General features: G+C 46.8%; 1 protein-coding gene and 1 pseudogene across 1 annotated transcript; one reads left to right on the top strand and one right to left on the bottom strand.

The window, feature by feature from the left end:
• Positions 1-27,916: 27,916 nt before the first annotated feature.
• Positions 27,917-214,634, bottom strand: LOC129381681 (uncharacterized). The gene is made up of 10 exons (XM_055064723.1): positions 214,494-214,634; positions 211,857-211,954; positions 209,580-209,713; positions 201,719-201,819; positions 164,743-164,932; positions 125,488-125,542; positions 118,016-118,107; positions 92,965-93,050; positions 45,223-45,463; positions 27,917-28,035 (listed from the first exon to the last, which is right to left on the bottom strand). Exons 3-10 carry the CDS (start codon positions 209,673-209,675, stop codon positions 28,009-28,011), a joined length of 888 nt encoding a protein of 295 aa, XP_054920698.1. The 5' UTR covers positions 209,676-209,713; positions 211,857-211,954; positions 214,494-214,634; the 3' UTR covers positions 27,917-28,008.
• A 9,727-nt stretch (positions 214,635-224,361) lies between these two features.
• LOC126517547 (uncharacterized) lies at positions 224,362-225,603 on the top strand (annotated as a pseudogene).
• Positions 225,604-263,941: the final 38,338 nt, after the last annotated feature.

Here is a 263,941-nt window from a genome sequence, read left to right as displayed (position 1 = left end):
GTCTTCTGCTCAAGTTGGCCCCCCTTCTCTGGAGGGCAGGACCTCGGCGTCGTTGAAATATCGCTCAGCGCTACAGCAGTGCGCACCCAGGCGTTTCGTGTATCTAGATCTTTTTGTGGAAGCTTATGCCTTCCGCTTCGGATGTGCGCGGACGTTTCCCAAACGTGCTCCACTTATTTTCACCCTGTCGTCAGGGGGTTTAGCCCCTTGAAATCACAAGAACGAACCAGGAAGCCGTTTCCGTCAGTGCAGAAGACTTCTATCCCCCCAGGCCACAGGATACAGTCACAGAAACGCCAGGAGTCTGTAATCGCTTGCCGACAACCAGCGGTGGTCGTTAACCTAAGCTGCCCGAAGACAACGGTGGCTGATAAGACTGCGGCAGTTCCTGGTACTCCATCCCAACTATTCACAGCAGCGTGATGCTCATTCTCCTGCTACCACGCAGCGAGAATCGGTGTCGCCACGGAAACAACCGAACGACGCCGTGTCAAAGTGTCTCAAGGCCATTAAGAATACCCCACGGACCGTGAACACTGAAGTGACGTCATCTTGTTTTCGAAGGTGCGCAATTTGTTTCGGTGGCCTGCCTTTAGAGCTATATATTCAAATGCCTCGTCATTCGACTTGATGGGCGTTTCGAGCTTTCAGCATGGAAAGCGATGCAGGAATAGGCCAGTCGTACGGTTGTCGAAATCTCACCTCCACACAGAACATACTTTGTTCCGAGGCCAACGAAAGCCTTAGATGTACAGTGCTGGTCCTATCGTCGGACACCAAGCCCGTCGGCCAGCGCAGTTGCACGAAAACCACTAAACAATTATCAGGCGGTCGTAGCTCACTACTTTTCACTGAAGATGTTAAGAAGCGATGAAGCTGCCCGCTTCACCGAATTCAGACAAACGTCAACAAGCAACACGGCACAACGTGTGAGGGGGCGTATTTTAACATATGAACTTTATGAGTGTGCCTTTCTGCACATTTAAAGAGCTGCATTGCATTGGGAGTGATAGCGGCGTCAACGTCTTTTGTAACAATGGGCGCTGAAAAATGTATTTATTAATAATAATAAAATTAACTGAAGTTGTATTTTCTTTTCTGGTCGCGAATATGTAAAACTGATCAGGAATTTTAGTTTCGCTGAATGAATCTGTGTATCGCTTGACATTAAACACGCATTTTTCTTTTCCAATGTTTGTTCCTTCCAAACATAGTCGCGCTACAATTATGCTCCCATAACCACCATTGCTGATGTCGGTGGCAATTTGTACTGAATCGCCTTTCGGCCGAAGCTTCGCGACCTATTTCGATCGACCTTGGCAACGGGTCCTGCTGCTCTATGAAGTATGCAGGAACTTCCTTTCTTCTAGAGTCCGGCAGCAGTGCACATTGGAACCATGCACTAAAAGATAAACCTTTTTCAGGTTAGAAATACTTTTTCATTGGAATATTGTGGCCAAATAAGCCTTGCATTGGTGCACTGCTGTTGGACATACTGCGTCTGTTTTCTTCGGTTGATGCTCTCTTGCAGTGCATTGTGGATGTGTGCGTTTTTGGTGTAGTTGTATGCCCACTATAGGTAAGGACTCGAGTGATACTGCTTGATACTGCTGATTCATATTGCATCGCATGCGAAATCCGAAGGTTGTGGTCTCGGCCTGCGCCAAGTTGTTTGTTCATCCACTTTCGTTTCCATTAATTTATTGTTTCTTTATTGCATGTTTTAAGCACAAGTAATTTTCCCTATGTTGTCCTCGGTGTCAGTGTTTGCTGGCTTCTTATGATATGACTAATAAAAACTGGGCCCCTCGGTTAACCCCCTTTCTTCTTGCTTGATACTCGAGTGATATCAGCAGTATGCTGCTGATACTGTTAGGCTGGAGACAAACTAGCAAAGATGACGACGGGCGTACCTAGCTTCCGGTTCCTCTCTGAAACGTCCGACTGACGCCAGGAGTATTGCTCTTCAAGTTTCGTGTGATAGCTGAACAGGCATCGGCGCGTGCGCACGATTCAAACTGCCACAGCGCAACAACGACTCTTTCTGCTGTTCCTTTGTTTTGAGTAGAACGCAGCGCTACCATAAATGTGAGCCTGCTTTTCTCGCTTTTTGAAAACGAAGGAGAGAGGTGTCTTCGGGAACAACGGGACCCATTCACCATGTCAGACGAGTCTTTTCGGAGGCATTTTCTTCTTTCAAAAAGAACGGTGACGTGGCGTTGCCAACAGTTATTCCACGACTTGCCGCGCGAGAGAGAAGTTAGGGGAATTGCGCCCTTCGGTTATTTGTCACCGGTTGTTTCCAAACGACTGTCGGTAGGGAAGCTGCCATACCGCATTCGCGGCCATCTGCCAGCCAGTGCGTTCACGCCGTATCGAAAGCAATCGTCCGTATCGGTACCGAACAGCAATGTAAACTGAAGGAAAATGGAAATCCAACGACAACGCAGCGAACCCAAGAAAGGCTGAGCACCCGATGCTATGCAAGGCATTTGATTGCTCGTTCAGGATTCCATTTTTTTTAACGTTGAAGTTGAATGAAGACATAATTCGTAAAATTGCATATCCTTTATTTTAGACCGCGTAGCCGTTCATTACGCGCGCACATTCAAACTTTCACTGACGACTGTAGACTTGCACAGTATTGCCTTGTGATCGCTGTGGTAGACGGTCAGAGGCTCTGCCATACTAACGTGACGAAGCCTCCTTGCAAACGTGAGGTCAATGCAGGAAGGATGTTGCGCCGTCGGTCTCCGTAGCGTCTTCAGTTTTAACGAGTAGCAATCTAGCAGGAAACTCTCGATCCATTTGCCATGCTCTTTCGCCACATGGATGTTAAACTTACCGCACTCGAGGGTCGGCGCATTATGTGGCTTTAAGGTCTTCATCGTTTCCGCCAGGAACATTTCCGCGTCACAACGCCACGTCTTCAGCCCGATCTACACGTTGCCGGTCGCAAGACCAGTAGGCAGCTACACTGCACAAGCGTCTCCCATATGGCTCCTGCCATGTGGCGAGCGCGATCTGCCGTACGGGCAAGATAACGCTCGCGCTTGCGTTCGCGTACGCCAGTCTCTCCTGCCGTGTGCTGCACCCGCGACCTACCATGGTGACGGCCGGGAATGCACTGCGTGACGTGTGAAATGCAATGCAGATATATACAGTTCGTCTTGCTAGCATGGTCTTCAACCATCTTTCTTTAAGAAAGGGGCTTTGATCTCTTTTCTTTTCCAATTCCTAAGACGAGCCCGTGTTCATGCGCACTTGCGCTCTTCGATAAGCACGGAAGCTCAGTTGAGAGCCGCCTTCCGGGCAACTTGGTAAGCCATCACTGAAGTATTATTGCGCAACAAAAAAGGCACGGACGTAAGAGAAGGAGAACACACATCAAGCGCAATGAGAAAAGGGCCAGTTCAACTAGAAATGAACTTATTGAGAGTAGCATTCCGGTTAAGTTCGTAATTCATTGCGCTTAATGTGTGTTCTCCTTCTCTTACGTCCCTGCCTTTTTTGTTGCACAATAATGCTTGAGAAGCTCAGTTATTTGGGACAGGGGTGTTGTTATGCCTAGCAGACGCAACTTGCATTTTCAGTGAACTTTCTGGGCAGGCGCTACTCTTGCTGAGCTCGTCGTTTCGCGCCGTTAAAAGGCAGAGACCGGCAAGCCAATCTATGAGGACATGGTTCTGGGAATGTAAACAGTGTAGTGAAGAGGAGGACGAAGAAGACGCTCTTGTGCCGACGGTGCGCGCGATCAGCGTTCGTGTACTACCCGTGCAACTAGACTGTGCCTGTTGCGTCTTATAATAAATCATGATATTACGTTTGGTGGAAGGTGCTGCACTCCCCGACCTCACCCTGGTATTTCGCAGCCGAACTTTGACAACTGCTCCAGCCGCTACCATGAACGAGGCTCCCATCAATCCGCTTGGAGCATCAGCCGCTTATATCATGTGCGGCGCCGTCCAGCGGCAGCAGGACCCTCCTATTTTTAGTGAATCAGGTGAAACTGACGTAGAAAATTGGCTCTCTAGCTATGAGCGCGTCAGTGATAAAACAAGTCGGATGACCCGAAGAAGCTCCGCACCGTCATCTTCTACCTGGCTGATGTTGCGAACCTCTGGTTGCCCAACAATGAACGGGAACTACAAACCTGTTCTGCTTTCAAAACAGCATTCGCGGAAGTCTTCGGTCGCCCGGCCTTGCGAAAACTCCGTGCTGAACAGCGCCTACGCCAGCACGCTCAACAGCCCGGCAGACTTCACGAGTTACATAGAGGATGTCGTGGATATTTGCGCCCGCGTCCATTCCACCATGAGTAAAGAGGACAATGTGACGCACATCCTCAAGGGCATCGAGGACGACGCATTTCAAATGCTCCTGGCGCGAAACCCCACTTCTGTCGCCGCTGTTGTCACTCTTTGCCAGAGCTTCGATGAGTTCCGTCGAAAAGGGGCCCTTGCGCGCAGCGCTGTTGCATCTGGATACTCTCTCTCGTGCCTCACGCTTCGCTCCAACTCCACGCCAGCATCATCGCTCTCTGTTGAGATTAATGATTTCATTCGTGAGGAGGTGGCGCGTCATCTGTCTATTCTGCCTCTCAACGATCGAGCTCCCCAGCCTGACACATCTCTGGCTGCTCCCATTAGGCGGACCATTCGCGAGGAACTTGCGAAGTCGCTACCTTCAGTTCAACCCTGCCCTCCCGTGGCGGCACCTCTGACCTATGCTAAAGTCGCCGCGCGACCTGCGTCGCCGACGTTCGCGTTTCCTGCGCCAATGCGACTTCAAGCTGCAACTCATCCCGCGTCACCTCCAATTCCGTCTCGAAGGTCAGGTCAGACCCCTTGGCGCACACGCGACAACCGGCCCATATGCTTCGCTTGCGATGTCGCCGGCCATGTCGCGCGCTTCTGCCATCGTCGCATGCCACCTGCTAACGCTGCTGTCGCAAAGCCTGGATATCGCTATTTCCACGATATTACTTAACCTAACCTAACCTAACCTAACCTAACCTAACCTAACCTAACCTAACCTAACCCAGAGTTCTCGCCGCCTCCTCGACGCCCTATCGGCACCCATCGTTCGCCATCACCGCGTCGTCGCTCGCTTTCCCCCTTGCGTCGGCGCCAGTCACCTATCGATGGAAACTAGTTGCTGCAGTTCCGCAGGCACGAACTGTAAGCTTCGCGACTTCTACAAGACCTGCACAGTCGCCACGCAATTTATTGGACGTTTTCGTCATAGCGCTTATTGATACTGGGGCTGCAATTTCTGTTATCGACGGAAGGTTTGTCGTAACCTTCACAAGGTCACAACGCCGTTGTCTGGTATGCTTCTACGCACCACGACTGCGCAGCATATAGCCCCGCTTGCTCAATGTACTGCAAGGGTGCTCATCGACGGCATTGTCTATGTTGTTGAATTTGTCGTGTTGTCTTCATGTTCACATGACATCATTCTCGGCTGGAACTTCTTGTCTCACCATCGTGCAATCATCGACTGTTCCCGGGCCGAAATGGGGCTTTTCCCGCTTGCCGGTGCCCCGCTGCCAGACCCTTCTGAAGATAAAGCCTCCAAGCTCACCGTTGTGTCCGATACGGACATACCACCCGAAATGTCTGCGCTTGTGCCCGTCTCTTGCTCTACCGCGCCAAACGCTACAGTACTTTTTACACAGTCACCTATTTTTCTACGTAGCAAGGCCCAACCTCTCCCATTTGCTGTCCTCACCACTGTATCTGGATTATCCTTTATGCTTGCGTGTAACCAATCTCACTACCCTGTCACCTTAGTGCGCGGCGAATCACTAGGTAGTGTCCAGCCCCTGGACCCGCTTCACATTATCGATGCTTCCGGCGACACGTCCTGTTATGAGTTCGACACCCTCACTTCTCCCGCGCTGTGCACGTCATCATCATCAGTGTCGTCGTCGTCGTCGTCAGACGTTCTTGATTTTGTCGCAGACTCCGATCTGCCGCCTCCGTATAGTCAGCAAGTCCTCGCGGTTCAAAATTTTCTCGTCGTTTGATTGTGAACAACCATCCCTCTGGAGTACGGCAACCTTCACTCACAGCGTCCACGCTGGTTCCCATCCTCCTTTACGCCAGCGACCATACCGCGTGTCGGCAGCTCAGCGACATGTCATTAACGAGCAAGTCGACGATTTGCTGCACCGTGGCGTCATTCGCCCTTCCCACAGTCTTTGGGCGTCTCCTGTGGTACTACCACGCAAGAAGGACGGGTCAATACGCTCCTGTGTGGATTACCGTCGACTCAATAAGATCACTCGTAAAGATGTCTATCCGCTGCCTCAGATAGATGACGCCCTCGACTCCTTACAAGGCGCGGAGCAGTTCTCATCTGCGGATCTTCGCTCCGGCTATTGGCAAGTGCCGATGGCAGATGATGACTGTGAGAAGACAGCTTTCATCACGCCCGATGGTTTGTACGAATTTACCATAATGCCATTAGGGCGCTCTGCAATGCGCCCGCAACTTTAGAGCGCATGATGGACAGTATCCTTCGTAACTACAAGTGGAAAACGTGTCTGTGTTACCTTGATGATATCGTGGTGGTTTCGCCAGATTTCTCGACGCACCTCGTTCGCTTGCGTGACATACTGACCTGCCTCACCTCTGCTGGCCTGCAACTCTGCTGGCCTCCAACTGGGCTTGGTTGCTGTATCACAATGCAGACAACTAACCCGTTGCTCTTCGCCACGCAGGTGCTCGTAGCTATCGTCACGCACGAGCAGCTGTCATCACGGATAACTCCGGTTATCAACACGCCAGTGGAATGTTCGCTGCTGCCCCTCATCGATGAAACCGGCACGTGGTCACCTTGTTCGCCATCTGGCGCCTACGCCATAGGAATCGACTGTGCAACCTCATCTGTCTCCGCGCCACCATGGGACATCTGGATGCTGGATTACCTGTGGAAGGCCCTATTGTCACTCACACTAGGGCTCCCGCCAAGTATAAAGCAGCCGCAATTGTGGACACCGCTCTGTTGGCTCGGTTGCTGTACCACAATGCAGACAACTAACCCGTGGCTCTTCGCCACAAGGGTTCTCGTAGCTATCGTCACCCACGAGCAGCTGTCTTCACGGATAACGCCGGCTATCAACACGCCAGTGGAATGTTCGCTGCTGCCCCTCATCGATGAAACCGGCACGTGGTCACCTTGTACGCCATCTGACGCCTACGCCATAGGAATCGACTGTGCAACCTCATCTGTGTCCGCGCTACCATGCGACATCTGGATGCTGGATTCCCTGTGGAAGGCCCCATTTGCACTGACACTAGGGCTGCCGCCAAGTATGAACCAGCCGCGATTGTCGACACCGCTCTGTGGGCTCGGTTGCTGTACCACAATGCAGACAACTAACCCGTTGCTCTCCGTGAAGCGGGTTGGTAACAAGTATTCTCTTTTTGCAAAGAAGTCTAGCAGTTATCTTCTGGTGCAGCTGCCGAGCCCCAGGTGCTGTATCGCTATTGCATATGAGAGTGTTTGTGCCATTCGGTCCTAGCTTCTCTTGTCAGAAGCAGTCGAGTCTAACCCGGCTCCCGATAGTGCGGAACTTGTACTAAAGGATCTGCATAACTATCAGCCGGCCAAAAAGAAATAATCACAGAAATAATAGAGATGAAGAACCAACTATTTGCAATGAATAAGATGGTATCCGATTTGACTTTGCCAAATCCGAAAACTTTGCCAAAGCATCATGCCGTTGCGAAATGAAATCGAAACCGTAAAAGCAGAAACTGCTAAACTTACTGACATGGCCACTAGCTTGGGACGGCGTATGGATGACGCTGAAGACCGATCACGTAGAAATAGCTTAATCTTTTATGGCGTTCCTGATACTAACCCCTCGGAAACATCTGAAACAGCTGTGCTCTCAGCACCTTAACATTAACACAGATAAAAAACAAATTGAACGAGCACATCGTCTCTGGAGGCATACCACTTGGCCCCGTCATCCTAGAATTGTTAAATTTACGTACTTTAAGACAAAAGAAACTGTCCTATCCAATGGCCGTAAGTTCAAAGGCACTGAACACAGTGTTGAAGATATTTCTAAGGCTGTGCAGAACGCCCACAGGCACCTTGTTGCTTTTGCAAAAGCAAAATCGGCTCGTTTTTCATTGCGTTACAAAACATTGCACATTGGTACTAAACGCTACATATTCGACGAGACATCCCAGACCGTCAAAGAAACAGCATAGCAATCACATTATCCCACGAATATAAGAACTCGCCCTCCCATCCCACGTAATAATCTTTCTTTTTCAGTAATTTTCACGAACGTACGCAGCTTTCCGCCAAAGCGTGAACACGTATAAAATCTTATGTCATCATGCGCCAGTAACTTAATGATACTAACAGAAACGTAGCTTAAAAAGAAATCAGTGACGCAGAAGTCCTGGCCGATCTTCCCAACTTCGACGTTTATCGATGCGATCGGAGAGACGTACGTGGCGGAGGTGTTCTGATTGCCGTGAACCAACAATTGATGTGCACACGACTTAACACTGACAGCCACTTGGAGACACTGCGGTTAAAATGTCAATGTTCCCCACAAACGGTACTGCTAGGTGTTTGTTATCGACCCTCTCACCATCAACCGGACTTTTCTAATCTCTTAAACAACATAATATATGAAATTTCTTCAAGGCATCCCAATGCAATTATTCTCCTTTTCGGAGACGAATTTTCCCGACATTAACTGGCACAATGACACTGCTTTACTAACACATCAAACTGAAGCGAGCGACTTTATAGAAGTGTGCTTAAATTACAATTTAACACAGCTAGTACTGGAGCCACCTGTGCGTCGGGGACATCTGCCAATATTTTAGATCTTATACTAACCAGTCATGCTGAAAGCTTAACATCCGTTACATATCTTCGTGAGATTAGTGATCACAAAGTTATTCATGCTGCCATCACTTTCGCTCCCCCAACACGCGACATGCACGAGAAGACAATTTGTTTATATGACAAAGGTAACTACGAGGCTATAAATACTGAATCAAACGCATTCTTTTCTACCTTTGCAGGTGCATTTAATAACCATTAGATTTATGATAACTGGCTGTTTAAAAACAAACTATCTGAACTAAAGAGCCAATTTATTTCCAGGATAACCATTCGATCCAAGTGACAAAAACCATAGTTTAGAACGACTAGAAAATAAAAAGAGGCTTTTTTCGCCACGCTAAAGTTAAGGCAAGCTCAGTTGCATGGGAGAAATATTACACTGCTGAAGCTGCGTACTTAATCGGAATTCGCGAAGCCAAGCGAACCTTTTTTCACTATGACCTGCCAAATATTTTACTTACTAATCCAAGAAAATTCTGGCAGGTGATAAACCCCAAGGAAGTGCGTATCAATAATCTTACTAACTAGCTGGGTGAATCGGTGGCAGATTTAACCTGCGCTAATATGTTCAACAACGCGTTTTCTTCAGTGTTCACGAATGAAATGGACACATTTCCTCCCCCGCCATCCACAAATATACTATGCAACATGTCAGCCGTAACATTCACAGTACGTGGGCATTTATCTGTGATAGAAAATACCAAGTTGTCTTCATCATCTGGCATCGATGACATTAATTCCAAACTATTAAAAACACGAGAAACATTCCTGCAGAGTTTCTCTATTTATTATTTTCACAGTTGCTTTCCACAGGCACCATGCCAAACGAGTGGGAGATGGCGAAGGTTACTCCAGTCTACAAATCGGGCAACAAAAATTCTCCCCTAAACTACCGCCCCATTTTATTGACAAGTGTTCCCTGCAGGATCATGGAGCATGTAATCTACTCATATTATGAACTTTCTAAACGCTAACAACTTCTTTCATCTTTCACAGCACAGGTTCCGCAGGGGCCGTTCTTGCGAGACCCAGCTTGCACTATTTCTTCATGACGTTCATGCTAATCATGACCGTAACATAGAAACAGACGCCATATTTTTGGATTACGCGAAAGCGTTTGACAAAATAGCTCATCAACGCCTATTACTAAAACGTTCTCGTTTGCATTTGCATCCTGATATCCTAAAATGGCTTGAGCAATTTTTAAGTAAGCGCTCACAGCAGGCACGTACCCAGGGGGGGGGGGGGGGGGCCCCGGGGGGGGCCCGGGCCCCCCCCGAAATCAAGTGGCATACCCCCCTCCCCACCCACGCCACCACTGCTTACACATTTCTAAAGCGCCGCCAGATCAATGTTGAGACTTGGCAGCTGTTCATCGGTCAGCATTATGCTGCCTTTTTCACTCCTTTTATATGGTGGTAGTTATCGGCATCTCTTGTAATGTGAAGGACAGTTTTCTCATAGATTCCGCACCCGCGTGATTAACTCGAGATGCGTTCAGTTGTCACCATCTATTCAACCGTCACGCGCATAGCTGTTGCTTTTGTTAGTTTAACCTTCTTTGTTTAGGCTGATCCTGGGACCTGGAGAAGGATGCGGCTGTTACTCAGCTGGTCTGTACTCTCATGGAAGGAGTTGCTGCCGGAGAAAACGCCAATTGCGTTTAACTTCTCCCTTCGCTTCATTATTTTCTTGAGTTACGGCTCGCCGCGACGCAGGCAGATGCCCGGAACCATATACACGTGATATGGGTTATATAAGGTGGGGAAATAAAATAATGTGAAAGAGCGTCCATCATGAAACCCTGCAATGCCCCTTAAAACCATAAGCAAGATGACTGTCGCCCGTTACCTCGTCTGTATTTCTTTAATTGTATAGCACTTTTCGTGCAAAATTGGCAACCGGAAACACAAATCGCAAGGAGTTGAGAAATTAAGCGATCTACTAAGGGAGAGAGCCATGGCAACAACCAAACTGCAAGCAAAAGCGAATAATAAAAAAGTTAACCGTTTTTTATGAGAATATTTATGGATCAACGTCTTTTTTATTTAAAAAGGAAGTAGAGAAAACGCCGCCGCCGGAAGTGGAGAACAATTACTTGTTTTGAATGACGCTTCTACAGTTATCGGTCGAACCGCCTCACGTAGCCACTTCTCTGCTCTGCTTATGTGGGTGTTTTTCTAACCTTCGCGGTGAGCGCACTACGTCTAGAATCGCAGAGTCCTGCGCTCTACGCGGTTGTATGGGACAGGCGGCCGCACAGCGTTACGCAATTCGCGGAACTGTCAAAACTGATCAACAAGGCGAAAATAACTGATATTCGAAACTATAACATGAGAAAGACTGAAGAAGCCGTAAAAAATGAACGCAGCCTGAAATCAGTAAAAAAGAAACCTGGCATAGGACAAACCATGATGTATGCACTAAAGGATAAGAAGGATAATATCATCAGCAATCCCGAAGATATAGTAAAGGCAGCGGAAAAATTCTAAGCTGACCTGTATACAGTACCCAGAGGAGTCACGATACCTCACTTAGAAACAGTAATGAACAGGATACAGGAACTCTCGTATAACTAGTGATGAGGTCAGAAGGGCCCTGCAAGACATGAAACGATGAAGAGCGGGAGGAGAAGGTGGAATAACAGTCGATTTAATCAAAGATGGAGGAGACATAATGCTTGGAAAACTGGTGGCTCTTTATACGAAGTGTCTATCGACTGCAAGGGTCCCAGAAAACTGGAAGAATGCAGACATTATACTAATCCACAAAAAAGGAGACGTTAAATAATTGAAAAATTATAGGACCATTAGCTTGCTCCCAGTATTATATAACATATTTACCAAAATAATCTCCAATAGAATAAGGGCAACACTGGATTTTGTCAACCAAGGGAACAGGCTGGCTTCAGGAAGAGATACTTTACAATGGATCACATCCACGTCATCAATCAGGTTATCGCGAAATCTGCAGAGTACAATAAGCCTCTCCATGTGGCTTACATAGATTACGAAAATGCATTTGATTCAGTAGAGATACCAGCAGTCATAGAGGCACTACGTAATCAAGGAGTACAGAACGCGTACGTAAAAAGCTTGGAAAATATTGCTACATGCGTGTGGTATTTGTTTGAACGAGCCGCGTGGGCGCCATCACTCCAGAAAAGAGGAGGAAGAACGAACTGGGCTCGCGCTGTGAATCTAAGCGGTCAGCGCTGCAACCGTTGTTGTAAATATAATCTGTAAATAGTTTCTCGTCTTACTGACTCGTCCTTCGCGTAAGAATATCTACAGAGGTTCTACAGCTACCTTAATTCTACACAAGAAAAGCAGGGAGATACCTATAGAGAAAGGGGTCAGACAGGGAGACACAATTTCTCCAAAGCTATTCACTGCGTGCTTAGAAGAATTCAAGCTATTAAACTAGGAAGGCTTAGGAGCAAAGATTGATGGCAAATATCTCAGCAGCCTTCGGTTTGCGGTTGACATTGTGCTATTCAACAACAATGCAGACGAGTTAAAACAAATTATTGGAGACCTTAACAGAGAGAGTGTAAGAGTGGGGTTGAATATTGATATGCAGAAGGTGAAGATAATGATAAATAGCCGGACAAAGGAACAAGAGATCAGGATCGCCAGTTGGCCACTAGAGACTGTGAAGGAGTACGTTTACCTAGGTCAATTAATCACAGGGAACCCTGATCATGAGAAGGAAATTCACAGAATAAAAATAGGTTGGATCGCATACGGCAGACATTGCCAGCTCCTGACTGGAAGCTTACCATTATTATTGAAAAGTAAGGTGTGCAATCAGTGCATTTTGCCAGTGCTGACATATGGGGCAGAGACTTGAGAGCAAGTTAAGGACCGCGCAAAGAGCGATCGAACGAAGATTGCTAGGCATAACGTTAAGAGAGAGAAAGAGAGCGGTTTGGATCAGAGAGCGAACGGGTATAGACGATATTGTAGTTGACATCAAGAGGAAAAAATGTAGCTGGGCAGGTCATGTAATGGGTCGGTTAGATAACCGTTGGACCATTAGGGTTACAGAATGGGTACCAAGGGAAGGGAAACGCAGTCGAGGACGACAGAAGACTAAGTAGAGCGATGAAATTAGGAAATTCGCGGGCGCTAGTTGGAATCGATTGGCGCAGGACAGGGGTAATTGGAGATCGCAGGGAGAGGCCTTCGTCCTGCAGTGGACATAAAACAGGCTGATGATGATGCTGATGATGATGATGGAGGTGGTGCCCCCGCCCCCCCCCCCCTCCCCCCCGAAAAAAAGTCCTGGGTACGTGCCTGGCTCACAGCATGTCTCATTTAATAACCACGCTTCAAACATTACACTCGTCACATCAGGCGTACCACTGGGGTCCGTCCTTGACCCCCTTCTTTTCTTAATTTACATTATGACTTACCCTTGCATGTGTCCGGCCATATCCGTATGTTTGCCGATGACTGCGTTAATTACCGCGCAGTTAATACCATCACTGGCCAAATAACTCTTCAATCCGACCTTAACCGGGTACAAAAATGGCGTGATATATGGCTGATGACACGCAACTCTAATAAATGCACACTTGCCTCATTTACCCGTCGTCATCACCCTCTTCGCTTTTCTTATCGGATTGGTAACGTCACCGTGGAATCAGTTGAATCCTACAAATACCAAGGTATCACCTTGACAAGTGATCTAACATGGAATGCGCATGTTACTAACGTTATTTCATCGGCTAACAAAACATTGGGATTTCTAAGACGTCACCTTCGCCTCGCTCCATCGCATGTAAAACTGCTAGCCTATAGATCATTAGTAAGAACGAAACTCGAATACGTATCTTCCATCTGGGATCCGCATCAAGCATATCTCGCCAATGCCCTCGAGGCAGTTCAAAATCGCGCCATCAGGTATATTCATTCCTCATACTCTTGCACCATCAGCATATCATCTTTAAAAAAAGTCTTCCTTATCGCTTCTATCCCTTCGTCGCCGCATTGCCACCCTTTTCGTCTTCCACAGGTTCTACTATTCCACACTCAATCGACCACCATACATTGTTCCCCCATTGTCGCGATGCATTGGCCATCCCCAGCAGGTAACTCAACCATATTCACGCACAAATGCATTTTCATCCTAATTTTTCTACCGAGCATCTAGAGCCTGGAATGGCCTTCCTCATCAAACCTCTGCCCTTCCCTGCTCTTCCCAGTTTGTTGAAGATGTAACAACTTTTTATTTACAGAATTTAATGCATTATAACACTTGTTTTTATATGTTGTGTTCCCACCCCTTTTCTAATACCCCTACTCGGGGTCTTTAAGGAAATAAAATGAAATGACATAAAAAAGTGCCGTTTTGCTGCCCGCAAGTTAACAATATAGGGATACGTTGTATCGAAGGAGGGTGTGCTTCGCGCTGTCGCAGCCAAGCTTCGCGCTGTCACCGAGTTTCCGATGCCCACTACTCTTAAGGCGCAATTTTGCAACTATCATCGCAGCACTGACCAATTTGCTTACCGCTACCAATGGAATCTCCGCGTGGCCAACTTCCTGTGACGAAGCCTTCAAAGAACTACGTAGCCTACTTACTTCGCCATCGATTCTTCGACACTACGATCCCACAGCGCCTACAGAGGTACACAAGCACGCCAGCGTCATCGGACTTGGTGCAGTCCTCGCACAACCGAAAGACCGCTATGACGAATAGGTCATCGTGCATGCGCGCCGCGCTTTGAAGAAGGCAGAAGCCAACTACTCTGTGACAGAAAAGGAGTGCTTGGCCATTAGTTGGGCCCTCGTCAAATTTCATTCATACCTATATAGTCGCCTATATGGCCGCCCTTTTGATATCGTCCCCGACCACTATTCCCTTTGCTGGCTGTCCTCGTTGAAGGATCCGTCAGGTCGCCTAGGCCGATGGGCACTTCGCTTACAAGAATATGACATCCGCGTTGTCTACTGATCGGGTAAAAAGCACTCTGACGCCGATGCGCTTTCGCGATGACCGCTACCTTCTGATGTGGCTTCAATGTCTCCGCTCTTGGCATCCGTCTCAGCCTTCACCGTCACTGATATGCCGGACGAGCAACGTAAGAATCCCCTGCTTTCAAATATGCTGAATTTCCTCCACGACCCATCCGTCACACCCTCTTCTCGAACATTTCGCCGCCAAGCCGCTCACTTTGCTGTACACGATAACGTTCTTTACCGCAGAAATTATTTGCCTGATGGTCGCAAATGACTCCTTGTGATACCAAGACACATGCGTTCTGACATATGCGCTTATTTTCATGCTTTTTCATGCTGCTCCTCATAATGGTCACGCCGGCGTTCTGAAAGCGTATACTCGGCTAAGGCAGCGTTTCTACTGGTACGGCATGTATCTCTTCGTGCGCCAGTACGTACGCGCTTGCACGGCGTGCCAACGGCGTAAAATTCCACAGTGGCCTCCTGGTGAGCTACAGCCGCTGCCCTATCCGGCTCGGCCCTTTGATCGCGTAGGCATTGACCTATATGAGCCACTTCCCTGCAGCTCATCGGGCAACAGATGGATGTCGACCACTTGACACGCTCTGGTGCCTCTGCGCGCGAAGTTGCGTTTTTTCATCTTGCGGAACTTCATTCTTCGACATGGCGCAGCACGCGAACTGCTCAGCGACAGGGAACGTGTCTTCGTGTCCGAAGTGATCCAAGCCCTTCTCGCTGCATGTAGCATCGTTCACCGCAAATATACGGTTTACCACCCGCAAACGAACGGATTGATATTGAGGTTCAAGCGCACACTCGGTGCCATGTTCACTATGTACGTCGCCTCGGAGCACAGTAACTGGGACGCTGCTTTGCCGTTCGTCACGTATGCCTATAATACGGCCACACAACCTACCACTGGCCTATCTCGCTTTCATTTGCTGTATTTATTTATTTATTTATTTATTTATTTATTTATTTATTTATTTAAGATACCTTACAGGCCCTAGGGGGCATAGTGTAAGGGGGGTTACAAAATCAAGAGGAAAAAAAGAGTAAACAGCCTTCTAAAGTGTAATACAATAGATACGCCTCAATGCAGGGCTCATCAACATTACTACCAAAAACATGAAAAAGGAACAACTGAAGTAATTAATGAAAGGCCATAAAGGTACACTTAAGAAAATAACACGAGTAAAACTTAACGTAAGGTACTAATATCAGAAAGTAAAATACACGAAAAATGAACATATCAGGGTGTACAATTCTTGAAGGGATATTTAGGGAAACAGACGGAAAAAAAGCAATAATATATACAGGGCATACAATTGAACACGCAGCATAAGATAGCAATTCATAGGAGCGAGATAGCAATGCATCAATAAAGAATAAAAAAATAAAATAAAAAAATCACAAGAAGTTCGAATCACATTGCCAAGTGTAAGAAACAAGTTAAAGTGATTTGTAAGTGCTATTATGAAAAATGCTCGTGTAAGAGATGACGAAATATTCTTGATCTGACTCGGAGGCAATGTGATCAGGCAGATCGTTCCACAAGCGAATGGCTGTAGGGGAGCGCGGAAAAGTTAAAAGCATGTGTCGTACCGTAAATGCGCGCAAAACTGAAGTGGTTATTTAATTGGCGAGATGTGTTCGAGGCGGTCTGGATGTGTAGTGTGGATTGTGTGGCATTATAAACATATTTGTGAAACAAGGATAACTGAGCGATAATACGGCGAAGAACTAAAGGCTGTATGGAATGATCGAGTTTCATTTGCGTTACGCTAGAGTGATGGCTATAATTACTTGAAATGAAACGGGCAGCTCTGTTTTGGACTGATTCAAGCATGTCGATTAAGTATGTAGGATGTGGGGACCAAATGGATGATGCATACTCGAGCTGTGGACGAACAAATGATGTCTCATAGGCCAATTTGCGGATGTTGGAAGGTGAATTACCCAGATTACGACGTAGGTAACCTAATGTCCTTGAAGCTTTTGCGCAAACGGCTGCAATGTGGTTTGTCCAGGAGAGGTTTACGGTTTGATGAACACCCAAATATTTATATGATACTGTATGTAACAATTCTTTATTATTGACGTTGTATAAAAATTGTGAGTTGTCACGCTTACGACTAAAAGAAATTACCTGACATTTTGATACATTTAAAGCCATTAACCAGGTGTTACACCAATTATGAATTAGGCTAAGGTCATTTTGAAGGGCCAGGTGGTCGTCAGTACTGTTAATTGATCTGTAAATAATGCAGTCGTCAGCGAAAATACGTAAGCGAGAAGAAACATTAAGTGGCAAATCATTTATGTAAATTAAGACGAGTAAAGGGCCCAAAACGCTGCCGTGAGGCACACCAGAAGTAACGTTAGTAGGAGACGAAGCGATATTATTTACTGTGAACTGTTGACGATTCGAAAGAAAATTACGAAGCCATGTGAGAGTGAAGGAGTCAATTCGAAGTGCAGTTAATTTTGCAATAAGGCGACAAAGATCTACACGATCAAATGCTTTGGAAAAGTCAAGGAAAATGCAATCGGTCTGCTGGTTATTGTTCATGTTAAGGTGCAGGTCAGTCGTGAATTCGAGTAACTGTGTCTCACATGATAATCCTTTCCTGAAACCATGTTGATGGCGAAAAAAGAAATTATTGGACTCTAGGTGATTATAAATATAAGAAGCAATTATATGTTCGAGCGTCTTGCAGCAAATGCAGGTCAATTAAATTGGACGGTAATTTTCCGGGGTGTTTTTATTCCCAGTTTTAAATATTCAGATACGAATGTAAGAGGGAAGGTAAATCTGTGGAAAAATAGTTATTTTTAGCTGCAGGTAAGGCAGAACAGTACGTTTTTAAGCAAAGCCTGTACCTTTCCCACGAAGGAGCATTATTGACGCGTTTAGCGGTATTGCACAGACGTTTCTTTTTGTTCCTGAGCTTACGTAGGGCATTATTAAACCAAGGATTTGTTTCGTCACTTGTTATCGAGGTCAACGAGATATATTTGTTAATTAGAGCAGTCATTTTATTCTTGAGAAACATAACCAGTTGTCATCCATCGAGCGATTATAAAAAAAAGAAACACCATTGTCCATTGTATGGACGAGAGCCCTCGTGTACTATGAACACACTGCTCCCATACCGACGCGACGCTTCCGAATGCACACCTGCGTCTTAAGCCGCCAAATACGCCGAGGACTGTAGGCAGCTCGCGCGAACCCTTTCGAGCGCTGCGCAAGGTCGCCAAAAGCTGCGGCGTGACAGTGGCGCGCTTACACCAGTTTTCCCAACTGGTTCCATTGTTTGGTTGCGGGTCCCACCTCACAGCCCTGGCCTTTCAACCAAACACCTTGCACGCTATGATGGTCACTACCGCGTCATAGACCGTACCTCCACTGGCACCTACGTTGTAGAACCTGTGACGCGATCACCCGACCGTAGACATCGCGGGCGTGACACGGTTCATGTCAACCGACTTAAGCCGTAATATGACCCCCTCATCCTACCTGCGTTTTAAGTCGCCAGGATGGCTCCTCTTCTCTCCCGGGGGCCACTGTAGTTAAGAGGAGGACGAAGAAGACGCTCTTGTGTTGACGGTGCGCACGATCAGCGTTCGTGTACTGCCGTTGCAACTAGACTGTGCCTGTTGCGTCTCATAATAAATTATCATATTACGACTGTAGTGTTCTACGCAGATGTGTAAGTTGGCTTTCCTGCAGTGCGTTTTCAGCTGTCACGGATGAATCAGTGAGACATAGAAATATTTGCTTTAAGAAAATATAGCTCCTTATTATACATATCAAAGTGATCTGATAGCCTCGCAGATGTAAAGTTATCAGGACTATTAAAGGGAAGCTGAAACACTTTTCGAAAAAAATGAGGTTCCTGCGGCATTCTACAGTTTCGAGTCCACTCAGCACGAATATCTCGTTTAGAAAGGGCGGAAACAAACGCAAGCGGCTGTTTTTTGCATGAAAACGCGCACCGGCGCCTCAGGGCATCGCGCGAACGCCGCTGTTGCCCGTGATTGGTCGAGACCGCTTTGACGTCATTCACGGGGATCGCCGGTCGGCGCCGCCTTTTCAGAGCGTAGCACGCTGTTCTGTTCTGGCTCTACAGCTGAGTTGTAAGCATTATGGAACGTTCTCGCTGTCTCGGAGAGCTTGTGTTTTCGCCGTACACGTTCGAACCAACAGCCGATACAGGAACGGGGGCAACGACGATGTTGAGTGTGCCAACAGCGAGAGCGATGTGTGCACCTTCTCGCGCGTTGGAAATCTTAGCTGGTACTTGTGTTTTTTCATGTAGCTGCAAGTTGCAATGAGGGCATAAAAAAAAACGCGCTAAAGTGTCACTGGGAACTTCCTGCTGGAAGAATGCCGAAGCACTAACATCTCATTAGATTGTAAACGCGGGTGAAATTCCGCGATGCCATGCACCTTGCCGCTGCTTGTCCAAAGTTCCGGGGTTTTTTGCGTGTGTATACACGATCGTGAACATAAGTACCGCGTTTGGCTACTTCAAACTCTTCAACATTATTTGCCTGTGTCACACTGGCTGCTTCAAACTCTTCGATTGGTGATGGTAGTGTAACAGGTTCATCAGGGGCTCAGTTCTCAAGGTGCTCTGCTAGAATCTGAAGGAGTGCAACGCATGGATGTCATGAATTTCAGCATATCATGCATATCAGCAAACAGGACAACAGTTGGATTACTTACAGTAATTGAAATACTTTTTCAGTAATTTATGTGATGGATTAGTTGTCTAGTGATTTAGTAACGTGAATTATTTGGTGTCTGTAATTTCATGGCTAAACTAATTTATTAATTGCGTTAAATATGCACCAGTAAGCTGTGTACGGCGCCAGAACGTTGGTAGTGTCGTTAGGTGTCGTGGAGGCACATGGGGGGGAGGGCATGAAATGTTGGCAAGTGTGTGTAACCTTGAAGAAAGGTTGGCGTCCCTTTACACTTTGCTTTTTGCTTCTTCTGCGCATGAAAACTTTTGGAAGCAATTGTAAAGTAATACCATTACCTTTTTTTAAAGCGGTAATTGGTAATGTAATTCAAATCAATGAGCGTCGAAATGTCGAAAAAATCAGAGCATAGCACAAAGACATCGACCAAGCACATACACTTCTTCTTGGTGGTGCTTGGTTGTGCCAGTCCCGCCCCGTTTCATAGGGAACGCTCATACAATCCATTCATATTAACTCATGAGTTCGACTAAGGTACTTCGTGTTCTACTCTACTCACGCTCCTTCCATGCCTTTGGATTATCCTGCTCGCACAGATTTATCAACTCAGTGCCTATGACTCAGCACTTGGCTTTACGCACCCAGAACTGGAGTGGTGAAAGTACAAGAGCGAGTTAGGCCATCTTAAAAGACCTATTATCTGTAGCTATGACTCGAATATCAATTCATGTCGATAGAGAATAATGCGCTGTACAGTTAGAGCATTGTTAGGCAAAGGAAAAAAGCCGACTCAGCGGGTAGCAGTCGCCCATAGCATGTAGAGCTTAGGGCATGGCGCGACGGAACAGCAGACTCAGACACGCCACTTGACAGATGTGGGGCGGAAGGCCCCATGTTTATTTCTGCCTTGCTTATATACCGGCAATTCCTGATAGGGCACGTGCATATGTGGCTTTACCACCGTTGCACAGCACCCTGTGCGCAGAAGTGAGATTGATGCCATAGCCTGCTTTCTTTATGCAATAAAGAAAGCATATATAGTAAGGGATAAAAAAACAAATAGACTACAGCACGGATTAAGCAGAGACAATACAGGAAAGTTCTCTGACAAAAGTGGAGGTTACAAAGTTTGCAAGTGAAAAGGTATGAAAGTCTAAGTCACAAACTTCCACAACAGTGGCACCTGCTGTGAAAATAGAGCACTAGACACGGATTAACATGAGCCATATCGTTCCAGCTTCTTCCCGGCTATACCCAGTGGCATAAGCCCCAGGTATAGCACTATTCACTCCCGTGGCCGAAGCTGTAGGTCAGATGAAGATGTTCAAGTTGGAATCAGAGGTCCCGTCCCGGAAATTTCCTCGGACACCGTCCTTCTACCAGGCTCTTCACATTCGAATGTTCCCGGAACATCAGTGACAATACCAGAAATTGTAGCGCTCCTCTTGTACTTGCCTATAAGGAACCAATGCTCGCTGGTTCCTGCCCAGCTCTATTCACAAGTCTGTTCTGACAACTTCATACCTCGGCCAAGCGTCTAGACTTCAACAGTAGCCCCCACCTTACTGTATTTGATCCACACTCGATCTCCGACTTGCAATTCCTTTAGCGGCCTGACCGCGTGATGGCGGTCGAAGTTGCACCACTGCTTCACGCTAACTGCTTCGTCTCTGCTCACAAGGTGTTCTTAAGTTGCTCGTTTTGGAAGGACTCAACAGACCGCAGTACTCTGGTAGCGTTGAGCGCAAGCGTCTGTTCATGAGCAGCTCGGTTGACCTTTTGTTCAATGGACCTATGGTCATATTATATGACAAAAGTTCTAATTGTGGCTCTGCTGACTCCTCCAGTAATCTCTTGATTCCTGAAACTGCACTCTACCTTTGGCGTGGTATAATATGTGCGAGCCCATAGGCGTCTGCGAAATGCTTGAATTCCACAGCCACAACTTGCCTACAGTCATCCGTCACCAACTTTTAAGGTATGCCATGCCTGGCGAAAGAAGTGTTGAGCTGATCTATACCAGCAGCCGAATAGGTTAAGGATAATAACGTGACCTACAGAAAGCGCAAAAAGTAGCCCACAGCCACAAGATAATGTCTCTGGTTGAAGTAAAACAGGTCGATTCCTATTTTCTACCAGGGGACAGAATTGGATTTAGAAGGCACTCTACAATTTGTACTTCAGCTAAGCGGATTCTAGGCAAATATTCACTGATCCCCAGCCACCAGACCAATTCACAGGCTCGAGCGCGACATTTTACCACGTTTTGATTAGCTTCATGCAACGCCGCAAGAACATCGCCCTCATCTCCTATGGAATGACTAGGTGAGGTTCATACATAAGCAGCCCATCACATTCTGTAAGGTGTGCTTGGTGGGGCCTAAAATGCCTCAGCCAAATCTTCAAATTTGCAAACCGCGGCCAACCATTACTGGAGTCGAACAAAAGCTGTTGACACGAGGCATCGCCTTGAAGTGCCGATTGCACCTTGTCTAAATGTGCTGAAGACTAAACTTCAGCAATGCAATCTTTCACACAACTTGAAACTTCAGGCAACAACTGGCCCCGCACCACACTGATTTCCTGACAAGCGGTTCAAGAAATAGGAGCAGTCGTGACAATCTGCTTCCTCAGCACATAGGCGACGGTGAAAGAAAACCGCATAAACCTCATGAGGAGCCCTTGAATTCTTGTTGGGAACACGTCTATCGAATTTTTACCAAGAAGCGTAACGAGCGGCCCGTGATTAGTCTCAAATTGGAAGTGTAGCCATCGCAAGTAACATTCCAAGCGTTCGGCCGCCTATGTGACAGCCAGTGCTTCTTTTTCTATATGTGTGTACCACTACTCAGTAGGCGGCAAACACGGGAGATAAAAAATTGGCAGTTCCACCCGAAAAGCGAAGCACCGATTGCGATAGCAAATTAGTAGACAGCTGTAAGAAGTAAGGATAGTAGTTTTATCGGATGTATGAACTTGTGAACATTCGCATACCAACTAAATTAACAATGATACAAGGTGTAAGCGTGGCTCAACGAGGACGTAGAAAGAAACAGAACCACAAAGACAGCGCTGTCTTTGTTTGTCTCTTTCTTTCTACGTCCTTGTTCAGTCGCGCTTACACACTCTATCAGGGATTCAAAGCATCTAGCCTGTCCACGTGTTATAACTAAATTAACCAGCAGGGTGTCATGAGCGCATAGGTAAACATGAACACATCTTGCTCAATGACAGCGGAAACTGCGTGAAAACACTGGAGTTAGTAATCACGGCAGCAGCAAAATGACGTCCGTGCATATGTCCCTTCAATGCGGAGCAAACGTCGAAAGCGCAGCGCATACGAAGCTACCAGCACTACGCGCACTCTTCAAACATCACAGATCGCTTTGAAAATGAGGCCTCGGTTGGCGCGCACTTTGGCCACGTCGCAGATTGCTTTCAAAACACACAAACGCCGGCAACGCGTCCCTACGGCGTCCGCCAAAGGGGACTACTACGGTGTCCTCCATTCGCGTGGCCAACGCCGTAGTTTTCTCCACTCTCTACGGAACGGCTTGCCAGGAGTACATTGAGGAACCCTAGCAGCCGTCGGAGAAGAACGCCCCTCCTCCCGCGCCTGACCCCACTGCCTTGCGCGCCACAGGACGGGGCACACATCCCGGCCGGGTTCCTCGCTCGCGCACGCGAGATTGAACCGCGTTAGCCGGCTCATTCTCACAGTCTTTCACTCATACGGCACCTCGGGTTACGGCGACAGCACAAATGGGCCTGGAGCGTTCATACAATTGCTATCGCAAATTAACAGCGCGAGACAGACAAGGACGAAGGAAAAGAAGAGCACGACACTGGCACTGGCTCACAACTGAAGTTTATCTTGAGGAAAGTCACCTTTATATACACAGGTCAACACAGGCCAACATGTCAACAACTAAGCGACTGTGTATGCACATTAGGAGCCATCCTAGTGACTTGTCGAAACAAACGTGGAAGGCCTCAGTGCGTCATTACGTGTATAAAACCAGCGCGTCAAAACTTAGAAACCCCATAGAAAACTTCCCTATCAAACTAAACAACAATCTGCCGTGAAACACTATCTTACAGTTCTCTCAATTCTTTTTTACTAAATGTGACAGACGGTCTACTGACGCACCTTTCGCCTCCCCTATCAATATGAAAAGCTTCCATAATCTCTTTTGTGGTTTAATCTTTATGCGAGAAAAAACAGTTTTTTCCGCTAGCGGTCGGCACCCACACTCTCTACAATGAAAAGGCAAGAGCAGAGCCCCCGTACCTTTTAATGAAGACAAGTGCTCCTTTAATGAAATGTTTACACAGCAGCCGTTATGGCCCACATAAATGTGACTTTGATCAAAATAGGCTTCAGTTGTGAATCAGCGCCATTGTCGTGCTCTTATTTTTCTTCGTCCTTGTCTGTTTTGCGCTGTTAATTTCCGAACCATGAATCACAACCTAGTCGCCCAACTTTCTCTACATGTATGGTATAGTTGCTACAGCAATAAAAGCAACAGATCACGTCTGCCCATGTGACTGCATTTGGAGGAACACCACCTGATATGAACCGCGCCGTTCGTTTCAAAAGTTGCTGCAAATGTGCAGGGCTGGTTCACGATTTTGCTACTGTCGGTGCCGACTTGGTGCAGACGAATAGATGCGCAACAGCAGCGCAACAGACGACAAAGGACACATGCGCAAGCACCGTTAAAACCGCAGCTACATCCGTCTTCGTGTCTATGCAAGTACGGGAGCGTTTGCGCCTGCGATGCCTGTCATAAAAGCATTTAAAGACTTCACAAACGTACGCATTCCGTGCACATTAGTCTGAAAAAAGAAACGCCGGCAACGCGTCTGCACTCTAACTTTCGGTCAGATTGTCGGGCTGTGCCAGCACCAAAGAAATCGGGTTGCACAATGTTTATCTTGTCGTGAACCACCGTGAACTGGTTCACAATACTGCAGGGGAATCGAGCAGACCTAACAACAGCGGCACCCTCGGCCTTCAGGTCAGCAGCATGGTACTGGAAGGCGCCTCTATCCAACTTGCGAAAGCGCTTGGCCATACTGAGCGAATTAGCACTTTACTACAGGTCCGAAGAGAGCAAAGAAAATGTTCACAAAACAGTGCGAACGAAATGGTGCAGCAAATGGTGATAACAATAATAATAAAAGAAATTTTCAACAAATGCACCACATCGCGAGCGAGGGAAGAAGCTCGCTGTGTGTCACGTTTTGTATATTATTAAAATTATTTGAAAGTCTTGGTAATCTGCCGCCGATAGTTTGCAAACCATAATTTGTTTACAACGTTCTAATTTTCGATGGTTCTGTGCTACGTCTCTGATCACTTGTAAAGTACGTGTTTTTGTAAATTCCTAAGCGTTGGAAAGAAATGTTTCCATGTTCTCTCTGTGCGTCCTAAGTGTTCTAAAAAGCATATACTAAAACGGATGTGTCGCAATAACACATTATATTTGCTCAATAGGCTGTTTGTGGGCTAATGCAGAGGTACCTCGTCAGTAGTCCTAAATAATCCTTGTTGCAACGCATCCATCGTATGTAAATTTTCATGTGCCGTAGTTGCCGAAACTACTTGAAAATTCTTAACTGTATAATAGAAGAATGATGTGTTGTGTATGATATAATGCGAGAAGGCAGTATGTGAAAATTACATTTAGTAACACCAAACAATTGTTTAATCTCGGTCAGCAATAGATAGACGGGTACATTCCATGACATGTTTTTTTTTAAAATAGGACGCCTACAACGTCTTGAACTAAGTGACAGTGTCAACGTGCGTTGATGTAAATTAAGGATGTTTATTTCTATATATACTCTTGATTGCATTGTGATCTTTCATGTAATTTTCTGAAGGGTAGGCTTTCTGAATCAATTAAGTCATCCTATTTACCGGTTAGTAAATAATACTGATATAATCACTGCGTACATGCTTAATTTAGATTTTGTATTAAGTTTCACGAAATTGATTTTAACATAATAAATACAAGCGGTCGCAAAAGCTTGCGCGTAGTGCATTTGATAATAAAAAAAGGGAGCCGGAGAGCGAGTGAAGAAATAGGACTGTTTGCGTCCGTTCTTCCAGACAATAACTTTTGAGAGACGCGGCCGTCAGCCGTATGTCACCGCGTTCAAGTTCTCTTAACAAGAGATCGTGAATCATATCGTTATAAGTCTTTGACAGGTCTACAAATATTCTGGGCACATTGTTGCCGACTTGAAACTAGCAAAATATCTGTTATTTCTGACAGAGCAATGCGTGTTGAGAACTAGGCCTTTGCGAAATCCTTGTTGAGAGTTTTATGGCAGAGTACGTTTATGCTGATCTCTTTCCAAAACGACTTATTTCTTCGAGCATACTAGACACAAAAAAAAGCCGAGTGAGGATAGAGCTTGGTCGATATAGTGTCCCATATTACTTTTACTCCTTTTTCTGTCAAAGTATTTGTATTCGCTAGAAAAAGGTGGAAGTGCGAAAACAGGAACGCGGGTAGAAAGAAATGGACACCATAATCGCGAACTATGAACTGAAAGGTCGCACCATGGCGGATAAGAAGGAAGCCAATGACTGACCACTGGCGCGGTCATTCTTGAGCATGCGCAGATAGGTTTCGTGCCTCCCAGCTTTTCCATCACTCTGTGACTTTCGGTGGCCCAAAGTACAAATTCCCTTACTTAAGTCTGCTTCGGTGCGCTTGGCTTTTGCAACTTGAATGCTTACAAACTACCTGGACACTCGCTCTAATGGTACACATGAGCTTTGGGAAGAGCATCCCAAAGCACATACCAATCTGCGTTCTTTGGGAAAATAGCCCTGACCAACCTTGTATAAAGAGCGCATGCAATACAGGGTGCTGTTAAAGTACTTACATCTTCATTCAAATAACTTTATTGAGTACCCTGTGATCCAAACAACTGAAGGGAAAATACTAATCGCAACATCTATCTATCTATCTATCTATCTATCTATCTATCTATCTATCTATCTATCTATCTATCTATCTATCTATCTATCTATCTATCTATCTATCTATCTATCTATCTATCTATCTATCTATCTATCTATCTCTCGGTCTGTCTGTCTGTCTGTCTGTCTGTCTGTCTGTCTTCATCCCATTCCCGTCATACCGTCGTCGTCATACCATTCTCCCCATGCCATTGTCGTCTCGCTTTCGTTTTACCATAATCATAAATTCGGTAACTTCATCCCACTGTCGTATTGCTGGCGTCGTCATATCGCCTTTGTCGTTCCATCATTCTTCTTCCTCATTCTATTGTAATTATCTGGCCATCATTCGACTGTGATTAGGCCATCGTTCTGATGCCATCGTAGTCAATACGTCGTAGACAGAAAGTCCCTACTTGCATCTGTTGTGATGCCTACATTGCCATGCCGCCTTCATCGCGCCATCACCGTCATGCATTCATCGTACTTCCATTGCCCTCATACAGTTTCCATGTCATCGTCATTAGGAATGTCGTTATACCGTCGTAGTGATGCCACCGGGGTCCTCCAATCGTTGCCGCCCTAATTTCAACATCATACTCGCTTCATGTTTTAAACACGCCATCATATTGACACGCAGTCACCGTCATATCATTGTCGTCACACCATCGCCATCACGCCAACGTTTTACCGTCGTTATCGCTCAAGTAATATTGTCCCATTTTCGTCATAGCTAGTCCAGCCACTAGACATTCGAAGACATCTACGACCAATTTTGACATGTTTAGGAGCGCTGAACTTATTTTCTACTTAGCCGTTAAGTGTTCTTGGCCCCACGACAAATCGAGGCCGAAGAATCTCTACACTGTATTCCTAGAGCTAGTCGAATTCTTTTTCTTTAGTGGCGTTGATAGCGTTCACTTTGCGCTATCGTAATTTGCTGTACTGCCATTTTTCTGAGGTGATTCGCTATTCAATTGATCAGATACTCATGTTTGCAACCTTTTGTGCCGTTAGCTCATCGAGTGGATTTTGTTGCTGCACTGCTATGCCAACGTTGTTTTTTATGCATGATGTCGGGTATTGCCTGTGAATCTATTTGCGAGTTAATTTCTTTTCTTATAATGTATCTGCAAATTTTGTTTATATGTGGCATTCATTTCTCCTACTGCAAGGCCAATGCGGCACAGTTTGGTATGAATAAATAAATAAATAAATAAATAAATAAATAAATAAATACATAAATAAATACATAAATAAATAAATAAATAAATAAATGTCTGATATGCTGTATGCATGTACGCTATAAGATTATGTGAGGCGATTAGTAAGATGTTCGCGTTATATTTCGCATTGGTGACAAATACAAGGCAGGTTGTCTTTCATACATGTTTATTGCTGAGAGTCCGGAAGCGTAAAGATTCAATTAAGTTTAGCGTTTACTTGTATTCCATTTGGTAGGTGACGCTAACTCTGCCTGCCTAGTACAATGTACTGAAATATAAAAAAAAGCACAAAATAATGATTGGGAGGGGTAATTCAGTTATCTTTTGAAGTACATTACTGTTAAGGCACTCAAAGATATAATACAAATACAAAATATTTTAGTTAAGAAGATGTTGCTAAAGAATTAGAAAAATGTCATATCGAACCCGCACCATTAAAATCTGCGTAAAGCGAAGCATTGCTAAAATGTCTGAATAAAATTCCATGAAAAGTGCACATGATGCCTACAATTTTATTCCCCTCTGCGAGTAAAGAACGGTTCACGTTCTCCTTAAATCGCAGAAGCAGTCTGTTGTTTGCTTCGCGGTAACACTTAGCGCTTTTCGTAAGCCTGTTGTAAGCATTCCAGCTTTATGCCACTTCTGCACATACCCCTCAACACTAGTTTTTACGATCTCCGCTTTGGCTCCCCCTACCTTAAAATATAGCGCCTATGCTTCATATTCTTCTTTTATTAAGTGAAAATTTGGCAAATTTTTTCAATTTATTGAATAATTTGTTTACTGCGCAACGCTCAGTGTAAGTCAACCAAATCTGCAGTAACGAGAGACAGTTAACTACTTACTTTACTGACGAGACAAGCTGTAACACACGAGTCAGTTTTAAAAATCTGAATTTAGGGTTCTGCTGAAATTGAGGACGACGCAACGAGCTATGGAAAGAAGAATGATAGGTGTAACGTTAAGGGATAAGAAAAGAGCAGATTGGGTGAGGGAACAAACGCGGGTAAATGACATCTTAGTTGAAATCAAGAAAAAGAAATGGGCATGGGCCAGACATGTAATGAGGAGGGAAGATAACCGATGGTCATTAAGGGTTACGGACTGGATTCCAAGGGAAGGGAAGCGTAGTAGGGGGCGGCAGAAAATTAGGGGGGCGGATGAGATTAAGACGTTTCCAGGGACAACATGGCCACAATTAGTACATGACCGGGGTAGTTGGAGAAGTACGGGAGAGGCCTTTGCCCTGCAGTGGGCGTAACTAGGATGATGATGATGATGATGATGATGATGATGATGATGATGATGATGACAGTGGGACGCCCCTGGATCGTGCCATGCAGCAGCCTCACGAATTTGCATTACACGACAAGCAAACCCGAGTGCTTAGCATTTGTTTTCTCATCCGAGCGCTCCACCGGATGTTCAGAATTACAAATCAAATTATAAGGTTTTACTTCCCCGAACTACTATCTGATTATGAGGCAGGTTGTAGTAGGGGACTCCGGACATTTGGACCACCTGGATGACTTTAACGTGCACCTACATCAAAGCACACGGGTGTTTTCACCTTTCGCCCTCATTGGAATGCGGCTGCCGTGGCCGGGATTTCATCACGCGACCTCGTTCTTAGCAGCCCAACACCGCAGCCACTAAGCAACCACGGCGGCTCCACCAGATGTTCGTCGATGAATTGAGCAAGTTCTGATATTTATCAATAGATCGATCAACTAAGGGACATTATGTGGGAAATCACATACACATGATTTCGGAAGCATTTAATTTTCTCAACCGAGAACGTGTTCTCCGTGTCCCAGGTACAATGAAGCAGTGCGCGTTAAAGGATATAGTTGCTGAGCAACCGCGATATTCTGCGCACGATCTCTGTACATAACAATACTGCCCTACTACCCCTCCCCTCCCCGTCATCTCCAGCGCACACATAAAGCGAACTGGAAAATCGCTGTCGTTTACACTTTTTCCTTCTCGAGCAAGTTTTCCGAGTCGCTTCTGATGTCTTCACCACAAAGTAGAGGGATCATGACGAACGAAATTATTTAAAAGCTATTGTTACCGCAGATCAGCAACGCATGAAGGGCTGCAGAGGACATACTTGCTTGTTCGTTTTGGCGTATCTCTACGACGTTAAAAAATATTCTGAGGAAAGTAACGCACAAGTAATCAATCCCTTTTCAGTAATTTATCTTTTACTTTCGTGCGGCAGTAATAGGTAACTGTTATCAATTACATTTTCGAATGAAGAATAAAGTTTGTAAAGAGGAATATTTTGCCTCAGAAAGGCTGGCCAAGCTTTTCAATAGGAGGGCCTATCTTCGTCAAGTGCGGCCTCGTCATCCTCGGCATGTTAGATTTAAAGGGTTAGTGCAGTGACGTCAAGAGCAGTTGCTGTCGGTGGCGGTTGGTTATAAAGGGAGAGACTTCAGAAGTAATGAGCACTGTCGCCTGACGTCTGTAATCGCCTTTGCCAAGACGAAGAGCCAAGAGCGGGAGAGTGGGAAGGCGAGGACAAAACAAAAGAAAGAAAAGGGGAGAAAGAAAACGGGGAGGTTGACACCAAGAGGAAGAAAGGAGAAAGTACAAGAAAAAAAAAAGAAGGGGGGCATGGGAGGGCGTCGGGGAAATGAGAGCTTAGGGAGCATTCATGGGTGTCGTTGGGGTCATGTTTCTGGTGGCATTAGAAGAGCCGGTCAGGTGCTGAGTGCGCGAGCAACACGAAAGACCCCCCCCCCCCCCCCAAAAAAAAAAAAAAAAAAACATGAGTTGAAAGAGTGGCTTGAGCACCATAGCAACAATGCGTCGAGTAATTTTGAAGTAGTTAAGGTGGCGACAATGAGTCTGGGGTGCAATGTAACTGGAAGGCAGCGGCATCGTCTTTCAAGGGGCGTTAGCCCCGGAAGCTCAACGTAGGTGTCGTTGCGGCGGTATACAGAAATGGCGATACCTTGTGTGTCTGAGACGCCGAAAAAGGTATACTGACGTCTGGGACTTCGGATTGTGTTGGTGAGGGTGTTTCAAAAACATAGAATAAGAAAACACACAAAAATGAGAAAAGAGAGGGGGGAACCTAAACCGGAATAACAAATAGGAAGGTGACATGCGCAGAAGCAGGTGGGGGCAGGTGTACATGGAAAAGGGGGGTTGTACACTTGATATGAACGTAAGAACATGAAAGCCAATGCTAAATTGAGTAGTAGGCAGGAAAATTTTTTCGAAATGTTGGAAGAGGTGAGGTTAAGAATTAAGGGTAGCTGGTGGCATAATGTGTTTTAACGCGACAGCGTTAAGGAGCTCGTGTCGAAGAAAAGCCGGTGTCGTCGGCGTCGGCGGCGTGCGTCACTCGAACCCTCGTGTTTAGTCGAAGTGGCCCCTCTTTCCGCTCACAGCGTGATTCCTAGGTGCTGCGTCCGCTGCGGGACGCCTCTGACGTGATCGCTGCACCGCAGCGCATCTGGTGGGAAAGCGTCCCCTGCGATGTGTGCCGTGCTGCTGGCGAGGAGTCATGCGTCTGCGTGGTGCTCCCAAGAGAGATAGAGGACGATCCCACCGAGGCGTCAGCCCCATGATCGCGTCCGGCTTCATGGCGCGTCGCGGCCCGGTTGTCCGTGCCGATCACGACGTTTGGCTCGCGTAGATCGTTTCTCCCTCCGAGACACCGAGTTCTTTGGTTCGTTTCGCTTGCTCAGGCACACGTTTCATCTTTGTGTGACGCAAAAACATGCCGAACGAATGAGTGGGTGGTGCGAACGCGGTGTGATAACGCTATCGCGGTCCACTCTTGAAGGCGAAGCGTAAGCGTCCTCCAAGTTTTTGTGTCTCGGTTGATGGTATGAGAATTTGAGATTTAGGTTACCGCCTTTAAAATTTTAAGTTGCCACGTGCCAAATTAATTCCCGTCGGGTGTAGGCAATTAAACTTGTGTATGAAGTATGATTCCGTATATTTCCTTTCGCGAGGTGAACGGAAATTTGTTTGTAGCATATAGAGCCTTGCTTTGTCAAATATATGACCACGTTCATTAATGTGGCTGGCTACTGCTTTAGGTAAATTGTGTTTTGTGTCCTGCACACCATGCAACGCAGTCTACTGTCTACATTATGCCGCTTGTAGCAAATAATACATAGGCGACACTGGACAACAAATTCGCACAAGACTCAACGGTCACCGCGCGGACACAAAACACAATTTACCAGGCCACATTAATGAACATGGTCATATATTTGGCAAAGCAAGGCTCTACATACAACAACCAAATTACCGTTCACCTCGCGAAAGGAAATCTAAGGCATCATACCTCATACACAAGCTTAATTTCCTACACCCGACGGAAAATAATTTGACACGTGGCAACTTAGAATGTTTAAAAGGGGCAACTTAAACTCTGATATCATCAACCAAGACACAAAACACAATATGCCACCAGCTAACCTTAGTTCTTCACCTCCCCTCTTCCTCCATTAAGAAAATCTTTTCCTGCCCACTACTCAATTTAATATACTCTGTCATGTTCTTACATTTATATCAACTGTACAACCCCCTGTTTCCATGTACACCTGCCCCCGCCCGCTTCTGCGTACGTCACCTTTCGATTTGTTATTCCTGTTTCGATCCCCCCTCTCTTTTCTCCTTTTTTGTCTTTTGCATGTTTTTTTTGAACATCATCACCAACACATTCCGAAGTCCCAGAGGTCAGTATACCTTTTTCGGCGTCTCAGCCACACAAGGTATCGCCATTTCTGTCTACCGCCGTAACGACACCTACGTTGAGCTACTGGGGCTAGCGTCCGTTGAAAGACCATGCCGTGCCTTCCAGTTACATTGCACCCCAGAGTACTTGTCGCCATCTTAACTACTTCAAAATTACTCGACGCATTGCTGCTAGGCTGCTCAAGTCACTCTTTCAACTCATGGTTTTTTTTTGGGGAGGGGAGGGTTTTTTTTTGTGTTACTCGCGCACTGACCGCCTGACCAGCTCTTCTGATGCCACAAAAAACATGCCGCCAACAACACCCATGAATGCTCCCTAAACTCTCATTTCCCCAACGCCCTCCCATGCCCCCCTTCTTTTTTTCTTGTTCTTTCTCCTTTTTTCCTCTTGGTGTCACCCCCCCCCCCCGTTTTTTTCTCTCCTTTGCTCGCTTTTCTTTTCCCCTAGCTTTCTCACTCTCCCGCTCTTGTCTCGTCGTCTTGGGAACGACGCTCCCAGACGTCAGGCGACAGCGCTCATTACCTCTGAAGTCTCTTCCTTTATAAGCAACCACCACCGACAGCTGCACTTGACGTCACTGCACTAACCCTTTAAAAGCTAGCATGCCGAGGATGACGAGGTCGCCTTTGACGAAGATAGGTCCTCCTATCGAAACGTTGGGCAAAATTTCTGAGGCACCTTATCCCTGTTTACAAACGTTATACCACAGGGTGCTTTTCCATCTCACAGCCCCTTTCTTGATTTTGGATTTCCTAATGCAGTAATCCTAATACCTTGTCTTGTAACGTGTAGTGGATCGGCGCGGAAAGCTGCGCATATTTCGGAATGGTGACTGCGAGGCACTGTTAGTAACCGCTGGCACCCGTCGGTGAAGCAGGTGGTCGCGGAAGGAGAAAGTGATGAGCATGACGATGCAGCGTGCCAGTGTTTGGTGGTGCTGATGAACCAGAAATCAGGTCTACAAGAAAGGTAATTCAATGGCCCTTGCGCTGCTCAGGTGCGATGGTAGTAAAGTCGAGCGAAGAAATCGTAACGTGGGATAGTGAGCAGCAGGCATTGTCGTCAGGCAAGGGAGAGCGCGAGATGGCATCGGCGTTGTAATGCTGGAGTCGGCTGCAGCATGTCACGCGGATATCGCAGTTCTGCCGGCGAAGTTCCCATCGGGCAAGAAGGCCTGAGGGATCTTTGAAGGACGACATCCAACATAGTGCATGGTGGACCGCGACACACATGTCTTCCATTTTAACCCCGAAAGACACTGTTCATCATTGTTTCAATTGTTGCTTGGCAGTTCATTAGGCCGAAGGGCGTAATATTGAATTCGTACAGCCGATCGGGAGTTACGAAAGCAATTGTTGGGCGATTGAATGCTGCCATAAAGAGATATAGGAAGATATAGGGAAAAGGTGGGGAGGAGTAATTAAGATAGCTAAGTGCTCCCGTGGAGCACTTAGCTAACCTTTGGGTGGATGTCTCATTTCCCCTTTATTGATTAAGCTGTAAGTTGTAAGCAGCGTCAGGGCAGAAGATGGAGGATACGTCGAATGCCTGCATTGTGCGTGTACACTCTCCCTTGAATAAGGATGAGGAACTGTCAGTGGATTCGTAACAAACAAGGATGTAGCGCCTCTGGGCATGTCGATAACGTCAAATGACAACGCGAGATTCATGCGGTGTTGAACGGCCTCGGAGGGTGTAAATAGCACTATGGAATCACCAACACCGGCCCAGGACATGGAGACGAGGGCTTTACTACTGGGTGGTATGTTACAATTGTCTGCGACAAACAACTTAGCCAACGTACGCTCAGATGGCGCAGAACACAACGCATAGAACGCCATCTCGGTGTGGTGTGCGCTAGCGGTACGAAGGAACAATCCCTTTGTCGTCCTGGTAACGTTCCTAAGCGAGCGGCAAGGTTACTGAAACGGCAGCACCAGTGTTCACAAGCGAAATGGTACGAAAGCCATCTACAATTTCGATGAGGTTTCCTGGAGAAATGTGAGGAATTGAATTTTTCAACGACGACGCAGTTCGTTCCTCGGGAACTGCGGCATTTAGTTTTCCGCGTCAGAAGGGCAGGGTCGATGGCGCATATGTGTAGATGAGGGCAGACGTTCGGGCGAAGAGGATTGTTGTAGCCGCGCTGGGCCGTTAAAGCGCCTGGATCGTGCGTAGCGCATAGTATCAGTTTGAAAAGGAGGGTGGCAGTGACAGAAGCGTGCCACATGTGCTGCATAACCGCAAAAATAACATATATGGCAATTGTCCGCAGTGCGCTACGGATTCGAAAATGTGGGGACTGGTCGGCTTAACCGAACTGCTCGTGACCGAACGGGTGCTGTCGCGGAAGAATAGGTTAGTTGACGGGGCGGCCCGGCCGCGACGACTTGGGCGTACGCCAAAGGCGCAGACTACAGAGGCGGTGGACGAGTGAAACGCAAAGCGACAGTGACGTCTTTCTGTGTGACTGGGGTCAGATGTGCCTGTGCTGGTGGGGGGTACTCGATAAAATGAAGAGCTGTTGGGAGACCTCCTCACGCACGACCTACTTGATCTGAAGCAACAGTGAATTATAGTCGCCCAGAGTCAAGGCCCCAAGCGAGTCCTTCTGTTCCCGAAGGTGTCGCGTTTGCGCTCGTTGCTTGCGTACTTCGTCGAAACTAGGGCAAAAGGCGTCAACATCCGTGATGGTTTTTGGGTCGTAGACTAATAACCTCTGAAACGTGTCATTGGCTATTCATTTAAGGATGTGCTTGATCTTATCCGACTCGTGTATCGAAGGGGGTTAGGCGCTTACACAAGCCGACAACGTCTTGAATATGAGTGGGGAAGGTCCCACCGCGTTCTTGTTCCTGTTCTGCGCGGAGCTTGCGTACCACGAGGCAGCTGAATATTTCCGCAAAAGTCTTGAACGACGCCCAGTAATTATTCTCCGCTCCATGATTTTGGAACGAGAGACTGGCGACGCCGGTGAAGTAAAATAATACGTTGGTCAGCCTAGTTGCACCATCCCATTTGTTGACTGCGCTCACCCTCTGGTAAGTTGCCAACCAGTCTTCGACGTCTTGGTCGTCCGTCCCGCTGAATATCGGTGGGTCACGGCAGCATGCCGTGAGATGCGGTGGCTTGACTCTGCGAGCCTTGTGAAATGGTTTCTGCCGGCATCCCTGTGGCAGGAGTTAAGGTACGGCTTCGTAATTACAGCCTGGGAGACTGCGAGATTACCCTGCACCTGTCACCAAACTATAAGGAGGTTTATTTACAAGCAGGGGCGGTATAACGTAAAACTATTCCAATATGTTTTTATTCCGATCTCATGACGTCAAGCTTGCGTAACCACAGACGCAAGCATCAGGCGGTCACCCGCAGAGTTGTCTGAACAGACCAATAAAGCGCTCTCCTCGTTCATAGTAGGCCACTTTTGTTTGCATGAAACACAAATAACATTGCCTGCACTGAGCGGCTTGTCTTATCTAATTGGTTGACAAGAGGCAAGGAGCACGCTCAAGTGGAGAGAGATTCGATGGGGCCGAGCCACTTTAATGAAAATCGATAACCGGATGAAGACGGTGGTGCCGGGGTCTGCGATTGGTCCGCTTTCGCTTACTTAGCTTGTGATGGCTAGTAGAAAATCACGGCGGGATGCAACAGAAGCTTAAGAATGCCGCTAAAACTAATCCTAAACCAAGAGCAGTTGGCCCAACGAGGTCGTAAACATGCCGAATGTGCTCAAAAACGTTGCATGGCCACGCAAGAAGGTTTATTATACGCAAATAAACCCATGCTCTCCGGTAGGTGCGAGTAGCTAGTGCCTGAGCGATCGGTGGCAGCCATCTTTTATTCTTTTCGGAACGGGGCAGCCTGCCGCTATTCAGAAGAAAATTCTGCTTTGTTCGGCATATTAATGCATATTTAACGCGTACACGTCGTATTGATGCGGTGAGTTTTGGCGGTTTTGTGATGTTGCGTAAAAGGGAGGTGAAGTGAGTGCATCCCGAAAGCTTTTCACCAATGACCGAGGGCTAATGGCGAAAAGGCGTCGAATCAGAAATAACTATTTTTCTTTTGTTCAGTCAAATCATACGTAATCAGTGTGCACACATCATATCAGATGGGGAGCTCTAGCGCTCTCCCTACAATATATTATCGTGGTGCAAAGAAGAGACGATGACACGTATAACAAAAAGAGCTTGTTGTTGTTGTAGCCTGTCACACGTGTGGCTCCTACCCATGATGGGGGATTGGCCAAGAAATGGGTGGATTTTTCCAAATTAATTTGGGGCATAAATTTCCCAATACCAATGGAAATAATAACAGGTAGTTTTCGTTGTTTGTTTTAGCAGTCGAGCCCAGGGATTGCTTCTTCGTCTTCTAATCTCCGCTAGGCCAATGCACGAGACGAAGCCTACAAAAAACCCCCGTCGTTGTCTTTGTCGTCGACATAGAAGGGACGGGGAATTTGCCTCTGTCTGAAAAGGAGTACTGCCCCGACGCTAGAGGAGGTTACTGGTGTGAAGTTCCCAGCACAGTCACTCGCTGACGTATAGTTTCATGCGTACTACGTGCATCACTTCAGGCCGGTGTTGGCGCCGCCTCGGGCACATAGGGTATCTGGGAGCATCTCGAAGGTGGCGTCACTTAGGCGTCGTAGTACGTGATATGGACCGAAGTATCGCCTTATTAGCTTCTCACATCTTCGGATGGGCGTCCAAACGCACGCTCTGTCACCGGTTTAGTAGGTTACTGGTTTATGGCGAGCGTTGTAGCCGTCTGCGTCGTAGTGCTGCTGTCGACAGATGCGCACGCGTGGGAGCTGTCTAGCTTCTTGTGCGCTTTGTGTAGACGCATCCGCATCAGTGTCAGAGCCGTCGCGTTCGTGTGGGAGCATTGCATCCAACATCGCCCGTACTTCTTGTCCGTGAGCAAGGCTGAACGAAGTCATCCATGTTTCTTGCTCAGCAGTCTTGTACGGCAAAGTTTCATATAAGGCAAGATCTCGTCCCACTTTTTGTGTTCCACATACATGGAACACATGTCTTGAAGAGTTTTGTTTAAGCGCTCTGTGAGTGCGTTAGTAGGCTGTTGTCCTGCGCTGAGTCCTTAGACTGAGTATCAGAACATTACCTAAAAGCGCTGCCGTGGATGCGGTTCCTCTTTATGTGATTACGATGGTTGGTACACCATGCCTCAGCACAACGTTATCTATAAACAAACGCAGCTCTCTGCTGCTGGGCCTCACGGGGGAGCCTTTGCTTTGTCATAGCACGTCAGATAATCAGTCGCGAAAATAAGCCTGCGGTTTCCTGCACTAAACGCAAGAAGTGGGCCTAAAAGGTCCATTGTGATCTTGTCAAATGGTGTGCGTGTGATCTGAACGGGTTGTAGCAGGCCAGCTGGTTTTGTTGGGGGTGATTTCCGCCTCTGGCACTCGAGGCAAATCCATACATGATGTGTCACGGCCATGGCGAGTATTGACCAGTAGTACCATCGTCTTACTCTGTTCAGTACCCGCGTGTAGCATATATGGCCAGAAGTTACCTCGTTAGGACATGCTTGGAGTAAATCAGTCCTAAGGAGTGTAGGAACAACCAGTAAATAATTGCATCCGATTGGTGAAAAGTTCCTTTTGTAGAGAACATCGTTGCGTAACCAAAATGACGACATTCCTCTTGAAAATATCCTAGAAGCCTTGGGCTTTCGTCCTTCTAAAAAATTAAGGGTGGCAGCAATTAATGCCCAAATGGCCCGACATCACTGTAGTCACGCTACCTTGATGCTCTTTTAGTGTATCAACGATAAGTCTGCCAGTTTGACTAACATATGTACTTCCGTACGAAAGCGGAATGGCACTGGCAGCCTTATGAGGCCAAGTTACAAATTGAATGCTTTGTTGAGTGGAACATGCGTTCCTTTTGTTATTCTCTGTACCAACCAATTTGCATAGCTTTTGTAGACGCTCAAGGGCAGAAAAAAGACGTCCAGCTCCATCTTTGCCATTTCAGTCCCACTTGCTTATTCTATCACAGATTTAAACCAACTCGCCTGCCAACGTATTTTAACTAAGACACTTTGATGTGCTAGTTTGTTGCTGGCTTGATAAGTTACCACTGCGTCCTCCTCCCCTCCCTGCCCCCCCCCCCCCCCTTCCCACTGAATTTGGGCTATACTTCATATCGGCTGAGTTCGCAGTTCCCCAAGGTGACGGCAGAAATTCTTTGTTCGGAAAACACATTAAATATATTACAGGCCAGTTCCAAGAGTTATTTACTGCAAATGTCATAATTAGTCGCCCTTCCTTGAATTTTACTTACGCATTTCTGACAGCGCGCCCTAAATTTTCGCTAAAGATAAACAAAATAGCTTGCTTAGTTCAACGAGGAAATCGCTGAAACCAAGTCAGAATGTTTTACGACGCCTAAAGATAGCGAAGGAAAAGCGAAGGCTTACTAATTATTGGCAACGCTTCTAAGATGACCGGGAACGTAAAAATTGTGCCACACATTTTAATTACAACCTAACTACCCAAATAGTGCACATATTCAGTACACATCACCAAAGAGTGGCCTCCATTTTTTAAGACCCGAAATATTTGTTGCTATTCCTCCTGCCGCGCAACACATAACAGTGTAGCTCTTATTTACAAACCGGCTCAAAAAATGAAATTGTCAGTCAGACGGCAGACGTTCTTTAAAAAAAAAATCAAATAGGTGTTCTACTGATTTCTAAATGGCCCATCACGTTGGGCCAGGGTCATTTTCACGACAATACCTACGATAACTCGTGATAACACAACAAAATTGGACAGATACCTGTAAGATGTTGATTAGAATTTTTATGGTTGGGAGATGCTGAGAATTTAACGGTATGTAGGCTATCTCTAGAAAGATATAAATAGTTCCAGCACTGGATAATTCAATGATTTCATGCCGTAAGCCACAGAATCGTTGAGCGCGGCTCCCCTCGTCCACCCGCTAAATTAGAATATGGATATAGCGGTCCGAAAAAATGTGGGCGTGATGCAAGTTGCGGAGACTGATATTTGTTACGGCGGAAACTGCAGAGTTCTAGGTGTTCCCAGCAATGAGAGCGCGTACGGTGAATCCCGCACGTCATCCACTACTGGGCGTTAAGCGAAGGCACAAAAAACAATCCTCGCTGTCCAAGCAGAGGATGCGTAGTAAAGAAAAGCGTTATTCATGTGGTGACTTTTCCTTTCCCTTATGACTTCTATTTGTCTCTCTCTATCTCTCTCTCTAGAAAATTTAGCTTCAGCTCTTCTTTTCTTCGGCTTTCCAGCATGCAGCCGAATGTGGCCGCTATCAAAAGGGGGAGGGGGAGGCGGCGGTCAAACGACATACTTTGCCACCCACTTTTGGCAGTGAGGGAGGGTAGTGCCCTCCTGGCTTCCCGGTAAGTACGCTTAAGATGTTATATGAGGACAGAGCTGGCAAGCTGGCGCAGTGACTACAATAAGATATGGCTGTTTTTTCATGCAGCTTTTCGGTGGCATTTCAAGCAGGATATGATAATGTCTGCTTGCCCTAAATATATGGCCTTGCAGGAGAGCGCAGCCAGACTGGAAAGAAGAGCCGATGTGCTTGACTCGTATGACCACCTGATGACAGAAATGACAATTGTCATCAAACAGTGGGCTCAGGATGCAAGAGGTTGGCTGGGCATGAAGCAATACGGGAACAGGAAGGTGGCTGTTGTGATTCAAGGGGGAAAAATTCACCGACGATAAGAAAATTCCCAAGTGTAAATTTGAGTGCAGCAGTGAACGTGTTTTATTTCTAGATATATTGGCTCGCGTGGGAAATCTGTCTCTTGCGGCTCGTTGCAAACGGAGCGAAGTGTAGAACAACTGCCTCGTTAATCGGGAGATCGCGAGAGGCGGCGCGTGGTTGACGCGCGGGCGCGATTCACAACAGCCGCCGCAGACAGACCTGCACTCAAGCAGCGCTTTGTTTCCGTACAGACGCCGCTCGCTGCTGTGGCGCCACCTCGTAGATATGATCACCGCGAAACCCGTCTTGAGCCGTACTACGCTTTTCTTCTCACGCCCTTTCAACATAATCTATTCCTTCAATTGCCGCCTCGTGGTCCTGCTGCCCCCTCCTCCTCCGCTTTCCTGCCCGCGCTCTCTTCGTAAAACCGTCTTTCATCTTCCGCAGCGCTCTTGGTTCGCTTTCATCCTTCGCTGCGTTCGTTCACTCGGTTACGAGAGAAAACACCGACGCTCGCCGCATAAACGGGCGCGAAAGAGCTGTGCTGTAAAATGTGAGTCGTGCCCGGAGACATCCGAAGCATTGTGGCGGTACTGAAGCGGTCATTGCTTCCTGGGAAACAATAGGAACATGAAAAGCGAGGCAGCAGTGCTTGTGCAGGCTCGAGCTAGTGTTGAGAACTCGCTAGGGTTGAGCACTCGCTAGTGTTGAGTAGCGTTTGGCGAAGACAATGGTGACGCGGATGCACAATTGTGCAGGATGATTAGCAAGCTGAGGCCTCCAGAAGGTACCAGGGTTAAAACAGACCTCACAATCCACAGGCCACTTGCAAAAGCACCACTGTTATTTAGAATGGCCATTAAAGAGCTGATGTCACGGCTACCATGAGTGGAGGTCACAGGTGTTTAGCGGGAGTTACTGGTGGGCTACCGGCTGGTGTGTCTAATTGAACACAGCGGCTTGGTCTTTACTCAGAGCATAGAACTTGTGCTGAAGGCGGGAAGCCCGCTGTATGTGGCCTTCCTTATCATTGCCAAGGCACATAACTGGGTGGACCGTGAGATCCTATGGGTAATGCTGGAAGAGTTAAGCTTGGCCGGTGAAGAACGCAGGCTCCTCAAGGCCATCAGCAGCGATGGGATGGAATGGGATGGATATAGAACCACGAAACTAGCTAGGTGACGAAGCTTTCTTTAGAGCTGTCCACTGCCCCCACTGCTGTTCATTGTGCATGTTGCCGGGCGGTCAAAGTACTAGAAGTTTAAGGATGTGGTTTCACTATCAGACCACGATAGGAGGGACAGCTACTGGTGAGCCGTGCGCTGACCCTGGTGCTTGTCGACAACACCGACGTCCTTGTTGGTTCGACAGCAGTGTTTCAGATACTCTTGAATGTACGTGGCAGGAAGGTGGGGGCGACTGCGATGCGCTTCAGCCCTATCGAGTGTAATGTGTTGACGTGAGAGACACCCGATACGGGGCAGTACACAACTTGACGCCTACAGGGCGAGTTAATCCACAATACCAGCTCAATAAAGTACTTGGGAACGCGCCTGACTACAAGCCCAGACTACCTCTCCGCATATGAAAGAGAGCTAGCTGAGACGGAGAGCAGCATTTCTGAAGGGATTGCTAGAGACGGAAGGGATTGCAATGTTAGCTTACAGTGGTCGTATAGCCAGTGCGACGTGATGCGAAACCTGAGGAATACGGTGACATTGCGAGGGCTCACGCTCGCCAACGTTGCGCTCTGGCTCCCATCAGGCTTAGGGGAGTTGTCGCAGAGCCGTCAATTGGAAATAGGGAGACTGGAACTGGCAATTCACAAGCATGCGCCAATTGCAGTGATACAGGGGGAGATGGGGTGGTCATCTTTCACCGTGAGAATGGTGGTGGCGCAGGCGACATATATAAACCAGCTGATGACAATCTTAGAGAAAAATTTCGCACTCCGGGTGTAGCTACACCATGGTTGCAGATGGGTCAACGCGATGTATAGGATGGATGGCCGCACTACGTCGGCGCATCGTACTCGTGAAGGTTTGTCTTGAGAGCGTGGCAGAGTAGCTTAGAGACATAACGATCAAGGAGGCGCGCCTCGAAGTACGACAGATAGAGACCGCGGCATGGCAGAAATCCACCAAAACGAAATTTCCCTCACAATGTATTGCATCTAGAAGCTCGCGAACGCACTGAACTTTGCTACGACAACTGGAAGGGAAGTGTGCTGCAGGAAGAGGCGAGAGCTGGCGTTCTTCGTACGTGTATATGGAGAGCGGGCTTCACAAAAGGTATTGAAAGAATGTGTGCCGTCTGTGGAAGGTCTGACGTGACTTTCAGTAATGTCGTCCTCGAGTGGTCAGGTACTGCTCCATCGGCCTGCATACCGGCTCTGCCAGCTGTAATTGGTGTCCACACGGGAGAAGAATGAGCTATCTTTAATGCGACGAAGGGACGCGTTGAGTACTGGTAGCAGTATCGAGTGCAGCGCGGATGAGTGTTTTAGTTCTCTGTTTTTATTTTTCTGGTGTTATTTTTTTATCTGATAGTGTGCTTCTTTGTTTTCTTTTTTTGGTGGTGACGCCGGCTTCAACACTTCGACCTACTACGACAGCTCGATACAAAGGGCTCGACCAACATTGCCGTCCCCAGCGGAAATGGAAGTTATGTCCTTTATATTCCAGTAAAGTGGAAGCATGAACATAAGAATGTTGAACAGACAAACACGCAAACAAAAACGGAAATAAATGGATAAAGCACAACGGTCTTCTGTCGTTCTCGTCTCGTACAACATCGAAGTTCTACGCCTGCAGCACTGCAGATGTCATTTGCCATAACATCAAGGGCTCGGGGGCCTTGGTTGAATTGGTTTAAATCCCGGCCACGGCGGCCGAATTTCTATGATATTCAAATACGAAACCGGCCCTTACACCGCGCAGTGGGCCCACGTGAAAGAATCCCCAATGGTCAAAGTAACTCTGGAGTCAAGGCGTGTCTCATGACTACATCGTAGTGTTGTCGCGTAGCACGCAAGAATTCAATTCTCACTCACGTTTAGGGAGCCAACATTCAACTTTTGCACACTGGTTTCCAAAGGACGCCAGCGTTGTGAACTACGTGACAGCTACTAGGGCGCCATTGTGCTTCATCATCATCATCATCAGCCTGGTTACGCCCACTGCAGGGCAAAGGCCTCTCCCATACTTCTCCAACAACCCCGGTCATGTACTAATTGTGGCCATGTCGTCCCTGCAACTTTCTTAGTCTCATCCGCCCACCCAACTTTCTGCCGCCCCCTGCTACGCTTCCCTTCCCTTGGAATCCAGTCCGTAACCCTTAATGACCATCGGTTATCTTCCCTCCTCATTACATGTCCTGCCCATGCCCATTTCTTTTTCTTGATTTCAACTAAGATGTCATTAACTCGCGTTTGTTCCCTCACCCAATCTGCTCTTTTCTTATTCCTTAACGTTACACCCATCATTCCTCTTTCCTTACCTCGTTGCGTCGTCCTCATATTGAGTAGAACCCTTTTCGTAAGCCTCCAGGTCTCTGCCCCGTAGGTGAGTACTGGTAAGACACAGCTATTATACACTTTTCTCTTGAGGGATAATGGCAACCTGCTGTTCATGATCTGAGAATGCCTGCCAAACGCACCCCAGCCCATTGTTATTCTTCTGATTATTTCCGTCTCATGATCCGGATCCGCCGTCACTACTTCCCCCAAGTAGATGTATCCCCTTACCACTTCCAGTGCCTCGCTACCTATTGTAAATTGCTGTTCTCTTCCCAGACTGTTAAACATTACTTTAGTTTTCTGCAGATTAATTTTTAGGCCCACTCTTCTGCTTTGCCTCTCCAGGTCAGTGAATATGCATTGCAATTGGTCCCCTGAGTTACTAAGCAAGGCAATACAATCAGCGAATCGCAAGTTACTAAGGTATTCTCCATTAACTTTTATCCCCAATTCTTCCCAATCCAGGTCTCTGAATACCTCCTGTAAACACGCTGTGATAGCATTGGAGAGATCGTATCTCCCTGCCTGACGCCTTTCTTTATTGGGATTTTGTTGCTTTCTTTATGGAGGACTACGGTGGCTGTGGAGCCGCTACAGATATGTTTCAGTATTTTTACATACGGCTCTTGTACACCCTGATTCCGCAATGCCTCCATGACTGCTGAGGTTTCGACAGAATCAAACGCTTTCTTGTAATCAATGAAAGCTATATATAAGGGTTGGTTATATTCCGCACATTTCTCGATCACCTGATTGATAGTGTGAATATGTTCTATTGTTGAGTACCCTTTACGGAATCCTGCCTGGTCCTTTGCTTGACAGCTGCCCATTGTGCTTACGGAACGACAGTTGTAGCACCAGCCGCTTTGAGCCAACGTCTCATCATTCGTATGCTGCTGGCCAGACTACATGTACGATTGCCACCGCGAGCAAGCCTATGTGGCAATAATAATAACAAGAAAAAAGAGCAATGATCCCCGAAATTCTTGTGCCAGATATACTCGCCACAGGCTGCCTATAGTTACAACCGGATAGTAATCCTTTCGTTAGTCTCTCGCCAGTGTTTAATAGAATGTCTGTTTGGTCTACGCTACATAGGTCTATCGTAATTTATTCGTTCGAAATGTAATATGTTTCTGTCTGAAGAGTACAAACAACTTTTTGTTCCTTCTCATCAAATGTAAATTCTCAGAAGCGCTGCACTCCTGGCTTGGATAAGCCAGGAGAGCCGTCGGCGGCCGCACATTCACCTTTCTCTGACACTGACAGGCAAACAATTTTGTAGGCCGTCTGTATCTTGCTTAGTTTTTATATAATCAATTTGTCACTTCATTTTTTATGTTTTCGTGCATCGTAATGACGACATAACTTAACAGAGAAACTGTAAGCTACAAGTTTTTGTTTAGCCAGTTGCAGGATTAAACTGGGCATTTTGAAAGAAGTTTGGCAGAACACTTTGTCCATAATTGAAAGGTTACTTACCTGGGTCAAGGATAGAGTATCGCAGTTCTCTGAGCGATAAAAATGTATATAGTCCTTTGCCGATCTATGGGCTATGGTGAAAGGCTCGGAGCGGAAACTTGCGGCCACCATGTAGCGATCCGGCAAGTTCCGGACATACACGAAAAATGTCTCATCCTTCATAAGGCCAGGAACTTTTCCGTATTTGGCAGATACTAAGCCGTCGGAAGCCTGGCCATCAGTGTCGAGAGAGAATGTTGTGCTAATAAGAAAAAGAAAATGTTGTATTAGTTAGGCACAATCACTCCACTGTGTTTCTTTGCAGATAAAAGAATAGTTATAAAAAAGAAGCTATCGAGTTAATATTTCTTGCTGTTTTTGATAAAGTCACACGTCCATCGTTGAAAAAGATAGCTACACCCGTGGTCAATGAAATGTTGTTAACGAAGGGGCTGCGTCTGTTGAATAAATCAAAACACCATTCTCAGCATTCACATGTAATACGGCTTATAGCAGATATTTTTTTTCAATACACAGCACGTTAGCTATAAATGCAATCTGCAAAAATGAAACAACTTGTTTCAATAGGAAGAAAGGAGTACTGTGCAAACTGGTAGAGTAACGACCACGTTCCGACTGACACCTTTTAATTGAGCAGTTGCAATCGGAGTTGAAGTTGCCGCCAAAAATAAATCGCACAGGTATATGAATGGTCCATTTGAAACACTGCGCGCATACAGCGCCGTTGAGCACGTTACAATCGATTTTGAAAAAGAGTCTAATTCCCCCAAACACCTGTCACATTGTCAAAAGCCCAACCATGATTTCCCCCTCCCCTTATTCTCGCTCAGCTTGGTCTTCGTAGCGATCACATTTTCTTTAGGGCAGCGGCATTAATTCTGTGATTTCCGTAAAACGCACTGATAAAGCTCCGGATTACTGGCATAAAAAATTTAATTCTAACTACATTATTAGCTTTCACACTCCAAACACCGCATACGCATTACCCAGATTGTCTGTGCACAATTTTGTGCCAATAAAGGGCAGTCTATTTAGTCCACCGAATTCACCAGTGAAATCTGCTACAAACATGGTGTAATGCATAAAAAACAAGGATCCCTCAATAATTATTTGTACAATATTTTATTATCCTAAGAACGTTACAGTTTTGTCACCGATTGCAATTATGTCCCCTATTTCCACCGAAAACAAATTTGGCGTAGCGCAGATTTATATCAGGGCATTGGAAAACACAGCTGATGGCTGCCGTATGACGTAAACTATCGAACACTTGCTTAACAAATGTTTTGCTAAGACTCTACTTCCTTTACAAGCATTTCACTTCGCAGTGAGATTCCCGTTAGCGTACTCAAATGCTGGCTAGGCTTCAATTTTGTGCCATGTGCAGGTTTGCTAGGGAAACAGCTTAATTTCTGCGCCGCTCGTAAGACCAACTCCTAAGGCTTCAGAGCACTTGTATATTCAATCATCCGCAAAAACGGCCAAGAGAATGCAAGTTTTAGCTCTTACTCTGTACATTACCTGGAACGCTTCAAGCTATACTACCAGACAGACCCGTCCGCAAGTTTCATTCACCTTTAATGAAATCCTCGTCACTTAACTCGAGCAGTGCCGTGTCCTGTTGGACGCGGGTCACCAGGCTTAGGGATGCAGTGACTTGGCGCATATCCATTTTATTTTCTTCGTGCAATCCTCACGCCTCGGCGCCGGCGTTAGGCCCTAGTCATCTTTCTGCTCGCGAAAAACACGCCATGCGCCATTTTTCCTCGCACAGACGAAACATGTGCGTGCGAGAGCGGGTTGCTTCCGATGTGCTGTTTGCGACGCGACGCAGCAAAGACCTCGGGTGCTTGCTATCGCTGTGTTGGTTTCGCCCTTATAGCGAAACTGTTGTGAATTATTTAGGAGCTTTCTTTATGGGGTTTTACGTGCCAAAACCACTTTCTGAGAATGAGGCAGGCCGTGGTGCAGGACTCCGGAAATTTCGACCACCTGGGGTTCTTTGACGTGCGCCTAAATTTAACTGCACGGGTGTTTTCACATGTCGCCCCCATCCAAATGCGGCCGCCGTGGTCGCGATTCGATCCCGCGACCTTGTGCTCAGCAGCCCAACACCACAGCCACTAAGCAACCACTGCGGGTTAAATAAGTGGTGTGCACCTACTGGGATTTCTATTTGTGAATGCGCAAAGAACCCGCCAGTGGTTTTTTGAGGACGTGCATTATTTCGTGTACTCACATCTTCTGGAATAGGGACAAAGCAATTCTGTTTACCAGGCGATTCAATAACCTAATTTTCGCCTAGTAAGTTCCAGACAAACTCTTACGCTTGGACGGCTAAGTTTGTCAGTCATTTGGCGAAAGTCATTTCCATCACAACTCAAAAAGACGATGTCGTCTGCAAACCATATGTTGCTGATATATCCGTCTGTCCCATTTTAATAGCATAAACTTCTCAACATGGAGTGGGTTGCCCACCGGAAAGAGAATGTCTACTTGCCTGATCTCTCTCTAGATCAGGATTCTTTCGCTTGGCGTCAGGCGAATAAAAGAATTTACAGTCTCTGCAGACATTTTCTAAGCTAGTCGCGTATTGTTTCTGAGCTCAGTTGGCTACACAACACCATGCATGAGTGCACATATCCCTACTTAATAAAATGCCTGTTCTTAGTATATCAATCCAAGACACCAATGACAGTTGCAGACTGCACATTTTTCAGCTGCTTCATTTATGACATGCATATCATCCGCTGCCTACTTATTTAGTATTGCACTTACATTCAACCAGAGGACAATGCCATAGGGCAGGCATTGAGCGCTTATACAGAAAAAAAAGTATTGCACATGTTACTGAACGTGTCAGAGTATTAGGCAAAGCAAGGACCGCTAGCTATTCGGAAGTCTAACTCTAGCATTACCTGTTTTTAGATATTCATCAGTTTGATCAACAGTTCTTCTACACATTGCTAATTTCTGTTGAAATTCTTGTGCAAGCAACATCATGCACCGTCTGAAATGACGAATCAACTTTAACAATTTGCCAGCTTTTACAATTCCTGGCAGACTGGGGAGTCTAGGAATGTAAAACATTGTCAGGAATATTTGTTGAAGCTAGTCTCCAGTGCCCCTAGGACTTATTCAATAAAAAGACCCCAAACGTGCACTTTGGTATACTTCGAAACATAATGTTTAGGTGACAGCAGAAGAGAGAAGACGGAAGCTTATCTTGAGCTGTCGACGTTGCGATCCATTGTATAGGCTACTTAAACAATGCCTCAAACAACGACACGTGCTCATGAGTGCATGTCATTCTGATAATTATGTTCGACTTGTATCGAGTGAAACTTCATTATCCCCACCCTGGGTTAGTTTTGTTGACCAGTGCGTCGGCTGCGTACATACAAATTAGTACGAGAAATCTTTCCTGTTGGGTGGCGTTTTCACTAAGAAAAGAGCAAACAATCGGCATCAGACGGACCTTGGACCAAAGCTTCACTGCTTAAGTCCTTACATCTTGAAAAGTGCCTGTACAAGTGCCCTAAGCGTTACTTTACGATATTGTGTAACACTGCCCCTTACTGCACAGCACTGCACAGGCACTGAAAAAGGGGGTACAGGCTTCAGAGCCAGTTGAAGAGACACTAGACCAGATTACTTGCATGAAAAAGCTGGTCGAACGTAATGATAAAATATGACGAGGCTTCTGCATGCTCCCTGGCTTGAGAACCATTGCTTCACGAACTTGAGGAACGCAGTAAAAACAAACCAGATGCCTACTGCAATCCTTCCCCTACAACAGCAAAACCACTCTTTTCCCATTTGTGAAGCTGCGGCCTTCCAGCATAGCCAGAACATAAGTATGACTATTATTGGCGCAAACAGACATTAGTAATATTACTTACGCGATGTGACTTACAAATTTTTGGTAACTAGTAACAAGGGGTAATATGCAGGATGCGCCGAATTTCTCGTTTGCGTGGGTTTTACACGAGTTCGCTGGAAGGCAGTCAGTGAGCGGAGATAGCATGCAAAGCGCAACAACAGCAGGCAAAAACAAAAGCACCGCCCTTTCCAGTCCCTGAAGATGATGGAACAGCCAAGCTGTGTTAGTTACACCCACTGTTACACCATGCAACTCAAGCTTCACAAGTAGTCTACCGGGTGTCCTACTTAACATGGACTAAGATAAAAAAAACTCAGGACCTCCACAGAAATCGTACCGACTTCATAATAGCAGCAGACGTAGGCGCTTACAGACGGTATTTTTTTCATCACGAAGTAATCATTCATTATTGCTTTTGATTATCGAACTTTACAATGAATGCCTAAATAGCCAACATGTCAATTAGAAAGTTGTGGGGCACCGGAAGTAACCTCCGAATCAAGCATTTATTTCGTGCTGAAGTGTGCCTGGTTATTTCTTCCTCCAAGAGAAAACGAAAGCACGCGAAATACGCGAAACATGAAATAGACGCGCGCTCGCGTGCCACGACTAAAGCACATCCAAGCAATTTTTGAAAGATGTACGGCTGCATTCGTTTCTCGCCGCATCGTACAAGGCTTCGTCCTGTAGGATGGCTCGAAAGCTTTCGCGACCTAACTAGCGTGGTGCGATAAGCGTCAGCATCTGCGAACGGAAAAATGTTGTGCTCGATCATGAGGCACTCGGGATAGCTTTAACATTCGCGTATCATGAAGAAAGCGACAAAATAAATTCAACCAATATTAAAAAACAGTGCCCAAAGAGCACGAAGAAAGAAAGAAGGCAGCTCTCGCTAGAACAGAAAAGAGCTACTCAGGGGTTTATTTCAATAAAAAAATAAACCTAAAGCATGTAAGCTTCTCGGCCGCCAACAAAGAAATATCCAAATGTGCAACTGGTGAAGCCGTTTACCCTTTCTGTCTCTTGAACTCTGGAAAGGACGCAAAACAAAGCAGTTTTTTACCTTTTTCTACCTTTGTCGCAAGCTTTCTTTAATGTAAGGATAGGGTGACATTTCCAATTTATTGTATATAAAGAATAATCAGCTGAAACTGAAATTGAAGATGAGCGTTAAAGAGTCACGTATTACATGAGTTTTGAGTAGGTATTTTCCACTGCCACTTATAGCACGTGCTGAAGGAGGTCTCCATCGGAAGCAATACAGTACATGCTTATTTCCAACACTTGTGCGGCTGCAGCTTTGACCAACGACGTTGGAATCTGGTGCAGACTCCATTTATTTTAGCATTTAGGGCGTTCGGTGTGGTAGTTTCGCTGCCATGCACGCGATCTTTCACGTAGTCCCGGAAGAAGTCCAGCGGCACCATGTCAGGCGACATTGCAGGCGGGGGTACAGGTCCGTGCCGGCCAATCTACTGTGCAGGAAAAAGCTTGTCGAGCCACGCTCGAGACTGACTACTACTATTCGCAGGATCACCATCGTGTTGAAACCTGATGTTCCGAAGGTGAGCAAGTGAAATGTTGGAACATACGTCACTTACGGGACCCTCGGAGATGTTGACGTAGCATCGCGTCGTTAGTGGGTTGCTAAAAAAAGATGGGTCCAACGATATCGCCACCCGAAATACGACAGCACACTGTTATTCGTGTCGTGTTTGTGCGAGACAGTGGGCATTCCTGTCACTCGAGTAGTGCGCGTTGTGTAGAACAACTTGTCCGTTTCTGGAGGAATTAGCCCCCTTCGAAGATACAAGTCTGTTTTCAATATCTCGGTCTTCAAGTTTTTGATGAAGACGTACTTGATACGGGCGCATATAACTTATTTTTAAATTCTCCACACTGATGACCTTGACGTTACGGCCTCCACACTGGCGTCGCGCACACTACCACGAAAGTTAGCAGCAAAGAATTCCAAAACATCCGTTTCCGCTTCTGGAACTACCGTAGCAGTCCTCCGTCGCTTTCTCGTGAAGCTACCCGCCTCATAAAGGGCTTCATACATTCCAAGAATTGTTGACGGTCTAGGGTGCCCTCTACAATGCCACATCCTGAATAGCTTGGCTGCCTTCCTGTCGTCATTGTGCGCCGCCCCAAGAGGAACGATGGCTCATTTTGACTTTCTGTTCGTTTGTGAAGGGCATGACTGTCTTGTTGAAGAGCAGGTCACTGGCGTGGTATCGTTGAGATTCTCCGTTATTATGTAAGCACTGAACCATCTAGCAAAAATAATTTAAGTAATCGACAACAGCATATGCTGGCCATACAGATACGCCAAAACGCATTACATAGCCATAACCTGCATAAGGCTTGTTTCTTTTGATAAAGGGAATAAAAAGAAGACAAGCTCCAGACGCGCCTATCTACAGAACAAGATGAGTGCGCAAAATTACAGTCCCTAGTGTGCTGCCACGGTTTCCCATCTCCGAAATTTCAACAAGAAATTTCAACAAGAGCAGACACTGCCACAGAGCCCAGCGGCTAAATCGACTGTAGCGCCCCAAGCTGATGGTGTTACCACCTTCCGGTTTTCGTTTTGCGCGCACGCGTTTTGAACGCCATTTTGTACATGCCACGCCGAATCCACTGATCGGCGCGGTATTTGTTTTTTTTCGCTACTGCTGCTGAACCACGCGCTGCCTTGGCGCGGAATCGTTTTATTATTTACTAAAAATAAACGCGCACGATCTTTACAAGCCTCCACCAAATCTGTCACGTGCTATTTCCTAAAGAAAACGCAAGACGTCTTATGAAATGAAGAAATGTTTATCTTGCTCTATATAAATGCTCGTTCCGGGCTTCTTAATTGTGCATTCATCGAAAGTTGTGGCACCAGGTAAGCAATAGTCATTGCCGTACGAAGCTCCACCGGATGCCATCAGCTGAAAGAAAGTAAATTACAAGCATGTATCATTTTGGTATATTGACCTAACAGGAATATTGCGTGTAGAGGCGAAACGTGCGTAATAGGTGAATGAGCGGCATTACAGGTAAATTAACTTTTACATAAATTTATTAGCAAATAGACATCCCACACAATGCCATAAAATTTGAAGAAACATACGATTTTCAAGCACCCCACCCTTCCCGGGTATTATTTCCTGCACTTTAGGAGCACAAATAGACAGGTTACTACGCGTTTCCAAAAAACTTGGCATCAGTCGACGCGATGGCACGCCAAGTACACAGAGGTGCACACAACACAGGCTCTCAACCAGACCATATTACACGCTCGCAGAATGCCTTCTAGTCGCACTCAAGACAGATATTTCGGTATAAAGCCCATATTCAGTCGCTCAGAAGACAGAAATGTCAAGTTCTTGAGCTCCTCGCTGTTATCTTTTACGGGTCCTGCCGGCGCAGGCAGCACACTTCCGTGTTATCATTCTTGACAATCGTTCGTCGCGTTTTCGACAAGCGTGAGTACCGAAATAAGGTATTTCTTGTTGTACGGCCATAAAAAGCGTCACAAACCTGTCGCAGTAAATTTCAGTACACGCAGACCGAACTCACCACGGCCGGCTTGCTTTTTTGCTAACAGCTTCCCAACCGCAGGAGCGGCAAGCAAGCATAAAAAGTATCCTAAAAAGTTACGAAATGAAATAAAATAATTTTTGGGGTAGGAAAATGCTTCACGAACTTCTCTCAGTAAGATTCAGTACACGCGAAACTAACTGCGGCACACAGCCGAGCTGCTTTTCGCTAAATGCGCCACTGCGCCGAGCGCGGCCACTGTGCTCGGAAAGTACCACAATTAGTTACAATATAGTTAGGGGTCAGACAAAGCGCCGAAACTATTCCCGGTAAGATTAAGTACACGCGAAGCTGCGTCACACGGCCGAGGTGCTTTTCGTCACAAAGCCAGGTGCGGCGAGCGTGCACAAAAACAACTGAAGTTATAACAATGCTTGGGCTCATAGAAAGCGTCGCAAGCATCTCCTAGTGTGAGTAATTAACTCAAATTAACTAGGCTTGGACGGCGGAGCTGTTTTTCGATAACTGCGTCACAATATAGGTTCAGTCCTCTGCCGTAAGCCTAAATGTTCTTGAAGTGCGTCGCAGACTCTCAAACAAAATTCCTCACCTTGCTGTAGTCCAGTAGTGGAGCGGTGCCGTGTCGAAATGCAGACGCAACACAAGAGAACGCCGGGAGCCCAGAAAACGGGCTACATCCAAAACAGACGGGTCGCCGTGGTCACGAGCTTCACATGCGCAATCGGCCTAGGTCGCTCCGGTGGCATGTCTGGCGCATAACGTATGCACGCGCGTCTGGTGTTCCGCTAGCTTGTTGCTAGGCAATGGAAGAAAAATACGTCGCAAAGTATAACTTCTTTTACACGCAAAACTTTTTGTCTTTAGTGGTAAAGAATAAAAAAAGTAAAACGTTGTCTGTAAGTTCATTTCACATTCTTTTTTTTTTCTGATGCTCGCGTAAACTAACCGATGGAGTTGACACTAGGCACGACGTGTTTCCTGTTGCCAGCTTTTGCCGAGTGTCCTCTCTTGCTGAATTTCTTTCTGTATGGTATTGCGGTCGCGTGCTGCGGAACGATTTTGGAATGTTTTAGATCGTACTTTGTGAAATTCACGCCATATCCGTTCATACAAGGTCGTCATCGGTAACTACAGTAGGCAGAAATACGTCTTGAGGGCGCCAAATATGACGCGCATGATCCGCCGCGCTGTACGCGCATTACCAATCGCGGTGTGTGTATGTGTTGTAAACTATTTTGCTTATATAGGTTTTAATTCGACAAAGAAAACCGGTGTCTCTGTATCGCCAGTATTAAATGATAGATCAGCTCAGTGTCTGATCGCTTGGCGTAGGGAGTAAAACATACGGGGTGTTCGTTTTCGTCATCTCTCTTTTGACAAAGCACCACCCCCATACCCCTGTCGCTGGCATCACTCTAACGAATGAGTGACTTAGAGTAGTCGTGCGCGTTGAACACTGGCTGACTCGTTAGTGCCTTCTTCAGCATACTAAAAGCCTTTTCTTTCGCGCCATCCCACTTCACCGTTTGCCGTTCTGTTTTTCTCAGAGCATCTGTTAAAGAACTTGCAATCTCGGAATAACGTGGGATATCTCTTTTGCAATAACCTGCCAAACCAAGAAATGACCTGATGTCCCACTTTGTGCATGGTTGCGGGAAGTTGTCTATTGCGGTCAGTTTATCCTCGGAAGGCTGACGACGGCCTTGCCCTATTACATGACCTAGAAAAGCTACCTCCGCACGCCACAATTTACATTTGGGAGCTTCGACAGTTAAGTGCGCCTCTCGTAGACGGCACAACTCGGTTCGGAGGTGTTGCATATGGTCCGCCCATGACGAAAAAATATAGCTATGTCATCGACATACGGAAGTGCAAAGTCCTGAATTCCCCGTAGCACCTGGTCCATAAGGCTAGAGAAACAATAGGGAGCAATCGTCAATCCAAAGGTCAGGACTTTCGGCCGAAAGGTTCCCATCGGGGAAATAAACGCTGCAAGCCTGCTTGCCCTTTCGGTCAACGGAACCCGCCAGTATCCTCTGACTAAATTGAGCGTAGAGACCAAATTAGCACTCCTCACTTTCTAAAGCCTTTCCTGGATATGCGGTATTGGTTAGGTCTGGTCCTTCGTGATTAAGTTGAGCTTGCGGCAGTCAATGCACGGTCGCGGCTCCTTTCCTGGGACCTCAACCAAGAGAAGAGGCGAGGTAAAATCACTCTTTCATGGCTCGGTTGCACCTAGCTCTAACATCGTGTTTACTTCAGCGGCCATAACTTGACGTTCACGAGATGAAACGCGATAAGCTTTCGACCGAACTGGGTTCGTTGAGGTTAACTCGAAATCGTGAACGATCGCGGTGGTCCTGCCAGGTGTGTCTGAAAATATGTCTTTATATTCAAATCCGAGTTCCCTCAGTTCGGCCCTTTGATTGCGATTCAACTCCGCCTGATCTACTAGCTTGACAATGATCTCCTGAATCTTTTTGCCCCCGTTATTGATGTTAACTCCGGAAAGTCGACAAGCATCTCCTCAGGTTGGTTAAGGGACATGTTCACAATAGCCTCCCTCTGCCGGTAAGGTTTAAGCAGATTGCTGTGGTGCACTTGTCGTGTCCTTCGTTTTCCCGGCACCGTGATTACGCAGTTTGTATCCAATAATTTCTGAATTATGCCAACCAGTACTTCCTATTGAACCTGCAGTTTGTTTTCCAATGAGGGTTTCAGAATCATTGCGTTTTCCCCGACATCAAGGCGTCGTGTTCGAGCCGTCCTGTCGTAGTAATGCTTGGAATTGCTTTTGCCTTACTCATTTCCTGCCCTGCTAATTCTTGAGAATTGTGCTGTGTGTTTAACAGCTCTAGCACGTATGCCACAACCGAAGGGTCGTCCGCGCGGCGCTCCCAGGCTTCTCGCACAATGCGAAGAGTGGACCGAAGGCAGTGAGCGTATACGAGCTCTGAAGGTGAAAACCCTGTTGACTCGTGTGCCGCAGTTCGAAGCGCGAACATTGCTGCAGGCAAGCAAACGTCCCAATCGGCTTGGTGCTCATAACAAAGGGCTCGCAAAAGCCGTTTCACGACTGAGTGCACAGTCTCTACCGCGTTTGACTGCGGTTGTAACCCTGAGCTATGAATGATTTTAATACCGCACGTTTCCAGAAACGTCCAGGTCAGTGCGGTCTTAAAGACGCATCCTTGATCTGACGGGATTTCTGCTGGAAACTCCACTCGCGTGAAGATAGAAAAAAAAACGCGTTGACGATCTCTACCGAGCTCAGTTCTTTGAGGGACACCACCTCTGGGAATTTCATTGCGTGGCATAGTACAGTGACAATATGCCGATAGCCAGACTGCGTTGCAGGAGATCGTGCCACTGTGTCTGTTATGAGCCGGCAAGACGGCTCCGTGATAATGGGAACAAGTTTCCTTGGCGCTTTAGCCTTATCTCTGGGCTTGCCTATGCGTTAACATGTGCCGCAGCTTCTCAAGAATGCTTCCACTTCCCGAAAGCAGCCGGGCCACTAAAATTCCAGCAGTAAGCGGTTCTTTTTTTTTTTCCGAATGCCCAGATGCCCTGTCCAAAAGCCCCCGTGAACCAGGTGCAGGAGCTGCTCACGGTAGGGATTCGACATCACGAGTTGGTAGAATTGCACTCCCTTTCGGCTGGTGTGCTGTCTATAGAGGACGCTTCTCCTCTTGAGGAACTTTACGTTCTGTTGGCCACACATTCTATTGCATCTGGCATTAGGTTATGCAGGGTGGGATCTGTTTCCTGTTCAGCAGTCAGTGTGGCAGCGCTTACATTCAATAACTTTCTTCTGCATTCTGCCTCGCAAGATATTTCAGGCTCCGGCGCTTGCCTGACCTCTTCTCTAGCTAGTGTACTTTCTTCAATATCCCCTACAGGGCTGCCCTGTTTTGTACTGGTTAACGAATCCTCAGTCAAACCTGTTTTCTCCACCGCTGGACATTCGTACACTGCCTTGGCCGCGAGCTCCCTTGCCTTGAACGAGTTAGGGTTTGTACTATCCCCTCAGTAAACACGACTTCCCTGCGTCGCAGCAAATCCTCGAATTTGTTATGAAACAAATATGGATACTGCAGCGGGAGTTCTGCAGAAACCCGCAAGCTGGAGAGAAGTGCGGGCTTCCGCAGAACTATTACGTCAAACTCGTGCCTTTGCTTCGAGTTGTTTACAAATTCTACTTCGCCCTACTATCTCCTACACACTAAGAAAAAAAAAGTATCCCTTACTCTTTTCGGAGAGTCTGGACTCGCCACGTTTACGACACACTTTGTGGGAGACACCCGAACTCTCTTTCGGCAGAGAGTCCCGAAACTATCTGTGCTCGATACAAGGTGGTTACGTGACTCCACACACAATAGTCATGCGCACTCTCTTGTAGTAGTCTCCTAATCCTCACAAAAGGGTTACACAACTAGTGCTGAGCGAGCCCGTTAACTATTCTGCATGAGTCAGACGACTCAAGATAAAGGGTCACATGACCACTGCTGAAGGATTCGGGTAACTATTCTTGATTAGTCTGATGACTCTAGCAGTGTGTGTCAAGTTACCCTTAGTGCGTGGGGTAGGACTATTCCCAAATAGAGTAAAATAACTAATCCATGTAAGTCGTTTGACTCTCGGATGGCAGTGTCGAGCCGCTTTTCAAGATGTGTCACCAACTTTTGCTGTAAGTACACACGACAACGGCTAGTTCTCAAGATGACTACTGTGAAAAGACAACATATAAGAAAGAACCCATAGCAAACTTGGCAAAAAGGACATGACCGGTTAGCAACAAGAAGTTAACATTTCACCACCCTTTCTTGTCTTCTGGAAAATTCAAATGTGTCAGTCAGCACAGAATCACCATGAAAGCAAGACAGTTCTCATTACTAATAAATTGGAATCAATGGCCAACCAAGCAAAACAGTCTTAAATAAACATCCAATATGTAGCCTGCAGGTGCATATGCATGACACTGCGATGCAACTCAGAACCATAATAAGACCCCAAAATATTATGTAACTCATGTAGAAGTTCAATTCAGCACTGCACACGTCTCTAATGTCAAAACATTTATAAGTTAAACCTATTTCACTGTTCTTCGACACGCGTTTTTATTTAGAAGTTACGATTTAACATTTTAAGCAAGTAAGCTACACATAACAAATAAAAAAGGCTGCACTTATGTACAAAGGAAGCCGAGATAATCAAGTGCAATTAAAACAATATTCCAACTTAGATTACATATTATATGCGGTATACTATGCTTGCTGAAAACAGCTGCTTGGCAATTGATAGTCCAATATAACAGTAAAATCAGCTATCTTACCTTATGGTATTCTTGTTGGCACTTTTCCGCCACAACTTGTGCATGTTAGCGACAGTTGCAAATTGACTTGAAAAATACCACATTAAAAAGTTGTGCATCAATTTTATTCTGTCATACAACCTGCAACAGTGTATAAAAGCTTCACAACAGATAAGATTACAAAAATAAATACAGCAATATTTATACTAATTGTTTATTTATCTTGAAAATATACTTTTCCAAGACGAAGTATAATAGCTGACACAGACAATTTCACAGATTGCAATAACCACTAATACAAAACTTGCCATAATGCAAACACGCTGACAAAATATGTAGCACAGGTAGCTGCGTTTTGTTACGGCAAAGATAGCACATGAATAATGAGGACAAGGGAAGAAGCAGAACACATAAGCAAGCTATACCCGGCTGCATGCACGCAGCTGTAACAATACACATGGTGCACCAAGATCCAAAAGAAACAAAGAGGAAGATGTGAGCAAGGCTTCTTTTACTCATCACAAGTTATCCTGTAAGAGCAGATTATGCACTGGCTGTAATCTATCCTCAGCACATACGTAAATAAGTTATATTAGGTGCCACATTTACAAATCACTCATACGATGTTCTTGTGATTGTCCTTATTCCGATTTCTAACTTGGAAAGCATGACTGAGTTACGTAAGGCCTCCCAACGGCTTCGCACATATAAAGAAAGAAGTGTCTATAAACACTGGAGGTCATGGAAGGATGACTGACACATACCTCTTTCAATTATTTTGTCTTTGTCTTTATGATTATCTACCACAGTAGTCTTTTGTAGAGTGAAACACATCCAGATAATACACTGTGGGCAACAAAGTGTGAATACCTGTTCTTGATTTCTACCTTTCTCTGGCGTCCCGCTAAGGTAAAATTGATGCAAAAATTGTGTTCCCAATGTATGCGTTCCCACAAAACAATACAGGCGCAGATGATAAGCCACATTAATGGTGCGTGAAATAAAATATCTGTTGTTAACTTACCACTGCCATTCCAATCTGGTGCGATTTCCTGCTTTGTTGTGTACTCTACCACAGGTGCTATGCAGTTCACTTGGTGCCCAAAGAAACTCTCACACCATAGCAGGATGTCAATATTGTTTTTCAAATTCTAAGCGAAACTCTGGTTATGGGGCACAATTGCAAACTTATAGTTTTGCTTTGTATCTTCATTATATCGTAGAGCAGGGTAGAAAGGAAGAACAGATATTTATAATTTGGGTTCCCACTGTGCATTGCATGGATGTGCTTCAATGAATGATAAAACTACTTGGTAGATAAACATATGAAAGATAAAAGAATTAATCTCGAAGTCTACCATACCAGAAACTGGGAATTTTATTTGTAATTGAAATTTTGTGATTCGCAGCGATGAAGAAACACTTTTGACAATATATGCCAAGGCAACTAATTCACTCATGCTCATAAAGGAAACAAAATAAAAACAAGCAAGATGACAAGAAGTTCGAACTTGCAACCTAAAGTGAGACACCTCACATGACTGATTTATGCATTTACTGAGCATAAATTACATCTGGCGCATAATCTGCTTGTACAAGATGACGAACAATCAGTTACTGTTGCTTTCTCTCTGGGGCATTTGGCTCTTCTGAACACATGCGCACTGTGTGGCACAGCTGCATGGATGTAGCTGGGCACAGATGTTATTCAGCATCAATCTCTTTTTATGGTCCTGTACTATTATCGTTGTAATTTATAATTAGCAAATAGCCTAACTATTCGGTCGATAAGCTCCATTTTAAACAAAACCTACTAATATATTTCCCTGTTTATCGCTAACAAGTAGATGGGTACATCATTTCAGGTTTCAAGAAACAGCTGTGGAACAGAACAAATGCTGAAGACAGAAAATCTACAATGTCCAGTACCTTTTTTATTAAATGCCATGTACTAGCTTTTTCTGCAGTGAATACCATTATTACCGAAAATTGTAGCCTGAAAAAATAATTGGGAAATACTTACAAAGGGACAGAGATTAGAACTGCATGTTAATTTCAAATGTCTTCTTAAACAAGATCACAATAATTAAGTTTCATTAATTTCAGCAAAATGCTGACATCCCATTATTGAAGCTAGGCAGTGCTGAAGGTATTGTTAGTTTGTAGGAGTCCTCAGAGTGGCAGCTCTGAAATATTTGTCCCTATACTTGGTGGAACATGCTTTGCTCTTTCAGATATTACTTTGCCAAAAAGCCTTCTGTAAGCCATGTGGGACAATTCTGTGTGGAAGAGAAATCTATTTGATCATTACTTTTTGGGTATGGGTATCTCAGAACTCGTGCGAGTCTGAGTTCTTACAAAGTAGATGTTGTTGAGTACTGTAATTCTAATGCCTGCCACTGCTATAAATTTCTGTTAGTGAAAATTATCGCACTGTCATGAAGCAGTTATGTTCAATAATTAGTGGCAGGCACCGCTGAAACACTCAGTACAAAACACAAAATAAGTATATGGAGTCAAAATGTAAATGTCGAACAAAATTTAATCAAGTATACATTTCACAGAAGTGTTCTTTTTTCTGTTAGTGTGCCAATACCAATTGCACATTCACAAACATTTTTGTATTGCACTTCTGGCAAATGCAGGAAAATTCACCGTCTTTGACAGAAGCCCTTGCGAACACAGCCCAGATTCGCTACGACAAGAAGACTAGCCGTAAACTTTGTGTCGCTATGTTGTAGGTCGCTGTAGCAAAGGGAACGTTTTGCTGATTGAATATTACTCGAAATGTCTTTATTATTTGTACTATAGGTTTGAAAAGAGAGCCAATTGTAGAGTTCCTCATGCAGATTTCATATATTCCATTAGTGTTTGTTTAGCTGCTTCTTGAGTTATGTCCTACACAACGGCAAAATACATAGTGATATTTGCGGGCATTTTCTTGTGTATTAAAGTTTCACAAAAACCAGTGTGCTGCAGCTAACTCAGCCCCCTGTAGACTGCAAGGTGCCGATATCTATTCAAACAACATGTAAAGTTACTAGAAGTATGCAAGATTAGTAGGCAGGCAGGCAGGCCTGCCTACTAATCTTGCATGCCTCTCATGTACTCTGAAAAAAAATTGAGAATGCTTCAATAATTTTTTGTCACAATAGTATGAGAATGACCTTGTGCACTTATAATTGTCCAATACAATCGATATTTGGCATGCATACTCTTCAAGATATGCAGGATACCGATATCTAATTGAAATTGTAATTGTAAAAATTATTTAAAGTGGCCTAATGTTTTTTGCATAGTTCCAGTAATTGTACTCGCTGTTTGGATAGGTATCACCACATTGTGGTATACAACTAGCTAAATAAGACACAGCATGAAACTATTTGCGAAACTTTTATACACAAGTGCGCATAAAAATATTTTGCCACTAGGTAGGACATAAGTAAAAAACACCAGCTATACAAAAACCAATGACAATTCAAATCTACATAAAACTCCCTATGAATGGCAGTATATTCAAATCTCTATTTATTTATTTATTTACATTACCCCTCAGGGCCCTCACACGAGGGTATTACATAGGGGGGGGGGGGCACAAACATGAAATATACACAAGAAATAAAACTACATCAAATAAACATACACACAAGGAACATAAGATAAATAGATATGAACAAGGGGTACATGCACTTAGCCATGAAAACACAAGAACATTTTACATTATATGTTAATATGTGCATATAACCATAAGTAATATCTAATCTGCTACCACTAACCGTTTTCTTGCAACAAAGTTTGGAAAGATGGTAAGTTAACTTCAGTAGCTATGCGTGATGATAGGTTATTCCATTCTGTTATTGTGCGAGGAATAAATTATTTTGCGTAGAGCGATGAGCGGCACATTATGCGTTTTACTTTGTTAGCGTGGTCACAGCGCGGGAAAACTGCAGGTGGTGGTGAAAAGAAGTCATCGTGAAGCGTGGAATGGTGATAAAGTTTATGAAATAAGGTTAGGCGAGCAAACTGGCGTCGACGTGATAGTGATTCCAACTCGGCACGTTGTTTTAACGATATGACGCTGGTGAAGCGTGAATAATCGGAAAAGATGAAGCGAACAGCACGGTTTTGCAGAGATTCAATGTTGTTGATTATGTATGCTTGATCGGGATCCCATATAGCACAAGCATATTCAATTTTTGGGTGGATCAGCGTACAAATATCAGGATCAGCGTACAAATATGTTTTGGTCGGATCAGTAAAAATATCGAAAAAAAGTTGTTACGAGAAGCACTTCCCCTTAAGAAGTGGGTGTCAGTGTTTCTACAACAGGGTTAGCAAATGCCTTCAGGCATACCATAGGGAGTTTTATAAGTAGCACATGCACGCATCTGCCTAAAAAGCCCCACGCCCTGCTTGTATTCTTTAGTCATTTTTCTGCATTCTGTTGTATGTCACCGTTTGGGTCCCTTAACACCGAGTGCGCAAAACCAAAAAACAGCCTATTAATACACTGAATTTTTAGCCTGTAATGGGGTTGTATGCCAATGGGGGCAGTCAACTCTAGTGTGAGAATAAACAAATATTTGTTCTCGCATGAGTGAAACCAGTCAAAACATTATCTCACAAATTTGGAAATGAATGCGCAAAGAACCTTGCTGATTGTCACATTAGTGTCCTAAACAAGATCTTTTGATGTTTATAATTCCTAGTTTATTTCACTTTCCTCTAGTAAATGGGCTCTGACCTAGAATACTCAGTGTAGGAGACTAACCCAGGCCTGGAAGCCAATGTTTAAATCTGAAATAAAGACATTCACCTCCCGACCACATGGCACTGCTACGTCATCAGAAGAAGCATGCATCCAGCTACATATAGTCTGCAAAATTATTTATACATGATCTGTAGCGTTAATCTTCCATTAACAAATTCTGAAAATTAGGAAATACGTCTACTATTTAAAGCACTGCTGTAAACCTGTGTGTTTGAGAAATGCAATACTCAAAAGGTGTAATACAACCAATGGGTGCATGAAAGCTATGCTGCCTTTGACATTCGTCAGTGTGGCAAATAAGCCCTGAGAAATGCCAAAGGTATCATAGCTTTCATGTTTCAAACATTGTATGTGAGTACCACTAGTAAACTTGCAGTAAAAAAAGTCACATTATTACCAGATTTATGAGAGGAACCCATGTTTATCTAGTTTAATCTTTTCTTTCTTGTGCTCTTATATCCTTGACCTTTTGAAAAATAATGGGTGCTTGAAATAAGTACTCTATGTTGCTTTTAAATTTATCCTGCACCAGAGCCCGTGCTATGTTACATTTCTTGAACACATTGCAGTGCTGTAGGTTATCAAAGGAAGAAAAAATACCGTAAGTATGCATTTTAGCCTTCTGTACAACAAGAATTAAGAACCTATTAATTACATCCACAAGTACAAAAGAACTATGAGAAACGGGGCATAAAGACACGTGTACATTATAATAGCAGGAGTTGATGGTGAGAACGCTAACGGAAAGGAACGATCAGAAACTAGGTACTAAAGAAACATATGAATTATAATAACAGAAGTATGTGCAAAGAATTTGAAGAGACAAATAGAATGTCTGTTCAAATCACTCAACCCCAACATTCATCCATGTTTCGATAAGTGACCGCAGCTTGTGATGCTGCTTGGATAGGTGGAAGCTGAGGTACAGCTGTGAAATAGGTGGAACGTGTAGAGGGGTCACTCTCTGTTGCGCGCTGGTTGCACAGCAGGTTGCCTTGATCTCCGGACTCACTCGACACTGATGCGTTGAGTCTGGCTATACGTCATTCGCAAGAGGCCTGGCCCGAGTATGTGCCAAGACTTGGGTAAAATTTCAAGGCAACTTGAAAAACAAAGATCCAAATATATAAGCACCAAAATATTATGCATCATAGGGCAAATCTGAAGTTTACCATCTGCACATAGCAGAATATGAAAACAGACACAAGTCACCAGACTCAAGGTATATAAATGTGCAGAAGTGTAAATGAATGTGAAGAGCTACTTATAGGATGGAATCCTTCATTATGTCTTTTCTGGATCAATAATAGTATCTTAACATAAAGTCAAGTGTACTTGACCCTCCCTATTTGTGTCAGTAGGCTATTCCATGCCAGCTGTTCCAACCTGGCACATGACCACTTGGAATTTCTTTTTAAAACTGGGGGCCCTTCAATATAAAACAAATCTCAATTTAACGCAATACTTAAAGCAAAAAAAAAATTACTGGCGTAAACACTATGTCACATTTTGTGTATCGCACCAAACTATGCATCATAAAATGGCATAGCCAAAAAATTGGTTCCTTCATCAAGAGGGCCAAATTTTAAACGACAATGAAGAGAGGCTTTAAACCAAAAACTTAACTGCATATTAACCACTGCTCAGTTTATTATGGCTGATTAAAAATGGACAAAATGGCTTAACTTTGTTTTCACAGAAGTGACCTACAGCAAAAGCTGCAAATTTATGTAATCCACGTGCTTAGGACTTGTGCTGGGTGCAAGATCTGGTTTCAGAAAGATACATTATGCAGCAGTGCAGAGAGTGGAGGATGAACTTGGAAAAGAAGTCAGTTTTGGTGTGCGTTTATCGGCCTACTTACCATTGAGGCAGCCCTGGCAAACTTATGCCAAATACCATGTATGAGAGTACATTGTATTGATTTTTAAATTGGTAAAGCTTTATCAAAGTAGTTTTTGTTTTAAGCAAAAAAAGTTTACAAGTGGCATCTTTTAGTTTCAAAATTTGCCTCGCGTTTCGTCTAATACCCATAGCCTCTTGGCAGCTAAGACAAAGTGCATGGACTTGAGCATCCCTGCACAGATAGCAGGGAGTCTAAACTGTTTCGAAGTTACTTCTTTCATTGCTGAGTGGCTACAAGCCGCTTCACTCAAAAAGACGCCGCTTAATTTCAGGTATTTACCTGAATCTTTCTGTCGGCTGTCAGCCTGTTTGGCATCATCACTATGGCTGCCAACTTCCCTAGTGGACGTAGTCGGCACATGGTGGTGGCAGGATGCAGTGGCAGGAGCCGCAAAAGGCTCCCAACTCCCTAGTGGACGTAGTTAGGACAGGGTGGTGGTAGGACGCAGGCGTAGGAGCCGCCAGAGTGTACTTGCAACAAATTTGCACAAATGTTCTTAGTCCTACCATGTCACGATTTACTATAAAAATTTAGCTGTCTGTTTAACATGGTTACCAATACAAATAAAGGCAAACAGTTAGGTCCTATGACACAACTATAACCCCGACAAAAAAGAAACGGTACTTAAAGGGACACTAAAGTGAAACAATAAATCAGTTTAGACTAATGAAGCATTGTTTGAGAACCCTGTAGGAATCATTTTAAAAAGTTTGTTTGATTATTAGATGAGAAAGTGAAGGTGCAAGTATCAGTATTTGAATTTCACGCTGAAACCCCAGTGCCGGTACGTCAGCGTGACGTCAGGGATTCCAAATTATGTTTTCGCATTTGGGCTGTGTTGGCTGAATAAAGGTTCCCGAAACTTCCCATGTTTAATATTTGGTTCCTTTAGAACACAATGTAGTCAATCTGTACAGCTATGTACAATTAGTAAGCCCTTGAAGATGGCATCGAAATCCAAGACATCACAGCCGCCAGGTGCGGTAACTTAAGTAGGCGTCGCCACCCGTACTTCGTTCTTGCGCTTTTTCTGGCTTACCAAACGTCTTATCGTTGTAAAAGTGGTGCTTTTGGTGTTGTACAACGGTAATTTACTGATGCAGAAGAAATCATTTTTCACTTTAGTGTCCCTTTAAGTTTATGAAAATCCAAATAATGAAAAAAAAATGTGCAACCGACTTGTGCATGGAAGCTCGGTTGAAACCTGAGCTCATACCATCAAGTGATCTGCTAGACAAGTGCAAGCCTGCCACCTTAAATATCATTGTAAATTTCTTTACATGCATTATTTAAGCTGCATTAATACAAGTTCAAAATCTCTTAACATAAGTAAATCACCAAGCTAATTCAATTAACGAATTCCAGTGGTCGTTAATGCAAGAAAGTGCAAGCTCAGAATGAAGCTGGCGAAACTGGGCAGTTCTCTACATCTTGTTTTTCTGGCTTTCACTCTAGCGTTGGAATATACAAGAATTTTGACATTCTTGATATTTCACTCTGCTAATTTTTATTCCATAACGCATAATACTTGAGGAAGAGCAATACTGTTTTCTTTTAGCCGTAAATAGTGATAGAACAAGAAAATTCATTGGAGCCAACGTTTTGAGAATAAAAATCTCCTTCTCTTTGTCGAAATATTGGCTCCAGTGATCCTTGTTCTACGGCTCTTCATCATGTCAAGTCTCTGTCTTCCTGTGTACCTCTGTACTGTCAATGTTCTGTCAACGAAATTGTAATAACACATCATTAATAAATGTAGCTGATGAAGAACTTGGGCTTGTTGGTAGATAACGACAGAGTAACTGCGCAACATAGAGATACGGACAAAGGAGGCTTGTGTGTTGTCTTCTCCAGCAATGTCTCCCCTTTGGGCGATTACTCTGTCTCAATGTAAAACTATTACCCTTTGCAAAATAATACTAAAATGCATAAAAACAGGAAAGCGGACAGAAAAATTACAACAGATAGCATTATATGCTAATGAGATATGCAAAAGTGCCTGCTACAATTTGTCTCACCCGTAACGCGGTGGATAAGATGGCGAATTCTGGCTGTTGCCATTTCTTGAATACCTAAAATAAAATAGATTTCAAAATTATAAAAATACACAGGACAACAGCAGTAGCCGAGGACATAACGCATTGTTTAGTACAAGAAGGTAAACTAACCTCTGATACGCGGCAGACGACATTTCCTTCATTTAGTTAGCAGAAAAATACACCACATTTCATTTCATTCAATGCTGTCAGCGTTTCTTGGTACAAGAAAAAAAGGTATTTCTACATGGAAGCAGCAAAATAATAGATGGCCTTCTACTTTTTCAAAATATGCAGCAGCGACTAAGCCAACTACAGCTGTATATACTTAAAATTGTTGTTTGCACATTACAATAGAAAAGACAGGATAAACTTGGGTTCATATGCAGCTCACTGGAAGGTACAACTTTGCAATCAACTCATTTGTGCTTGGCAAATATACGCACTAACATAAAATGACAAATAAAAGGACCCTTTTTTTCATAAAACACCGGACTCAATATAAAAAATCCAGTAGCAATATTACAATTTCACCACATAACACAGCCAGGTTTTGTAAGCCTAGTAGGATTTACGATATAGATGTTGCAGCAAATTCACGCTTTTCAATATTTACAACTGTGAAAATAAAGATTACGTAAAAATAATACATTATATATAGGCTTAGATTGTGAGCTAATGTGTTTTCTACTTACAGCCAAATGCACATAAAATTTGTTCTGTTTCAGCTCTTTTAAAGCACTGTGTCTGTTCGCTTGTGCATGCAGCCGCTTTACCGCTCTTAAAATATCTGTGCTGCCACATCGCCTGACACTACCATACAGCATTGTAGCGCTTTTATCATTCGCGGTAATATACCTAAAGCGCTAGTAAATCTTCAGAATACACAAGCTGTCTTTTCGACTACCTGTCTTCGCCAGCGAAAATCACACAGGTATCTACACGTATCTACACTTCAAGTTACACAGTACTTGATATTCTACGGATTTTTCGATGCGACCGGTTTCTCCTGGCAGTACAGCTTTGCAATAATTTCAGATGCTCTCCTGAGCCTTCCGTTTGCCAGTAGTATTTCCGCATACATACGTGCACGCATGCCTAAGAAACGTCTGTGAACTGCCAAGAGAAACGTGGCGCAAGATGTAGCCATACCGGAAGGGCCGAGTACGCGCTGTTTGTAAACTCAGAACAAAAGCTGATATGCTTACCTGAGAAGTTAAGTGAAATATGACACAGGTCACTCCCCGCTGATAGTCGTTCGTATGCATCTGGTCGTCTCTGTCCGTTGCGATCTCCCATATCACAATGAAAGATGCAGTGCAAACCGCAGCACTTCGGGCGCTTGTGACGGTCTGGCGAGCTGAACTTGATCGATGTCGCCGAAGACGAAATCGGCGACACGCTTCTGCTGGCGGCGGTCCCCCTTGTCGCAATCACACAGCACGGACAGAAGCTCCCACCGTGACTTGCCGCAACGCCTGGTTGCAGTCGCCCCTAACGCAGCGATTTCAGAACCGCTCAACGACAAGGTACTTGCGCGTGATGCAGCGCTACTGCAAAATGGCGTCATGCTATTGACGGCTTCGGCTTTGAATCATTTTGTATCTGCACAACTGAGCAAAACAGTTGCGCTAGTTTCGGTTTTGTTTCCTGGCGATGAAATAAAAGCTGTTTTGCTGACTGATAATTTTACGTCACTTAAGCAATGTTCACGAATGAAACAGCCATGTATTTAACACGAGTCTTGAAATACCCGCTACGTTCACTTGGCAGAAACAAAATTTGCTCGTCCGAGTGTGGTTGCGTTTGAAATATCTATCGTTGGGCTGTCGGAGCGTGCTCGAAGTGTGAAGACGCGGCGTAATTGTCCTTAATTTGCTTAGCTATAATGGTGCGGCTGCCCTCGATTTCTGTCGAGTACAGTTTGCTCTGATGTAAGGTTGAACTACAAAGCCGCCCATGTTACTGAATGATCTACTGCACCTGAAGCTGCCAGAACTCCGGTATTTCCCCCAAATGTTCTTGCGACTGTGTGCCGCTGTCACCAAATGCGAGCGTAGTCATTTGGCGGAGATTTAGGAACACATTTACTAGAACTTCGTTCACCGCTTTATCACGACATAGAGACGCAGCGTGGTTGGTCCTTAGTAAAATTTTCTATTTATTGCGAATTTTGCGATAGCAATTATATGGACACAGCCGCCGAAATATATCTGTCCGTGTTGCCGTGAGCTTACGTATAAACTCAAGTGCGATAAGATCCCACCCTGCGCCGTCGGCTGTGCGCGTTAAAGGAAGTGTACGAGGGTGAGCCGAGATGTATAGTGCCTGGATGGGTGCCCCAAGTATGTATAGGTGGTCACGTGATAAAACGCGCGCAAGCCGGGTAAAGGAGGCGCTGCTTTAGCACGCTTGTCCTCTGGCCGTTGCTCTAGCCCGGTCTGGCGCCACTCTCGCTCTGTCTTGGAAATAATTTCCGATGGGTGCAAAGCTGGGAGAGGGGGAGGGCGCTTTTATAGCGCCATTTCAAGTTTCGAAGACGCTTTGAAGGACGAGGCAGCAGAAGCGTTCTGTCCGCTCTGTTGACGCCCTTCATCACGCCGACGCTGTAACAGCGGGTGTTCGCAGTTATTGAGTGAGATCTGTTCATGTTTGCACGTGCGCGCGTGGTCCCGTGCTTGCTAATTTACTGAGTAAACGATTGTTTACTGCAGTTTATTCAGGCGAAGAAACTACGAAACTTGGTTCGTGCAGTTGTTCGTGCATGGGGGGGAAACTGCTGCTACATTTTTGTTTTTACATTTCTAGGGGGTTCAAAAGCAGTGCTGCGTACGCTAATGTTTCTTTCTGGTCGCGGAACGCAACGCACTGCGGTAGCCCAGTGGCTTTGGTGTTGCGCTGCCGAGCTCGAGGTCACGGGTCCAATCACAACCGCAGCAGTCGCATTCCAATGGGGGCAGAATGCGAAAACGCGCGTGTACTGTGCAGTCCGTGCAGGTTAAATAATCCGAGCTGCTGAAAATAAATCTGCAGTTTTCCATTACCGTGCGCCTCATAACAAGATCTTGATTTTGGAACCTAAATCCTCAAAATTTAATTTTACGTAGCGCAAGAACATTTAAAATAGACACTGTTGAGTGCACCTACTGAACTTGTTATCTCGTTGCTGTGCTGTCTTTAGTAGCCAATGCTTTACTTTTTAGATTTACTTATGGTCAGAATCCAGTGTGACAAATCCGGGTCTTCCTTAGCATAGGAAGCCAGCTATCGCTTAAGCGTGTGAGATATTAACCAACATGTTGAAGGAAAATCGATATTTAGAGTTCGATGTAATTGCAGAACATGACAAGGACGAAAGAATGATACACCGCATTACAACCAGGACAGGAACCCGAGGGCCTGCCTAAAACAGAAGACGTGATCTGGTATTTCTTCTCCTGCATATTAATCTTTTTCTCGCCAGACTCATCTCGAATATCAGAGGAGTCGCGATCTTCCACGACGACTCTTCGAGTGCTATTAAGAGTCAAACGACCCATACACAAATGTTGACTCTTGTTTTGTGACTATACCCGTGCGAAAATGGGTCTTCGTAAGAAAAAAAGAGAATCAAGTTGCCATGACTCACTTTTTACTCTCTTTTTTCTTAGAGTGTAGCCGCCTGGTTAGCTCAGATGGTAGGGTGGCTGCCCCGAAAGGCGTTGATCCCGGGGTCTAGACCCGGACCAGGATGATTTTTTTTTTTAACTGCGAGGCTTTTCTTCCGAGGAACCCGTATGGGTTTCCTTTGTAGCAATTGCTAGGAACGGGTGGATGTCTTATTTTCCCTTCATTAAGCATATTCTTATTGTACGTAATCAGACAGGTATAATTCTCGCTGAGCATTGCAAGCTGTGCGGCTGCAAGCCAAGGTTTCACGACACTAATGTTTCTGAGGAAAGCAAGAAACAAAAGTAATGGAGAAATCGAAGAATTTTTTTTTTTAAATATCAGTGGACAACTGCGTGAGCAGGCCATCCATTTGTTGAATGACGCTGAGATCGAGTTTCTTGAAGGTGTTATTGAGGTCATAAATGTCTCATGCCTCTTTAAAATTGTTTTTTTGTACTTCCTTCACAGACGCCTACTCAAGCCAAGTGCGTGGATACCTCGTTCTGTTGGGCATGTTCGTTGTTTTCATTATTACAGGGAAGCTGTATATGGCTAGCCGATTCATTCATTCCTCCGCCCGTCCGTCTGTCTGTTGGTCGACTGTTTGCCGAAAAAGGGGCGCGCGATTAACCAACACCACCTAGATGGCGCAAGGCCTGTTTACTACTATTCATGACGTCACGCTACCTGGCCCGAAATTTCCGTTGACATGGCTGGCGGAATGAAAACGGTGACGTGAATATCACTGTTGACGACCTGGGAGCATCCCCATTAGATTCTGTGGCAGTCGGGCCAGGTAACACGATGTCATGGGTCGGAGTGAAAAGGCTGTTTGCTATCTACTTCGTGTTGGATTAGCTGCATCAGTAGTGACGTCGTTGCACCCCGTCACAGCCGTGTGCGCGCGCATCAGTTTCTCTCTGGCCCCGAAATGGGTAGGTCACGCGTCATACGTACTGTTGAGCAGCAGGCAGCTTTCTATCAGCAACGCTGCTGGGAGAACCGGGAACGAGATCGTCTACGCCGTGCTGACGCTGCAGCCCTGGCACAGGAATAGGCTCGTGCAGCAGAGCGCCAGCCGCAACTGCGTGCCGAGGATCCTGCAGCCTACGAAGCCGTCGTTTAATCAACGGTCGTGATTAATTCAGTGAGAAACACCGGGGCCGCACATTTCAACTTCGCTGGTTAACCATCTGTATGGAGTGCTTGGGCGGAAAGATTTATTCTTTTGCATAGTGACTTCGCTTTGGCTTAAGCATTGAGACACGTGGAGATTGTAAACCAAATTAGATTAACACATTTTGTTGTCAGTGTTTCTGTCCATTTAGTAGCATCCTCTCGATCGTTAGCGTTATCTTGTTTCTGGGTCACCATGTGGATATGAGAATATCTGTGTTAACTGTGGCGTTACATGCAATGCATTTGCGCATAAATATGATGATATTGGTGCAAATAAAACAAGTTTAGCTAGCACTTTTGATGTGGTTTGCGTTTCTTTGTCTCCTTCCCACGTGCGCTGCGCCTTTTGAATACTGACGAACCAGCTCGCCGAAATCAAAGTTTTACTGTGCCTCTTTGGGGCATTATTGTACTATCCTCCGTCAAATGGGAATAGGGCACATGCGGCGCTTTCTTGCACCTACACTATCCTCAAGCGAATGTGTTAAAATGCAAATATAAAATAACGAATATTTTGTTTCTCAAGGTATGTGTTTCTTATTTTGAATGTTAACAATTTATGATGACGGACGGATATCGGGAGAAGTATTAAATTTTGCTCTTTTTGCCGTGAGTAGCGAGAGTGAGGTTAAAGCTTACGAGCGGATAGGTTCTAGAGGTTTGCATGCACAAGGGAGGTTATACGGTGAACAGCCGCTAGAGGCACTGCAGTGCTATTCTCGATAAAGTTAGTCTTGACGCATCCCTGTTCATTAGGGGAATAGCAACGCAGCTCCGCGAGATGGCTGCAGCGATTCAATGATAGTGGTACTCTGTACAACACCGATGACAAAGCGTTGTGCGTGTTCCGTTTCGCCTATAAAGATTGTTGAAGCCTCTCAGCTGAACACCGCTACACTGTGGCCGAAAAATAAGTTAGGCGCGGACGAATCGTGATGGGTGCGCAGACAAGGCTACATACCCTGCTCGAGGCGTCACCTATGGGTTTGATTGATAGCCGAACTTGTGCCAAGCTGGTACATCGCGAAACCCAAGTTGGACTCGGGAACATTACGGTGGCAGCAGCAGCCTGTGTCAGTGCATCCGGCGGCAGCGAACGTGAATGTGACTGTCTGCACCCGATCACCTACAAGAGTGACGTTGAATCTCAGTGTCAATTTTGCCTTTGGAAAACGTCAGTGCGCTGGTTGTGCGACCAGTGAGGCGGAGGCACGCGTCTGCGGAGACAGCGTGGCGGACAAATTACGGTTTCGGAGCACAGATTGGTTTGATTAGGCTGCAGAGAAAGAGTTTGTGCGATCGCTTCGGCTCCCTCCGGCCTCAAGCGCTGTGCATGCATCGCGACCCAGCACCAGGCCAGGTCCGGCGGCGTCATCGGAGTACTGACACACCTGCAAGGACCTAGGATTCAACCTGGACCAGCCAACCTACGAATACGAAGTGGTCACATTATATAGAAAGAGTCAGTATGGGCGTTGGGCTGCCTTCCAGTGCAACAGGTGCCGAAAGCAGTTGTGGCAAGTTCCACGGTACCCCTTCAGTGCACGGGCAGAGAGGCGAAAGCTGCTGCTCATCCTCGGCCTAGACCACCTGGGTCGTCCGTCTCTCCAGGCGACAAGTCATTTGGCTCAAGTTTACTCCGCGAGCAAAAGTGTAGACTTGTAGCTGTGGACTGGCGACAATTGTTGCCTCTCTCGGAGCCCGCCATCGCCGACTGGAGGAATTCTATGCCCGTGGGGTCGTGTGGGACGAGCTGCTTTAGCGACCTCCACTAGGTGGCCCCGGAACGGTAGTGCAAATTGACGAGTGCCTTCTTCACGCAAAGCGAAAGTACAATCGAGGGCGCCTGATGACGAGCGACAACGTTCCATCAAGCCGCAAAATTATGGCCGCGTTGCAGCTCGTGGTCCATGGGTCTTCGCGTTGGCTGCGCGACCAAAGGGCAGCGGCAACTTTTCAAGGTCGACTGACGCGGGGACGATATGCTCATTATTTCGGCCGAAGTTTACCGGGGACCATTAATAATACTGTCAAATAGGCCGCATACAGCTCTATCCCACATTTAGTGGAGGCTAACGGCGTCAGTGTCAATCTGCATTGACGGACGGTCAACCACTGCCTGAACTTTGCGGACATCATCGCGGGCACTCAGACACAAAAAAAAATAGAAATTTATTGTCAAAACGTGAAACGCCACCTCGTCTGTAGCGCGTATAGGGTAACTGCACAGCTGCTGGAGTCCAACGTGACCTGGATGTGTTGGCGGTTAATTAATGGCCACAAGCGCAGCAATTACCCTTTGTTGCTTTTGTTAGAATCCTTGGACTGCCCGAGGCAACCAAGTATGAAGACACTTTCCTGCGGTTGTTAAAAGCCATCGTTCGGCGCTACCCAGTATGAAGGTGCTCGCAAAGTAAAAGTAAATAAAGCGTAGATTTCTGAGCTTCCGTTTGTGTGGGTGTTTCAGGCATTCCTGCATGCTTACATGGTAAGCGCGCGGCAAACCACTTCTGTGCTAGCCGACGCTCCCTTATTCTCACAGCCTTACTTTAGCGCGAGACACGAGGGATCTATTGAAAGCCCAATGCCAAAACCATGTGCACACCAATCTGGGGCGGAACCTTACAACGGTTCGGAAAACGAACCGTTCACTTCGCCGCTTACGTTACTAAATGTGGCACTTTCAAGCCGGTGGTGGAAGAAGGGGAGGACGCGACCAATAGATGAGAGGGTGCCACCTCTGAACTGTACGTCATTATACGACGAGGTAATCGAGGAACTGCTGAATGTTTCTGCTTGCTAAATAAATGTAAAATATAAATTAAATATTATACAGCAAGTTCTAAAGTACAAATGTGTGGTGCCGTCGTTCACGCAATGCAGAAGTAATTTATTAATGTCGTTCTTTTTCATTCTCAGCCGACAGGTGGTATCGCAAGCGTAAACGAGTTGACAGAGCGCAGCGCTATGTCGTCTGCTACCAGGAACTTTCACGATGCATGCAACAGGAACGCACTGCCAGCACTTCTTAATTTGTTTGCGCAACGAAACCGTGAACTTGTTCTTAGGGCCACCTTTACTAGCCGACTACATCAATTTTCCTTCTTTTTTCGCCGTTCGTCAACGGCTCCAACATGACTCGCTCACCGCCGCTCTGCCCCTATTCCTGCGATCTGCCCCACGGCACATCGTGTGATAGAAGCAATGGAACTTGAAATAGAACATTACAATATACAAGACCTGCATAGCCTGCGCGAAGTAAAATGGAACAGCGTGGGGCTGATGGTGCGCGCTGTGCCTTGAAATTTAGGAACAAAGTGCGGCACTCCCGAACAGTAGAGAAAAAAGGGCAGCCAAATAAGAGATCTCCAGAATATATTCTCGTCCCCACTGTAGAGTTTTATCAGCGAACAAAAGAAGTGCTGGACCAGCCTAGGTTGTACCCTTCTGATTGCTGAACGGCGCTCTGCGAGCTATTCACGCTGGCGATAGCACTGGGAGTTTGATCTCACCATGCAAATATATCCTTTGCATTGGCTTTGAAGCAGCGGTCACAGGAAAGCTGACCCAGCGCTTCTACCGGCCAACACAATAATTGCGAGAGCAACTTCGTGGACAGTGTCGGCAGCATAGATCTAGGCCATTCCAATGAATGCTTCGCTTTCGACCGACCTCTCGGAGCTGCAGGCCGGTGGCGATGAACCGCAGTGCGGGATTCCTTCCTCTACGTGGAATGACCATAAGTACGCCTGCACGCGAGTCTCCTCCAATTGATAGGGTATCCTGCAAAAGGTATACTTAGAAAGGCGGCATGGACGGTTCAAATTATCATCCGCCATCGCTTAGAACGTGTATCACACTTGCAGCCACGGTCGACACTGTGATAGCGCAGCACGTCATGTCGCATGTGTACTGGGCGGGCTAACTGCCATGATCTTTGGTACATCATATATATATATATATAGTTGCAGAAACGGAGCACACTTACGAAAATTGCATTTTTATTGGTTTAACGTTTCGGCCGTGGCACGGCCTTTGTCAGAATAAACACAGACACAAGTACGCACCCGTTTTTATGGGCATGCGCACGTATGCATAATCAGCAGTGCATACACGTGTGCACTTGCAAACAACAGAAAAAGTGGGCGCAGTATGTATGCCTCAAGCACGATAAATGATATGTATGAAATATCATTATGATATCGCGATAATTATACATGAAGTTACAGAACGACATCAAGTGCGACATGGCCAAACTTGTAACAAATTTATTTGGCATAATTTGTCAATGCTTTACAAGAACAAACACATCAAGATATGGCAGAAAGGCACGACATTTTTCCTACGCTTACGTTGATACCAGATGAAACAGTGTTAAATTTATGAATGAGAAAGTATTCCCGTACTTCTCGATCATGTTGGGATTCGAAACCTGATTGTATTACTGTTACTTTGATGTTCTCAAACGTCTTGCCTGGCAGTCGAACATGTTTAGATAATGGAAGGTGCGGCAAGCTGTTAACGTGTGCGTTGTGGTTGTTGAATCTGATACGAAAAGATGTTTCGGTCTGACCGATATACTGCGTCTGACATACTGAACATGCAAGAAGGTAGATGATATTAGTACACTCGCAAATGAAGTCGCCGTTGCTTTTAATAGAAAAATTGGATGCTGTGCTTCTAACAGTCTTTGATATGGCCATATGTGTACAACCTTTACAACGGGGCTTATTGCAGGGATGACAACCAGCAGGAGCAATCGCTTTAGTCTTGGAAGAGGTTGCTAGGTCACGCAGGTTCCTAGAGCGACGATAGACCACTCTTGGTGATTCCGTGAAAATATATTTAAGACGGTCGCTCTGTGTGAGTACGTTATAGTGATTCCTAAGAATGTGCGACACGTTAGGAATAGAAGCAGAGTGTGTTAGGATAAGATTAGTTCGTGAAATAGGCGCCGATCGCTTGTCCTTGCAGATCAGTTCTTTCCGGTCGAGACACTCGGCCCGTTTCAAGGCATCGTCAGTTATTTGGGAAGGGCATTTCTGTACGATTAGTGTGTTGCGAAGCTGGTTACAGCTGCGAGTGAATTCACTGTCGTCCGAACAAATTCCTTTGAACCGTACAGCTTGGCTGTAGGGAATGCTCGTTTTGCAATGTTTGACATGGCTGCTTTTGAAATGCAGATATCGCTGTCGGTCAGTGGGCTTTCTGTAAAGATTTTTCGTTAAGTTACCATTGCACAGAGATACCGAGACGTCAAGGAAGCTTACGCTGAGTGATGAATAGGAATGGGAAAAGGAAATTGACGGTGCGGCGTTGTTAAAGTCAATAATGAATGAAAGCAATGCAGCTTCACCATGGTGCCAAATTAGGAAAATGTCATCGATGAAGCGTTTGTAATAGAATGGTTTGAGGTCACGAGTAGCGAGGAAGTTCTTTTCTAGCATGCCCATAAAAATATAAGCCTAATTGGGACCTATTTTTGTACCCATGGAGGTACCACTAGTTTGAACATAATGTTCGCCATTGAATTCAAAGTTGTTAAGTTCAAGAATTAGTGTTAGAATTTTCCCAAGGGTAGAATCGTCGATCAGTTTGTCACCTACAGAGTAGTTATATGCCTGGAGTACAGATTTAATCCCATCTGTATGGGGAATGTTCGTGTAAAGCGATGCCACGTCTAGTGTGACTAGAACAGCATCGCTTGGGACACGGAAGTCAGCGATATGCAATTGCGCGGCGAGGAGCCGCACAATTGCGAGAGCAACTTTGCAACAATTGTGGCATTGACAACCAAGGCCGCTACAAGCGATACCATGGAAAGCAAGACATCGGGCGTGCGAGGCATCCGCAGAGAAGACATCGAGGCAAAGCAGCGACAAAGATATGAAGTAGCAAGGTACCGAGAAACAGTGAACCTACACAAAACGCACCTAAAGATCGAACGAAAAGAAGCAGAAGGACAACAGACAACAGAACGACTTGTAGTGTTGCTGTGGACAATCCAGTGACTCGCAAGGCAACAGCCAGCCCATCGGCAACTTCACCGACGCGCTGTGCCACGTGGCCTCAATCAAGGTATGAGCTGAGAAGCACGTGGTCTGATCAAGCCAATGGGACCAATTGACTAACATCTTGCCGGAGTAAGGCACCCTTTGGGGATGCCTCTGTCCATTTCTTGAACATTAGAAAGGTAATTCAAAAAGGCATTCAGCGTAACCTTCATGCCTCCACTTTAAAAACGTACACTGCTGCATCTACTGTGCCTAAAGGTTTACGCCTAAGTTTAAGACCTGCCACGTCTGAAATGTCCCATAGCAACTTGTCGAGATGGGACAATACCCTAAAACAAGCTTCACTGGACCTAACACGTATTGTTATTAACCATTATGAGTCATCCGCGAGACAGTTCACAAACAAAGAGAAGCAACTATTTGCGACTCGTAACTTCACTACCGAAGAGAGGGAATTGCTGGATAATTACTGGCAACATAAAACGCGCGAACTTAACCAGAAGAAACATAAGTTGATACGTGACGAGGTGTGTGCTAGTGTGAGCACCAATACAGATGCAACCACTTCGGAACATTCGAGCTCTGCAGAAACAGGAAATATAGTGAATATTTCTTGTAGTACGTAATCGAGGGAAGAATATAGTGTTCTATCACGAGGTTTGAACTTTTGTCCCGCAACTGCCAGATACAATGAATGCCAGCTGATTAACGATTTGCACAATTTTCAAAGAAACATGAGGTTACGCGAGTACTTCCACGATCAGGGCACCTCTAACAAGAGACCTTTTTTTCTACTAAGTACTGGACACCTCCCTCTCAAAGAGATAAATGTCTGAATCTATATGTCAGAGCTGTGCAGCGGGATGTAATTGAAGCATACAAAATGCAATTACCAGTCCGTCTGAACCTTAGCCCTAAAGAAAGGGATGCAATCGAAACATTGGTTAACCGTGACGACATCATCATTCAACCTGCTGATAAAGCAGGTGCAGTTGTCATTATGGACAAAGCCAGTTACCTAAGTGAGGCTCACAGACAACTTAGTGACCAATCATTCTACAGGTACCTGAGTTACGACCCTACCGAACAGTTCAAAAACACGGTAAAGGAAACTTTAGACAATCTCGCGAAAGAAAACAACATTGAAAAATCTGTAGTTATGTCATTAGTCCCCCTAAGCCCGGTAGCTGGTAGATTTTATCTCCTTCCTAAAATCCATGAGGAAAACAACCCAGGGCGACCAACAGTTTCAGGAATAGGTACCGTTACAGAAAATTTGTCCCGCTATGTAGATAACCCAATCAGTTCAATTCCTCCTAAATGTGCTTCTTATATCAAAGATACTAACCACTTCCTGACCGATATCGCTGACTTCCGTGTCCCAAGCGATGCTGTTCTAGTCACACTGAACGTGGCCTCGCTGTACACGAACATTCCCCATACAGATGGGATTCAATCTGTACTCCAGAAATATAACCACTCTGTAGATGACAAACCGATCGACGACTCTACCCTTGGCAAACTTCTAACACTAATTCTTGAACTTAACAACTTTGAATTCAACTGCGAACATTATGTTCAAACTAGTGGTACCTCCATGGGTACAAAAATAGGTCCCAATTAGGCTAATATTTTTATGGGCATGCTAGAAGAGAACTTCCTCGCTACTCGTGACCTCAAACGATTCTATTACAAACGCTTCATCGATGACATTTTCCTAATTTGGCATCATGGTGAAGCTGCATTGCTTTCATTCATTACTGACTTTAACAACGCCGCACCGTCAATTTCCTCTTCCCATTCCTATTGATCACTCAGCATAAACTTCCTTGACGTCTCGGTATCTCTGTGCAATGGTAACTTCACGACAAATTTTTAAAGAGAGGCCACCGACCGACAGCGATGTCTGCATTTCAGAAGCAGCCATGTCAAACATTGCAAAACGAGCATTCCCTACAGCCAAGCTGTCCGGTTCAAAAAAATTTGTTCGGACGACAGTGAATTCACTCGCAACTGTAACCAGCTTCGTAACGCACTAATCGTACAGAAATACCCTTCCCAAATAGTTGAAGATGCCCTTAAACGAGCCGACAGTCTCGACCGGAAAGAACTGATCTGCAAGGACAAGCGATTGGCGCCTATTTCACGAACTAATCGTATCCTAACACACTCTGCTTCTATTCCTAACGTGTCGCACATTCTTAGGAAGCACTATAACTTACTGACAATGAGCGACCGTCTTAAAGATATTTTCACGGAATCACCAAGAGTGGTCTATCGTCGCTCTAGGAACCGGCGTGACCTAGTAACCTCTGCCAAGACTACAGCGATTGCTCCTGCTGGTTGTCATCCCTGCAATAAGCCCCGTTGTACACATATGACCACGTCAAAGACTGCTAGAAGCACAGCATCCAATTTTTCTATTAAAATCAATGGCGACTTCACGTGCGACAGTACTAATATCATCTACCTTCTTGAATGTTCAGTATGTCAGATGCAGTATACCGGTCAGACCGAAACATCTTTTCATATCAGATTCAACAACCACAAAGCACACGTTAACAGCTTGCCGCACCTTCCATTATCTAAACATGTTCGACTGCCAGGCCATACGTTTGAGAACATCAAAGTGACAGTAATACAATCAGGTTTCGAATCACAACATCATCGAGAAGTACTGGAATACTTTCTCATTCCTAAATTTACCACTGTTTCATCTGGTATCAAGGAAAGCGTAGGAAAAATGTCGTGCCTTTCTGCCATATCTTGATGTGTTTGTTCTTGTACAGCATTGACAAATTATGCCAAATCAATTTGTTGCTAGTTTTGCCATGTTCACGCTTCATGTCATTCTGTAACTTCATGTATAATCATCGCGATATGATAATGATATTTCATACATATCATTTATCGTGCTTCAGTTAGACATACTGCTGCACTTTTTCTGCCTTTTGCAAGTGCCCACGTGCGCTTGCCCATAAAAGCGGGTGCGTACGTGTATCTGTGTTTAGTCTGACGAAGGCCGTGCCACGGCCGAAAAGATAAACCATTAAAAATGCAATTTTTGTATGTGTACTCCGTTTCTTCAACTGCATATGCACCGGACCTACAGAACTTCTACTTGTATTATATATATATATATATATATATATATATATATATATATATATATATATATTATAATACCGAGACCCATCAAGTTGTCCAGCGCTGTTTATTCTAAGGAAGGGAACGTCCTAGCTCATGCGCGACGAAGTAAACAGCGAAGATGATGATGGCTACGTACAAATGAAAACGACGAAGTACGTTAATAGTGTTTACATTAACTTCCCCCCGTCATGGCAGCGGCTAGCCTGGCCGCCGATTAGAGAATATCTAAACGGGGAGTGGAGGGCTTCATCCGCGAGACGTGAACGATTTCGGCATTCCGGCGGCGCCGGTCAGTGACGGAGTGCACGGGGCGGACGAGATAGTTCACTGCAGTTGTTTGCTACACAACGATGTATGGGCCAATGTAGCGTTGAAGGAACTTCTCACAGACGCCTGTGGTGCGGACTGGAGTTCAAAGCTGGACTTGGTCTCCAGGGTGAAAACGTAGGTCACGGTGTTTGTTGTCGCAGTGACGCTTGCGCTCAGCTTGGGTAGCTTCTGTGCTTTGCCGGGCGATTTGAAGCAATGTGCAACTCGGGCAGCAAAATCTTCTGGAAGCGACGTGTTAGGCAAAGAATGTGCAAAAAAGAATTCTCTGTCGAATATGGTGGAAGGAGATCGTCCATACACAAGGAAGAAAGGGCTGTAGCCGGTAGTCCGTTGAATAGCAGTATTGTATGCGAATATCACAAAAGGAGGGATTTCATCCCAGTCAGTGTGGTCAGGACCGATGTACATGGAAATCATGTCAGACAGCGTACTGTGGAAGCGCTCAGTAAGGCCATTGGTTTGCGGATGATACGTAGAAGTAGATTTGTGGACGGTATGAGCGGCCCGAAGAAATTCCTCTAAAACTTGTGAAATGAACGCCTTGCCACGGTCACTGAGTAGAACGCGTGGAGCCCCGTGGCGCAAGACGACGGAGCGCAAGAAAAAGTCGGCGACGAAGCGGTACCGGATCGCAGAGGGGCAGTCTCGGCATAACTTGTTAAATGGTCAGCCGAAGTGACAATACAACGGTGACCAGAGGGTGTCAACTTCAAGGGACCATATAAATCAATACCAACAAATTCAAAAGGTGCGTCCGGGCAAGGGAGAGGTTGTAGTAAACCGGCAGAAAGGGATATCGAGCGTTTGCGGTGCCGACATGACGAACAAGAGGCAATGTATTTGGCCATGGTTTTGGATAGGCCAGGCCAGTAGCAGCGGGTCTTTATGTGGTCGTAAGTCTTGTGGAAGCTTAAGTGGCCAGCCGATACGCCGTGGTGAAGTGCCTGTAATACCCGCACGCGAAGGCAGCGTGGTAGAACTCGGACCCACCGGTGACCTGTTGGGTGGTAAACGTAGCGGTGAAGCACGCCACCTTGAAGACGGAATTGTCGAAGTTGGCGTCGCAAGCGGCTGTTGGGTGGTTCGGCAAACCCACTAAGGCAATCCATGAGAGCTCGACAGTAGGAGTCGGCCCGCTGAAGCGAGACGAAATCAGAGCGTGATGAAAGCGTAACTTTGTCCAGGGGCGTTATTGAGAGTTGTTGTGAGGCAGGCGTCGCATCGGAATGACGTGGTGGGGAAGACGACGGCGCGTTACTGGCAGAGAGTGAGAGTGGGCAGCGAGACAATGTGCCGGCGTCATGATGACTTTTTCCAGACTTCTACGTTATAGTAAAGTCATATTCCTGCAAGCGCAGTATCCAGCCTACTAAGCGTCCTGACATGTTTTTCATTGATGAGAGCCAACACAGAGCATGATGGTCGGTGACGATGGTGAAGTGGCGGCCGTAAAGACATGGGCGAAATTTCTAAATCAAACAAACGATAGCCAGGCACTCTTACTCTTTAATGGTATAGTTCCGCTCAGCTGGAGAAAGTGTTCAGCTGGCATATGCTATGACTTGCTCTTTAGAGGCTGCATTATGTTGCAGAAGTACTGCGCCAATACTTTGTGCGCTTGGGTCAGTATGGAGTATGGTGGGGGCTCGATAACCGAAGTGGCGAAGCACCGGTCCTGAAGTAAGATGTCGCTAAGGAGCTTGAAAATTCGACTCGCAGTCGCTAGTCCATGTGAAAGAGACACCGGTAACCAGTAGCTTGTGTAGAGGGGCTGCTATTGCAGCGAAGTTGCATATAAATCGACAAAGATATGACGCCAAGCCTAGAAAACTGCGAAGATCTTTCGGTTGCTGGGGGCGAGGAAACTGAAGAACAGCACTAATCTTTTCAGGGTCTGGCTGGATGCCATCTTTTGAGACGACGTGGCCCAATACAGTTATGCTTTTGCTTGAAATTTTGCATTTTTTGTATTGATCTAGAGACCAGCATTTGCAAGGTACTTGAGAACTTCGTCTATTTGATGAAGATGTTGGATGAAGTCAGACGAAAAGATGACAATATCGTCCAGATTACAGAGGCAGGTCTTCCATTTAAGACCACGAAGTACGTTGTCTATCAAGCGCTCAAATGTGGCAGGAGCGTTGCAAAGGCCAAAAGGCATCACGTTAAATTCATAAAGTCCGTCTGGTGTAGCAAATGCGGTCTTTTCTTTGTCAGTCTCGTTCATCAGAATTTGCCAATATCCTGATCGAAGATCAAGGGTGGAGAAATACTCCGCCCCTTGTAGTGTGTCCAAAGCGTCGTTAATTCGAGGTATTTGATATACTTCCTTGCGTGTGATCTTATTGAGCGCTCGACAATTGACGCAAAAGCGAACGGAGCCACCTTTTTTCTTTACCAGGACCATGGTAGACATCCATGGGCTAGATGAAGGTCGTATTATCTTCGGCGCAAGCATGTCAGCAACCTATTGTTCAATGACCTTTCGTTCGGACGGCGATGTACGATAGGGGCGTCGTCGTATTATAGCGGAACTATCGGTTTCAATGTGGTGTGTAGCCGCAGGAGTTTGGCTCAACACAGGGGAACTGCTATCGAAACAGGCTTTGTGCTTTGCCAAGACCACCATTAAGGCTTCGGACTGCGCGGCTATTAGGTCAGAACCAAGAACGGCTGGAGGACGGAAAGAATCATCCAAACCTGAGGTTGGTGCTGGCGATGAAGAGGAGCAAAGCGTGACTATAGAGATAGGTTGAGTGTCGGCGAGGATTGCCGCAGTCATCCCTTTGGGCAGCATCACAGGATCTGGGATCGTGTTGCAAGCAGACAGGAGGGCGCGGCCACGTGAAACCGGACGAGAGAGGTGCCAATGAGAATTCCGCGAGAAGTACAGCGGGAAAAGGTGCCACTAGGGCATCTTCGTCGGCGATCTGACTGGATGTTAAGGCTACAACGTCTCCGTGACCAGGACGCAGGACGTAGTCTGCAGCGATGGCCAACTTCACGCATGAAAGTGAAGAGTCCGTAACAGGGGCAAGCGCTGTATCCGTGATATGGACAATTTCCTCTCTACATGAAATGACGGCTGAAGCAGAATATAGGAAGTCCCAACCCTGTATAAGTTCATGGATACATGTCCGAAGGATGATAGACTCAATGTGGTGGCGTATGCCGTCGATGAGAACACTGTCCCTCGGGGTGAATGAATGCATTATTAGCACCACGCAAAATAGGTCCAAGATAAGGCGATTTTACTTTCCGGAGCCGGGAACACAGATCACTACGAAGAACAGAAACGGCGGCACTGGTATGGATGAGAGCTGACGCGGGAACACCTTCGACAGTTACAGAAAGCATGTTAGCTGGGCGAACAGGAGGAATTCTTGAAGACCGATAAGAAGCAGTTTCCCCTCCAAAAACTGCAGCATTTAGTTTTCCGAGTGCTGGTCGACAAGATGGGAAGTGGGGCGAAGCAGTCATGTAGAGCGCCAGTAAAGCAATGGAGAATGACGTCTTGCCGAACGGGAACTATGAGGAAGATTGGGAGCAGCTGGAGGATACGGAGAACGGTGTTGAGGGAACGAGTACGATACGGGATAGTAGGCGTCTGGTCGGCGATGCGATGGCGGTAGAAGCAAGATATATGGCCGCGTATACCCCAGTAAAAACAAACAGGACGTGGTGGACGCCCCGGAGGGTAGGATGGCGCAGCAAGTTCTCTGGTTCCCATAGAAGCCAAATGGTCATAGGCACGGACGTCAGTAGGCACGGAGGTCACGGTAGGTGTGGGTAGCGAAGCAACATCCGCGTAGGTAAGTGTGGGGCGTGCTACCAGAGCAAGATGCGCCGTGGGTGTAGTCATTGCTGTCAACTATTGCTTTACGACCTCGCGCAAGTCGAAAGTGGAGGTTGGGGCACAGGCAGCAGGTGGACGCCTTAGGTCTTGTAGTTAAAGCTGTTCGCGGATGAAGGTGCGGATAAGAGCACGTAGATCTGGAGAATGGGGAACCTGAGGATCGCTGCTGTCATGTGGAAGACGAATAGACTGCAGCTCGTCTAGGAGTTCACACGTGGACGTGATGCCTTGGACAGAAGCCGGAATTTGCACGATTAAGGCGTTGAACGCGACAGACCCAAAGCATTTTAATATGTGGCGAACGCGTTCGGCTTCCGTCACGCTAGGATTCGCACGGTGGCACAGAGCCAAGACATCCTCCATGTATGAGGTGCCAGACTCTTGTGGAAGTTGGAGGCGCGTTCCGAGCTTCTGTTTCGCGACTTCTGCACGGCCAGACGAGGAAGCGAAGATGTGCCGCCGTTTGGACGTAAATGTGGACCAATCCTCGATGTCGGATTCGTGGTTGAAATACCACATGTTTTCAACACCGGTCAAGTAGAATGCGACGTGCCTAAATTTCTGGGTGTCGTTCCACCTGTTGCAAGAACTCACGTGGTCGTATGGGTCGATCCAATCGTCGACGTCATCACCGCGGAGTCCCGCGAAGACAGGGGATGACGATGAGGGCTCGTCACAGTCCAAGAGGGCGCCGCAGGCGGGGTTGTCTGTGTGGTCGGTTTAGAGGCGCCGAAAGGGCCGGGGTTGGAAGTGTCTATCGTTGTAGGGGTAGCTGGGTGCAGGCGGCGACAGAAACGGAGCTCCAGGGCGGACGGGAACGCGAGAGGACGTCGGTGTCTTGACGCACCTCCACCACTTTATAATACCGAGACCGATCAAGTTGTCCAGCGCTCTTTATTACAAGAAAGGCAAGACCCAGCTCATGAGCGAAGAAGTAGAAGAAGAGGGAAGATGATGATGGCTATGTACAAATGAAAACGACGAAGTACGTTAATAGTGCTTGCAATATATATATCTATATATCTATATATATATATATATATATATATATATATATATATATATATATATATATATATATATATATATATATATATGACGTTATAACAACTGGCGACGAGCGTCTTACGTACCCACGTACGCAACGGTCTTTGGGTTGGACGGGTGGACCGACACAAACGGAAACAAGCGAGCTGCGCTTTCGTGCAGCTTCGAGGCGATGTACATGCTCCCGGAGTACGGCACCACCCACAGAACACACCCTGCTGAGGCGCTCGACGACGAGCAACGACAGTGAGACGTAACCGCCACTGTATACCGAGCACTACCAGAGGAAGTACTCGGCCACAAGGAGCGACAAGGGGGCTTGGAGCTGGCAGCACGTCCAAGCAAGGAAACGCCAGACCGATGAGTAGCGGATATATGTACTTCTGTCGAAATGCCGCCACTGGGAAAGATGTCAGAGTTCGACCCGAAAACGGAAAACTTCGAGCCGTACTTAGAGCCTTTTGAATATTTCTTAACGGCTAATCATGTAGCCGACGCAAAGCGCCTTTCCGTCTTTTTGACAGTCATAGGACCAGAGGCTTACGAAGTACTGAGACGTCTTGTTGGGCCGGCAGCACCGGGAGAAATGTCGTACGCAGAAGTTAAGCGCCTCCTGAAGGAGCACTACAGCCCCAGGAATTCCGTAATAGCAGAACGATGCAAATTCAACCGGCGCGTACAACAGGAGGGCGAAAGCTTGGAAGGGTTCCTCGGGGAACTTAAACATTTAGTCAGAAAGTGTGACTACGGTTACTTTTTGCAAGACGCCCTCCGAGATAGGCTGGCTGCTGGCATACGCAACGAAGAGACCCAGCGTGCTCTGTTTGCTCAACGAGAGCTGACATTTCATGGCGCTTGCGAAATTGCCCTGGATAGAGATATAGCAGCGCGAGACACTGAAAAACTGTGGTCAAGAGGACGATAGGCACCCGTGCTGGTCGTGAAAAGCGGGCCGCGCCAGTATCGGAGACCAGCTAATTCCAAGCATGTTGAAGCCCGTAAGATTGAAAAATGCGCAAGATGCGGCAGGAGACACTCGTCGGAAGAATGTTGGTACAAAACATTATTTGTCGCAAGTGTTCGGCTGTAGGTCATTTGAAAAGCATTTACCGAGTTGCTAGTGCGAAGCCAAAAAACATGCATGCGCTCCGGTGTTCTGATGAGGACCCGGAGCAGGAACGGTACCATGTCATTAACACCAACCAATCAGCTTATCAAGCAAGTGTGGAAATTGAAGGGCGTACACTGAATATGCAAACTGACACGGGAGCGGCTGTCACAATTGTCCCGGAGCAAGTGTACCTGTCTAAATTTCCGCACGTAAAATGTGAACCATACAAAGTGTCGCTTCGCACGTTTACTGGGGAGTAAATACAGCTAAAAGGGAAGTGTGACGTGGTTGTTAACTACAACAACCACTGCATGACTCTACCAGTGATTGTTGTAAAAGACAACGGGATGAAGTCGCCTGTACTAATGGGGCGAAATTGGTTGGAACGTTTGAAGCTTAACTGGCTAGAAATTCTCCAGATTGCAGTTGAAGAGAGTTGTGGTGCTAAATAAAAAGTACCCTTCCGTGTTTTCTAAAAAGATGGGGACAATACAAAACATTGAAGCAAACATTGTTATGAAACCCGGTACAGTTCCTGTATTTTGCCGCGCTGGACAGGTGCCCTTGGCGTTGCAGGAGAGTTGAGCGGCAGCTGCGAGAACATGTGGAAACGGGCATGCTGCGTCCTGTAATGCGAAGCGATTGGGCTACGCCACATGTCACAGTTGTGAAGGAAAGCGGCAGTGTCCTTTCATGTGGGGATTATAAGACTGCAGTAAACCCCTCGTTCAAAACACATCATTACCCCTTCCCAGATAAGAGGAATTGTGCACTGCCTTGGCAGGAGGAAAGGTGTTCAGTGTATTTGATTTTCTTTGGCGTACCAGCAGCAGCCACTCACTCCGGAGGAATCACCGTTTTTGACAGTAAACACTAGTCTTAGGTTGTTCGAATTTCGGCGCCTTGCTTACGGGGTGGCAAGTGCACCCGCTGTCTTTCAGGCAATAATGGACGAGGTAGTTCATGGCATCCTACACGTAGGGTGTTATATTGACGACGTTACCGTCACAGGGACAAATATCGGCGACTACCAGGAGACACCGCGCGTCTTGCAACGCCTCAATGAATACATCAGTACGCTTAACCTGGATAACTCTCATTTTTCCAAAAATCGGTTACGTACTTGGGTCACACAGTGATTGAGCAAGGCATTTAGCCTACCGACACAAAGAGCACAATCTTACAAGCCCCCGAGCACACTACAGCTATAGAGCTTAAGGCGTATTTGGGAAAGTGGAATTTTTGCTCAATGTTTCTTAAGAACGCTCCGACAGAAGCAGAGCCGCTTTATCGGCTAATTAGAAAAGATAACAAATGGTCGTGGGTAAAGGAGTGCAGCACCGCGTTTAAAGATACGAAGCACTTGCTAACAAGCAGCAAGGTGCTCACATTCTATGACGTCAAGAAACCGCTCGCAATGCTTTGCGATGCATCGTCATATGCCTTAGAAGCCGTTATCTTTCACGAGACGGCTGAAGGTGAAGAAAAGCCAATTGCTTTTGCTTCGCGTATACTGTCGGAAGTAGAAAAATATACGCGGAGTGCGAACGGTTGGCCGTGGCGTTAATCTTTGGCCTAAAAGAATTTCACCGGTACCTGTACGGCCGAGAAATCATTATATATACAGACCGCCAGCCACTACACGAGATACTAGGGCACGATAAGCGTATCCCGACTATCGCTGCCGCGCGTATGCAACGCTGGCCTTTAACCCTCCCAGCTTAGAGGTACCGGCTTAAATTTAGGAAAGGAAAAAATTCCGAAGTGGCAGACGCCTTCTCTAGGCTGCCCCAACCAGAACCAGTGAAAGACGAACCATCAGATTGCATGTGAATCTTTCAGTGTCTCCCATTGACCGCAGAGGAGATTTCAAGGGTCTCGAAGCGAAGCTTAACTCTATGCCGCGTGGCACAATATACGCTAAATGGGTGGCCTAGAGAGCAGGCAGACGAATTAAAATCTTACTATGTTCGCCGCGATGAGCTGTCACTAGAGCAGGGCTGCGTGACACGGAGCGTAAAAGTCGTAATTCCGGAGCTGCTGGGGGACCGCATGGTAAACATGCTGCACGAAGGGCACCCTGGCGCCAGCGGCATGGAAATGCTGGCGATGAGTGTTGTATGGCGGCGAGGAATCGATTTGGCCATTGAACGGTACGTTCAGAGGTGCAAAATTTGCCAAGCACTTCAGCCAGCTTCTCGGCCGCTTCGTCTTCGCCCTTAGCAGTACCCCGTGCACTGTTGGTCACGCGTCCATGTAGATTTTGCACAGAAGGATACGAACGTGTTTCTCGTATTGATCGACTCATTCTCAAAATGAATGTCGTGAACATCTGCACAAAAAACATCAGAAAAACTTCGGGCTGCTTTTGCCGCTTAAGGCTTGCCCGAAGTATTGGTGAATGACAACGGGCCACAGTTCACCTCAGCGGAGTTTGAAGAATTAATGAGCACCAACGGCGTAAAACACGTTCGTATTCCTCCTTATCACGCAGCGTCCAATGGTGCTGCAGAACGAACAGTACAAACCGTGAAAAGGGCCTTGCTGAAACAGGTGCTCGAGAGTGAGAGAGGGAGGCCTCGGGTAAGCAGCCGACTATACAGGAAAGTTCTGAGTTTTTTCATGGCCTATCGGAACACACCGAGCAGTGTGACAAGCAAATCACCAGCTGAACTATTTATGAGGCACCCACCGCGCATAAAGCTTTCACTGCTCAAATCTGATTTCGCAATAACCATGCACGATAAACAGGAAAAGCAAAGAGCAGCTTGATTTGTTTCGTGGGCAGGAGCGCAGCTTCGAGGTGGGGGACCGGGTGTTGGTGAAAACTGTGCGTGGTGAATAAGTTTCGTGGGAAGGTGCTGTGATCCATGTTGTCAGTGCTGGGACATATATGGCGAAGCTTCGCGAGCAACATCGGTTCACACACGCCGATCACTTGCGTCCTGGACATAGTGACCCCGGCGAGACGCCCCTGTACGCGGGCGTGGGTGTGAAACAAACGCCACCAGAAGAGCTGCCGGCAGAAGACCGCACCCTGACACCAAGACAACTGCAGACATACCACGAAGGTCCCAGTTCCCCTAGGACACCGGCAGTCCCCAATCGCAGAGCAACACTAGAGCGCGACGAATTAGCACAGCAGCCTGTACCGCAAGACTTGGCGGAGTCGCCCGTGCCAGCGGCGCCAGCTGCACCCAACCCGGAGCAACAGCCGCCGCTACGACGAGGTGCTCGTGTGCGCCGGCAACCGGACTGGTTTAGATATGAGCACTTTAATTAATTGCCTCTTAATTAGTCATGTGCTCTTGTTAACTTCTTAATTACGCGTTACCTAATCATACTATGTGTTCGCTAACCCATGTATTTAATTGAGTGGGAAGGAGTTGTGATAGCGCAGCACGTCACGCCGCATGTGTACTGGGTGGGCTAACTACCATGATCCATGTGACGTAACATATATATGCACGCCGGCACTGAATAAACTGATTCCATTCCCGGTTTGACTGCCTGTTGACGTTATAACAGACACCGAAGGAGCAACGCCAAGCAGACGACAAAGTCAATAGCCTCGGAAGCAACCAACGCACGCGCAACGCCCGCGTGTATCCGGGGTCGTGCGACCAGCGCACGCGGCAGGGCCGCAAGGCGACAGCCAAGCCACAGAAACGGAACCAAAAGCGGGCTACTCCTTCGTCGGTTCCGCTCTTTGCGAACGCCAGGTTCGCTTTGGAAATGATTGGCAGATGCGTGACGTGATCGTAGTTCACGTTGCCGCGCCGCTGTCTCTGACGGCCTCTGACGGAAGCAAAATTTTTACCGATTAGATGAGGCCAAGTGAACCAGTTCCCTTCCAAACCATCACATAATTCGGCCCCTGTACTCAGAAATACCAGCACTAACACGTAGCGAGCCGCGCCAATACAGACGAAGGAGGAGGGGGAGCGGTCCCTCGAGGAATAAAGCGAAACGTAGTAAATTACAGATTAGTCTAATATACATTCTGTGTAGATATTTTAAACCTTAAAATACTTGTATATCACATTAAAGGGACCAAGAGCATTTTACTTAGTGCAATTATTTTATAACTTGCTTGTGCATGACTTGGTGGAACGACAAACAAGTGAATTAAGGCACATAACATGCACTGATGGTATGACCACGTGAGCCCCAGTTTGTTGACCACCTTAAAGCAACGCCCAAGGAATGATGGCCACCCATAGTGAATCCATATAAATCACCAAAACAGGAGGCGTGCGGAGGGAGAAGCTTTCTCTTGGTACCATTAGTTCTTTTTTGTTTGGGCGTCGCCAGTTCTTGCGAAGTCACCAAGTTTCGGCAATTTCAGCGCCTCCAGCGTAGCACCCGAGGTGCATATGTGGTATCTTTCAGATTCTTTTACTCTCAGTAAAACAAGCAAATTCGTACTTTCATTCGTATTCCTTGAAGTGCTTGATCGAACTTTCACATGATTCTCAGAAGTCGCCTCAGCAATTACTACTCCAATCATGAAAACTACGCCAGTCATTAAAACAATAACAAAGCTTAAATTAAGTAAAACAGACAGTCAAGTAAACACGCGAACACAAAATACAAAGCAAGGCTTATCCTTCATAATTCCTGTTTTTTCTGAGTTGCCCCTAATTTAATTAAAATTACCTCTGGGTGTATTTTTCTTTGACATAAAAAGTAAGCTAAGGTTGTCAAGCTGCTATGTAATTTTGGAGAGCCCCCATATGCTCACGTAAAGGGCTAACAGAAATAAGCATGTGTACCGGCTTTTTTTTCTTCCTGGCTAATCGTAATAGCTGGCAATGTCGCTAGCACTGCCACAGGAGAAAGAAACCGTCACCAAGAGACTCACACCAACGAACGCAAAACGACGCACCAACACCATCAATCCTACACTTGACAGTTAACACCAGCTAATCTACGTCAATAGGCCGCATGGCGTCAAAGTAGTGTTGTCCTTAGGTCAGTCGCTTGTTGGTTTTTCGACTGGATAGAGCCTGTCAGGCACGAATTAACGGTGATGATGATGATAATGATCATGATTCAGGAGGGCATATCATTTGAATAGGCTTGGTTACCCGTACTTGCGGGAAATATGGCCCCGTCTAGCGATAATTTCTACATTGTTTTAAAAGAAAACAAACCGACTTTAAGGATGTTTCATTTACACGCTGCTTTTGTTTAGGTAATTTCCGTTTACCGCGATTCTACTATGGTACGTAAAGTACAAATAGTGTCACTGATGAGCAAGTTGTGGCGTAATTGTGCCAAGAATAAATATTTCAATTGCATAAAGGGCACTGTGTCCTTTAGTTTACTGAAGCGACTTCCACCTGTTGCTGTGGACGTCAGTAAGTTATGACTTTCTTTGACCAGCCCCTCTTTTTCTTTTTACTTGGCGGCGAAGAAATACGGTGACTACTGCCAGTGTTCAGTATAAAAAAAATAGACGGAAAAGCGTAGTGAGAGTGGAAAAGATAATGAACAATCCAAGTGCAGCAAAGACTCACATTAATGTCAGACGGGCGTTGTAAATACACGTAGATACCGCACCTCGTCATAGCTATTTTGCTAATGTCCTCATCACTGAAACGGGACATTTGATTACCCTATGCATTAGATGTACTGCATGCCCGCCTACGACGTGGCGCTAAATCATCAGGGCAAACCCGTTGAGCTGCTGTGAAAGGTGTGCAGAATCGCGCAAAAAAATCATTCTTAGCTTGTTACTGCGAGGGGGCCGGTAATAGTAATATTTTTCATTCACAAGAACATGTTTTCACTGGTTCTCTACAACCAAAAATATTACCTGTACCTGTACATTAACCCATAATGAATTCATACAGACCACTTGGCAGCACTGCGTTTAATTTGTGGTGCCAATGTGTGGCAGCTCCATTTCGCATGTATGACCTAATTTGAATACTTACTCGGCCGCCGGATCTGTGCACTCGAGGAGGGCAACTATGCTGGAGCCAGGAGGATGTTTAGTGCCAGGTAGGTCGAAATACTGTGGCTGCCAAGACACAAACAAACAACACGTGCTTTCATACTGAGCAGTACTGTGTTCAAAGGGGGTAAGTAAAACATCGGTAAAGTCATGAACAAAAAAAATCTGGAAGTATGAAATTCCAAAGGCACAGAGGGCTTGAAAGCTGAAATTATAAAAGCCAACCTTCATTTGCGACCTTCCCAGTGGTTAAACGTGCCATCGTGGTCACTTTTTGTGGCATGTCTCTGTGAGCAAATGCTGCTTTCATTGGCCGACGAGCTTGTGAATAGTAGAGGGAGCCCAGCATGCGCGAAAGTTAGAGGGAAGGAATTCGTGTGAGAGTTTGCATTACAATTTCCGGCTGATATTCGAAGCTGCTCGCGTAACATTTCAGCCCGCGCTACCGGTTTGAACTCAACATCCTCACTGCATCTTCTTTCACTCTTTCACTGATGCTCGCACGCGGTTCTCTTTCTCGCTAGACTTACTCTACAGTTTAACCGGGCCAAGAACTTCGTTTCCGTTTGCTCGTCAAGTTGTTTGGTCGGAGCGCAAAATTTCTGGCGAGCCAGCGGTTAGAACAAGAGCCCGCCTCTTCCCTCGACAGCTCCGCCTTCAAGCACCTGCTAATGCTCTTCGAAGATGCGGGGCTATTGAGAAATTTGTAAATGCGCTGACTGCCCGCATCTGACAGCCAACGGCTCTGTGACCACGTCGGCTTTCTTTCTCTGCTCTTCTTTGCCTGCTATGCACGCCTTCCCTTTTCCAAGGCGATGAGTGGCGATCCCTGAAGGGTTGCAGGAAGTATCATTATTTCGTCTTCATAAGCACTCTCTTTCTCTCGAGGAAGATCTCTTTTCCCCGAAATTTCTCGAAGGTGATGTATCAACAGGCGGCATGGCTCGAGAATATCGCCCCTGAATTGGACTTAGCTTTGCTTTTTGTAGGCCTTCACGTGTAGTGGCCTTTGCGAGGAAGTATGGGGCGCATTGGACATTTTCATCGTGGTGCGTTGTATTGCTTTGTCTCATCAGAGCATTGCTTACATCCATTTCAACCGTACATGGGATCTGCAGCCTATTTTCACGCGCAAGTGTACGTGTTAATTTAGTTACTCTGCTATATTCATTATATACGCTGCATGCCTTTCAAAAGCTCCACATAAGCGTTATATTTATTTCCCGCGATGCGCCTACAGATAGAGTGCTTCCTCGGAATATACGAATAAAAAAAAACTGAAATCTCTGAGCTTGCCGTACCGAATCTGGCGTTCTCGCAAAGAAGATTTTTTGGGAAGACATATTGCCATTTCCTTTTTCTTTTTTAGAACCTTGGAGGTAGGTATTTCTGTGGCAAAATAGGACGCAGTGACATTTTAGTGCACCTCCAGTATTTACATCTTGAATATAGCTCCTTATGGCTAATTGCTGCAATTGCACATCAATTATCAATCTACAGATAGTAAAACTTATCCCACGAGCAGCCGCGGTAGGGGCAGGCTCCATGTAAGAGGCGAGCTTCACGGCAATCAAGGCCGGCGGTGCCATTTGTATCAAGCGACTTTGGGGCTGGCCTATAGGGCTCGGACAAACGCACCATCTTAATATTATGTTCAAACATCACATGCACAGAAAGTTCAATAAGATGCGAAATTGAAGCGGGAGCTGAGCGAGCCTACTCCCATTTGCACGCTTCCGTTATCGCGATCAGCTGGATGACGACTCACCTCTGCAGGAAATTCGGCTGCACGCAAGGCTGAGAAGAGGCCAATAGCTCATGCTAATGGCGAAAAAAATGCATTCGAGTAGATATCCGAAGGATTATTGTATCGGCACACTTCGACGTGAAGTTAGAAATCGAGGTGTCACATGTGAGCGGCAGGCTGACACGGGGGCTAGAGCGATGGGTTGAAACGGTTTTAATGCGATTACCATTTTCACGGTACATCAACCGCTTTTCGAGGGCCGCCCGAGAATAGATGTCCATAACCGTTTACTGCAAACTTGGGTCGCTGCATATGTGTCATTGGGTATGTGCCGCTCCTCAACGAACCTCTCTGACATCAACTTGAAGCACTAGGTATGTGCAACACGGCGTGTGTGCAGCCCTTCAATGAACCGGGTACTCACTTGGGTCACTGGTTATGTGGCACTAGGTATTTGCTGCTCTTCCATGATTCTCTGAGACCGACTCGGCAAACTGAGCATGTGCCACTGCGTACGCTGTGCACTTTAAGACATCACTCAAAACGTTTCAATGAATCGCTCTTCAATGAATCACTCACCCGAGCTTCGGTCAATGATTACATGAAACTAGACATGTGCCAGCCTTCAATTACAATGTTTGATGTGGATTTCAGCAGCTGGGAATGTGCAACTGGGTATGCGCCACTGTTACACGAAACTCTACAACCACTTCGGTCAGTGAAAGAGGCCAACGAGGAAAAACATTTATTGGAAAAATTGCGGCAGAACTCATCTCGCGACGACTATGTATGGAAATTCATTAGCTTTCAGTTTCTCGCGGAGCAGGAAAGAAATGCTGTTGAAATGGATGTCCAAAATGCCACGTTTAAATGCAACAACCAGTAGCTTTATTTTTCCAGCACCCAAACGCTCACTCCGCTCGCACCTTTGCGGACTTTGTCATCGTCGGTGCGTCGTCACATCGGTACTGCGACAGGGCCCCCCGCCGTATAGGAAGAGTCTTGATCAGAAGGCCAATGGGCACGCTTTCTTTTTGCTATTGACGGCTTCGCGCAGACGGCGGGGTGGATGGTGCAAAGAGGAATGACAGTGCCGTCTGCCAAGGTGGAGACAGAAGTGGACTACAACCTCTCTGTTGAAGTTTTCTTTTCTCTGGCGCCCACGCGATATTGTGAAGTGTTTATCTTGCGGCTCGATCAGCAAGTGTTGGTCAGTGAATGGCGGGTGCACACATTCGTACTGCGTCTGTCTGAAGAAAAGCATTAGTGGCGGATTATAAGTTCTTCAAGCGGAATGGCTTGTGCGTTGATGTGTGCAGCGGCACCACTGGATTGATTGCCTTGAAAAAGTATTGTAAGCGTTCTAAATAAGATGGAGTATCCAGCGTGATATCACGGCTACACTTTTAACAGATCACCTCAGCAGAAAATTGTATTGACATTGCGTAAATAAGCTGTCCCACTAAATCACTTCTATAAAGACACATCATACACCCAGGAGTGTTACAGGTAAGACGTGACTGCGGTGCTCGAGGTTAGAATGGACAATTTCCGCCATTTTTGTTGCGCGTGAAAACGCTCCGTAAGATCATTTGCGTGTAGATTGTAGGCGCTGGATAAACCGTTCCTTAAGGGGACTGTCGTCGAAACATGAGGCCACATTGCCAAAAAAGTGCTTGCATCTGTCTGTTTAGTTCCGATTGATGGCGATCAACAAACTAGGTTGACTTAGCAGCACTTGTGGCGTCTTCCGTTCAAAAATTGCCGTGCCCTCAACAATGGCCTTCTTCAGCGTGCCCTACGATGTCCAGCTTACATAGGTGCAGAGACAAGTTTATTTAGCGACACAACACAACGCCACCGCCGAAAAAAACACTTTATGAGGCATATACTGCAGCGGCACTCTACTTTCACGCTTCATCAAAGAACACGGGGCACCGTCCAATGCCGCCGACGTGAATACTGTTGCGTGGCCTCCAATATGCACGGCGCGTTGGTGTAGGCGGACGCTCATACACGGGTCACGCGCCACCCGGGCTCCTCTCTCACGATTCAATGATGATAATGTATGGTGTCCACTTTAAAACGGAATGGTGACATATAGTAACCGAGCCTGCTTGATGTATTCACGTACGTTATGCATGTTTCGAATTCAAGCTTTGTGTGTACAATTTCTGAAAACTTCTCTAACTTCTACCGCTATGTATGGCTGTAACAGATTCAGGTTATATTAATCACTTCTTTGCGGATGCTTCTTTATCTTTCTTCGGTCACCGCTTTTCACCAGTAAACCATTGTTATTGTCACTCAGCGCAGGACACGCCTGCATGTATCAGAAGTTTCTCTAATGTTACTGATAGTTCAAACTGTTGCCTGTGTCCACCAATTCGTTTGTAGTACGACTGCACGCGGGGCACGGATAGTGTAGTATTTTCTGGACGCCGTGCGGGCACCAGCGATTACGCTGTAACGTTCGACAAGTCATGTACCAAAGCCGACACACTCAACCCACTGATCAGATTTTGACGATAGCTATTTGTATTCCCCGCCATCTTTGTGGTTCCAGTGACACTTGCTTTCGTGGGCCCAAGTTTGCCCAATAAAAGTTAACTTCTTCATTCATAGTTATGCTGCTGTTTCCTTGATGGTTACTACGTCGTGACATCTGGTGGAGCTGCTTTTGTATTCATGTACTGGACGCACCTGCAAAGCCTCGGTCCAAGCTCGTAATGCAAGGACATCCTCCACAGCACCATGGACCAGTGTGCTATCGGCAGGCGACTTCTTCCTTATCGGCCGGCAGCAACGTCTTCTTCCTGAGCCGACGAGGAAGACCGTAGGCAAGTAAACTGCCGCGAGGACGGACACAGCATCGCCTGGATCCATCGTACTGAAGAAGCCTTAGAAGCGCCCTACCTTCCGTGCAGCTTAGCCAGAAAACCAGCAAACGGGGCTCGAGACTTTCGAAAGAACCTCAACCTTCAACAACTGAACAACTGAGTATAAATTGCACCACGTATACTTCTCCTCGGAAGATGCCGTGAGTACTTGGCTCGAGAACCGCGAGTTGAGCCTTACAATGTGGCACCTGTTCCACAATTACTTCTTGAGGATCTGCACGAGAATTGCCAGTTAAAACCCGAAGTTCCAGTGGTAGCCCGAGTGCACGTACATAACGAGAATGTTGTTAGCTTTACTGAAGAAACGACCAGTCTTTTCTTCCACGCCGACTAGGAAATGTCTGAGAAGAAACCTCCTATACTCATGCGTGGTTTGAAGAAAGAGCTTTTTGCCAGAGTAAAACAATATCCACCGATGACAATGGAAGTATATCGCTGTAAGACCACCAACTTCTAGAAAAAACTTGAAAAGCGGAACAGGCAATTCAACCGCTGCCCGCTCACAACGAAATCAATTGCCACTGAGGAACCGCGCGAGAACATCACAGCCGGCGTGGCGGAGGAACATCAGTAGATCAGGAGGAACATTAGGAGGAACATCATCGAAGCTTGAAGTGACTTCGATTACCGACCTCGTACGCGATATGATCAAGCAGCCACTAGGAGACCCTGAGCCAACGCAGCCAAAGCCAGATGCGCTGAGCCATGCCGCTGCCACACGCCACACGCCACCACGTCCCCCTTCAGTGTTCGCGTTACGCCAGGCTGCAATTCCGTTGTCAGACGCCGCTTGCACCGCCACAGCAGGCAGCCCACAAGCCGGTCAGCCATAGCAACTTGCCTAGGAATACGGCATGAGCGCCCCCTGGACCATTGCCTGCTATGCTGTTGCTGCGGAGAAGCGGGCGACATCTACCGCCGAAGCTCGAAACTGCGATATGGGCCTACGAGGGTTAGGAAGAAAGAAAGACGTCTTTTGTTTTGTATATTCACAGAAACGATGACAAGCGCAAAAGGCATCGACAGCTGACAGAGGCTCCTGCTCTGTTAAAAGAACTGCTGTTAAGAGGCCGCGTCCACAGCTTTGCGAATTACCACATGACAACGCCGACTATATCCCCTCAACGCAGTGAAGATCCCGACTTCTTTCGTGTTCACCGTCGCCAGGACGCTACCTGCCGCCAAAGCGTCAACCGTACACAGGAACTGCCCGTGGTTGATTTCTACGCCGATATCTGGAAAACTAAAAGAAGCAATTGATTGATGCGCGGTTGGTGTACGCTGAAATGCCGAAGATCCTCTGCCACCGAAGACGGCGCTTCAAAATGCATCTCGACACTGTATCTACGACGCGCCGCTATTATGATGAAGCTTGAAAGCCAGTAATACGCCGCGAAAAGAGGACCTCCGGATGCGACGTACAGGTCAACGTGATACAACCGTTATCCGACGGCAAGATTTATCTGCAACGCAAGACAAAGAGCCACCAACCTCGACCTGCTTCTGGACAGCCACAGTGCACCCACTTTAGTGGACACAGTGGTGCTATGCAGGATGCGCTGAGTTTCCCGTTCGCCCGAGTTTTACCCGAGTTTGCTCGACGGCAGTCAGTGAATGGAGATAGCGTTGAACGCGCAAAAGCTACAGGCAAAGAAAAAATGTAGACAACAAGCCGTGCACGACAAAATGAGCGCACCCTGAGCGGCACTCTGCTTCCACGTTTCATGTGCACAAGGCTGCACAACGAAACGCGCCAGCACCGCCTATTGTTATCAACGGATTATCGCAACTTAGCAATACCGTGACTGTCCCGCTGTCTATTTGCGCATTTGCCGTGAGCCGCTTGCCACGCCTTTCTCGGGCGAGCCAATGGCGTGCCTCCTCTTCCGGACGCTATCTTTCTATCCTCCAGCGAATGCGAACAGGGTTCATGCAGCGCATTCTTGGACCTACACTTTCGCTCAAATGAATATGTTAAAATACGCCAAATAACATAGCAAGCATTCTTATTACTTGAAGTATCTGTTTTTCGTTTTGAATGCTTCAAATTTCTGATGAGACACGGAGATCGAGCAAATTATTCAATTTTGCACTGCTTGCCGCGAGTGGCGACAGTGAGGCGAAACCTTAGAAGCGGATACATTGAAGAGGGTCGCACGCACGAGGGAGTTTATACGGTGAGCAGTCGCCGAGGGGCACTGCAGTGCTATTCTCAATAAAGTCAGTCATGACCATTCTTTTCTTTCTCTATTAGGATGATTGGATGGATGTTATGAGCGCCCCCTTTGGAATGGGGCGGTGGGTTGCGCCACCAGGCTCTAGCTATTATACTACCTAATGTCCTGCCTCGGTTGAATAATAAGAAAGAAAAAGAACACTATGAAATCCCACAACCAAATTTTCTGATCCCCTATTGTGAACTCTACTTTTGTACGTCTTTATTTTTTGTCGTTTCGCTACATTTATTCCACCAACTGTCCAATCGCCTCTTACTAATCCCTATTGCGGACATGTTTACTTTTCCATTAGGGGAATGGAAACGCCGCGTCGTTGTACGGCTGCTCATCGCAGGCGCTTCACTAAGCTATTAAGGCCCCCGCTTTACCAACTAAAGACGACACACTAGTCATAGATATGGGAGCAACGGCTGTCACTACAACATGGTGGTACGTTATTTTAGGGTCCGTAGTGACGCAGTACAGTGAAAGTTTACCAGTTTACCTTTGTGCGCGAAGCCTCTGCGATGCATTGCGAAGACGTGCGTGCTTCCCAGCGACACAATTTATCGCTTGTCATCGCTTGCCCAGTAAAGGTGCCTCTGAACGAATGTAGGCAGTATCTGTGTGAGTTGTGTACCCCAAGGTGCTTGCTGATTACCTCTGCTGGAGCCAGGAGCGATCGCGGATGGATATCGTAATGACACCGCAGCAATCGCATTTTGGCAGGTGAGGCCTCTTGCGTGCAGTTATGAAATGAAACTTCGAACGGAGGAAGGTGTTGGAAATGTTGAGTCCGCAGTGCTTGTGATGAAGAATTGATATTATACTGGCTCTAGAAAAGGGAGTGATTCTCGAACGCTGATCGTGTTTGCGACGCTGTGGCTCCGATACATCACCGATGACAGAGCAGCCATCTCAAACTACTGCTGCGATACGCAGTCCTGAGCATCGTCTTCCACCCTGCCGCATCGATGCCTTGCAAGCAGCTACAGTGACGTGCCGATAATTATTTACTGTGCGCTACGTCGCCACAATGCAGGCAAAGCAACCGTGTTTGGGGGCCACCTCAGCCCGACAGATATATGCATAAGCCAGCGACAGTCAAAGCTTTGTTTTTGATTGTACGCTTTGTTTTTGACAGTACATCACCGATGACAGTTCGTTGTGCGTGTTTTATGTCGGCGATCGGCACCGCGTCGCTGTTGCCGAAAAATAAGTTGGGCGTGGCCCAAAATTGGTGGGTGCGCGCACAAGAGTTACATGCCTTGCGTGGGGCGTGACCTCTGGTTTTGATTCACAGGCGAAGTCGTGCTAAACTCGAACATCGTGAAACCCCCTCCGAGTTCAACTCGGGAACATCGCGGCGGTAGGAACAGCCTGTGTCATTGCACCCAACGGCAGCAAGCGTCAGTATGACCGTCTGGACCCGTTCACGTACACAACCGACGTGGAGTTTCAACGTCATTTTCGCCTGTCGATGATATCAGTGCGCTGGCTGTGTGACGAGCGAGGTGAATACTCTCGTTTCTGGAGACAGCGTGGCGTCCTTCATTCGCTCACCGTCGAAGCGCAAGTCCTCAGCACCCTCCGTTTCTAGGGGACTGGGAGTTTTCAGGGAAGCGGCCGCTGGCGAGCGTTGCATTGGATGTCATCAAACTACTGTGAGCCGCTGTGTCAGAGCTGTGTCTGACGCGCTTATCGATGCGGCAGTGGGTAAGGGTTGAAAGACTTTCCCGAATACTGCGGCTGAGCGGGCATATACAAAAGAACGCTTCCTACTTCGCGGGAAGATTACGAACGTAGTCGGGTGTTTAGACGGAACGCACGCAGGAATTAAGGCGCCTTCAATGTCAGCGTTACTGTGACTAGCAATGAAGCAATGTCTACGCACGCCATACTGCCAGATTTGTCCCTCCTGTGTAGCCGACTTAAATTTTGTCTCACATGCGGCTCACATGCGGTTGCCTATCCCTTTCGCTGCTTGCTGACTTTCTGCCCATTGTTCTACTTGTCTGTCAGGGTACCTTCCAAATGGCTCACTCTCTTGGGAAACAGGATATTGAAGTATAAATATATCAATGAATAGCACAAATTGCGTGAAGTACCCTATGAATTCTAATCTCATAAAGAAATTGCGGTTCTTCATTGGTGAAGATGGACGACGACGAAGTGTTTCTATCATAGAACGCTTGTACCTTTGTCTCGCTTTGTTTCTTTCGAAACTGGGAGCTGCCGCTCCCTTGTTGCGGCAACGGATGAAGAAGCCCTCGAAGACCTTCCTGGAGCCAAGCCATCACGTGGGGTCGCGTCCAGGAAACGTGGAAATGCGTCAAGTGACAAGGACAGCGAGGCAACCGAGCTGTACTCGGACAGCGTCGACTCACCGGACGAGGATTTTACACTTGTAATGAGCCAAACCACAAAACGAAGACTTCTACGGAGGTCATCGTCGCCAAGTGTCTCCACCGTGAAGACAACACCACAACGCTGGCCGTACATTGCGCTCTTCATGCCTGTGGACCCAGTGTCCAATCAGCGACTCCTAAACAGGCAAGTCTTTTCTGCGTTTCTTGAGGGAATCGCGCCAAACTAGACAAAGGACGTGATAATAAACGCACGGAAGAATGTCCTTGCAGTAGATGTTCTTCACCTTAGTGCACTGCAAAGCCTGCGGCACGTAACGGAGATCGACAAAGTACAAGTGCTATCCATGATACCTACAAGCTGCACTGACATTGTCGGCGTCATTTATGATGTCGATATTTCTATACCAACCGACGACTTACCGATATTAGTAAAGCCAACTACAGAAGGTACTGTTATCACGCACATCACAAGACTTGGCAACACACGTTGCCTGAAGCTGTGGTTTGAGGGAGACAGCCTTACCTCAACGTCAAAGTTGGCCACCTCCGCCATCCAGTCCGCCCCTACGTACCGAAGCCCCTGCAATGCTACAAATGCTGCAAGATGGGACGCGTAAAAGGTGTCTGTAGGAATAACCTCGTGTGCCCACGGTGTGCTGAATCTCATTTAGCAGATGCCTGCCGCGCAACTGTGTTGAAGTGCCCTAACTGCCATGGTACTCATGAGGCCTCATCCAATGATTGCCCGCGGGTGAGGAACGAGCGAGAAATACTCAAACGTATGGTACGGAACCATTCAACACACAGAGAGGCTGCCGCTACTCTCAGGTGACGACGACATCGCCACCGAAGAGCAACACGAAGAATGACATCTACTGAAAGATATACACCATCTTCCGGCAAAGCGGCTACCGTATCAACGCAGACTTCCACAAAGACAGACACTGCGAAAACGAAAAAAGGGGCAAGACTCGCACCTTCTGAAGAGTGGCCTATACTTCCACGAGCACAGCCTGCATCGGAGCCGCACCGAATTGCGCCGCCCTCGATGACCTCACGAACCGCAGATGCGACGACGACTGAGGAGTGCCAAGTCATAGTGATGCTGAAGTCACTTATGGACGCCATGCGCATTCTACTGAGCAGCATGAAAACCCCGTCGGCACAGAGCGCACTGCAGGTGCTGGACGCCTTGGGTCTGGTGCTTGCGGCTCTAGGGTAAAACCACGGCCCGAGAATTGCCGTAGTTTCAAGAGGAGGTCAAGAATGCATCTGTCGTTCAGTGGAACGCCAGAGGGCTTAAGTCACGCATTTCCGACTTTAGACAGTTTGTCTTTAGGCACCAATTCCCCATTATCTTGATTTGCGAGCCCAACCTGTCAGCTCCCATCAGACTGTCCGGGATGAGTGCTTTATGTCATCTACGCACGGAGAGTACAGCGAGGTCGTGCTTATACGCCGTGACGTCACTTATGTACATCACCCAGTGCCTCCTTACGAAGCAAATCAATACGTTTGCTTAAAAGTGAAAAAGAAAAAGCTCACGTTCAGAATTCTCGGAGCCTATTTATCTCCAACAAGCGGTCTAGATTGTGAGCGCTTACGGGAAATTTTGACATCGACTGCCCAGCCGTGGGTGGTTAGTGGAGACTTTAACGCCCACCATTACCTAAGGGGAAGCTCCAAAGTGAACTCTAGAGGCAGAACGTTGGTGTCCTTTGCCTATGAACTCGAATTTTGCCTGTCAAATGATGGAAGCCCTACTTATCGGCGTGGATCAGCGTATAGTAGCTGCTTAGACTTTACCTTCGTTTCACGTTCGCATTCTAGAAGAGTGCACTGGTTTTCGAATTCAGAAACGCGGGGTAACGACCACATCCATACCTATTTGAAGATCGAAGGTTTCACTAGTTCCAAGTCCTCCAGAACCATCCAGTGCACCGATTGGCCTAAATACAAAATAATAATGGAAGACTGTTGCCGTGACCGCACCTCCTATAACCTACAGGGCGCGATAAAGGATGCCATACAAACAACCACACATTTGCTTTCGAAGAGTTCTGCCTGCACCGATTTCGACATCAACCTAGCGAAACTTCGAGCAATTCGCCGTCATGCGGAGCGAAGATATAGACGCACGAAGTCCAATTATGATTTGAGATTGGCTAGACGAAAAGAAAAGAAAATACAGTGTCACATGAACAAGCTGGCTTCGCGACAATGGGTATCCTTTTGCGAGTCCCCGGATTCGCGAAAACCTTTGTCACTTATATGGAGGACTGTTCGTGGCCTTCACACAACCTTTGATCAGCGCCACCCGTTTAAATCTCTGGCACTCCATCTACAATGTAGAGATATAGACGTCGCTGAATCTTTCTGCAGAAAGATTGCTGGCGAAGCAAATTCCGATGGAACGGGTACGGGAACGCTCGACCACCCACTGTTCTCACGCGATCACCGCATGGAATGCCCTTTTTCTATAGAAGAACTAGAAGCTGCGCTAGCTTTGTGCGGGCGTTCTTCAGCGCCAGGACCTGACGACATTACATACCATGCCCTGTGTAACCTAGGAGACCACGCTCGGAAGGCACTCTTGCTCCTGTACAACGACTCCTGGCAGACGGGTACGGTTCCACAAGAATGGAAGTCTACTCGCCTGATTCCCCTTCTCAAAGCTGGCAAGTCGCCTTTGGACATTTCCTCATATCGTCCGATCGGAGTTGCCAGCTCTGTCGGAAAAACAATGGAAAGAATGATTTTAACACGTCTGGAATGGTACTTAGAGTACTATGAAATCTACCCAGATGCTAGGGCCGGATTCAGACGTGGACGTTCGTCAACAGACAACGTTGTTGACTTGATAACATTTGTGCAACACCAAAAGGCCTGTAACGACTATCTGCTGCTCTGGTTCTAGACGTTAAAGGGGCTTATGAGAATGTTACCCATGAAGCCATCCTTAGCACGTTAGACGCCGTTGGACTTGGAGGTAAGATATATATGTGAGTGTGCAGCTACTTACGGAGGAGACCAGTCTATATGCACACAGAAAATGGCCCGACATGCGAGCATTACGGTAGCCGAGGAGTTTCTGAAGGCGGAGTGCTTAGCCCGACTCTTTTCAATCTCACCCTCTGTGGATTAGTTGACAACCTGCCAAGCACCGTATGACTTTCCATCTATGCGGACGACATCTGCATTTGGGCATCAGGTGTGACACAACTTCAGGTTCGCGCTCGGCTTCAGAAGGCAGCCACAGTGACATATTGCTACCTTCGTGAACAAGGACTTGAAAGTTCATGCGGGAAGTGCGCAATGGCGGCATTCACGAGGAAGCGAATGTCTGCTTACGAAGTATCTATTAAAGGGCAACTTATACCATACAGCAGAAGTCACAGGTTCTTGGCAGTCGTAATTGACCTAGACCTATCTTGGACTCCGCGCGTGAATTACGTGAAAAAGCAGCTGGCTGCTATCTGTCACCTGTTCAGGTTCCTTGCAGGAAAAAGTTGGGGAGTATCTATACACGCTATGTTACAGCTGTACATGGCGTTGTTTGTTGGATCCCTGCGATACAGCCTGCCTGCAATATCCAACACCTGCAAGACTAACCTGCGTACGATTCAGTGTATTCAAGCCCAAGCCCTTAAGATATGTCTTGGCTTACCACACAGTGCATCAACGGCTGAAACCATTGCCCTTGCGCAGTATTACCCAATCACGACGCACATTACCGTTGAGACAATGCGTATGCATCTCAGGCATTATACTAGGACCCCTTCCCACCACTTGGCAAGCCTCACTGCTGCAAGGTCCTGCTCGAGATTTAGCGATATTGTCAGTGCACATGGTGCGTTGTTTACTTCAGGGTACGCACCTGCGAACGAGCCAGCGTTTCCTCCGTGGTGTCTTAGCCGTCCATAAGTGCATATCATGATTCCAGGACTACAGAAGAAGACAGATCTACCGGCCCCTGCTCTAAAACAGCTGAGCTCACTTCTTGTGCTTGAAAAGTACAGCAACCACGTGCACATCTATACCGATGGATTGACTACGTCGTGCAGTTCTGGTGGTGCCGTCTTTATACCAACGCGAGGATTGGCACTGCGGTTCAAGACATCGCATGTCACGACCTCAACGGCGGCAGAACTAACGGCCCTGCGTTGAGCACTGGAATTCATTGATTCTTAAAGACCTAGAAAATGGACTGTGTTCTGTGATTAAAAACCGGGATTACAGTGCACGCAGTCAGTTCTCCGACACGGATGCCATGACCAATTGACATACGAAATCGCGAAACTTTGCCATCACATCCAACAATAAGGTCACGAGGCCATCTTTCAATGGGTACCTGGCCATTGTGGAATCAGTGGCAATGATTCCGCTGATAACGCTGCTCGCACAGCACATCAAGAAGAGCACAGTATTCCAATTCCGCTTTCGAGGGCAGACGCCGCAAGGCAGCTTCGACACCTGGCGCGCAGTCTCACACTGACCGAGTGGAACTCGCCAAATTTACGACTTACACGACTCCATCGACTAAACCGCCTCCCTGAAACTCCGGCCTCCACTCGGACTTTCTCGACGTGAAGCTACGCTTCTCTGTCGCCTTTGGTTAGGAGGTGCCTTCACAAAGGCATACTCTACATTAACTGGAGTGACTGACAGTGCAGCATACGAGGTCTGTGGCACCGAAGAAAATGTCGACCACCTGCTGTGCCACTGCCCACGATACACCCCAGAGAAACAAGAACTTGCCAAAGCTTTCCAAAAACTGGACAATCGGCCGCTTCCTGTGCAGGTGCTGCTGGAACACCGCTTCCATCGCCCGTCGACCCATAAAGCGGTGAAGGCGCTTTTGTGCTTTTTAAAGACGACGGGCTTGTGCGACCATCTGTGACTGTTTATGCAATTTCTATAAGACCACACAAGTCAGCGAACTCGTCGCAATTTCCTACTTTCCTTCCCTCCTCTCTCTCCCTGCTATCTTTGTTTTCCCCTTTCCCATTCCCTCGGTGTAGGGTAGCCAACCGGACATTATTTTGGTTAACCTTCCTGCCTTCTACTTATCTCTTTTCCTCCTCCCTCCTTCATTGGTGAAACTATTTGGTGTGCATAATGCTGAATTTGGATGCGACGCAAGGTTGAAGAGCAGCCACCGGACTGGGAGTTGAAGACGTGCCGTCGCGTTCCGGACCGGGGCCCCCTCTCAACCAGTTTTAAGACGTCACTACTATTCCCAAGCGTGGACTGCTACCTGAGGCCGTCCAAGTTATGCGCCCGCAGGCAGAGTGCAAGCAGTCAGACTACGAGCCCGAGTTTTCATCCAGCTGCCTGTCCAGAGTGCCACTTCCATCTGCCCGCTCCACCAAGGCGCAAGCGTCATCTCTCCAAGCCGGAGCTGTCACGCTCTGGTCGCTGGCTCATCGGTAAACTACACCGACACTGTGGCGAGACCAACTTCACTTCTTTCACCGCCTCGTCTTCACCCCTCCGCGTCAGACATTTTTGTACGTTCGCACTCGTAGCATCCCCCTAACTGAAGTGCTATTGGTATTTTCATAACTCTGAGTGTATGTTATTTCTTATTGTGAATATTTCATTACATGTTTATTTTATGTCCTTGTCTCTCCACCAGCTGCATTAACAGTTTTGAGTGCATTTTTCAACAAAACGACTTTGTCTTCAATTTAGTTCTCGGATGCTCAGCCTCAGGGAATCGTCTGCATAAATTAAACAAAGGAACCTGCATCACATCATGATCGCGCTGATCATGACTTCGTTCTCTGCATTGACTTCCGGAATTAACACAGCACGGTCATCGACCTGAAGTCCAAGCTTATAACACTATCTGTAGACCAAGCCATACCGCCACAGAGCTCTCTAGGTCACCATGGCGTGAAAGTGCTCGATGATCGAGTCAGCGTGCCGTCTCGCTCCAGGGTCTTTATTTTTGTCAGCACAAAAACAGCCGCAAACATAGAATGTGTCGCCTAGGGCGACCAGCATCTACGCCTCACCCGTGAAATTTGAGTAACAAGAGGCATCGCTCTACTGGACGGAAGAAAAGTGCAGATGGTGCTGGCATAGTTGAGCGAGCAGAAAAAGACACCTGAACAAGGGCACGACGATCGCACACATCTAGGAAATTGCTGCAAGAAACGATGCGCTTGTGACTTCGAATTCTGCTATATCCACCTCGACGGCGTTTCTTCCTGAACCAGTCTTCTACATCAATCCAAGGCTTTCAAGGCATAAGAAGAAACTAATCAAGGGCCTCCTCTAGTAGTCAAGGGCTGTTTTTTTATCGATATTAAGGATACGACCAATATCAGTTGCTAAGCATTACATAATAACCAAGCCATTTACCCGACCACTTCGTCCTAGCCACAGAGGAAAGACTTCGCGACTTCAACAGCGGTTTCACGGCGTACAGATTTCTTCTCGGTATAACGAGTTAGATAGTCAGTTGCGATGATTACCCATGTGTTTTCTGAAGGTGACGCAGGGAACGGACCTAGGAAATACATTTCTATTGGTTGAATGGTGGTGGAGGCGGATCCATAGGTTGGAGCAGACCGGCGAGCTTGACTGGTGGTACTTTATGCCTCTTACAGTCACGACAGGTCGTCGTATAGTGCTGAGAATAGCAGTGGTCACTAGTATTCCATGCTTGTGCTCGCAAGAAATACTTGTGACTACACTACTGGTGTTCTGGTGAAACGTAAGTGTTCGGCACAGGAGTGGTCGTGACATGCCTGCAGAACTTCGCGCACTGCTGCTGAGAAGACGACAAGGGACGATTGCTTGCTGTTTTCAAAGGTTTTCTTGTAGAGTGCAGAGCTCCTCAGGCTGTATGATCTCAGTCCTCGGGACAGGAGGTGGGAGATAAGAACGATATCTTCCTGAGTATGCCGGAAAAAAAGGAAGTAGTTCTATGTACGCACATTGTCCGTAAGCCATTCGCACTGCGTCCGTAACACAAAGAAACGGCAAATCTTGTTCTATGTCTGGTGACATCAGTGGAATCGGAGCTTCCGACAGGCAGTTATCACCGCTGTGCTTTGGTGCAGATCGGTAGACGACACTTATGTCATACTCCTGCAGAAACAGGCTCCAACGAGCGAGGCAGCCTCATGGATGTCTGAGATTGTTAGCCAACAAAGTGAATATTCGGGCTTTGTAACCTAACGCTCTTATAAACTCTTCTAATTCTGCAGTCAGTCCTCGATGGTTGGTCAAAACGTTCTCGGGCCACCCGCATCTGCGCTTGTCTGTCACGCGATATCACCACAACCGCGCAAACGCCCCATATGATATGGTATGTGCACGCTGATTATCAATGTGTAGACCGGACAAAAGTAAATAACTTCTGAAAAATACTTGTTGCTGGGCTAGTTGGTGCATCTTATTTCCCTAAGACGCAACGAAGGAAGGAGAAAAGCTTTAGGATAGGAAAGAGCGTAGAAAGAACGACGACGGAAAGATCGCTATCTGGTCCAAAAGCTTTTTCCTCCCTTGGTTGCGTCCTAACACCGGGGAATAATTTCTGACTTGGCGTATCTTCAGCCATTAGCAAAATAGGCTACGTTTGACGAAATGCTATAGGTCAAGCGTTTTCATGCTGCGGCCAGTTCACCTGTCTATCAAGTGACGTCACGGAACCGCAAGAACTCACCGCGTAAAAGTAATATGTACGAGTTCAAGGCGCATTATTATGCCGAACAAAACTGGCTTTTATTTCACAATAGCCATAGAATACCCCGCTCCGAAAAGAACAGAGGTGGCTGCCCGTGCATCTGCCTTGCATTAACTACTGGGCTTCTAGTTGGCCAAGAACGGCTTCTAGTGAAACGTTCTTGGCGCCTGTGCGAATTTCAGTTTCAGTAGCATCGTCAAAATGCACGAGCACCGTTGTTGCTTGAAGTCGTTTGCGTAATTCTGTGAACTACTGTTCTTGGGCTTCCGTCCGGACAAAGGGCACACTCGTGGCTTATTAATCTCGTGAAAAGCTCAGCGATTTTTCAGAAACCTTTAATGAAATGATCGTAGTAGACGCAGAGCCCCAGAAAATGCTTTACAGCCATAATGTATTAAGGACCAGGAAACACAGGAAAGGCGGCAGTTTTCTGAGGCTTCTGCATAACGTCTTGGGGGCTGGTCAGGTTTCCCAGAAATTTCAGTTCCTGAAAGCCAAACTCACATTTTTCACGCTTAATGGTAATATTTGCCTTGCAGATAGTGCCAAAACGCTCTGCAGCCGTGCCAGATGTTGATCAAACGTGCTTGAAAATACCACGACGTCATCCATGTAGGCAAGGCACGTCTACCACTTTAGTTCAGCGTGTACAATGCCCAGCCCTCGTTGGATTATGGAGGAAGGGGAACGCACGCAAAATGAGAGGACTTTGAATTCATGTAGTCCACCATGGGTCAATGCAGTTTTGCCGCGGTCTCGCTCGTCGACTTCGATATGTCAGTACCCTTACTTGAGATCTAACGAGATAGAAAACTGGGCAGCAAGGAATCTCTCGCAGAAAATGAGGTAGCAAGAACATGCGGTGGGTTTTACCACCTCTGCACAGACACAGTAAAAACTAGACATGAGAAGTGGGCACATATTGAAAATTGGCCCGTCAGGTTAGCTTGTGTGATTTGAAAGACGGATTTCCATAGCAGCTTTGCAACGAGAGATGTCAGTGATGAGGGAGATGTTATAAGAAAGGGTAACTATTCCATTCTCGGGCTGTCTGTATAAAAAAAGAACGATGATACGTAGCGGATTCAGCGCCTAGTAGATACGCAGCTTTAGGATGCATGTGGTAGGAGACGCGCTCGGCTGGAATGATGGTTTGGTTACCTATGGGCTGTGAATGAAAGAACCTAAAACAATAAATAATGACGAGTACTTTTGCAGCGGGATTTGAGCGATGGATGGCACTACCGGTATTTTAGGCGTGGGACACTTGTGCTATAGAAGTAGTCAGATAGTATGAATCTGGCAGCTCGGTTCTCAAATGATTCAAGGCAGACAATCATATTATTACGAAATAATCGAGCGATGCTCAAGGGACGAGCCGCCGCGAGATCGACGACGAAGTGGGTCTGTGCCCTTGGCGCGGGCGAGTGTCGGCCTGGTGGTCTGGCTCTAGCCTAAATACCCTGTATATAGCCTCTATCATCTGTGTTTTTCCACACGTAACAATATTAACCTGCTGATTGTCATAGATATCACAGGCACATTCTACTTTAACTCGCATTAGGAGTTTATGTGCAAGTAGTTTCACTCAGGGAGATGCTGAACACAAGTTACGGCATAGATAACTTAGTAATCAATTGAAGGAAAAAACTAACTGATGTGATGGGTCTAAGATAAATAACTCGACATATGTACTCCTTGCTATTTAAATACCTGACACTGTGTTAAAGTGCAGTTGTTAACAGAATTGGAAGGTATTGCGTAATCACGTCGTCGATGAAAACACTCGCGATAACACTTATTGACATTGAGATAAATGCACAATTCGTTGCACCATGCCTGGATTTGGCGGAGGTCTTGCCGAAGAGCACAGCAGCCTAGAGCATTTGCTATTTTGTGGTACAAAATGCGATCACCCGCGAAAACGCGTTTGTTGGATGATAAGCTATGTGGAACAACATCAATACATATGTGAAATATATTTCAGTTATGGAGTCTCGTAGCATCAGGAACTTGAATGGCTTGCCTTGTCTCGTCTCGCTATCTCGTCGCACTATCTCGTGCCGCTTACCTTATCTCGTCATTGATCGCGCGACGGGGGGATCAACTGCCTGCATTTGCTAGAGTTCCTCCCTTGTCACAGCTCTCAATCAGTTCTGTCAGGTCGTCTCCAAGTATCAGGTTACGGATGCCACTCTAAACTGCAGTCACGTTTCTGACCACTGCTAATTGACAGTGGTCGGACAGTTCTTTTTCATGTTATCGCCGACATCCAGCAGTCCTGTTCAACGATGCACAAGCTGACTACGTCTTACCATCCATAATTAATGGCCTCACGGGGCGTCTGAATCGCACCGTAACAGACATGCTTGCAGTGTATGTCTCTTCCGACCATACTGATTGGGACCTTGCCCTACCCTATGTCACTTTTGCATATAATGCTACGCGTGACGACACTGCCGGGTATTCCCAATTCTTTCTGTTTGGCCGAGAACGGGCAGTGCCACTGGACGTATCCCTTCTATACGCCGCAGCAGAGACCAGCGATTATGTATTTGACGCCATCACCAGGGCAGCCCAAGCACGCGAAATTGCCTCCCAAGAGAAGCAACGGCGTTTGTACGATCACAAACACAGAGACGTTCACTTTGGGCTGGACCCCTGGTACTCCTTTGGTCCCCGACTCGTCCCGTTGGCCTGTCACAAAAACTCCTGTCTCGATACACAGCGCATATAGAGTGCGGCGTGCCGTGACTCCAGTGAGTACTAGTGCCTCATCTGCCCCGAATTCCTCTGACGTTGTGCATGTTGCCCCCTAAAAGCATATTACTCTCCTGTTATCACCGATATTCAGACGCACCGCAACGATGCTTCTGCCGCCGGAGATAATGATACATGAATATTGCGTGTTTCTTTTGGACGATGCACGCGGGCGCCCTGACAAAGGCGACGAACGGTTCCTGGCTCTCGAGCTGTCGGATGAATTGGCCAGTGCTGCCGTTATCCTTTGTAAATAGACTTTGCAAATAGTTTCCACTTCTTAATACTTCGTTCGCATAAGAATATGCTTATAAACAACCACCAGATCCTTTGATTCTTCGGCCAACGCCTACTCGACCATGATTCCGTGTCGGTGTAATTTCTTTCAATACTTGGGATGATATTATCGGTGCGCTTACGATTCGATGTCCAATTTCGGAGAGGTGGAGCTTTTGGCCGACGTCACAGCCAGGTCCGTCATTGTTAGGCATGGTGCAATATTTTCATGGTACGGTTCCCCAGCCGAGGTTTCAGCGGACAATGACCCACAGTTCAACAGCTATGATTTCGCTCCTATCGTATATCTTTACGATTGAAACAGTTGACATCAAGCGCGGAATACCGCCTATCCAACGGGCTTGTGCAAAAGGGTGTACAAATCGTGAAGCGTAATTGCAGTGGAAATCCCAGTGAAGATTGGCGGTTTCTAGGCGAGCTGCTGCAGGGAAGGCGGCTGCACACACCAGTGCCGGACTTCAATCCACCGTCTGGTATACGGGTGAAGAAACACCGACAGATGAGTCACAACCAGCGGGCTCTCTCTCCTCTGAGCAACAATGACGCGGTACGTTTGAATGGAAAGTCATGGTCACCAAAAGTCAAGGTGGTTGGATCTACAGGGCCGTAGGCCTATCTTTTTCGAACCGAAAACAATAATGTACTTCGGCGCAACCATCGCCACCCTTTGGCGACCATAGAAGAGTGCGATATCGACTCATCAGATGACAAAGATTCAGACGACGACCAGGCCTTGTCACAAGAGGTTCAACGACGGTGGCTCAGCAGCTAAGGCTGCGGCCGCAAGGCCTAACCATAACTGTCACTGCTGCTCCATCGGCCACTGACCAGCAGTCACTGCTCGTGCCTCCACGATGGGCAACACGACAAACGCTACCACCTAAGCATCTGGGTTATGACCACCGCTGGCGAAAGACAAGCTAACGGTGTTGAGTCTGGCCGCGAACAGCTGTTGAGAAGGAGGATGTATCATATCAGTTCAAAGCGCGCAAGTTCTATATGGACGCTTCACTGCCAGGTGCTTATCTTATCTTTCCTTCTGCTGCATTAAGCCCTTCCACCTACTGCTATAAATACCAGCCCTGAATAAACCACGATATGCATTGCTCTCCTGGCACCTGGATGCCTGTTCTTGGTGTCCCAGATGAGAACGATACGCTGGGTTACTGGGTAGTGCGTGGTCGAATGAGTTACGCATCACGCTGCGTGTCCGAGGGAATAAAACTTCAAACCAGCCGTTGTACTAACTAAGGTTAGTGAATATGTGACAATATGTACATAAGTTTCACTCTTCAACGAACCTTTTCACGCCGGTATGGGTCACTGTGTGATGAGGGAATGAGTAGGTACCGCCTTGCGAATGAACACTTTGACACCAACTTGGAGCACTGGGTATTGCCACTCGGCTTTTGCTGTACCTTAAGTAATCGTTTTAATATTCTCTTGGGTCTGTGGGTAGGTGTCAGTAGGAGTGTGCCGCCCAAAAGGAACGTCTTTCACGGCAACTTCAGTAACTACATAAGTACCGTTTAGAATGTACCACTCTACAGTGACGAAAACGACCCCCAGTAATTTATTCGATGTTTGAATTAAAACCCACATGATCTTGGATTGTAGCCCGAAGTGACATGGACATAGAAGCAGACAGGACGAGCTTCTAGTCACTGACCATGTCACTTCGCGCTACAATCCAAGATCATGTTACCGTACCAACTCGCCCAACCTTCTATTCTTTTGCACCAAACCCACGTCACGAGGGGTACTCAGGGACAGTTACCTCACCATGAACCGAGCTGCGTCTTAAATGCACTGGGTATGTGTCGCTGTTCGCTGAATATCCCGGAAACGTAGGTCACTGAGTATGCTTCACTCATTACGCGACAAGCGAGGGAAGAATTCTCAGCGTTCACAGGCACCCACACACCACGCTTCTTGTTTCCGAGGACATCTCGGCAGTGCCACCACATGGTGAAGCGTGTTCTGAAAGAAGGGCAATAGAGCAGCCCGGTTACCGCTTTTAGCGTCTCTCAGCATTGGCACGCAGTCGCGCGCCATGCATTTTGGAGACCACGTACAGAGTTCAATGCGGCTTCACTAGACGGCACCGAGTGTTTGAGAGAAGTACAAAAGAGAAATTTCGCCACAGTGCAGGCCCCATACATAGCTATTTTGGACGACTGCAATACGTTGCTTTACTATAGGGATTCAGGGATGAACGCGTCACCGTCGACAATAATTGATAGATCGGTCCTGCCGATTTTTTTTTTTTTTCGTTTCTTCAAGTAGAAGAGCACCCGGAAGATGCTCCATGAGCACTGTTGCAGGCTGCACAGCGGAGCGTGCCAGTGCAGTTGTGATAAGCGTGTTCTCGATCGCCACACTTTCCGCAAGCCAGCCGTCCTCAAGCCGTCCTCAGGAGCTTTGTCAGCCATGGCTGAATCTTTGACACTTGATACATCTACGTGGATTAGGGATGTCTGGTCGTACTCGCGTCTTTGTAAGCTCTGTGTCAAAGGTGTGTGGCCGCACACTTGTCGCAAATATTCGAATAAGATATTGGTTGGAATAACTTTGTCATGGCGTTTCATGGTTACGCCCAGCTCCTTGACAACATTTTATTCCTTCCACAGCTATTGTTGATCATGCTCATTCAATTTCAAGAGATCATCGTCTGAAATCACATCTCTGAATGTATTCATTGACCAATTTAAGGGACACCGGCATCGGTGATTTGAACGCCCTCGAATGTTATGAACTTGGAACTCTTTCATGTTAAACCTTGTTGGCGAACTTTGAGCAAGAGGACGCTGCTAGCCATATGAGTCACCTTGAACCCTGGGCCTAGTGTGTCGGTGAGAGGTTGCCACAACAAATGGTGTAATGGCCCTTACCATGCTTCCGAGTCATTTTGCTCTGTATGACGTAATAGCAGAGTGGGTTTTTTTTTTTTATGCAGAAGAAAAAAAAATATATTTCTTAGGTGTCCCCGTTTTGGAAAGAAAGGGGAGCATCAGGTAGCTTGGGGAAGGAAGGTGATGGCATAAAACGTTATTTACTTTCGGCAGCGGTGCCAGCCACCTACCGCTGAGTGGCTGTAACCAAATGTAACATATCGAAGACAGTTTAGCCACACAAGCTTAGTCCTTGCCACCTAGAAAAACTAGAAGTAAATTGAAGGTAAAATGGTATGAAAGAAGATACAGACTGAAAATAAAAGCCTAGACAGGAGAACAGAGAAAGGTGAGTGCCAATTTCTCCTGGAATGGCAAGTCCGGGCGTCTTGTGTGGGTGAAGCAGAGGCCGAAAAGGTCTGTTGCCTCTGCCGAGGGGCCTTAAAAAGTGGCACCCGTGCAACACTAAGGATTCCCTTTTTTCGAACACGGCTACGCGCGGGATGGTCCTACCTCCATGTGCGTGGGTCCGTGGGCTCACTACACAACAAAGGCCTGGTGACTCAGACGCTCCTGTGGGATGACTGTATAGCATCGGCTGTACGACGAGGATGACATGGCGAGAATCGGATGGCGAAGTGGCTATAGAGAGGATAAAACTGCCAGGAAGTCATTAGGACGCTGGCTGTTTGACGAAGATGACCAGACAACAGCGCATAATCTCGATTGAATAACTACTGCATGATTATGATGGAATGACGGCGACTGGTTGACGTTGATGAAACTGCAAGGGTGGCATGCCGACAGCGGAATTATGAGAACGAGATGTGGATGAGTGCATAAGGAGTGTGTATTGACGACGACTATAAAAGACGACTGCATGCAATGCAGTCGTCAATGACCACTGTGCAATGGCAAGGACATGATTGTGACTATTTCGAGGATGACGTGAGAGGACGTAACTACTATGGCACATATGCAGCTGCAGAAACGCACCAGCGCTAAGCTAGCGACTTGTACCCATGAAATGCAATATCTCCGCATTTGGCCTACTCCTGCGAACGGCGTCGAAACAACCCACTAGCTAAGAAAAGGTAATGCTTTAAAATCAAGCCTATAGTGCCGCCTCTGTTTTCTTTCACGCATAAAGTGAAGACTTACATAAAATTTTGTCTCTTTAACAATTAGGTGCAACTCACAAGAACTGACGTAACATATGCTATGTTTTGCCTTTCCGTCGCTTTAAGAACAAAGTACGAGGCAGCAAAAGCACGAAGTTCATTGTTAAAGATTGCTGGCTCTCACATAATCGAGAACAGATGAAAGCATGATATGGCAACGGGCAAAGCAGATTGGCTGGAGATGATAATAGCCACAGTCTTAAATTGGGTGTAGTGCATTTTCACAACCGCACACCCTACCGTACCACACCACTCCGCGCCATATTGTGCACTGGTCTGTATGGACGCTGCCCAGCTACATGTAAAAAATGGCTGAGGGCGGCACGAAATACTGCGAAAACCACAGGGAGACTGAGCGCACTGCCCAGCTAGAAAAAGAAAAACTCCAAAAGAAGGCTTTTGCAGTGTGGCGCCATCTCTCAAGGCGACGCAAAACACGTGCCGCGAAACTCACGGACCGCTGACGTTCAAAAGAGCACTGGCGGCACAAGATGACACTGAAGTGTATGATGCCCTGTAGCTGCATCTTGAATGTTGCTATTAGAAAGGACAAATGAAACTTGAGCTCACTAGAAGTTACAGCTTGAGTTATACTGTAAACAAACGCTAGGATGAACTCGGAGTAACTACGCAGTAATTAGCATATGCAATGGGCTACTGTACATAGAGTGGGGGTGTGAGACCGGATTTTCTTAAGTTTTGACTGGTTACCCAGATGATCTCGTTTCGTTCTCACAACTTACCAATATGTTCTCATTTCAGTGCTCGGATAACGGTTCTGGCATTTGGCTTGTGGGCACTTGAAGGTCACCGACAACGGGAGTTAAAAGCATTTCGTGCTTAAAACACGCATGCAGAGCGCTAATGGAAAAGTAACTTGAAACATCCCTTCCGCCATTTACGCCTCAGATCATTCCACAGATATTTTGAAATGCCTCAAACATCAATAAAAATGCAAAACATGCCCTTACCAGCCTTAGGTAATTGTTTTCTGCTTCTTCACTCATATGCATTGATAATATAACATCTTGTTTTGACCGAATTTTGAGTAGATATGTATAGCCTGAAAAAAGAAGAAAAAAAACCAAGAGAACAATCATATTCATGTTACGTTGCTTCCCAAAACGAGCTTTTGTCCTCTCTGTACTGTGTCCGCATTAAATTTGGCAAATAGCAGGTATGTCATGTGTTTCATATAAAGATATTATTGGTAAGCAGCCAAAATCATAAATGCTTTGAACCGCGTAGAACGAAAAGTGTGTGCGATTTGGTTTGCACTCCGGACATTTCAGTTCAAGTCTAAAACAAAAATGAATGTCTGGCGGTTCCTGCGCGTCTAGACAGGATTACCATGTTTGATAGAAGATTAAAAATATGTTCATAAACTTTCGCTTACTACTTTTATAGCGCGAATGACCATAACGAATAACTAAGCAGCAATTATTTTTCTGTAATGACGCAAAAATGTGTAAAACAGTTGTAGTTTAATGCTTGTCTACATTAACACCTTTATATGCAAGTGTTTTTTTTTCTTTGCATATAAAATGTTTTTTTTTTGTGCCTGGTCCCCCAAATTTCCTCATTCTGCATGTTCAGCTTGAAAAGGGGATGACAAAAATGAACAATGAACGACCGGCACAAAAAACTCCCTAAGAGAATTGTGCTTGCCACTGTAACCAATAAATACAATATAAAATACCCAGTTTTCTGCAAGGCCATAAGACGTCAGCAGCGCAGAAAATGCCAGAGGCGCTGTCCGTAAGCTTTTGGGAACAACACGCGAGAGTGTTTCGCGCAACGCGAGCAAGGCTCCTAAAACTTAAAGTTATGCCAATCTCTTTCTATTGCAATCCTTCGCTAGACCTCCTGAATTTGTCAAACATTGCTGGGGCCACGTGAGCTTCCCTTGCCTGTCTGGAGGCGCCACAGAAATTGCGAGAATTCGAAATCACAAGGTGACGGTTACTTGCTGATCATTAATGATTGGGGCGCACAAAATTAAAAGGCTTCTTTCTGATTCTACACCTTCCTCACCATTAGCCTCCAGCAATTGTTTAAAATGTGTATGGAGCCGCGCGAGGCTTGCCCGTCTGTAGCGCGACGCCACAAAATAGAAGAAACTCACTGCCTTAATGTCACATGCACGCGATTAAGGATGCATTATTGTTTCTAGCAAAAGTGAAGTCGTCTAAAATAGTCGGAGACTACCCCGTTCAGAAAAGAATAGAATATGACCCTTGTTCTCACAATGAATGCAATGACATAAAACACCTCAGGTCGTTATCTCGCAGCCCGAAATGTTTGCGGTTAATATTGAAACTTCTTTCGTCCAAGATAAATACTACATTGGCCTTGAACAGCCATAAGGCAAGACATAGTCCTAACGAGGCCACGGTGAAATAGTTTCTGGGATTGTCTAACATTCCGAGGAATTTCGTTTTCGTTCAAGGACCGACTATCGCCTAGATGTCCAGGAGTCACCAAGACAAGTAATTCTGAACATATCGGAAGAATATCGGATGTGTTGCAGACAACAAAGCAGTTATATCAATATGATGCTATTACACGCGTGTGATATTTGATTGTTTGAACGAGGCGCGTGAGCGCCATTACTCGAGAAAAGAAGAAAAAGAACGAACTGGGCTCGCGGTGTGAATCTAACCGGTCCGCACTGCAACCGCTGTTGTAAATATAACCTGCAAATAGTTGGTCGTCTTAATGACTCGTGTTTCGCGTAACATTGTGGTAGAGGGTGGGTTCTCAGTACTCGCCAATGAGCTCCGCAGCGACCGCACCGTCCCGCTTTCCGCCATTGCTCCTAGTGACGATTCCTCCTCTCCTGTGGCCCCGACAACAACGTACGTTACGGTTGCAAATCTCCGTGAGCCGGGCATATTATCCGGCCAAGATAATGTTGACATTTAGGACTGGCTCAACCTGTATGAGCGTGTTAGCGCAAACAACCGCTGGGACCCTACCATTATGCTAGCCAATGTCCTATCCTACTTGGGTTGGACTCCTAGTGTCTGGTTCCGGACACAGGATGACGAGATCTCTAGCTGTGATGCTTTCAAGGAGAAGCTCGTCAACCTCTTTGGAAATCCCACCGGTCGGCAGCTGGCTGCTAGAAAAGTACTTGTTAGCCGAGTTCAGCCTTCCACTGAATCGTATGTCTCGTACATGCAAGACATGCTCGCTCTTTGCCGGAATGTCGACCAGAAAATGGCCAAGCTTGACAAAGTCCGCCACGTAATTAATGGGATCGCGGACGACGCCTTCAACTTGTTGGCCTTCAACAATGTGTCCACCATCGACGTCATTGTCAAGAATGCCGCCGCTTTGAGCTCGCCAAAAGCCGCCTCGTCAATCCACAGTTCTCACAGCTCCCTAACACGGCTGCGACGTCGTCTTGCGTTGACCTTACCGCTTCACCACCGTTAAATCAGCACGTCACACGTATTGTTCGCCGCGAACTCAAGGTTACAAATCATGCGGCGTTCCATTCACGCCCACTTGAACGCATCATTGACCAGCCAGCCCCAGCAATCTTCCTCATTCAGGCAGTTATACCGCAAGAATTTGCAAACCTAGGTTTTCCTGCTGCCTGCTCCGCATCCCGACCTGACGCCCGACCGGTGCCGACTGCTCCGCCTCAAGGCAATCTGCATTCCCCTCACAGATACCGCAACCCTGCCGAGTGGATAACTGCGGACAGCAAGCCCATTCGCTTCCTTTGCCTCCGCATCGGCCAAGTCACTGTCCACTGCCGCACCTCCTGGACATCGCCGTATTCAAGCTCCTTTTCCCAGTCTCCTCGCCCATATGCTGACCCACGCCGTCACTCGCCTCGCCGTATGCCTCCTACCTCTGACGTATCCGTCGATGTCGGTCATCCTGCTTGCTCGCCGTCACCTCAGCGCCTCGAGTCCCCGTTGTCCCAGCCACGCCGCTATTCGTCGCCGACCAATTATGGACCATCCCGTACGGAAAATTAGGCCATGCAGCTCTTGGAGGTAGCACTGCATCACGTTCGTCCTGTCCAAATCCTCCGTTGACGCTTCTGAGAAACACGAACATAATTGAAGCAGACGTAGATGGTGTTCCGTTGACGGCAATTATTGATACTGGAGCCCTAGGGTCCAGAATGAGCGCTAACCTACGTCGTCGCCTCAAAGAAGTTCTTGCGCCAGCCATCACTCGAGCCATACGCGCCGCCAATGGCGCCACTGTTGCTGTCAAGGGTGTGTGTACGGCTCGCATATGAATTGCTGGCCGTCAAGTTCCAGTCCTGTTCACCATGCTGACCAGTTGCACTCACGACCTAATCTTCGGGCTCGACTTTCTCACGACGCATTCTGCCCTCATTGATTGTGCCACTGTTACGCTGTGCCTCGAGCTTCCTCTCTTTTTAGGCATTCGCCCCGACAAACCGACCACCCTCTGTACAACAGCGTTCGTTCGCTTACCTCCAAAAGATCGAACCTTCGTGGAATATACCTCAACGGCAACCGTGCCTGATGGCGGCTATGTCGTCGCACCTATTCCTGATGCCCTCCTGGCGCGCGACATCTCTGTGCCACACTCCGTCGGAACCCTTGCCGCTAATCGGATGTGTCTCCACGTTATCAATTTTGGCTTGACGAAGCAAGTTCTACCTGAACGCATAGTGGTGGCAACGCTCCGATCAGTAACAGAAGACCACGTCACCGCTTTTGCAGCCGACCCGTCTCCAGATTCTCCTGATTACCCGCAGGATACCTTGAACCTCGACGGCCCATTACGTCCCATGGTCGCTCCGGACCTCGCGCCTGAGCAAGCAGCCGCATTATATTGCCTTTTGCTTTCGTACCGCGACATATTTTACTCTGACAATTGACCGCTTGGTCAGACGTCCCTCGTTAAGCATTGGATAAACACTGGTGATGCTGTTCCCATTCTCTGCCGACCATATCGCGTATCCACGCCTGAGCGGCAAGTTATTCAGCAGGAAGTAAGCAAGATGCTCGCCAGAGGCATTGTTGAGCCCTCGTCCAGTCCTTAGGTGTCGCCGGTTGTGCTCGTCAAAAAAAAAAAAAAAAGATGGCAAGTGGCGTTTTTGCGTTGATTACCGTTACCTAAACCGAACTACTAAAAATGATGTTTACCTTTTACCACGAACCGACGACACTCTTGATTGTCTTCACAGTGTCAAATACTTTTCGTCCATCGACGATCGATCTGGTTATTTGCAGATTTCCGTCGATGAGCAAGACCAAGAAAAGACCGCTTTCGTCACTCCAGATGGCCTCTACAAATTCAGGGTTATGCCGTTCAGTTTATGCGATGGCCCCACCACGTTCGAACGGATGATCGACTCTCTGCTTCAAGGTTTCAAATGGTTACCTTGCCTTTGTTACCTTGACGACGCCCCCCTTATGTTTTCTTCTACATTTGAGACGCACCTGGAGCGCGTCGCAGCTATCCTTGACGTCTTCCGCAAGGCTGGGCTCCAATTAAACTCATCGAAGTGTCACTTCAGGCGCCGACAGATTACAGTGCTAGGCCATCTAGTCGATGCTTCCGGAGTACAACCCGACCCGGAGAAGGTTCGAACAGTAACGGCTTTTCCTGCACCTCAGTCTGTCGAAGACGTCCGGAGTTTTGTGGGGTTCTGTTCTTATTTCCGAAGGTTCGTGAAAGATTTTGCAGCAATCGCTTGACCACTTACTGAATTTCTGAAGAAATAAGTGCCTTTTACGTGGGGTTTCCCTCAGGCTGGCGCATTTTCACGCCTTATCACGGTTCTCACCAGTCCAACGGTCTTGGCCCACTTTGACCCGTCCGCACCTACAGAAGTCCTAACCGATGCCAGTTGTTATGGGATCGGCGCCTTCTTATCACAAGGCCAACAGGGACACGACAGCGTTATAGCCTACGCTAGCCGGCTCCTGACACCCGCAGAGCGCAACTATTCAACTACCGAGCGCGAACGTATTGCCCTCGTCTCGGCTGTTTCAAAGTTCCGGCCACACTAATATGGCAAACCCTTCTCAGTAATCACAGACAATCATGCGCTCTCTTGGCTTTCGTCACTCAAGGATCCTACTGGCCGGCTAGGTCGTTGGGCCCTCCGACTACAAGAATATCCCTTCACCGTGACTTACAAGTCGGGAGGCCAACACCGGGACGCAGATTGCCTCTTTCGCTACGTCGTCGGAGACGCCACCTCTACGTCTAATACTGACACAGACGGTTGTGCTCTCTTTGTTTTCCACTGCTCCATGTCGCCGACGAGCAGCACCATGACCCGTCCTTGCGTATCATCATTGACCGTCTGGAATCGTCACTTGCCGACAGTTCCCTTCACTTATTCACACTTCAAGATGGCGTACTCTACCGCCACAACGTTCGCACTGACGGCCCTGCATTACTTTTTGTGATCCCTAAACACCTTCGCTTGGCTGTTCTCGATGGATTTCATGACCTCCCCACTGCCAGTCACCTCGGTGTGCCACGTACCTACGACTGCATGCGCCGACGCTTCTTTTGGCCAGGGCTTGCTCGCTTCGTTCGAAGATATGCAGCTGCGTGTGAGAAATGCCAGCGACGCAAGACACCATCGACGCTCCCTGCTGGCTACCTTCAACCACTCGACATTCCCGCGGCACCATTCTTTCGGGTTCGTTAGGACTTACTTGGCCCTCTTCCTCTTTCTACCTCTGGGAACAGGTGGATCGCAGCGGCCACGCGTTACACCACGCGCTAGGCCATCATCCGCACGCTTCCTAGAAGCTGCGCCACAGATGCCGCCGATTTTCTTCTACGCGACGTGATTTTATTACATTGAGCTCCGCGAGAACATCTCACAGACCGTGGCCGGACATTCCTATCAAAAGTTGTCGCGGACATCCTGCAGTTCTATGCCATGAGGCACAACCTATCCGCGTCATGGCATTCGCAAACAAATGGCCTCACGGAGCGTCTCAATCGCACTCTCACAGACATGCTTGCGATATATGTCTCTTCAGACCACACTGACTGGGACCTCGCTCTACCGTTTGTAACGTTTGCTTATAATTCCTCGCGCCATGACACCGCCGGTTATTCCCCATTTTTACACATTCCATACACATATTTTAAGAGGCATTTTGTATCTCACTTCCAATATATATATGAAGAAGCTTCACTTTGATCTCTCTGTAAACGCCCAAACCCTGCGCCATGTGCACGGAATGTGCTTCGCAGAACAAAAGCCACAGTGAAACTATGCAGAACACTTTCCGGTATTCTAAACAAATTGTTCTCCTTGGAAAAATATGTTATGTGTCTATGTCAGCATGAACATATCCCTATGAATGTACAGCATGATTTCAGATCGCATACGCAGAAGAAATGGACATTACCCTAAAGCATACTTAAGGTGGTAGGAGAAAATCGTGTGCTTTTAACACGTATGTATATAAGACGCAGTTTGAAGCACTGAAGCACAACTGAAGCACAATTCATAATGCTCAAATCGCGGTTATTCGACATTCATTTTGCATTGAAGCCATCAGTTTGCAAGGCCTTGAATAGAGCCGTTGTCAGCTTCGACGTCACGACAAAATCCCTGGTTATTCAACATTTTTCAGCAGGTTGATCATTCTTTTGATGACAGTCTCCGTGGTAACAAGGTGGCTTTAGCGCTTCGGCAGCGCCTGTCACATTACGACGGAAATTCAGAAACACTTGTGTCATTTGCGGGTGCGCGTTAATAACTGCACGCGGCCACCAATAATCCGTAGCCCTCCATTACTGCGCCCCTTCTAATTCACAGCAATTTCGGGATTCTAAGCCTCAAAATATAAATTTTATAGCCACGTGTCGATTTCTTTCCCCCCTTTCTATTGTTAACCTTGACGGTGCTGTAGGTATAGTGACGGTAGCTAGACGCAAAGTCCCATGCCCCTGACGGGTGAAGAGGTGAAAACAAGCTAGCGTCTGCAAAGCCGTCATGTTTGCGATATTTGCAATTCAGTTACGGTAGGCTCAAGGACAGAAGCACCCACTCGCCTTGCTGCTTCACAATAAACGCTGAATCAATAACTACAATTCATTTTTCCGCGCACCACGGGTGACTAGAATCACTTGGCTTTATGGCAAAGTATTCGCACTTTTGTACCATTGTGTGCACATGCTGTGTTCATTATTTCATTCTGCTTGTTTTTGCGTTACCTGCTTGCGCCACGTATCCACAATATGTATTTAACAAATAAATAAACAAATGTACAGCCCCTTATTTATAGAGTTCTTGTTAGCTTGAGGCTCGTATATAATACAGCTCACTTACTCACGAGCCATTTCCGTGTAGTGACTATGGAATAAACGTCAAGCTTTCCGGTTACCCGAACATGACTGACGGCGTGGTAAACAGCGCATACTAAGAATCAGGAAAGTTTGCATAATTTTGTACAAGAGCTCTCACCTTTTAGGGCACTTTTCATACTCTGCCAGGCGCTAACCGCTTCGTTTGCTACACTCTGAAACAAGAAAATGCATGAAGAATAATATTAGAGCAGTACAACTTTTTATGTGCTCTTTTGTAACTAAGTGGGCACATGATGCGACATATGATGAAAATACGTAATCAACACACCAAACATATTATAAATTAAAAGTGATTTGTTGCATATTGCGCGAATTCTTAGTAGACAGTAACATTTTCAGTTTTATGCACTGGAGACAATAAAAAATTCATAACCCCTTCCAATCTGTCAAGAAGGACGAGCAGCGAAGCCGTGTTGCGTTTTACCTGAATGAACGCATTTATGTGTATATAGGTAATAATAATAATAATAATAATAATAATAATAATAATAATAATAATATAATAATAATAATACCAATAACAATAATAATAGCACCTCTGTCATATCACCGTTTACAAAGCTACTTGCTCGTCCTGGCGACTTTTCAAATTGGACTCAAGCCTGAGACAATGCCTTCACTATCTTACGACGTCTGCTTGCCTCACCACCCATTCTGCACCATTAGAACCCCACTGCACCAACCGAGTACACACGGGCGCCAGCGCCGTCGATCTAGGTGCAGTGCTCGCCACACGCAAACCAGGCTTTTTGTGAGTATGTTGTCGCTTATGCTAGACGCTCCCTCACTAAGGCGGAATCCGACTACTCGGTAACTGAAAAAGGGTTTCTCGTGAATGTGTCGGCGATAAGTAAGTTTCCGCCCTACTTATAGGCCAAACCTTTGATGTGGTAACTGACCATCACGCATTGTGTTGGTTGGCATCCTTGAAGTCTCCTTATGGTCGCCTCAGACGTTGGGCTCTTCGCCTGCAAGTATTTGACCTTCGCCTGGTGTACCGATCGGTGCGAAAGCCCTCTGACGAAGGTGCGCTCTCCCGATCTCCCGTGAAATCGACTGCCGAACCGCATTCAACGGGTGCCTTTCCCTTGGCTGCACTTACCGCTTCAGACATCCCTTCTGAACAGCGAAAGGACCCCTGGACTTCCTGAACGTACTTTCTGTTCCACCAACTTCTGCACACGCACGTGCATTTCGCCGCCAAGCCACGTATTTTACGATACGCGACGAACTACTATATCGTAGCAACTATCAACCGTGCGGCCGTGATTGGCTGCTCGTAGTCCCTAGCCACTAGCGGTCCAATGTCTGCGCATACCTTTACGCTCACCCTCACCATGTTCAAGCTGGTGCGCCGAAAACGTATGAGCCGCTGCTACAACGTTATTACTGATAGCAAGGTTCGTTACAGCGCAACACAAGACGAGGACAAATGAAGGCATAACACGACTACAGGGTGCTGACTCTCAACTGATATTTTATTGAAGATATTGAATAACAGTATATTTAATCAAAGATGGAGGAGACATAATGCATGGAAAACTGGCAGCTCCCTATACGAAGTGTTTATCGACTGCAATGGTCCCAGAAAACTGGAAGAATGCAAACATTATACTAATTCAAAAAAGGGAGACCTTAAAGAATTGAAAAACTACAGGCCCGCTCACTTACTCCCACTATTATATACAATATTAACCAAAATAATCTCGAATAGAATAAGGGCAATACTGGACTTTAGTCAACCGAGGGAACAGGCTGGCTTCAGGAAGGGATACTCTACAATGGACCACATCCATGACATTAATCAGGTAATCGAGAAATCCACAAAGTACAATAAACCTTTCGTTAAGGCTTTCATAGATTACGAGAAGGCATTTGATTAAGCAGAGATATCAGCAGTCATAGATGCATTATGTAATGAAAGAGTACAGACTGTTTACATAAATACCTTGGAAAGTATCTACGGAGATTCCACAGCCACCTAATTATACACAAGAAAAGTAAGAAGATACCTATAAAGAAAGGGGACAGACAAGGAGACACAACCTCTCCAATGCTATTCACTGCGTGCTTGGAAAAAGTATTCTAGCAGTGAAGAAGAAGATCGGCAGGCTAAACTCCAATATTCAAATTGTTAACTCCCTTAGTATTGTATTTTGCACCTGATTTAACCTCCCGATTTATGGCCAATCCCACACTGTGGGTATGTGCCAGGGCCACACAGGACAACAACAACAAATAAATCCCCGTTGCTATCGTGTGGCTCGTACCCAGTTTGCTCTCGGGCTTTGGCCTACCTGCTGGTGCTGCTTTTGTCGCTACTGCTACGCCCTTTGCGATTGGCGGATCTGCTGGGCACAACAGAAGTTCTGTACCTTCGCAATAGGACACTGCATCCTGTCTTCATTAGGCGGGAGAATGACCACCACAACCACAACCCGCTTCTGACTACCGTGGTCTGCCCCGGCCCGATGCGTCAACACAACCCATCCATCTTCAGCGGTGCCGAAGTCCATGACAAAGAAGATTGGCTCGGTGACTACGAAAGGGTGAGCATTTATAAGCACCGAAACGACACCAAAAAACTGAATTACGTGTCGTTTCATTTGAGTGGTGTCGCCAGCGTGTGGCACTGCAACCCCGAACGTGATCTTACTACTTGGACAGCTTTGAAAAGTAACGTGATGGAGGTATTCTGGCACATCGCCGTTCGCAAGCTTCGCACCGAGCAACGTTTGCGTGATCGTGCGCAACACGGCCGGGAGACATGTAGCAGTTATGTCCGGGGACAGTCTCTGAACTCGTCAGTCTCTGTCCAAGCTTCGACGAACTACGCAAACAACTCATAGCCACCCGCCAATCTCATCCACAGGCCCCTTCAAAGTCGAGCTTGGCTGTTGCCCCGGATAACACTTCGCTAATGCTACAGATCAAGGAGTTCGTCCGTGAAGCGATGACTCGTCAGCTTTCTCTGATTCCACCTACACACGGCCAGCCGAGCTCTTCGTTGGCGCCCGCTCTCCAATCTGTCATCATGGAGCAGGTAGCCGACCACTTTTCGCGTTCTCTCCAGCAGGCTCCGACTGCCGCTGCCCCGACGCACGCCGAAGTCGTTATGAGGCCTGCACCACCGACCTACGTCCCCTTTCGCCCGTCTTTGCGCCCGCGCGCATCCACTCCAGTCCGGCCACTGGTGCAGTATGCACGACCTCAAGACCATTGGCGCACGGAAGACAATATTCCGATTGGTTTTTATTGTGGCTGTGCTGGACACGTGGCACGTCACTGTCGCCTTCTTACAACAAACGTCCCCAACAATGTACGTCCATATGCGCCACGTTTCCAATTACTCTGCAAGTATTTGGACACTTTTGAGTCTCCTCCTGCCGTCGAAACCGAATTCTGCGCTCGCCGTTCACCTCCTCACTGCCGCACCCTTTCCTTCATACACCGTCGGCGTAGCCCTCTTCGCCAGGAAAACTAAAAATCGCAGTTCAGGGAGTGAGAACTGCGGTGTCAGCGAAATGTATAAGGCCTCAGACTTCCCCGAAAAACGTTATTGAAGTCGGAATAGAAGGAACATTGACGCTAGCAGTTCTAGACACCGGCGCTGCACTTTCAGCGATAGATGCCCGAGTGTGCCGCAAGATAGAAAAAGTGACGACGCCTCTTTCTGGACTGTCTCTTCGAACTGCCAACGCGCAGCACGTCGAGCCATCCGGCGCCTACACCGCTCGTGTCGTAATTCAGGAGGTGATCTATATTATAGAATTCATCGTGTTGCCATCATGTTCACATGACGTCATATTATGTTGCGGCTTTCTCTCCACACATCATGCGATCATTCACTGCGCCCGCGCTGAAATCGAGCTGTTTCTGTTTTCGACCGATATTATCACTGACAATAAGGACCATTGTCGCAAAATCGCTGTTTGAGACGACACCGCTATACCTGCCTGCTCTTCCACTATTGTCAGTATCTCTTGTGAATCTGTAGATGACGGCACAGTACTCTTCGCTCCGTCCGAACTCTTAGTTCGCCGCCGTTCACTAGCACTGCCGTTCGCCGTCCTCGAGTTCAAAGCTGGCGCCTCTCTCATGTGCGTCTCCAACTCATCGGCTGAACCAATTACTTTACGCCGCCGTGAAAGCCTTGGCAGAGCAGAGCCACTGACCTCATCTTCAATATTTGGCACGACGGACGACTCCACTTATCTTGCTGCTCTCGAGGCATCGCCTCCTAAGTCACTGCCGCGTTCTTTTACGCCAGCTGTTGCCAGTGAACTTACGACGACACAGCGCGACGAACTTCTTCGCTTGCTCCAAGGCTTCTCTTCGTCTTTTGACTGCCAAGCAACATCACTCGGCCGCACAATGACTGTTTCGCACACTATCGACACTGGGAGCCATGCACCAATTCGACAGCGTCCCAACCGAGTATCGGCGACTGAAAGACGCGTTATCAATGACCAGGTGAACGATATGGTTAATCGTGGTGTCATCCAGCCTTCTTGTAGTCCTTGGGCATCACCAGTCGTCCTAGTTAAAAAGAAAGACGGCACCATACGATTTTGTGTCGATTATCGAAGGCTTCACAAGATTACTCGAAAGGATATATACCCGTTGCCACGTATCAACGACACAATTGGCTGTTTGCAAGGAGCGGAGTTCTTTCCTTCTTCGATCTCCGCTCTGGCTACGGGCAGGTGCCCATGGTTGTCGCTGACTGTTCTAAAACCGCGTTTGTAACAGCAGACGGCTTGCGAGAATTCACTGTAATGCCGTTCGGTCTGTGCATCACGCCCGCCACCTTTGGACGCATGATGGACGGCATCCTGCGCGTCCTGAAGTGGCATACTTGTCTCTGCTACCTTGACGACGTTGTCGATTTTTCCCGTGTTTTTATGACCCATCTTCGCCGTTTACATCAAACTTTGACCTGTCTCTAGAATTATGCTATCCAGCTTAATTTAAGAAGTGCCTATTTTCCGTTAGAAAACTGACTACACTAGGCCATGTTGTCTCCAAAGAAGGCATTCATCCTGATGCTGCTAAACTTCGCGCCTTATCCGAATTACCGAAGCCCACTAACTCGAAAGCGCTTACGCAGCTTCATTGGCCTATGCTCCTATTTTCAACGTGTCGCTCGCAATATCGCTACTGTTATTGCACCACTAATCCAAGTCCGACAAGGCGACAATGAACTCTCTACTCGTTCGGAAGCCTCTGATGACGCCTTTACGACTCTTCGTCGCCTACTCACGTCTCCACCGATCTCGCGCCATTTTGATCCACGCGTACCTACTGAACTTCACGCTGGAGTCAGTGGGATCTGCCTTGGTGCCGTGCTCGCACAACGTAAAAGACTGATGCCGAATACGTGGTCGCTTATGCCAGTTGTACCCTCACAAAACCTCAGCGCAATTACTAAGTAACAGAAAACGTGCCTGGCTATCGTATGGGCTCTTCAGCAGTTTCGCCCATATCACTACGGTCAATCCTTTGACGTGGTGACGGATCATCACGCTCTTTGCTGGTTGTCTAGCCTCAAAGACCCGTCGGCTGCCTCGCTCGGTGAGCATATTCCCAATCCAGGAATACAATATGCGCGTCGTGTATCGCTCTGGATGCAGACACTGATTGTATTTCGTAAACTTGAAGCATATGGAATAACTGGCCCGGCCCTAGCCTTCTTAAAAGTTATTTGACTGATAGGGAATTTATTGTTTATGCGTGTGAAACTTTTTTCAGTTCTAAAAAACTAACCAAAGGGCACCAGAGGGCTCAATACTGGGGCCTTTGCTTTTTTTCTGTTTACTATAATGATATGCCAGACGTCAGAGACTTAAGTCATTGCGTTCTATATGCTGACGATACAGCTATATCTATAGCTGATAAGTGTTTCTCTTCTCTACCAAGCAAACTAAACAAGACTCTTTACCACCTAATGAAATGGTGCAATTACAACAATCTAGTCATTAATCCATCTAAAACCAATTTTTTAGCATTCCATTCGCACCAAAAGTCACTAATTATTCCTCCTTCGTAAACCTTAGGCAATCCTTCTATTCCTATTAGCGACTCTCTTTCATTTCAAGGTGTTATCCTAGACAGCCAACTGAAGTTTCACCTGCACATCAATCATGTCAAGCTGAAGTGCGCTTTTGGTATCCGTGCGCTTATCAAGGCACGACACTATTTTTCTCTTTGTGCTTTGCTTTCATTCATTCACACATTAACTACAGATTAATCGTTTGGGGTAATGCATATCTATGTTATTTGTCCTCAGTTCAGCATATACAAAATTGAGCAATCCGTATCCCCGCCCACAATTCACCTAGCTCTAATGCTGTCGGCCTGCTTGAGCAGTAGAAAATTTTAATGTTTTATGAATTGCATGGTTGCCAGCTGACATTTCAATATATTCAAAGCAGTTGCCTTAGAAATAGAAGGCCGACTAGGTTCGCCTCTAATTATAATTCGTTGTTACCATCCGTTCGCACAATGGTAAAAAAAGTCTACTTTCGCTACCATTACAGTTTGGAATCGTTTTTCTGCTTCGCTCAAAATACTATCTACATTTCAGAGAAAAGACGGGGAACACGGGAGATGGAAATTGAAGACAATGAGCAAAACGTGAACAAGGTGAATGCAAGAGCCAACGTTTCGACAAGTGGACCTGTCTTCTTCAAGGCGACATATGCTTTCCTTGCCACAGTATATATAGGTGGGGTTCTTCTAAAGGGGAGGGGGTGTGAGGCGGGAGGACGCGGAAACGTTTCTGCGTCCTCCCGCCTCACACCCCCTCCCCTTTAGAAGAACCCCTCCTATATATACTGTGGCAAGGAAAGCATATGTCGCCTTGAAGAAGACAGGTCCACTTGTCGAAACGTTGGCTCCTGCATTCACCTTGTTCACGTTTTGCGTATCCCCCTCTCCTTTTCCTTTCCCCCTTCCGTCCTTTTTTTTCGCCTTTTTTTTTTTGTCAGCCGGCGTGTCAGACGCCCTTGACACCCCAGCTAACGCACGTGTGTTGACAGACTGGGGAGGGGGTGGGGGGTTCCTGGCCTTAACCTTGTACACAGAGTTCCTTTACTCTCAATTCGACACGCTAACACATTTTCCCTCGTTTCCGTGTCCTCCCGCATCACACCCCCTCCCCTTTAGAAGAACCCCACCTGTATATACTGCGGCGAGGAAAGCATATGTCACCTTGAAGAAGACAAATCGACTTGTCGAAACGTTGGCTCCTGCATTCACCTTGTTCACGTTTTGCTCATCGTCTATCTACATTTCAGCGTTCCAAAACTTCGCTAAAAATTTTTCTGCTAACCTCTGATAATTTTTCATAATAAATATATGTATGTTCATAGTCACCTAACTAATAAGTACCACTGTTTTTTTTTTTTTTTTGCAGTATTCACATTGCACCACATTTTTTTTCTCTTTGTTCTTTGTTTTCCTCTTTGCCTTTAACAATTGTATAATTTTTGTCACTTCCATTCTTATTTCTCTTACACCGCATCGATTAGAGCATAGTTTGTCCGGCTTTTCATTTTTATTTACTTTCGTTATCATTTGCTTTTCTTGCAATTATTATATTATTCTGCTATCCACTGTTAAGCTGCCAACAATTTTACAATTCGGTTGTAGTTTCTAACCGAGGGTCCCATTTTCTATATTATTACTTTAGGACCCTCATATATATATTACCTTTATGTGCCTATGTTATGCACATGAATGAACTTCAACTCTGACACCGATGCTCTCTCGCGCTTCCGAGTTACTTCAGACAGCCTGAAGTCACTCCTTTCTAAATGCCAGATTATTCACCGCACTATTACTGCTTATCATCCAAAGACCAATAACTTAATAGAACGATACAACAGAAGTTTTGGTGACATGCTATCAACGTATGTTGCGACTGACCACTCCAACTGGGTTCTTGTACTTCAATTCATCACATACGCATATAACAGTGCCTCTCAAGCCCACTACCGTATTCGCACTATTATTTCTGCTTTACGGCGGCCATCAATTCAGCACCATTGATACGATTCTCCCGTACCGGCCGGACCCTGCTGAATGCACACCTGTTTCTACGGGCGCTCAGTACGCCGAGAAATGGCGAAAAATGGCCCGTTTTTTGACATCTGCTTAACAGTGCCGCCAAAAAGAGCGCCATGACTTCACCTCACCCACTCACCCCTTCCCAACGGCTCCCTCGTGTGGCTATAGGTCCCGCCTATTGCTGCTTCTGGCCTTTCGCCCGAGCTCCTCCCGAAGTACCACGGACCCTACTGCGTGGTTGCGCAACCATCACCAGTCAATTGCGTGGTTGAACCCGTATCGCCATCTCCGGATCTGCGTCGTCAGGGGCGAGAGACTGTGCACACTGAATGGCTTAAGCCGTATTCCAATCCGCTCAGCTCTTCCTAGGTCACCAGGAAGTTTACTCTTCAATTCCGGGGGTGATTGTGAGCAAGAAGATCGGCAGGCCAAAAAGCCCCTTTGCCATCGCGTGGCTCGTTCACAGTTTGCTCTCTGGCTGTGCCCTACCTGCTGGTAATGCGTTTACAAAGTTATTAAACTTCGAAGGTTTAGTGTAAGGATCGACGGCGAATATCTCAGCAACATTCGATTTGCCGATGACATTGTTATATTCAGCAACACTGCATACTGGTTGCAACAAATGATATAGGGCCTTAAACGAGAGAGCTTAAGAGTGGGGTTGAAGATTAATATGCAGAAAACAAAGACAATGATGAATAGCCGGGCAACAGAAGAAGAATGAAGGATCGCCACTTAGTCCAGATCAATTAATGACAGGAAAACCTGATCAAAAGAAGGAAATTTATTGACGAATAAGAATGGGTTGGATCGCATCCGGCAGATATTGTCAACTGCCGACTGGAAAAGGAGCGTGTACAGTCACTGCAATTTCTCGGTGCTGACATATGGGGCAGATGCTTGGAGACTGACAAAGAAGCTTGAGAACAAGTTAAGGACGGCGCAAAGAGCGAGGGAACGAAGAATGCAAGGCGTAGCGTTAAGAGAAAGAAAGAGGGTGGTTTGGATGAGAGAGCGGTCGGGTATGGCCTATATTCTAATTGACATTCGGAGAAGAAAATGGAGGTGGGCAGGTCATGTAATGCGCTGATTATGACGATGGTGTCTACCACACAGACGTATATATATATATATATATATATATATATATATATATATATATATATATATATATATATTGTGAGACGAGGTTTAGGCAGCCAGCCTCTCCTTTATTCTCCCGAGTGGGAGCCCCACCACCAGGCCCCGAAACAGTGATGATGAGTATGTACAGGTGTGAATATGAAGAATATGAATAATGCTCACACTAATTTCCCCAAGCGCGCAAGCGGCCAGCCAGGCCGCTACTTAGTCAGGAGAGGAACGCCGAACGAACCGTTTGAGCCACGAAACGTGAACGATCTCTGCACCACGATAACGTTGGTCCGAAGAAACGTCTACGGGAATAACGCAATAGTTCACGGGGGAAGATTGTTCATTAATAATGTAGGGTCCAAGGAAGCGGGATTCAATCTTCTCACACAAACCGGGTGTATGGATGGGCGTCCAAATGAGCACTTCCTCTCCAGGACGAAAGGAGACGTCGCGACAAGGGATCTCGTAACGTTGCTTGCGATCTAGCTGACTGACTTCTGTGTTGAAGCCAGCACGCTGACGACATTCCTCAAATCTCGAGACGAACTGTTCGGGTATACTGGCCGAGGTGTTAGTTGGAGCATTCAAGAAAGCGGCGTCGATGTTGAATGTCGGGGAACGGCCGTAAACGAGGTAGAAAGGTGAGTACCCCGCAGTTCGTTGGATAGCGGTGTTGTGAGCAAAGGTCACAGAAGGTAAAATTTTGTCCCAGTTGTCGTGGTTTGGCCCGATATACTTTGATATCATAACTATTAGTGTGCGATGAAACCGCTCTGTTAAGCCATTTGTTTGAGGGTGATATGCGGATGTCGTCTTATTAACTTTGCCACAAGCTCCGACTACTTCGGCGATAATTGTTGACATGAAAGCCTTGCCGCGGTCGCTTAACAGTACACGATGTGCTGCATGACGCAGCACAATGGCATCCAGAAAGAAGGTGGCATCGTCGGAGGCCGAACTAGAGCGTAGAGGAGCGGTCTCTGCGCAACGTGTGAGCTGGTCAACAGCTGTCACGATCCATCCATGGCCTGCCGGCGTTATGGGCCGGCGTTATAACGGGACTGGCGACTTAGTCTCATCATCAAGTGGCGAGCAATGGAGAGGTGTACTCGAAGATAATAGCGACAGCGGGCAGCGAGAGAGAGCGTCGGCACCTTGATGCTTTTTCCCAGACTTGTAGACAACGTCAAAACCATACTCTTGTGAGCGGACCACCCAGCGACCAAGGCGTCAAGACAAATTTTTTATTCACGACAATCAGCATAAGGCGTGGTGGTCGGTTATGAGCGTGAAGTGGCGTCCCTAAAGATATGGTCGATATTTTTGTATCGCCCAAACTACTGCGAGACATTCCTGCCCTGTGATCGAGTAGTTCTTTTCGGCAGCCGTTAATGCGCGGCTGGCATAGGCAGCAACTCCCTGTCGTGAGGTGGTATCACGCTGTAGAAGGACAGCACCGATCCCATGGTCACTAGCGTCGGTGTGCAAAGAAGTTGGTGCGTTCCCATCGAAGTGACAGAGGACAGGGTCGGTGGTTAACGCTTGCTTGAGGGCTTGAAAAGAAAGTTCGCGGTCGTCTGTCCAAGGGAAAGCAGTGCCCGACCTGAGCAACTTGTGCAGCGGCGACGCCACGGCAGAAAAATGACTGATGAAGCGGCTTCATTAATTGTTCTTGATTTTCATGGCGAGGTAAGCGAAGCACGGCAGCAACCTTGTCGAGATCTTCCTTCCCATCCTTCGACAAACGTCGCTTTGGCCCCCAGGCGGTACACGGGAGCTGCCTCAAGCGAAATCATAACCCCCTTATTCTCATGTCACCTTGAGTCGACAGGATGGCTTCCCTTCGCCGCCGGGGTACTGTAGTGGGGATGAAGCAACGCCTGGAGCAGTCGGACATAGTGTGGGCGGTAGGAGTGAGCGCAGATTGCGAAGTGTTGACGCCGGCTGAGGCACTCTTTGCTGTACTCGTCGTGCGGTCCTCCAACCTGCCGTCGAACGTGAATGAACCCACTTTCAATTTTATAAGGTTGCCTAGGCGACTGTGATGTAACCACAACACACGAAGGTCGCTGCTGGTAACAGCGTGTATAGGACGCAGGTAGCTGTTAAACCGAGCCTGAACGCGAGCCTCACATTGGCCCCGGCGCAAGGGAGTACAAGAAACAAAACGCGTTTGTTTGTAATTTTCGAGTGAACATGCTTCTTAATTTATTAGCTGACCGAAACTTGGAAGGACTCGACTTTTATTCTATTTGACAAACATGGCGCGGTCCATTTTTGCCCTATGAAGCCCATATATTGACAGCAGACGGGAATTCAACAATGCCTTCAAGTTCACTGTGAAGTGCGTAATTATCAAAACTAGATGAAACTCACTGTAATATTCAAGACATATTTGCTTCTTAATGTCATATAACTAGTTTCAGTATAGTATCAACAAAATAAAAGTTAGAGCCGTTTTCTGTAACCATACTTCCACCATAGCCAACTGTGTATTGACAGCAGACGTTTGGCGTTTACAAATTCCCTGTGAACTAATTATGACGAATAAATAAAACTTAGCGTAATGATAAACTATTTATATAGGTGTTTAAAAGGTGTGTGTAGAGATCGTGCGTGTGAGGAGAGAGGTGGGCAAATGTCCTCTCTTTTTTTTTTTTTTAGCCCTGGCTCTCATCTCGCCCTCACCTCCATTCTTACCTCGCCCTCACTTTAAAACATTTGAGCGCCCTTCCTTACCCTTGTCCTCACCTACAAAAAAAAAAAATATCCGCACTTCCTCATCCTCATGCTCATGCTGAATTGACCACCATCGTTTTATTGCCTTTCGTTTTCTGCAGTTTCAAATAAACCTTTTGCTCAACCCGCGAGCTCAGTTTAAAACACCGATTGTCTAGTGCCAATCCTTTTGTCCAATTTTGTCACAGCGCTTGGCATTTAGGCGCTTGACCGGAGCTCACTTAGACTCACTCAAGAATTGCATTTCTGGCTCAGAGCTTACTCGAAGACATTGAAATTCTACTCAGCCGAAATAATTCCGCCTCACACTCATCAGCACTATACTAAGCCAAGCTTACTCGCATTCAAATATCATATTATACTCACCTGGTCTCACTAGAATTGAGACTCTGGAAGATTCCACACAGCCAGGTTGACTCAGACTTAGAGTCACAAAAATACTAGTCAGTCGGGCTCACTCGGACTCATATTCATCAGAGTTCTACTCAGCCAGGACGACTCGGGCTCAAATCAGCAAAATTATACTCAGCCGATTTCACTTAGAATCCCCCATTCACAACCAGAAAAGTGTTCCTTGCCCACAGTTATCAAGAATTCAGACTTTCTTTTGAATTGAACACAGCAACAACAAAAATACATTCATACCAGGCTAATATATTCGGAATTCAGAGGAATTGCAAACGCTAGTAATTTAGAAAGGAGTATATACCAGAGTCGTAATATGGGAGAAATTTCCTTACTTCTTGTTCATCACGGTGTCTTCTAAGAAGTAAATAAGTGTGAGGCGTGACCTTGGCTGTGCTGGATTTATTTTGCCTAAAAAGAATTTCCTAAGTTATCTTTCAACTATATGCACATTCGTATTTGTTTTCGCATGTGTGCACGCTTTTGTTTCTGTGGCGCATATTCATTTCTGGCATGAAGGAATAGATCACAGCTCTTCCTTCTAGCACTGTGCTAAATGAAGGCTTGCCATGTGGACAACAATTTGTGCGAAGAGACGCTCTAGCATACTTATTGTCATTTGTACGCGATTTACTAGAACTGCAGCCAGTTCGACTCACTTGAGTGGTTTATGTGGTGTTGGGCATAACTCTAGACGGTCAGAATTTCCTAATTCCTGCTTGGTCCACAAAATTAGCAGTAGTTTTGACTATGACTCTATATGTATATCACAAGTTCAAATGCGCGATACGAGAACTGACACTGCTGACAACCATGTTTGCTGTCTGTCGCACTGAACGCAAATAAACAATCACGGAGGACGGAAAATATCTAACAGAGAGCATCACGTAAATACTTTGAAGGATTATCATAACGAGATAAAAAAAAAGGTAATGCGAAGTAGGACCTCCACACGTGATGCGAAGAGAGAGAGAGAGAGGGGGGGGGTGAGAGATACAACTTTATTAAAACACCACTCAGTGAACATCAGGAGAAAAATCTATATCCCCCGTTGCCCCTAACCCTCAGCCGGAATCCCTTGAGACATAACAGCCGCAAGGGTGTGGCCGATAATGTCGCGCTGAATGTTGGAATCTGGGGTGCAGCACAAAATCTCCCAGGATTCTAAATATTGCAAATCAGATTTGCAGAAGCCCGTAAGTTGGAAGAAAGTACGTGAAATGGAAAAATTGGCATCCACCCAAATTGTAGCATGAAGCTACAACGGAAACCCATACGGGCTTCCGCAGAATTTATTTGCCATATTGAGTGTCACAGTGCCTCAAGTGGTCGAATAATTAGCCCGCTCTTCCATTCGCTAGCCTTCTGGTTAGGTCTCAGGTCGTTGACCGACCACCCCCGAATAGTGTTGGTGCCGGGTTGGAGTAGGGGACCAAGAGGAATTTTTATTAAACTGCAAGGCTTTCTTCCTCTGAAACCCGAATTGTATCTTCATTCTACAATTCGGGTCGATGTCATTTTTCCCTTTCAGGACTCTAGAGTGCGCGAGCGATCGTACTTAGTCGGACATGCCCACACCTTGTGGACAAAATTTGGTGCCTCATTGCAAAATTCGCCCTTTCACCTGGAAGCCACTTGCTGAACAGCATGGTGTTTGAAAAAAGAAACCCCGTCTGTAATTTCCTCCACATAACTTCCTCTTTCTTACTGAGCGTTCTGCTTGCTCCCGGGTAAATTTGTTCGTTCAGTGTGTAGTTTAGTGTTATACCCTGGTATGCGGGCATATTCTTTCTGCTGTTTGTGAATTCCGTAACTTAGCAGGTTCCAGGGGCAGACTGGCAAGTGAAACCCTGGGCCGCCGATTGAGCCTCCTCGTTCGCTCTAGGTCCCTGGTGAGCTAATGCCCAAACGAGCAGAACCAGCTGTCCAGATCCTCCTTCCATGCTTAAGGACGTATGGTAAGGTGCAAGAGCCATCTTGGTTTTAGCTTTATATCTCAACAACTGTTCTATATAATAGCGTGAAATTCCACACGCTCAATAGGAATTGCGTTGGCCTTAATTGGTGTAATTTTGTCACTGCAGCCCTTTTTATTTTTCTTTGTGATTGAGAACCAAATTTTAAGCTATGATACAAAATAAGATGGTACATTTTCTCAGAAACAAAAATCAGCATGACCGTGAAATTTTGCACGATAATTCCGTATAATAGTGGGTGATGACACGGCTCTACGTTCTGAAGGCCACTCCATGCAGGAGCATTTTAAAGGTACGAGTTCACATCAGGACATGCCGGTCCTACAGCTCGAAAAGTCTCCACATTTTGCACCGTCGTCTTCCCTAGGTGTCTTGACTAGGGAGTCTGATGACTGCCCCGTAGCCAATTACAATTGCCGAATCGGTTGCAATACCACGTCCATAATACGTCAACCTTCTGCAGCACCCCACCTCCCATGTATCCCCCCTCCGATGGTATGGAACTGATGCCAGTTATCTAAGTTCGGCGCCGGTCTTCGGTAGCATTTGACGTTGGCCCTTTTCATCATTAGTCCTGGCGGTCAGGTAGTGGTGGGGTTGTCTTTTTTGGACCCGTAAACAATTTGCATTACCGCTGTGTTGATTTCTTCGTAGGCGCTGATGAATGGGTGAGGGTTGCCTCATGGAAAACGTATAATTAACACTTTTCGTCGGGTTGAGACATAACACTACCTTTTAATGATTCTGCCCTGTCTTTACGCCTTCACGTCCGCCTACGTGAGAGGTAGGGTTGATGTTTCTAGGTAACAGATGTATCTTGATTTTGCTCGTCATCTGTCTCGGTATGCCTTTTCAGCGCACTTGCTCATGCTTGGGCTCGTAGCTCAATCCCTCTAATATTTTCCTCCCCATTTTAGATCCGAGTAGCATTTGATGCTACAGGGTAACGGTAGGCTCAATTAGCTAATTGAGAATGCTTGATACCCGTAGCTTCATATGTCTGTCGGTGCATGTGTTGTGGGGTTGTTCGAGTGACACCTTGACACTTTGCCTGATAATGATTTCGAGCTCTTTCCGTTTCACTCCGTTGAGTTTGAGGTAGGACGCCACGTACACTATCCTACTGATTACGAAGGCTTGCGTGAGTCTTAGGCGATTCGCCTGCTTTATTTCAGGCTGCCTGTTCGCTATTCGCCTGGTGAGATGAAACGTCTGATTTGCGCTGCAAATTTTCATAATTCTTCCGGCTCACCTGAATCATCAGCCCAAGGACGCGGGTGCTGTCGACTGCCGGTAGCTATCCGCCGTTGACGCACAGGTGGATGTTGGCCTTGCACTTTTGGTGATGCCGCCGTTTTCGGGGAGCATAAGGAACAAAGCTTGCGTCTTTTCAGCCGAACATTTAAGTGCTTTCGGTTTCAGGCACTCTTCGATGATGTCAATTGCACTTTGCAGGAAGCTTTCAGTTTGCCCGTCACTGCCTTAATTTATGCATACTGTTAGGTCATCTGCGTATATGGTATGGTTTAGATTCTAAATATCTGCACCTGTTCGTAGAGTCTCAAAATCGCAATGTTGAAGAGTCTCATAGATAGCACCAACCGGTAGGTGTCACCTGTTAGTTTAATGCCCTGGATGGACTCTTCCAGTATTTTTAGAGTGGCTTTCCAGTTCATATAAAAGTCCGTGATGTAGTTACACACTCGCTTCACGACATTGAATGAGTTCATATTCTCCAAGATCGACATGTGTCAAACGTTGTTAGATGCCTTCGTTACATCTAACTCCAAGACCGCTTTCGTTTCTTTGTTGCAATTTCGTTCTTGCATCACTTCGCATGCTGACCGCTTTAGTCCAAAACCAATCAACGTGTCCGCATACAGCCCATTATCCTCCAACTACCTACGAAGTCGCGTTGGAACGACGTGCAGCATAAGCTATCCCATGCAGGAGATGAGCGATATCGGTCTGAGGTTCTCGAAGCCCAATTTTTTACACGGCTTGAGAATGAAGATGAGGTTTGAGAATTTACACTCCTGCGGTATCCTCCCTTACCACAGCGCTCCCGCAGGTAGGTTGCCAGGTTGGCGATGTACGTGCCGTCTAAACTACGGAGAATTCCGTTGGCCACTCTGTCCGGTCTTGCCGCTGACTTAGTCCTTGGCCGATTTATCTCCGCTTTGACCTCAGCCAGGGAGATCAGGACGTCTAATCCTGAATTTTCTTCCCTTCCATAGTACGGGGAGAGAAGGTTCAAGTCCGGTCGGATTGGTGTACGTGTTCCTAACTTGTTTTAAGACTTCCTTTTTAGTGCTTTCAAATTGATGCGTCCTTTTCTCCAACTGTTGTTTGTAAGTTTACTCTGTGCTATCCGGATCTATGAGGTGGCGAAGAAGATGGCACGTCCCCGCAGGACCCGTATTCTCAATCTGATTGCAGACAGTCTATAATTTTGTGCCCTGAGCGCGATTGCGCTCTCTTCAATTTCCCAGCTTATAGCCGCAATCTGTTTATTGAAATTCCTATGTCATTTCGTATGTCAAAGTCCGTCTTGTAACGCGTTATTTTTTCTACAGAGATTTATCAATTTCCCGTCTAGCGCATCATTGTTCCTTAAGCTTTCCACCGCTTCGGTGGCTTCACACTCTGCACCCCCACATCGTTCCCATCCACAATGTGAGAGATGGAAGCCGAGTCGTCCCTGAGTGCCCTAAAACAGTCCCAATTTACGGCCTCGATCCTCTGTTTCCAGGCAGTTGCTGGACCCCCTTCTACCACCACTTCTATGATGCTGATGTCGCTGCATAGGTCCTCGGTTGTGCTGCACCAAGCGGCTCTAGTGCCGCTCCTCCTCAAGGTGAGGGCAGTGTCGCATCACCCGCGGCAGTAGTTCTCTGCATCGTAGGCAGCATCGGGTTGGTTATTAGATCCAGATTATGTTTTTGTAGGTCGTCCCACAGTTTCGTGCCCTTGATCGAAGCCTGCCGTGTGGTGAGCGTTAAGGGCCCCAACGATCAACACCGGATTGTTCCTAAGCTTACGTCGCATAGTTGCGAAGAGATTGCCGAAGTTGTGTTTCCTTTGCTTGGGTGAGCTGTAGACATTGAATACGAACAAGGCACGGTCTCTCTTTCTTTCCGGTGTCAGTTCTACGAGAACGTGGTTGATTTGTATGCTGGCAGTGTCAATGATGCTCTGCCGTCATGTTTCGCCTGTCTAGGGTGGCCACCTCCGTGCTTTCGCCCCCGCCTACATAGGATTTTTACCCCGACGATTTGGCTTTGTGCCAGATTCCTGTAGTGCTATTACCTCAGGTAAATCACCGTTCCTCAAGAATTCCTTATTAATCCTTATTCTTCTATATTTATTATAATTCATCCTAAGTCCCCGTATTTGGCTGCTTCTCCCTTCTGGCCGATGTGGCAGTCACAGGAGGGAATCCGACCTCCCTCTCGACACGCTCCGGTGTCTTGACTGACTCCTGGAGGTTCCTAGATGATTTTCCCGTCTGCTCCTTTCTATTTCGGCCTTCTACGCCTTCCACTCTTCATCGTTTATGCGCAGCTTGGTCTCCCATTTCCTCTTTATTGTAGAAGGTGTCCTGAAAACTTCGTTGCTCTGCTGTCAAATTACCTTTGCCGTACAACTTACATTTGGGTTCGCATGCGTGATCCGTGTGTGGGGCGGTCATTCTGCCTACCCGATACTGAACTTGGTCGCTGACTCATACATCCAAATTGTGTCCAAGTTCGCGGTATTGGTAGCACAGCTCATGGAGTTTCATGCAGAGCACGCCCTTCAGAGGTATGACATAATAGTAAATCCACCCCGGCAGTGTCTCATTTTTGAAGGGGACGATTGCCGAGCTGGAGTTTTCCCGCCTCCTAACGCCAAGTATCGGTGCTCCGGGTTACCGAAGGCCTCTGTCTGTTCCTGCATTGTCAATCTCAGGCCAATGCCGTGCACCACATTCCGCCCGTGGTCCTCGCGCGGCGCGAGGTACGCCGTGGATTCGTTGTCCGTGTCTTTGACCTTGATACACTTAACCTTGGTCACCTTCTAGAGAGTGTCGATGTCTTGGGTGCTGATAATGAGGGTGCCTTGCATGTCGTTAACAACCAACACGTCTTTTTGTTGCCCCTTAATCCGCGGAATTAGCTCTGCTATGCGCACCGCCGCACTCAGCCTGGTAGCCAGAACTTTTGGGAGCGCCAGCCTGTTCTTGTGCCGAATGGTTATCTCGTGGTAGTTCACCGGTAATCGCGGGAGTTGCAACGCAGTTGAACGCTCCACGATATTTTGCGCCAGCTTCTTATGAACGGCGATTGCCGCCGCCATCTTGTTGCCCTCCCCGGATGCGTTTTTACAGTCGTTAGTAGGTACAGGCGGGCGTGGCGCTTTTCACAGCGTTCGATGTTTCTTCTCAGGCGCGAGTTAGAGCGGGTGCGAGAGAGAAACTCTGGGAGCCTTTGCTCCTTGAATATGTGAGTCTGCCTAGGCACAACGGAGGAGGTTTCTTAACGCGTGTTGTATGCGTTTGTCCTCTACGCATGCCTGCATTGCGGAGTGCGGTCCAGTTTCTTAACGCCCCGCCGCTGGCTGCCCGCGCGGTGAGGCAGTGGGCACGGACATTGGTGAGATTGGAGATCGCTGTGTCTGAAGGGGCAAGCTTCTCTCTGGTGTTGTATAAGTCGCAGGTCGCTTTTTCAGTCGCGACGACAGATTGGATTTTTTACAAACACTGCTCCAGAAGGGTACATGTAACCGGCAAACAGAGGCCTCAGACGAGCACCTGAGGTTATATTAAAGCAGGCGGCGCGGGATCCCCAAGGCACGCAAGCGGTAGTGGGGGATAAAATCTGGAAACAGGGCGGCTCGTGGTTTGGAGCCGCGGAGGCCGAAGCGTGCCAGGGGGTGTTCACATAACAAACTGGCTATACGCAATAGCGGACAGACGATCTTATACGCCCCTGGCACGCGCAGGCCTCTGCGAGCCCTAATCCACGGACTAGTCCGGGTTCTAGCTTTGACTCCCCGTTGCCGCGTTGGTGTCTTGGAGGCGCCGCCAATGATGCTAAATAATGACATGTTGTTTTCAATTTTAAATACACGATTGAATAAATATAATTGCGTCCAGCCGCCAACTTACGATGCTAAGTTCAGCACTACCACGCCCCGCGAATTCTGCCGGCACGCCTAGCGACAAGCGCATGCAACTCGCGCTAAGACACTCCTCCGTAGTGCCTAGGCAGAGTCACGTATTCAAGGAGCAAAAGTCCCCACATTTCCTCGCTCGCACGCGCTCTTACACGTGCATGCGCGCAAACGTCCATCGTCTCCACAATTACCACGCCCCGCTGTACCTACTAGCAATTGGAAATACGCTTCCCGGATTCCGCTCTCTGCACGTTTGCCGACATCTTGGCTTCCTCGCCGTTCGCCTCAGGTGCGGTCCTGAGGCGAACACTATGTGCTAGCGCTATGCCGTGCTGTCCGAGGTAACTGCAGCAAGAAGCCTGAACATTGTTATTCCCCTTATATTAAACCATAAGGAAAGCGTGACGGCTTGCAAGTCATTAGAGTGTATTAAGGAAAATTAGGACGAAAAAAGGTGAATTAGGGTTGATGGAGGAGTATTAAGGCCGATTAGGCTGGGCTAAGATGCATTAGGGTCCATGAACAAGGATTAGCGAGGATAAAGGTAGATGAAGGACTATTCAGATATATTAGGGTACATTAAGGTGTACTAGAGTTGATAAAGGAGGATTAAGACAGATTATGATGAATTAAGGTAGATCAACACAGATTAGGGTTTGTGGGAGCGGATTAGGGTGTAATAAGCTGGATTAGGGTGTATTAAGCAAGGTTAAGCTGGATTAAGCTGCATGAACAAGGATTAAGGGCGATTAGGCTTGATTAAGGTAGATGAAGTAGTAATACGGTTGTAAAGCTTACTGTAATAAACCTTAATCCGTACCATTCCTTCGCACATCTTAATCGGCCTTAATCCTCCTAAATGTACCTTAATCCATCTTAATTCACCTTATTGCGCCTTCATCGACATTAATCCACCATAATCCTCCTTAATTCACTTTATAAGTCCAGTCCACGATAATCCTTCTTAATGCACCCTATTCCACCCAAATCCACCTTCTTCGACCTTTATCCATCCTAATCCTGCCTAATGCATGTTATTCATCTTTAATCCACCCTAATCCTACTTCATTCACTTTATTCCACCGTAATCTACCATAATACTCCCTAATGCACCTTAATCTACCTTTATTCACCCTAATCTACCTTCATCGACATTAACTTAATATGTTGTAATAAACCATATTGCAGCTTAATTCAACTTAATCCAATCACTAATCAGTAACCAGTCAGTAATCATCTCTTATACACGCCTGCGCTAACTTTGGCTCGCTTCCAGCCTTCCTTCGGTCCCATGATATTTTCTGTAGCTCACAACGCGACCATGAAACAGACATCTAAGGCTTTCGCTTAATAAGGCCCACAAAAAAATATGTACCACAAGCAATACTAGATCAGTCGCACAAAGTAAAACCTGTACTCATGTGGCAGAAAAGTTATCTGCGGTGTCGAACTCACCTCAAAGCTCGTTTTACATCAGTATGCCCCGTCAATACGGCTTGCAGAAAAAAAACCAGCTTCGTCATAAACGTTTCCTTCAGAATTCATCATGTTCACCATCATCATCATCATCAGCCTGGCTACGCCCACTGCAAGGCAAAGGCATCTCCAATACTTCTCCAACTACCCCGGTCATGAGCTAATTGTGGCCATGTTGTACCTGCAAACCTGTTAATCTCATCCGCCCCCCTAACTTCCTGCCGGCCCCTGCTACGCTTCCCTTCTCTTGTAATCCACTCCGTAACCCTTAATGACCATCGGTCGTCTTCCCTCATCATTACATGTCCTGCCCATGCCCAATTTCTTTTCTTGACTTCAACTGAGATGTCATTAACTCGCGTTTGTTCCCTCACCCAATCTGCTCTTTTCTTATCCCCTGAGGTTACGCCCATCGTTCTTCTTTCCATAGCTCGTAGCGTCGTCCTCAATTGAAGTAGAACCCTTTTCGTAAGCCTCCAGGTTTCTGCCCCTTACGTGAGTACTGGTAAGACACAGCTGTTATACACTTTCCTCTTGAGGGATAATGGCAACCTGCTGTTCATGATCTGAGAATGCCTACCAAGCGGACCCCAGCCCATTCTTATTCTTCCGATTATTACAGTCTGATGGTCCGCATCCGCGATCACTATCTACCCTAAGAAGACGTATTCCCTTACCACTTGCACTGCCTCGATACCTATCGTAATTCCTCTAGACTATTATCTCTTCCATTATAGTCGCGAGTGCTACAGGTGCTGTAGAAATCTCTATAGAACTTGTCAGCCACTTGAAATATTGCATCCACACTAGTAATGGCTTTGTCTCTTAACGCATATATCTGATTCCTGTCTAGTCCTAGTTTCTTCTTCACTGCTTTTAGGCTTCCTCCGTTCCTGAGAGCATGTTCACTTCTACCCATATCATACTTCCTTATGTCAGCTGTCTTACGCTTGTTGATTAACATCGAAAGTTCTGCCAGTTCTATTCTAGCTGTGGGGCTAAACGTTTTCGTACATTAGAGCTCCTTAATCAGATTTTTCGACTCCTGCGATAGCTTACCGCTATCCTGTCTAACGAAGTTACCACCTTCTTCTATAGCACCATGCTTAATAATGCCCATAAGATTGTCGTTCATTGCTTCCATATTAAGGTACTCTTGCTGAGTTAAAGCCGATTACCTGTTCTGTAGCTTGAACCGAAATTCCTCTATTTTCCCTCTTATCGCTAATTCATTGATCGGCTTTTTATACCAGTTTCTTCCGTTCTCTCCTCAAGCCTACGCTAATTCGAGTTCTTGCCATCCTATGGTCACTGCAGTACACCTTGCCGAGCACGCCAGGGTTAGTGCAAAGTGTGAGGTCTATTTCCATTCTAGTCTCACTATTCGCGCTCCCCCACGTCCACTTTCGGCTAACCCGCTTGCAGAAGAAGGTATTCATTATCCGCATATTATTCCGTACTGCAAACTTTACTAATAATTCTCCCCTGCTGTTCCTAAAACCTATGCCATATTCCCATACTGACTCGTCTCCAGCCTGATTCTTGCCTACCCGGGCATTGAAGACGCCCATCAGTAAAGGGCATGTTGTTTTGACATTGCCCATCGCCGATTCCACATCTTCATAGAAGCTTTCGACTTCCTGGTCACCATGAGTGGATGTAAGGGCGTAGACCTGTATCACCTTCAATTTGTTATGAAGTTTTACAACAAGACCTGCCACCGTCTCGTTAATGCTATAGCGTTCCTGTATTTTGCCAGGTATATCCTGATTAATCAGGCATCCGACTCCAAGTCGTCTCTCTCCGCTAAGCCCCGGTAGCACAGGACGTACCCGTTTTTTAGCACTGTATATGCTTCTGTTGTGCTCCTAACCTCACTAAGCCCTATTGTATCCTATTTGCTGCCCGCTAATTCCTCCAATGGCACTGCTAGACTCGCCTCACTAAACTAGGTAACGTTCTAGCGTTAAACATTGCCAGGTTCAGATTCCGATGGCGGCCTCTCCGGACCCGGACATTCTTAGCACCCTCTGCTGCGTCGCAGGTGTGACCGCCGCCGTGTTCAGTTGCTTCGCAGAAGCTGGGGACAGAGGGCGGGGGTTTCATTGTTGTATTCATACAGGAGGTTCTGGCCAAGTACTGCACCAGGGTGGCCAATCATACTCTTGTGAGGGAGTGCTATACCGCTTCTGTTCACCGGGATCAGGCCGCACCCTAGGCTTGTTTATGCAATTTTAGCAACATGCGAATTTTTTTTATGCGGTATTAAATTGCGCGGCACCGTGTTTCGAGCCACAGTCCTCTTGCACGCGAGGCGGACGCTCTACTGCTACGCCACCGCTGCACCTCAATCCAAAAGCATCATACGCGTGCTTATCACGTGGTCGTGCCAAAAATGCCGCGTATGCGCTCTGCCAAAAGCCGCATGCATGTGCTAAGCACGTGGTCTTGCCAAAAAGGCCTCGTGCGTGCGTTTCCAAAAGCCACATGCGCGTACTTAGCACCTGCTCATGGCAGAAACGCCACTTGCGCGCGCTGTCAAAAACATCATGCAAGTGCTTATCACGTGTGTGATGCTTTTGGCAGCGCGCACACTTGGCCTTTCTAGCTAGACTACGCGCTTAGCACGTGCATGCAGCTTTTGGCAGCGCGCGCATTGCATACTTTTTGGGAAGACCACGTGCTCAGCGATGCTGTTATGAGCACTTCAGAGAATTTTCAACACAACAGGGGCGCGCAACTGGCCGAAAATAACACGCATCCATAGAATGCTGCTGCCGGTCCGCGGGAGCTCAGGAGAAAAAGCGTGCCGTGCGTAGCCGGTGGGCGAGGAGAATCAAGAAGGAAAGCGCCGTGAGGAGGAAAGTGTCGCTACTTTGAAAGTAGCGACACTCTCCTCGACGCCGCGCTTTCCTCCTCGATTACCCACGCATTTTCTCCTTGGCTCCTGCGGACCATGGAGGCGCATTATTTCTGGCCAGTTGCACTGCCCAGTGGTGTTGAAAATCTTGAGGAATGCTGATAACCGCAACGATAATGCTCAAGGAAACGTTTATGAGTAGGATCGTTTTTTTCCTAAAGCCGTATGAACGAGGCATACTGATATCAAATGAGCTTTGAGGCGAGTTCTATACTGCAGACAATTTTCCTGCCACATGATGAGATGCTTTACTTTGTGCGTCTGAACTAGTATTGCTTGTGGCACATCCCTCTGCATGTTCCTTATTAAGCTAAAACCTTAGATCTCTGCGTCAAGGTCGCGTTGTGAGGTATTTATGATATAACATGATCCAAGGAATGCCGGAAGCGAACCAAAGCATGTCCGGACGTGTATAAAAGATGATTACTGGTTAGAAAATTTCAATAATAATTGATTCGTGATTGCACTAAAATATATTAAGGCGTATTAACGACGAATAATGTTTGTTAAGGACAATGAAGGTCGATGAAGGTGTATTAAGGAGGATGAAGGAGGATGTAGGTAGATTACGTTGGAATAGGATGAAATACGTTGCGGTGCTAAGCATTATTGCCTGCAGAATATTTTTTTCATTACTACTTCAAGACCACAATTACGATTCATTGCTCAAGCTTCGTGGTCATGCATGCAATGACTTCGGCTCGGGATAAATCAATAGAAAACGTTCCCCTACAGAACAAACCGCAGAACGGTGTTTTTGAATATTCGCCAATAAAGCGACGACTCCCGGCCTCTGCGTAGATGTCGATATCAACAACAAGCGTGCGCCATCACGCGAACACCCCCTGCACATTTCCTGTATCCCTGAGAAAACGCAATAATAATCGTCGCACACTCATGCGTGCGTGGATTTGCAGTTCAAAGCAAATTAAAAAAATTCAAGGCGTCCTTAGGTATCGCCTAAGAGACGAAAGTCTTGTAAAGTCTTGCCTAATGTGAAAGTCTTGTAAAGCCTACTGTAATTCACCTTAATCCACCCTTATCTGTCCTGTTTCTGCATCAAACTTAATTCACCTTAATCCATCCTAATCGACCTTAATCCTTTATTCCACCTTAATCCACCCTAATACTGTTTCATACCCCTGAATCATTGTTATTGCACCTTAATCCTCCTTTATGCACATTAACCTACCTTAATCTCTTTAATCCACCTTAATCCTCCTTCATCCACCTCAATCGCCCCTTAACACACCTTAATCCTTGTTAATGCATCTCAATCCGCCCCAATATACCCTCATACACCTTAATCCATTTTAATACACCCTAACCAACTTGAATGCTCTCTAATCCGCATTAATTCGATCACCAGTGAATGATTAATTAACTTGGCTAATCTTTATTCTCTTATATTCGGCTGTACATGTTTTGGGTCGTTTGTGGCCTACTTAGGTCGCGTGATATTTTCTGCTCACCACGCGACCTTGAAACTGAAATCTAGAGGCTTTCGTTTTAAAACTAAAAAACGCAATGTGGACTACATAGCGCTCATCACCAGCAATACCACATGTATTCTTGCCGCAAATTGTTTCGGGGCCTGCATTCATTGTATTCAATACACGTATCAACGTAAGCTGAAAATAATAGCTCCTCTATTAGCCGCTACAGGCAAAGTATACTAACAGGCAACGTATACTAACAACGTAAAACAGGCAACGTATACTAACAATAACGAAAAGTGCGATTGAGACGCTCAGAATTCCTCAGAGCGAGAAACAACCTACAGTGCTGCGTTTACGACTGCATAAAAAGAGTTAACAACAAGAGTATCAGCATCCAGTCATGATGACCAGAAAGTCAAAATCTATGAAGACGTGGAATCGACGATGCGTAAGGTCAAAACAAAATACACTATACTGATGGGCGACTTCAATGCCAGGGTAGGCAAGAAGCAGGCTGGAGACAAGTCAGTGGGGGAATATGGCATAGGTTCTAGGAATAGCAGGGGATAGTTATTAGTAGAGTTTGCAGAACAGAATAATATGTGGATAATGAGCACCTTCTTTTGTGGGCGGGATAGACGAATGTGGACGTGGAGGAAACAAAATGGCGAGGCCAGAAATGACATAGCCTTCATACTCTGCGCTAACCCTGGCATCATACAAGATGTGGGCGGGCTCGGCAAGGTGTGCTGCAATGACCATAGGATGGTAAGAACTCGAATTAGACTAGACATGAGGAGGGAACGGAAGAAGCTGGTACATAAAAAGCCGATCAATGAGTTAGCGGTGGGAGGCAAAATAGAGGATTTCCGGATCAAGCTACGCAATAGGCATTCGGCTTTAACTCAGGAAGATGACCTTAATGTGGAAGCAATGAACGACAATCTGATGGTCATCATTAAGGATTGGGCAATATAAGTCGGTGGTAACTTCGTTAGACAGGATACCGGCAAGCTATCGCAGGATACGAAAGATCTCATTAAGAAACGCCAATGTATGAAAGCCCCTAACACTACAGCTAGAATAGAACTGGCAGAACAGTTCAAGTTAATCAACAAGCGTAAGATAGCTGACATAAGGAAGTATAATATGGGTAGAATTGATCATGCTCTCAAGAACGGGGCAAGCCTAAAATCAGTCAACAAGAAAGTAGTAATAGGCAAGAATCACATGTAAACGTTAAGAGACAAATCCGGCAATACCATTACTAATATGGATGAGGTAGTTCAAGTGGCTGGGGAGTTCTATAGAGATTTATACAGTACCACAGGCACCAATGACGATAACGGAAGAGAATATAGTCTAAAAGAATTTGACTTCCCACAAGTAACGTCAGAAGAAGTAAAGAAAGCCTTGGGAGCTATGCAAAGGGGGAAGGCAGCCGGAGAGGATCACATAACAGCAGATTTGTTGACTGATGGTGGCCAGATTGTTCTAGAAAAACTGACCACCCTGTATACGCAATGCCTCATCACCTCGAACGTACAGGAATCATCGAAGAACGTGAACGTAATCTTAATCCATAAGAAAAGGGACGCCAAGGACTTGAAAATGGTTGACCGATCAGCTTACTGTCCATTGCCTATAAAGTATTTGCTGAGGTAATCGCAAATAAAATTAGGAACAACTTAGGCTTCTGTCAACCAAAGGACTAAGCAGGATTTCGTAAAGGAAAGTCAATAATTGACCATATACACACTATCAATCAGGTGATAGAGAAATGTGCAGAATATAGCCAACCCTTCTAAATATAGCTTTCATTGATTACGAGAAAGTGTTTGATTCAGTCGAAACCTCAGCAGTCATGGAGGCTTTACGAAACCAGGGTGTAGACGAGCTGTATGCAAAAATACTAAAAGATGTCTATTCCGGCTCCACAGCGACCGTAGTCCTCCATAAAGAAAGCAACAAAATCCCAATAAACAAAGGCGTCAGGCAGGGAGATACGACCTCTCCAATGCTATTCACAGCGTTTTTACGGGAGGTAGTCAGAGACCTGGATTGGGAAGAATTGGGGATAAGAGTTAATGGAGAATACCTTAGTAACTTGCGATTCGCTGATGATATTGCCTTGCTCACTAACTCAGGGGACCAGTTGCAATGCATTCTCACTGACCTGGAGAGGCAAAGCAGAAGGGGGGGTTTATAAATTATTCTGTAGAAAACTAAAGTAATGTTTAACAGTCCCGGAAGAGAACAGTAGTTTACGATATGTAGCGAGGCAATGGATGTGGTAAGGGAATATATCAACTTAGGGCAGGTAGTGACCGCCGAGCCAGATCATGAGATTGAAATAATCAGAAGAATAAGCAAGGGCTTCGGTTCGTTTGACAGGCATTCTCAGATCCTGAACAGCAGGTGGGCATTATCCCTCAAGAGAAAAGTTTACAACTGCTCTGTCTTACCAGTACTCACCTACGGGGCAGAAACCTGGAGGCTCACGAAAAGGGTTCTACTTCAATTGAGCACAACGCAACGAGATATGGAAACAAGAATGATGGCTGTAACGTTAAGGGATAAGAAAAGAGCAGAGTGGGTGAGGGAACAGACGCGAATTATTGACATCTTAGTTGAAATCACGAAAAAGAAATTGGCGTGGGCAAGAAATTACCAGGAGGGAAGATAACCGATGGCCATTAAGTGTTACGGACTGGATTGCAAGAGAAGGCAAGCGTAGAAGGGCGGCATAAAGAAGTTTGCAGGCACAACATGGGCACCATTAGCACATGACCGGGGTAGTTGGAGAAGTATGGGAGAGGCCTTTGCCCTGTAGTGGGCGTAGCCAGGCTGCAGCTGCTGATGATGATGATAATGATTATGAACAAGTGTTGGCGACGTGCTAGGGTGATGGAGTCCCACCGGAATATTAAGCATACTGAGGATAACGCCATTTTTATGCAACGTACAAATTGCCGATGCAAAACCCTCGTCAGCAGGCCGGCAGACCTAAAAAATGCAGCATTAGGGAATTCTTTGACGCGAACAATAAGAAAGACACCTCACCTCGCAAACAACATTGTTCTTTGTCGGCACAAGATTCTTTCGGCCACTGTTATGCAGCCAGTGCTTCCTGTGCAAGGCGTTACGCTTTTTGGTGTGGTATCACCTATATTACATAACCATCTTCAGGCTTCTTGCTGCAGTGATATGTGCAACAGCATGGCATAGCGCTATCAGTGAGTACAGGAAACACAGCGTACAACGTTCGCTACACCGAGCTAAAGCGCCGAGCAAGCCGAGCTGAGGAGAAAAATGGCTCGGATGAAAAAAGAAGCACAAGGAGAACTCGAGATCTCGCGCGTTTCCAAGGGCAACGGCAGGGAGACCAATAGTCGTTCAGAAATACGAGCGCAAGACAGGATCCCGCAAGGGGGAGAGGGACGCACAATGGGCGAGGAGTAGGCGAGGAGGTTGCACGGCGGTGGCAGAGTTCAAAGAGTGGCGGTACTTTCAAATTGTCAAGGGGTTTTAGGAGCGCTGGGCTAACAGTGCCACCACGGGGCAGCCAGTTACGTGCGCTGGATTACACTTCTTTTTCTGGTGTGCGCGTCGAGTGAGACCGCCGGAGCAAAACCTGCCAGCGTGCGCAATATGAGACGCCATGCGCTTCCTCTCCACTTTTATTGCTTTGGTGCAAGGGCTCTGGGCACTTCCATGAATCCTGAGCGGACAACATACGAGTTGAGCGTAAGATAATACGGTTGAGTGAGACGAACGGCTGGGGCGACGCAGTGAGGCGCGCCTGGCGCGCGCAAAATACTGTGGCGGTGCTGTGATCGAAGTATATTGGGCCGTGGCAAGGTCGCGCCGCTGGAAACGGCTGTTGATACCTCTCGGAAGGCTCATTGGTACTACTTATATTCGTTCAGTACTAGTACTAGTATATGCGTTGGTATGGTACTAGTATATGCGTTCAGACCACTCAAGCGGTGTTTATAATTGCATATGACATGTATTTGTGCCTTAGGAATAGATGCCTGAGTTTCTATTCTTTGTTTCATTTTATTTTTTTAACACCGGTAGATTATCGCGTTCCCATAGCGGCCGCAGTGTCTGCTTTCATTCTAGTATGTTATTGTATGATTGATTTTGGAGAACACATATTTTTCGTGCACCTTCAAGCAGCATTTATCTCTCACGTGTGTTTCTGCGCATATGGCTTTCCATTAGTAGGCCTTGCGAAACGCAAACGTAAAAACATACCTAAACTTCTTGCTTGCCGCTTCAAGCAAATCAAACATATCTGCCCCATCCCGCACCCTGTACCGAAATTTACGGGAAGTATTCTTACAGAAGAAGAGCAAAAAACTGCAGTGCCAATATTCCATTCATATTTCTGTCTTCCTTGCGTAACAGAATGCGGAGTAATTGTTAAATGTTCTTTTATTGCGGGCAGACCTCGGTCGCCGAAGATAGTTTGAGGTAGCCATTCTATATAGTAATCTTTGGTCCGTGAGCCATGTGAATTTCTTGTCCATCCATGCTTAACAAAAAAAAGAAAGAAAGAAAGAAATAAGGAACTAAATAAATAAAGAAAGTAAGTAAGTAAGTAAGAAAGAAAGAAAGAAAGAAAGAAAGAAAGAAAGAAAGAAAGAAAGAAAGAAAGAAAGTGGTACCCTAGTTCGTGGTTATATAGTGGATAGGACGTTGTGCTGCCAAACTCGAGAGCACGGGCTCAACCTGGTCGCTGAATTTGATGGTAACCAAATGGAAAAACGCTGGTGTACTTCTACTTAGGCGCACGTTAAAGAACCACAGGTGGTGAGAACTGGACACAGTACCTCATAATCACATCGCCAGACCTAAAACGCCAGAATTAGCTTTACTAAAAAAAGAAAACAACATGGTCGTCTGCGTCCTTCGGCTTTTTGCTAGGGTTGTAAAAGCAAAAAATTCTCGAGTCTGATTTCTGTGAAAAACATGTTACGCTTATGTTATATTTCGTACCTAAATGTAATGCCGTTCCCAACGGTACGTCTGCTAAACTAAGCAGCTTTTGTATGATAAACGACTGTTTTCAGTTATCTGGTGGAGTATCATCAGGACAATAATGAAGCGATTAAAGGAACGGCACGCCTCATATACACCTAGAGAGATTTGTAGATCTGGTGTGTTCGTTGAACAAGATAATTGTGGTACTACATTGGGCGCCCAGGTTGAATGGGTTGTAGACATGATGAGACGGTAAAAAAAATGTTTTCCTTGCCTGAATAAAGTTGGCAGATTTACAGGCTGCCCAAAAACGGGGCGTTTATATTGAAGGAGAGCTATAAACTTGTTTAGCAGAACCAATTCGCACCCGTGCTTTAATTCTCTCATGAACTGGTGGGCCTCGGCACAACAACCACGTCACTTCAGCAGCGCAATCATTCGGAATAAGAGCGCTCACTTGCATCGAGCCCTCACCTTCGAGGATTGAAAAGTGCTGTTATGCATTGCATTGGAATGGAAACGGATTTTCCATCATTTGAAATTGGCAATTCGGAAATCATATGCAATCTGAACAGCAAATGCCATTCGATTAGACTATTTGTTTTCGCTTCATTTCGCCTGCTGGCACGTTGAAGATGATCGTCAGACATGGCACAGAAATTACATTGGTAATAACTTCCAGGTCTTCCAGATTCAGTCTGACTACTTAGGCAATGTCTTTTCGCTAACAGTGTTTTTCACGTTATCGTCGAATAATTGCCTTGATTACTTTTCTGGGAAAGTCGACTGGTTCAGCTATGAAAAGCAACATGCTTCTTCCGGCCAGGAGTTTTAACTTTGTTGTTAAAAAAGCCTCTCCGCATACCCAACCCCAGCCTCTCCGTATTGGGTTGTCAGTGGGCACCAGCGTGATTCCCATCTGTTTGCTGGACTTCGCGGTGAAGACGTCGAGGATTGGCTGGACGACTATGACCGAGTGAGTTCGGCTAACCGTTGGGACGATGCGTCCAAGCTACGTCACGTCGCTTTTTATCTGACAGGAGTAGCGAAGACTTGGTTTTTCAACCATGAGGTTGATTTCACGAACTGGGGCGCTTTCAAACAGCAGCTCCGCCAAATCTTCGGCACACCGGCTGTTCGTTCCGCCCTCGCAAAAAAGACGCTCGACACTCGCAAGAAACAACCCGGTGAATCTTATACGTCGTACATCGAGGATGTGCTTGCTTTTTGTCGACGCGTGAACACGGCCATGACCGAATCAGACAGGGTTCGCCACATCCTCAAAGGCATCGGATCTATTGCTTTCAATGCTTTAGCCATCCAGAACCCCGCTACCGTTGCTGATATCGTCGCTACTTGCCAGCGCCTTGACGAACTCGAATCAGTACGGTTGCAGCCAGACACCACTGCAAACACTACTGCCGACGACCCTACGTTACGAGCAATGATACGCGCAATAATTCGAGAAGAGCTCCAGTATCTTGGCTTAGCCGCAGGGCCTATGCCTTCTCATGCCTCCGATACCAATCTGCGAGACGTCATCAAGGAGGAATCGGCATCCATGGCTGGTGCAGCGTACATGGACCCTCTCACCCCTAGGGCCCCATCAACGTACGCGCAAGTAGCCGCAGCTACTGCAGTCATCGTGCCACCGATGCCTCCAAAACCAACACCGGCTCACATCGCTTCCATGACTGCCAGCGCACCTACCCAAACCAGCTATCCGCAGTGGCGTCCTCCTCGTCCCATCTGCTACTACTGCGGCTATCGTGGCCACATAGCACGTTTTTGCCACAAGCGCCAGCAAGCCGAGCGTCGCGGATGTGACGTATACGAACGGGATGACTTTTCGCCCGGAGCTACTTTCCAACGTCTAGGGAGCTTCCATGACCGACGCCGTCCTTATGGTCCACCGCGCGGACGCTCTCCATCGCCTACTGTAGCATCCGAGACGGCTTACCGTCCTGCGAGACGCCGCTCGCCGTCACCCCTTCGCCGCTCTACGTCCCCACTGAGACCTGCTTCTCAATTCGCCGAGCGTCGTCCGGAAAACTAAATTATGCAGCTTTTGGAGGAAAAGCTGCATCGAACGACAGGACAGAAATTCCTCCATCGCGTCCGTGCAATGTGATATTGGTTGTAGTAGAAGGTTTACAAGTAGAAGCTTTAATAGACACTGGTGCTAGTGTTTCAGTCATTCACCGTGAATTGTGTTCGCGACTTCGGTAAGTTACGACCCCCTATGATGGACCTACGCTACTCGCTGCTCAAGGGGCCTCCATTCGACCTATCGCCATGTGCACAGCTCGTATTTCCATCGATGGACTTCTACATCACGTACAATTTGCAGTGCTAAGTTCGTGTGCGCAGCAGCTCATATTGGGATGGGATTTTCTTTCTACAGCCTCCGCCTCCATCTGCTGTGGACAACGCGTTCTCCACATGACCGACACGACCTATTCACTTCATGCAGATGACGCACCCCTTCCCTTCCTTGCTGCAGAAGATACCGCGCTACCTCCTCGCCGTCAAAGCATCGTTACTATCACGTCTGATGTGATTGACTGCGGCGACGTGCTCGTATTACCATCTGCACGCTGTCTTGCAAGAGGGATAGCCTTTGCATCAGGGCTCGTTAGGTTTGATCATGGCTCGGAACTTCTCTACGCTACAAACTCGACATCCGAAAAGCTTCCCATCCCTAAAGGCACTACATTGGCTTGCGCCACTGAATCGGAGTCTATATCTGTTGTTTCCTTTAAACCAGCTTACTCTGAAGGTCCTTGTACCGGACGGGCCGCATCTCCTTCAGCTCTTGCAGCTGCCATCAGTTCCGACCTGACACCTTCGCAGTCACAACAATTGCTTAGTTTGCTCCAAAAACATGAAGCTTCCTTTGACGCGCATTCATCTTCGTTGGGAAAGACTTCGATTACGACGCATCGGATAGAGACAGATGGTACATCCATCGTGCGCCGTAGACCATATCGCGTATCGCTAGCCGAAAGGAAAGTCATTGACGAGAACGTCACCGACATGCTCCAACGAAACATAATACGCCCCTCTGCTAGCCCTTGGTCTTCCCCCGTTGTTTTGGTTCGGAAAAAAGACGGCTCTGTTCGATTTTGTGTCGACTACCGAGCACTTAACACGATCACACGCAAGGATGTATACCCTATGCCGCGAATAGACGATGCCTTGGATTCCCTGCAGGGTGCCGAGTACTTCTCCAGCATCGATCTGCGTTCCGGCTACTGGCAGATACCTATGCATGAGGACGATAAAGAGAAAACAGCGTTTTCAACACCAGATGGGCTCTACGAGTTTAATGTCATGCCATTCGGCCTCTGCAATGCACCCGCAACGTTCGAGCATGATTGACACCGTTCTTCGTGGCCTAAAGTGGAAGACTTGCCTGTGCTATCTAGGCGATATTGTTGTTTTCTCATCAACCTTCTCTCAGCACCTGCAACGTCTGGATGAAGTTCTCACGTGCCTTGCCAACGCTGGACTTCAGCTAAACACCAAGAAATGCCATTTTGTGAGCAAGACGATCAAAGTTCTAGGTCACATTGTGAGCAAAGATGGCATTCGTCCTGATCCTGACAAGATTTCCGCAGTTCAGCACTTCCCTCGTCCCGAAAAGACCAAAGATTTGCGTAGTTTCCTAGGCCTCGCTTCCTATTTTCGGCGATTCATAGGGGGCTTCGCCTCAATAGCGTCACCTCTGCACAAATTACTGGGTTCTAATGTTCGCTTTGTGTGGTCTCCCGAATGTGAATCTGCGTTCGCCCATCTGAAGCGCGCTCTCACATCTGAGCCAGTACTACGCCATTTTGATGAAGCTGCTCCTACCCTCCTGCATACGGATGCTAGTGGTCACAGAATTGGAGGCATTCTCCTACAGCGAGACGACACTTTAGGTGAGAGGGTCGTCGCATACGCAAGTCGCGTTCTGACAAACGCCGAAAAGAATTACACCATCACGGAGCAGGAATGTCTAGCTATCATTTGGTCTGTGCAGAAGTTTCGACCTTATCTTCACGGCCGCCACTTTACGATCGTTACAGACCATCATGCATTATGCTGGCTTTCGACGCTGAAGAACTAGTCTGGGCGACTTGGCCGCTGGATTCTTCGTTTGCAAGAATACGACTTTACCATTACCTACAAGTGCGGAAAAAAACACCAAGATGCAGACGCGCTTTCTCGCTGTCCGCTTCCTACGACACCATGCAATGGACCTCCAACTACCATCCGTGACAAGCTTTCGCTCGATCCCTCCTCAGATGCTTTCTTGTTGGCCACTGTCGACGAGATGCCTCTACACGACAACAAATCCTTCAAATTTCATCAACTTGCCGACTCTTACTGTCGGCGCATCATAGACCACCTTCAAGGACCTTCGCGCCCGCCTAACGCCCGCCTTCGTCGGCAGCTGACGCAATTTAAGATTGACAACCGCGTCCTATACCGTCATGTCTATCACCCTGACGGTCAACGCTGGGTTCCTGTCCTGCCACGCTCTCTACGTGCTCATGTCCTGCAGGCTTCTCACGACGACATGACTGCTGGTCACCGTGGTTTCCAGAAAACCTATGACCGCATCAAAGGGCGCTTCTACTGGCCTGGATTGTCCGCCAGTGTAGCGAGGTACGTCGCTTCCTGCGCTCTATGTCAGCGTCGAAAGCTCCCTACATCAGCTCCAAGCGGACAACTGCAACCGATTCCTTGTCCGCCGCAACCATTTGAGGTCGTTGGCGTTGACCTGTATGGGCCTCTTCCTGTGACTCTCACCGGTAAACGATGGATTGTGACAGCCGTTGATCACTTGACACGCTACGCCGAAACAACTTGTGTGAGTTCTGACTCAGCCTCTGAAGTTGCTGCATTCATACTTCAATCCTTAATACTGCGTCACCGTGCTCCTCGCGTCCTCCTGAGTGACCGTGGAAAGGCATTCCTCTCGCAACTACTAGACGACGTACTCAGAGCCTCCGGAACCACCCACAAGACTACCTCCAGTTACCATCCGCAAACAACCGGCCTCACAGAGCGATTTCATCGCACGCTGTCAGACATGTTAGCCATGTACATCGACCCGGATCACAGAAACTGGGACGCAATTTTACCATTCGTGACCTTTGCATATAATACCGCCGTTCAACGCACGACCGGTTACTCGCCGTTCTACCTTTTCTATGGTCGTTCCCCCTCTTCCTGTCTTGACGTCTCTTTCTTCGCGCCAAATGTCCATCAATGTCCTTCCTCCTGCGAAGAATATGTGTCCCGCATTCTGCGTTGTCGCCAGCTCGCCCGCATCAACACCGAAGCACGGCAACAGGACCGCAAGCACCATTACGACGCCTCTCATCGCGTCGTGTGCTTCCGCCCTGGCGAGGAAGTGCTACTCCGGACACCAGTTCGTACTAATGGCTTGTGTGACAAGTTTCAGCTTCGGTTCATCGACCTGCGTCGGCTTCTTTCTCCCTTCAATAATACCTCCTTTTCTGAACTTGACAATCCGACAGACAAATGTCAACGCGATAGCATTCATGAGCCCGCGTCGCAGAAAATCCGGCGTCCCGCATGTGGCTTCCAATGTGGGGTACCGCATCCGCACAGATTTTCGAACCACGTGTACTCAGGCCTTCAATTTGATGCAAGAAATTGACTGAACGAAATGAATTACTCAACCTAAAGTACGTTGGAAAATCGTAAACTATGACTTTCACACAACGTACAGGCATGATAGCTCTCGGATTGCAAGTTGACTATACGAGAAAACATAATAACGCGAAAAGCCAAAGAAACCCCTTCGCACACACAAACCGGCCGCGGCGTTTACAGATCGGCCGCAGCCTCCACCATTTTGCGCGCGCCGGCGCCATGGGTGTCTTGGGGGTGACGGAGCGGTGCGCCCGGTTGCTTACATTAACTCCAGCTGGCGCTCGCCTGCACCGCATCGTAAAACCCCTCAATTTTACAAAAGTAGCGCCATTCTTAGATCTTTGCACCACCCCGCTCTCCCCGGCATTTTGTCCACCAGGCCGCCTGTCGTCCCAGTCTCCTCCGCTCTCCGATTGGCAAATCTGTGACATGCGGAAGCACTTGACGCCCTTTTCCATATTTTTTTTTTCTTTCCAGCGCGCTCCGACCGCCATTGCCGGCCCAGTGAGACAAAAGTACGCGCAGGCGGATTGATCCCGGCAGGTCGCGGGAGCAAATCACGTCCGTGTCGGCCGCATTTCGATGGGGCGATATGCAAAGACGCCGATGTCCCGTGCACTCGGGGTACGTTAAAGAAACGCAGCTACTCAAAATTAATCCGGAGTCTCCCATTACGGCGTGCCTTATAATCAGGTCGTCGTTTTGGGACGTAAAAACCAAGAATCCTTTTTTATCTCTGTCTTGTGTGCCTTGAGTGTTCCAATCAAAGCAACACTGCTTCCCTGCGAAAACTTACAACTCAATAGAATACAGACGCATGTAATGTACACATATCAAATGAGCACTTCAACAAAAGTGCTACTGGTGCTAATGAGGGAGGGGGATAATTATTTTCGGAACCTCTGACCAGTTGTCCCATCAAGTTTGTTCTCGATATCAAATCCCAACAACTTGCACTGTAAGAAATAAATAAAAGACAACTTCATGGGCTGGTACGTTGTTTAGAGAGAGAGAGAGGAAAGTGGAAAGGCAGGGAGGTTAACCAGAGAAAAAGATCCGGTTGGCTACCCTACGCTGGGGAGAGAGGGGAGGGGGAGGTAAAGTGGTAAAAAAGTAGAGATAAGGAAAGGAAGGAGAATAGACACACAATCACAGTCGGTCACTGTCACTGAATACTGTCATCGCACAGCACAGTGACACTTGAAGCACTGTCAACACCTGTTCAGGCTACAGCCGCCTGTCCAATTCTGTCGCCCTCAAGAACCGCAACAGTGCACTCGTCGCCCTCTGCTGCGAAGGCTTATGATGGCGGTATTTTAAAATAAGTTCCTCTGTGAGTGGTCTTTGATCAAAGCGTGCTATCGCGGTTGCGAGTGATTGTCTCTGTAAATTATATCGAGGACAGTCACAAAGAAGGTGTTGAAAAGTCTCCTCGTCACCACAGTCCTCACACGAGGCGTCGTCGGCCCATCCAATTCGGTAAGCGAAAGACTTGGTGAAAGCCACCCCTAGCCATAGTCGACAAAGCAGGGTAGCTTCGCGACGGCAGAGTCCAGGTGGAATACAAAGGCGTAGAGAGGAGTCAAGATTGTGGAGTCGGTAGTCGTGAAAACTTCCAGCATTCCACAAGGAGAACGTGATGTCACGGCTGATCACTCGAAGTTTTCGAGCGGCATCTGTCCTTGATAACGGTATCGGCTCCTCTTCGTCCCCTTGAAGAGCCGACCGAGCAGCGTCATCAGCGTGTTCGTTCCCTATGACTCCGCAGTGACTTGGAAGCCACTGAAATGTCACGTGGTGTCCTTTATCAGTTAAGGTATGAATGAGTTCTCTAATCTCAAATACCAGTTGTTCGTGTGGTCCGCGCCGCAGGGCCGATAGCAGAGATTGCAGTGCAGCCTTCGAGTCACTGAATATTGACCATCTTCGAGGTTGTTCTTGGCTGACGAGACGAAGTGCAGCGCGAAGGGCTGCAAGTTCCGCGGCCATCGGTGTCGTTGGGTGACATGTCTTGAAACTGATGGTGATGGCTTTCGCTGGGAAGACCACGGCTCCAGAGGAACACTGGAAAAAAATCTGAGCTGTCATCACCTGCTCTTAAACAACTAACTCTGCTGCTTTTGCACGAGAGGTACGCCGAACACGTACATATTTATACTGATGGTACGTTGTTTAAAATGTCAATACTGTCTACGTGTGAAAACGTTGGTCATGGCTGTCACAACCCGTGCTTGAGCTACAAACATCTGTAAAAGGCGTGGAGCAGAAGCGACCATGTTGCTAGGCACTGCTGGAACCAGACAGTTGGAATCTCTCACGTGCAGGCCGAACAAAAGTATCCTGCTGGTCGGTAAATGAACCGACGAAACCACGTATCCATACTCTCTCGCTCCCCCTTCCGCTCTCTTTCTCTTTTCATCCCCCTTCACCCTTGCCCCGTGCAGCTTAGCCAACCGGACCTGTCTCTGGTTCCCCTCCCTGGCTTTCTATGCATCCTTTTCTCTCTCTCTCTCTTCGTGCAGGCAAAACAATAAACGGAGGTAATTACGCGCGTATTGGAGCCCACCGTGTGCACGCGTCGTGGTTCAGCAACACGAACTCTCAACATTCGGGCGCCTTACGCCTTAAATAATTGTCCTCTTTCTGTTTTTGTGGGCGATTCCAAAACGACTTTATTAAGGCCAGTTACCGACTGACGAAGCAAAATCTCGCCTCAAAAACTGCCTCGCTGGCTCGAACGAACTTTTCCGCGGATTTCGTCTGGTAGCGCGTTAGCCGTCGTCTGCTACGGCAGGGCCACCATAAGCGGCGCCACTGTCGAGCCCAAGCCGAGCGCGGGATTGGAGCGGAGGAGAAGGCAAGTGGTTAGCGCTACTTTTGGAGATTGTGGAGATTTACCGCATCGCGGCCCACGCAAGAGGCCGTGGTGCCACCACTAAATTCCCCTACGTGCTTAACGATCGCGGCAAGTAGTAGTAAAAGATAAATACCCCAGAAAGCAGATGGCAAAACGGGGCCGCGGTAGCTCAATTAGTAAGAGCATCGCACGCATATTGCGAAGACGTGAGATCTTTTCCAGGTAAACATTACGGTTACATACACTCCAGTTGCCGGGAAGCATGAGGAGCAGTCACTGATATTTGAACAGAGGCGCGTTCCATACTTAATTGCGAAGCTTAATCGTCTTCTAAATTTTTCGTTTAATGAGTGTTCTGATGCTATCGCATTGAAACTAAACATCGTACCTAAACACCAGCGTGGACGCCTGAATTTCAGTGCAAAATTAAGTAATCTTTCGTTAATATCTTCAAGTAAATTGTCATGTAGAGTACCTACGTGGCAAGAGAAGCCACAGACTCAGTATGTCTACTCACCATCAAGTAAAGGTCGTCCATTAATCGAATACCCATTGAATAAATGTCTCCTGCCTTTGCTTCTTGGCCCAATGCTTCATCCTTAGGCTGATCATAACCCCTTTGACTGGTTTGTATAGAGGTTTCACCTTCCTTAATTAGAGTCTTGCAGTAGTACGACGAGCTATATGTTATCTCGATGGCAACATCCCTAGAAAGAAAAAAGACGGAGTAAGTGTAAAAACTTGTGCAGTGCAAAACCCTTTGCAAGTGTTATACAATGCATTTAGCATGTGTTATGTTGCCTGCAAGTAGGAATAAGACGTTTGGCTTCCACTTAAGTTAAACAGTTTGAAGGTACAACTTTGTGCAATTCTCAGATTGTATTTTTAATTTATGATTTCTAACATATCTACTCGTTCTAACGTATCTACTAATGTATTTAATGAACATCATTACTCATACAAGGGGAGAGGCCATCTCGCCGAGATGTAGCATGTGTACGATCCTCATAGCGCGGTAGATTACCGCCAAGTTATAGCTACAAAGGAGTGACATTAGTCACACGCTACTATCAGGATCATGTTGTCCTACCTGCGTCCTCCAGTTACAGATAATTGAAACGGCAGAGCACAAATATGTATACTCATTTATACAACGAGAAACCAAGAGCGTATTGATTAGTCGCGAGTTTCATTTCCGCATCGGCAGCCGCACTTAGACTGGGAGAAAAAGAAAAATTACGCGAAACCCACCCACCGCGGCAATCGGCGTAAGCGAGGCTTTCTGTGCTGTTTGCTTTGATTGAGGAAAAGTAGTGGTGATGATGACGCCAATTGTTTGATTTCTTAAAGGTTTAGTACAACACGATGGTAGTGAGGTAATGTGAAACGTTACCTTGCGTGCACCAATGCTGTTTGTCTGCGTAGTACACAGAATACATAGGAGGAGATGTTTGCTTGAGGAGTTGTTGTGCGCCATATTTCCTAACCTCTCAGAGGGTTGGAAATATTAATTGCCTTACATGGCACATCGCATTTCGTCGGAAGTATTGAAGAATAATGAAATTATGCCAAAACCGCAGTCGGATTAGGAGGCGCTTTGTAATGGCGGACAACGTATTAATTTTGAAGCCGCGGTGTTCTTTAACATGCCCCTATATCGAAGTGCAGGACTGTGTTTTTTAGTTCACTCCGGCTGAAATGCAGCTGCTGCGGTCGGGATCAAACCCACGGCCTCGACCAATGCCATGGCCGTCATGTTATTGCAGCCGGCACAGGAGTGTTTATTTGACGTGGGACCGCTCCCTTAGTGTCACCTAGAAACTAGGGTGCGCGTTAGTGCGGTTCTGCTTCTTCACGATTGTGAAGCATTATTAAATTCGACGCGGTGCAAAGGTCTAAACGAGTTTCTCGCATCTCCTTTCATCTCTGCCATGCTCCTGTCCTGTAAACACACGCTCTGAATCACCCGCCTTCATGGTTTATAAAACAGCCGCAGTTGCAGCCGCAGTGGGAAAGTCGAAGAAAGAGGAAACGAAAGCTTCAATTTAAAATAAAAAATATGTCGCAGCTTCACCCGAAAGTTGAAGCATCGTTTGTAGTATCAAAGTATTAGGCAGCGATAAGGATAGCAGGTTCATCGGCCGTATGACGTTTAAAAATGCGTTTACTAATTAAATGAACACTCATGGTGTCCCGAGCGCATCATAGCGAAACATGAACACATCTCACTCGATGACCGCGGAAGAACAATGGCGTGAGGAATAGGGGCACCATCAGCTAGGGAACTTGACTTCTTGCGACCTCTTGCTTCAGTGTGAAATAAGTGTGCGAGCATAGAGTGCGCACGAAGCCATCATACCTCGGCGGGCCAAGATTTTTGTGCCCCGAAGATTTATTTCAATATCGGCACGTTGTAGTGACGGCGAAGAGCGAAACTGTAAGATAAAAAAACCTAATTTTTTTATTGCGCCAACCTGTGTCTACCAATGCAAGTAACACAAGAAGCACGACGACAGCGGAGATCACAGTCGGCGATCGCCAAAATCTCATCTGCGGCGTCAAGCGCGTAAGCTTTTCTACAGGGTGTCCCAGCTAACTTAAGCCAGAGTTTAAAAATATGCGAATACCATGTAGCTGGACAGAACCAAGGTAATGTTTGCCGTCGCTTGGAGAAAGAGAGAGAGCGTAAACTTTCTTTTCAAATCAATGACATTCGAGTCAGGCGTCTTTTTAGTGGGTCTGGGCACCCACCGCGGACGCGGTTCCAGGACCTTCTCTCTAAGCGTCTTCCTCGGCTCACTGGATGGCCCAGAGTTGTGCTGTCAGGTTCAAACTGAGCAGTGCGGTCTTCCAGCGCGAGCGGAGGCTGTTAGCGGAAGAGACAGAGGAGTCGGCACTGCCCAACTTGTTTGTTAACTCCTGACACTCCCATAACATGTGATGAAGTGTGGAAACCTCGCCACACGATGTGCATCAGTATGTAGTGTACATGTCTGGATACATGGCGTGCATGAGCCTGGGGTTTCTGTAAGAATCCGTTTGTAATTGCCTGAAGTGTACTGCTTGAGTCCTGTCTAACCTAGCGTGATGGAATCGAGATACTGAAATTAGTTTTTCATTCTGCCTAATTAGATAACTGGTCTTAAATAATTATATAACTTCTCAAATACTATGATTAGACGAAAAGTGTCAATGAGATAATTGTACAACAACATGAAAAACTTGCGATGCCGCTTTCGGTTGCTCAATAGGTGCCACATAAATGTGTTTTTCCTAGCTTGAAAGGAGCCAGCGAAAAGATTTTAGCAGATTTTACAAATCTTTTTCTATTCATTTTTGAGAAAAAGTAAGAACGAAAGAAAGTATTATTATATTATTATGCCCCCTCTGTAAAAGCATCAACGCAATGCTACATACACGAGAGGAAAATACTAAAGCACACAAAATAAAGAGAAATAATGAGTAAACAAGGACACAAATCTGAGGGCTCGTTAGCGCTGATATATAGGCTTTAGGAGCACAAGATTTACTACTTCAAGTTGCGTGCGGTGCTGCAGTGATTGCGTAATAGCGCCTCGCACGACCTCACAGTCCACAGCGCACACTTGCGTCGTGTTATCTTACCAGGGTCCCAAATAGCGTCGCAAGGGTTACTCACTAAGTCCTCGTTGGCTTATTGGGGTCCATATCAAAATACCGTCGCTTGGCTGGTATTCCATGAAGCATTGTGCAAAATTGTAGCGTCGGATATCCGTGATTTTCTGGTTTTTGATGCGCAAGCGGACGAGTTGTACTTTTTCGGCGCACTGAAGACAGACGGTGACATCGAGATTATTTTCGCCGGTCACATGCTGTAGCGCAGCGTCGAGAGTCGTCATCTGGTTTATTTTCGCAAAGCAGCTTGAATGGCGTGATCTGTATTTTTCGCATTGCCGTCGACGTCGTGTTCCACGTCGACGTATGTGGCTAACGTGTCGTAGAGCGTCGTGTTCAGGCGTTCCGTTAGATCATTCCTTGTGGGTGGTAGGCGGTTGTCATCTGGTTATTTGTTTGCCTATACCGCAGGTGACTTGAGTAAGCTCAACAGTACAATCCGTTCTTCTGTCGACAATGGAAGCATGTGGCGCACCAGGGCGCAGCAGGATGTTTTCGACGATGAATTTCGCTACTTCCGCCGCCCTACTTTGGGCAGGGCTTTCGTTTCGGCGTAGCGGATAAGGCAATCGGTGGCCTCGACGATCCACTTGTTTCCGGATGTTAACGTCGGATAGGGCCCCAACAACTCTATCGCCATTCGCTGAATGGTCAGCAAGGAACCAAGATTGGCTGTACCAATCCCGCGGGCCTTGTCGGTGGTGTCTTGGGCCACTGGAAGTCTCGTCACGCCTGGACACTATGGGTGACGTCGGCGTTCAGGTGTGGCCAGTAATTCTTCTAATTTTTCTCCTGAATCGTCGCGAGCATACAGGAGAACATGAGCTGGTCTGTCATAAGGTCATCAGACATGGCATCAGAACGCCAAGCCGCAGTGCTGAAGAAACAACCAGGAGTTTGTTAGCGCAGACTAGCGAGAGATAGAGAGAGACAGATAACTTTATTCAAATTTCTAGGTGCGGTCAATGAAGCTGTGAAACTAGCCCCAACAGGGCCTTCCTTCCTTTGGCCGCGGCCAGACCATGAGTCTTGGCTGCGACGTCGCCAGTAAGACAACCAAGATTTGATCTACCGAGAATTTACTGAGCTGCATGGCTTCCCAATTCTCGGGCATGGTGACTTTAATGTAATATTAGTGTTGTGTTTGATGGTGTGTGGTAGTGCGGGGCATGCCGAGATAGTGTGGTCGAGATCTGCGCGTGACATGTGGCATGTTTTCCAGCTCGATGTGAAGGCATCGGGGTACATGTGATGGTACAGTGACGGTGTAGCAAATGTGCGGGTCTGCAAGAGACGTCACGTGGTCGATTGATGCATGTTGAGAGACTTATCGGGAGGGGGGCACTTGAAGAGGGCTCTGCTGTAGTACGTGACGATCTCGCCATAGCTGATCATACGCTCGCGCGTGTAGCGGCACCGGGACGCTACGGCCTCGTGATCAGGAGCTTGGGGAAGGTGAAGCCGTCCGAACTACTGGCCCGAAGGGGAAAAACAAGAAAGGGGCTGACAGATGGAATAGCACACTGTGGTATAAAGTTTGCAAACAGGGATAAGGTGCCTCAGAAAGGCTGGCCAACGTTTCGATAGGAGGACCTATCTTCGTCAAAGGCGGCCTCGTCATCCTCGGCGTGTTAGTTTTAAAGGGTTAGTGCAGTGACGTCACGCGCGGGTGTTGTCGCTGGCGGCTGGTTTTAAAGAGAGAGATTACCAGAGGAAACAAGCGCTGTCGTCCGACGTCTGTGAGCTTCATTCCCAAGACGAGGGGACAAGAGCGTGACAGTGGGCACGCGGGGAGAAAAGAAAAGAAATAGAAGCAGAAAAAAAAAAGAAAAAAAAAAAGGAAAGGGGGGGGGGGAGCCAGGGCGGCACTAAGACAGACAAAAAAGAAGGGGGGTGAGAGTGAAAGAAAAAGAAAGAAAAAAATGAAATTTCTAAGAAATACGGGGGCTTGGGAAGCGTGTTGGGGATGCGAAAGGTTAGGAGGTATTCCGGGGGAGTCATTGGCGGCATGTTTTTGAGGCATTAGAACGGCCGTTCAAGCGGTCAGTGCGCGAGTAACACAAAAGACAAAAAAAGAAAAGACACACACACACAAAAAAAAACATGAGTTGAAAGTGACTTGAGTAGCATAGCAGTAATACGTCGAGTAATTTTGAAATAGTTAAGATGGCGACGAGGAGTCGGCGGTGCAATGTATGGGGTGACTGAAAGGCAGCGGCATGGTCTTTCAAGGGGCACTGCCCCAGTCGCTCAACGTAGGTGTCGTTACGGCGGCATCCAGAAATGGCGATACTCTGGGTTGAGGCACCGAAAAAGGCATATCGACTTCGGTATGTGTTGATGAGGAGGTATAAAAAAATAGGTTTAAAAAAAAGGGGGAGGGAAAGGGAAGGGAGAGGGGGGACCGAAACCGGGATAACAAACAGGAGGGTGACGCGCGCAGAAGCGGGCGGGGGCAAGTGTACATGGAAGAAGGGGGTCGTACAGTTGAAATAGACGTAAAAACCTGAAAGAGTACATGAAATTAGGTAGTGGGCAGGAAAAAATTTTTTCGAAATGGAAGAGTAGGTGAGGTTAAGAATTAAAGTTAGCTGGTGGCCTAATGTGTTTTGTGTCTTGGTTGATGATATGAGAGTTTCAGATTTAAGTTACCGCTTTTAAAGATTCTAAGTTGACTTAGAATCTTTAAACCTCCTCATCAACACATTCCGAAGTCGATATGCCTTTTTCGGTGCCTCAACCCAGAGTATCGCCATTTCTGGATGCCGCCGTAACGACACCTACGTTGAGCGACTGGGGCAGTGCCCCTTGAAAGACCATGCCGCTGCCTTTCAGTCACCCCATACATTGCACCGCCGACTCCTCGTCGCCATCTTAACTATTTCAAAATTACTCGACGTATTACTGCTATGCTACTCAAGTCACTTTCAACTCATGTTTTTTTTTGTGTGTGTGTGTCTTTTTTTGTCTTTTGTGTTACTCGCGCACTGACCGCTTGAACGGCCGTTCTAATGCCTCAAAAACATGCCGCCAATGACTCCCCCGGAATACCTCCTAACCTTTCGTATCCCCAAAGCGCTCCCAAGCCCCCGTATTTCTTAAAAATTTCATTTCTTTCTTTCTTTTTCTTTCACTCTCACCACCCCTTTTTTTTTTGTCTGTCTTGGTGCCACCCTGGCTTCCTCCCCCCTTTCCTTCTTTTTCTTTTTTTTTTCTGCTTCTATTTCTTTTCTTTTCTCCCCGCGTGCCCACTGTCACGTTCTTGTCCCCTCGTCTTGGGAATGAAGCTCACAGACGTCGGACGACAGCGCTTGTTTCCTCTGGTAATCTCTCTCTTTGAAACCAGCCACCAGCGACAACACCCGCACGTGACGTCACTGCACTAACCCTTTAAAACTAACACGCCGAGGATGACGAGGCCGCCTTTGACGAAGATAGGTCCTCCTATCCAAACGTTGGCCAGCCTTTCTGAGGCACCTTATCCCTGTTTACAAACTTTACACCACAGTGGCCCGAAGGGGAGTAACGTGCACGGGGCGATGTTTGCTCGGACGGAGTCATGAGCGGTTTCGTTTTTGGTAAGACCGGGGCGGCTCGGGGCCCAGATAATGTGGACGCTGCTGATGAGAGGGGTGTGTGCCGGTGATAAAGCGGTGGGCTTGGGACGAGATGTGCCTCTTGGTATAGTTATGTAGGGCCATCTTGGAGCCAGTGGTGATGCACGATGCAGTAGTTTATGCATAGCGAGAGCTATAGAAGCCTCTTCACCTTCTTCAGGATGAATGCTGCGTGTGCAGCTGGTTTTTGTAACATGCAGTTTCGAGCCCGCGACGATGGCAACTGTCATGGCGTAGTGGGTTGGTTAGTCCGCGCCATCGACATAAGGTACGTGCGAAATGCCCTCATACCTATTGCCGGGTTGCTGAGCCCTTGCGGTGCGATCTGCTTTATTCTTGTCGGGGTGCATGTTCTTCAGGAGAGGGGGAATAATGAAAGTGTCGCAAATGTCCTATGCAGGATGCTTGATGCAAAGATGATCAGGATACTGATGAATTGGCGTCATTTTGCGGTTTGGGAGATGCGTTCGTAGTAAGCTAGGCGCTGAGCTTCGATGAATCAGGGTGTCACGGCGCTGCAACTCACCCAGCTTCACACTGGCGGTGTTCGGCGGAAGATGGAGTGCTTGTTTGTATGCTTTGCTGATGATTATGTCAATGTTGTGTTTCTCAGCATGCGAGAGGCATAAGAGGGGCACAGCATATATGATGCGACTGATCATGAAGGCCTGGACATGATGATGATGATGTGTTGTGTTTAGTGGCGCAAGGGCCAGGTTTGGCCAAAGAGCGCCATGACAAGTGTTAATGTTGATTTATTATGGAAGATGTGACTTGGCTGTAAAGTGGCCTAAAAATAGTCGCTGTAAACTGCGTAAAATCTACGTGCTATAAAATTATGGCGATGATTTATGAAGAAAACTATGACCATTAAAATCTATCGTAGGAGAATGATGCAAAATGGAAAATGTATAAGATAGTAAAATTACTTGGAGCACTGCTGCCTCGCCAGAGCCCTTGAAACACAAGGGCCTAGAGGCGCGTGCCACACGAAATTGCTATCACAGCGGTATCCTCTGAAGAGAGGACCCGCTACGAACATGTGGGGCTAAGAACATGCAAGACAACATCTTTCAGGAAGCCCAGGACTGCGCTGGAGTCAAACAGCGGTTCTGGGCCGAGTAACATTACTGGATGAAGGGGGATGTGCTGGCGGTATGCTAAGGGAAAATGTTTCTTTCTTTCAGATTCGGCTGCCCGACACTCCAGAAGGACGTGGAGGACGGTCAGCCTCTCCCCGCATCTACCACAGGTTGGAGGCTCGTTTCCGGTGAGTAAAAAGTTATGTGTGCCAAATGTGTGTCCTATTCTTAGACGACAGAATAGGACATCTGTCCGGCGTGATTTTGTTACGGAAGGCCAGAGTCCTAACTGTGGCTTTATTAGGTGGAGCTTATTATCTTTTTCCGCGTCCCACATGCGTTGCCAGTGGGCACGCAGCCGCCTTCGCAAGAAAGGCCTCAGATCTGTGACAGGCACCTCAGCGGTAGGGTTAACAGCTTGCGATGCTATGGACGTAGCCATCTCGTCCGCCAGTACGTTGCCCTCGATGCTCCTATGCCCAGGCACCCAGCATATAATGATATGCTGGTTAGATATGTACGCTTTACACAAGACGGAATATAGTTTATTAAGTACTGGATTTTGGTGTCTATAGGGTGACATCAAGGCCTTCACGACGCTTAGGGAGTCCGTATATATCGCTGATTTTTCAAGTTTCGATTTTCTTATGTGATTTACAGAAGACAGTACTGCGTAGGCCTCGGCCGTAAAGATACTTGTTTCCGGATGCAGTACACCAGATTCTGAGAAGGATGGGCCGAAGGCAGCATAAGACACCCCGGCATTTGACTTCGAAGCGTCTGTGTAGAACTCTGCGCAGGAGTGCCTGTGCTGGAGTTCAAGAAAATGCATTCGGATTTCTATCTCTGGTGCGTGTTTTGTTACTTCTAAAAAGGATATGTCACATTCAATCAGCTGCCACTCCCAAGGTGGTAACACCTTGGTTGGATGCATTAGGCGAAGCTCGAGGAGTGGGACATGCATCCCATCACCAAGCTCCCTCACTCGAAGCGAGAAAGGCTTTCTTACAGAGGGGCGATTATGGAAAAGTGTAGTGCAGGTCATATCGTTAACAGTGTTGAAACATGGATGTTCATTATTGGAGTGCACTTTAAGGAAGTATGTGCAGCTGATGTAAGATCTTTGCAGATGGAGTGGCCACTGATTCGATTCTACATACAAGCTTTGAATGGGGCTAGTTCTGAATGCGCCTGTGGCCAGACGGATACCCAGGTGGTGGATGGGATCCAGCATTTTTAGTGCACTCGGGGCGGCAGAGCTGTACACTATGGCGCCATAGTCTAACCGAGATTGAATAAGGCTCTTATAAATATTCATTATACATTTCCTGTCGCTACCCCATGTTGTGTGTGATAGCGTCTTTAGTAAGTTCATAGTTTTTAGACATTTAGTTTTGACATATTTTATGTGCGAGATGAAAGTAAGCTTAGAGTCAAGTATTACACCTAGAAATTTCTGTTCTTTGTTGACAGGTATTTGTTGTCCACCCAGCGCCATGCACGGGTCTGGAACCAGGCCTCTCTTTCTTGTAAAGAGAACACATGAACTTTTGTGGGGGTTGACATTAAATCCATTTTCGTCTGCCCACTTTGATATCTTGTTCAAACTCTGCTGTACTTGTCTTTCGCACACTGCAAGGTTACATGATTTAAAACCTATTTGTATGTCATCTACGTACACGGAATAAAATATAGCTGGTGGTAATGAAGCGCGGAGTGTGTTCATTTTAACTATAAAGAGCGTGCAGCTGAGCACACCTCCCTGGGGTACACCAGTCTCCTGTATAAATGGACGTGATAGTACATTCCCGACTTTCACGCGGAAGGTACGGTTGGACAGGTAACTTTCTATCAGTTTTAGCATATTGCCATGGATTCCCATTCTCGACAAGTCTCGTAAGATTCCGTACCGCCATGTTGTGTCGTAAGCCTTCTCCATATCCAGAAATACCGATAGGAAAAACTGTTTGTGGATGAAAGCGTCGCGAATATATCCTTCAATGCGTACAAGATGATCGGTTGTGGACCGCCCTTCTCTAAAGCCACACTGACAGGGATCTAGCGCTTTCTTCAGTTCAAGGAAGTGAATTAGTCGTCGATTAATCATCTTTTCAAATACCTTACAAAGGCAGCTTGTGAGGGCTATCGGGCGGTAACTTGCCACTAAGGAAGGATCTTTGCCCTGTTTCAAAGCAGGGACAACAATGGCTTGTTTCCATGCGGTCGGAAGGTCCCCCACAGCCCAAATAGTGTTAAATAGTGCAAGTATTGTAACTTGCGTGTCACTGTGTACGTTTTTAATCATTTCATACATTATTCTATCCGGTCCTGGCGCAGAGCTCTTGCATGCGTTCAAGGCAGCTCTCAACTCTGCAATACTAAAAGGACGGTTGTATGGTTCGTTCTGACGACATTTTCTGATTAGAGGCTTACATTCTTCTATTTGTTTGTGTTTGAGAAACGATTGTGAATAATTTGTTGAGCTTGACACGTTCTCGAAATGCTCCCCAAGTGAGTCTGCCTGGTCTTGTAGTGTATCGCCCTGTGTGTTTACCAGGGGGAGTGAATGTGTTTGCCGCCCTCTAATCCTATTAACTCTGTTCCAGGCTTTGGCCTCATCCCTAAACGAGTTAATGCTCGATAAAAACTTGTGCCAGCTTTCTCTTCTGGCCTGTCGGCGGGTTCGCCTGCCTTGGGACTTTATTTTTTTAAAGTTGATAAGATTCTCTGCAGTGGGAGAAGCGCGTAGCAACCCCCACGCCTTGTTCTGATTCTTACGGGCGATCCTACATTCGCTGTTCCACCACGGTACACGTCGTTTGCATGCCAGACCACTCGCTTCGGATATGCATTTTGATGCGGCATCTATTATGAATGATGTAAGATACTCTACAGCAGCATCAATTTCTAGAGAAGACATGTCGGCCCATGAGATGTTAGTGAGAGTTCGAAATTTCTCCCAGTCGGCTGTGTCTATCTTCCACCTAGGAGCTTGCGGAGAATATTCGTTTTCTTTTGATGTTCTTATCAGTATGGGAAAGTGATCGCTCCCGTAAGGATTCTTCGTAACTTCCCATTCAAGTTCGAGCAGTATAGACGGGGAAATTATAGTAAGATCTATTGAAGAAAATGTTCTGTTTGCTAGAGAGTAATATGTGGGTTCCTTTTTATTCAGCAAGCACGCACCGGAAGAAAAGAGGAGCTGTTCAACAAGACGACCTCGCGCGTCTGTACGAGAGTCGCCCCACAGGGAGCTGTGCGCATTGAAATCGCCAAGAACAAGATAAGGTTCTGGCAATTCGTCTATAAATGACTGAAATTCATGCTTGTTTAATTTGAAGTGTGGGGGTACATAAAGCGACCAAATGGTGACGAGTTTATTTAAAAGAACAGCTCGAACCGCCACTGCTTCAAGGGGCGTTTGTAGCTGTAAACGCTGACAGGAAATATTTTTATGAACCAAAATGGCAACACCGCCTGATGATACGACAGCATCATCGCGATCTTTGCGAAACGTGACATACGGTCGGAGAAAGTTTGTGTGTTGTGGTTTTAAGTGTGTTTCCTGTAGACACAGCACTTTTGGATTGTGTTTTTGGATAAGCTCTTGCACTTCATCAAGGTTCCTGAGAAGTCCTCTGACGTTCCATTGAATTATTGGTGTATCCATATTGGTAGTAAATAAGTGCTGTGTATACGGAAACAGATGCATTAATTACAGAGATTTCAGAGCTTAGGTTCCAGAGCTCTTTCGAGGCCCTGTAACCGGGGTTTTACTCTTTTTGAAGCGTTCGAGAGAACCTCGACGCTCCTTAGGCGCTTGGTGCGCCTTGAGGATGGGTGTAGTGTCCATTGCCTCTTGTGAGGCGCCGGACACGTGCTCTTGCGAGCGAGATGTTTCCCGAGAGAGTCCCGCCTTGGAGGGCAAGACCCCTGCGCCCACCAGCCCGGAGGTCGATGGGGCTCCCTGTGGGATCTGGCTGCGCCGGCTGTTGCCAGCGCTGGAAGGGGCCGGGGAGGTTGGGACAGCCTCGGCGGCGGCCACCTTCGGGGATGGTGGTCCCTCATTCTGCGTCGACGGAGCAGCGCTAGCTGCAACCGCCGCGGGGGCAGATGGCGTGACTGCCGACTCACTGCTTGTGGGTCGGACAGCCGCCGGAGGCCGTTGTGACGCTGCCCCCTGACGCGCCACATCGGCAAAGGTTTTCTTGGGCAGGTACGATACCCGCCTGCGTGCCTCCTTGAAAGTTATGTTTTCTTTTACCTTAACTGTTACAATTTCCTTCTCTTTCTTCCAAGACGGGCACGACCGCGAGTATGCAGCGTGCTCGCCTTCACAGTTTACGCAGCGGAGAGAGTTTTCACAAGATTCAGAAGTGTGCTCATTAGCACTGCATTTAGCGCAGGTTTGGCGGCCTCGGCAGCTCTGAGAGCTGTGACCGAAACGCTGACATTTGAAGCAACGCAGGGGATTAGGGATATATGGCCGAACACGGAGCTTGATATACCCGGCCTCGATGGACTCGGGCAGGACACTTGTGCCAAAAGTTAGTATCAGATGTTTGGTCTGTATTTCCTTGTTGTCACGCCTCATCTTAATTCGCTTAACGTTGACGACGTTCTGCTCACTGAAGCCCTCCAAGAGCTCAGCCTCAGTCAGCTCCAAGAGATCATCATCGGAGACTACGCCACGGGTGGTATTCATAGTACGATGCGGAGTTACTGTCACTTTGGCGTCGCCAAATGATACTAGGTTCGGTAGGTTCTCATATTGCTTCTTGTTTCGGAGCTCCAAGAGGAGATCACCGCTTGCCATTCTGGATGCTTTGTAACCTGTACCAAAAACTTGGGTGAGAGACTTAGACACGAGAAATGGTGAGATTGTTCGTACGGGTTTGTTTGGTGTTTCGGAGTGGACTACGTGGAAGCGTGGAAAAGTTTCTTTTTGACGGGCGAAAAATTCTAAGACATCATCGGTGCGCCCCCTCTTCAGGGAGCGATCAGGTAGTAGGGGAAAGGAAGTAGCCATAGGAGATTGTAATTTCGGCAGTAATGCCAGCCACCCACCGTGGAGTCCTACAAGGGGGCGCTGCAGGGCGTGTGAGACACGGCCTGCAAGCGCCAGCTGTACATTACCACTATAACCAAATATGAAATAACCTAGGTTGGCTATTCACACAAGGTTAACCCTTGCTGCCTGGAAAAATTGGAAGTAAGCGGAAGCTAGGAGGAGACAGGAAAGATGAAAAGTAAGAGAAAGACGAAGATTGGAGGGAGAGAGAGACAGGAAAAGGCAACTACCGATTTCCCCCGGGTGGGTCAGTCCGGGGGTGCCGTCTACGTGAAGCCGAGGCCAAAGGGGTGTGTTGCCGCCGCCGAGGGGCCGTAAAGGTCCAAACACCCGGCATTGGCTCAACCCCCAGGATCCCCTTTTCCCCGGACACGGCTAAGCCGCGCACGGCTACACGCGGGAGGGTCCACCCCTCGTGTGCTCGGGTACGTGGTGTCGCAACGCACCAAACGCCTGCTTGCGCAGACGCCCCTGCGGGAATGAAGGCCTGGACAAGCCGAGGAATATTGTCCTCTGTAATTCGAGTATCGGATAGCGATACGTGAGATAAGCAGGCCTACTTGCGCAGTATGGTTGCTAAGATAATGTAAAGTTGCAGTATTCTTGCGGTTCTGTTCCGTGCGGAGCCCAAGGCCACAGAAGATGGGAACACGAGAGATAGGCGCACTGTGGGCTGCCAGGTGAATGGATGGAGAGTAAGGTTCTGATGGGTGGTGCCGATGAACAGGCTCGAGTATGAGCAGTTCGGATTTAGCCGAAGAGCAGGAAAGACCGCGTGATTCAATGTATGCTGCCAATGTATCGATGGATGCTTGTAGGGTTGCTTGAATTTCGCTATCACTACCTTCTGCGGTCGAGAATGTGATGTCTGCGTAGAAACTGTGATGGAGGTGGGGAATGGCTATGAGACCTTCCGGGAGTCCGAGGAGGGCGATGTTGAAGAGCATGGCCGAATGTATATCGACCCTTGCAGCGTAACTTTACTCTCTAGCAATATCACGTCCCATTTGAGGCCCTAGATGGCTGGAATGGTTGTACCACTAGGTAAAAAATCTGCCATTAGCCGTACGTGTTGCAGCCGACGTGCGAATGTGACGGCGTCCATAATATGACGTATTTTACGTTGCCGAAAGCTTTTGTAAGATCCCAACCAAGGATGGCCTGCGTGTCGAGTTGAGGGCCTTAATGAGGACCTATGATTTGCCGATATAGTTGAAGCATAATGTCTTGAATGGATAGCTCTGGGGGGAAGCCCAACATCGAATGTGGTAGTTATGCTTGTCTAAGTGATCAGTAAGCCTTTGAATAATAGTTTGTTCCATGACTTTCCCCCGACATTGGGTGAGGGAGTTGGGGCGCATATTCTCTAAATGCAGGGATTTGCTCGGTTTAGAAATTAGTACAATTTTGGCGCACTTACAGGATGACGGCAAATAGCTGGATTCACATACCACTTTCATGTGATGCAGGAGGGCTGCGAGCGAGGCGTTCTCCGCGTTCCGAGGAAGCCGATTGGTGATACAGTTGTCCTCGGGGGCGGAGTTGGGGATTAGGTTGTGAACCACCACCTGTAGCTCCGCAAGGGTAATGGTGGCATTCATTTCAACGTTGTTCTGGCCTGTGTAGGGCAGTTGCTGTTAAAGTGTATGGGCGCCAATGCACTTGACGGATAAGTCCCGCAATAATTGATCCTCGGAGCCCGCGGAGCGATGTAGTAGTTTCTGAAGATTCTACCGTTGTGCACTCTTACAGGTGCGATCGTCGAAGAGATACCGGACGGTATACCAGGTTTAGTGGAGGGTAGGTTGCCTTCGCATACCGTCCTATACAGCATGTCATTGATGATTGGTGAGCTGATGCACATAGTCCTCAATATCTTGGTTGAGTACCGCGATGCGTTTGCGGAGCTTACAGTCGAGTTTGTGATTCTGGTATCGCCTTTGAAGTTCCTCGAGGGCCTCTTATATATGCAGGAGTCGGTTGTCGAGTTGCTGTAGGCCAGCCTCTTCAGAGACACTTTTGGTGGCTTTCTGGGAGTCTTCCAACAAACCAACTAGCCAGACCTCAATAGTGGGCGGAGGGCCGCCCCGAAGGGTGCGCTGTGCGCGCCGCGCCCATATGGCATCCCACTCCATGACACTAAGCGGCCGTCAAACCCATCTACCCGGAACGGTAGTGATCTGAGTCCGGAGGACGAAGTGATCGCTGCCGATAGTGTGTCCGGTGTTGAACCAATCTCCCGCGGGAATGCGCTTCGGAAGGGTTAGATCCGGCGTGGGATCTCTGGACGTGTTTTTGACATTGTGCGTCGGGAGGGCTGTATCAGTGAGGGCGGTGTATCAGTGTCGCTGGATGTCTAGCAACAGCTGGCGTCTCTTGCGTCTCTCGTACGGATATCCCCAAGCAATTGCGCGGGCATTAACGTCTCTCTCGACAACGAGGAGTGAGTGGACATTACGATCCACTGCCTGCAAAAGGCGGTAGAAGCGATGCTGTCAGGGGCTGGTGTACATAATGAGGATAAATAGACTGGAGTAGTTCATGCGCTGAGGCGGAATAATTTCAAGAAAAACATGGGGAGGGTTCTGCGGAAAGGGGTCGTGCTGTATGACGCTAATGTTGCTGCAGACGACTGTGGTGAGATATGGCTGATTACTGGTAGTGTGGCTGTGGGAGTGGTACCCGCATGAATGGTAAGTTTCGCCGTCGTCATGGGATCCAGAGGGGCAATGACGTCGGGTGGGCCCTGCGACATAATTGTGTGCAGACGCGTTCTTGGAACTCCTGGTTCCCGTGAGTATGCGCATCATTTCCACTGTCAAATGCGGTACGTAGCAGACTTAGCGTTGACAGGCCGAGGTATCGTCGAGACATGAGTGCGATTTCTTGAATATCGCTTCTTTGAGCTTGTCGGACCGTTCTTCATCATCTGTCATACGTCGTTCGACTTTCTTTATAGAACTGAGGACCTTGTGGGCGAGATCTGAATGTTGCTGGTCATAATCTGCTTTGAGCATTTCAGTCGCGGAGGCAATCGTGTTCTCCACCGGCTCGGCTATGGCCCCTTGCAGGCAATCTTCAATGGGTGCGCGGAGTGCGCTTGCTGACTGGGTGGAAGCAGCGGTGTCCACGCAGCCATCGCATTCTGGAGCACGGCGCTTAGGCAGGTGAGGAAGGAGATCATTGTTAGGTATCGGGTGTACTGTTCTAGTACATTCTTAGCAGCTACTGAAAGAACGTGTTTTCGCGCCTAAGGACCGACAAGATTGCAGTATATAAGCGTTACTTTTGTTAACTCGGGCGGTCTTGAAGGCTTCATGGGTGGCGTATGGTGGGATGTTGGGGATGACCCCTTCAGTGGTGTGATCCGGGGAGGTAGCGTAGGCTGCCGAGGGGTAGTTCTTGCCGGCGGACTGAAGGAACGGGATCGTTCAGTAGTACTCGGCATTGTGTATCTTAGAGGGGCTGGCCAAGACAATATTGAAGGCTGAGCCGGTCCTATAGGTATCATAATAAAGACTTAGAGTGCTAAAAACACAAAAGACGTAGAAGAAACCCACAACACAGCGCGTGTAGGTTGTGTTTTTTCTCCTACGTCTTTGTATTTTTAACGCTCTAAGTTTTTATAACAATGCGTTACAACTAGCCCACCTGTCCATCCTTTGCAATGTATTCCTATAGGTATGCTCTTCGGTATTGGTTTGAGTGAGGCCTGTAGCAGTGAGAATGGTGTCGCGGATTTAAGCTTCTTCTATTACGGCGGCTTTCAAGCTAATTTGCAGGCGAAGGGCGACTTTAATCCCTTCAGGTATTATGGACAATTATGAAGCACGCGGTTGATGGGAGCGTCGCAGTAGGCCCTGCTGCAACTGCGAGGCAACGACGTGTTCCGGCTAGGTGGATTCGTGCTTGCGTTGCTTGTGCATGCGCAAAGAAGCCATCCGGATTCGGTGAGACGGTCCGGGGGGGGGGGGGGGGGGGCAATCTCTGTCCCTTCGACTTCAACGACATCCATGGCGATAGGACTAGGCTCGAGCAACAAAACGGCACACCGGTCGCATCATAGATGCACGGTTGCTAAGAGAGCGGAAAGCTCGCCGTTAGGGCTAGCAAGGCGGCGGCCTGGCCTCGTTAGAAAATCGCCGTAAAAGATACTTGCTGTGTATCAAAACGATGAGAGTGACCTCTGCGGAGAGCTGATGTCTTCGCAGAGACGATTTCGATGGTGATTGGGTCTTAGAAGTCAGAATTCGCCTGTAAGCTTGAAGAAAGACGGAGCACATTTGAGGTGCACCACTGCTCGCGCCTTCGTCCGTGGACTGGGGTGAAGCTTTCCTTTACGAGGACAGAGTTTTTCAACAAAAAAGAGCTATATCTCTGCCCTAATACCCTGGGGACAAAGTCGGTCTTCCATTCTAAGGACACGACAAGGCGTCTTGTCAAAACAACCGCTTGACTTGTCTGCTCCCTGCTCTTCGGCGAAGTCGTCGGCGCCTATTGTACCTAGGAAAGAGTCATCATCCTGTTTGTGTTGCGGCGGCAGTTTATTACACTCTAAAAACTGTTGCACCCTTTGGGGTGCATATTTGCCACACTCCAATAATCGCCATGTGTCTTGCTTGCATTTCCTATCTTGAAAACGATGCGCTCGATATTTTCCTGTCCAGAATGCTCTGTCATGCTGAGAAAGCGCATGCTGTTCGTGACTTGGAAATAACGGACATGGGCGTACCGCTCTGCCGTTGTAACAGAGATGCTGTTTAAGCTGGTCGTTAGGCCGGCGAACGTGCGAAGCGAGACCTCGCCGAGGGATGACGTCATCCCGCGCGCCGGCACCACTTCACTGTGGCTTTGCCTCGTCGCGCCGTAAGGAAGCCACTCATGAGCAGATGCGGATGTAAGCCGTGACGTCAACACGGGGGTATAAAAGCAAATCCTCTCCGCTGCCGCGTCGGCGGAGCAGCCGGGCCTCCGACGAAGCAAGAGATGGGGCGACAAAGGGAAAGCGCCACTCCCTAAGAATAAGAAACGCGGTGCGAAAGCCGCCGCGCCCTCTACTCGTGAGCAGATGCGACGACTTCGGTCCTAATCCCGAATATCGCGCAGGTGAAGCGGCGGCGACACGTCAGCTAGTTGCAGAAGATCCAGAGTTACGAGCTCGCGTTACCGAGTGAAAGCGTGCGTGCACCCAGACGCGACGACAAAACGATCCGGGCCTGCGAGTCATAGAGAACTTTAAGCGGCAAGTTCGGAAATCCATGAGAGGTGTCCATGAACTTGGCTGAATCACCAAGCACTACCACGCATAAACATAGCCAAACCACGAATGATCTAGGGGGGCCGCCAGCTTCGCTGTTTGCCTAGTCTTCGCGGCACTAGTGGAAAGCTGTCGCAAACTTTTTTAGAGTGTAGGAGCGTGGGAGCGGCAGCCGGCATCACTGTTTTCGTCCGGACTTCTATATTACGGTAATGTGGAAGTCTTGATGTTGGACGCTACAGCACGCAAGGCGTCATGAACTGTCCTTTAAGTTGTCTCTCTGACGCAGTGCGTGGTGGTCCACTAACCATTTCGAACGGCGTGCCGCGCCGGTAAGGACGAAAAATAGTGGCAGCGAGATAATGGAATACCATTCAATTTGCGTGGTAGAATAATTGAATTCCGCATCTGACTGCGAGCTGCTTGCGCAATATGTAACGCTTTCATGTCAATGTTTTCTCTTAGCAATGACAGCAATGAGGCATGCGCTGCTTGTGTCGATTCGATTTCGGTATCGTCGTCTTCGTCGATACGGCGAAGTACTCGTGGTGACTGCAGGCATTGTTTTAGTGCCTTACCTGCCGCAACTTTCAATTTTTCGCACTCCAACTCGATGTCGTATTCAGTGGGAAGAGTCAGAAAGGCGACCATGCTAGCAATGTTCTTGGGTAAAGTATCTATAGTAGGCTTACAGACCGAGAACCATATTGACAGAGGTATTTATTTATTCCTTTCTCTTGGACTCCACTTCAGAAACTCCCAATGACCGTCGAAGTTCTTCCTTGACTGTATCAGTGACCAAGGCCACCTCACGCTGTGACCAAAGGAGCATATTATGCAGTTCTACCCGCACAATCGCCTTGATGGTGGCTCGGCAGTCGTTGAAGACCGGGGTCTGAATTTGGCTCTACGACGTGAGTATTTTGTGGAAATACTGCCAAGTGCGCATTTCCAGAGTTTTTTCTATTGTGACTGACTCTATAAAAAATCAGCATCAGCTATGGGCTTTCGCGGGTTTCGGATCAGTTCAGGGCAGAGTTCTTGCTTTACGTGCCACATCAGGCACTTTTTCTTCTCGGACATTTACATGAGACACGCCGCAAAGGACGGCTGATCTTTTCGGGGAAGATTGCGACGGTCTCTTTGGCCATCTGCACTCGGGCTCCCAGTAGTAGTTCGTCCCTCTCTTTTTGACCGACGAACGCAACCCTTTCAGGACATTGCTTTCAAACAGGTCCCAGGTTGTTGGTGTACCCTGCCGGTTCGCAAGCCAAGTCTCAGCGCCGTCTTCCAAGGAGAAGTATACATGGCGCACCTTCTCAGAGTTCCGGGTGTTAAAGCTTTAAACCCTTTCGAATGCGGCAAGCCAGCTTTCTGCGTTGTCGGACGAAGCTCAACAGAATATACGAGGCTCCCTGTGTTTTTGTAGTACGATGACTACAGGCAGTGCTCGGTCGGTCAAGGTGGTAGTTGACTTGGCTATGCACTTCTCGGTCGTTTAAGGTAAGAGCACATGTTCCCAGGACAAATTGTGTAGCAAGCGGCGAGCTCGATTTTCGGTAGTCGCGGGTGTGTACGCTTCATGCTTCACTAGGCATCCGGTTAGACGAAAAGCACCTCCACGAGATGTTACGTTCCAGTTGCGGTGAAGAACGTAGTAGCGAAACTGGAAATTACGAAAGCTAACTGCTTATTAGGCAAACCTGTCCCTACAAGAGCCAGTGAAACTCCAAGCAATAGCAGCGAGTGCAATCGGCGATCGTCGAATTGTGATGAGGGTGTCAAGCGCGTCGCCTTTTTTTTTGCATGACTCGTCGAAGATTCAACTATATTCACTGAGGCTCGCGTGCCTTCAAGAAAGTACTCAGAATTCGGGTCGCGCATTGAATCTGATTGCACAATGCTCGGCACCAGCATAAACATCAGATGGAATGAAGAATACCATTCAGGCAAGTTCCAAATCATAAAGGCGCGTCTCGTGTTGAGCGATAACTTTATGTTGCTAGCGTGTGTAAAGCCGTCCCCGAAAAAAGGATAAATAAGTACGCCTGTAAGGGTAGCGCCCAAGTAGCTGCGCTCAACTGCGCCATACGGAGCTACGGAGGCAGTAGAACGCCCCTCCTCTGCTCCCCTGTTTCCTTGCGCGCTCGATATCAAGCCACCAGCCTTACCGGCTCACTCTCAGACAATTTCACTCGCACGTACAGCGTAACGTGCGTGGCAAAGATCTTACAGCACTTGGACTTTATAGGGAACATCTCGGCGGCGGAGACGCTGATGCCAATGACGGCGGTGGAAATTCGCGTGATGTGTTCATATAATTTCTGCCGCAATGAAACACTCATGTATCGGGACTTCAACTTATTGGTTAAATCCCAATGACGTTCGGTACACTGTGGGGCTGTTTGTTCGACCTTGCCTCTCAAACCACTATACTCATTTATTTCTTTACATTCTGATGAAGAAGAAAGCTCGAGGATCGCTCATGCACCTTGTCAGGTGAAGTGGAAAGGACTGACGCGTCGGAGGTGCAGCTCGCGTTTGCGCTTACCTAGGACACAACTAATGATCTGCGGCTCCGCGCTCTACCCTACGTCACTGTGCTTACGGCTTCCTGCTGTCAATAAATGCTGCAGAATTTGCTGGAGGTGCGCAGGTCCCATCCAACTCGCCATGGAACTAGGCAGCCGCGCTCTTCTCGCACCCACGGCCGCCACCACGCTAGAGGACGCCGGCGAGCGGCCTACTCATACTTTATTAGCACGTCCAGGGACCTGCAGCGCAGGTCGTCAGCGTGAACCAATTGCGTTCAGAGGCACCGCCAACGCTGACGCCGACAACTGCATTTCGTCGTACGAATGGGTGAGCTGTCAGAAAAAACGGGATGGGCTGACCAAGCTCACCAACGTTAGTAGTTATCCAGCACATGTAGCTAACCAGAGGGTCCGTAACGCGAGGAATCCTTTACGACATATACCGAATTTAAGAAAGCCTGTGTGAAGGTATCGGCCGACATCGTGCCGGGGAACGCCTCGGTCAATGAGAGCAACAACCAGCCGACAATCTCTTGAGTTATATTAAGGACGGTATCAATCACTGGAACCGTGTAAGAGGAACTATGACTGAGCAAAATAAGATATGCAAAATTAAGGGGATCCTTTTCAGATGCTTCCAGCTAAAAATCCTTCCGCCATCGGAGCGGTAATCATCTACTGCCAAAGCTTTGAAAAACTGCGCCTACAACGAGCGCTGGCCCGCCAAACTGTTCCTCAAGCAGCATCCCTTTCGAGCTTAGCAAATGCTCCCGGACGCACTGATAATGACCATGTAGAAAACCAACCACGAGAAGGTTGAAGCGGTTCTCCCATCATCCCGCCAGAAACCTCATGCTAGCGCACCACTGACGCACGCGGAAGTCAGATCGCGCGCTATGCCGACGACGCTACCTCATTCGGTGCCACAGCTACTCTAAGCGACGTCGTAACTTCCTTACTCGACGCCACAGCTTACTCTCTCGACGCTGCCGCTCCCGCCCGTACTTCCTCCACCTCAAATCTGCCTCAGTACTTCCGGCCGCAAGATCTCTTTCCCTCGCGGCATAGCCAGCCGGTACACTTCGCGTGCGTTCTGGTGGGACATGTAGCAAGCCTATATTGCCGCCGCCTGCGGCGTCCGGACATCACCGCTGAACTGCAGGGGTCTGCATGCCACAGGAATGCCGATCCGAACTCGTCGCCGAAGTTCTGGCGTGCTGGTCACGCCGTCAGCACCGGTCGTTCACCCTCAGCGCGTCGCCACTGGATATGGCCGCTGCGTCGTCGCCCTCTTTTAAACCAGGAAACTCAGTACTGCCTTGGGATAAGAGCCGGCAGCTTTTAGTAACGTCTGACAACTCCGGCTTGACCACAAAACATTATACAAGTCGATGGCGAAGAAATCGCTTACATTTGCACAAGTTGACACGGGTCTAGCACTTTTTCTTATACATGAAACGCTATGCCGGCTACTCGGGGAGGTCGGCACGTCAGTTACTGGCTTGGTACTTCGCACCGCCAGCACTCAGCCTGTAAAAGCGTCTGCTGCGTGTACCGCCAGATTCATTATTCGGAACATATTCTGTACCGTTGAGTTAGTTTTGCTGCATTGCTGTTCTCACAATGTAATTCTAGGAAGGAACTTCCTGTCGTGTCATGGCGCTTTCATTGAGTGCACCTGTGCCAAAGTCGCACTGCGTGTCTTCTTCAACATTATCTCGGATAATGTTGCCGCTCCACAAATGATTTATGTCGCCACCGAAACCGATATCCCCAGAGGGATGTGCTGTAGTGGGCGGAAAGGGCGGTACTTGTCGCTTTGTCGAGTACATTTGTGCACGAAGCTCGTTTAGTGTTCGAGCTGTCATCACTGTTTATTCGGCGCACACCTATACCGCTTTCCTTTGGCGCTCTGAACGTAACCTGCGGTGCCACAACGATTCTAGCTCACAATGAGCTTGCTACCTGGTCGTTCTCCTTTGTGACGAGTTCCTCGGCTCTGTCGATCTCACTGATCTTCAGTCATTCAATGTTCCTAGTTTCGCTTCTGCTGTCCCTCTTGACACTATTACGTCGCTTGCCGACTGCCCAGTAGTTGCTGTCGAAGTCCTTATTTCTGCGATTAACACCTACCACTCCTCAGAACAACGCGAGCAGGTTCTTTCTCTCCTAAGTTCCGCCTTTCCTTCGATTGTACCAAGCAGACTTTGAGTCGTACAGACACTGTCATACAATATATCGACAATGGATCACAGCTTGCACTACGGCAACGCCCATATCGTATCTCAGCAGCAGAATGGCAGCTTCTCAATGACCATGTGGAGGACATTGCTTGAACATGTAGCCATTGAGCCGTCCTCTAAACCGTGGTCGTTCGCAGTCATGCTAATACGAAAGGGAGATGGCTGTATTCGAGGTTGTGCTGCTTACAGCCTTTCAACAAAGTTACTTGGAAGGACGTCTATCCCTTATAATGTATTGGCAATGCCTTGGATTGCAGGCATGGTCCTGAGTATGTTACGGTGTTTTTCGCCGGACGGGTTATATAAACTTATTGTCATGCCGTTTCGCCTCTGCAGTGCACCTGCCACTTTTCGAAGCAGTACGGACAATTTCCTTCGCGTTCTAAAGTAAAAGGCCTGCTCATGCTATCTGGAGGACATCATTTTCTTTCTGAAACTTTTACGACTCATTCCCCCCGCCTCTGCAAGATTAAGATGTGCCTTAAGATGGCTAACCTCCAGCTGAACATCAAAAAGCATCATTTTGCTGCCCGTAAACTGACTCCTAGGCAATGCTGTATCCAGAAACGGTGTCTATCATGACCCCCAGAAACTTCGGAGTTTCCTCGGTCTGTGTTCCTTCTTGTGTCGCTTTGTACACAATTTCTTCACTATAATTGCACATCTGACCCAACTGATAAGCACTGGGACCGACATCTCCAGTTGGTCCCATAAATGTGAGATAGCCTTCCTGACTCTCCGCCAGATGTCTACATCTCCTCCAACACTCAGTCACTACGATCCCCATGCTCCTACAGACCTTCGTGCAGGGGTGTGGGCTTTGGTGCAATACTGGCGCAACGCAAACCCAGTTATGCAGAATATGCAGTGGCCTACGCGAGTCACACACTCACAAAGGCAGAATGCAAGTATTCCGTCATTGATAGAATGTGACTGGTCATGGTGTGTGTTTTCGCGATGTTCCAACCCCACCTCTACAGCCGTCCATTTTCAAGCAAAGCTAGTACTGGGTCATAAGTCGCGTTGTCGTGGTCACGCAAAAAAATACAGGCCAAATTTCGGCCTTACATGTACGGCAGGCACACCAAAGTGGTAAGTGACCACCACTATTATGTTGGCTAGCAAACATAAAGGATCCCTCAGGCCGCCTAGCACGATGGAGTCTCAGGCTAATGGAACTCAACTTCACCGTGATCTATAAGACCGGGAGGAAGCACTCTCAAGCCGACTGCCTATCACATGCCCACATTGTCCCAACACCACAAGGCGAACCGGACGTCGACGCCGTTGCCTCACATCGATGATGCCTTCGACTGCCTTCGACTGCCTTCATGGAGCCCAAAATTTTTCCCCCATCGAGCTTTGGCCCCGCTATTGACGGATTTCAGTCAGCCCTGTCGACCGCAAAACTGTGCATTTGTAACGCCAGATGCCCTGTATCAATTCAAGGTGATGCCATTCGGACTGTGTGATGCCCCAGCAACTTTCGAACGTATCATGGACTCTCTGCTTCGGGGATATAAGTGCTGCTTCTATCTATTCCCTTTAAACGATGTCGCTGTTGACTCGCTTACCTTTTACAGCAACCTCACTCGTTTATCGGCCGTTCTTGCCGTCTTCTATCGATGCAATCTTGAGCTGAACACGGCCAAGTGCCGTTTAGGGCTTCGCCGCATAAGTATGCTCCATCACTTTGTCAGTGCTGCCACTGTTCAACCAGACCCCGACAAGGTGCGAGCAGCACAACAATTTGCCGTGCTGCGCTCTGCCTAATACCTCCGCAGTTTCGTAGGATGGTGTTCCTACATCGGCTGTTTTGTCCGGAACTTCAACGACATTCCCCACCCTCTCGCTGAACTCTTCAAGGACGTTCCTGCCGTGTGGAGACTCGAGCAAGGATTTTCCTTTGTGGCCCTCACTGGTCTTCTGCTTACACCACCAATGCTGGCGCATTTCGACCCCTCATTGCCTACAGAACTTCGCACCGATGCCAGTGGTCTTGGAATTGGGACTTTCCTTACCCAAAACATCACGGCAGCGAACGTGTCATCGCTTACGCCAGCCGCCTTCTTTCATCATCCGAACGGAACTTTTCCATCACTCAACGCGAGTGCCTGGCTTTAGTGTTGGCGAGTGCCTGTCTTTAGTTAGTGCCGAATTTTTCTGTGATTACAGACGATCATGCCCTCGGCGGCCTCTGGTCGCTCAAGGATCCTTCTGGAAGTCTCGACCGCTGGGCCCTACGGCTCCAAAAATACTTGTTTGTTGTGCACTACAATGCTGGACGATTGCACCAAGATGCAGATTGCTTGTCACATCACCCTGTCGATGCTCCCGACTTCATTAAGCCTGACACAGACGACTGCGTACTGTCTATCTTAGCATCTGATGATATCTCCACCGAACAGCGACGAGGCGCGTCTTTACGGCTCATCGTTGACTGCCTAAGCGCTCTGTCACCAGACCATTCTGTTAGCATGTTTGAGCTACACGACAACGTTTTGTATCGTCGTAATCTCAGCTGGGGTGGCCCAAAGGTTCTGGTTGTCCTACCTCGCCATCTACGCTCCAGCGTTCTTCACCAGCATCACGACGTACCAATTGCCGGTCACCTAGGTGTCTCGCGTACACACGCGCGCATCCAGCGTCGCTTTTTAAGGCCTGGCATACACCGTTCTGTGCGCCGCTACGTCGCTGCTTCTGAGCGCTGCTAACGCCGCAAGCACCCTTTAGCACTGCCTGCTGGCCAGCTACAACCACTTGATATCCCTGAAGAGCCATTCTTCCGCGTTGGTCTTGAACTTCTAGGCCCTTTGGCTACGTTCATTTCGGTAAATATATTTGTTGCGGTCGAGACAGATAACGCCACGCGTTTCTCAATCACCTCGGCATTGCCGACAAGGTCTTCCGCTATCGCCGCTGACTTTCTCCTCCCCGACGTAACTCTAGATAATAGCGCCCCTCGGCAGCTCCCCATCGATCGTGGGAGGTGGTTCCTCTCATCAGTCGCAGATGACCTTCTTCGTGCTTGCGCCACTGAACACGGCTCCTCAGTGCTTATCATCCGCAGACGAATGGACTGGCCGAGCGCCTGAACCGAAAGCTAGCTGAGATGCTGGCTATGTATGTTTCATCTGATCACCGTGATCACGTTACGCACGTTACGATTTGTTACCTTCGCGTACAATTCGCCGCGGCATGACACCGCTGGATATTCCCCTTTTTATTTACTTCTGGGCCGATATCCTGCATTAGCATTCGAGACTCTCCTTCCGCCGGCATCTCACTCGCCTACTGAATACGCCTGCGACACCCATGGTCGAGCTCGTGTAGCTTGTCAACTTGCTCACGACTGAGTCTGTGCTTCGCAAGGCTCCCAAACGTCCCGGTACGACAGCCGACACAGAAGAGTGCACTGAATGATTGGCTCTCGTCCTCCTATGGTCGACATGACACAGCGTTGGCCTATCAGAGAAGTTTCTCCCACGTTACACAGAGCCCTAGAAGGTGCTGCGTCAACTCGGTGACGTAAATTACGATAATATGCCCCTGGGCCTTCTTCTTCGACGGTGAAACGAATTGGTGTTGTTCATGTTTCCCGGCTGAAGCCCTATAACTCTTGTATCTCTTCACCCTGGTAGCAAGCGCCAGGTCGGCGCTTCTGCCACCGGAGGGTGATGTTACGAAGCGAATGATAGATGAATGAACGCGAGCTTTGGTACAGCAATGACGACGACGATCAGGTCACTTGCACGTGGGCTGAATGAGACATCTTCATTTGGCCTAGCTTTCTTTGTAAATATCTCTTCCGCCTGCATCTCGCCCCCGTCACTACATATACGCATAGAATTAAGGCAGACAAAAAAATAATCTGCATTGGTGAGCACAAAGCACACTATCAGGAAGCTTCCAGCGTGACATAATATGCTAAGTCAAAACTTCAAATTATAAAGTGGAAGCCCGTGTTCCTAGATAGTGGCCGTTCTACCTAAACAAACTGAGTGATGCCGCCCAAAAACTAATAGGACACATGCCCACTACAAGCCAGGTATAGGTGACGCAGTGGATAGATTACGTCATGATAAAGAACACTTATTTTGTTTGCTTGAGGTCGCTGCTGAAACTTCTCCGAAACCCTAAGAAAAATTTTGAATATTGCTAACAGCAAGTTAGCGCTAAATGTGTACGATATTATTGTCTCGACGCGCGCTCAATGAAGGTACAACCGTCAGCTGAGTAGACGTCCATCGACCTGCACCGGATATCGGCCTGCTCAACTTGTGGGCTGCTCGCAGACAAGCTGAGCTGGCAGCATCCCGAGACCCCACTTCTGCCCTAGCACGTGCAAGGCTGAATTTCTTTACTGCTAAGGACCGAAGATGTCAAAGCGACCTCTCGCGGTGGCACTGCCATTCGTGGTGTGAGCGGCTTTCCTCCAAGACATCGAATGCTTCTCTCTGGCGAACCTTCCGTGCCATTGAACACAGTTGCCGCCGTCAAGACGCGGCAGCCCCAGTCTGCTTTGATGCTGGCTTGTCGCCGGATGACTTCGCCAGAGAAGGAGCCCGGACGTTTTTCCCTCAGTACGACGTGCTGCCTCAAACAAGCCAGTGGTGTTTCCTTGGCAGGCATTCCGGCAAATATCGACAAGTTACCATCTACAGCAGACTCCCAGGGGATTGCAAGCTCTTTCACGATGCTTGAGTTGCTGGCAGCGATAGATGGTACCAATCGCAAGACCGCACCCGGTCCAGACTCTAATACTTATGAAGCTTAGAAGAACCTGAGTTGCGCTGCGCTGCCTCAACTCCTCGACATCAATAACAAGGTATGGCTAGAAGGCCTTGAACCTCCAGGCTGGAAATCAGCTATTGTGATCCCGATTCCGAAACCAAGCAAGCCACCGACTGACCTTGGCAACTTCCGACCCATTTCTCTAACGTCAACGTTGTGCAAGCTAGCTGAGAAAATGCTAGCCACACGACTGCCGTGGTGGCTAGAGCACCACGTTTCTACCACCCTGCTGAAATTGGCTTCCATCCAGCCATAGGAACTGAAGATGGGCTGGCTGCCTAGGCATCCTCAGTTTTATTGTCAACTAGTAGCCGCAGTGTCCATACTGTCCTAGCTATGGACGTTGAAAAGGCGTATGATAACATCAGTCATGCTGCTATCTTGGCTTCAATTGACATGCTGCATTTCTTCCCTCGAGTACGGAATTTTGTCAAATCTTTCCTGGAGGACCGACACTTTCTAATTCGCCTTAGTGACGCCGTCGGCTGATTTATCCCTCTTCGCGACGTACCCCAGGGATCAGTATTGTCACCCATATTATTCAATATTGCTTTCCTCCCGCTTGCATGGCGCTTACACGATGTGCCCGACATAAAGTTCTTGCTGTACGCTGATGACGTCACGGTTTGCTGCACTCATGATGACCTGCACACTCAAGCCGCTGCCATTGAACCAGCTTGAGATATGACGTCGACTTGCGCTTCTTCGTTCGGCCTTAGGATTTCAGTCAGCAAATCTGCTTACTTGTCAGTCGCCAATCGCTGCGGCCGGCGTAAACTCTCCGTAACACCCATTCATATTCATCTATCCGGAGCCCCACTTCAACAATGTTCAGCATTCAATACTCTGCGTCTGACGATCCACGAGTCGGGAACCGGAACTGCTTGGCTCTCTAGCGCTAAAAGCAGGCGATTCAGACGTTGGGTCTGATTAGGCGCATTGCTACTACAACGACCGGCGCCCGCTCATATGTTGCGCGACAGTTGGTGAAGGCGGTAGTGCAGCAACGCCTTGTTTATCAAGCCCAATTCTAGCATTTGACGAGGACACAGTGAGATCGCCTTGAGGCTGGTTATAGCAAGGCAATGAGGGTCATCACTTGCCTTCCTCGCAACACCACGATTGTGGCTCTCCAAGCAAATGCACAGCTGAACACACTAGATGAGCTGGTGCAGCAGTGACGTTATGCTCGCAGGCTTAAGGCTAGCCTCTCACACGCAAATTGTGCTCTCATGTGTTACGCTTTCTCGTTCTCCCGTCTACCACCACCTTCGCCAGTTCTTCATCCCTAGAGTTTTTTGTACAGCTGAGCGATGACTAACCAATTCATATACGTCTCCCGACATCAACTGACGCGGCGGCGTCTCTTCGTGACCGAATTATAGCTCAAGATGCCCACCTGCCTCTTGGCTCCATCGTGCTTTACGTTGATGCAAGAATTCACCGCAGTGAAACGACCACCGCACTTTATTGTTCTTGCGCACCTGCCCTTCCTAAGACGTCCAGGTTTCAAATGGAATAGCATCCTTGCTCCTTTTGTGCTGAGCTCATTGCTGTTCGAGAGGCGTTGTGCTCCGTGGCCGCCTTTCCGATGGTCCCCAGGGCCCGCATCGTCATCCGCACTGATGCCCTCCAGGTGACGCAGCTTCTGCGACGCGTTAGTCGCAGCCCTGAAATATGTCAACAGATCAATCTTCTGGAGGCACGTATCCCGTAGCCAATATCTATGGAGTGCATCCGACGCGACCTCGTAAGCTTCCAAACCCGTGCGGATTCTGCCACGGATCTAGCGACCTCTCCATCGTCACCGCCTCAGCTCTTTCACCTAGCATATGCCACCCTCCTTTTAACAAGAAAGGAGCACCTCCGGCGTGGCCCGCGTGCTCTCATAATCGTTTTGTGGTAAACCTCCCTCGAGGTTTTACCCGTGCAGAGGAGGTTGCGCTTCGGATGATTCGGGTGAGGGTTGCCCTCACACCTGCCGTGACTCGGAAGTGGCCGCACTTTCGCCCGTTATATCCTCGCCCTGGGATTTCGCGACTCTGCAAGTCGCGAAATGCTGAAGCAGACATCCACCACCAGCTGTGGGTTTGCCCTGCACTGAAACCGACAAGGCTCCGGCACCTCGCAGCAGCGCGACTTTCGAAACATAATCCGAGGGATTACACTACATAGACGCAGGGACCACATTATCGATCCTTCATGGACTTCATTAGATCAGCAAATCTTTTTTCATTCGTTTAATAATCCTCGTTCACCCCTATCACATACCCCTGTATTCCCTGAGGCAACAACCCTGGCATTAAAGAAAAGAAACAAGGTTGACTATAAATGCCAGTATCGGTCGCTGAATCGTTGCGAAGCTCTTTCGTATCAACGGCATCAAAGTCACTGGGGCCAAAACAGCGAGTACGCTTGACTGCCCCTATTGCTGCAGCGCTCGCCGGCTGCAGCAAAATAAATACGAATGAGGAGGATATGATGGCTTGAATCACGTGACTTTCTCTGTACTCCGCTTTTCAGGCGAGAGCAGTACGGACTGCTCCCGGCTGCTCTCGGCGCAGTGAAACTGCTCTTCTGCTGCCAGTGGATGACGGCGCTCCCACTCCTGTTCTACGGATGAAACACGCCGCGAATGGAAAGAGCACTTTAAGCGAGATTTGGAATGCTGATGTTCCCCCAATTGAATTCGCCATGAGTAACGCGAGCGATAGCTAGCATGCAATGTGACATGCGCGCCGCGGAGCGTACACGCGTGCGCATTTGCATTACAGTTGCGTATATTGGTGGTTGCACTACCACAGGTACGGGTAGAAGGCAGTTAACGATGGTTTGAGGAAGAAAATGTTCAAGGACTTGTGTACAAGAATGCTAGAATGTATATATAGTCGACATGCATGCAGGAACGCTAGGCTATATACAGGGCATCCCACATAACTTGAGCCACGAATTTAAAAATGAAAGGCGCATGGAAGCGAATTCAACCGAAGCATACTATTCGCAATAGCCTATCGAACTTAGACATTCTATTTGTTTTCCCCATCACTCGTTAATTAATTAGGTTTAATTACCCGACTTTTTAATTATTAGCTGAGGACCCCAAGTATGATACCCAGATTTGTAAAGCACTTTCAGAAACCACCGATCGAGTTGTTTCCTTTACAATACTTCTCACTAAGTCCTTTTTTTCGGGTTGCAAATAAAGCCAGCGATGTATGAAAAAAAAAAAAAAACACGTGACGGAGCGTTCGCGCAGTGCTATTGTTCTGCTCTCGAGCGTGCGTTCGGTTAACAAGGTCAGCTGCATCGTGACTGGCGACGAGAAAGCGGCACGGCGTTCTTTTTCTCATCGACAGCGCTCGGCTAGCAGCACACATTTTCGCCGTCATGGGACGAGAGCCGGCCTTATTCACCGCACACATGCTTGAGAGTAGCACGATGCCACTGCGCGAGGTCTGCGTCACGTGGCTCACGTAGCGTCTGCCGAGGGTGTTCCCCCGAACTTCGATGAGTGTGCTCACGAGGCGGCGCGCGACCTCCGCGACCGCGCTTACTCTGTAACGATCGCCTACTCCCCTCCTCCCTACGGCCACAGGGACGCTCCCGCTACCCAGAACGAGGAAATGAAATTCTTCTTCGTGTGTAGAAGGGTCTTTCCAACCCCTCACCCCAACTTGAATAGGGGACAAGCCGTTTCGCTTAGACTTCTACATACCAGTACACATATCCGTGTCTGTCCGTTCAACAGGAGGGTTATCCCAATCTGTCCATGGGCTAGACCTGCCGGTCCCCACGTAGGACTAGCCGGGTGCATGAAGAGTTCGCGCCATCGACGGATCTACAATAAAGTTTCTTCACTCACTCACTCACGTGGCTTTTTTTTTTGCATATTTCGCAGGCTTTCTTTGCAAACTGGAAAAAAGGACTACGTGAGACGTATCGTAAAGGAAACAACTCGGTCGGTGGTTTCTGAAGGTGCTCTACAAATATGCGTATCATACTTGGGGTCTTCATCCAATAGTCAAAAGTTGGGTAATAAACGTAATTAATTAATGAGTTATGGGGAAAAACTGCCTGAGAGACTACATGCTTTTGCGAATAGTTTGCGTTCGGTTCAATGTGCTTGCGCCGCGCCTTTCATATTTAAATTCTTGGCTCAAGTCATGTGGGACTCCCTGTTTGTATATATATATATATATATATATATTATTCCTGATTAAATCAAGCTTGCTAGGTGACTATGTCATTGTCGCGTTTCAAAGATCATGCCAATAAATCCTTATCATAACCATCATTAGCAGCGTATCGTGCTGCTTGCTTTGCGATGTGAGATACGCGCCTATACGTGCGCCACTTGTATTGCAGTTCCATATTGATGCAACAGTTGGCACATCATGTAGCACTCCCATGGTTTCGGGTACAGGGTAGACACAGAAGTCCTGATGAAAAAAAAAAGAAGACTATAGATACCCATATATATATATAGATCCAATGAAAAACATATGCGACACATCTGATTAAGTAAGCTGGATGTCCGACATCATCTCGTCTTAAAGGGAATGCCATTTCATCCTCATTATTAGCGTCGCATCCTTCCATTTGACGCCATCTCATATATTTTCATTTCTATGTCATTCTTTTACGATGGATTTTAATGTTCATAGTATTCGTCATTAGTCATCGCCATAATTTTATATCACGTAGATTTTATGCACTTTACAGCAACTATTTTTAGGCCACTTTACAGCCAAGTCACATCTCCATAATACATCGTCAACATCACCACTTGTCATGGCGCTCTTTGGCCACACCTGGCCCTTGCGCCATTAAACACCACATATCATCATCATCATCATTTGACGCGCGATGTGACATGCGTGCCGCGTAACGTCGATAGGTGCAAACATCGGATTGCAGATCTGTTATAGTCTGCGAGGGGTCCCGACAGGAGCAGTTCTAAACAGCATTTGTATGCTGCATATACGTCGACCTGGTCGACAGAAGCAGCCTAGGTGACCATTTGCTACCACCCCATTTCAAAAGGGATGCCACTAAACCATCACCATCATCATCGTCCTCAATGGCAACGAACTGCACAGCGAGTGAAGAGATGTGAGATGTGCGCACGAACGCTAGATACCTGGTATAAGGACGGAAGTGAGGTCCACGACAACAGTGTGCGAGTCAGCGAGTGAACGGCCTGAGAACCGTTTGGACCGACGCCAGGACCCGAAGATCGGATTGGACAAACTTTAATAAAGGTCCTGCAGGACGCACGTCAGCGCGCGGTGGGCGTCTCCTACGCAGGGACTGACAGGGAGTACTAGGCGGCAACTGGAATGCAAGAAAGGCACGCTTCGATGGCACGCGGCACGCATGTCACGTTGCGTGTCTCTTCCCTAACTAGGACGCGTTTGTAGGGCAGTTTTCCGCTGCATACTAACTAGCACAACCGCCAGCTCAGTGGTAGAGTAGCTGACCCCTTCGCAGCAGGCCCGGTTTCTATCCCCGCGGGAAGTCAATATATATATATTTTTTTCTCGTTACCGGCCACAGGTGCTATGGACACCGGACCCCGGTGGTGGACACCATCACCAATTAAAACGGCTGCTGGAGTGAGCCCATAACAGCTTACTCTGTAAAAAAAGCAGTGTCTGCATAGCCATTGCAAAATATAAAACCAAGGATGCTGAAATCTGCAGTCGACTCATGTCGCTATGTGCTAACGCTGTTCAGTTGCGACTATTTTCGCCTATCAGAGCCCGTTAGCGGCTGCGCGGCATCTTTCGTAGCCGCTGTGCTAAGTACGGCCAGTTGCTACGAAGCAGAGCCTGCCAAACCGCACTTTTCGGTCTTATTTCATCGAAAAGTATACTAGTTGCCCAAACTTGTATAGCTTACAGTACAACTAGAAACGAAGGAGTGGCTCACAACACAAGAATGAAGTAGCCCAATGAGAATGCTTTGTGTGCCATTTTATTTCGTGGTTCATAGTCGTACGCAGCCTGCCAATATTAACGAAGACAAACAAACTCATTTTCGGGAATTGCGCAACGCTAAAGAAACTTGACATTAAGCCACCTTTTTTTTAAACATTGCGGCTCAACTCCACTTCTAATAATCACGTCCCAAAGTCACAAGGACACATGGACACAGCGATACCTAGAGGGATGGATTCACTTACGCTCCAAACGTCTCTGACTACTTGCGAATTAAAATAAAGATTTCTTGCTCAAGAAATAGAATAACTGGTAATAACATGGCCCCAGGACATGTCATTACGTCAAATAGACATCAGTGAGGCCGTTGCCCTAACGCCTAATAGAGCACAATGAAAACAATATTACAATAGTCGCTCGAAAAAGACTGAGTGTGATGCTCTGAAATATTTATGTCTTAAAATTATTCATCTACCCTTTCATACCTTTATATGTGCTCGTCAGAAAAGCAAAACAGGCGCCCCACCTTTTCTTCCAAGTCTAGATAAAGTCTAGATAAAATTAGAAAAGGTGTCTTCCGACACCTACCTAAAAATTGCTTCCAACGGTGTTTGGTTCACTGAACTTTGTCATTAGACAGCTTTAGTTATACGTACGTAGAGGCTTTGCGTACGTAGAGCTTCTACGTGTGAGCAGTGCACATGCGTAGAACGTAGCGGGCGCGCGCGCGTCTCACGAACGTACGTGAGATTCAATTCTTTGCGTGCGTTTCTTGCGCACGTAGACAGCTTCGTGCGGGAGTTCCGCAATTTCACGAACAAGCGATAGCGGGCCGCGCGCGCGCAGACGGCTCGCATCGAAACACGGCGACAGGATTGAATAGGCTACCGCCGTGTTCACATTCCCCGATAGATGGAGCTACGTGGTTCCTCTTGGCGTGCGTCGCGTACGTGTAGCTAAAAGCGTTTCAGATGGGGTGCACGTAAGGTACGTAGGCTTTTCACGTTTGCGTACGTGAATCCCCTACGTACGTGTAGCTAAAACTGTCTATTTGTACATTCACCCTCGCTTTACGTAGGAAACCTTGTTACGAAGATATGGTAAGGTACATTAAATTTCCGGCCTACTACACAAAAACACGTGCCGGCCACTTGAACGTAGCATGGACCAGTAAATATCATCCAGCCGAATGCAGTGATAATCGCAATGCGTGCCCCCATGAGTAAGCTAGGGTTGAGGATTGGGCGAGTTGGCGCGCTATAAGGTAAAGCTATTCCAAACTTCTCTATCCGAATTCTACAATCAGCCCTCCGCGACTGGCCAAAATTTTTTTGATCGCACCTACGTCGCCTGTCTGTCACGCGACGTCACAAAAACTGCTATAGCTCCCCATCTGATATGACGTTGCACACTGATTATGCATGACTGGACCAAACAAAAGAAAAATAGTTATTTGTGATCCAACGCCTTTTCGCCATTAGACCTCGGCTATTGTTAAAAAGCTTTAGGGCTGCACCTACCTCCCCTGTCTGTCAGGCGACATCAGAAAACCGCGAAAACTCACCGCGTCAAAGTGACGTGTACGCAATAAAGATGCATTATTATGCCGAACAAAACTGAATGTTTTTTCTGCATAGCCGCAGGCTTCCCCGTTCCGAATGGAATAAAAAGTGGATATCACCGATCGCTCAGGCGCTTGCTAGTCGCACCTGCCGGAGATCATGAGTTTATTTGCGTACAATAAAGCCTTTGCCGTGTCCGTGCAATGTTTCCGACCACTTTCGGCATGTTTACAGCCTCGCTTTGCGAACTCTTCTTTGCTGAGAATTGGTTTTAGTGGTATTCATTGCCTTCCGTTGCATGCCGCCGCGATTTCCGAGCAGCTAAATAAGGGAAAGCCGGCCACTCGCAGATGCCGGCACAACCCTCTTCATCCGGTTGTCGATTTTCAGTGCACTGGCTCGGCCCCATCGAATCCCTCTCCACGTGAGCGTGCTCCTCGTCTCTTGTCACCCAATTAGATAAGACTAGCCGCTCACTGTAGGCAATGTTATTCGTTTTTAAAGCAAACAAGAGTGACCGCCTATAAATGAAGTGAGCGTCTAATTGGCCTCTTCAGACAAACCTTTCGGGTCACCGCCCGATGCTTGTGTTGGCGGTTACACTAATTTGACGTCAGGCGACTGGAATAAAAAATATTGGTATAGTTTTACGTTACGCGGCGCTTAGTATGGCATTATATAACTGGTACAGCGGAACATAGAAAGGAATAAACAAACCGAAAATGAAAGAACAAAAATGAAAGAACAAAGCGCTGACTTTCAAATGGTTTACTGGCAAGTTGCACGAAATATAAATCTACAAGGGTGCGTACTGCTTAAAGCGTAAGCGTACTGATTTCTTGAAGCTATATATTGTCAATTCAATTCAGTTTATTCACCGAATAGTACTGGATGGCTACCTGTGCTAAAAGCGTGTACCTTTCCAATAAACCAGTTGCACTCTGTCCTTTCATCCGGCTGGCTCGGCTTGTTTCTTCCTTTCCATGTTGCGATGTACGAGTTTTAGAAAGCCCTTGAGCAAGCGTTGTTTACCGAACCTCAGGATAATTTCCTGCACCTTCTATTGAATTCTACAACTAAAGACTAGGACCGGCATTAGTTAGAGTGCGAAGAGAAGACACGATGGTTGAGACTGTAGACATAAATTGGCATGCCGAAAAAGGCGAACGTGTTAATATACAGGTCTTTAATGTTCTTCATACATTTTCCGTCTTCACCCGTTTTCGTACAGTCCTTCACTAAAAACAAGTTATTCGCCATCTAAAACCTGCACGGGCCCAGCGAAACTTGTTTCCCAGGACTATGTAGCTGTTATAGTCGACCAGTTAACATGTTACACGTATTCGCCGACAGAAAGCATGCACACTCGTGAGCGAGAGCTAAAGTAAAAACGCTTCTGCCATAAAAATAATTTCTCCGCATCTAGGGCATGCTGGCATGATTGGATAAGTTCAGCATGCGGGCACTTGTTTTATAAGAACCATGATGATGAATCAACGGGGCATTTTGGAGGTGTGCTACAAAAACTTTGTTTTTTACGATGCTGCGATCTTGCACCGCGCATTTAATATTAAGAGAACTTAGCACACCGACAATGACGACCACCTCTATTCAAGTCGATTAACGGAGTAAAACACTACGCGTTCATTTCCTGCCATCCACCTTCCCAAACATTCACGCCTCAAGATCTTTAGGTTCGCTCATTTACGGGTATTAGGAGGGGGATATCATGGTACTCACGGTAGTTCTTTTGACCTGCGCATGAAAAGACGAGCTGTCCAGCCGTTGTAGTAAATTTCTGGAAGAGTTATTTCGTAGTCAGAAGCTCTTATGAACCCGTTCTGTTGGAGAAAACAAGAATCAGAGTGAGAAAACAGCACGTGATGAATGCTAAACTTGTCACCTTGTGTAGGCAGAAGCTCAAAGGGAGACGGAAATGTGAGATGATGAGGAGTATTCGAACAAGCAATCTCATCATACACCAAAGGAACTTGTGTTCATCAGGGCAGTAACCGAATACAAGTTTCTTTGCAGAAATATTGACTGAAGGACACATTCCAACTTCGACTACTCAACATTTTTCAATTTGTAGAGAATAAACGTGCCTTCAAAGTCAAACATTTTTCTAATTTTCGTATGACGCTATCCATGTTTGCAAGTTTCACTTAAAATTACACATTAGGCTCTTTGCCTGCGACAGATCTGAAGGAAAATTACCGTGATGAAAGGCATAAACGCCTGAGATGCTAATTGCCATTTCAGTTTTTTGTTTCTGATGCGCAATGAGTTTCAAAATTTTCATCGAAATATGTGCAAAGTGTATCCGCAAGGCTGCGGTTCTTAGCTTTTGATAAAGAAATAAATAGCTCACCCTATGTAAATAAAAACACTAGTCGAAGATTTCAGCGCAGAGATGGAACCTTGAGTGACGCCACTCGTCGTGTATTCATTATTGTGACCAGCGTCACTTAACTTTGAGATTCCAGATAGTTACAACGTCTCGTAAGTGCGCAGTCTATTGCGAGGAACGTTGTAGTGAAGGGTCATGAAATTATTTTGATCACGAGGAGTTCTTTAATGTGCACCCGAAGTACGGCGCACGAGCATTTTTCATTCTGCTTTCGTTGGAAGGCTGCCACCGCGACCAAAAAATTCAACCCCTTGCTTGGCTGCAAGAGGCCCGTATCACTAACGCACCATGGCTGATGTGCTTTAAGATTGGTGCGACGCAGTGCTAGACAAATTGTATCGTCGTTGCGATTTTGGCATGTGGATTATTTATGGTGGAGTTTCTTTAGCGCTGAAAGACATGGACACGCAGACAATGGCACTGGACGCTCCACTACTTCAGGTGAGAGGTATGCCCGCCTTGATATGTAATTATCTTGATATGGATTATCTGGAGCTTGCCTTTCCCCAGTGCGTTAGCTCAGGTTACAAAACAAGTAACTCAGTTTTACATATTAATACAAGATCACTTAACCAAAAGACAGATGATGTCGCAGTTCTTCTTGAACAATTTCATTAAACTTTTATCGCTATCATGTTGACGGAAACTTGAGGAAGAAATGATTAGGCATTCAATTTGGACGGTTGCAATTTATTTTGCCGAAATCGTCCGAACAAACGAGGCGGGAGTGCGGCCCTACTCATTACAACAAAAAATGAATGTCATATCCCTCAATTTACTGTTGTAACTGATGATTATGAAATCCTAACAATTCAATGTGAGCTTGAGTTGTTTTCTGTATTGTATCGACTCCCAGGTGGAAGTATTGCCAGTTTCTTATGATTCTTTGAAACTTTTTTGGAATAGGCAGGAAGGAAGGAAAAAGTGGAGAAGGAAAGACAGGGAGCTTAACCAGTTTAGCTTAACCGGTTTGCTACCCTACACATGGGAGAGGGATGGGGGCGATGAAAGATGGAGAAGGGGGAGAGAGAGAGCACATAGCACAGCACACACATCGTCCGTTAGAGTCCATCAATCTGGCATGGTACGTGATATCATTGTCACAGCCACTTGTCCAATCTCGTCTCTTTCAAAAACCGGAGTAGTCACTACGTTGCCTAGTCCTGCGATGCGTTCTGTTGGCGGCATGTGAAAATCGTGTCGAGGGACAATGGTCAAGTGTCAAGGTGCGCTAGAACGGATGCCAGGGACTGTCGCTGAACATTATATTCAGGACAGTCGCACAGAATGCGCCTCAGCGTTTCCTCGCAAAAACAGGCATTGCAGAGAGCGTTGTCGGCCATTCCGATGCGAAATGAGTAAGATTTCGTGAAAGCCACCCCTAGCCATAAGCGATAACGCAGAGTCGCCTCTCTTCGGCGGAGTCCAGTTGGCATATAGAGATGCATCAAAGAGGGCAGGTGGTATTGATGGTTGCTCCGGTTGGTCTGGCTGTTTGGTGTGCACCATAGAGAGAGCGTGATCTCCTGTGCAAGCACTCGAAGTCTGCTAGCTGCGTCGGATCGTGAAAGCGGTATGGCCTCTTCTTGTGCGTCTTCAAGAGCTGCCCGAGCGGCATTATCGGTGTCTTCGTTGCCAGTGACGCCGCAGTGACTTGGCAGCCACTGAAACGTCATGTGGTGTCCTTTCTTCTGTGATGTATGGAGTAGGCATCTAATATCGAATAAGAGCTGTTATAATGGCCCGCGACGCAGAGCTGATAGTACAGATTGTAGGGCTGCTTTTGAGTCGCTGAAGATTGACCATTGTCGAGGTGGCTCCCGATTGACGAAACAAAGTGCAGCGCGAAAGGCAGCTAGTTCAGCAGATGTCGTTGTTGTTGGGTGGTCAGTCCTAAAGCTGATGGTAATAGCTTTTGCTGGGATATATTGGAATAGCTTACACCTGGTTTCTGCAGGAGACTTCACTATTAATATGATGGAAGAAAGCAATGTAAACCGCGAACTAAACACCCTGTTAAATCCCCCTGGATTTACTAACTTAATTACGACGCCCACTCGTATTACATGCTGCACAGCATCGGATTTAAATCTTATCGTGACAAATATTGACATTATTGTCTACAGCGCAGGTACTATCATATATTATATTACCGATCACTGTCCTGTCTTTTTAAATTACCATAACGAACCACTAGATAGAAATTTACGACAGGGGCAGCTCATTATTCAACAAATAACAGCTCAGAGTATTGAATTATTTCAGAACGGCATAATGAATCAAAGCTGGTCCTCTGTAAAAGAGAAGAAAACTGCAAATGACGCTTGCGATGACTTCAATAAAATTTTTATTCGTATCTACGCGAAACATATTCATTTCAAAACTTTCAAACCTGTAAAAAAAGTCTAAAATACTTTGGGTAACCCGTGAGCATCTGAAAATGATAAAAAGTAAAAATATCTGTTGTGTATATTCTGTATATTCTTGCGAACACACTCTATGGAAGTGTTGAAAGAATTTAGGAAACTTCGCAATCGACTAAATGCAGAACTTAGACGTGCTAAAAGCCTACTATCCTCGTATATTTGAAAATGCTAGTCGACAGCGATGTAACGCCACTTGGAAGCTCATCAAAAATATGGTTGGGCGGGAAAATAAACATGCTCTGCCTGAATCCTTAACACTTGGCGGTCGCGATTTAACTGGCACATCACTCGCAAATCACTTCAAGGACTACGTAAACGCAGTAACCCTATGTAATGAACATGTGGAATTGGTTACAGGACGCGGTAATATGAAGCAGAGCATCTTTCTTGATCCAGCAGATAAAAATGAAATGTACCACACTTTTATGTGCTTAAATAATACTAAATCACTCGATGCCGATAATTCGCAGATCTCTCCAATAAAACACGATATACATTTCAACACAGAAGTTCCTGCACATATCTTTAACTTAGTTGTCGAATCTGGAGTTTTTCCAAAAGCTATGAAAACAGACAGAGTAACAGTCATTTTTAAGGAAGGAGATTGTGCCATAGAAAGTAATTACAGACCTATTTCTGTCCTTCCTGTCTTCTCTAAGTGCCTTGACAAAATTATCTTTGTTCGAATTACGCGGTTCTTCAATAAATTCTTTGTACTAACAGATACACAGTTTGGCTTTCGAAACGGCAGGTCTACTGAAACTGTACTGCTGACATTTCAAGGAGCTATAGTTCATCGCATTAAAAAAAAATGAATTCACACTCGGTATTTTTTTAGATTTCAGCAAGGCCTTTGTTTCCCTCGACAACAGTATTCTTTTGCACAAACTAGAATCAAGTGGCATTCGGGGTAATTGCTTATTTTGACCAGAATCTTATCTTCAAAATAGATTCCAGAGTGTACACATCAATAAATGTAGCTCGTCGTGTACCGCAATAAATCTAGCTTGCGGTGTACCGCAAAGGAGTATTCTGGGTCCCCTGATGTTCAATGTTTATATCAACGATATCGCGAACATGGGCACAACAGTTAAGTACGTAATATACGCAGATGATTCAACGATAGTTATCTCTGACATTAACCTGCCTCATTTAAAATGCAGAGCTAACGACGTACTTTCGGAGATTTCCTCGTGGTCAAAAATCAGTATACTTAAAATCAATCCAAATAAAACTAAAGCTGCTATATTTCGTGCTAAAAGAAAATAGTGCCTACTCACCAGCCGTTAATTCTTGACTCACAGCAAATAGATATTGTTGGTACGCATAAAATACTTAGGGTTTACCTTTCATCGAACTTGAGTTGGGATGCTCACGTTAACTACCTATACAGGAAAATCTCGTCTGTAACAAGAGTCGTGTGTCGCTGCCGTATTCTGCTGCCGCTCAAGGACAAACTTCTAATGTATCACGCGTTGTTTAGCTCACATTTAAATTATTGTGCGTTGGTTTGGGGTACAACAACAAAAACAAACATAAATAAAATACTTGTTCTACAAAAAAGAATAATTCGCTACATTGCAAACATTGAACGTCTGGGAACCACTTGCAAATCATTTGAAAGGTTCAGTATTGTTCGGGTTGACATTTACTCATACCGTTTGTTGAACGCATTCTACTTTCCAAACCGAGAACTCTCGCACTTTATTACAGCCTTATCATGTCTAGAGCGTTGTGTTATTACAGTACGTACAAGAAAGACCCATATATGGTCTATACCTCAATTTCGTACTGCTTATAAATATCAAACTTTGACATACAACGTCCCAACAACACTAAACACATATCAAAACACAACCAATTGCAGTAAAAACAGTTACGTTCTTTCTCTTGTTCTATTGTTTGCTAGTAAAAGATTCAGTAACTCTAAATATCTACTATATATATATACTGGTTGCAAATCAGTCATTAAAAGCATTCGAAAAATGTTTTTGGCCATTTTGGATTTAATTGTGTGAGTGATTAATATGTTGTACTATGTGTTGTAATTTGCATATGCATTTTTATGTGCATCGTATTTCAAGTGTGTTTGTGTGATCTATGAATATGTATAGTAGGCATTGTAATCTGCATGTTTTTCATTTTTTCATTTTTGCCAGTGTCACGGCGTATCTTAGTCCTCTACCTGTCCGCCTTGTATAGCCGCTGTCATGCAACGGTCACGTGGGCCCCGTCAAGCCGTTTTCACGCTTTTTAGCCCAGCGAATCTTCCAGTATATTGTCTGGTAAATAAACTTGAATTTAAAGTGTGAAAGTCCAGATAAACCCTGTCCGAAAAAAAAATTACGATAATTTTGTCATGCACTAACGGTGTCGCTTTTTAAACGAAATTTGCGCAGTTGTTTATTCGTAGCCAGGAGCAAAATCTAAAGGTAGCGTCAACGCAAAGGCAGTCTGACAGGTAGCACTTCTATCGCATTCCTTCGTTTTCTCAACAAACAAGAAATGTCATTACCCGAACAAAGCTGCGCCCTGAAACTGCGCATTACACGCTAGGTGTGTAGGTGTCTGTCTTTCGTCAAATTCGGAACAAAATAAAGTAATGATTCATGGGTGATAGTTTATCTGGCTCTGTTTCTAAGCGATCAAACAATTTCAATGCAAAATGTGTTGTTTTTGTACCCAATCACAACGCAAATTCTTTTCTTTCCTGTTTTCTATTTCTTGTACTGAAGTCGAGCTTAGCCGTACACATGGACAGATATGGAGATTCTATACGGGGGGAACATACTTCAACATGTGTTTCACAGAAAACAGTCGTAACTTGTTTCAATGTCACGCTTAGGAAATAAATATTCAGTGACACAAAACATATCTTGACTTTCTTCCGGAAGTAATTGTTGCGTTCACAAATATAGGCTCCAATAATTCAGTGGTTACACTCAAAAATATCACGTGCTTTACATGCATTCCGCTTGGAAACAACACGCCACTATGAAAATCAAAGTTACTCTTTCCTTAACCTATGAAAATAAACAACCTGAAACATGGGTTTTGTGAAGGTGCAATTTCCCTCGCTTCTTGAATGCCGCTTTCGAGGCCAAAGTTGCGTAAGTTAGCGAAATACAAAGACTACGAAGCATAATGACTACGCTGATTTGCATTCATTCAGAGCCCATCTGCCCTTAGGGAGTGGGCCTTAGATCCTACATCTAACACTTAACGACATCCTCAATTTACCGTTTTATTCCTTCAAGAGTGACCCATACAATACCCCAAAAATTCTAGGACGGTAAACAAGTGGCACCTTCTTCCGTGAACGTAACTACAGAGCACGGAAGTGATCGAACAGCTCGTCGTTTCGTGCATTGAAGTATTTGCTCCTACAGTGGTGGGTGTTATGTATGTCTCTCCTCTCCAACCTTGCTGTATTCTAGAAGTTATTGTTTCCTTTTTTGGCTGTAGTTTCTTTACGTCGTACGTAACTTTTGTTGTACAATTTATTTATTAATTGCTTCAACAGATACATTCGTGCTTGATTTGTTTGCTGCTTTTTGTTGTTTTATCTGGTTTACTTTGCACATATCTCTATTTATCGCGTATTTTGTCCAACTTGTAACTATTACCACTCCTGCTAGGGCCCAAAGTATGTAGAATCTCTAGTATTTCATAATGAATGAATGAATGAATGAATGAATGAATGAATGAATGAATGAATGAATGAATGAATGAATGAATGAATGAATAAGTATAAGTACTAAACGCCCGGCCAAGAAATTCAAACGTTTTCACAGCAGACCACGTTGTGAATTTGTTCGTAATTCAAAGAGACAGCTTTCTTCATAGGTAAACCAAAGGTGCACGTTTGATTTGCTTTACATTATTTGGGTGACAGAACTGCAGTCAGAGAAAACGGCCTCGGCCTTCCTCTTCACAAAAGTGAGTTGCGTGCCAAACTTTTTGGTGCTGATCCAGTGTTCTTGTTCTAACACAATAAATAACGCTTGCCGCCTGTCATTCAGTGTTGGCCCACGAGATCTAGCTAGCAGCTTCGAACACATTATTGAAATTTGGTAAGAGAAAACTTTTGTTGTCTTGTATTTTGCCGGTAGGAAACGCGCCCATAAAGGGTTATGACTAGGCTCCAATGTCAAGCCATGCTTCATCCCAGTCTTCTTTCTTTCTACATAAAGAATAGAACTTTTTCTAGTATATTTAAAACTCATGTCTCAGTAAATGAGTTACAGGGTCGCCGTTTATCACTGGGTTCAGGCTTTTTGTTCTATTTGTTGAAGTTTACTACATACAACACAAGGTCGTGCGCGTGATGCCAGCCACTGCGCGACCATTATAAGGGAAAGAAACAGAGTATGCTACACCACTGACCTGACGCCGTGCATCTTGGCGCGATGAGTGCACGAATAACTACCGGGATGAAGATGTCTCCAGTTATGTAATTTGTCGTGCGCATGACGGCGTGCTATAGCTTTCCTTCTCAACACAGGTTGATGGCAATGTATTAGGAGGACACCGCATGCTCCTGAAGGATTTGATCTGACCTCTCATTGCATGCCTGTCAGTCGAAGATACCACCCTCCCTCCCCGCCTCCTTGAGAATAAAATGCTTGAATGACCGACTTAAATCACAATTAAGTCATGTTATGCGCTCCCGCTCTGATATTAGGAGCTCTGTGAGGAAGCAGCCTATTGTAATGACTCTATTAAACGGTCCTGAATGCCCGCTGAGGCATGTGTGGTGACTTACCGGGTATATTTGATGAAAGCCTCGTTTCTCCCGAACTTCTATGAACTGTGCCAAAATAGGAAGCGGCCAAGCATCGCTGGGATTGTAGTTCATCATCTTGTCTACAACAACCTTGGCACGGGTGCTGTGCCTACCTGCATCCATAAGGAATAGACCTCATTCAAGGCCAATAGTTTTGCTGCGATTCAAAAACGCGTCTGAAGACGTGAATGCCGAGTGCGTTATGGCGCACACGCCCCTGCAGCACAATTTGACATTGTCCTTCCCAACAGTTGCATTCACGCGACTCATCGACAAAATGAGTTGGCCATTGAACATGAAAGGTACCATTTTAGCGAGTGCTGTTCGGAATATCAGGGCTTGCGTAATATTGAGGGCTTGCGTAACCGAAAGATGTGGCTCTGTTAACAATTTAGGGTCGGCTGTCGCTCCATGTAGATTGGATTTGCTCTATAGCCGTATTCAATACACGATATATGCAAAGATGCAATACCAACTCTCTGAAAAGAACCGCTGGTACAGTTCCCGAATTCCAGCGCGCCGCCGTGCTGATGAACGGCTGTTTACAGATGTTATATGTTACAGATATTATATGTTGTCGATGACGGTGCCATCTCGCGAATTCCAAGGAAATGAGTCTGCGCTTCATTTCCACACACATAACGGTGATCGGGTATGCGACCGGGCTAGTTGATGTGGATCCATGACGTTTGACAGCGCGAACATAGGCGGAAGATGGTGAAAGAGGTGAGAAGCGAAGACATGCGCTGAAGTCGCCACGTGGTGCCACCGCTTGTCTGCGCTTGCCGCCGCTTTAGCCGCCTTTTGTCCGCGTTCGCGCTGTCTAACCTCATCGATCCAAAAGGCTGCCGTCGACAAGATCGACCAATGTATCAGTAAGCGTGTTTGTTACCTCGGACGACTAAGGATCGGCCACTGCAAATGTCCCGCGCTACAATGATAGAAAAGATTAATTACATTGCTGCGATGCTCAGCGGAATCTGACCCATGTCACAGGCTATCCTCAAGAGCAGCAACCTGAGGTTTTAGTGGGCTGCGCCGCAAATGCACTGAGTATGTGCCTGCATTTTAATGAACATCTCGTCAACTTGGGTCACTGAGTATGTGCCACGGATTGTACTGGAAGCCAGGGAACAATTCTCGGCGTTCAGAGGCACCTACGCGCCACAGTCCTCGTCTCGGACGTCATACGTAGATTTCTCTGCAGTTACACTATATGGCGCATTGTGTCCAGGGAGAAGAGTTATAAAGGATCCATATTGTTACGGCGGGCTTGGAAAAGAGTGCAAAGGCCTGCTATCTAGGAGGCGTTGGGCCATGCAAGCGCAGGGAAAGTAGTTACCAGATAAGGAAGGTGGCGCCAGCGTCTGCAATTGCTCCGCTTCGTCATGCTTAGCTTGCGGTGTCTGGTACAAAATCGCAGCGGCGCGCAACCGGAACGTGACAGTATAGCTAAAACGAATTCTCAGACAATAAAATGTGGCAGGGCAATGTGATATACCGTTGGAAGGGCTCGGCTACGTTATGCTTCAACACATTCTTTTACTATTGCCATGTAAGTACCATATCCCCAGTACGTGTGTGTAGCCACTGCCAGTGCGATCGGTGGGTAGCCTTCTCCTATTAATTTTCGAGCAGGGCTGTCTGTGGCTATGCCACCGCAAAAATATTCAGTTTGGTTCGGTACAATATTGTAATGACTCTTTAATGCGTGCGTGTGACTTTGACGCGGTGAGTTTTCACGGTTTTCTGACGTCGCGTTAGGGACACATGAAGGGGCACAGCAAGAAATTTTGAACAATTGCGTAGTGGCAAGGATGACGAAGGCGTATTATCCGAAAGAATTATTTTTATTTGGTCAATTCGCATCATGTGACATCAGGAGGTTTCCCGGTTTTCTTGACGTCGCATGCCAAATAAGCGAAGTGGAAGTAGCATGAAAAAATCTTGACCAATCGTGGAAGGCTGCAGTCATTCAATTGCAAAGTGTGGAATATCTTAACGTTATAACGCCATAGCGTTGTGCAATGCCGAAACACTTGCACTAGAAAACCTAGGAACTTCAATATACACTGTTCCGGACCGTCAGCAACAGGATTGCTATGATAAGGATAGTAATTGCTAAATAGTATGGGTTAGAATTACTGTTTAAAATTGCGGGAACCGCTGACTTTATATATCTTATATATACACCTTATATCATCACCATCGTCGTCGTCGTCGTCGTCATCGTCATCATCATCATCATCATCATACCTTTTAAAGCCGTAGTTGTAGAACTGTCTCCTCTATAGGTAACAAAGCTCGAGTGGTACAATTTTGTGTCTGAAGCAACCCCAGATGTATAATGTGCTCTAGAATCAGATATAGAAAAAACAAAAACAAAATGACTCAGTGCGCTTCCATTCAGAAGAAGGATGACCAGGGAAGCTGTGTATGTGGGCCCCTTAAAGGCGAACTGCACCTCCGCCTCGGGTAGGCCCGGCGTTGCACTATCTTCGGCATCGCCGCACGTATGGCGAGTGCTTAACGCCTGCTTCACCTCCACCGCAGGTCGGCTCGATATTTCACTATCTTCACTACCATCCCACGTATGGGGAGTGCTTAACATCTGCTTCAGCTCCGGCGCGGGTCTACCCATATAGGTGGTGAACATACATTCAAATTTGGAATATCCACATCTAATTTAGCTTCTATACTATTGACAACAGCAGTACTGTGACTTTCGATTCAGCAAGAAAACGTAGTAAAATGGAAAACGAAATGAATGGTTTTTGGGAAGCGCAATAATTGCAATGTAACACGCACATGCTACATATGAAATGAGGCGTGGAACTCTCGGCCGCACTATCGCTACTGAGAGGTATTTTGTAAATATTTTTGTAGAACGCGTCGAGTAGCGTTATAATTAGGGAAACTACAAAGCGGGAATTTCATTTGTATGTTGTCAGCGTTATTGCGCTATTATTTTCGCATAAGCATGTCTTTTAAGGAGATCAGCACTATCAGAATACTTACGCACTTTCCAGGATGTTGCTATGCTTATGTGTCTTTTTTACACTAGTTTTGAGGTCAATTTGTGTTAAACGGCAGTCTGCAACCTAATAGGAAGAATCTCAAGCTATTGTGCTGTGGGAACTGTGTTCAAAACTGACACTGCGTATGTGCCAATTTTTAATGAGCCTTGTGGACACCTACACCAATGCGGGGTTCGGCCCATTTCCTTGACCCTCGTCATTCACACTACTTGGGTATCTCGGGATCTCTGGTGGTTTTGTGTCTACACACCCATGCGACCATGACGGAACTAACCTTTAACAGCTTCGCTGTAATTGGCAATAAAATTTGTTACGTCTTTGTGTCTCTTACTGAATAATTAATTAAATATTTCATTTTTGACGATGACGAAGAGGGGTCAAGTGGCAAGAGCGTGTTCGTGCGCTAGCGCCGAGGGGCGCCAACGATCTAGCTGTGGAAGAAGCCTATGATGCTGAAGCCAATTCTGATGATGATAGTTATGCGTCTACACAGGGACACGATCCTGAAGAAACTAGTCTTAAACAGCTTCGCGTTCAAAAAAAAAAATAAAAAAAAACCACAATGCTTACGCAAACTGAAGATGCCCCTGCTTGGACCTCTTAAACCTTAAGCTGAAGCTTAAAACCTAAATCTCGGCTGACGGCGTTCGGACCACTTCAATCGAGCGTTGGAAGTCTTCTGTGGCAGGCTATATTTCGTGATTCTGAATTGGGCAATGCGGAAAAGAGTTTTATGGGCTCTGGCGTATTGCTAAGGCCATTGTTTTTTGGTGGCATCAGCGTTAAGTAGCAATGGACACATGACATTAAAATACCAAATAATTCTCGCTCTTACGAATATATTGCGGCCTTGTATGTAAACAATACCACAATGAGACGAAGGCATTGATGTATTAGTGCGCTATCGAATAAGTGACAGCGTCGTTAATTTTTCGAGGACAATGAAACAACGCCGAAACCTCTAGAACAACCTACATTCAAGCAGGTCCCTCCGAAGCCTCTAACAATTCTGTCTGAATACACTCAGCACCATACTAAATATAAACGAACCTATGTACGCATTGATACTCGATGGTATCCTATACCTTGCAGAAGCTCTTGAATTTAAAGTGGATACAAACATAAACGATCAGCTGTCAAGATAAGCAAACATTTTGGAGCATTGGTGTAAAATACAGCAGCGAACGGATTCGTACGACAAAATCCGTTACAGATATAAGTAGCGGCTCGAAGTAGTAAGAGAAGATTTTGAGAAGCTATACACAAAAACGCTGGACCGAACCGTTTATACAGATTAACTCAATCAGACAAGGTCACTATTTGACATCGCACCGTAAGGGGATGACAATGAATTGCGATCCCCATTGTATTCGTGACAACAGCCCGGTTGCATATACGTCTCATTAATGTCGCCTGTGACAATACGGTGGCAATGCAGTCTGTCGCTAGATTGCTTCGGCACAAATCCGAATAACGTTCACATTCATCGCGAAGCCAGCTCCGTATTGTATTTCTTCCAGGGGCGATGATTACTGTATATAGATAATTCTTAATATTCCTAATGCGCAACGACGGGGCACTTGCCCGAGGAAACCAATAGTGACTTCGCAATCCGCTGTACCCTATCGTCCGCTATGGTATTGCATTTTCGGAGACAATAACCGCTAAACTGTATGATTTAGAATGACTAAATTTAACATTAGGAGCATTGTGCACAAGTGGCGCTGTAGTAAAGCCGTACATATCCACCTGTCCACACCAAAAGAAACACTTTTCGATCGGTAGAATTTAGCGTCTAAAGCAACACATAATTTACAATGTGCTGTAGTATCATTTTTATAAAAGAAATGCTCACGCAAATTGAAGGTGCTCCTGCTTAAACTTCTTAGGCCTATTTCGTACTATGGCTGAAAACGTGCGGTCCCCTTCAAGTGAGCGTTCGAGGTCTAATGCGGCAGGGGATATTTGGCTACTCGGCACTATGCCAATCGAAAAAGGTTTTGATTGGCTCCGGCGTGTTGCTATGGCGATTGTTCTTTGGGGCATCAGGGTTTCGTAGCAATTCACCCGTGAAAGCCGTCTCTCTTACGAATATATTGCTGCTTTGTATGTCCATGAAACCACAATGAGACGAAGCAATTGCTGTATTAGCGGGTTTTCGAATACGTGACGGCGTCAATAACTTTTCGAGAAGAATGACGCAACGCCGAAATTTCCAGAACGATCTACATTGAAGCGGATCCCTATAAATTATGTTTAATCATTATCAAGGAGATCGTTAACTATTTAGAACTGCCTAAGCTTGCATACATATGCGATGGTCTGAAATTTTGGTTAAATAATATCGCAGACAACTTAAATAGGTGGTGAACATATATGCAAAGTTGGAATTAGATTGTAATGATTGATTTCCCTTTCTAGTATACCTGTTAAAACACATCCAATTTAGCCTATATGCTTGTGGCAACAGCACTGTTGTGACTTTCGATTTAGCAACAAAACGTAGAAAAATTAAAAACGATATGAAATGGTTTTTGGGACTCCCAATAATTGCAGAGAAACACATACATAGTAGTTATCAAAGAAGCTGTGGAACTCTCGATCGTACTATCGCTAGAGATAGTTAGTTCCTGAATATTCTTGTAGAACTCGATGATTAGCGTCTTTATTTTTATTTTATTTTTATGTTGTCACCGCTACTGCGGAATTAATGGGAGCGCAAGCTGTTTTTCAGGAGATCGGCACTCTTACGATACATAAAGGACTTTCTGGGATGTTGCTATGTTTATATGTTTTTTGATAGTCGTTTTGATGTCAATTTGTCATCAACGGAAGTGGAACATCTAACTCGTAGAATCTCAAGCTGTTGGGTTTTGGGCACTGTGTTGAAAACTGACGCGGCGTATGTGCCGATTTTAATGAGCCTCACTGACAACGGCTCAATCCGGGGTTATGCCCATTTCAATGTACCTCGACATTCATACAGCTTGGGTATCTCGTTATGTGCCACTCTTCAATGGACTTGTTGTCCTCCAAAATAGCTAACTGGGAATCTCGCACTTAACATCTGCCACATTTAGACAATCAAATTCTTGGAAGCTATTGCGGCTCGTGGCTGAGTCACACCTGACGAGATGGTGACGCCTATAGATAGCGCGCGTGTGCAGGTGTCCTTGGGATGATGCTTGGCGGCGTCACAACGATGAAAACACGTTTTCATGCGCATGCTTTGAGGTCGCTTTTGTTTTCCTTTACATTTTTATTTTTTACCCTGTAAATAGAAATGCACTAGTTTTCATTTTTTTCCTTTTTTATCGTGTGCGTGGATGTGCTTAATGTTTCTTTGGCTTGAGAGGATAGTCAGAGCATCCTTTCTTGTCAAATGTCTCAACACGTCCAACCGCCTGAAACGTTGACCTTTTAAAGCCTTTAAATAGTAGCTTGCAAGTCGCAAGGCTGTTAGCTTTACGCGGATTTAGTGTGTATGCATCAATATCAGGAATATTGTTTCTGTAGGACAGTGAGAGCATGGCCGCGTGTTTGAACACGCACGAACGCGTGTCATACCTTAACACGGTGCGGCATTTATTGCTTTTCATAGTCCTTCTTTTTTGCTGCGAAACCGACTATGGCGCGGATCTAGCAGACCGCGTGCACACGCAGAAAAAGAATATTTTATAAGTGAGCAAATCCCGAAGATAGTGTACTAGCGGGCGCGCCCGTGGCGGAGGTGAAGCAGGCGTTAGGCAATCCCCATACGTGGGCCGATACCGAAGGTAGCGCAATACTGGGCCCTCCCGCCGCTGAGGTGATTCAGGCGTTGAGCATTGCCCATAAGTGGGCCGATCCCGCAGGTACTGCAATACCGGTCATGCCCGCGGCGCAGGTGACGTAGGCGTTAGGCACTCCCCATACGTGGACAGATCCCGAATCCAATATCGGGCCCGCCCACGGCGGGGGTGAAGCAGGCGTTAGGTACTCCCCGTACGTGTGGCGATCCCCAAGTGTAGTGCAATACCGGACCCGGCAGTGGCGAAAGTGAAGCAGGCGTTAGGCACTCCCCATAAGTGTGTCGATCCCGAAGGTTGCGCAATACCGACCCCCCTCCCCCCGCGGTGGAAGTGAAGCAGACGTTAGGCACTTCCATACGTGGCGCGATCCCGAAGGTAGTGCAAAACCGGGCCTGCGAGTAGCGGAGGTGAAGCAGGCGTTAAGCACTCCCTACAGATGGGGTGATACCGAAGATAGTGCAATACCCGGCAGCTGGCGGCGGAGCTGCAGCAGGTGTTAGGCACTCTCCATAGGTGGGACAATCCTGTAGATAGTGCAATACTGGGCCCGCCAGCGGCGTAGGTGAAGCAGTCATTAGGAACTCCCCGTACGTAGGCAGATGCCGAAGAGAGTGCAACACCGGGCCCGCCTGCTGCGCATGTGGAGCAGGTGTTACCCTTACAAGAATTTTTATAGAAAGTCCATAGACAGTCTATAGACATTTGTCTATGAAGTCTATAGACCGTCTACCGACATTTCTTTAGACTAGTCTATAGACGGTCTATAGACTTATGGCCATACTTTTTATAGACTAGTCTATAAAAAGTCTGAGTCAATAGATTGTCTATAGACTGTCTATAGACTTATGGCCAAACACTTTTTATAGACTAGTCTCTAAATAGTCTGAGTCTATAGAGTGTCTATAGACTTATGGCCATACGCTTTTTATGGACTAGTCTATAAAAAGTCCGAGTCTATGGAGTGTCTATCGATTAATTAAAATTAATGTTTGTAGACAGTTGTCTGCAGAATGTCTATGGACAAGTGTATAGGCTTACAGTTCTACTTTTGTAGACTGAAGTCTATAGAATGTCTATAGATGCCATTTGTCTGTAGACATCTTATACACTTCAGTCTACAAAAGTAGAACTATATATACAGTTCTACTTTTGTAGACTGAAGTCTATGGAATGTCTATAGACAAATGTATATAGATAGTCTATAGACATTCTATAGACTTCAGTCTACAAAAACAGAACTTTATAATCCGATACACTTTTTTCTAAGACATTCTGCAGACATTTGTCAACAAACTTGAATTTTCATTAATCTATAGACACTCTAAGACACAGACATTTTATAGACAAGTCTACAAAGAGTGTATAAGGCCATAACTCCATAGCGGCTATTTACAAGTTGGTTTACATTTTTCTTTACATGCGGTAGCAAAACGTATTGAATGTATTTATGCATGTGCACCTGTTCCTTTTCATCTGCACTTATGCATTACCGTTAGTAGATTAATAATGCTCCTGAACCAGCTGTACTTTCATATATGTTGCATAAACAGAAAGAATTTATATAGTGCTGAATCATGCAGTGCAAAAAATAAAACAAGTGCACCGGCAATGCATTAACAGTTTTTATTGCTCGATATAATAGATGAATTCCTTAAATTCATGTCTTATACTATTATGGAAACATTAAATATTTACACTACTCCTTGGCAAGCATGGTCGCCAGGCTGGCCTTGACCTTTGAGTTATTAGTCTCAAAGATGCTGCAGGTGTATGCTGCAAATAAGTAGATGCAGCTAAATGAGGCAAAAATAACAAGTGTGTATTTTTGTATGTTCATTAGGCAGCTTAATATATTTGCTCAAACCATCTAAGTCAATACTTAATGCGGTTTAACTATGACTAATGGCTGCTTGTCAATACAAATCAGTACCTTTATACAATGTTTTATTGCATGGTATGGTGAACAATTAAACAGTCACAACTGCTGCTCGTGCCAGCAACCGTATGTTCCCTTTTATGAAAAGTTCATATATGATGCATTAATATACTTATCCCAAATGGTCTCTATATTTATTGCTGAAACGTTACCCAGTTGGGCTGTCTGTACATCTTTTTTGGCTGGTAGTTAAGTATGCCCGTGCAGAGGGATATTTTCAGAAGACGTGACTGGAATATTCACAGTATCATGCCTAAGATTGTAATTTATTTTGCTTAATACACATTTAAATGTATTTCTAATACTTTTAAATGAATGGGTCATTGGCCATAACTTCAACAGAAGGCAGATGGGTTGATTGTATTGATATGGTTACTTAATTTCTTACAGGTAATGAGGCCTCTTGGCCATGCTAACAGGTTTCCAAGTTAGGTATACCACATGAGCACCCGAAATACCACACGAGCACTTTGTGTCATGGCACGAAAGATATGCACCTCCTAGGAAACAGAACTGATAGTATAGTTCGAATGAATTCTATCACAGTAAATTATTTAAGGTGCTTTGAAAGATGAAAATTTTTTCTAGGCTATCGAGGTTCAGGACGTTTAGTTAACGCAAAAAAAAGCATATTGAGTAAGAAATGCCTTGTCAGTATGCTTGACTTTCTTTTTTTTTTCAATAAATAGAACCAATTTCCCTCAATTTTTATGAAGTGAAACGTTTTAAAAATATATTTAACACAGAGATTCTCTGGAAACTTTGTATGACATATAACGAGACAGCATACCTATGTGGCCATTTTAAAATTTCCCGATCATTTTCCAAGCCTTCCCTGGCTGTTTTCATGAAAATTTTCTGGCAATCTATGACGCCTGCAGCTTAAGTGCAATAAAAAAATATTGTGGTTTATTGCTTGCCAAGTAGTGCCAGTCCATAATATTTTGATAAAACGAATAACACGTCAGTCACTTGACATGTAGTATTAGATGCAACTGACTTGAATCCCTTGTTCAATAAAGCTGACAAGGGCTTCGGCAAGTTCGTAATTGATGGCCACACGAGTACAGCACGGATGACACAGAGACACACGTAAAACAAATGCAACAATGTGAGGGAAAACTATACAATGAGTTATTTTTACGGTTCAATAGTAGTTTTCTATATAATATGCTCTCATCACTTATGCCTCTAGTTAACTTTGTTTACCTCTGACTAAAGACTACAGGCAATATGAATCAGTACCATTATGGTGTTTCGTTATATTACAGTATGATAAGCAGTTAGACAACCGTAATGGTCGCCGGAACCAGCAACGGTACGTTTCGTTTCAAGACAGGTTCACGTGACACACAGTGTACTTATAAAAATAAAAGAAATCCGAGAATCCCAAACGATTCCTATAATAATAATTGTTGAAACAAAGATACCCGGCTGGACTGTGCACATTTCTCAGGTGTTAATGCAATATGCCCGTGCCGAACAAACATGCTCAGCATACTGACTGCAGTTTTGAACAATCACGTTAACATTTGCAATTTATTTCCGCTTAGAACAGTCTCCAATGTCTCTCTTCTCATACTTCGAGATGAATACATTTGCGACACTTTCAGTAGAATGCACATGAATGGGGGCGTACTGATCAGGTTACTTATCAACTAAAACATGTTACGATCTCTTAGGTGTGTTGATAAGGGTAGAACAAATGCAATGTCCACTGAATTATTTGAATAATCTGTGCGTTATCTACTAGGAAAAGACCACCAAATTGATAATCTGACTCTTTTTTCTTCTGTACAGCGCATATAGTATGCAGTCTGTCCAAGACGACGGCACTACATGCAACAGTAATGAAAACCGAAACACTTATTACGTACGACAAGGGCTTCATACCATGCACGACTGGCCCAATGCGAGTCTGCGCCAGCAGCTGCATAGTGATTGAGAGAACGTAAAGTGCATAACGCCGAAGCATCGAAAGGCGCTTAACGCTTTTCATATAGCTCGAAAGACAACTTCTGCTGCTAAACTGTTTAAAAAAGAGACAAAAAACAAATCTTCCAACTACCGTCAAACGCAATGCATTCAGTTTGAAACGTGTAAAGGTGCTTCCCGGAGCGACTAATTTATTGTTCTCCAATTTTTCCGGCTATGTTGCGAAGCTGTGAGTGACAGCTTATCGCAGGTTTCATGCTCCAAAGGCGTTTGTGGTTGCATATAAATAGATTGGGTGAATCTAGAGATTTCTGCTTGATATTTCTTCAAGTCTCGTGTTTTGCTTGCGGTAACTTCTCAAAATTATTTAGATTGGTTGCCAGGAAACTTAAAAATACAGCTACTTTTAAACAATGCGAAAACGGCAGCGCACACACTGCTGATGCATGCCCAGCAAACGCGGCCTTTCATCCGACTACGTTAGCAGTTATTCAACTATACGTGTCTGTCTGAACATTCTTGATGCCAACACAATTTCGAGATATACACGTAAAGCGTGTCACGAGAATTTCACTACACATGCGGCGCAGCATTCATCGCGGCCGGATCGAGCACCACGAAATGAGATCTACCACACTGGCTGCCCAATACACACATTCTGCTTAGTGGCAGCTCAGTATAATGTTAAAACATGGTGTACTTCCTTCTTTACGCACCTAAACTATAATGCTAAAATCAACGGTGATTTTACGGCGATCGCTCGACGTAAAACATTCCGTATAGTAGAAGCGAGAACAAGAGCGCGTTATCAAACCATGTCAACGACAAACCGACACTATGGCGAAAAAGGTGCTAGAAAGCGCCCTCTGTCCTAAAATGGGTCGTACCAAGCTCGGTCGTCCGCTTCGGAAAGCACGTTTACAATATGGACCCGCCACTTTCGGTTGTGTTGTATCACGGCCTGCAGCAAATATCGGGCCCCGAAGATTTTTCAGGGGTGGCACGCTGCGTAAAGGGAAGAAATTATGCAGTGCCGAATACGTGTACGCCGTCAAAGAAATAAGCGGCGAAGTTTTAGCGCGGTGTCAATCGCAAGTGAAGCGAGTCGCGTACGAAGTGGAACTTCAGGTAATTAAGGTTTGCACGCTGCTAGATTCAGGCGCACAAACGCGAGGAAATGCTTGCTATAAATGAATCCACAGCAGCGATAAGCAGACATCATGTGTACGGAACTGCACGAGCACACGACGCTACGCGCCGCGATGTACGAACTGCTCGAGCGCACGATCGTACGCGCCGCGACGGCAGCGGTCTTTCGACATGCCGCGAAACGGCGGTCCTCCTGCAATCTTTGTTGACTGCATGCCGCTAAACAAGTAGTTATGCCTGCGATGTAGTAGCGGCCGTCTGTCCGTTTTAGTAACTAGTAATAACTGATGCAATGCATATGAGCTCGCACGTACGTGCGAATCGCGCTGCAGCGCGAGATCGTGCGCTGCTCGCTTGATGTAGCTTTTAATGACAGCGCTCGAGCATCCATCTGCTGTAATCAATACTACCTTGCTGCGCTGCCTCAACATGCTGGCTTGGGGTCAAGTATAAGCACATTTAACTCTTTAACGTGTGCTGCTCGTAGTGGGGTAGTGAATTGTCACCGAATCAGCCCGGCCATTTGTGGTCATTTGCACACACCTGGTCACTTCACCACTTCGCATCGGTCGAATTGTTAATTGTCGCTGTGGCCGGGTCTCGAATCGTGAATTACCAGCCATGCCTGCTGCTATGTCGGTCTGCTGTCGGGACTGTAGGTGCAAAAGACCAAAATTTAGAACGCAGATAATCAAGCAAGCTTCAAGGCAGGCGAAGCAGTCAGCATGGCGCGAAGTTTCGCTTACTCAGCGCGACGAACTGCAGCTACGCAGCGCGCCCGAAGCTCCACTTCGTGAGGCCTTAAAGGAAAATGATAGAATCTAATGTTGGGATTCAGGCCTTCTTGTTCATGGCAGCCCACGACGCAGAAGTAATGACGGTGACGCCTTTTCGAGGCTGGGCTAGGTCTCTCCGGATCGGCGTCACCGATTCCTTCTGGTCCCAGCATTACGTCCCACGGCACACGGAGAGTACGTTTTCGTTAAACTATAGGCTGCGGCGAGCTCGCAGCGTGGTCGGCATAGTCTGTGAGAAGTGACGTGCCTTTTCGCACTCGAAACGGGGCAGAAAAAAAGTGCGAATCGACGCAAAACTCGGCCTAGAAACGTGCTTCGCCACAGCCAGGGCTCAATACGACCCAAGCTGGTACGACCCAGATGTCGTTTCGCGCGCCGCCACCAGGCGCCGCTACTATACCTCAAACTCCAGCGCAAGACCATAGCCTCCTCTATTTTTCTGTGCCTGCTCAAAGGCTGCTGAAGCGCCGTCTGAAGGCAACGCCCCTTTGCCGAATTTTTCCGCGGGGCGGCGCTGCCAGCCCTGGGGAAGTAGGGTGCCTCTGGGGAAGGCACGTGCGGGTGTGCGGGCTGCGGCGATCAGTCGGCGCATTGTTTGCGTTGTGTTTATGCAGCGTTTCGCGTGTGCCAAGAGCTATGGCATACTGCTGTGTGCCGGGATGCCAATCAGACGCGAAGCGGAAAGTGCCAGGAATTTCATTCCATGAAATTCCTAGTGACAACGACTTAAGAGTGAAGTGGCTGCAAGTGATATCCAGAAAGGACTGGGTGCCGAATACCACATCACGCTATTCGGTCGTTTGCAGCAAACATTTCCTCCCTGACGAATACAAGGAAGGATGCAAGACTAGGAAGCTTAAAAGAGGTGCGGCACCGAGCGTGTTTCCAGACTATCCAGAGTATATGCAACCACCTGCGAAGAAGTCCCGGAGCGATGCTGTTTTGAGAAAACGGGAGGCTGCCGTTTTGCATTCCACGTCCCTTGTCCGTGCTACTGCAAGTTGCCTGCCTCGCGATGTCAGTGCCGACTCTCCGGTACCCACTGCATCGTCCCCCGTGCTTGACTCCTCGAACATGGATGTTGCAAGTGGTGACGATCGGCTCCACGTCGAGCCCTGCTGCAGTTCGAAAGACGAAGCGACCCAGGTAGATGTTCGCAGCTCGATGTCTGTCGTGGAACGCCAGAAGTGGCGACGAAAAGAGCGTGACATGAAAACTCAAATAGAGCGACTCAAACGAACTGTAGACAAGTATAAGGAGGAGCTCAGGCGACTGAAAGAGGACTGCAATATCGCTGCGTTTGCTGGTGTTGTCAAAGCGGCGGGCGAGAAGCACTTGGGTGCAAGCATTCTCGTCGATCAAATCAAGAATTTCAGTAAGACCAGACCTACCTGGTCTGAGCTAGTAGTGCGCCACTGCATTATTCTCAGAAATTTATCAACCCGCGCCTATGAGCATATCCGCAAGGAAGGCATCCTGAAGCTGCCAAGCCGGTCAACCCTACAGAGATACCTAGGAGTAAATTCTGGCGAGGTAGGGTTCACCTCCCTTGTGAAACAACGTCTTCAGGCGGAGGTAAGCAACCTAAAAGCTGAGCAAGCTAAAGTGTGCTCCTTAGTTGTGGACGAGATGCGGATTCAACAGAGACTGCAGTACAACAAACAAAGAGACGCGTTTGTGGGAGAAGTTGATCTGGGAAATAGAGTTCAAGAAACAACTACTGGTGAACCTGTTTTGGCCAACTCACTTCTTTGTTTTGTGCTAACAGGGTTGTCGGTGCACGTTCGAATACCTGTTGGGTATTTCCTTACAAGGAATTGCACTGGACAGGATCTCTTTCCATTGATAAAGCTTGTGATAAAGGAAGTTGAAGTAATAGGCTTTAAGATTGTGCGCATTGTGTCTGACAATCACAAGATCAATGTCCTTGCATTTCAACTTCTGTGTGGTGGAAGCTTGAGTCATTGCACACAGCACCCTGAGGATCCAAGACGAAAATTGTTCCTCGCGTTCGACCAGTGCCACATTATCAAGAATGTGCGGTCCCAATTCCTTGCCAGGGACCTTGGAAAAGATGGCGAAGTGTCTTTCTCACACCTGAAAGAACTGCACCGGATGCAGCAAGACAGCATTGTTAAACCGGTTCGCCTTTTAACAAGGAAGCATGTTTTCCCATCTAATATAGAAAAAATGAATGTGGCAAGAGCTGTGCAGGTTTTATCACCGCCGGTCACTGCTGCACTTAAGCTTCTGAAAGAACAAGCTGGACACACATGCGACATGAGTTTTGCTGCTGTGGGGCCTACAGTGGAGTTTATGGATATGATGCACAGTTGGTTCCTGCTGATGGATGTGAGCAATTGTGCACAACACATTCATCAAAAACTGCCAGATAGCAGGCAGTATGACAGTGCTGAAGATGCACGTCTAAACTGGCTAATGACGTCGTTGTTAAGTTACCTTGAAAACATGCGACGTCATTGCCAAGCAAAACAGTTCCTTAGCAAGGAAACTTATCAAGCTCTTGTTATGACAACAACATCAAATGTGGAGTGCGTCAAGCACCTCCTTGCTGTTGAAGGCTTCAAGTTCGTTCTGACAAGAAAATTCTCATCGGACCCAATTGAATCGTTCTTTGGATGGTTAAGGCGATCTGCTGGGAGCAACGATCAGACAGATGCTCGAGCAGTCCTCTCTGGTGTGGAGAAGGTCTTGAAGACTGGCTTAGTTCCAGCTTCGCTAAACAGCAATATTGTTGACACTTCAAACCATTCACTTGGACCACTGAGTAGCGAGCCTGCAGTGACCCAGCATGTGGATTTATTTCCACAAGAAATAAGAAGGCTTCTTGGTGATCTCCTCAAGAACCCAAAAGGCTTGCTGCCTACACCAGACACTGCGGCACTCTCCATGTTAGGAGGCTACTTGGCCCGTGTTGTGCAAGAGAAGTTGGACTGCAGCTCCTGCAGGGCTCTTCACACACGACCTGCCTCATCTGCCCCCAGCGACAGCCTGATACGACATCAGGACAGGGGAGGGCTTCTTTATCCATCTGCCGAGTTCGTCTATGTGCTTTAAACACTGCGAAAGTACATTGAAGTGATACTAGACAAAAGGAGGTTTCTGGCAAAGCCCCTTCAAGCTGCAGTCTCAACTGCCGTGGATGTCCTTGCAGAACACGGGGCATTAAAATGTGCACGTGCACGCAGTGACCACCACAAAGAACTTTTGAAACTTGTTTGTGCAAAGTTCTTCAGACCGGTATTCACGAACTATGCCTTGTCTGTGACAGACAGGAGGGACATAGTCAAGCCACTTACATCCAAGCCGCTTTCTAGGAAGTTGCTGAAGCTGTGACATGTGTTTACCCTTATGACTTTTCTTGCTTATGACAGTAAAGTTCTTGCATGTCGACTAGATGTGCCTTGCCTTTTGGTTTCGTTGCATCATTACCAGGCAAAAGTCGGTAGTAAACACACAGATAAAGAACGCTTTCAGAGTAGCCTGCAAAAAACATCTTCGGAACATGAGATGGTGTTCACAGGCAGACTCTTGTGCCATTGAGAAATACTCTCATATAATGTTTGTTAATGAGGTAACCTCAGGTTTCTAATGTTAGTGTGTTTTTATAGGGAACTAGCGAAATGAATAGCATCGCCGGTGATGAAGTCGACAAACTAAATGTTCACCTTGGAATCGCTGCTCACAATTTTCTTGGTAATCCAACTCCCCATTTACGTATACAAATTCCGTCGCGATCCTTCATGTCCCAACTGCCCTGCCCTTTATGCCAACCTATTCTGACCTGTTGCTCTGTAATGGGGTTTCTTTCCCACCTTCTCCCGTACTGGCTGGACTGGCTTGGAGCTGAAAGTGAACGGCGCCTGCTCGTGCAGAAGGCCATCGACATCCTAGGCGCCTAATGTTTCGTGCCTGAATAAAGTCTTATACTACTACTACTCATTTACGTACGCTTGCATATGTATGAAAACAATATATAGGTAGCCAACATCGTGACGATTTTCCCAAATTATGCATGTTCTGAGAAAAATGGAAGCTGCGCTGTAACAAAGCGCAACGTTCTCTACGCTACGTATTACTGCTGCGTCGTCTGCTCAACCCAGGGCTGCGGGCGCCACCTGGGAGCGGCTTCGCGTACTTGCGCGAACGGCGCTTGGCAACGGCCCCAGCTGCCATTGACCAGGCACAGAAAAATAAAGGAGGCTATGGCAAGACGCCCGTACCCGAGTTGCCTGCGCTACCAGGGGTAGCACACTCTCAAGTTCAACAAATGGCCACAGAGGGCGAAAAAATCGACCGCGCGCCGCTGCTAACAAAGCCGACGTAGTAGCATCACTTTCGGGATTCGTTCGTTAGTTCCAACATTTCCCGGTAGAGGCGTCGTAATAAGCGCAATTTTATCTTACAAACTTTCTCTTAGAATTACCGAAGCATTTTCTTTTACATAAAAACAGGGCAAAATTATCATTGCTAATTAGATATTGTGCTCTTTGTTAGTAAGTTTATTGTTTCTTCGCCATTATAAACGCAAATAGCGTTCAGCATCATCGATCTTTCACGTGACCTCTGGCCTGGATTTAAAATTTTTACCGGTATTTCCGAGTGCACGGCGGCACGGATTCATTCGTTCGTACACTCAAGACTGCTTTGTTTCTAAAGCTAGTTTCTTGCGCTTCGATGTCTCGCGTTATTTAACTTGGGGTGAAGTTACGTGTTTGCAAGCGGACATGTAAGCCCGGCAGTTGGGTTTCGGTCGTGAGCCATTCGGAACAGGTCTGCATCGAAACGGGAGCTGGATTTTGCTGCGGCTGACAACGGCAATAACGGTGAGTCGTTTAACACCGCTGCTTGAATCGTTATATAATATCCGTGTCATTACCTTCCAGGCGGGCACAAGTTAACGAACTAGATCCTGCATTACATATGGGCAGTGAGGATCTCAGTTGCTGTTTCCTAAATAAACATTTACTTGCGAGGCTGTCGTTTGGTTTACACACACAACCAGGAAAGAAAGAGCGATATCGGAACGCGCGTCTCATTTTTCATGTTATTGTAGCCGTGGTTGTAGGTGACTGAGTAGCCTTATCAATATACATATTAAACATTTTTTTCGAGTCGGCCGGCAACGTCTTTCGTCCACAAAACCGAATAATCCTTTGGTAAAATAAAGTGAAAGTACAGAATTTAATGTATTAAACAGTTGCAAGCATGATAATTCACCCATATTTCGTACTTGTTGGTTCCAAATGTTCTTGCTGTTCAGATTGGTTTACCGTAGGGCATTTATTTTTGCAGTAGTGAAGCGGTGCATCACGTTCGTGCAGAAAAATAATGCATCAGTTCTAATAGCTTCATGACTTTCATGCATTTGCTTGTGGAACTAGCAGTGTGATCACTTCTAGTGTATAAATGAACACACAAATGTTCTCATTTGTCATCTTAATAGTACTTGCGCTGTTGACATGCATTGTAGTTAGGCAGACATAAATTTTATGGACAATAGCAATATTTATTTAACATGCTGCTTAAGCACCCTAGAACAGACAGTGTACATTTGCATGTGTTCTGTAGTCGCAAATCATTACAACATATATGTCACACCTTTTTGCATTTTAAAACTTTGCTTTTTCAATTTCTGATTCAGTCAAAATTTCTGTTCCAGACATGCAGTAATGAAGACGGCACCAGTATAAAGCAACACACTCCACGCACTAAACAGAAGCTGCTGCCTGCTACAACAAGGTCATTGTGTGGACATTGGCTACTACTACAAGGTAAACAACACATGGTTCAGAAATTAATATGTTTGATATATGCTGTATTGGCTTGCTCTTTGCAGCAGATATGAATGTTTGTTCATATTTATGGTTCAGTATAATTGGTTCGAACATATAAAACACACATAAATTTGGCTAAGCTGTGCTGTATCTCATGTGTCACCGTTTTGCCTCAACAGAGTCTATGCCAAGCACATCTTGGTCATCACAGGAACTCCTATCTGCGCCAACAGGAAGGGGCTGGAGCCGAATTTGCAAGGCTTTTACACCAAGAACAAAGAAGCACATGCAGAAGAATATGAATGAGATATCAAGTCTGCAGAGGACTGTGTCAAGACTGAAAAGAGCTTCAGCCACCATTCCACCAGCACGGACATTTGGTTGAGTCATCCAGGTAACTCAAAAAGGACTTTCTAGAAATTCTTCGTCTTCAGGTGCACCTGCAACATCTGACCAAGCACGGACGACGCTGGCCAAAAGATTGAGTTCCATCAGTTTGCCCTTAATCAGCTTCCTAGCCATGTTAATTCTGTTTGTGCCAAGTGTAATTTTTCTTCTATAAATGCAAGCTTTCTCATTGCCCATTTTTGTTAGAGGTCATTCATCCTCATCCAAATATAAAGGTCAACCGATTCTTCGCTGATACTTAATACCAGTCACTGTCTAGCAGCCTAACATATCTGTAGCAGTATCTTCTAGTGTACGTTGTCATGCGCAATTCCTCTCCTGAAATAGCTGATGCAGCATCGGCATGCGTCTTGCATTAACCTATGCACATGTGCTATGCACCATTTTACTTTTCTTGATGTTTTTAGCCTTCAATGCTTGCAGAGCAGAGTGGCTTCTCTCTTGAATGCAAGCTTTCTCGTTTTCCATATTCCTAGTCTCGTAGATGATTGCTCCTCTTCCTTGATAGCCTGGGTCTTTGTGCAAGCTACAGTGAAGTGATTGATTGCAGAATGTGGTTTTGCTGCCACACTTGGCTGTGGTAACTGTGTTACGTTTCTCAGATGTGGGGGCCTGGTCAGTTGCATTGGTAAGCAGTCCCTCGAGGTAAGCATTTGCTCCTGCAGTCCGCAAAGCGACATAGACTCCCAGTATACACACACCGTAACTGGTGCGCCCCGCTCATTCTGGCCTGCTGCAGTAATGGGCAAATTGTGCTTGTGGCTTACCTCGGCCATGATTTGCTCAAAACGGAGACCAGCATATGTGCTCACATGGTTCGAAGTGTATGAAGTTGATAGCCGTATGGGTGGAAAGGCCCGCAAGAATGGCTGCCGAAGGTGATGCCCACAAAAGCGACTTGTCCACATTGCGACAAAGTGTGAGCCACACATAGCAGCCCCCGAAAGAAAATAAATGTGCACGTTGGAAAGGAGTTAATGCTAAAATGCCGGGTAGTCCATGTCGCTGTGTTGGTTGCGGCAGCAGATGCCTGCGTCACCTGATTGCTTCGCAATGGAAGTTGCTCATCTTCAACGGCAACTGTTGGTTCAAATAGGTGCGAGACTCTGTCCAATCTGTTTGTACCGCAGGTTGTCGCTCGTTACCAGACCACCACATGTGACAAAGGCAAGCATTATGCCGTAAGATGGTTCGTAGCCAATGTATAATGTATTGTCTGAACCTCATGCGGTGACTGATTGCTGTTTAATCTTGCTGTTATGCCACTTGGTTACGGTCGCAGTTTTATGTTTTTCGAATATTGCGGCCTGGTCGGTTGCACTGGGAAGCAGCCTCTCGTAGTAAGCATTTGATCCTGCAGTCTGCACAGCGACATAGACTCCCAATTTACGCACACCGTGATTCGTGCTCCCCGTTCACCCTTTCCTGCTGCAGCCATGGGCAAATTGTGCCTCTGGCCTTTCTCGGCCACGATTAGGCATGAACCGAGACCAGCATAAGTGCTTACATGGTCGGACGTGTATGAAGTTGGGTGGAAAGGCCCGTAAAAGTGGCTGATGAAGGTGATGCCCACGAAAGCGACTTGTCCATATTGAGACAATGTGGGACACCAAGTGTGAGCCACACATTAGCGGCCTCCAAAAGAAAAGAAACATGCAGGCTGGAAAGGAGTCAATGCTAAAATGATGGGTAGTCCATGTCGCTGTGTAGGCTGCGGCAGCAGATGCCTGCGTCACTTGATTGCTTTGCACTGCAAGTTGCTCATCTTTAACAGCGACTGTCGCCGCAAACAGGTGGGACACTCTGTCCAATCTGTTTCTGCTGCTGGTTGTTGCTCGTTAGTAGACCACCACGTGCGACGAAGGCAGGCACTACGCCTGTAGGTAGGCAGCTCAATGTACCCTAAGAGACCCGTGTATGTGAATGCTCACTGTTGCCATATGGTTCGTCGCCAATGTATAATGTATTGTCTGAACCTCATGCGGTGACTGATTGCTGTTTAATTTTGCTGTTATGTCACTTGCTTATGGTCGCAGTGTTATGTTTTTAGAATATTGCGGCCTGGTCGGTTGCACTGGGAAGCAGTCTCTCGAAGTAAGCATTCGCTCCTGCAGCCTGCACAGCGACATAGACTCCCAATTTTCATGCACCGTGATTCGTGCTCCCCGTTCGCGCTTTCCTGCTGTAGCAATGGGCATATTGTGCCTCTGGCCTTTCTCGGCCGCGATTAGGCATGAACGGAGACCAGCATACGTGCTTACATAGTCCGATGCGTATGAAGTTGATAGCCAGATGGTTGGAAAGGCCCGCAAAAGTAGCTGATGGAGGCGATGCCCACGAAAGCGACTTGTCCATAGTGAGACAATGTGAGACAGCAAGTGTGAGCCACACATTAGCGGCCCCCGAAAGAAAAGAAACGTGCAGGTTGGAAAGGAGTGAATGGCTAAAATCTGGGGTAGCCCATGTCGCTGTGTAGGCTGCGGTAGCAGATGCCTGCGTCTCCCGATTGCTTCGCGATGCAATTTGGGCATTTTTAACGGCGACTGTCGCTGCAAACAAGTGGCACACTCTGTCCAATACGTTTCCGCTGCTGGTTGTTGCTCGTTAACCTGACCACCACGTGCGACGACGACGGTGAGCCGTTTACGAGCTCGCGTCAATGATTCCAGCGTATCTCGACATGCAAACTTTATTTCTGCTATTGCACGAGAATGTACACTGCTTGTCTTCTGCCAATAAAGTCGCGCGTTCTGTTCACTCACTTGTGGCTTGTTTGTATGGGCGTCAGTAGAGGCTCTTGGCAATTAGAACGCACCACCTACGCGGCAGCGAAGGCATTGAGGCATGCCGCATAGCCTGCAGGGCAAGCACGGCGCGTACCAGCGTACGCGACCGGCAAAAAACGGCCATATTGAATTTTGCTCTAAAAAAAAAAAATGTGCACTTCCGCTTCCGGTTTGAGCAACGTCATCTGGCGTCCCCCAAAGTAAGTTCCATGCGCTGCCGCTGCTTATTTTCGAACCACGGCGGAAGGTACAGTTTCCCTTCTCTAAGTTTGTTCTTTATTCTATGGCGCTACATGCAGCCGCTTCGCGCTACGAAATGCGCTCACATAATCATGAGCTATTGACGCAAAACATATTTGCTAAAGCTTACCGTTCAGTGTAGTTGACGTGTGATGCCACAAAGAAGACACGCATACACAGAGACCAACGTTCAGGCAGAAACCGCACACCGGTACAACCGTTTACGTGCCTGGCGAACTCGTTGAGACGGCGCACCGCCGCGCATGCGCGAGAGCTCCGAGCATGCGCAGGAGCTCCGCGCCCGAGGGCGTGCGCGCTCGGAAGAGTGTGAGCGCCTTTTCCTTCTTCATTTTTGTTTTGTCTCTTTCTCTCTCTCTCTGCGTGCCATGCGCGCCGGAACGGGTGGCTTATTCATCTTTATCACCATTACTCATCTTTTTTCATGGACGAAGGAAATGCGCTGGCAGGTTCCATGACAAACGCTGTGGGCTATCGTATGAGACTGGAACGCTAACATGAATGCGCTGTTTGTAAAAGCCGTTACAGGGCCCTTCAGACGTTTCAGACGCATTATTGCCAGCGTCGATTAGTAATACAGCGTACTTGTGGCATATCTTCCAGCGTACCGCCAAATGTGATGCCCGCACGTATGTTAGTGCTAATTTTCTGTTCCCATGATAGGTCAAAGCAATCAGTACAGCATTGAGGTACTCATATGCGAGGCGGCGCAGGCATACCGCCGGCGAAATACTGGGTGGGCTCAGAGAATTCGGCACCTATTTTAAGTGAATGAGAAACTTTGATGGGTTTATAGTGCAGGATATCAGTCAACAAAAAACCGCCCGATGTTAGTGACGCAGCCGAGATATGAAGACAATGTGAAAAGTATCCGAGAATCGGACCACACACAACGCGAACACCACATGCACGACATCGGTTCATCGCACATTCACAAAGTCCGCGTTGTCAGCTACAAACATTACGAGTGTCTTTGCTGTTTGCTTGATGCCTATTTGGAATCCAGTTGCGGCTGAAGCTGGCGTTCATAACATCTATTATAACAATTGGATCGGCGTTTTGCTTTCTTTATTCTACTGCCGCAAAAGTGGTGCGACAACTGTGAAGACTGTCTTGGGATTGCCGAGAGTGACTACGTAGATCATATCATGTGGTCAACAAATGCGGAGGTATACACTATGAGTATACTAATGTCTACAATGTGGGAGATATAGGGGTTCTCCTCCGTACTCTTGGGACAAAGGAACGACAACACAGTAGTGCAAACAATAACAAGGGCATTTATTGCACCTTTCATAGATGAATGCCTGCTAGCCGAGTTGCTATCCCCAAAACATGCCGATGGGCGCGCGACAAATCTAGAAGTCCGACTTACCGCGACCGCATTGCGAGCGAATATGTTCGCCCCATGCTGGATCCCAACGCCTGGTCGTTCGCGTGTTCGGTCACGCCAACGGTCGTGCGTTCGAAGGCGGCCACGCGAGGCGGTCTCGCAGAAGCATGGTCGCAGCGCGCGCGGAATGTCCACGCTGTTCGCCGACCCGCCGGGAAAGAGGCAGCGCCTTGTCCCTCGGCGCCCGAGTAACCCCGCCGCGGCGCGACGGTCGCGCCATCTCTCGCACCGCGCTTGTACCACTCCGACCGCCGCGGGCGCCAGGCCACGCGAGCCGTGCGGGAAAACAGCATATCAGCGGATGCGTGAGAGTCGCGCATCCCCACAACAAATAGGCTCTACAGCAATCTCAGCAGTATACAACTTCAGTGGCTTATATCAAACGCAGCTACGTATTATGCACCGGTACCTGCGCTTGGTTACAGCGTACACGGGCTGGGCCCAGATTAACGATGTTTGTCTATTGTTAACTATAGACATGCAAGACCACGACAACTCAGAGGCAGACCAGGTGGTGAATTCACCACCTGGTCTGCCGGCTTTCGCCACTTATTCACCACCTTTGCCACATCATCACCATCTGACGTTCACCACCTGGTCTTCGCGAAGTGTACGTCCGTGAAGCAGCCAGGTCTAGGGCCTTCGGGTGCCTGGAAGACCTTGGTGACTCGGACGGTGCCTGCTCCGGCGCGATCCTCGTTCGGGGCAGCTGCACCGAACGCAGACTAGCAGTCTGCACGGTTTGCCCGCCGCGCCGGATTTGCGGTGCCGTCGTGCATGAACCAGTGCCATATCATCGCGTTCGCAGAGGGCGGGGGGTATGGGAACTCGGAATTACATATTATCGACTTTCTTCTATATACATTCAATACACCGGCAGTAGAGAAAAAGAAATAGAAACCTTGTCGACTATTGCCCATAATATAGAGAGTCTATGGACAAAGTATGGACAAAAATAAATAGAAACTGTATCGCCTTTCGTCTACAGGTAGTCCATATAGAGGGGAAATAGAGAAAGAAGAAACAAGCACCTTGTCTAATTTTTTCTATAGACCGTCTATAGACTGCGAGTAGACAAAACAAAATAGAAGCGTTATCGAGTTTCGTCTATAGAAAGTCTATAGACAAAGTGTGGACAAAGTGGATAGAAACTGTATCGACTTTCGTCTATAGGTAGTCCATAGAGGGGAAGTAGACAAAAAAGAAGCAAACACCTTATCGACATTTTTCTATAGACCGTCTATAGACTGCGAGTAGACAAAAAGAAATAGAAACCCTATCGACTTTCGTCTGTAGAAAGTTTATAGACAATGTATGGAAACAAATAGATAGAGACTGTGTGGACTTTCGTATGTTGGTATTCTATAGAGGGGAAGTAGACAAAAAGGAAACAAACACCTTATCAACTTTTTTCTATAGACCGTCTATAGACTGCGAATAGACAAAAAGAAATAGAAACTTTATCGACTTTCGTCTATAGACAGTCTATAGACTTTGTATCGACAAAAGTCCAAATCTATAGAAAGGAAAGGTCGTCTATGAAATATCTAGACTTTCTATAGACAGTCTAATGTCATTTTTGTAAGGGTAGGCACTCCCCATACGTGGGCCGATCCTGAAGGTAGTGCAATACTGGGCCCTCCCACGGCGGAGGTGAAGCAGTCGTTAGTCACTGCCCATACGGAGGCCAATCTCCAAGATAGTGCAATACCGGGCGTGTTCGCGGCGGAGGTGAAGCAGGCGTTAAGCACTCCCCCATACGTGGGCCGATCCGTAAGGTAGTGCAATACTGGGTGTTCCGGCGCCAGAGGTGAAGCAGGCGATATGCACTCCCCAAACGTGGGCCGAACCCGAAGGTCGTGCAATACTGGACCCGGCCGCGGCGGAGGTCAAGCAGGCGTTAGGCACTCCCCATAATTGGGCCGGTCCCGAAGGTTGTGTAATACCCCCTCCCCCCCCCCACGGCGGAGGTGAAGCAGGCTTTAGGCAGTCCCCATATGTGGGCAGATCCTGAAGGTATTGCAGTACTGGGCCAGCCCGTGGTGGAGGTGAAGCAGATGTTAAGCACGCCCTACTCGTTGTGTGATCCCGAAGATAATGCGATACCGGGCCCGCCCGCGCCAGAAGTGAAGCAGGCGTTCGACACCCTCCATACGTGAGCCGATCCTGCAGATAGTGCAATACCTGGCCCGCCTGCGGCGGAGCTGAAGCAGGCGCTAAGTACTCCCTATACTTGTGCTGATCCCGAAGATAGTGCAATGCCGCGACCGCTGGCGGCGGAGGCAAAGCAGGCGTTAGGCACTCTCCATGTGTTGGCCGATCCTGAAGAGCCCCCAGCGTAGGTTAAGTAGGCTTTAAAAAGCCCCTAAACCACTCAGAGTTTGAAATTTAGTGTTGACCTTCGAGTTTTGGACGAGTCTGTAACGAACGCGTAGGCGCCATAATTTGTCGAAACGGTGCTGTAATAGCGGAGTTACACGCGTTTGGTGATCGAAACGCTGCCCTTGCTTGTTTCGCTCTTTCCTTCGCACGCTCGTTCGTCGGCAGGTCTCTTCGCTTCGCGGAGTGGTCCTCTAAATTTCACGTGAGATACGTCACCCCCAACGCGCTTTTCAGAACGCTCTCCACTTTTCGTTACCGCGACTGCGCGCTTCTCGGCTGGACGCTGTTTCCGTGCCACCCGATCCCCTGCGAAGCGTGCCGCTACGGAATCTGTGCTGCGGCAACGTATGTTGCGCGCCAGGCATTGCGCAGAGCATCATCATGAGGCAGCCGGTGTCGCGTCGTTTCGTTGTTCCAGTCAGCACTTTTGTAGCCAAGCAGCGCACACGGATAGCTTCTAGCCATCGCAAACACTGTGGGACTTTGTTCGCGCAGCTAATCAGGTAGCTTAGGACGTCTTCGTTGGAACGCCAGCAATTTGGCACTTGCGTTGGCGGCCGTAGTTGCCGATTCATCATCATCATGATGATGATCATCATCAGCCTGGTTACGCTCACTGCAGGGCAAAGGTCCCTCCCATACTTCTCCAACTACCTCGGTCATGTACTAATTGTGGCCCTGTTCTCCCCGCACACTTCCTAATCTCATCCGCCCACCTAACTTTTTGCCACCCCCTACTACGCCTCCTTCCTTGGAATCCAGTTCGTAATCCTTAATGTCCATCGGTTACCTTCCCTCCTTATTACATGTCCTGCCCATGCCGATTACTTTGTCTTCATTCCAACTAAGATGTCATTAACTCGCGTGTTCCCTAACCCAATCTGCTCTTTTCTTATCCCTTAACGTTACACCTATCATTCTTCTTTCCATAGGTCGTTGCGTCGTCCTCAATTTATGTACAAACCTTTTCGTAAGCCTCCAGGTTTCTGCCGCGTACGTGAGTACTACTAAGACACAGCTGTTATACACTTTTCTCTTGAGGGATAATGGCAACCTGCTGTGCATGGTCTGAGAATGCCGGCCAAACGCACCCAAGCCCATTCTTATTCTTCGGATCATTTCAGTCTCAGCAGCCGGATCCGCGGTCAACACCTGCCCTAAGTAGATGTATTCCCTTACCCCTTCAGTGCCTCGCTACCTATCGTAAACTGCTGTTCTTTTCCGAGAGTGTTAACCATTACTTTAGTTTTGTGTAGATTAATTTTAGAACCACCCTTCTGCTTTGCCTCTCCAGGTCAGTGAGCATGCCCTGGTCCCCTGAGTTACTAAGCAAGGCAAAATCATAAGGGAATCGCAAGTTACTAAGGTATTCTCCGTTAACTCTTATTTCCAATTCTTCCCAATCCAGGTCTCTGAATACCTCCTGTAAACACGCTGTGAATAGCATTGGAGAGATCGTGTCTTCCTGCCTGACGCCTTTCTTCATTGGGATTTTGTTGCTTTCTCATGGAGGGCTACGGTAGCTGTGAAGCCGCCATAGATATCTTGCAGTATTTTTGCATGCGGCTCGTCCACACCCTGATTCCGCAATGCCTCCATGACTGCTGAGGTTTCGACTGAATCAAACACTTTCTCGTAATCAATGAAAGCTATATATAAGAGTTGGTTACATTCCGCACATTTCTCTATCACCTGATTGATAGTGTGAATATGGTCTATTGTTGAGTAGCCTTTACGAAGTCCTGCCTTGTCCTTTGGCTGACAGAAGTCTAAGGTGTTCCCGATTCTATTTGTGATTACCTTAGTAAATACTTTGTAGGCAACGGACAGTAAGCTGATCGGTTTATAATTTTTCAAGTCATTGGCGTCCCCTTTCTTGTTGATTAGGATTATGTTAGCGTTCGTCCAAGATTCAGGGACGCTCGAAATCATGAGGCTCATGAGCGTGCACCGATTCATAAGCGTGCACAAGCCAGCAACACTAACCGGAAGTCGTATGTTCTTGTTCGAACAATCGACAGCGTCTGCTCCTGGTGACATCAGCGGATGCACCTTGGTGACGTCACGACGAGCACTGGGGATTTGGAAAGGCCTGAAGAGGAGCACGGGATTGCATTTTGATTTTGTGGGGCGCCCGCAGCACATAGCGCTTCAGCGTTTGGCAAAGTTCATCTATATGCGCGTGTTTACTAGAAGTGTCTAAAGAAAGATCGGAGTTGGTTAATGGACCTCTACGCACTCTCCATACGTGGCCTGATCCCGAATATAGTACAATGCCGGGCCAACCCGCGGCGGAGGTGATGTGGACATTAAGCTCTCCTTATACGTGGGCCATTCCAGAAGATACTACAATAGGCGGCCGACTCGGAGTCAAGGTGCAGTTTTCCATTAAGGGACCTACATGCCCAGCTTTGCTGGTTATCCTTCTTCAGAGAGTGAAAGGGCACTGAGCTTTTTTTCTTGCTTTCTCGCGTGCGCGGGTGTCTTTCGTGTATGTTGCATTTTGAATGATAGAGTGTCATTTTGTGACACGTGTTTTAACACGTGGCACCATGTGGGACGTTAAGTCTTTCAAGCTTTTAAACAGTAGTTTTGAATTTGCAAGACTTTTAGCTATTAGTTGTTTTAGTGTGCGTCCATCTGTATCAGGAATATTGCTTTGGTAGGAGAGCCAGAGCGTAGCCGCGTGTTTTAACGATTGCCGTGCCTTAAGTCTGTGCGGCGTTTATTGCTTGTTAAACATGGGTGACAAATCATTTGCGGGATTTTAAGGATTTAGGTTGCATACGTAGGCCTTTGCTTGCGTACGTGCTCTGAAAGCTTCGGTTTTTGAGTTTGAAAAAGCTAAGTGCAACATATCACAAGAAAGAGGGTAAATCGTGCAGCGTGTGGGAGGCCTCTCAAGGTAAACCAGGGGAAGGATGAGAGGGGAGAGGAAATCGAGGCGATCTGCAGACATTGGTGTCTGTGCTAAAGAAAATGAAGAATTTCTCGGATGGGCCCGTTAAACAGGTAATACAGCTCAAAAAGGTGCTAAATATGAAGCGTGATGTATGTAAATAGACGGAAAAAAGTCTTCAAGCAGGCGAGTAAAAGCTAAACAGGGCCGTCAACGTGAACGAGAAAGGTCGTGACAATGGAACGCAGTCTGGTTATGTGGCAAGACAGATAGTGCCAACAAAGCATATGGAATGCGTGTAACGTGGGGTGGGGATAGCTGGAAAGAGCTTCACCTACGTTGAACTTACTACAAAGGAAAAGTAGAAACGCAGGGATGAGTACTCCTTGTCAAATCTGAAACACACGGAAAAGGACGACAAAGGGAAGCAGGGGGAGACCTCGGCAATAGGACAGAGTGAAAGGGCAATTATCACTCAGAAGCAATTGTGAAGAGGGTGAAAAGCCACAACAGTGCTGCAGTAGGCACATTTCCAGGGCGCACATAGGGCCCTGTCATGGAGCGAGTGAAGAAAAGCTTGCAGAAAATGCCCTGGACGGAACGTTGTAGTAGATGCAGGTAGGCGTAACGACGCACTAAACAGGAAAATGGCAAGGCTAGCACAAACCCTGACAAAGCGGATAGACGACTTGAGCGAGATGTCCCCTCGGAGCAGACTGTGGTGTGCACAGAGCTGGATGTGCCTTTACGTAACAATAACGTACAAAGAGCCGTTTGGCTGCAAATGAGGCTATATAGAGCTTGAGCCGAGAGAAAGGTTTCGAGGTTGTAGCAGTAACATGGAAGTGAGAGGGTTGCTGGCTTTCAACGAGACGGGATGCATTTCTATCACAGGCTTGGCCAAGAAGTCGGCTGGCGACTTGATTGTCACGCAGTTACTTTTTGGGGGACCCACGGACGCTCTGGAGGCCAGGCTAGGTAACAATGAAGAAGGTCCTAGGGGAACCTCAGAAGAGCATAGCCGTCAATAATAGAAAAAGGAATCAAACAAGAAAGAGAGCACGCCATGCTATAGCGTACGTACATAAACATGCAGGGCGGTAGAAGACAATAAAAGTGGGTAGATATTGAGTAACAGTTTAATAGAGAAAAAGTAGGGGTGTATGCGATTACAGAAACACACCTTAGAGACTCGGAAGGGCCACCACTGATTGAGAATTATCTTTGGGAATGATGCAACAGAACTAAACAGGAAAGAAATGACGGCGGAGTCGGGATGATCATACATCAGGTAGCCAAATGGGAAAGAGTAAAATCAAAATCTCAAGAGCTGTTTTGGTTACCATGTATAATGGGTGGAAAGAAAACTTGTTTTGGCCTGATGTATTTTCGGAACGGAAATAATTGCAGGGAGAAGAATGAAAAGTTAGTGAAATTCCTAAGTGCTGCTATTACGGGTGGTGGGAATGACGCCAAAATTATCCTATTAGATGACATGAATGCCCACATGCAATATCATTTCCGACATCAACGGGAAGTCAATGCTAGATCTTTGTGAGCAACATAACCTCGTTATTATGAATACAGTGCTTAATCGTGATAGGCAGACCACATGGTAATTGGGAAACCGGCAATCAACCATTGATTATTGTCTGGTTACAAGAGGAATTTATGACAAGCTGAGAGAAACGGTCATTGACAAGGAGAATGCAACATACGGAGCCGCCATAAACGAATCATTTTGAAAATGGAATATGTGATTACAAAAGAGCGTAAGGGGCGAAAAGTAGCGAGTTCAAATTTGAACGCTGAACAAATAACAAAGATAGGCGCAACAGTCGAGTAATAACTTGTAACATGGCCAAACAAAGTGCGGGGAGATATTGGAGTTTTAAGTGCACTTACGACACAAGTACCGAAAGTGACATGCTCGTCGGAAAAGAATAAAGAAAACGAAAAGCTGGTGAAACAGGGAGATACGAGAAGCGATCGCCGAAGAACAGAAAGCATCACGAGACCACAGGCAGGCACAAAAAGTGCGGTTGCCACAGGACCAAGCCAGAAAACGGGAAATATACCGACTGAAAAATATATGACTCAAATACTGGTTCAAGCAAAGGCCAAAGATGAAATTGAACATTTATTGTCAGAAATACATGGGACAAAAGGCAAGGTGCACTTACAATATGTTGGACCCACATCAACGTATCAGGCAGGAAATCTGGACCCAAACAAGATCATATCCTAGACCAAGGTTGAAAAAAAACTGGAAGAGGACATGGCAATAAGTCACATCCGAAAAATAACCGCCGAATCTTTCCAAAGTGCTGACGAGGTTGTATTTGTGGAAAAAGAAGAGTATGAACGAGAACCAGAAAGAAAAGGAGCTGGTGCTGAGAATTTCAACTGGAAGAAAGCCGAATGGAAAATTCCTAAACGCACCGCAACAGGGCGAGACAAGGATCTTGTTAGGCTCACTAGTAAAGTAGGACCTAGATGCAAGGAGGCTCTGTTAGAAGCGGTAGAGAAAAACTTTAAGGGATAGACTATTACCAGACAGATGCCGACAAAGCAGAATGAACTAAATTTTTAAAGGCAAGGGGGAAAAGATAGAATTCCTTCATCCCAACCGTTTACATTGGTAATGTGGAGGTTAGCAATGGATGCAAATAAACTAAAGGTTTAGTCATGGGCAAAGAATATTGGCATATTGGCAAAACTTCCGAATGGCTCCAGGGTGGGTGGGCGTATGGATGATAAGTTTTTTGTCCTTACTCACTCTCTGTTTTTATTTCATTACTCATCATTACTACAGGAGGAGGTCCCGATGTTGTAAGAAATGTCAGGGGGACCTCCTATTAGTAATTTAACATAGTACATAGTGGCCACATAGCAATGTCAAACATAAGATTACGCGAAGATAGTGAAGTAGATAATCAAATAGAAGAAAGATGCTTACACTATTTGAAGTTCAAGTCAATCAAGCAATTGGAGTAGATACTGCACATCAGTAAATAAAAATGCAGCAATTGACGAATTAAGGAACCATACGAATTACATATATCAAATAACACGAGGTTATTGTAGCAAAAAATTAGAAATATGCTTACAATATACGAAGTTTGACATTATAGTTTTGCGGAAACCCGCAAAGTGGAGAGAAGTAATCATTAAAGAGAAATGAAAGAATTGTAGCAATTAGCTACGTTGGGTTGGATGCCTCATTTCCCTTTATTAATATACGAAGTACAATGAAATATATGCTATGCATCGAGACGCTTAAAATATTTAGGCAATGAAGTAAGGAAGACAATGGGAGAGAGTGAATAAAAGTGATATACTAAGCAAACAGAGAAGCATTAAAAAGTGTAAAATGAATTTGTAAACAATATATGTTCACAGTAGTGAGTCAGCAGCCAGTATAGTGTCGTTAGTGAATATGTCTTCGCATCTCTCATGAATGTTCTTCTTGTGTGACAGGCTTTAACATGGGGTGGTAGTTTATTCCAGTATTTAATGGCTATTCCAGTATTTAGTGTATTGAAATATCGCTAGAAGAAAGGAATCCGCTACATGCGTCTTTGTTAGACGTTACCGCAGCGTACGAACACGTAAACGGGAACATATGGGATATTCTCGAAGAGAAACGTATTGGCACCGACTGTATACAGCTTCTCAAAGAAATTTACCTGGAAATACAGTTTGCCTTGGATGGGCAGAGATAAGGAGCGAGGAGCAAGTTGATATCAACAAGGGACTGCGGCAGGTATGCCCTCTATTCCTGCGGCTCTTGATGATGTTCATGGTAAGGATGGAAAGGGCGCTAGAGGAAAGCGATATCCGGTTTAATCTCTCATACAAACAGGCAGGTACAGTAGTAGAGCAGGAGCTTCCAGGTTGGCCTTATGTGGATGACATTGTGTTGCTAGCTAAGAATCAAAGTGATATACAACGTCTGGAGAACATCCGTGGACCGGAAGGTGATAAGCTGGGTCTGAAATTTAGCTTAAAAATCAGTTATTGTGGTATTCAATGAAAACTGCGAACAGGCAGTCACAATATAGGGCGAGGAAAGACCTCGCGTAAAAAAATACATATAACTTCGTGTATAGATAAAGGAAGGCAATAGATATATGGAAACACAGGAAAAAACAATAACAGTAAAGGGGAAGAAAAATGCAGCCATAATGAAGTACAGAGCGCTATGGGGATACAATAGGTGCTCCGGGTTATGTAGAAAGGTGTAATGGTTAAAGGACTTAGTTTTGGAAACGCAGTTGTTTGCTTGAAATCAGGGTTACAATTAGGACTCGATGGCAACCAAACGCCAGTGGGACGCCTCGCATTTGGCGCTGGCGGGAAGACTACAAATGAAGGGTGATATTGGCTGGACTGGTTTTGAAGTAAGGGAAGATCAGAGTAAAGCTGATTATAAAAAACGACTGAGGAATATGAAAGAAATTAAATGGACTAGTGTATTGTTGAGATATCAGAAAACGAAACGACAACACTGATTCACGGTGGATGTAAAAAACTAGGAAGCTTACCAGCAGGTATGCCACCTGTATGGTGAGCAACTTGGCAAGAAAGAACGTCAAACACACAGTCAAAGAGGCTGAAATAATCTCGTGTGTGTTGACGCAATGGAAGAAAGACCGCTATGAGTGACTACTTCAGAGGAAAAAAGCGAAATGAGGAAATAAACAATTTAAGATTGCTCAAGGGAAGGTCTTTTTGAAGCAGGATCAGGATGCCTTAGAAGAGGCACTCATCAAGCGAAATAGAACAAGGAAGAAGAAGCATTTGCTTGGTGCGGTATAGCTAGGGAAACGGTGGAGCATGTTTTATTAGAATGTCAAGATATCCGCCCTGCGGTCGGTTTAGGCTCCTCTGGCCTCCTTGAGTCCCTTGGGTTCAGCAAGTGCAGAGGGCAAGAAAACAATTGCAATAGAGATTAGTAACAGGTGATTAGAAGATTGGTGGAAGAAAATTAGAGAAACGACTAACAACGGAGGCACACAAATACAAAGCTTCCAATAGGAATTCAGAAAGATTGGATATGGAATTCTTCGTGTGTGTCTTTTGTTTTTTGAACATAGGTAGGGCATTAGGCAACCTAATTACGAGAGCTTAGTGGCGCAACCCGCCGCCCCGTTCCAAAGGGGACGCTCATAGCATCCATCCATAAATCTATACTCGAGAGATAGGCACGTTTGCATATGCGTCTTATTCGTGGTGCCAGTGACAATAGGGAGGAAGCATGGTCTGTCGCTATATTGCTTCGGCACAAATCGGATTAACGCCCACATTCATCGTGAGGTCAATTTCATAGAAATTTTCTTTAATGCACCCTGATTTGTTGTACATATTTCTAAATATTAAGAATGTGAAATGCCGAGACACTTGCACTTCGAAACCTGGTGTCTGCGAAATCTACTGCTCCGTAGCGTCAGCGCCGGTACTGCTTTGTCAAAGATAACAATTTGTAAATTATATGATTTAGAATTATTTTGTTTAGATTAAGAAGGATAGAGCACACGTGGTGCTGTTTTAAAGCCGTAGTTGTGGAATTGTCCCCGCCAATGGTTACGATTCTCGGTTAGCACAATTTCATGTCTGAAGTAAGCCATGATGCGCTGGGCGCTGTAATACGACTTTTGGAATAAAGAAACTGTGCTCCTGCAAATTTGAGATTTGCACTTTTCGACTTTATAGGCCTATCTTGTACCTATGGCGAAGTCATGCGGAGCGCTTCCAGTGAGTATTTCAGGTATTCTGTGGACGGCGATATTTTGCGATACGGCATTATAATAAACGCAAAATACTTTGGTTGGCTTTGTCATGTCGCTTTTACCATTCTTTTTGGGGCATCAGGCTTACGTAGCCCTTGGCGCATGACATCACAATAAAGCTAAGCCTCCCTCTTGCAAATATATTATGGTCTTGTATGTACAGTACCACAATGAGCCGAAGGTATTGATGTAGTAGTGCGTCTTTGAGAAGTGACGGTGTCGTTAACTATTCGAGAACAATGACACAACGCGGAACCATCCAAAATCAACCACATCAAAGCGGCTGCCATTCAATTCTGTGGTCATCAAATTAAGGAGGATGTTAAATTAGCTTCAGAACATCAGTCTGCATTAATGGCAAAATTACAGAATGCTATGTCCAAAAAAAACCCAACGGTAACTAAAATATTTGACAAACAACTACTCAAATTTGGAAGAACTTTGTAATAATCGATTTCAAGGTAAAGTTCCTACGTTACAGCTAGTACTTTAAAATTACGAACTGTTTCGCCTATATTGCAATAGCAACAGCGTTTGGTTACGTTGGAATATGCAACAAAGTGCAGGACATGTAAAATGAAATCCAGTCTACTCGCGAAAAACCCTCAGGTATAAAACGTACGTATGGTAGATTTGAAAGAACTTTGGACATTTTTCCTGGACTGTCGTACTCAGAGCCAGTTTTCTACTAATTTAGGTACGACGCGACAAATTCTCCAACAGAGTTATCGAAATACATTACCATATCTTCACAGCATTTCCTATTGCATAAATTACGAAAGGAAAATCAAATTCTTTTCGCGTTTGAATCTATGTGCAATATATTTACAAAGAGCGAATGTTCGCGCAGATGGAATAGAGCCTAGCCAGGCTGTGTCCACTTTCCGTTGTCTTCAGGACCGTTGTCGTTCTCTTCTTTGCCTCATCATAACACGACCCCCACCATACAAAGTACCATGCCGGTGCGTCAAAGCAACATGAAAGACATGGCAGACATGAAAGCATCAATGAATGCAATGCTTGCCTTTTGGAATTGCCCCATCTCGCTTTTCTGAAAGAATTTAGGTACTGCACTGACTGAAAGGAAAATCAAATTCTTTTCGCGTTTGAATCTATGTGCAATATATTTACAAAGAGCGAATGTTCGCGCAGATGGAATAGAGCCTAGCCAGGCTGTGTCCACTTTCCGTTGTCTTCAGGACCGTTGTCGTTCTCTTCTTTGCCTCATCATAACACGACCCCCACCATACAAAGTACCATGCCGGTGCGTCAAAGCAACATGAAAGACATGGCAGACATGAAAGCATCAATGAATGCAATGCTTGCCTTTTGGAATTGCCCCATCTCGCTTTTCTGAAAGAATTTAGGTACTGCACTGACTGAAAGGCGCGATAAATATTCTGTGCTTATTTTCATAAACTGCTTTATAATGTGGTGTTATGTCCCGCCACATTAACAATATGGTGAAATGGACACCGTATTGTTTCTAAACACAAACACGAAACAGCCTTGTATAAGTGAAGTCAAATTCATATTATAAGTAGTTATGATTACGATGTGTGAAATTATTTCTTGACCATAATATGCTACAGTTGACACGTGGCCTTTTCTACTGACCACAGTTTGTAATGCAGTCATTTGGTATCATATATAGCCAGCAATCTAGTATTTAGTGGTATGCTGAAGCTAATTTAGCACGAGCAAGTCTACATGAGGAAATCTAACGTAATTTTTATTGTTGATCTCAAGTTTCCTAAAGAATGGCAGTAATGCGCTGTCTACTGTATTTTTCGCCATCGCCATTGTGACAATCTGCATCACCATATGACCTGTTTTGAGAACGCCAGGTAGTAGCGCGAATTATGAAATCCCGCAGTTGCGGTCAATTGCTGAAATCCTACAAGTCCTATGGATTAGAACTCTTATCCCAAAACAATGAAAGAAAATTATTACTCCGGCCTTCACAGTTAATCTTCAGCTGAAGCTGAACCTAGAAACATAGCAGAAGCGGCATATTTGCTACAAGGATTTACTACTGCATATCGTTGGTTGTCTCACCAGACAGGCTACTGTCTAGAACACGCATGGTGCTTTATTAGAGAATATGTTTGCCAGTAATACTACTGCTTATGTTTTTAGAATCCGAGTTCACGCTGTTTTGGCGATGCTATCACAATACAATAACGCTAGGATAATGCTAATTTGTTGTTTTATATATTGGCACTTGGAGACCCCAGAAATGACAAGGAGTAGGTACAGTTATGATAAATATGGCTGAAGAAAAATATTTGAATTAACCGTACAAAAAATACAGGTGCAAGGTGTCCACGAAGGCAAATATATGCAGTCAAACTGCACTTAGAGGCATCATGTCGGAAAGGCGATGTCCCTACTGGAATAGTGGGGAAACTATTGCAGTGCAGCAAGACACGATACCGGGATCTGTTTTCACTTGCACATTAATGCACGCGCAACACATGCAGCACTTTTGGGAAGGCACTGGGTCTGCGCGCTTGTGTTGGCAGCCTGGCTCATGCGTAAGAGAAGGGTGATGTTAAGGCACATAAAATGTAGCTTAGTTGTTCTATGGATTTTCTTTACTTTAGGTACTAAATAATTCATCTTCTACATTAGCGAGCTTAGATAGTTTTCATTTAAATTTGTAAAGAAACATTTTAAGCTGATCTGGTGCTCGCGTAACCAGACAGACATACAGCGATCTAACGCTTACATAAGTCACTCACTATTGTCTGGAATGTTCGCAGCAAAGGTATGTGTCATATATGAACTACCACTTGCTAGCTTGTACTAGGAGCTGTGTCAGTGCTCCTGCCTTCTCGGTCACAGTACTTATCTATTTTTCTATTCCCTCTTTCCCGTCCCTCAGAGTTGGGTAGACTACCAGACGCATTTCTGGTTAACTACCATGTCTTCTCTCTTTATTTATTCCTCCTCCTCCTCTTCCTTGATCAAAATACGAAATAACGTGATGGGAAAAAAATATACTTTTTTGCACCGATATTGTGTTTTTATATTGATATATGCATATTGCGTGTCTCCTGTGCACATCGCGCGCGAGCGCCCCGACGAACAAGGCGAACTGCTCCTGAGCCTCTAGCGGCTTGCTCAACTAGCCAGCACTGCAGTTGTTTTTTTCGCATATTTTGTAAATAGTCTTTAGTGTGCAATGCACCGTTCACGTAACGTTATAGTGGAGCTTAGAGTCTCCCGTCCTCGCCACGGAGCTCCGCCGCAGCTGCATCCTCCAGCTTTCAGCCATGGCTCTCCAAGGCAACACCTCATCTGCATCTTCATCTGCGGCTCCAACAGCAGCGTAGGTCACGGTTACCAAGGCGCTGACCATGGCATATAATCCCGACAAGACAATTTGGACGTTGAGGGCAGGCTCAGCATGTATGAATGTGTTAGCGAGAACCCACCACCACCACCATGATGCTTGCTAATCTAATATTGTACTTGGGCACAACACCACACATCTGTTTCCGGACTCACAGGGACTAGCTCTTCAGCTGGAATTTCTTCAAAGACAAGCTCCGCCACATCTTCGGAAAGCTGAGCGCTCACCAAATCGCTGCAAAAAAGAGAGCTTGCTGTAAGAGTGCAGTCTTTATCTCAATCCTATGTCACGTACACACAAGATGTGCTCCTTCTTTGTCGCAATGTCGACGATAAAATGGCCGAGGTTTACTAAGTAGGCCATGTCCTCAAAGGGTTCGCAGAGGAGGCCTTCAACTTGTTGATTTACAACAGTGTTTCCACCATCAACTTAATTGTCACGAAACTGCACCGCTGCGAGCTGGCCGAAAGCCACCGCGTCCTGCCACAGTTCTCCCGCCTCCCGAACACGGCTGCGACGTGATGCTGCGTCGACCATAGCACTGCAACCCTCTTTGATGAGAATGTGACATATATCGTCTACCGTGAGCTCGAGGCTGCAAGTATAGCCCGTTCCATTCACGCCCACTTCACTACAACTGACCAATCAGCACCAGCGACGTCCCTCATGCAGGCAGTTGCGCAGCAAGAATTTTCCAAAATCGGTGTCTCTGCTGCCTGCTCTGTCGCGCGACCTGACGCCAGACCGGAGCGGACAGTGGTGCCTCGCAAGGCTCTGTATTTTCCTCGATGATTCCGCAACCCTGATGATGGGTGAAGTCCTCACGTCTAGCCGATTATTTCCGTGGCCACCGAAGTAGTACATTCCATTCCCTGTGGGTGCACGGCGGTACAAAGAGAAAAGACATTTTATGGTTCTTCAACTCCTTGATGGGCTCGGACGTTCATAGGCATGATAGGCTAATTGAACTGAGTATTTTGAAGCAAGGCTCACGTAGTTATTGCTTATGACTTTATATCACCGACTGCACAATTCTGACACAAAATTACAGTACACGTTTTCCGTAGAGCAGCTAGCTGCATACAATTCGCGCAAATTTCAAAAATTTAAGTGAACGAATCTACTTGTTCACTGAAAAACTCGCCTTGATGCGGTGAGCTTCGTCATTATTCAATTAGCATAGATAGGGACCATCTACTTGAGTACAAGCCGCTCAGCCGGGGTGAAAGTCGGCGCTCACGCGGCCAGATCCGCATCTAGCAGTCGAACAAACAACCAATACATGAACTAATGGTAGGAATCAGTTGCCTTTGCAGTTGTTGTAAGTCCGCCGCGCTCGCAATGATTGCGTCGGGACTGAACTAGGTGCGACTTAGTAAGATCAGCTGTGAGAAACACGTGAATGCACTGGCACCGATAGTAGTTTTGAAGCAATCGCACGAATACTACTCGCGCGAATGTGATCAACTGGCTCATCAACGGAATAATATGATAGATCACGGCACGGTAGAGCTGGCGGTCTTCATGACAGGATGGTTTATCTGTCTCGGCACCACAGTAAGTTTCTTCCTAGATACTCTAGCAAACAGTAGAAATAACGGCACACCGAAAGAGGCCTAGGACACAGGCGCTGACTTTCGATAATATGTTTATTGCGCGAGCACGGGATATATAGGCAGAGAAGCAATAGTGGTGGTGGTAACAACTTTATTGAGATTCTGCTCAGTTATGATCTGGCAGGCCCGAGTCCTAGGATGGCCCCTCACGAGGAGCGACCCTTTCGGCGCAGGCAACGAGGGCTTTTTCTAGTTTTTTCCTCCGGCGTTCTGAGCAGCTCCTCCCACGTCTGTTGTGAGGGAGCTGGAAGGAGCGACATCGGAGGGGGTAAATCCTCGCACCTCGAAAGAATGTGATTTTGGGTAGCCAATGTTTGATTTATGCAGTTTTGACATATTGGGTTCCATTGCCCTTTGGTAATTATGGCCAGCCAATGTGGGCTGGGGAATGACTTAGTTTGGATTCGACGCAAGATTGAGGCTTGCACTCACGTGAGGCTTGCGTTTGGAGGCCGGTAGATTCGCCTTTTTCGCTTGTAGTAGTTTGTTATCTCGTGGTATGTCGTCGGTGCCTCGTCCATGGGATCCGAGTCTGTGGGACACACTTCCCGGTTGATTATACCTCGGGCTACCCAGTGCGCCTCCTCATTCCCTTGATTCCCCGAATGGGCAGGGACCCATAGGAGTTCAACAGTATGTTCATTTGTAAAATCCCGTACGACTCGCGCTGCACAAACGCCTGTGCTGCCTCTCGAACAGTTGACGATTGCCCTTATTGAGTCGCTTATGATAGTTTGCACGGAGGGATTCATGATGGCCAAAGCAATGGCAATCTCTTCCGCTTCCACGGAGGAGGAGGAGGAAAGAACTTTATTGGGTCCTGAGGAACCCCTTCCCACCCACTCTTGCTTTAGTGGTCGGCAGGGGTCGCGGGCCGCACCCACGTTGGGACGGGAAGCCCGTGAGCCTCCGCCCTTTCGTGAGCCCTCTGGACGGCCCGAAGCTGGGTCTGGTGGTCGTCGCTTCCGCGGTGGACGCTGTTTTTATGGTCGCGGCGTTGAGGATACTTCCCTCTCCGGTCACGACGCTCACTACGTAAGTTTGGTGATTTTGCTTTGCTGCATCGATATAAGGGATGTGCTGGTTGCTTTTGTACCTTTCTTGAAGGGCCTTGACTCTGGCAGACCGCCTCTTGTCGTGTCTCCCAGGGAGGATGTTCTTGGGTAACGGTTCTATAACCAAACGGCGTTTGACCACACTGAGTATAATGTTGTTCTTCCTGCTGAATTAATAACAGGATCCAGCCCGAGTTTACTTAGAATGACCCTGCCAGTTGCGGTGCTGGAGAAAACGTAAATGGCATGAAAAAAAAGAGAAAGATGACTTGAGGCTGCAGGTGGGCAGAGATGGGTTAAATTTGCAGATACTGGATTTCCTTCTCCAATAATTAGACGGATTGTGAACTGATGCATGAAGGACCACATCGAATGATCGAAAATGTCTCAATAATTTCACGCATGTGCTGGTCAGCGTGCTTTTGGATGACAATGAATTTTCTGAAATAAGGGATGCATTTACCCGACCTGCGATGAAGAGAAAGATTGCTGCTGTATTTTTTATGTTGTTGACGTGCTCCCGGAGGCGATCATTGAGGCAGCGTCCCGTTTCTCCTACCCCGCACTTCAAGTCTACTTCATAAGCGACTCCAATGATGCAGCAGGTGAGGGACCCCTAATCTTCTTGTCGCTGCCTTTTTTAGGGTTTGTCAGGGTTGACACTTCTGCACAACCCGTCCAGCTTGCCTGGTGCTGAAAAATCAACTGAAATGCACGCCCTGCCAGCGGGTTTCTTCGAGCTATGGGACACCCCTGCACATAGAGAATAACAATGATTTTCGAAGTATTGATCTCGGTTATGCGTGGCTTCTTCCTTTGGTGAATTTCCGCTAACATGTCTTCCGCTGGCTATACCAGGAAGATGCTCAAAAAACTAGCCCTCAAAAGCCGCTCTAACTGGGCTTCAAGGGCTATTTTAAATCACGTATGCACGATCTTTGCAGTGCATTTGGAAGGCGGCGTTAGCTATTCCCCTCTTCACTGATCTTGAGTGAACCTAGGAAAAAAGCAAGAGGCTTCTTTGAAGGGATGTGCATATCTCGAGCATACCTGTTGTTTCTTGAAAGAAAGGAGAAAGTCCAGAAAACAAGGTTTTCTCCGGTAGCCCTGTTCTGACGTTTCATTCTTGTCACGGTTTTCAGGCCATTGATGTTTTCACTCTTGCTTCTCTAGCTATGTATTCCGCGCTCGCGCAATAAACATACTGGTTGGAAGTCAGGGCTTGTGATGTGTGCCGCTTTCCTGTGTCCCCTTATTTGCGCTGTTTTTTAAAGTATGTGTGCATGCCAACTAGGCCGGCTAGCAACTTTTCTGAAGAATTACTCAGCCGCCGATGGGGTTCGGACGATTGCATTATAATCACCATCATCAGCCAATCTTACGTCCACTGTAGGACGAAGGCCTCTCCCTGCCATCTCCAATTACTCATGTACTGCGCCAACCAATTCCAACTAGAGCCCGTGAATTTCTTAATTTGATCACCCCACATAGTCTTCTGCCGTCCTCGACTGTGCTTCCCTTCTCTTCACACCCAATCTGTAACCCTAATGGGCCATCGGTTCTCCAACCTATAAATGAACTGCCCGACTCCGTCTTTCTTTCTCATAATGTCACTCAGAATATCGACTATACCAGTTTGCTCTCTGATCCACAGCGCTCTCTTCTTACGTCTTAGCGTTGCGCCTAACTTTCTTCGCTCCTTCGCACTTTGCCTGGTCCTTAACTTGTTTTTGTGCTTCTTTTTCAGACTGAAAGTTTTCTGCCCCATTGTTAACACCGGTAGAGTGCAATGATTGTGCACCTTTCTTTTAAAAGGTAATGGTAAGCTTCCAGTGAGGATCTGACAATGTCTTCCTTATGCGCTGCAACCCGTTGTTATTCGTCTGTAAATTTCCTTCTCATGATCAGGGTCCCCTGCGAGTAATTGACCTAGGTAAACGTACTCCTTCAGATACTCTGCAGGCTGACTGGAGATCCTGAACTCTTGTTCCCTTGCTAATGTATTCATTATTACCTCACACTCAATCCTCAGGTTCTCAAGCATTTGTTCCAGTTCGTCGGCAGTGTCGTTGAACACAACCATGTCATCGGAAAACTGATGGTGCCTGAGGCATTCGCCATCGATACTCACTCCTAAGCCTTCCCAGTTGAATAGCTTCAATACTTCTTCCATGCACGCAGTGAATAGCATTGGAGAGATTGTATCGTGGCTAACCCGTTTCGTTATAGGTGTCTTCCTACTTTTCAAGGGGGGAATTAAGATAGCTGTGGAATCTCTGCAGATATTTTCCTTTGCGTAAGCGTCCTCTACTCCTGGATTACGTTATGCCTCTATGACTGCTGGTATTGTAATGAAGCAGACGCGCCCCTCTGTATGTGCCGTCTGAAGAGGAAGACGAAGGGCCGTACCGTGAGTACGGCCCTTCGTCTTAGAGTACATCGTCGCTTAAGCGAGCCGTACTCTAAAGAAAGCAGAATCAAATTACTCCGCCACAGAAAAGAAGTGTCTAGCGATCATCTGGGCACTAAGCAAGTTTCGCCCATACCTTTACGGCCGTTCTTTCGCCGTTGGTACTGACCACCCTGCCCTTTGTTGGCTTTCTTCCTTGAAAGACCCGTCTGGACGCTTGGGACGTTGAGCGCTTCGCTTGCAAGAGTACGACATCCGCGTCATGCACCGCTCCGGTCGCAAGCACTCCAACGCTGATGTGCTCTCTGGTTCCCCGCTGACGCGTGATTTGGCGTCTTTGTCAGCTTCCTCGTCCACCCTGTCACCATTCACCATTACTGACATGCTCACAGAGTAGCACAAGGCCCCACCTTTGCAATGTTACTGGACTACCTTGCTGCTCCATTTGATGTCCCTTCGACATGAGCACTGCGTCGCCAAGCAGCTCACTTTTCCGTGTGGTACAACATTCTATATCGCCGCAACTACATGCCCGACACACGCAAATGGCTCCTCGCTATACCTTGTCATATGCGCTCTGACGTCTGCATGTCTTTTGACGCTGATCCCCTAACCGCTCATGCCAGCGTCCTCAAAACTTACACGAGGTTGCGTCAGCGCTATCATTGGAGAGGCATGTACAACTTTGTGCAAAAGTAAATTCAATCTTGCACTACATGCCAACAAGGCAAGACACCTACCCAGCGTTTTACAGTGCCCTTGCAGCCGTTACCATGCCCGTCTCGTCCATTCGACCGCGTCGGAATTGACCTCTACGGCCCGTTTCCATGCAGCGGGCGTGGAAATCGGTGGATTATTGTCAGCGTAGATCACCTTACGCGCTACGCTCAGACTGTAGCTCTGCCAGCAGCGACCGCCCGTGACGTTGGTTTTTTCACCCTTCACAATTTTGTTCTTCGCCATGGTGTTCCCCGAGAATTACTGAGTGATAGGGGCCGTGTCTTCCTGTCGGAGGGCATCCAAGCTCTCTTCGCTGAGCGCAGGATAATTCATCGCAAATCGACCGCGTACCATCACCAAACCAATGGTCTGACCATGCGTTTCAATCGCACACTTGGCGACATGTTGCGGATGTATATTTCATCCGACCACTCCAACTGGGACACCGTACTCCCCTTTGTTACGTTCGCGTACAACACCGTGACGCAAGCGACCACCGGCTTTTCCCCTTTTTTTTCATTGTGTGTGGCCGTGAGCCTTCATGCCCTTTGGACAGAATACCGCCGTACCAACCTGACGCTACAGAGTATACTACGCTTTCCGAAGTCGCCAAGTATGCTGAAGATTGCCGTCAGCTGGCACGTGCCCTGACTAGTGAGACTCAAGAACGTCAAAAGACAAGACATGACCGTGCTCATCAACCACCGCACAACTTTGCTCCTGGTTCGCTTGTGTGGCTTTGGATACCAGCCAACATTCTTGGCATTTCTTCCAAACTCCTGGCGCGTTATCACGGTCCGTACCGTATCATCGAGGCCACTTCACCGGTCAACTACATCGCCGGGCCGCTCACAGTGTCACCAGACCTGTGTCGTCGAGGGCGAGAGACAGCACATGTCAACCGCCTGAAACCGTATTACGACCCACTCATCTTCTCGGTGCCCTGAGTCGCCAGGATGGCTACGCTTCACTCCCGGGGTATTCTAATGAAGCAGACGCGCCCCTGTGTATGTGCCGTCTGAAGAGGAAGACGAAGGGTCGTGCCGTGATCGCGAGCGAGCCCCATGCTACGGACAGCCCTTGCAGTGCCTTATTTACCTAGCGTTCCATAACGTTGTGAACGACAATAAACCTCGTCGCAGTATCATACTGAATAAAAGTTTTTTTCGTAATCTATGAAAGCCATATGTAGAGGCTGATTGTATTCTGCGGATTGCTCGATTACCTGATTGATGACATGGATGTGATCCATTATAGAATATCCCTTCCTGAAGCCGGCCTGTTACATTGGTTGACTAAAGTCCAGCGTTGCCCTTATTCTATTGGAGAATATCTAGATGAATGTTTTATGTAATACAGGGAGTAAGTTGATGTGCCTATAATTTTTCAATCGTTTAACGTCTTCCTTTTTGTGGATTAGTATAATGTTTGTGCATTTTTCCAGTTTTCTGAGACCCTTGGAGTCAATAGACACTTCGTATAGAGAGTCGCCAGTTTTCAAAGCAATATGTATACTCCATCTTTGATCATATCTACTGCTATTCCATCTTCTCCGGCCGCTCTTCCATGCTTCATTTCTTGCAAGGCTCTTCTGACCTCATCGCCAGTTATAGCAGGAGTTTCTGTACCCTGTTCATTACTATTTAGAATGGAGTTATCCTGAATCCACTGGGTACTGTACAGGTTGGTATAGAATTCTTCCGCTGCTTTTACTATGCCTTCGAGGTTGCTGATGATAGTACCCTGCTTATATTTTAATGCGTACATCTTGCTTTATCCTAGGTCAAGTTTTGTTCTCGCTGATTTCATGCTGCATTTGTATTTTATTGCTCCCTCAGTCTTTCTCACAATTGCGAATATCCCTTATTTCCGCCTTGTTTAACAGTTTTGACAGTTCTGTGAATTCTATCTAATCTCTTAAGCTGGACGCTCTTTTCTTATTGTTTCTTTATATGATCCTTCGTTACTTGGGAGAGCTTGCCTAATCGTTGCCTGGTTCCTTACGTTCGACTTCAATCGCTCCTTCTGAAACCATCCTAGTCACGATTTCATTCATTACCTCTATGTCATCTTCATGTCACTCTTGAAAAGCTGCATATTTGTTTTCAAATACCAGCCTGAATCGGTATGCTTGTACCCTAACTCTGCTAGGTTGGCCTCTTTCTTGACGACCAATTTCACTGCTTCTCTCTTCAAATTGAGACGAATCCCAGACCTCACTAACCTATGATCACTGCACTTTACCTACCTTACACTTCTACACCTTGCACGATGCTCGGATCGCAGACAGTATGAAATGAATTTCAAGTCTTCTTTCACTATTAGGGCTAGGGCTTTTCAACGTCCACTTTTTGTCCGTATGCTTTCTGAAGAAGGTGTTCATTAGTCGCTGCATATTCGTTTGCCCGAATTCTACCAACATCTCTCCTCTAGGGTTCCTAGAATCGACGCCGTATTTGCCAATTGCTCACTCACCTGCCTGCTTTTTCTCAAGTTTTGCATTGAAGTCGCCCATTACTACAGTATACTGAGTTTTCACTTTTCTCATCGCTAATTCAACATCTTACAAAACTGATCTACTTTATAGTCATCGTGACTACATGCTGGAGCATAGGCTTGTACTAACTTTATTCTATACCTCTTATTACGTTTCATTAAGACTACTGCTACTCTCTCATAATTTCTGTAGAATTTGGTTTTGTTGCACGGTTTGTCCTTACGAATTAGAAATCCTGCTAGTATTGCTTCTTATCGGGAAGTCCTCCATAGCAGAAGACTTGGCCACTTGCCAGTGGTGTATAAGCCTCACTAGCTCTTCTGCCCTCACTGAGGCCATAAATATACTAAATGATGACAGTCCTGCTAAGCTAGCTTCATTCGAGAGAGTTCAGGTGTTATTTATTTTTTATTTACAGATACTGTCGGTCCAGATCAGGACCAAGACAGGAGTGGTAATAATACATCAACATACAGCAAGCAGTGACCGGAACAACAGAATATAGAGATACAGCTATATATGCCCTAGTGGGGAAAATATTCGGACACAAGGGCGGAAAACTGCCTTTACAATGTTTCCAGGGAGACAGTTCCAGTCAGGTGCTGCCGAAAGGAAGAATAAGTATTTGTAGCACTGCTTGTGAAAGTGATCTTCCTTAACGTGTCTACTATGTTTATCTCGCACTATACGGGTCTTGGATTCATTTATGTAGCGAGACTTAGCAACCAGTATCAGCTCATTAATGATTAAGTAGAAAAGGCTAAGTTGTTTTTCCGTCCTCTTGACATTAAGTAGTGGCAGGTTTGCCCTCGCGTAAAATCGTGTTACGGCCGCTTGCCAACGGTATCGGAAATAAATAAACCGCAATGCATGTCTTTTAACTTGCTACAGTTATGAGAGTTTGATTACTTCAAATACGGATCGCACACTTCGCATGCATATTCTAATATTGGGCGCACGATCACTCTATAAGCAGTCAATTTCGGGGCTGGAGAAGCGAGTTTAATGACACGTCAAACATAACCTAAACTCTGGTTGGCTTTACCTACTACTTTTTTAATGTGTGGTGTCCAACTAAGGTCAGATGTTATAAAAATTCTGAAATATTTGTACTCTGTTACGCGATTAAGTGGTTATCCTTGTAGAGTGCATGTGAATGACAGAGGTTCATGTTTGTGTGTGATGGTCTTTGCTGGGTTAAGAGACATCTGCCGTGTGTCGCACCACTGATGCACTTTTTCTAACGTCACCACGATAAGTTGCCCGTCGCAAATGCGCGGTGTCATTAACGAAAGCAAAGCTATGGAAGCAACTTCCCTTTATTGCCGACGAGGTGAACGAGAGATCACACGGCAGTGATGTTTACGCACTAACTGCACTCGAGGAGAGAGGCAAGGCAGCTGCAGCGCTACCTTGCGATTCTAGAGTAAAACATTCGAGTTTTCCTACAATCAAGGCACGTTTCGAGTGGAGGGTGATTGTTAAATGAAGAACCACCCTCAAGGATCTTTTCGAGTGGAGGGTCGAGTCGAGGTCCGGTTGTGAATACGGGGGTAATGTACATCACCAACTACTCGGGGGCTATGTTTATCTATGTATATTTCTAGCTAACTGTTCTGCTGCCTACCTAGTTCACTAGGTTATCCGTGGTCAGATGCGTTGCGGATCGGGCTACTCTGCTGAGGCAATTGGGTTCGCAACCAGCCCTCGTACCAGCTTGGATCACCGAGTATGTGGCAATCGTTAAATACGTTCCTCTTTATAAAGAAGCTCTTCAACGTCGACATGGGTCATAGTACATGCAGGAGTGGATAAGTAACACTGCTAAAAAAAAAGAATCCCTGGAAACGCTGAAGAATGCTTAAGAGCAATACAAAATCATTATAGTCACTTTAGCTAGATGTACGATCACGACTTTCTGATCATAGCAAACCAAGACGAAGAAGTCGGAAGGGCAAGGGACGTGCGGGAGGCAGCACTCTCCTTTTAAACACTGATGACGTGGCGGCACCTCCTGTCGATTGGCTGCGCCATCATGCGCCCAATAATGCACGCAATAGGCCACGCTTTGTGTCATCCAAGTGGCTTAGACAGGACGTGCGCAGTCACTCATTCATCAGGCACACCTTTGGTCAGCCTGAGCCGCCGTGGTGCCGGGGAAGCGTGTGTCCTCATAAGTGCTTGTGCGCTGTTATCGCGCATGAGTTGCATTACGCTGTTGCATCTTCTGCATCGATGCCTGTGGAAGGGCCGGGGCGATGACGTCACGGATCTTGCATATAAGCCTAGGAATAAAATTAGGAGGCTCTCTTGCGTGCCCAGGGAAACTGGACGTGAGCTGCGCGTTCTATCATTGCTGATAGCGGGGCTGCTTGCTCTCCGCAGCACGTGTCAACAAAACATGGTGTCAGGAAGTTCAGCCGCCTCGGAAACTCCACCGCTTCCGTGGCACAACTAGTTTGCGCCATCCATCGGGAGAGCGGAAAAGCAACTCCGCTTCCCTTGCGCGGCCCCTTAGATTGGCGCACGCGGCCCGCGCCGATCCAGGATGCTATGCCCTCTTGCTCCTCCTCTCAACACATCTTGCCCTCCCACGCAACTCGCTCACTTTCGACTGCGCTCGCGCGAGCCCACCGACCCGGTGCCAGCTACCTCACATCATGGAGTTTTTTGTTTCGCTACCTGCTGTTATCGGAAGTGTGCGCTGCTGTGCGTTGACCGTCGTGGGCAGTTTGGTCAATTTCGTGGTTCTAGATAGCTGTGTGCTTGTGCTCCGCGACGTTTCACCCATTTCACGACTCCCACCACTCATACATTGTGCAGTCGTGCACGAATACCCCAAGAACAAGCCCTGCAAGGTTCTTTCCGATGCCTAAAGACAACAGGTGAACCCGCAGACCCAAGGACCTAAGACGCATGTACACGAACACGGCCCTGTGAATGTGTCTGCTCCAAGAGTGTCCGGATGTCGTTGTGCATTGATTGTGCTACACGGCTACCGTAGAGAAAGCTGACAAATAGATGTTCCTCGTCATTGTCACCTGGTCTATCGCTTGTTTTTCAGCGCCATGCCTCATTCTTCAACGTCACTAACTCGCCCAGCTTTCGATTCCACCCTCAGTGCTTTTTGTGTGTGTCACCGTTTTACAAACGTAGTAACAGTTGAAAAATTACCGTTCGTGTTTGTGTTATACCTCAGTAATTGGCGATGGGAAAATCACGCGAGGAAGCTTCATGTGTAGGCATGATACGCTTTCTTTTTTTGGAAAGCAGATGCAGATATATGTAGATTTTTGCAGCTCATGTTTATTGCACAAATGAGCACGAAGAAGGTATGACTTCATGCCTTAAGTGACAAATGTATTCTCCTATGGCATTTTGAGCACCCACCAAGCAGTATGCGAATATAAAATTTCATTTTTCTCAAATTACATTTTTTATGAATTTCTCAAATTCAATGTACCTTTTCTCGGAAAACACTTATACCATTCCAGTGAAACTTCGTACACATGTGCTACAACCAGTCATAAATATTTTGAACTAAAACATATCTGATGATACTGCTACGGAACAGTATTTGCGATGACGAAGAGGTGAACAGTGTGAAGACGACGAGGATGATTGGAGGCTAGCGCGGGCTGTTGCCTCTTGGCCAAGCGCGGCGTACTCTCTTGCAAATATACTTGTATATAGCTTTTCGGTTGCGTCTTCCTACGTAACAATCTGAAAAACAAAACTGGGAAAAATTACACTGCAAGATACCCCTCCTGTGGCTCTGTGCATGCAGAGATATTTTCTGTTACAAACTCGACGAAGGATATAATATTTATTTAGTTAAGATATACCCTAAGAATAAAAGTGTTTAACATCATCACATTCCTCTGCATAAATTGCATAGAAAGCCTACATTAAAGAATTAAACACACCTGAAACTTTGGGAGTTGGCCACAGGAAAGGCAAACCATCTAGACGCTAAGTATCTCATGTTGTACCCAAGAGGATGTTTTGTAAGCGCGTGAAATTTGATGGAAATATCTTGGTTTTAAAATATGAAGTTAAAACTAACATGTATGATTTACCCTACCACACGCCAGCTCTCGGCCGAGATTGTACAATTTGTCGGCTTACATGCCTCGTGGCTGTGCGTGAGAGCAAACTGTAGACGTTTTAAGACAACCCTGGCAGGCGCGCCAATTGTGATTTATGGTCGTGGGCTCAGGGGCTCAACACAGAGGAAGAAAGACAGGAACAACTGATATTGAATTGATCCCATATTGGGGAGGGCTCGTAAGGCATTTACATACAGACAAAACCAAAGAACACATGCATGATTTCTAGAGGGGTTTTCGCAGTTTCATTCTAGGCATCCGTGTCTATGCGATAAAGTTCGCATTCTTGAAATCTGCGCTCTCACCCTACAGGCGACTAACCCACCTGGAGTACCATGGTGGTGTCCTCTTGGTACTCCGAATGACCGTGGCCTGTCGTCTAGTAGAGTTGCCGCGCCACGTACCGGGGGGAGCCGAAAAGACGCTGACTGTTCTGGGCTCGAGAAGCGTAATAGGCCCATTGGCGGCGAGATCTTATGGCTCCTGCAATGTAACAGGGCCGGTTGCAGTGCTGCCAGCAATAGGAACGGTAGCGCTGCTCGAGTCTGGCGGCGGCTTTCAGGCGGGACAAAAGGCAGAGCCTACAGAGCAGAGTGGCAGCCGCCGGGGTCTTTTCCTGGTCCCGAAAAGCGGATAGTCTCGAGCAAACCACTAACCGCTCATGTGTGCGCTGGCCCAATCGTTCTCTAGGAACAGGCACCAAGGCGGACTAGTAGCCGTCTCGACCACCACTGGAACGCATCCTCCCGAGTCATCACTGGCCCGTGCTTGTTGTGTCGACTCGGGCAATTCCGAATGGCAGCCGGCTGTCCTCGCGTGCCACGCTACCACGCCGCCATCATGCCCATTTCCTCTTCCTGCACTATGTCCTTCCAGCAGACTCGTCTTCAATCGTCATACTCGCTTCCACTTTCTGTACGTTGTGCAGTGAAGTTTCGGCCCGGTTGTTGTAAAGATACTGTCATGTGATCAACGGGCGCTGGACGGTCCTCAAAATCCATCAAATAAGCTTTTTGCACTGCGTCTTCCTTTGCTGGCTACTTTAAGTGTGAGAGGAAGAGTCAATATATTCCATTTCAATCCTAACCGAACACGCATTTAATATTTTATATAAAAACCACTTCTTCAATAGGGAGGTAGGGAAATAGGAAGCTATCAGGCTGATAACACGCACCTGGAGTGGCACAACGCCTGCTTCCGTTTAGGAAGGAAGATATAGAAAAGTACAGCCTGTAAGGAAGACGATTGACACTGGAAAGTGCCGGCGTCATCACGTGTCTCGGAGCCTGAAGAAGATCGGCATGCTAGAAAGCATTGTTACCATCGCGAGTCGCGTGGCCAGTTTGCCGATTTCGCTGAGCTATCGTTACTACCGCTGTAGCGCTATGGCTTCCGCTTTACAAGGCCAACAAAACTCGTACCATTTGACTGAAGTTCGGAGCACGGCTTGAATCCCGGAACAACGAAGCTGGATTCTGCAATCCATTCCCGTAATGGCGGAAGTCCCGTCACAGCGTCCAACGGCCACGATGCCAGGCGTGGCCTGCTCAGGCACATTGCGGTTGCGCGACCCAACCATTTCTAACGGGATCCGAGATCATGAGGTGGAGGACTGGCTCGCATCCTAAGAAAGGGTGGGCAACCACAACAGGTAGGAGGATTCGACCAAATTGAACGCTACGTTCTATGTGAGCGACGCTGCTAACCTTTAGTACCGGAGCCACGAACCTGACCTAACGACTTGGGAGGCCTTCAACACTAACTCTACTGAGGTGCCTGGCCGGCCAAGAGTTCGCAAGCTTCGCGTCGAGCAACGTTTGCAGAACGAGCACAGCTGAGCGGTGAAGCATTCACTAGTTACATCGAGGTTGCTATGGATCTCTGCAAGGGTGTCGATGTGACAATGGTGGAAAGCGACGAGATCAGGCATATTATAAAAGAGATTGACGACGACACCTTTCAGCTGCTATTGGCAAAGAACCCCTCCACTGCGTCCTAAGTACTTACCGTCTGTTAGAGGTAAGATGACTTCTGCAAGCAGCGGCTTGCCCCGCGCTATTTAAAGTAGGTTCTCTCTCTGGCTTCACTGTTGCAGTCAATGAGACTTTGATGATGGTTCCGATTAAATAGTTTGTTCGCGAAGAGGAGACGCACGAACTTTCATTGATGCCGCAGACACACGAGATGCGCTGCTCTTTGTTGACGTCGACGCTGCAGCAATGCATCCAGGATTAAGTGGGTGAGTGCATTCCCCTGCCTTTCATAACACTCCCATTGCTGCGCCAATCAGCTATGCACAGGTCACCCCAACGCCCTCAACGCCGACCCGTGCCGTCTACCATCTGATTAGTGTCACAGTACACCCGGTTGACGAAACCATGGCGCACAACACACAACCGATGGATTTGTTACTCCTGCGCAATATGTAGCCATGTGGCGCGTTTATGCCTGCGCAGGATGCCGGCGCAGGTGAGCGTCCCAGCCAGCTTCTCATTTTTGCCGTATTTTCCTATACGGAAGTGAGTCAGACCTCTATGCTTTGGTTAGTTCATTCGGTAAGGCCGTCTGCCTGGGGAAGAAATGCTGACGTATAATGGTGTTATACCCATGCGCTACTAAGGTGATTCCTTAGTTGGCGACTGCTGAATGTCGTAGCACGGCCTGATATCACTTTTCTGGCAGGCCATGCCTCCATTCAAATCTCAGCTTCAGAAAATCGATTAGACGACCGGATGCGAGAGGTAGCACGACGGCCACTTCGACGTACTGCGACAAATAGTCCGCGGCCAAAATGATGTGGTGGTTTCCTGCTGTAGTGATTGGTAGATGCCCAATGTTGTCGATGCCAAAGATGTGAAAAATAGTTTCTCGTAGCGGAACAGGTGTCGATAGTCGAGGCTAAGCTCGTGGCAGTCTGTTATGTTGCTGACACACTTCGAAACTGGCGACGTAAGTACCGGTATTGCTTTTCATTTTCGGCCACCAGAAGCGTTCTTCTATACTGCGAAGCATGGCTCACTGGCTGATGCGCCCTCCTTGCGGCGTGCCATGAATGGTTCGCAATATTTATAATCTAAAGTAATCAGGAATCACAAGGAGGTGGTTCTTCTGTGTAGTCCTTGTGCCACTGGAGCCGATACAGTGTATCATCGCATATTACAAAGGTCGAATTCTTTCTTGTAGCAGCTAGTGAGGCAATGAGTGACAAGTCTTTGTACTCTTGTTGGGCTTTGGGGAAGTCTATTTTAAACAAAAAAATGTAACTGTCTTCGTTTGGGACACGTGGCCAAGGGGGTTCCGTGAGAGAGCATCAGCGTTGTTGTTTAGACACCCAGCACAGTGGCGTACGTCAAAATCGTACTGCTGCAGCATGGTCCCCTATAAAATTTCTAGCAAAATGTTTTTGGACTGCCTTAAGACTATTGTTATTAGAGCCTAACAACAGTTAGCAGAAATAATTGCACCGGTCTTTAGGCTGCCTAACAGCTCCCTAGTAACACCCTAGAAACAAGTTGCCACCAGCATTATTTTGAACCAGGTTCATAGGCTGTATGTCAAGTTCCTACTAACTGTCTAGAAACACTAACTGTGCAGAAACACTAGAATAACTGTCTAGAAACACTTGAAAACAGTGTATTAGGCCTCATCATATATTCGTCCTTTATTTAAAGTCCCCTCCCAACATTATGCCTTGAGACGTTCTAGAATCATTGACCAGAATTTGACCACAGCGTTTGAATAAAAACATGTTCAGTGCTACTGAGAAACGTATACTAACTTGCAAATGTGTAGCTTTAAATCACCAAGCATACCACCCTGTAATGCCCAGGGCCGCAGGTATTTATATCATTTGTGGGCCCATTAATGTCGGGCGCCCTATAGCTGTTTATGCGATGTTATTGGAGCACTGTTAAATCATAAGGTTTTGACGCGCTGTGCAGTTGAAGCACAAGGTGCGAAAGGAGCTATTGTAAATAAGGGTGTGACAAATTAGGAACGTTGAGAAGTTTGCATCATTTATTACGTTCAATAAGCTAAACATGGGAAGAGCAGAGATGAGACTGTAGTTATGCGAAGCTTGTTAGGGTTGGCGTCTAGCACCCCGTACAAAAAGGACTCTCCTCAACCATGCCTCATCGAAACGAAGTTTGACTTCCTAATTCGCCATAGATGTCTCGAGTGTATGCCGGTTTCGCGGAAGCCCCGCCGTGTTG

The sequence above is a fragment of the Dermacentor andersoni genome, chromosome 11, assembly GCF_023375885.2.
Source record: "Dermacentor andersoni chromosome 11, qqDerAnde1_hic_scaffold, whole genome shotgun sequence".
Taxonomy (NCBI): Eukaryota; Metazoa; Arthropoda; class Arachnida; order Ixodida; family Ixodidae; genus Dermacentor; species Dermacentor andersoni.
This window is presented reverse-complemented; position numbering and strand designations above follow the sequence as displayed.

Coding starts and splice junctions, on each gene's coding strand:
- LOC129381681 (XM_055064723.1), bottom strand. CDS start 209,675: ATGATGAACTACAATCCCAGCGATGCTTGGCCGCTTCCTATTTTGGCA. Junction 201,820..209,579: donor GCTTTCATCAAATATACCCG/GTAAGTCACCAC, acceptor TTTCTCCAACAG/AACGGGTTCATAAGAGCTTC. Junction 118,108..125,487: donor TATGAAAAGTGCCCTAAAAG/GTGAGAGCTCTT, acceptor TTCTTTTTTCAG/GCTATACATATCTACTCAAA.